Source organism: Gymnoscopelus microlampas, assembly GCF_963454915.1.
Source record: "Gymnoscopelus microlampas genome assembly, chromosome: 14".
In the NCBI taxonomy this organism is placed as follows: Eukaryota; Metazoa; Chordata; class Actinopteri; order Myctophiformes; family Myctophidae; genus Gymnoscopelus; species Gymnoscopelus microlampas.
Genome location: NC_139951.1, coordinates 43,567,120 through 43,842,119, shown reverse-complemented (window position 1 = coordinate 43,842,119; position 275,000 = coordinate 43,567,120). Strand labels below are relative to the sequence as shown.

The 275,000-nt window shown below is 40.5% G+C and overlaps 16 protein-coding genes and 1 long non-coding RNA gene across 19 annotated transcripts in view; 12 read left to right on the top strand and 5 right to left on the bottom strand.

The window, feature by feature from the left end:
• Window positions 1-15,354, top strand: part of LOC311060490 (protein tweety homolog 2-like) — a 131,240-nt gene extending 115,886 nt beyond the window's left edge. The window contains exons 9-14 of the mRNA XM_084078686.1: window positions 1,980-2,072; window positions 2,975-3,067; window positions 4,141-4,283; window positions 5,254-5,451; window positions 6,224-6,302; window positions 11,161-15,354. Coding sequence (XP_083934812.1) covers window positions 1,980-2,072; window positions 2,975-3,067; window positions 4,141-4,283; window positions 5,254-5,451; window positions 6,224-6,302; window positions 11,161-11,241 — 687 coding nt within the window. The 3' untranslated portion in view covers window positions 11,242-15,354. The remainder of the gene's footprint in view (window positions 1-1,979; window positions 2,073-2,974; window positions 3,068-4,140; window positions 4,284-5,253; window positions 5,452-6,223; window positions 6,303-11,160) is intronic.
• A 2,869-nt stretch (window positions 15,355-18,223) lies between these two features.
• LOC311060236 (THO complex subunit 4-A-like) lies at window positions 18,224-18,991 on the top strand (the record flags this gene model as incomplete). The annotated part of the gene is made up of 1 exon (XM_084078368.1): window positions 18,224-18,991. One exon carries the CDS (start codon window positions 18,224-18,226, stop codon window positions 18,989-18,991), a length of 768 nt encoding a protein of 255 aa, XP_083934494.1.
• A 15,911-nt stretch (window positions 18,992-34,902) lies between these two features.
• LOC311060235 (ras-related protein Rab-6B-like) lies at window positions 34,903-35,538 on the bottom strand (the record flags this gene model as incomplete). The annotated part of the gene is made up of 1 exon (XM_084078367.1): window positions 34,903-35,538. The coding sequence occupies one exon, from the start codon at window positions 35,536-35,538 to the stop codon at window positions 34,903-34,905; it is 636 nt and encodes a 211-aa protein (XP_083934493.1).
• Window positions 35,539-42,917: 7,379 nt separating this feature from the next.
• Window positions 42,918-46,274, top strand: LOC311060643 (tripartite motif-containing protein 16-like; the record flags this gene model as incomplete). The annotated part of the gene is made up of 2 exons (XM_084078888.1): window positions 42,918-43,167; window positions 44,869-46,274. 2 exons carry the CDS (start codon window positions 42,918-42,920, stop codon window positions 46,272-46,274), a joined length of 1,656 nt encoding a protein of 551 aa, XP_083935014.1.
• Window positions 46,275-64,618: 18,344 nt separating this feature from the next.
• On the bottom strand, window positions 64,619-66,883 carry LOC311060330 (uncharacterized protein). Its single transcript, XM_084078473.1, has 3 exons — window positions 66,824-66,883; window positions 66,098-66,217; window positions 64,619-65,423 (listed from the first exon to the last, which is right to left on the bottom strand). The coding sequence occupies exons 1-3, from the start codon at window positions 66,864-66,866 to the stop codon at window positions 65,194-65,196; spliced, it is 393 nt and encodes a 130-aa protein (XP_083934599.1). The 5' UTR covers window positions 66,867-66,883; the 3' UTR covers window positions 64,619-65,193.
• A 19,091-nt stretch (window positions 66,884-85,974) lies between these two features.
• LOC311060469 (uncharacterized protein) lies at window positions 85,975-128,441 on the top strand. 2 transcript variants are annotated; one of them, XM_084078651.1, is made up of 3 exons: window positions 85,975-86,033; window positions 86,824-86,934; window positions 128,128-128,441. In XM_084078651.1, the coding sequence occupies exons 1-3, from the start codon at window positions 85,979-85,981 to the stop codon at window positions 128,283-128,285; spliced, it is 324 nt and encodes a 107-aa protein (XP_083934777.1). In that variant the 5' UTR covers window positions 85,975-85,978; the 3' UTR covers window positions 128,286-128,441. The 2 variants fall into 2 exon arrangements, with proteins under 2 accessions (XP_083934777.1, XP_083934778.1); XM_084078652.1 differs by lacking the exon at window positions 128,128-128,441 and adding an exon at window positions 88,156-88,575.
• LOC311060466 (kelch-like protein 21) lies at window positions 94,214-109,580 on the top strand. The gene is made up of 12 exons (XM_084078648.1): window positions 94,214-94,280; window positions 96,771-96,884; window positions 97,931-98,125; window positions 98,274-98,408; window positions 98,504-98,695; window positions 99,756-99,891; window positions 101,330-101,470; window positions 103,456-103,614; window positions 105,042-105,233; window positions 105,736-105,907; window positions 108,575-108,727; window positions 108,826-109,580. Exons 2-12 carry the CDS (start codon window positions 96,804-96,806, stop codon window positions 108,965-108,967), a joined length of 1,698 nt encoding a protein of 565 aa, XP_083934774.1. The 5' UTR covers window positions 94,214-94,280; window positions 96,771-96,803; the 3' UTR covers window positions 108,968-109,580.
• On the bottom strand, window positions 117,485-118,771 carry LOC311060579. The gene is made up of 2 exons (XR_014602284.1): window positions 118,689-118,771; window positions 117,485-118,177 (listed from the first exon to the last, which is right to left on the bottom strand). It is a non-coding gene; the product is annotated as an uncharacterized lncRNA (long non-coding RNA).
• A 5,436-nt stretch (window positions 128,442-133,877) lies between the features above and the next one.
• Window positions 133,878-167,835, top strand: LOC311060670 (kelch-like protein 24). Its single transcript, XM_084078943.1, has 14 exons — window positions 133,878-133,917; window positions 135,932-136,040; window positions 136,603-136,797; window positions 136,946-137,080; window positions 137,176-137,367; window positions 138,973-139,116; window positions 139,728-139,863; window positions 161,430-161,570; window positions 162,863-163,021; window positions 163,841-164,020; window positions 164,218-164,364; window positions 165,482-165,665; window positions 165,764-166,607; window positions 167,729-167,835. Exons 2-13 carry the CDS (start codon window positions 135,960-135,962, stop codon window positions 165,903-165,905), a joined length of 1,836 nt encoding a protein of 611 aa, XP_083935069.1. The 5' UTR covers window positions 133,878-133,917; window positions 135,932-135,959; the 3' UTR covers window positions 165,906-166,607; window positions 167,729-167,835.
• Window positions 139,995-149,832, top strand: LOC311059571 (kelch-like protein 21; the record flags this gene model as incomplete). Its single annotated transcript, XM_084077579.1, has 7 exons — window positions 139,995-140,025; window positions 141,238-141,378; window positions 145,563-145,721; window positions 147,076-147,267; window positions 147,749-147,895; window positions 148,988-149,165; window positions 149,264-149,832. 7 exons carry the CDS (start codon window positions 139,995-139,997, stop codon window positions 149,403-149,405), a joined length of 990 nt encoding a protein of 329 aa, XP_083933705.1. The 3' UTR covers window positions 149,406-149,832.
• Window positions 167,836-171,289: 3,454 nt separating the features above from the next.
• Window positions 171,290-179,293, top strand: LOC311060674 (uncharacterized protein). 2 transcript variants are annotated; one of them, XM_084078948.1, is made up of 7 exons: window positions 171,290-171,356; window positions 173,816-173,908; window positions 174,642-174,733; window positions 174,995-175,189; window positions 177,185-177,773; window positions 178,213-178,354; window positions 179,155-179,293. In XM_084078948.1, the coding sequence occupies exons 5-7, from the start codon at window positions 177,598-177,600 to the stop codon at window positions 179,206-179,208; spliced, it is 372 nt and encodes a 123-aa protein (XP_083935074.1). In that variant the 5' UTR covers window positions 171,290-171,356; window positions 173,816-173,908; window positions 174,642-174,733; window positions 174,995-175,189; window positions 177,185-177,597; the 3' UTR covers window positions 179,209-179,293. The 2 variants fall into 2 exon arrangements, with proteins under 2 accessions (XP_083935074.1, XP_083935075.1); XM_084078949.1 differs by having other exon boundaries at window positions 171,290-171,371.
• A 230-nt stretch (window positions 179,294-179,523) lies between these two features.
• On the top strand, window positions 179,524-181,282 carry LOC311060675 (uncharacterized protein). Its single transcript, XM_084078950.1, has 3 exons — window positions 179,524-179,743; window positions 180,184-180,325; window positions 181,144-181,282. Exons 1-3 carry the CDS (start codon window positions 179,568-179,570, stop codon window positions 181,195-181,197), a joined length of 372 nt encoding a protein of 123 aa, XP_083935076.1. The 5' UTR covers window positions 179,524-179,567; the 3' UTR covers window positions 181,198-181,282.
• Window positions 181,283-187,013: 5,731 nt separating this feature from the next.
• On the top strand, window positions 187,014-194,270 carry LOC311060672 (kelch-like protein 35). The gene is made up of 8 exons (XM_084078945.1): window positions 187,014-187,085; window positions 187,627-187,770; window positions 187,989-188,124; window positions 189,525-189,659; window positions 192,055-192,234; window positions 192,424-192,570; window positions 193,705-193,879; window positions 193,978-194,270. The coding sequence occupies exons 1-8, from the start codon at window positions 187,026-187,028 to the stop codon at window positions 194,120-194,122; spliced, it is 1,122 nt and encodes a 373-aa protein (XP_083935071.1). The 5' UTR covers window positions 187,014-187,025; the 3' UTR covers window positions 194,123-194,270.
• Window positions 194,271-197,992: 3,722 nt separating this feature from the next.
• LOC311060671 (scavenger receptor cysteine-rich type 1 protein M130-like) lies at window positions 197,993-206,107 on the top strand. The gene is made up of 7 exons (XM_084078944.1): window positions 197,993-198,743; window positions 201,430-201,741; window positions 202,756-203,061; window positions 203,149-203,442; window positions 204,215-204,520; window positions 204,621-204,920; window positions 205,918-206,107. The coding sequence occupies exons 1-7, from the start codon at window positions 198,665-198,667 to the stop codon at window positions 205,923-205,925; spliced, it is 1,605 nt and encodes a 534-aa protein (XP_083935070.1). The 5' UTR covers window positions 197,993-198,664; the 3' UTR covers window positions 205,926-206,107.
• A 15,243-nt stretch (window positions 206,108-221,350) lies between these two features.
• LOC311060234 (extracellular calcium-sensing receptor-like) lies at window positions 221,351-229,862 on the bottom strand (the record flags this gene model as incomplete). The annotated part of the gene is made up of 9 exons (XM_084078366.1): window positions 221,351-222,249; window positions 223,475-223,646; window positions 224,014-224,035; window positions 224,597-224,766; window positions 225,292-225,498; window positions 226,980-227,258; window positions 227,830-227,916; window positions 228,830-229,130; window positions 229,624-229,862. The coding sequence occupies 9 exons, from the start codon at window positions 229,860-229,862 to the stop codon at window positions 221,351-221,353; spliced, it is 2,376 nt and encodes a 791-aa protein (XP_083934492.1).
• Window positions 229,863-234,612: 4,750 nt separating this feature from the next.
• On the top strand, window positions 234,613-243,114 carry LOC311060233 (uncharacterized protein; the record flags this gene model as incomplete). Its single annotated transcript, XM_084078365.1, has 3 exons — window positions 234,613-234,880; window positions 235,725-235,838; window positions 242,237-243,114. 3 exons carry the CDS (start codon window positions 234,613-234,615, stop codon window positions 243,094-243,096), a joined length of 1,242 nt encoding a protein of 413 aa, XP_083934491.1. The 3' UTR covers window positions 243,097-243,114.
• Window positions 243,115-267,490: 24,376 nt separating this feature from the next.
• LOC311061044 (uncharacterized protein) overlaps window positions 267,491-275,000 on the bottom strand; it is an 8,512-nt gene continuing 1,002 nt past the window's right edge. The window contains exons 2-4 of the mRNA XM_084079527.1: window positions 274,411-274,605; window positions 271,412-271,669; window positions 267,491-268,962 (exon numbers count right to left, since the gene is read on the bottom strand). Coding sequence (XP_083935653.1) covers window positions 268,088-268,962; window positions 271,412-271,669; window positions 274,411-274,605 — 1,328 coding nt within the window. The 3' untranslated portion in view covers window positions 267,491-268,087. The remainder of the gene's footprint in view (window positions 268,963-271,411; window positions 271,670-274,410; window positions 274,606-275,000) is intronic.

Sequence of the window (275,000 nt, the reverse complement as noted above, 5' to 3'; positions counted from 1 at the left end):
AGCCAGTTTCTGATCTGATTGCACACAAAGCTGATCAGCTGAGTGAAGAAGCTCCATTGTTTTGTTTTCTTGGCCGTTGCTGCCGAAGAAGGCAAACGGCATAAAGAAACGCTTTCACATGAGAGAGGAAAGTTAATCACATTTATGGAGGTTGAGAATAAGCCTCCACTCTGGGGAGGAATATCCTCTGTGTCGTGTCTCCAATGGTGGAAGAAGTAGTCCATGGATTAAGCCATAGAAACCAGCATGTCTTCTATGGAAGCAATGTTGGTCAGCGAAAATAGCCTGATCTACAAGCTCTCAATGCGTCTGCGACGCATTGAGAGCTTGTAGATCAGTCTATTTTCTGTATTTTATTTTAAACATTAGAGCATAGCATAACACCACAATGGTCTCGGATATTTCATATAAAAGCGAATGTTAAAGTCAGTCTGATTTATTCACCTGGTTGGCAGTACTGTATGTCGAACAGCAGGAACAATTAAAACGTCAATAATCTAAATCTACAAAGTAATTAGTTACTAAAGTTGCCAAATAATTGTACTGGAGTAAAAAGTACAATATGTGCCTCTTAAGATGTGTAGTGGAGAATTCTAGTATTGAAAAATATAAAGTAAAGTATAAAAAGCACCTCAAAATGGTACTTAAGTGCAGTACTTGAGTAAATGTACTTAGTTACTTACTCCTCACGGTGGGGGATTCTCACAACAGTTCTATTTCAGAGATGCGTAGGTTAACGTCATTTCTGTGCCTGGTTTCAGGTGTTCATTATAAAAGGATCTGTTTCTTCCATTCCAGTGTGCAGATAACTTGTTTTGTTGTTCTCTTGTTTGATCTCCTTTCCCCCTTGCCCCCCGCCTCTTCTTCTTCCCTTTCTTTTTTTTCTATGGAAATAACGATGGGAACTATACACGAAAACTAATTTCACCCACTTTTTTACTTCTGTAAACCTGTGATGTGACAATAGAGCTGATTCTGATTTCTATTCTGTTGACAGGGCTTATTCTGCCCCCTGCTGGTCAAACCTAAACTTGACAGACTGTATCCCTGGTGACCCTAGAGTAGGCTACTGAAGTCCTGACGTCACTACCACTACCCCTGGGTCACAGAGTTACTTTGTCACTACCACTACCCCTGGGTCACAGAGTTACTTTGTCACTACCACTACCCCTGGGTCACAGAGTTACTTTGTCACTACCACTACCCCTGGGTCACAGAGTTACTTTGTCACTACCACTACCCCTGGGTCACAGAGTTATTTTGTCACTACCACTACCCCTGGGTCACAGAGTTACTTTGTCACTACCACTACCCCTGGGTCACAGAGTTATTTTTGTATTGGATCTCCCATAGGGGAATTTTAGATTGCGTCATATAAGAACCAAAAATAAACGAACCACCCTGGCGATTCTGTCATGATGTTGACTTACATTTGATAACATCTGTGTTTGGAGAAAACAATCTCACAACGTGTCTAAAACTTTTCTTTTCAAAAGGTCAGAGAAAAGTTTGTAGTGAGTACTAGTGACACCAAGTAACTTGACATTACTGAGCTTATATCCTGATCCCTGCTTTTCATTTTTCATCACAAAGCTGGCTGAGATTTCAAAAATGTGTTTTGAATTGAGGTCATTTGTAATGACAACATATTAAAAGGCATACTATTTCACAAGTCAACATTCCCTGAAGAAGACCTTGTGTGGTCGAAACGTTGGTTTCCAAATAAATCCTGCATTGTGGCTACGAGTGTGCGGCCTTTTTCTTTATTCTCACAAGTCAACAGTAAACCACCCCCAGAATCCCTATTCTGGGGGAAACAATCGCCAAAAAAGGGCCGCTCTACAGATCGTAGATAGGCTATTTTGGAGAACAGATTTAGTGGAGACATTATTATACTTATTAAGTAAGTATATATGGTTTAAGTGGTTAATAACAGGAATGTTTTGATCAAAACGGTGTTCTTTTTTCTGTGTTTCTAGTCGCTGACCATCTTCCAGAGATCTCTGACCACAATGCAGATCCAAATACAAGGCCTGCTGCAGTTTGCCGTGCCTTTATTCCCTACGGCAGAGGTAATGCACGCACGCACGCACGCACGCACGCACGCACGCACGCACGCACGCACGCACGCACGCAGCCACACACGCATGCACGCACGCACGCACTGAGATGTCCTGTTATATAACTTCATTTGAAGATTATGTTCAGTGACATTGTGCGTGTACCTTTCGTAATGTCATGCCAGCTACCATTCCCTAAACCACTCGCTCTCAACATGGGAGTTCCTTGTGGGGGTTTCAGGCGGCCGCCAGCTAAATGATTGATAGTTAGCAACCCAATGACCTCCACCTGGAACCAAGCCATCCATAAAACATTTGATTCTGTGTAAAAAAATATTTGTAAACTGAAAAAGGGTATTCATTAAATAGTATAGTATATAATATAATGAAATAATCTGATATTTTTTCCAGGCTTAAAATAATTAATATAAATAATGGGCTTTCTATCTGTGGAACCACAAAATGGCCGCCACTGCTATGCCCTATCCACAAGTTTCCTAGGGTATGGTGGGCATCACTTCCTGTCGATTTGGTCAGGTATCAGGGATCAAATCGACAGGAAGTGATGCCCACCATGCCCTAGGAAACTTGTGGATAAACACTGTGGATTTTACGGTGTACATTGGGGTCTCATAGATGGAAAATGCATATCAAACAGGGGTTCCTTGACTTCAAAGAGATTGAGAAACCAGGGCCCTAAACTATTGACATGCAGTTCTACCTGTGGTCATCGTACACAGTGAAATACTGAGTGATAATACAACTCTGAGACTGTAAGAATATACTCCCTAAGGGTTAATTTTTACACTTAAACACTCAGGATTTGATTGACTGACTGACTGACTATCATATTTGTGTCGTGGGTTTAATAACACCCGCTCACCCATGTGATGTGGCTGTGATCTTGCCTACAGAGAGACCTGCTGGGCATCCAGAACGTGCTGAACTCGTCGGAGGCCAGCCTGCACCAGCTGACCGCTCTGCTGGACTGCAGAGGACTCAACAAGGTTGGTTCACTACATCCTAATGACCGCCAAACAACAGCAGCAGCAGCAGAAGTACTGTACAACTAGGTCAGCAGGAGAGACATGCTGGGCCTGTCACCCAGGACACAGGCAGCACTCCAGAATCTGGAGCTGGCCCGCATGTGTCCAACTGGAGGAGTGGAGAACAGCACAGTGTGCTAGGCACAGCTGGGCAGGACTGAACTGTAATCGTAGGCTGATTTGTTTGTTTTACGGTTCAGGTTGTGGGTTCAAATTTACCGTGGTGCATCCGGGTATGTCAGGTCAAGTACTCCCCCTGGACATGACGCTAGTATGTCGCAGGCACTTACCCCCAATCCAACCCTTGATGCCAAGTGCAGGGAGCCTCCCAATCTCAGTGTGGACACTCTAACCACAAGGCCACTGAGCTGTTATACTGTAAGTTAAAGAGCACAGCACATTAAAAACATGGCAGGTGGCAGGCTGAACTTATAGTACTCCATGATGTAAAAAACACAGCTGCAGCTAATCAAATGTATAATGGGTGTGTTATTGGCTTACTTTTGACTCTAAGCGCAACTAAACCTAACACTGGGCCTGCCATGTTTTTACAATTCTACAGTTTTTTAACCTGTACTGGAAAACAAACTACAAAATCTGCCTAGGCTTTTGGAAGAAACGTTGTGTACGGTACATACAGTATACTGTAAGTGTATGCAGTGTGCACTTGCTTTTAGTATTACTCTAATGCAGCATTGAGCAGGATTTATTTTTGAAGTACTGCATTTGAACTTGAATTTTAGCTTGAGGAGGGGTTGACCAAAAACATTCAGGTACATTGTGTAATGAACATGGACAAAAAATAAAGCAATTTGGGGGTTTATGTAAACTGTGTGGCCGACACAATGGTCATTGTAGTAACAATGGTATGATCCTTTAAATGTTACACATGTGTGCGCGCAAGTGTAATCCGTTTATGTGTTTTACGTGTGTGTTTGTTTGCGTGTATATGCGATGCCATGGATAGTGCATGCGCGTGTGTTTACTTTCTGCTCACGGCGGGTCTGTCTGCATCCTGTCCTCTCTCTCTCTAGGAATACCTGGACGCACTGGTGGGCGTGTGCTATGATGGCGTGGAGGGTCTGCTCTACCTGTGTGTGTTCTCCACGCTGGCCGCCTGCGCTTTCTGCGTAATGCTGTGTGCCATCCCCCGCGCATGGAGACAGATCGCATGCAGGTGGGTTCCCCCTCCGCTACTGTAGTGTGTCAAGCTATTCCAGTGGTTTTCAACCTTTTTCGCATTAAGGACCCCCAAATTGACAAATATTAGCCCAGGGACCCCCATTTGAAAAGATATGCCAGGGACTCAACCATTTTCATTTCTTGGGGGTCCCAATCTACACTGTATCACCATCATCAGTGTTCATTTAACTCTGAGAGTGTACAAATGGAACCAAATGGACCCGTTGGGGTCCATTTGGTTCCATTTGTGCACTCTCAGAGTTACAAACATATAAGGGTCAATTTGGTTGCTAACTATTAATTTGGCTGGGGACCCCCTGGAAACCCCTCAAAGACCACTGGTGGTCCCCGGACCACTGGTTGAAAACCCCTGATCTATTCCACAATCTTCAGCCGAGAACGTTGGAGTTTAACCCCCGTTACAACCCCGTTACAATGTGTTACAATGTAAAAAATAATTTGAAAATGCCAATGTCTCGAGAGACCAACCCTCTGCCTGCCATACTGGACGCAGTAACGTCCTCAAACCTCCCTGTCCCTGACCTCTCTCCCTGCAGCCTCACCTAGTCTGTTGGGTGATATTACAATAATAGCTAGAATAACAACATGGTGCTCACAGGAGAAACAAGTGGTTAAAAGTAGTTAAAAGTACCAGAAGTGCTCCTGGATTAAATGGGATAAAACATGAGAGAATAACAGAGGGGAAAGAAAAAGCCTTTATTATAACAACGAAAACGTCAACATGTGTTGACCTCAAGCAGCCTTTATCAGGGGTCATAAAACCAAATAATGTTTTATATTTTTAATACCTTTTATATTAAAATGTTTTATTCATTCCAGTAAGTTCTGGATTTGAGAGCTTTAAGCTCTCAAGGTCTCTCTCTCTCTCTCTCTTTCTCTCTCTCACTCTCTCTCTCTCCCCCCCATGCTTTCTCACACTCTCTCTCTCTCCTCCCCTCCTCCAGGGAGCGAGACTACGACGACATCGATGAGGAGGACCCGTTCAACCCGCGGGCCAGCAGCAGCAGGAGGATAGCGTCCCAGAACGCCGGCCACCCCAACGTGCACAGCTTCTGCTCTTACACCAGCAGCATGGGGGACAGCCAGAGCAGCCTGCACCCCCCCGCCCCCACCGTCTCCAACGCCCCGGTGTCAGAGTACATGTGAGTGGAGAGAGAGAGAGAGAGAGAGCCTCCATACAGTGATGGAGTACTCACATGTGTTACTTAAGTACAAAGTATCATTACCCTTTCAGTACAAGTATTGGAAAATGGAAATACTCCAGTGAAGTAAAAGTACCTCAAAATTGTACTTAAGTACAGTACTTAAGTAAATGTTACTTTCCACCACTGCCTCCATAATTAAATGATTATACACTAGGGCTGGGCAATTTATCAATATTCTGTCCATATCATCATATGAGACTAGCTATCGTCTGGATATCGTAATATTGTGATATGAAATTTCTTTCTGTTTGTCTTTTCCTGGTTTTCATCACGTAAGCCCTATTTTATGTTTTCAAAATTGTCCGAAATTTTCAAGAATAGCAAAAGCTGCCGATCTACACGCTCTCGCTGTGAGTTGCTATTTTTGATTGGTGGTAAAAGAAAGGTATACATAGTGAAAAGAGAAGATTTGTGTTGTTAGATTGTTGTGAAATTATTCAAAATTCACTATTTAAAGGTTTTTCTAAATGTTTGAAAATAGCAGATCTACAAACTCAAGGTGTGTGTTGAAAAACAGTAAGCTTATCTATCTAATAGATCTAGATCTTATCTAAGATCTAATGGATTTGATTCCCAATATGTCTCTGTCTCTCTCTCTCTCTGTCTGTCTGTCTGTCTGTCTGTCTGTCTGTCTGTCTGTCTGTCTGTCTGTCTGTCTGTCTGTCTGTCTGTCTGTCTGTCTCTCTCTTTCTGTCTCTCTCTCTCTCAGGAACCAGACCGCTCTGTTCGGTGGGAATCCGCGGTACGAGAACGTCCCTCTGATTGGACGAGGTTCGCCGCCTCCTTCGGTGCGTTGGGTCCCAGAGTCCCGCCCCTTCATATAGAGTCACTTCCCTCTGACTTAACCAATCAGCTCTTAGTCTTGAAGAGCACAGGAACCAACTAATGCATTAGCTTGTTAAATGGGGTCTTCAACGGGGGATTTGGGACCCCTAGGGCTAGGTGGTCCTCGGAGTTACTAGAGGGGCGTTACTAGAGAGGTCCAAATCTTTGTGTGATCAGAGCTTTTTTTTCACATTAACCACTTGAAACGGCGAAGAGATTTGGTGTGTACAGGGGAAAAAGCAGACCAAGTACAGAGCCAAAGGTCGTGTTTACTAATTATTGAGGGTTCAAGTGGCTAAATGTCTGAAAATACACATCTGTCTCTCCGCTAAGGGGGTCCTTGGCCAGAAAGAATATAACGTTGAAGACCCCTGCCCTATATATATTTTGGTTTGTTTTTTGTCATTACGGTTTTTGTTTATGCTTATCATGAAGTCATGTTTTGTGAAAATCATCTGTAACACAGAAAGCAGGTCAACCTGTGTCTAGAAGGGACACAGTTCAGTCTTTGGCGGTTTGCGTGTTGTTTATGTCAGCGATGTTAACATTGGCTATAAAGGTGGTGAAACTCTAGGCTGATTTTGTAGTTTTGTTTTCCAGTTCAGGTTAAAAACTACAAAAAAAACATGGCAGGCTGCATACGGCTGAATTTGCATTGCACCGTGATGTTAGCAACACAGCTAGTTGCTAAGCTATGGGTTTGTTAGATTTAGGTGTGTCCGTTTGCAAGCATTGGTTATAATGTTCACCACTTGTATGTTTGCACGTTGGCACACCCATTGCTCCTGGCACACCTACAGCTAACACACCCATTATTAATTGTTTTTAATTTGCTGTAGTTTTTAAACCTGAACTGAAAATTAAACTACAAAATAAGCCTAGAGGGGTTCATGCACTTTTAAATAACACTAAAACCACCTGTTATTCCTCTTCCATCTCTATTTTGGTGCAATGCTTCATTGCCCTTTCGTCTAGTGCCTTTTATTCTGTCCTCCGTAACACACATCGAGGCAGATTTACCAAAGCGAGAAGAGCGGAGCCAGAAGTAACGTATTTAATATTTAAACATCGACAGAAATGGTCTAGTCTCCCATGAGCAGATGATGGAGGAGTTGGCACCCAAACCCTTGCCGACCCCGCCATGCACACTGGTGTGGTAGCAGATGTACAAGCTCACAGCACATTGCAGCATGGTCATGTCGTGAGCTTGTAGATCTACTATTTGTGGCACGATGGGCCTCATCTTCTTCTATCATGTCAATGGAACACTTGTATGGTCGCTTTGTTCATTTCTCATTGGGGTCAAACTGTCCAAAGCCATTTAATATGGGATGGAGTATGCAGTAGGCACATAAAGACACATACATACAGTCACAGATGTACAGTATCTATTTTTAGATCACTGTCTCTGAAAGTCACTGTCTGTCCTTTGAGAGGAAACCTTTGGCATTTAAGATCTCTGCACGTTACCCATTAAATGCCAACCGTTATGCCCTTAGCAAGCAACTTCCTTTTTTATGGCGTGGTTCTGTGTAGTGTCACAGAATCGCCGCAATGATCTCAACCGTTTTAATTTCAAGGACCCCCAGTTTGATATGCATTAGGGCACATGTACCGCAATTTTATTACAGACCCGTAAGGGTCCTTTTGGTTCCAAACTATCAATCATTTAGCCAGACCCCACCAACTGCTGGACTCTGCACCAATTTTCTTGTGCACACTGCCAGTAGGCCATGCTAGTACCAGTGTTGCCAGATTAGGTGAGAGAAACAAGCAACCAGGTCTAGGAGAACAAGCCCAAAAGAAGCAAACATATGGGCCACATGAGCACTTTAAACATACATCAGCTATTTCAAAATAGCAGATCTACAAGCTCACAACGCGTCGCAATGCGACGCGTTGTGAGCTTGTAGATCTGCTATTTTCAAATACAATCTTGGGAGAAAATTATAATGCACAGACCTGGCAACACTGGCTAGTACTGTACTGTTCATGTTCGTGCATCAGCGATTATGAACTCGAAACATTTGCAATCGTTAAAGACAAATGCCTAATTTGTACTTGTATCTACATTCTCATAAGACATTGCGGCACGATGCATTGTGAGCTTGTAAATCTGCTATTTGTGGTGCACGACACAATGCACAATTGACTATAATTCAGGCATTATTATTATTATTGCCACCCAAATCCCCATCAGTATATACTGTAAATCTAACCCACCACCCATTCTCTCGCTTAACTACAACCACAGCGCACCATACGTTTCAGCTAACAGTTTCTTTTATATATTTTGTTTGTTTGTTTGTTGTTTCTATGTGCGTTTGTATCTTTCATTTCTACACTTTCCTCTCTTTTTATTTTTAAATCAACTTTTGGAGGTATGCTCTCAGCAATATAGAGACCGAGTAAGTCTACCCTCCCAACTCTAAAAAACCTTCCTTGTTCTTTCCTCCGTTGCATCTCTTCCTCCTTATTCCTGCTTTGATCTTATCCTCCTACTGGCTCCCATTTCTTCTGATGTCTTCCTGTTCTGCATGGCTTTTTAAAAGTTATTTTTGTTTGCCCTCGTTCCAGTTTTGTCTGACTTAGTAGGGAGGTTGTCTCCCTCTAGTGTTGAGAGGTTGGTAGTGCTGTCTGTGGACTCACCACACACACACACACACACACACACACACACACACACACACACACACACACACACACACACACACACACACACACACACACACACACACACACACAGTATTTAAAGTGGGATTAGTTTAGTTTAGTTCATTTTATTTTGTGAAAAGGCTTGGTTAAAGTTTATTGTCTTAGTTGAAGTGTTATGTTTTACATTTGTTTTATACCTTTTTCTTGTTGTCATTTGTCACTGGTGAGATTCAAAACTTTAAAACAAGTATTGTGTAATAAAACCTAAACCAAACCAGTTAAAACTGGTACAACTAAAAAATGTTGAATATATTTTTCATATCCACCCAAAATACTAGGCTTGTGTATTTAATATTTGGCAAAGACAAAATTATGGACATTTCTTCATCTAAAGCCTTGTTTTCATTATTATTTCAATTGATTGATTGATTGATTGATTTTTTCCTTTCACATAGTTTTAGCTTTTTCATTTCTTTTTGCTAACTATAATGGCCTTGAAACCACACACACACACACACACACACACACACACACACACACACACACACACACACACACACACACACACACACACACACACACACACACACACACAGCTCTTATCCATGCATGCAGTCCACCACCAAAAAATCCACATCCGATTCTATAGCGTGTACGGCCTCTGGGTGGCGCTAGACGCCAGGCCTTGCAGTCAGTGCTATAGAATTCCTGTTGTCCTGGTTATGCCACACACAGTCTAATGTTTGATTCCTAACAGACTGAATCATGTCACCGTGACCCTCACAGTTTGGACAGTGTTTCGGACAAGGCTATTTAAAGAAGCATTTCACTCCAAAAATGACTTATTTTCCATCAATTACACCCCATTAAGCCTTGAATCCATGGAGATTTATTATTTTTTGTCGCATTCTTGAGCCAATTATTTGACGACCGTGTCATCAGTCAGTAGGAGAGTCAGTCTACCGTCATCAAATTATTTGCTTCGGAATGCGACAAAAACTAAAAAAATCTCCATGAATTCAAGGCTTCATGGGGTGTGTAATTGATAGAAAATAAGTATTTTTTTTGGGGTGAACTACTCCTTTAAGACTAACTCAAATTATAGTAAAACATGTATAGTATGATATCGTCGATGTCGGCAGAAACCTCTCATCTCCATATTTTTATGTTTATTCGTAAATTAACACCCTACTTGATGATACTACAGCGTCACACAAAAGCATCAAAAATAGCAGATCTGCAACTTAAGCTGGAAACGCGGCGCAAAGCGTCACGTTTTGAGCTTGTAGATCTGCTATTTTTGTATTTGAATCCTGAAAAGTAACAGTTTTGGACATTTTGGAGGTTTCCACTCGACAGAGACTACATTTTGTATGCCCTCATACTTGACATGCATCAATTAATCATTCACTCAATGTTTTGGTCTTAAATAGCCTGGGCGAAACGCTGTGAATAGTTCACCTCACAATCCTGTCTGCCTGTCCCCAACTATACTGTGTTATAATGTGTCATCGATAAAGGGATTACTTTAATCGAAAAAAAGATTTGCCTACATGTTTTTTACGTAAATATTATAATCTATGTCCGGAGCCAGTTTGACAGACATAAATTAACCACTTGCAACCTGGCATTAGTCTTATTTTGGGCGCTGTGAGAATCTTTTGAAAAAAATTGTTAAACATTTTCAAACATTTTTCACTAACGGCGAAAATGGCCGATCTACTTGCTGAAATGGAAAACATTTTGAAAGTATTACAAAATATTCACAAAGCGTTGCATAAAAATGCATTACGAGCTTGTGGGTCGGCCATTTCCGATATTCATCACATGACAAAGTATACTGTATCGTGGACCAATTGATCACTAATGGAGATATCCACTAGAACAGCGGTTCTCAAAGTGGGGTCTGGGACCCTCAGGGTTCGTTAAGGGGATCTGTAACCCTGAGAGCGTGCACATGCGCACGCTCTCAGAGTTACGAGGCTCCTTGAATTTAAAAAAGCTTGAGAACCACTGCACTAGAACAAATCCATTTATTAAAACAATTAAAATTGGCTGAATCGCTATCCGTCAGGACATGCTATTTAAAGCTGGCTTCCCATTGTGTGACATGCCTTTAATGCATTGTGTCTGTCTGTCTGTCTGTCTGCATCGTTGTCACCACAGTACTCCCCCAGTATGAGGGCCACCTACCTCTCCATGACCGAGGAACAAAGCAGACACTTTGGACACGACTTCCAGGTATAGACCAACCTATACCACCATCCATCATCCTCGCTCCTCCGGGAACTCGCCGCCACATGACCACACACACACACACACACACACACACACACACACACACACACACACACACACACACACACACACACACACACACACACACACACACACACACACACACACACACACACACACACACACACACAAGACAAGACAACATACTGTAGGGAGTGTGTGTGTGTGTGTGTGCACACGCCCCGCTTTACCGTCTCCCGCAAAACCTCTGGTGTGTGAGGTCACATGTCAACTAAGCCGGTGCGGTTAGGCGCCAGTGTCTTCCCTCTGCTCCAGTAATGTCTCTCTCTCTCTCGGCGGACCCCCAGGACCCCCCATCCTGTGCTGTCTCAGGACTAATGAATGGAACCATACTTGTAGTAGTATACCGTTCCATTTAATATATCATGTGTTTCATGTTGGTAATAGTTCTGCTGCCCTCGAGTCTTTTCTATTGGAGAAGTTGGCTAAAAAAAGCTGCAATCCGTAACTTCTGTGTATACCCGCGGGACCCAGGACCCGAACACGCGAGCGCCGAAATGTCGACTGCTGAGCCCCGATACAGGAAGGATACACTGCATTTTGAGCGTCATGCAATACCACTTGTCGACCAGTAGTTGTCCTAGCCGACCACAGGATCTCGATAGAAGAACGGGTAGACCAGTGGCGTAAGAAGCTCCTTGTTGTTTATTGTTTATTACGGATCCCTATTAGTCCTCACCACAGTGAAGTCTACTCTTCCTGGGGTCCAAACATTCACACTTCACAATCAAATTAAAACATAATACAATGGAATTCTACCATTACTTAGTTAAAACAAAACAACAAAAATTATTGAAGATTTCGGTCTTCACACATTCTATAAATGATTACAGAAGTATATAACTTATTATAGTTGGTTTACAAAAAGTAAGAAGCCAAGAGTGGGCCTTAATGTATTTTACCGATGGCTCAGTGTGCCCCAACGCAACATTGTTGGCTGCGTCACGGTAGTTACGCCCCCTGGGGTACACCAACTATACAACCACCTCAGTTGTGCTAGTTATATTGTATTACCATACTCTCACAATCAGAACAACTTTATTGTCACTTCACAAGTTTACGGTGTGGGTGAAATTCGTTTTTGTGCTTTGAGCTCCATCTTTGTTTCCATAACAGAAAGGGAAGAAGAAGAAGGGGGAGGGGCAAGGGGGAAGATTGAGGTAAGACATAAGGTGCGGTAAGTACCAGAGGTAAGACATAAAGGTGCGTGAGCATAGCGGCGTATATGTACTGTACATGATATGCTATGGACGTTAGTTAAGGTGCGAGAAAAAAACAAAAAAACTGCGCAGTTGTACATGGGATTAAGGTGCAAGTGTCAGCGCGTGTCGACCGCATATAGTCCACATAAGGTAACTGACGCTGGTATAATTCACAGGTAGGTCCAAGAGGAAGAGCAACAGATTGACAATGATGGGAGCTTGTAGGAATAATAACTTCTTTACGCCTAATCTGTGATGTGACAATAAAGTTGAAGTTGTAGTTGATTGGTCAAAATCATGTTTTATTCACACAAAAAAGGTTATGGATTGCAGCTTGAAATATAATGTATATAAATAAAATAAATAAATAAAGGCTGACATACTTTTGAACATACATTGTTGTTGGTTTGCCAACTGACACACGTTTTAAAATGTTTAAATTGTATAGAGTTTGGCTGCAGTGCGGAGCCATTGTGCTGCGAATTAGGCTTCGAGTCAGTCTTAACGTGTCAAATGTTTGTAAAAAACATAATTATGGAAAGAAAATGATTTATTTTTCTGCACTTGCTCAAGGGATTCCGATGATATAATTTAAGGAAAGCGTCACTTCGGGGGTCTCACGATACTACTGATCCTTAACGATGTGTGTCCACCGAAGTTAAACTTCTCGTCAAAACATGCAAGCGTATTTCTTTGTGCCTATAAACGACTTGTTTGTCCTCAAAGCCAATCTTTTCCACAACATTCAAGTCTATGTTAAAATGCTCTCTCTCGTTCTCTCTCTCTCTCTCTTTCTCTCTCTCTCTCTCTTCCCGTTTTTCTCCGTTTACACTTTCTCCCACACCTTGCTATGGAGAATGAGATTTCCTCTTAGGGGTGTATCCTTCTCCTCCTTAAAGGGATAGTTCATGTTCTCATGACATCTGTTCTATTGATTAGTCACCCCATGGAGAAAAATATCCATGAATTCAAGTCTCCATGGGGTGACTAATCGATAGGAAAAAAAATCTTTTTGGGTGAACTATCCCTTTAACAAAGTGAAGGGCAGGTGTACACCGAACTATTTTCTGCGTTGTATGCTTTTATGCTTGGTGTTTGTGAAGCACAAATCCAACACTAACGTCAACTGGCAGAGGGAGGTATTTTCTTAAATATTTTATGGTTTATTTCAATGAACACAAACAAACACACACGCACAGAACAAAATCTGTTAATACTGTCATTATCCAGAGAATACTTTGGAACCACGACCTCTGTAAATAACTTGTACTATAACGGACTGCTGTCTTATTTTTTGTTTAGGTTTTTTTGTTTTCCTGATGTGCCACTTTTATGAAGTAACTTCTTTTTTTTGTATACATCTCCTAATGTGTCTCTCTTACGGTGGAGCATAACAAAGTTCACGTTATTGAAGAAGCCATTGTTTCATAACCACTTAAAGGAGCACAACATATTTTCAACCTTATCTTCATATAGGGCATAGCAGTGGTGGCCATTTTGTGGTGCCACTGATACCCATACATTTTCCCCATAGAGACTTCCGAAAATATTTATACAAATTAGTTAAAGCCTGGAATCAAGCCATCCAGGCTCCTGGTGAACCATGCCCATTTGATTCTGTGTCAAAAAATATTTTAATATTTAATTATATTATATAGTATATTTAACCAAGCCAATGGGTGGCTTGGTTCCAGGCTTAGAACTATTTATATAAATATTTTCGGAAAGATTTATGGGTGTTATGTGGCACCACAAAATGGTCGCCACTGCTATGCCCTATAGCCTAACTGGTTCTCACTAATGCTCATTATAAGATGATTTCCGTCTGCTCACTCTGTCTCTCCTACCAATGACATCATCAGTGGTGCGGTTGCAAGCCACTGTAATAGAAACGGCAGCCTTTCGCTTCCTGGAAAGTTTGTACAGTATGCTATAATAGAAGCCGTTGTTCTTGCATTAATAATAAATCAAATAAAAAGTTTGAAATCTCGTTTGAAATGGCCAAACCATGCCTATACCCTACTGGTAGACAGGGTTCTGAGCTGTCCACAGCCCTCCTCTGAGACACAGGCCGAGAAGTAAAAAATGGCGCCATATTACAGTATACGCATTAGTGAGGACCGTTACATGAAGATAATGTTGAAAAATAGGTGAAGTATTCCTTTAAGCTCTATTCAAAAAGTATTTTTGAATGTTTTTGGAAACTTTGGAAATGTACGCCTATAATGACAAGCCCAAAAATAGGGACGCCATGTTGAAAGTTGTTAAAGGATTAGTTCAACCAAAAAATTACTTATTTTATATCAATTACAAACCCCATTAAGCCTTGAATTCATGGAGATTTTTTTGTTTTTATCGTATTTCTGAGCCAATAATTTGATGACCGGCGGTACTGATGACCCGGTTATAACATTTTTGGCTCAGGGACGAGGACAAAATCCAATTCAAGGCGTCATGGGGTGTGTAATTAATAGAAAATAAGTCATTTGTGTTTTCTGCATACCATTCCATTCAAATAAAGCTGTACAAATCAAAACTCTGGCCACCACTTTGTACAATGTGCTGCTCTAACTATGACATATAGTGACATAATATACATAGCAAGGTAACCTGACTAACTATTACCTTATTTGATTTTTCCATTACAACACATATCACCAAAAGATGCATTCTCCTATTGACCAATAATGTTTTAATGTAGGGATCTTTTAATATGATTGTTTCTTTTTGTATTATTTTTTTGTTGGTTTGTTTGTTTGTTTGAGTGCATGTTATACTGTGTACAGCCATCAAGAGTGTGATCATTTTGAGTGATAATTGTGAATTTAATAAAAAAATACTTTTTGAGTAGAATTGTCCACGTTTTTTGGAGTGCTGACATTGCTTGTTGTAGTAATTGCTGTTCTGTCATTCAAAGACTTTTGGACATTATAGTCAGTGTGCAGAATGTCCCGTTTCACAAGGTATGTATAAAATGTATTAACATCTTTTGAAAATAGCCGATATACAAGCTTATGTTGATGTGTATTATTATTAATGTATTATTATGAATGTATTATTAAACATACATTAACCACTTCAACCCTATATATATACTTTGGCTATTTGAAAATAGCAACGCGTTGTGAGCTTGTAGATTTTTTTTAAATATTCTGCATAGTGAGTTTACTTGAGGTTCTTTAAGTACATTTTGATACCAATGCTTTTGTACATTTTCTATTCCACACTTTTACTTGTAACAGAGTACATTGTAGTATTGATGCTCTTATAAGTAAAAACAAGTGTGAATGCTTTTTCCATCACTGCTTGTGTGTTTGAAAGCGTATATAAAATGCTGGGCATTGTTGATTGAGATCAACTAAACTAAACGGCCCACACACAGCAGCTGGACCATGGAATCATTCATGACCAGGCAGCATACGGCTCACTTGGCCACACTATGCGCACATATCTGGTTTTAGAAGATAAAGGTTGTACGTTTATAACCGAGATAAGAATTTAATTCTGGTTGACGATTAACGCAATCACGAGTGGAGAGGCATTTTGCATTCCATTAAGGGGTATGGGCAACCTTAGGCATGGGTGCCAACATTGGCATAGGGGAGGGTGGCATAAGTTTGAGAGGATTTTTATTTTAAAATGTATTTAAAAAATCACACCCAGTGTGAAGAGAGTGGTGCCTTTGAAAGGGGTGCATTTCTCCTTTCCGACATGTCGCCTTTCCGACGTTGACGAACCCTATACCTAACCCTAACCCTAACCCTAACCGCACGCGGAAGCCACTAGTCGGAGTGGTGAGATGTCGGAATGGAGAGTGAACACCCTTTGAAAGTGTAACTGGTTGCATCCTTGTGTTGCAATCAGCAACAACATATTGTCACATCTTACGTGAAGTTTGACCAATCAGCCGTGCTCGGACATACGGACGGACGGACATACGGACACACGGACAAAGTCAAATGTAGGAGTGGTTGGCACCACTCAAAAATGACAATTAAATTAAGTCCCCTCACATCCGTGTGCAAATTACATCCCGCACATAATTCTACTTTCATTCAACCTCTGAACTCTGACTGGGGAGGGAGTCTGAGAAATTAACGATTTATTAACGATCATTACAATGTTCTGATGTGAAAGAAAATTATTTCAAAATAAAATAAAGGTTATATATATATGAACAATCAAAAACATTTTATGTCCATGTGGTGTCATCATTAAACTTAATGTTGATATGGCACACTGACTATCAAGAAAATAAAAACATGGCACTTCATGTGAAAAAGGTTGCCGAACCCTGAAAAAGAATCCTCCTGAAAAGACATGGCAGGGCACTGTTTTGTATTTTCTATTTGACATTTTGTAGTACAGTATGTTAGGGTGTCTTCATTGGATATTGGGAAATGCGGACTACTAGAGGTTCTGCCTCATATCTATGTCACACTGATGATCCGACTAATATGCCCATATATGGGCCTCATGCACAAATTGACGTTGTTAAACAACGGTTTCTGTTGTGTCTGACATCAGTGCATGTTAGGTTTGCGACGTCCTTTCACCCGCAAGGCAATTTTCATGTAGGATGTTTGAGCGGTGTAACATGTCTGTAGTGCATGACAAGAATATGGAAAGTGATATGCCAGCGGCGATATAGCTATTGATGCAGGTAGAGTCATATGTTCCAAATGACGAGTGACATGGTATGGCATGGAAGTGGCATGGCATGTCATGGGGAAGTTCGATAACAAAAGTGACTGTTTAAACTTTAGTTAACGTAAAGATCATTCATTGATTCTCTCAACGTGTCTACTACCTGTGTCTCGATCCTTTCACTAATCTTCACGTCCAATTAAAAACGCCTGACACAGTATCTTTTGCTGCCCCAATGCGTAAGTACGGCAAGGGGTAAAACCAGGGATTCAAACAAGATAGGCCAGCCATAGATTTACATTTGATCACATCATTTCTCCCAGAGCTTTATTTGCATTCTGTTTTGAAGTAGCCTAAACATTAGGGCTATTTAACAACATTAATTGGAAAAGGGCCAATTGAAAAGGTGAATATATTTACATTTAAGGAGTTTTTGTTGCCACCTCTGGTAGCTACGTTGTCTGTTAGAACTGCGGTTCAGAAACGGTATTACTTTAAAATACACCTCGCAACAAAAAAGTTTGTTTAGAGAAGTCAAAAAACATCCATGTGGAATGGTCTATTGTTAAAAATACAGTATACCAGTGAAGGATTATCCAAAATAACTTTTGTTTCACAGTATGACTAAAAGGAACTGACTTTGTGTTTTGTTTTTATCATAGCACAGTCCTATTAATATTATTATTATAATGATTAGAATGTGAAGAACACCATAACTAGCCTCACTAACCATTGTTAGGATTCAGGTATGGTAAATTGTTTCTATATTTGGAAGCATTGACAATATGCCTCTCTCAGCCAATCATAATGTAAAGTCAGAACTAACTCTGACATCACGCCGACACTATAAAAGCCTGTCCAAGCTAGGGTTCATTTCAGATTGCACAGTGCACAGTGCTCGTCCGAGGACCCTGACGTTCTATACTGTTGTTTTGTCCAGGCCAGCTGTCACACTTTAGCAAGACAAGTGTGCCAGATTGGACCAAAGAGGGGCTGCTAACAGTGTACGTTGTCGTATTTCACTTAAAGGTCTTCGCATTTGTTTTTGGGACCGTGGCATAATGGCCGCCGATGATAAAATGGATATGTCCTTATCCGACATCATCAAACAGGACAGACAGCAGAGAGGAGGAGGTGGGGGCAGAGGTCGTGGAGGTCGTGGCGGCTCAGGCAGAGGCCGAGGAGGAGGAGGAGGTGGTGGTGGTGGTGGTGGCGGCGTTGGTCATTTTGGAGGACCCACCAGAGGAGGAGGATATGGCGGCCCCGTGAGGTACCGTGGCCGAGGCAGAGCGATGCTGTACGGCAGGCCCAAGTGGCATCACGACGACTTCAACGCCAGTGCTGGCGGCGGCAGCGGCGGCGGCGGATGGTCCGGCAATGTGGACACCGGAGGCAAGCTCGTCGTCTCAAACCTCCACTTCGACGTCTGTGATTCGGACATCGTGGAGCTTTTCTCTTCCATCGGCACTCTGAAGAAGGCTGCCGTTCGAGAGGACCAATACGGAAAAAGTTTAGGCGTCGCAGATGTCCACTTCAAAGAGAGGGACGACGCCCTGGACGCCATAAAACAGTATGATGGCTGGACACTTGACGGGCGCGCCATGCACATACAATTAATGGACCCACAGTTTGAGAGACAGCGGCGGCCGCCCATGCAGGGCGCGAACAAACGCGGCGGATGGAATCGTTTCGACGGCAACTTTGGAGGCGTGCAGAATATGTCGAGGTCACAGCGCCGCAGAAGCCAGTGGCCACAGCAAGCAGGTATTTCTGCAAAGAAACTTGACGCCCAGATAGACGCATACCATGACATGATGGACACCAGCTAAAGGATGAAGCCATTGTGCCCGTTAATGTCCCCGGTCTTCCCCTCCTGTCTGCCCAGAAGCCTTCAAATGGGTAGGATATGTTACACTTGGGTGTCCTCAAATGAGTCCGAATTGTGCACCAATTGTTCTCCAAAGTGACTCCTTTTTTTTTTACGGTGTGGCGCTGTAGGAGGCACAGAGCTGTCTAGAAGAGATGTCTCTGTGTGTGTGTGTGTGTGTTGGTCCAGGGCTAATCTCTCGCAGACCGCTGTACTGATAAAGAGCCAGATTTCTTGTGCACACTGCCAATAAGCCAAGGAAGTATACCTTAACCGCAGTTTTTTGAAACATTTGATGTTGATTTTTATAACAATGGGAACCGATAGCAGTCTGATTGAGACTTGTTTTAAACCATCGGTACATAATTAACCATAAAAAAGTTAACTATAGTGTCAGACTATTCTCATTACTTTTCAAAGTACCAAATCGAATGAGAAGGAAAAAGTAGCCAGGCTCCTTCCATCAGGAGGACTGGAGTGGTATGGATTTGTGTTCCATTACAAGCAACCCCCCCCCCCCCCCCCCCCCCGGCCTAGAGAGAAGAACTCAATCAGGAAATGAGGACCTTACCTGCGGACCCCACCACCCATAGACCAGCCCCCACTCCCAGAGAAGAGCTCCATCAGGACATGGCCGTTTTCTGATGACCCCACACCATGATGGAGTCAGGTACTATCACCACCAGCAACCAGCAAGAGCTCAAACAGGAAGAGGACATTGGAGACTTATTCAAGAGTTTGTTGGCTACAGGAAGGAAGAGGATGATGCTTTACTCCAGCATGGAAGTGGCGAAGCTCGAGGAGCTATTGTTGAAACTGATCAGCAGCTAAAGTAAACAGTCATATACTCTTCTAACACCACCTCCAGCAGGCCAAAGGCAAGTGGGAAGATTATGTGTTTTGCACGGCTGGCTGACTGGCTGGACCTATCGTCATCAATTTTCTTGTGCACGCGGCCAGTAGGCCAAAGGAAAGTACTACCACAATTGTTTTTTTTTGTTTTCTAATTTCATAAAAATAATAATAAAAGACAAATGGCAGGGTTGGATCAGGCTGAAACCTTCCCCAAACATGGAGTCACGTGTCAAAGTTATAGCATAGATGATTGAAATAGATTGCCATAGACTGGCCCAAATATAGAGTTCCACCTGGCCTATGGCAGAGATATGCGTTCCACTGACAGAGAAGGCTACTTGGAAGTCAGTCTATGATGTACAGTATATACTGTACAGTACAACAGTAGTGTGACAGTGGAAAAACACGTCAACACGTATAGCCTATCAGAAAAGCCAATTGAGAGACACACAATGAATTGTAGAATTTATAGATACTGAATGAATAACTTTTATCAAATAATAGAAGAAAAAAAATGAACAAAGAAAAAAATGGTCCTTTTCAGGGCCACTTCCTCTCCTGTTGCTGTGACCTTGTCGTGGTGGAGAGGCTTAAAGTGACTCGGACCCTGAGAGTGATGCTGGTGGGGGTTCAAACCCCTGACAGGTTCAACCATACCAAACTGGTCACAGGTGAGAGTCCAAACAAACAACAGCAAAGTCTCTTTTTTTTTGGTTGCATTTAGTTATTTCACGGAGGTACATTGTCTTTATTAACCCATTATTAAAACAGGGAAAGAATCGTTGTCTTTAATTTTAAGCACTTTAACAATTATTTTATACTTGGCTATTCAAAAATAGCTGATCTACAAGCTCATAGCACGGCACAAAGTGAGTTTTTTCTGGGGGTCCCTGGAACAAAATATTTTGAGATGGGGTGTCTGTGGCAACATTATTAGACACATAATTTTGGGGTCCATGACATGAAAAAGTTTTGAGAACCACTGATATAGCAACACAGGTTTTTCAGAAACCTTTCAGAAAACAGTTTTTTCAGAAAATGTGATTTAGAAGACATTTCGTAGATTCGACCTCAGGCCTTAATGGGTTAACACAATTGTTGCTTCCACTACACATTGTTTGGAGCTCTCCTTTTGTAAGGCAGGCACACACACACACACACGCACACGCACACGCACACACGCACACACACAAACTGCAAGCCTCATGCAGAGCCACACCTGATAAAAGACTGTGGACTTGTATCCTGTGATGTCATTCCTCACAGCAGGTGGTTAATGATTACAGGTTTAATCTCTATTTACAGGAATCACTTCTCAGTTTTCAGGTAACATGTTGACACTGGAGGACGAAGCTTGAGTCTGGACCGGTTTCTTCAACCACACGCCTTAGGCAGGTAATAAGGAATCACTCTGAATTATTGAAAAGGTACTAATCTTTTCATTATTATAATATCGTCTGCAGAAACCAGCTATCTCCATTTTTCTACCTTTTTATTTTATCTTTTATAAATCAGTGCTATTGAACACCCTTTACGTCTGTGTGTGGGTTTTGCAAATATTGAACAAATGAAAAGCATTAAAAAACGCTTCTGACTAAACCTAACTCCATTGGATCCTTAAACTGTCAGTCAAAAAAACACCTAACTCCAAACTTTGGAGATAGTTGTTTTGTCCATCATTGATTAGAATGATGAAGTCAGACCGAGAAAAAATAATAATCTCCACACTTGAATGGTCAAAAACCTCCTAATTCCACTTGAGCTGTATTTTGGGTAAAGTGATGATAATATTATGGACACATTCAAGTATCTTGACAATGTATGAAGTTGTTCTAGAAATATGTTTTTTCATTTCCTGAAAAGTTAATATTTTGGACATAGTTGGTTTCTGCCCGACAGCAGAGATATGATATATAAATCAAATTAAATCAAGTTACAGATGTTTATATTTATTTTATAGGTGAACCATTTAGGCCACCATTACAATTGTGAAAGACCCGGGCTCACTACCCTAAATATTTTGAATCTGAATCTTTGCGTTATGAGCTATCAGCAGTGGTGGAAAAAGTGCTGAAATGTTTTACTTGAGTAAAAGTATCAATGCTGCAATGTAGAAATACTCTGTTGCAAGTACAAGTCTGGAATGTACTTGAGTAAAAGTACAAAAGTATTGGTATCAAAATGTACCAAAAGTACCTAAAGTAGAAGTAGTGTGCAGAATGTCACTTTTCACAAGTTTTCAAATGTGTAAAATGTATAAATATCTTTTGAAAATAGCCGATCTAAAAGCTCACAATGCGTCGCGATGCGACGCATTGTGAGCTTGTAGATCGGCTATTTTCAAATGACAGAAATGTATGTAGGGCTGAAGTGGTTAATGTATGTTTTGTAATGATCAAAATCCACAAAGTAACTAAAATAGTAAAGTTTTCAAATAATTGTAGTGGAGTAAAAGTACAATATTTACCTCTGAGATGTAGTGGAGTAGAAGTAAAAGTATAGAAAATTGGACATACTCCAGTAAATACAAAGAAATACCTAAAAATTGTACTTAAGTACAGTACTTAAGTACATACTTGAGTATATACTTAGTACATATACTTAGTTACTTTCCACCACCGGCTTTCCAAATGTTCACCCCAGAATAGGGATGCTATGGGTTCAATTAAAATGGCATCACTATGTTGCCTTGCTATCTCAGATGCAGAAATACATCATCTATAAATGACACTACATAGAAGAAACATCAGCTTTTGAGGCAGAAGCTCCATAAAGGTGTCAGGCAGGAAGATAAATCACATATAATATACTTATTTTATATATCAATCGATCGATGTGAAAAAAGTCTAAGAGATTTTTTTGTTTGACTATCGATTAGTCTGATTTAGTCTGACTTTCATTAAAAGGTGTCTCGCAAAGAGATCGGCTTGCAGATCGGCTATTTTTGCCATTTTTTAAAATAATTTTTAAATTGATTATTTAATTAAAATAGATTTTTTTTTGTAATCAATTAAATCGATAAGTTATACGTTTGATTGATTTTTGCACCCCTATATATTGCTGCATTCACATGGATTGTTTGTAATGTTTTTTTTGCAAAACATTTTGCTTACTGTGCTATGTGTCAGTGTTAAAGTCCACAGCATAAAGTCATGTGTAGTCTGTTATAAAAACCTAAGGTGTGTGTGTGTGTGTGTGTGTGTGTGTGTGTGTGTGTGTGTGTGTGTGTGTGTGTGTGTGTGTGTGTGTGTGTGTGTGTGTGTGTGTGTGTGTGTGTGTGTGTGTGTGTGTGTGTGTAGTAAATACATAAATATGTAATTAGACTCCTTGAGTCTAATTATATATTTAGACGATAAGGGATAAGGGAAGATGAGGGATCTTACAGCTAATTTCAGTCCATCAGTCAAATAATGTTAACATATGAGAGAATGTGGTGATGATCAGGGCATCAAGTTTCCTTCTTAACAAATTGTCTAATCTATCATAGACATGAGGGGAGAACTGTTTTTTTGTGCTTTTTACCCTGCTTACCCTTTTTACCCTGCTTGTTTCCATTGTGGTCCTGTGTATTCAATTCATTAAGACATTTAAAGACATATAATGATATACAATAATAAACAATGCATAATCAACACTAGTAGAAATGAACGTATATGTACAGTAAACAAATGGGGAGGGGGTAGTGGGTGGGGGGTCCTTTTTGGTGTTAAGCTTATAGAGGGCTTTTCTAGGACTCTTCACAAATTGCAGACAGTGCGCTATTATGGCGGTTTTGAAGGAGGGTAAGGAGCTGTGGTGGAAAGTAACTGAGTACATTTACTCAAGTACTGTACTTAAGTACAATTTTGAGGTATTTTGACTTTACTGGAGTATTTCCAATTTTCTATTTTGCACTGCACTGGCTATCCACCATTATCTGAACCACACATGGGCAACATACGGCCAGGAGGCCGAACTTTGCCCTTCCGGCTCAATCCGGCCCACCAAGTCCTAAAAGAATGACACCCCCCACAAAAGGCTGCCATATGTTAATCATTTTCAGGCAAATTAATTTAACTCGACTCCAACTCGACACAATGTGTTTTATCAGTGACCTATGGAGTGGTGCATATCAGATAAGATACGATCATATATAAATTTATAGGCTAATTTAAAAGTTGATACGGCATTGACGTGGATTGTTTTATGTAGAGTCCAGAGTACACCAGAGTGATACAGTACAGTAAAGCTGTAAAATAAAAAGAAAAAAAAGGGGAAAAAAGAGATCAATATTTTGTAACAGCAAAGTTGTGAAAGCAAGGACATATTCTAAAGTAGTCTGGCATGTCTACCAAATTCATGCAGTTTTAACATATTTCAGCACTACGTGGTTCAAGTTTCAATCCAATTGTACAATTTGTACCAGCTATCTCCATTTTTCAACTTTCTTTTTTTTTTGAGTGGTGCCAACCACTCCTATATCTGACTTTGTCTGTGTGTCCGGGTGTCTGTCTGTGTGTCTGTCTGTCCGTGTGTCCAATAAACAAACATTGATGACAACATCAATACGGGGCGCACCACTCTCTTCACACAGGGTGTGACTTTTTTTTATAAATCAGTGATATTGAACACCCTTTACGTCTGTGTGTGGGTTTTACAAATATTGAACCAATGAAAAATATTAAAAAGTGCTTCTGACTAAACCTCCTAACTCCATTGGATCCTCAAACTGTCAGTCAAACCACCTAACTCCAACTTTGGAGATTAGAATGATGAAGTCAGACAGAATAAAGGCCTATCTCCACATTAATGATCAAAAACCTCCTAACTCCACTTGAGTTGTATTTAGGGTAGCCTATTAAGTGATGATAATATAAGGACATATTCAAGTATCTGACAATGTATAAAGTCACCATACCAACTTTAATGAGGCTGTGTTGTGTTGTTCTAAAAACACGTTTTTCTTTTTTTCTTTCGGTTATATATATTTTGGTTGGTTTCTGCCTGACAGCAGAGATATGATATATAAATCAAATTAAATCAAGTTACAGATGTTTATTTTTTTGACAGCAGTACACATTTAATAATAATAATAATAATAGATTATTGTGACTTATTTTACTGTTTTACAGTTCAAACAGCAGCTGTAGACAGGATGGCCTGTGTAACCTCAGCTTCCATCATAGGTGAGTTCCATTAAAGCACACAAAACCAACAAACTGATACTGGTTTAGTCTTTCATCTTTACATATATTATACGCAATATATTTATTTTTCCAACCAGGGAAGAACAACGACCCATCAGAACTGAGAATTGTTCTGATCGGGGGAAGACATGAAAGTAAACCCAGTGGAAAGAGTTCAGTAGGAAACATCATCCTGGGCAGAGATGTCTTTGAAACAAACAGAAGAACATCCAAGAGTGTCATGAGACAGGGGGAAGTGTCTGGGAGACAGGTCACTGTGGTCGACACTCCAGCATGGATGTCTCATCGGCCCCTAGATCTGACCCCAAAACTGACTCGGTTAGAAATCCAACAGAGTATGAATCTGTGTCCTCCAGGGCCCCATGTCTTTGTCCTAACGATGTCATTGGATAGATCACATTATGCAGGAACAGGGATGTCAGTAGAGGAGCATGTTAGTTTTCTCCTCAGTGACCAAGTGTGGAAACACACTATTGTTGTGTTCACTGTAGCTGATGAAAACAAAATGGAACATGATCTCATTAGATCTGACCCTGAATTAAGATATCTTACTGGTAAATGTGAAGGTCGCTTCCATGTTCTTAACATCACTGACAGAGGAGATGGAAGTCAGGTCACAGAGCTGCTGGCAAAGATAGAGCAGATGGTGACTAGTAATGGTTGTCACTATGAGACAGAAAAACATGTCTCAGAGGAACTGAAGAAGATGGAGAGAGATATCACAAGAAGAGCAGAACAAAGGAGGGCACACGCTCAGAAACAAACAACTAGACTTCCAAAAGATATTGGTATGTTTTGTTTTGTTTTTACCTTAAATTGTATTGTTCTGATGTGAGGAGATCATTATTGGCAACAAAGAAATACCTCATGTAGAATGTTTTTATTTGCAAAGGCTCACCTTTTGTTAACACTTTAACGCTGGTGTCCCTGTTTTGAAGACAATAACGTATACAACGTGTGTCACATCACATGTAGATGGATGAGCGTTGATTGTGATGCACTCCGTGCTGATCTACAAAAAAACATTAGTGGAGAAAAGCTTAAAAGAACAGAATCCGAGGTTAAATGCAAACACTACCCCAAATAATGCTCCTGCTCACAATGTGTCACGTTGCAAAGCAATGTGAACTTGTAAATAGGTTATTTTTGTGAAAGTAAACTATGTTTTCTCTGACAGGACTGACTGACCTCAGGATTCTGTTGTTCGGAAGGTGTTGGTCTGGAAAGAGCTTAGCAGGGAATGCCATTCTAGGAGGAAGAGTTTTTAAAGCAGGTCAGAGGTCAGCACAGTGTGAGGTAAGACATGGTGAGGTAGCAGGGAGACGTCTGACAGTAGTGGACTCACCAGGCTGGTGGTACAACAGTGAACTACAGGACATTTCAGAGATGGACAAACTAGAGATCCAGAACAGTGTGTGTCTCTGTCCTCCTGGACCACATGCGGTTCTGCTGATGGTTCCTCTTCACCAAGCATTCACCAAAGCACAGCGAGTAGCAATAGAGAAACACATGACACTTCTGTCACAGAGTGTGTGGAGTCACAGTATAGTACTGTTCACCTTTGGAGACTGGCTGGGAGACACAAGCATTGAGCAGCACATTGAGGCTGAAGGGGAAGACCTCCGCTGGCTTGTTGACAAATGTGGGAACAGGTATCATGTCTTGAATGAGAAGAGACATGACACTCAGGTCACAGAGCTACTGGACAAGATAGAGGAGATGGTGGCAGGGAACAGATCTGGACACTATGCAGTTGATGGAGATGTTTCAGAGAAGTCAGAGAGGAAGAGAAACATAGGGGAACGTGTCCAGACATTCATGACCAAGACACACAGACAGAAAACTGCTCTGAAAGCTCTTTTTGAAGGTAATGTTTATTTCCGCCTATCAACCTGGCTGGTCATTTATTATTATAATAACAACATTGATAATAGTCCTTATGATGATGATGATGATATTACACTTTTTTTTATAGCCCGTTGATATCAGAATACAGCTCAAAGTACTGAACAGTGCAGAAAAAGAAAAAGAAATGTAGGTTAGAGTAACTATATTCTCAATTTTTTATATTATCATTTGCTGCAGGCCATATTTATTTTTTATTTAAACTTTATTTATTCCATCAAATCCATATAGTAAATTATCCATAATAGTATCATAGTCGTTTAGTATAGGCTACAACGTCTATCTATTTCAACGTAAATGTTTTCGTCAATAAATGCTGTACTTCGTCGTTCAAGTGTGTCACGTAAAAATAGTTACAAGCTCACATGTCTTATCACAACGCATTGTGAGCTTACAGATCTGGTATTTTTGAAAAGTCTGTCTGTGGGTTTTATGAATATTGAACCAATGATCAGTATTAACAAGAGCTTGTGACTAGGTAATAAGTACATCCATTGGAATACACATTTTTAGAAAAGTTACGGTTTTGGAACATACACAGTAAAATTTAAGTTTGACTAAAGAACAACCAATTGATCTTCAGGAATTCATTCATGATTTTCCATACATTTACGTAACTGATCACATGAAAACATACAGCATAATAATACTAAATGATACATTAGTAGTACTGTTCTGTGGCCAGTTCAGTCACAATTGCTTATAATATTTCCTATAACTCAATCTCTGAATCCAGGTCCTTAATATTTTAATCAGTGAAGTGAACTAATGTAGAGTTTGTGTCTGTCAGGAGAACATCAGAGTCTACCAGATGTGAGGGTGATGCTGGTTGGAGGAGAGCAGGATCAGAGAAGCAGAGCTGGAAATCACATACTGCATCATTATGCCTTCAGACGAACTCCACTCAAGGTGTGTAACTAATATTATATGAATGTGATGTTAAAGTGAATGACCTCAAAGTAAACTGTAATGAGGTCAAAACATGTTTTCTGATGATAATGTAAAAGTATCTGCTGTCATGAATGTTAAATCACTTTCACCCTTGTGTCCCCACATTGTTCCAAATTTACGGTTGTCCAAAACCACCGATCCGACCAATATGTCTATAGTATATAGGCATATATAGACATCCAGTTGTCCAGAAGAACCAGTCCAACCGCTATGCCCATATATGGCCATGCCAATATATGGGCATATACTGATGACATCAGGGATCACCATATTGGCATAAAAGGGACAAGAACTGACAGATACAGAGATTTCCATATACGGGCATAAAAGGGACACAGGTAGACAGACAGATACAGAGATCTCCATATATGGGCACAATAGGGACACTGTGAGACATTTCGGTCGGATCGGCGGTGCGACAGTTGTGAGGGCCGCGTAGTGGCCTGAACTCTAGTGTTTAAAAAAACAAGTAATAATTGTACAATGTGTGGTGAAAATAGTACAAGCTCACAATGCGTTATGAGCTTGTAGATCTGCTATTTCTGTTTCGAAAATGTGTGCTTAAAATGACACGTCCACAATAGGGACGGCAGGTTGAAAGTGGTTGAATAAATAAACACATTAATAATAAATGATGATGATGATAAAAAATTGTTATATAATAATAAACATTCCATATTCAGAATGAAGGTTTTGACTACTATGACTAACATACACTATACCTCATGTTCCAGGAGTTTAAAACCCAGACTAAACTGACAGAATGTGTCAGACAACAGAGTCGAGTTGCTGACAGAAATGTGAGTGTGGTGATCTGTCCAGACTGGTCGACTGCACCTCCATCACAGAAGATCAAAGACGTCCTTCTACATGGTAAGACTTTGTGTTCTCCTGGACCCCACGCTGTCCTGTTGACTGTTGATGTCAGGTCCAGTTTCTCTGAGGCTGACCGGAGATTAGTGGAGGAACACATGGAGCTGCTGGGGGACAGAGTCTGGAGACACACTCTGGTTCTGTTCACATGGGGACGGTGGCTGGGTGGGAGACGTGTTGAGGAGTACATAGAGTATGAAGGTGAACCTTTGAGGTGGCTCCTGGAGAAATGTGGCTGCAGGTACCATGTTCTCCAGTTCCTCAAGTGGGACATTTACACAGAAGTAACAGAGCTGATGGAGAAAATAGAAGGCGCGGTGACAAGGAACAGAGGACACTTTGAACCTTTAGACTCGAGGGAAATCAGGTCTGTCAGAGACACAGAACACTTCAAGGTGGGACATGAGACAAGACAGAAGACACTGTTTGAAAGACTGAAAGGAAAGAAAACGTTAACAGATGAAGAATGGAACAATCTGAAAGAAGAATTGAAGAAGAGAGAGGAGGAAGGGAGAAGGAGAGAGGAAGAAGGGAGGAGGAGAGAGGAGGAAGTTAGGAGAAGAGAGGAGGAGATGGTAGACAGGATGTTGACGTTTGTGGTGAAGGAGCCAGAAGAACCAACCGTGCCAGCTGTCACAGGAAGGAAGAGAAGGAACACCATGGACCTAGATGATGCATGGAGTATGCTGCCCTGCCAAGCCAAAGAGCAGTAACTACGTTTTTGGACACACCGACTTATTTGGGTATCCTAAAGGTCAAATTAGCCTTTGTGATGTTGGGGGATAAGCAATGACCTCAAGAACAGATGTACAATTAGTGTAATATCACTTATATGCCGATATCTCATTTGGCTGACCAGTTGAATCACTTTTAAACCCATTTTTCAGTGATTTTTGTTTTCGTAGTTACTGCACTCTGCCTTGGCAGGGCAGTATGGACCATCCTCTATTTTGTGAGTTTCAATATAATTGATCTGCTATACTAACATACTTCAATGTGACTGTTCTTAGCATTACAACATCAGGAAAAACTCTGAAATGTGGAAAAAACATTAAACACAAAAAAGGGACCTAGACTCTAATAAACATTCAGTAATAGTGCATGTGAACTCAAAATAAATGAATACATCAACAGTATAGTATGTATGTCATATCATTTATTGTATCATTTATGGATCATTTATGCGGATCTTTCTTGTATTATTGTCATTGAAAATGTCTTGTTGTCTTGTGTTCCTGCAGTCAGTGGCGGAGCACCATCTGAAACAGGAAGTTCATACTTCAGGTCACCTGTCAAGGTTTCTGATTGGCTGAAGAGACATCCTGGACCAATAGCAACCGATTCAGGACAGGACACCATGAGTGAAGCTCCTATGAGTATGAGAGATGACGATGTTTCATAGATGAAACTTTAATTTGACAACAATCACGCACATTTCAATGCTTTTTTTGTTTCTCGTTAAGGGAAATATTTCCATAAAATAAGTCTCAGTGCAGATGAATAGGATGCAAATAATCTAGTCTACTCATAGGAGACACCTGGTGTCAATGTTCAAGTATTTACATTGAAAACAAAGAATCATAAAAGTGGAAAGTGGAGACATCATCTCGAATAATTTGATTGACCCACATGGACCAATCAGGTCAGACACTAGATATGCCGCGGGACAAATGCGGCCCCTGGGAAGCTTTCTTGTGGCCCCTGGAACACATTCTATATTCTAATGTTAAAAAAAGAAAAAGAAAAGATAAAACTGTCATCAGGCTGCTCTCAGACTTGTGCTCGTCCTTGGACCTGCCTGTGGATTATACCAGGGACTAATGACTTTCACTTTTTTTTTGCTCCTCCTCATGGATCTACCTTCGGATTATGCCAGTGTCAATTTACCGTATGTGGATTATGCGGTCGACGCGCACTGACATTTTGCACCTTAATCCCATGTACAACGTGACTTTTTTGTGTTGTTTGTTTTTCTCGCACCTTAACTAACGTCCATAGTGTATCACGCACAGTATACATCTGCTATGCTCACGCACCTTTATATCTTATCTCAGGCACTATGTGTAAATATGTAGATATTAGTTTGTTTCTTTGATTGATATCTCTTCCCCCTTATTCTTACCTTTCTTTTTTTGTATGGCAATAACAATAACAGAACAGAACAATAGATAACAATGTTTAATAAAATTAGTGGTGTCATTAATGTTATTTATTCCCACAAATGTGAAAATATGTCTAATTGACACAAATACAATGAATATTATTATTGTTTATTGGGACTGACTTATTTATTTATTCTGTAGAAATTGTATTTCTATTGGTGTTATTTGTTATGCTATGCTGATGAATGTTCCTCTTCTACCCCGCATTTGAACCTGGTTTCCTGCTTAAGTGCTGAAATGTTTACCACTGAGCTAATAAAGCCGGCCTGCTTGCTCAGGGGATAAGTTGAATCTTGACCATCAGTTCAAAATTTGTCTAGGTGAGACATGACCTTTGACACGATCCAAATGTCTCAATAGAAGAGCAGGGAGACAACATACAACCACCCCAGTAGTATACTGTAAGTTATATCGTATTAACATATTCACAAAATTACATTTTATTCATTTAAAAAAAAGTTACATAGCGAGTACAATCTACAATGGCAATTTTCCCTTATAATGACAAATAATTAAAATAGGGATGCCAGGTTGAAATGGTTACTTTCTTCACCATCCATTTAAAAGAAAATAATAAATCATCATTTTTTGTAAATCGTTTAATTTTGATTAAGTATTCCACCCCTAAAATGTCCTATTTATTTAGCTTGATGGCTGCTGGCCTTGAGAGGCCACTCTCATAATGCTATTCATTGTTGATAGTCAGCTGTTTAGAATTGTACACACATTTATTTCCCTGCCTATAGTACACTATGGTGCTCCCAGCTGTATTGTATGAATGGTTCACAATAAACACAAGCTTTATGGGTAAGCATACTGTACAACGGTTTTGTTTGCTATATTGATTACTGCCAATGACTACCTGAGGAAAAATACTTTTACACGAGTACTCTTGTTTAGTCAGTCCAAAATAAACAAATACAACTGTACATGAGCATGATTGACCTCAGTGATCACAGTTAACCTTTGAAAAGAAGAAACAGCCACTGAGACTAGCTTTGATCCTTTCAAAAGGAAACCAGCAACATCATCATACATGTTTAAACATTTGCATGGCTGTTTGAATGACACAGTCATCAGGCTGAACCTATTGTGTCGTTTCAACCTCCAGGCTACACAGGGTAAACTCTGTGTGGACTGGGACAGAGGCCATTTGTCCGAAAAACCTTCCGATTTACACCCAAGATATGTTTAAAGGGATGTTTCACATTCAAACATGTTTGGGGTCATTTTAACATCTGCTCAGGCTTTTGTGAGCCCCCCAGACAGTTTTTAAGTTGCTTCAGTATTTAGATATTAATTTTATCAGACACGCCCCCAACCTATACAAGCCAATGTAACTTTTATATATACATATATATATATATATATATATATATATATATATATATATATATATATATATATATATATATATATATGTATGTATGTATGTATATAAGTCATTATTCTGGCCATCTGTAAGGCGAAGATCCACAAAGCTTTATGTCTTTTTAACAAGTCAACTACAGTATGTTAACAGCAATCATGGGTCATTCCTCTGTATGGCAGGATCATTTGATTTTAATGTTTTTATGGCATTGAAAGAGACATTGGACAGACTACAGTTTATAGTGATCTGCTGAAGACACATGCTGGATCAATAGTGCCCTCTACAGGATGTGACACCCATGAGGGCTCAAACACATTTTAATAGGTGAGGTTCAAATGTATTTTATCATGTTGGCAGTTAATGACTAAATGACCTATAGATGTCTACAGAATCTTGTAGCTTAGGTTGTAGCTCATCTACAGCATGGTTCTCAGCCTGTGGGTCGGGACCCCAGGGGGGGGGGTCCCCAGATGACAATGAAGTGACAATTTAAGGACTTTTTAATACCTCAAACAAAGCAAAGAAAGAAAGAGAAAAAAGACCATTACTGCATCAAAAGTAATCAACAAACTACTATAAATACTGGTCAAACATGGGCCAAATTGTCAAATAATATAAGAAAGAGGAAACATTTTAAAAAATTGCCGATCTACAACGCCTCGCAAACTTGTAGATCTGCTATTTTCACAATCTTTATCTGTGGAACTGAGTCAAACAAAATGTAATGCCTCAACTCTTACAATTCCAAGTGCATGTCAGGGCGGGGGTCCCCAGTTCTAATATGATTATTTTGGGGGGTCACGGCCTGAAAAGGTTGAGAATTTTCAATTTTGTAAAATTACTAAATCAACTTTATCTACAGAGGGAATATTTAGCTAAACATGTTGGCTTTATACATCTACAAATATATCAGCTTTCATGTGGAAACTGTATTTCTATGTTATTAACACTTTTATTTATATAGTTAAAATTGTAATGTTTAATGAATGTAAAGTATCTGCTGATTCATTGAGATGATTGAAATACAGATTCAGTTGTTTGATATTGATTTATTGAATCATATTTGTTGTATTGTTTATATTAGATTTGGTGTGTTGGATCCTATATGAATGTTATGTTTTGTCTACATATATAATCTTCAATCTAAGAGTATAGATGGCAAACACATAATTTAATAGAACTAGTAGATATATCTACTAGTTATATTAAATTATTTGTTTGCCATCTGACTGACAGAAATGATTAATAGTAATATGACAAATCAAAGGTGTGTTTTTTTCATACAATGTCAACTTTAGGACAGTCATGGATGAAGTGCAGTGGTACATGAAGGTTGGACTTAAACGCATATTCATGCTTATACTTAAAGCGGCACTATGTAACTTTTTAAAATTAATACAATTTAATGTTGTCCAATCTGTATGACAGAGTAGGCTATGTTAATACATATTAACTTGCACATAAACTTGCATACAATTTGGGGTGGTGGTTTTGTCTCCCTGCTCTTTTATTGAGACATTTAGATCGTGTCAAAGGTCATGTCTCACCTAGACACCGAATCTGACACAAATTTTGACCGGATGGTCAGGCTTCAATTTATCCCCTGAGCAAGCAGGCCGGCTCTATTAGCTCAAAAAATGGCAGCACTTGCGCAGGAAACCATGTTCAAATCCGGGGTAGAAGAGTAAACATAGTGCAGCTTTAAATATGCGGTAGGCACTATTTTTTTATATGGGGTACATAGCCAGAAGGTTGTCCATATCATAATAATTCTCTTTTTACACATCGAACACATCGAATCTCTTACCAGAGGTGGGGACGACTTAAAAAAAACATGGGAAACTTTCTGGATACACTCCCTTGACTCACTTCCCCTGGGTTAAAGCAGTAACCAGACTGAATGCCACAAGCATAATCACAAACAATCGACCCAAAAAGTAAAAAACAAACAAACAAAAAGGTAAATCTCAAATAGTGTACAGTACTGTTTTTCATCATTTATTGTTAACTATTATGGCCACATGCTTTTTATTCGTGACTTTCGCTTTTTTTGTTCTACTGATTCTACAGAGTGAAGACCCGCCCTCGCTGCGGTTGCATCCAATAGCATTCGTTTCCGGTTGCTTTTCGGGGAACCGGAAGTTCCAAGATGGCGGATTTGAAAATCGCCAAAAAAGTGGCTTCAAAACTGTTCTGTAGAAACCAATGGGTGACGTCATCGCTCCCTTCGTCCATATTTTTTACAGTCTATGGTTGATATTTAATCCGGTAGTAATCTCAGCTGGAGGTTAACTAACAGGATGCGACACAACAGGCATTGGTGAGAATGGTGTCTTCCAGTGCGGTTAATTCAGAGCCTTGTATTAGAGCGTTGCATCACCTCGGGGGCAGAAAACAGCGCCGGTCACGTGGTTCATGTAAACTCTAAATGGTGACAAACGCTCATTGTGCATTCCGTAAACTTCTGGTTCAGGGCTTTGTCACTATTCGGCTCCTCGGACTGGCCCGATGAAGTGAACGGAGGTGACGCGCAACTCTCCTTAAATGGCTCCGGGTTAACTATGCCGGATTAACAGGAACAGGAACTGTCCGGCGGCTTGTCCAACGTGTGCGGTGCGTCCAATTTGACGTTGTCGATCGTTCCTTCTTTGCTCGTCTCCTGCATGCTCTCCATCCCGGGGAGTGCGGCCGCCAAGCATCGGAACAGCTGTTTGTCGTTATAGCCCGTCTTGGCGCTGGTCTCGGTGAACATGGCACCGAGCTCCTTGGCCCTCCGTTCTCCTTCCTCCATGGTGACTTTCCTCGTATCCGCCAGGTCCGTCTTGTTGCCCACGAGCATGACGATGACGTCGCTTCCTCTCTCGCTCCTCACGTAGTCAATCCATTTCGTGGTTTGCTCGAAGGAACGCTCGTCCGTGATGTCGTAGACCACCACGGCCACGGTGGAGTCCCGTATGTAGCTTGGGATGAGGCTCCTGAAGCGCTCCTGCCCCGCAGTGTCCCACAGCTGCAGCCTCACCGTGCGGTCCTCCAAGTGCAACGTCTTTGACAGGAAGTCGATTCCGATCGTGGCCTGATAGGTGTTGTCAAACTTGTCGTTAACAAAGCGTGTGATTAGAGACGTCTTCCCGACACTCTGCTCCCCCAGAAAGACCAGTTTGAATTTTCTTAATGGGCTCCCAAAGTCACTATTACCCACGGACATGTTGGGGAGCGTCTGAATGATCTGACTTGTTTTGTGATGCCGTCAATAGGTCTTATAGGTCACCTCATAGGAATGGACACTGCTGCTGGGGCATTCTTGAAGATCCTTCTATTTATCTATCTCCATGCCTGACGTCACAGGGCTGACATCACAGCATTGACGCTACGGTAATGACAACATCCCAGTACTGATGTCACAGTTGACTTACAAGATATCAACTTAAGATTTCATTCATATTAACAATTATAATAAAAAAATAATTAATTGTGGGTGCTACAGAACTGTGGATATAACCTGCCAATTATGCACCCATGACCAAATGCAATCACGTGTGACACCAAAAAGTGTGTATGCCTGGCATGTCATGTGTCAGTGGTGTAAAGTAACTAGTACATTTACACTACTTTACAAGTACTTTACTTAAGTACAATTTTTTGTTACTTTTACTTTACTGGAGCGTTTCCAATGTTTAATACTTTTACTTCTACTCCACTACATCTCAGAGGCAAATATTGTACTTTTACTCCACTACAATTATTTGAAAACCTTAGTAACTAGTTACTTTGCAGATATACATTATTATCAGTATTACTAGTATATCGTGACGCATTGTGAGCTTGTAGATCAGCTATTTTCAAACATTTTAGTATTTTTACTTTTGGTACTTTAAGTATATTTTGATGACAATACATTTGTACTTTTACTCAAGTAACATTTTGAACATGGGCCTTTTACTTGTAACAGAGTATTTCTACATTGCAGTATTGATACTTTTGTTTAAGTAAATACTTTCTCTGTGCGCAGCCAGAGAAAGTATTTTAGTGTGTAAAATTAATCTGCTACACCAGCAATTGTGCATGTGGGTTAATGTTGAGAATGAAGAAGCTATATTGCAGGGCAGCTATAGTTACATCATAGAAGCATAATATGTGATATGCAAAGAGAGCAGCAAATGTCAACACATCTATTTCTGTTAGGTATTATTATTTTATGAGTGAACTTCAACCTGCTGACATTTTATTGCTGTCATTGTAAAGTGGATCGTACCTCAGTCCTTCTTTCTTACATGTCAACAACCCAGGAGAATTTTAACGCACAGACAGCACAGTTCATGTTGACACCTTTAAGCACTACACTGCAGAACAAGATTCTTGCACATCATGTGAAGCATGCCACTTATCAAGTTGCCCGTGTCTGAAGCCAGGCAACTGTATGTCAAATGTATACAGAGAGCCCTGCCAGCTGGGGATGGCGAGCAGAAGATGACATTTGGCAAGTAGCGTGGATGACACTCTACCAATTACCCAGATTTGTAAACAACTGACAAAATGCCAGTGCAAGACTGAACGTCGTGGTAGATGCAAGTGCTACCGCTTTGGCCTTCAGTGCACACAGCTGAGTGCCTGCAAATGTGACGATTAGAACAATAACAATTTGTGATCCAGACATGGGGGGGGGGGTAAAAACTCATATGTTGATACCAAAATAATGGCAGCCATATTGTTTTTTTTGCGTGGCTAACAGGCTTTTCTGCAAAAGTAGGTCTTAGGCATTGTTCATGCCAAATTTGGCGCTTGTATCACAAAGTGAACGATTCTAACAAAAATTCTAATAAAAATGGACTTAAGGGCCCTGACTAAAAGTGAGTGACGCCCACAGCCACAACACTAGAGGGAGCGACCATGATCTGGTACCCAACTTTATAGTAGAGTCAAAAATGGAGGTTCCGTGACCATCCTTTGGCAAGTAAGGTTTGACGATTGATTTGACCTCTATGGACCCTTTAGAAAAGATTTAGCCCCCAGGTCCCTCCCAAAAATCCTGGCATTTTTTGCTAGACAGCCAAATTCAAAATGGCGCCCGGCGCCATCTCTAAAAATTAACTTTTGATCTGAATGACCTAGAATCATGTATGAAGGCACTTTTCCATACAAGTCAACCATGAGGATTCCAAATCTGACACAATTTTAATTGTAAGACCTTGTTTTGACTCCGAAATTCAAGATGGCCGACATCCAGTAGAGTAAAAACTTATACCCAGGGGGCAAAGGGGGGTATGCTGCATTTGCCCTGCCATAAAAGGTTGGCCACCAGAAATAATATCTATGACCCAGTAGGATCACAACCTATATGGACAACCCGGTCACCTTGCTGCTGGAAATCCAATATGGCCGCCTCAATATTATCAGAAAGTAGCTTTGGCAATAACTTTTGAACCAGATGGGCTAGAAATAAAAACTTGGTGTCTATTTCATGGTTTCAGAGCATGTGAAACTCAATGGAATACTTATCTTTATGATTGGGTGTGTCTGGACCTTTCATTTGCATATTTCCAAGATGGACGCCACGCGAAAATGAGTTTTACTATGACTTTTACAGTGACAGCTGACTGTTATGGCAACAAGTCTGCTTTTTAAGCAATATGAACACATTTGGTCAGTTTGAGCTTTAATTTATATGTTGTCAATATGGCAGACCCACACCATGAGTCTGGTCAGAGTCGTGTAATCCGGGACACAGAGATGGTAGTCAAGGTCATGGCAGCAGTGGAGACTAACCCATGATCAACATATCTACAGGACAGTGTGCTGATTCCACAGTCAAGGACGACTTGATGAGTGTGAAAGAACTGGGAGGCACTGAAGGCACTGTGTGAGTCACTGTCCAGTGAACAGAAGAAGACAAGCATAATGAAGCTTAACACTTTCTACACTCAAAACACATCATCTAAAATATCTAAGGGGAAAACCTCAGCACCTGGCAAGAGCAATGAAATTACTGCCCTCCTGCGCATGACCCAAATCATAGCCAGTGGTGGAGAACTCAACCTTGTCTTTATAGGCAACCACGAGTGCAGTGACTTCCCCCCTTCCCTCTTCCAGGAAGATGGCAGGATGAGAACAGGTACCAAGGCAAGCCTTGTTAAGGTCCTGAAAGAGGAGACCAAAGTTGCATGCATCCCTGACCTGCCTACAGAAGACATAAAAACAGCAGTAGTTATTGATGCCATGTATGCCATGCGCCATTGGTCGTTCCTGAAAGGTGAAGCATTTGGAACAATCGCTGAACGATACCAACGTCTGCTGTTGAATGATGTGCCTGCTGGCACAGAGATCATTCACTTCTGTTTTGACCGGTACAGTGGACCTAGTCTTAAGACAGCTGAGCAAGAACACAGATATGCTTGACCAAAACCTGCCAAAGAATATGAAGTCAGTATGCATTACACAGCTCCAGATCCTCAGGAGTTTTTTGCTGTGTCAGCTAACAAGGCAAACCTATTGAGTTTCCTCTGTGACGAATGGTGTGAAAATGAGAAACTTAAGGCGGCCCTTGGTCCAACACATCTTTACCTGGGTGGGGGGGTTAAAGAAGAGACAAGGAGTGTGGTGATCAATGAGGGGTCTATTGAAGATGTCCCTGCACTAGAATCCACACAACAGGAGGCTGATACAAGAATAATACTCCACACCCTGTACAGCGTCCAGAATGACAAAGTTGACAGAGTTCTCATCCATGCCAATGACACAGACAACATCATCATGTGCCTTTACTATGCAGCAACCCATCTCAGATGCCTTCCAGAGCTGTGGGTGAGAACAGAGCAAAATTCATACCTTCCTCTCCATCAAATGGTATCAGCACTGGGGCTCGCACAGTGTCGTGCCCTGCCCTTTATCCATAGTTTCAGTGGCAGAGATACTGTACCACCAGCTATCCCTTCTTCACTGGGAAGAAGGCATGGTTCAAGGCCATCATGCGTCTGGATCTCTGCACTTGAGGAGTTTGGTGAAAACTCTTATGATTCCCTCTCAGATGACGTCCATAAATCCGGCACGAGACCTCACAATTGCTGTATATACATCCAAAGAGGACCACCAGGATGATTTTGACCTGAGTAAGCTTAGAGTGTACAAGTTCCTCAATAATAGATCAACCCTCTTAAAGCTGCTGCCCCTGACAGAGAATGCCTTTGACCTGCACCTGAGAAGAGCTGTCTCTCAGTGCTAGCAATGCAGTCCCCCTTGCATCTACCGAGCCAGCCTGGCCTGTGTCAATGAACAAGGCAATATCATGCAGCTGTATCAAAGGCTGCCAAAAAAAACTGTTCCCGTGCAAAGAAGGCAATTCCATGCTACTTAGGATGCCGTTGCCAGGGACTGGAGACACGATGCAGCAGGATCAGTGCAACACATGACAACAGTGACAGTGAATAGCATTGTACCATAGTATCATTGGCTTTAGAAGCAGGCAAGACAGCACCATAGAGGTCAAAATGAACCTTTTGTAGGCAACCTCAATTCCGCCTTTACTCTATTTGTCACTAAGTAGTCTATCTTTTGTTATGTTACTTGAATGCATACCACTATGTTAATTTGTATAGCCCTAAAGTTGAAGTTTATGGCAAGTCTTGGAGTGTGCATGTGTCGGTTTATATTGTATTTAGTTTATTAAAATGATACATAAGATACGTTGTGGGCTTTTTCTCCGATTTTCTCTGCAATCATCCCCACAACTATAGATCTATAAATCAATAAATCTGAGGGGAAATGTAATACCATACATTATTTATGACTGCAGCCATATTGACAACATATAAATTAAAGCTCAAACTGACCAAATGTGTTCATATTGCTTAAAAAGCAGACTTTTTGCTGTAAAAGTCATAGTAAAACTCATTTTCGAGTGGCGTCCATCTGGAAATATGCAAATGAAAGGTCCAGACACACCCAATCATAAAGATAAGTATTCCATTGAGTTTCTCATGCTCTGAAACCATGAAATAGACACCAAGTTTTTATTTCTAGCCCATCTGGTTCAAAAGTTATTGCCAAAGCTATTTTCTGATAATATTGAGGCGGCCATATTGGATTTCCAGCAGCAAGGTGACCGGGTTGTCCATATAGTTTGTGATCCTACTGGGTCATAGATATTATTTCTGGTGGCCAACCTTTTATGGCAGGACAAATGCAGCATACCCCCCTTTGCCCCTTGGGTATAAGTTTTTACTCTACTGGATGTTGGCCATCTTGAATTTCGGAGTCAAAACAAGGTCTTACAATTAAAATTGTGTCAGATTTGGAATCCTCATGGTTGACTTGTATGGAAAAGTGCCTTCATACATGATTCTAGGTCATTCAGATCAAAAGTTAATTTTTAGAGATGGCGCCGGGCGCCATTTTGAATTTGGCTGTCTAGCAAAAAATGCCAGGATTTTTGGGAGGGACCTGGGGGCTAAATCTTTTCTAAAGGGTCCATAGAGGTCAAATCAATCGTCAAACCTTACTTGCCAAAGGATGGTCACGGAACCTCCATTTTTGACTCTACTATTAGAACAAACATGGGGACATTCTCATTCTACTACTCTGCCACCGTAATGTGGAATGTCCTGGCTGACACCATCCATTACAGGATGTGAATCACTAGTTTCTTTCAAAACTGGCCTGAAAAAGCATCTGTCAGAAAACTACAAGTGGGGATTGATATTAAATCCCATTGAAAGGAGGTGTCATTCACTGCCGTCGTTTTTCCTTTTTCTCCTCTGTAAATATAGCTATTTGTATTTGTTGATTACATGTATTGAAGTGTTCATATTCTATGCTCGGTTGATGAATTGAATACATAGGACCACAATGGCCAAGACCCTAGGACTTTTTTTGTGTTATCCGTTTTGCCTTAGGGCCCTATTTTTCGCCGGTGCCTTACCCATTATCCCTAAACATATTTGCCATGTTTTACTATTTTTAGCGGTGCCAGCCGCTCTACATTTGACCGTGTCTGTGTGTTATGTCCGTCCGTCCGTCCGTCCGGATGAGCACGAGAAGCAACACATACAAACCACATGAACGCAGTGTGCAATTTCCGTGAAACTTTCCACGCATATTCCCACTAGGCCCAGGAAGAATTGCCCCCCTTTTCACATTGCCCTGTTATAGCGCCACCAGGAGGCCAGCCTTGCATTTACAGGGATTTAACATTGTTTCTCTAGTTCATATATAGCCCAATTAAATAAACTCATCAAAGGCACCGCTTCCTTCACACAGGGTGTGATTTTTAAAAACATTTTCAAATAGTTCAACTGGCCCATTGTCACGCTCCGCTCCTCAGCCTTTGGACCTTGACTGCCCTTATATGGTTTTGGACTCTTTAGGGCTGTTCTTTAGGCCTGTTTAGGCCATTGTTGTTGTTCTGTATTTAGTCTTGTTATTTGTTACTCTGTTTTTGCCCTACTTTTGTGTACCTTTATTTTGTAGTAATGTTCTGTGCCTTCCTGTCTGCCTAGTTACTAGTTACTGTTACCTGTCTTGTCTTTTCTCACCGCCCTGTAATTCTGGTAACCCCAGTCACCTGTGTTATGTTTGCTCGTTGCCTGTTAGCCTATCCTGTGCTGAGTTTACTCTGAGTTCACCTGTGTGTTGTTAGTCCCCTGTCTCTATATATATATATGCCCCTGTTTGATTGGTTCCTTGTCAGGTCGTCATTTAGTGTCAGTGAGTTATTTTCTGTGTTTTGGCTACAAGCCTTTCAGTATTTTGAGTCCTTATTTTGCCATCCCCATTTTATGGTAAGTTTAAGTTTGAAAATAAACCTCCTGAACCTTGATTCTTGCAGTCTGTTGTACTGCTTTTGGGTCCTCTGAACTCACACCCTGACACCCATCTACATCGACACATTCTGAGCTTATATATATTTGAAAATGGTTTTAAAAAATAGTAAAAAAAAAAAAAGGCATTTGGGGATAATGGGTATCCCCAAAATGGATTAGAATGGCAGCCGGGCCGTTGCTGTGTGTGTGTGTGTGTGTGTGTGTGTGTGTGTGTGTGTGTGTGTGTGTGTGTGTGTGTGTGTGTGTGTGTGTGTGTGTGTGTGTGTGTGTGTGTGGTGGTTGCAGATAAGTTGAGGGATAATAAAATGTCTCCTCCTTGTAAGAGCAACACACTGTCCTTGTTAGTGAATACTGTAGACTACCTATCATATGATTTAGTGAATACTGTAGCCTACCTAGTTGTGTATGGGTTGTGTGTGTAGTCATTTATTTCACTCAAGGCTCCAGAACATGAAGTGATGATGTTCAATAAAAGTGGTATTAAGGGCTTGTGTGTGTATGCGCCTCCATGGGGCGCGGGCCACGCGGCTGTAGAGTATCTTATGTACACAAGCTCATAATAAAGAAGAACTTTGAACCTCACCAGTGTGAGTGCCAGCAGATTCCTGCCAAGCCTTTTCTTATCAGCCCAATACAAGGGACAAGGTTCAGTGTGGCTTTGTCTGTACGAACCAACCAGAAAGGATCTCTCATCTCATGTGATCTCTGAGGAAATTAAACCAACCTAAACTCAGTCAGTCAGTCAGTCAGTCAGTCAGTCAGTCGTACTAAAATGGCGCAGCAGGGAGTTCAACTGGATCAGGAACAGTTCTGCTGTCCTATCTGTCTGGATCTACTGAAGGATCCAGTGACTGTTCCCTGTGGACACAGTTATTGCAGGAGGTGTATCGAGGGATTCTGGAACCAGGACGATCAGAGAGGGAGGTTCAGCTGTCCACAGTGCAGACACATATTCATCCCAAGACCTATTCTGAAGAAAAACACCATGTTGGCTGAGGTGGTGGAGAGCCTGAAGAAGACAGGTGATACCTTTAAAATCTCTTCTAAATACAGCTCACTGTCTGTTTTATTGATTGATTCAATATTCTATTAGACAGAAATGCAAACAGCACAAGGACAGTCATACACTTGGTCTAAAAGGATAACACAAATCAGTCCGATATCAATTCATCAACATAGCATAATAAATAAACACCAAAATACAATATCATCAAAAATGAGGGGGGGGAGGGGGTAAAAGAGGGGGTTGTAAAAACAAAACCAAAAAAAGGGGGGGGGGGGGGGGGGGGGGGGTGAAAGGTGAAAGTTTTAGGCCTGTTTCAAAGGAAGCCAGTGATCCACATTTTCTAAGGGATGGGGTCAGGGCATTCCACACTTGGGTGGCAGTGCTGTAGAAGGAGAATTTACCTTGTTTGTTCTATGTGGGTGTTATATACATATATATATATTACAGGGAAATTGGAGAACCAGGGAAATTGGAGGAGGAGCGCTCGTTTTCACTTTTTTTTTCGCAATTCTGTAGAACCAACACTAGAGGGAAATGCAAGCCACGAGGCTTCCCAACCACAGTGAGTGCACTAACATATATGGCCCTGACCACACACACACACACGCACACACGCACGGGCTCATGCTTTCAATTTGGTTTATTGAAAGCATGACTTTTAAGATCATTTTATTGTGTTCTGGCTTTTAACATTTGTTTTAGTTTATCCCTGACACACACACACACACGGATAGTAAACCATGAAAAGATCTATTCTCTCCCTATCGGTTTACAACTCGGACGACGCTGATTCGACTAGCAGACCATCGGCCGGTCGGCGCGCCTGGAGGCACTCGGGCACGCCTCCTCGGCCTCAAGCTCTGCTAAGTCGGCGCGCCTCCATCATCCTACTATCCTACTATCCTACTATAATTCTAGTAACCTCTGTCTGTCTGTCTGTCTGTCTGTAGTGGTAGGTGAAGCTACCCGGTTCTCCTCAGTGGCTGGACCAATTGCTCTGATTTTGCACACAGCCATTGACCATTACCATCTCAACTTAACTGTGAAGCCCGTTTTTCGATTTCATCAAATCTCAGCTTCTTATTAGCGTTTATGTGTCAAACAGTGTCGCCTCCCGGGTTGCCAGATCATGTGCGCATATCCCCCCACGGATGCGTTGACCGGGTATGGTCTAGTGGACAATAACTATTATCACGTGTGCGTGTGAACGCGTGTTCAGCGTTCCCCTAGCGTAGCTTCCTGGTTGCTATGTGGGGGGGAACAACAAAAGCCAGGTCCACCTCGCATCAAAGCCCCGCCTCGCGGCGCCGTCTGCTCCTCCTCCTCATCACGCCGCCTCGCATCAAAGCCTCGCCTCGCGGCGCCGCGTCGTCCTTCTCCTCCTCGCGAGCCTTGCGTAAAAAACCCTGTCTCGAAACGCCCCGAAGCCCCGCGCCTAAAAACGAGCGCTCCGTTTTCAATTTCCCTGGTTCTCCAATTTATCTGACATATATACATACATATATATACATATATACATATATATATATATATCTTGAGGGGGAAAATATGTTGGACACACGGTCTAACACAGTTTGACAGTAACAAAAACAACAGTTATCAGGCAGCGGAGACATGTTGGCTCCTATACGCTACCAAATATGAGGGTACAGGCACATATAAATGAAATTATTGTTTTATCAGATTGATAAATAGATATGTGTCAATCTATCAACAGTACTCCAAGATCATTGCTACGCTGGACCTGGAGATGTGGCCTGTGATTTTTGCACTGGGAGGAGACTGAAAGCTGTGAAGACTTGTCTTCAGTGTCTGGTCTCTTACTGTGACACTCACCTCCAGCCTCACTATCAGTCTCTTGCCTTTAAGAAACACAAGCTGGTCAAAGCCTCCAGCGAGCTTCAGGAGAAAATCTGCTCTAGTCACAACAAGTTGAGTGAGCTTTTCTGTCGTACCGATCAGCAGTGTATCTGCTCTCTGTGCTCCGTGGAAGAACACAGAGGTCACGATACGACCTCAGCTGCAGCAGAACGGACCGAGAGACAAAAAGAGCTCCATACGAGTCAGCAGGACATCCAGCAGAGAATCCAGGAGAGAGAGAAAGGCGTGAAGACGCTTCACCGGCAGGTGGAGTCCATCAACCGCTGCGCTGACAAAGCAGTGGAGGACAGTGACGCCATCTTTACTAAGCTCATCTCTTCCATGTTGAGAAGACGATCTAAGGTGAGGGAGCTGATCAGAGACCAGCAGGAACTTCAAGTGAGTCGTGCTGAAGAAGGGAGAAGGTGTGTGGAGCAGGAGGTTGCTGAACTGAAAAGGAGACATGCTGAGCTGGAGCAGCTCTTACTCACAGAGGATCACATCCATTTTCTACAGCGTTACACCTCTCTCTCAAGGATCAGTGAATCCCCACTATCAATCAGCGGCAATGCTCGTCTTCTGAGATACTTTGAAGATGTGACTGTGGCCATGTCCAAGATGAGAGACAAGCTAGAGGACATTCTTAAAGAGCAAGGGACAAACGTCTCAGAGACAGTGAACAGAGTGAACGTTTCACTGTCAACACCACCAGAACCCAAGACCAGAGCAGAGTTCTTACAATATTCACGTCCAATCACACTGGATCCAAACACAGCTCATCAACACCTGTCTCTGTCTAAAGGGAACAGAAAAGTAACAGCGATGAACAAAAAACACTCATATCCTGATCACCCAGAGAGATTCACTGTATATCCTCAGGCTCTGAGTAGAGAGGGTCTGACTGGACGCTGTTACTGGGAGGTTGAGTGGAGTGGAGACGTTGTTGTTATAGCAGTCTCATATAAAGATATCAGCAGAAAAGGGCATAGTCTTGAATGTGCACTTGGATCCAATGATAAATCATGGTCTTTACGGTGTAGGAAACAAGGTTATAGTGTCATACACAGAGACATTGAAACTGACATACGAGGCCGTGTGTCCTCCAGAGTAGGAGTGTACCTGAACCACAGTGCAGGTACTCTGTCTTTCTACAGTGTGTCTGACACCATGACTCTCCTCCACACAGTCCACACCACGTTCACACACAACCTCCATGCTGGATTTTGGCCTGGAGACACTGCAGAGTTGTGTGACCTCAAGTAGATCACACTTCTGTTTTGTCTCTCATGTCACAAGTCCAGAATTGTTTCTTCATTATTTTATCTGTTTTCTGTCTGCCTGCTTTGTGCGCTTGTAGATCAGCTATTTTTTACTATGCTTCATATGATGAAGTATAATGTGGCTTAAATGGTTAATAATATATATATATATATATATATATATATATATATATATATATATATATATATATATATATATATATATATATATATGTGTTGTCATTATTTACTTTATGGATTTTATATTCATGGTGAAATATTATATCTGCCATGATTTTCTTTTGCCTCTTTCTTAGGTCATATTTGACAACTTGGCAATTGTTTGACCATTTTTATAGTATAGTTTTATAGTATACTTTTGACGCTGTAATGGTCTTATTTTTATTTTATTTTATCTGTTTTAAAAAGGTCTTAAAAGTCCTTAAATTGTCTCTTTATAAATGTACAGATACCCTGTATACACTTATACTGTATGTTGGTTTGTTTTGCTGTTGAGGGAGAAAACAATGTTGTACATTAAGATAATCATCTAAAAAAGGGTACCCCCCTGGGTGTCCCGACCCACAGTTTGAGCACCACTGCTCTGAGACAGAGTATAAATAGTCTTGTGAATAAAGTGACATTAAAGATGAACAAACCCAACATCTCTGATCACTTCTTTGTTCTTCTATTCTAACAGTCTGTGTAGAAAGGTTGACACAGCAACTTTTAATCATGTTAAATGAACGTAACCACTTAAAGCAGCGGTGGGCAACTTTGATGATGGAGAGGGCCACTATATTTCCACACTCACTCCAGTGGGCCACATTGCATACTGTCTGGTATTTTAACTTTTTTTGTAAATTAAGGCTGTACTTCGCCATACTATGTCACACAAAAGTAGCAAAAATAGCCTATCTAAAAGCTCAAAAACGTTTTGAGTTTGATCTGTTATTTTTGCTATTTTTGAATTGGAAATCCTGATTTTCTTTTTGCTATTTTTGAATTGGAATTCTGAAAAGTAACATTTTTATTTAATTTCAAATGCATTTAGTTATACTTATGTTAACTTTATGAACTTAAATACAAAGAAATCATTATTCTGATATTAACCTGCGGGCCGCATTAAGTGAAGGGGCCTTGGGGGGGTTCCAGGGGGTCCCCAGCAATGTGTTAATATAGCATCACAATAATTTCAACCTTTTATACTTTGGCTATTCAAAAATAGCAGGTATACAAGCTCTGCGCTATGAGCTTATATATCTGCTATTGAATCAGTTCCAGTGTGTCTATTACAGAACTGGTAGTAATACAGGTACATGGTAAAGAGAGTAAGTGATTTTCTTTGGTTAAAATAAGTGTTAAATATCTCTATATACTCATTGATATAGAGTGTTTGTTCAGTAACAGGATACAGATTAAACAAGTGAAATTGGAAGTGATGACACTAAGAAATGAGCAGACACAATTGGAACTGGAACACTATTAAAAAAAATCAAGCTGTTAAATGGGTACTCTCTCCTGATTGGCTGAGATTTTGTCACCTACTTGAAAATGTATTTTCTGTTTATTATAGAGCTGGAGAGACAGGGAGTCTCCTTTTACCGAACACACTATAGCAATGATTACTATCAAAATATAGTGCTTTTAACCAAAAACCTTTTGTTTTAACCAAAAAATATAACTTACCCTACATTTAATTTAACTCTGAACCCGCAAGGGTGTTAAAACATTCCGGATTATAGTGCCTGCTATTTAGATGTGAGGGGAGGGAAATGACGTAAACATGAGTGTAGAAAATATTACATTTTATGTGATGGTATTTACTAAACCATCCATGGTTCTAATACCATAGGTTGTAGGATGATAGGGGTTAGAACCTGTTGTCTTTTAGCAGACCTACGCTGCTCTCTAGTGGTGGAAAGGAGTTATTGTCCACACATTGATAAACTTACTTGTGTCTTTATTTAGGCTACTCACCATATAACAATCTTATGTTGTGTCAATTAATTAGCATTTCATTTCTACACAAAGGAAAATGCCAACATATGCCAATTCAGCATTCCATTACATACATTCATAGTTTGGTATGAAGGTAAAGTAGGCTCAATAAGAATAAGTGCAGTTCATAAAGACTCGGGTCATAGTTCATAAAAACAGGTCATGGTGGACAAACAGGTTCTCAAGTAGATTAATAGTGACACTGAAATCTGTCTGTCTTTGGATGAATAAATATAGCTTTTCCCCCTTTTTTACTAGAAAATAGTTGAATCAGTATATTAATAATCATTTTAACCACTTAGCTTTGGCTATTCAAAAATAGCAGATATACAAGCTCATAGCCCGGCACCGAGTGCCGCGCTATGAGCTTGTAGATCTGCTATTTTTGAAAAATCTTGAAAATGTGTGCATATGTTTGAATATATATATTTTTTAAAGCAATTTCTTTTTACTCAAATCTCTGCTTCTGGGGGTCCCTTGCACAAAACATTTTCAGATGGGGGTCCGCGGCCAAATACATATCAATTTAGGGGTCCTTGGCGTGAAACAGGTTGAAAACCACTGCTATAAATCATTCACCACTGGAGATAGTTATGGGACAGGTCATTACTTACAACTGTCCTGCAGCCTCATCGATGAGGAGGGTTTAGCATCTCTTTATTTGTATTCATTTATAAAGCTGTACATAATCAGGGGTCATCAATATGTCCATGGCAAATTTTTTATTTCATTTTTACACACCATTATAATGTTCTTATTTTGATCATAAGACCCACTTACTGAATGTCAGTCTCCAGGTTTTCTTCAGAATATGTATGACACTGATTCACGACATATATGACACAATGTAGGACAAATTAGGAGTCGACTGGTATTTTCAAGGACCCCCATACGTAGCTCTGAGAGGGTACAAATGGAACCAAATGGACCAGCATGGCCATGTGAAATCTTTTTCTGGGTGTCTTATTTTTATTAGAAATAAGGGACGTGTCCCTTATTGGAATTTCAGGTACAGTAGTTGGCGACCCCTGTGCACTCCTGAAACCTGACCCCTGAACACACCTGAACCCTGAACATCATTAAGGCTCAAATAAGGACATGCTCATATAGGCTATATGCACAGCAGCCATATTGGAAAGAAATTGGGCCTCTTCCTTACTTACTTCACAGGTCTTAACGCTTATACTAATTAAGGCTCTGTTCCATTTAGTGTAGCACAGTGGCTCTCAAACTTTTTTTTTAATTTCAAGGACCCCCATAACTCTGAGAGTTTACAGATGGAACCAAATGGACCCGTAAGAGTCCATTTGGTTGCATCTGTACACACTCAGAGTTACACACCTGTAAGGGTCCATTTGGTTCCATCTGTACACTCTCAGAGTTACAGACCCGTAAGGGTCCATTTGGTTCCATTTGTACACGCTCATATTTACACACCCGTAAGGGGCCATTTGGAACCCCCTCAAGGAACCATGAGGGTCCCTGGACCACACTTTGAGACCCACTGGTGTAGCAGAGTGTTTCCAGTGAGCCAACATCACAATATCAGCACCCATGACTCTGTTTGACCAGAATGGAACAGAGCCTTCATTAGTATCATTGGTAACAGCTGTGAAGGAAGTAGGGGAGGAGGGCCAATTTCTTTCCAATATTCACCTGTTTCCTAGGCTGTGTTTTCCACTTCCTGTCGATTTAATTGGATATCATTGGTCATCTGACCATTTTCATTGGATTTCATTGGATCAAATCGACAGGAAGTGGAAAACACACAGCCTAGGAAACAGGTGAATAGCTGCTATGCATAGGGCCTATTGACACACAGCTGACAGAATTTGTCAGACAACAGACACATAATGTGAGTGTGGTTATCTGTCCAGACTAGTCGACTACACCTCCATCACAGAAGATCACAGACGTTCCTCTACCCGATTTGACCCACGCTGTTCTGTTGTCTGTTCCTTTCAGGTCCAGTTTCTCTGAAGCTGACAGGAGATCAGTGGAGGAACACATGGAGCTGCTGGGGGACAGAGTCTGCAGGAGACATGCTCTGGTTCTGCTCTCATGGGGGCGGTGGCTGGGTGAGAGACGTGTTGAGGAGCAGTGGTGGGTAAAGTACTTTTTTTTTTTTACTTAAGTAAAAGTATCAATATACTGCAATGTAGAAATACTCTGTTAAAAGTATTCAAAATGTACCTCAGTAACGCACTTTGTCTACTCATTCAAACATGGAAAAGAAGGTTTCAGGGTCTTTTTCATTACATTTGGGCACAAGGCGCAAATTGCTGAACATATCAAAATCTTGAGCTTGAGACCCTGAGGCCGATGACTAGTGTTGCCAGATTCTGTGAGAGAAACAGGCAACCAGGTCTAGGAAAAAAACAGCCCAAAAGAAGCGACTATGGGCCACATGAGGACTTTAACATAATGAGCTATTCGAAAATAGCAGATCTACAAGCTCACAACGCGTCACATTGTAGATCGGCTATTTTCAAATAAAATATTGCGGGGACATTATAATAAGCAGATCTGGCAACCCTGCCGATGACCTACTGCTGTCCACCCCAGCAGCTCAAGTTTGGTCCGCTTTATCTCCAGTCCAGAGTGCTCTATTCACGGCCTCTCTAACTGATGATTTTTCTATTCATGGGTGCAACAATGAAATTCAAGGGGTGCAACACAAAGGATGGTGATGATGTCCAATGCAGACTGTGACAGTTGACCATTTAACCTGGCACCCCTATTTTGATATTGTCATTATAAGGGAAACTTCTCAAAATGTATCGCTATTTTTGCTTGACACCTTTGTACAACAAAGTAGAAAATAGGGCTTTAAGTGTTAAATCAGACTTATTGATCTAGTCCATAATAAAACATCCCTTAAATTGTTTTCACAACGATTTGTTAATGATGAAGGAAAATGAAGAAAAAAACACTTTTTGATTATTCATTGAATTGAAAAAATAAGCAATAGAAAATAATTGATTGTCCGGTCAGTTTTGGTTGGAGCTGAACTTAACCTTGAGTCTTATTTGAATCTGTTTCTACTCCAAGCACTGAATACATGTGGGCCTATATCTCAATACAATTTCTATAGAATAATAAGACACAGTTAAGATAAGATGTTTATTGTTACTGTACTATAGAACATACAACAACGTTGTGAGTGCATCTACTTAAAACAAATAGCAGCATCAACAAAAACCGATAGAGCACCGTTTTTTGGTTAAAACAGTTGTTTGTTAAAAGGTTAAAGGGCAAGACCACTTTGGTAGAGGTTTGGGTTGTGTAGTTACCTTGCCATGATGTAACTCCAAAGGTGGGCAAGAAATCAAAAATAATTGCTCCATTGATTAGAAATTGATAATTCAAAATATGCTCCTCATTGACTTACATTGTACCGTAAAACTGCTCTCAAAGTCACTCTTTTAGCACAAAAACGAACGCAAACAAAGTTGATTTAGACAATATAGAACATCACCGAACCCAGTACTGTTTTTTTTTTTAATAAAAATGTCAACTTCCTGTTGATTTTGCCATTTTTAATAAGTAGAAAACCCGGACTGGATCGGCGGATCCGGATCCAGATCTTCAAATAGTAAAATCAACTGGAAGTTGACATTTTTATTAAAAAAACAAACAGTACTGGGTTTGGTGATGCTCTATATTGTCTGAATCAGCTATGTTTGGGTTCATTTATGTGCTAAAAGAGTAACTTTGAGAGCTGTTTCACCGTACAATGTAAGTCAATGAGGAGCATATTTTGAATTATCAATTTCTAATCAATGGAGCAATTATTTTTGATTTCTTTCCCACCTTTGGAGTTACATCATGGCAAGGTAACTGCACAACCCAAACCTCTACCAAAGTGGTCTTACCCTTTAAAGGACTATATTCTGATAGTAATCATTGCTATAGAGTGTTCGTTCAGTCACAGGGGTCTCCCTGTCTCTCCAGATCTTTAATAAACAGAAAATACATTTTCAGGTAGGTGACAAAATGTCAGCCAATCAGGAGAGAGTACCCATTTATCAGCTTAATTTTTATAGTGATCCAGTTGCAATTTTGTTTGATCATTTATTTTTCAAATTTCCAATTTCACTTGTTTAATCTGCATTCTGACTGAGATCTCTACCCTGATTGGATAAAATTGGTATCCTGACCTGAAAATGCATTTCCTGTTTACTAAAGAGCCTCCTGTTACTGAACAAACACTCTATAGCAATGAGTACTATCAGAATATAGAGCTATTTAACACTTATTTTAACCAAAGAAAATCACTTACCCTACCTTTAATATTATAATAGATTATATACCTACTAACATCTGCCCTAGCTATCACTTAGATATCTGCGAGTGTCAATCTACCTTAACATTTTTTATCCAGATCTACACTGCTCATTAAAGTGTTTTAATTATAAACGTTTTTTGGTAAACAAACAAATCGGTGTGGTGTAATGTGTGTAAAGTTTACATCAGTTTTCAATTGTAACCTGTGTGATATTGTCTACCTGTTGTCTTAGCCTCTGCCTTGAAGTGCTATAAGTGTGGCAAAGATAACACCGACTCACCAAAACCGAATTCTGACCTTCAGGTCAGAATTTGTGTTAAAGTGCCACTTTAAAGCAAGTTACCCTCCTTCCATCGATGTATTAAATCAATTTCAACATTACATTCAATACAGCATTATAATGTTTATCTTGTCAAGATAACACTACATTTATTGTAATGATATTGCATTGTATTCAGTGGTTTGGCTCTACTCCTGTGATACTGTACTACAGAGTAATTACAGACACACTAAAAATACTGATATTTCATGAACAAGAAAATACCAGTGAACAATTCCTACTCTCCAGGATATCTAAGTTCTCTCTGGGTGTTCTATAGACATGTCTTTGAAGAAGCTCCACCTTCCACCATGAAAAGGAGTGATTTCCTCCATTCACACTTTCCCCATTCACTGACTCCATGCAAACGAGTAGTTCACCCAAAAAATGACTTATTTTCTATCAATTGCACACCCACTGAAGCCTTGAATTCATGGAGAGTTTTTAGTTGTCATCAAAACGGTCATCAAAATGCATAATAAGGTACAATAACAATTAATTTTACCTGGGTAAAAAGAAATATGTTAATACAAATGAATAGATGCTGCACATAAGGTTTATTATAAAAAAGAAATACAGAATGACAAGCAGTGGTAAATCATTGAGGATGATTTGGGAAGTGGATCAGCTAAAATATATAAAAATAATTAGACAATTAAATTAAGTCCCATCACATCTGTATGCAAATCATATCCTGCACATAATTCTACATTCATTCTAACAAAAGTAAGGTTATGTATTATGGGAAATCAAAATATGTTGGAAATATTTTTATTTTGATGTGGTGTAATCACAATAATTAAAGTTAATGTTGATATGGCACACTGACCTACCAATAAAACAAAACGTGGCACTTTGTGTCAAAAAGGTTGCCGACCCCTGAAAAGCTAGATAATAGCACTTAGACATCATACAAGATGTCAGGGTCAAACTGGAGCAGAGTGAATCCTTCAGTTGAGCAGAGTGACACAGACCAGTGGTGCTGCCAGGACCAAGAGGCTCACTGCAGAGTTGCCGGCTCCAGAGTTGCCGGCTCCAGAGTTGCCGGCTCCAGAGTTGCCGGCTCTAGAGTTGAAGGATCCAGAGTTGCGGGATCCAGAGTTGGAGGATCCAGAGTTGCCGGCTACAGAGTTGGAGGATCCAGAGTTGCGGGATCCAGAGTTGGAGGATCCAGACTTGTGGGATCCAGAGTTGGAGGATCCAGACTTGTGGGATCCAGAGTTGGAGGATCCAGAGTTGTGGGATCCAGAGTTGTGAGATCCAGAGTTGCGGGATCCAGAGTTACCGGCTCCAGAGTTACCGGCTCCAGAGTTGGAGGATCCAGAGTCGCCGGATCCAGAGTCGCACATGAAACACTCCAAGGCAGAAGCTAAGACAACAGGTAATATCGCACAGGTTAAAATTGAAAACTGATGTAAACTTTATACACATTCCAAACAAACGTTTATAATTCAAAAACTTTAATAAGCAGTGTAAATCTGGGTAAAAAATATATATCTAGTTTATTTAAGGAAGATTGACACTCACAGATATCTAACTGATAGCTTGGACAGATGTTAGTATATAATCTATTATAATAACTTGTTAGTAGGTATATAATCAACTATAATATTAACTTGTTAGTAGGTATATAATCAACTATAATATTAAATTGTTAGTAATCTACTAAAATATTAAATTGTTAGGAGGTATATAATCTACTAAAATATTAATTTGAGTATCAGTTGATAGGTATAAAATACTATAATATTAACTTGAGCATCAGATGTTAGTAGGTATATTATATACTATAATATTAACTTATGTATCAGATGTTAGTAGGTATATAATCTACTATAATAACTTGAGTATCAGTTGTTATAGTATATACTATAATATTAACTTGAGTATCAGATGTTAGTAGGTATAGTATATACTATAATATTAACTTGAGTATCACTCCAGATTCTATAAGTCTGGGAAGGGAGTGACATTGGCAATTTACACTCTGTGTGGATTTCACTGTCACAGTGAAATGACTGTATATTATCAATGTAGTATTAGTAGTATCATTATTATTTATCATTTATCATTTATCATGTATCATTTATTATTATTAACATGTTGTGAAAGGCAGATGGCAGACAACACAAAGCATATAGTAAATACCATGAGGTAAGAGCACGAGGCCAAGGATGAGTATGATCAGACGCATTGTGTCGGACACAGAGGTTCAAATGACACATTGAGCAGCAGCGTTAACAGCTTTTAATATACCTGTGTAAAGGGGGCGTGGCTGGTGTCTGCATGGGAGTCAACATGTTAATATGCATAACTGCATGTGTCATTTGTTCTTAAAGGAGCATTTCACCCCTGGAAGAAACTGCAATCACTCAATGGTAATAGTATTTGTAGTAGATAACAGTAGCACAATTTAAAATTTGCACCCTATGGCCATAAAAATAATGAAATCTGTGTGTTTGACTAGGTTTTGACTGGACTGCTTATTACTACAATGACCATAATGCTTTTGGTTTACTGCCCCTCCTTGTGGCAGGGGAGATTCTGTGTGGGTGTGATCTCCAACAACGACGTTGAAACAGCATGGTAGTGTTGCCATGTCTGCTTATTATAAGCGGCTTCTTTCTAAAATGTAGTTGATATTTGGGCTTGTTTCCAAATGTTTTGATTGTTGTTTAAACCAGTGGTTCTCAAACATGTTCATGTATTTTTCCACAGTCCCCCATCTGAAATTATAATTTGTGCCAGGGAGCCCCTAACAGATATTTGTCAAAAATATTCCACATTTTGCACTTTTTCCCCCTCAAGATGTCTTTGTAAATAGCAGATCTACAAGCTCACAATGGGCAGCGAAGCGTTGTGAGCTTGTAGATCGGCAATTTTCAAATATATAATATCCCATGTACATGTCTAGGTAAAGTTGGCCTAGTTATCCTCTTTTGGGTTTGTTTTCTTAGACCTGGTTGCTTATTTCTCTCACAATATCTGGCAACACTGACTGAAGAACGTCAACCTAGCACATGTTCATCTAGTTACATATATGTCCAAGGATTCGTTAGTGATGTCATATCACTGTCAAATCCTTGCTATCTTCATGCAGTTCTACTTCCGTGTCGCATAGTAGTGACATCACTGTCGAATCCTTGGTATTTTTATCCTAGCCTTTCGCGACGGTTTGTTTACCAGCTGCCTCTCCACGCTGTCTTTTTTTTTTCACGCTTGAGCTTATGAAACACTACACAGGATTATTATTTCATGTCAACATTCAAGTACAACTATCAGAAGATAACTCAGGTAAAGTAAAGTCTCACTCTGCAACGGGGGGCGCAGCTAATGGGAGTGACTGTGTGGGGACACCCCATTGGGGCGGTCTTTGGAGCTGGTCTGTGTGAGACGCGTCGAGACAACATGTAGTGCGGAAAAGGAATGACATAACATTTCGTGACGTAAATAACGTCACGAGAAGGTAGAAGATTACTAGATATCTCAAAACACAGATCATACACAAAAATAATAATAATTGAGTCCTAAACTTCATTACCATTGGGTCATTTTCTTCCAGGGGTGAAATGTCCCTTTAAGTCATGTGATTTATAGTTACTGAATTCTTAACCGCTGGTTTGAAAATAACCACTGCGTGCGTGCGTGCGTGCGTGCGTGCGTGCGTGTGTGTCTGGGAAGCCTTTGAGAGAAGATGACGAAGGAGTAATAGTAAGGGGACACACCGGCTCAGCATCTGTACCAAGATAAAAAAGAGAGAAGTATGACTAAGTTACAGAAGCGGTCACTTTTATCATCAACTTCATGTTGAAATGTGTTGTCTGTAGATCGTATCACAATAATCACATGGACAGAAAAGTGCCAAAATAATATTCTAAAGTAATACAATTCAAATAGTCAGGGGATATAAAAAAAAGTCTTGGAATAAATTCCTTACCAAAACAAATCTTAACCAATGTGTTTGCAAAGGTGTCTAGTAACACATCACAACTTTATTGAAATTCAGTATCCCTAGGAGAATTTTTGACAGCTCCTTAAAGTTGGGGTACCCACCATAACCTTGGTTAAAAAAAAAATCCAAATTTAATTCTGTTTTAAGTAGCATGTGAGGTGTCAAACTAGGGTGTTTTTATGATTCTGAATCCATTGCAATCATTTGTTTTGCACCAAAACCACTCCTTGGGCTAAAAACGGCCCAATCTCAATGGGCTTTTTACACAAAAAGTATACATGGCTATGGCCGTTTTTAGCCCAAGGAGTGGTTTTGGTGCAAAATAGGATATATTGGACCCCGTCAAGACTATTTGGGGTTTGTCTGACCGAGAGCCCGGAGTGTTGGAGGTGTCAGGATAGAGATGGTACCTTAAAGCATATTCTGTGGAGTTGTCCAAAAATCCAGGTCTATTGGGCTGCTATACATGTGAAGCTAGAGAGGATGACAGGGCTGGTTATCCCTTCTCGCCCAGGCTCTTTATTCTGGGCGACCCTTCCACTTTACGAACTGTCTCTCCCTCCTTAGCTGAGTGGATTCAAACTGCCCTTATGCTAGGCAGGAGATTGGTGGTCAGGGCCTGGAAGGACCCATTTGCACCGGTTCCTTCTCTGTGGTTTACTTCCTTGGGTCAACTGGACGCATCTGAAAGATTGTCTTATAGATTGCTCAACAGGATGGATAAATATGATTTAAAATGGGGACATTATCATCTACATGCTACTGGTCTTGGATGACGTCTCCGGCTCACTGTGAGCTTCAATAACCATAAATTGTCTTGGGTTAGATTTGTCTGGGGTAGGGCTTAGGTAGACTGCGGGCGGTATGCTTCTGTGCACTGTATTTTTGATTTTTCCTTTTGTTGATGTGTTTGTTTTCACGGTTTGTTTATTTGTATTATGTGTATGGTATGTCTTGTCTCGTTATAATGGTCAGTAATGTCGTTATTTGAATAAGAATGTTCTTGTGATGTTTATTGTATGGCTTGTCTAAAATATGCTTGCATCAATGCTGAAAGTAAATTTTCTGTATGTTTGTCTAAAAAAGAAAATAAAGTACAAATCATAAAAAATAATAATATTTGAGATGGGGACCCCCCACCCTGACAAGTACTTGGAATTGTAGGCATTACATGTAGTTTGACTCGGTTCCACAGTTAAACATTGTGAAAATAGCCAAACTTCAAGCTCACAACCCCACGCATGGTGAGAGTCAATTGGGGGGGGGGGGGGGGGGTCGTCTGTCTAAGGGAGAAGTGGTACTACCTCCCCCTTTGGCCTCCTGAAAGGTGGATTTTCAGGGCTGTTTTATGGGTGGGTGGTACCAGATTGTTGTTTACGTTCCCTATTGTGGCTGTCGCTAACTTTTTGGAGGTGTTCAGTCAGATGTGGGTATATATTTAGGTATTGGGCATTGAGGGAAAATTTGCATTGATAATTTTGAATCCCATTTTTTGTTGTTTAACCCTGTCTTCTACCATGAGCCATCCTAGGCTAGCAAAATGTGTGGGAAAAAGGTGGGTCATGGGCCCCAGGCTGAGAAGTAGTCAAATCAGTTTATTTTGGGAGGTTTGAAGTTTATTCTTTAGTGACATTGCGATGTTGGAGTACCAGGAGGTGCCCGAGGCAATATTTTTCCTGGCACCTCCCCCCCCATTTCATAATAAGAGCACCTCAGTCTCTTTAAACAGAAAGTAATACAGAGGACAGGAGCCTATCCTATGTCTGACAGCGCCGCGCCACCGTTTTCTGCCACAGCGCCACCTGGAGCCCTAGGCAACTGCCTACTCAGCCTGATGGGCGCGCCGGCCCTGACGGTGGTAATGCAAAAAGTTACAATAATTTATTAACAAGTAACTTCAATAATGCTACAAAAAGGTGTAAAGTGTGTAATTCAGTGATCAGTAATTGCAGCAATGTATGGATGTGTGATCAATGTAGTGTGGGGGTTTTGCAGAGTGTGTAAACTCAATCATAAACGCAAAAGGGTGCTGTCATCTGGAGAAGGACACCTGGAATGGCTGGCACTCTTTTATAGGGCTCCAGGGAGCATTGCACCTAATTGGGAACCCCAAGTTGGCCGACGCCTATAGGCTCTGTGGGAGAAACACGCACAGGGGAGTGTACTATACACAGACAACACATCAGGCCCTGCAGGCCAGACCAAAGGGGCTGTGACAACTCTTTTACACAGCATGATATCCATGGGCTCGGTTTGTACTACAGTATGTAGTTAAAGTAGTAGTTCACCCAACTATCAATTACACACCCCATGAAGCCATGAATTCATGGAGATTTTTTTTGTTTGTTTTTGTCGCATTTCTAAGCGAACAATTTGATGTGTGAGTGTCCGTGACCCAAACGGGTCCCGACTCTCTGTTTGGGAAACTATGCAGGTCTTCATATACACTTTTCTCTCTATAAGCACCTTTTCCCCCCTTTGTATTAATTGTGTTTCTGATGCTTAAGTCTTACCACAGGTACAGAAGTAGATCAGATATACAGGCCAATCACTGTAAAAAGTTAAATGTGAAATATTTGCAATTAGCACTGGTGCTCCTGATTTGATGACTGGAACAATAAACTAATGTTTACAAGGTTTAACCCCGCCAGCAAATAATAGACTAATAACCTGGAAAGGATATAACATTGCTCACGTTTACCAGGTAAAAAGGTGATGTTGAAAATAAATCCAGGGCATACAAGTGGAACGCTGCTATCCGATTAGGGACCAGAGCTTATTGATTACTTATTGATTAAATTAGTTAATTTTTGATTAATATAGGCCTATCACTGTTCTACGTCTGAATGGGGAATGGATCTTCTTGACACAGCTTTCATCACTATAGTTTCCTCATCAGTTGGTAACATTTATTAGGCTGTTGAGTGTGGCGTTCATGTGATCAATATACAGTAGAGTAGCCTACAGTAGGCTATTAGCCTACAAATTAATACCGCGGCACGGACACTGGTGCGTCAGTCCCTCCGCAGTTTCATTAAGGCATGATAGCCTATTTTCATTATTACGTGACACTTTGGCTGAGATGGCCCGCTGGCAAACACAAGGGACCTAATAATTCAGCTCTAAGTGGAACTCAACTGATAGCCTAGAAAATAAATAAAAAACGGTGGAATCTACATCATGTCTATATTATGCATAGGCTACAAGCAATACATCGTTTGACATTTCTTTTTTATTTTTTATATTATGTGTTGACAAATGTTGGGCACATATATATGTTATTTGAGGTTTGCCACTGTTGTAATTGATCTTCATGTAATTGACATGAAGAATAAAGCATTCTAAAGACATACGCACATTTCAGCCCTGGTAAGACCTGAGAACGTGCGCACCTGACGCACAAAACACAGACCAAAAAATCTTTATGAATCCGACTGCAGGTGTAGGATTTGTCCTAAATGCCGGTACGTACAAAATATGGTAAATCCCTTTATGAATCGGGGCCTGATTCATAAAGGGCTTTACGACCATATTTTGTACGTACCGGCATTTAGGACAAGTCGTACACACTACACCTGATTCATAAAGATTTTTTGGTCTGTGTTTTGTGCGTCAGGTTAAAATAATTGAACAATTGTGAAGCAAGCCCAAATAATGAATTACACTTTAGAAACAAGCCAGTGTTGTGTTCTAGTTTTTTTCGGAAGGTATACGCTACGATACGATGCGCGTGGTCGTGGGTATACGCTCTCGCGTTTTCAATGGATGAAACAGTTTTTGAAGGTATACGGTAGCGACGAAAAAAAATCTCAAGGTATACGCCGTACACAGCATCTGACGGTAGAACACACCACTGAAACAAGCTAAAAAAAACGCACCCCACAGATACCAATATTTACAAGCAACTTTACAGAAAAATAAGCCCAAATTCGCTTATAATAAGCGGACATGGCAACACTGTTCAGTAAAGTGACAGATTTGATCAGAGAGAAACTGCTGAGTCACGGTTCACGCCTTTTATGGTGCAAAATGGGGCGTGGAACAATGTAAATGAACCTCTCGGGATCTTCACGCCCAGCTGGCTGTCATTATAATATAGAACTGGTCATACGCACGTCTCTGTCATATACGAACCCCTTTATGAATTGCACATTCGTTTGTGAGTACCAAAAATACGAACTCCTTTACAAACTTTATTTACACCATATTTACGACCCTCGTTATGAATCGGGGCCAATACTCTTATTTGAGTTAAGTTTTTTGAAAGATTATTTGGGGGTCATAATATTCTAATAACGCCGTTGCGAGCCTGTGGATCTGCTATTTTCACTTCTTCTTATTCTTTTAGTTTTGTATTTATTGAAATTATTGATTTATAAATAATTTTAATAATAATGGAAATACTTTTTTTAAAACATTTTTTTAAATCTCTTGAAATATATAGATATGTTTTTAATTGTAGGAAACTAAAAAAGAAAGGGAATATTTACTTACGACCCAAACATGGGTCCCGGCCTTCAGCTAGACTTTCAGCTTTTACCCAAACAATTTACCAAACGTAATTTCTGAAGAACTATTCTCAATTGCCCCTCCTGACTGTGTGTAATTATGTCAGAGAAAATGTAATTATAGCCGTAAACAAACTCACATTGTCGCTATCGAGCAGAAACCTCTTATCTCCATATTTTAACTTCTAACTTCTTTTTCGTAAATCAATTATCGCCCTACTTGATCATACTACAGCGTCGCACAAAAGCATAAAGAGTAGCAGATCCACAAGCTCGAAATGCAGCGTTTTGAGCTTGTAGATCTGCTACTTTTGCTATTTTTTAAATTTGAATCCTGAAAAGTGACAGTTTTGGACATAAAGTATGAGGTTTTCATCCGACAGAGACGATATAAGAGAAGAGTGGGGATGAGGGATTCAGATCAAACATCTATCTCATTGTTTCACAATCATGCGTAGTTGCGTAATAAAAAGTATCATTTGTGTTATGATATTTCATGAACAGAAGATGCTTAAATATAGCGTTTTTTATTCTCTCTAAACACCGACAGCAACACAAGCAGTTAAAACTATGAATTTGATATGAAATGGATTTCTGGTTCAGAAATGTTCAGATTCAATGCTTCTGTAATTTGCATAATAGTATAATAATATAGTATAGTATAGTATAATTTACATTATATATAATTATAATGGTATAAATCATAATAATATTCATAATATAAATTATAATTATATTAGTACAATGATATAGTATATAGTGTAATATAATATATAATATATAGTATAGTATAATATAGTTTGCATAATAAGGTACAATGCCAACATTGTATTGTGGTGACGGGATTGTAAATAAATACTGTTAATACAAATGGATGAATGCTTTAACCAGAAGGTTTATTATTAAAATATGGAAAAACAAGCAGTGGTAAATCAGTGAGGAAGATTTGGGGAGGGGATTGGCTAGAGGGGGTTAGGCAACCTTAGACACTGTGCCAACATGGGCACAGTGGAGGGTGATCACTGGCACACTGGCATAAGTGTGAGAGAGAAGATTTATTTTAAAATAAAATTTTCAAAAAAAGTTTAGTCAGTTAAATTAAGTCCCCTCACATCACAACAGAAACAAATTACATCCTGCACATAATTCTACATTCATTCAAACTTGCTCGAACATCCTGATGTGAAAGAAAGTATTTCTAAATAACGTAGAAGAATGAAAAAAATAACGTTTGCTATGTAGCCTATGGACGATCAAAATCCTTTGGAAATATATGACGTGGTGTCATAATTAAACGTAATGTTTGTAGTATGGCACATATGATATGTCTATCAAGACAATGACAACATGGCACTTCGTGTCAAAAAGGTTACCGACCCCTGAGCTAGACTGATAGCAGTTAGAGACATCATACTAGATGTAAGGGTCAAGCTGAAGCAGAGAGAATCCTTCAGTTGAACAGAGCGACAGGGACCATCGGGGCGATCAGGAGCAACAGGCTCACAGCAGAGATGGTGGCTGCGGCGTTGGTGGCTCCGGCGTTGGTGGCTCCGGCGTTGGTGGCTCCGGCGTGTTTGGCTGGGGGGGCTGCGGCTTTGTTGCACAATTCCTTTTCGCAGCAGACCGTTGGGGGTTTACATTCAGTCTTCGCGATGCAGCCCTTCTTCTCCTTTCCACCCACTGTGAACGTGCACACACACACACACACACACACACACACACACACACACACACACACACACACACACACACACACACACACACACACACACACACACACACACACACACACACACACACACACACACACACTTACTCTCTGTATTTAAAGGGATATTTCACGTTCAAACATGTCTGGGGTCATTTTAACGTCTACTCAGGCTTTTGTGTTCCAGACAGTTTTTAAGTTGATGTGTTTTTTCAATTACAATTACTCTTTTTCCCTTTTTTAATGTTTTGGAGGCAACAATAACATAACCCTCATGTATTAGGAGGGCAGTGAGTCCCCAGAACGAAGGACGTTCTGGGGACTCCTTTATGAATTGCACATTCGTTTGTGAGTACCAAAAATACGAACTCCTTTACAAACTTTATTTACACCATATTTACGACCCTCGTTATGAATCGGGGCCAATACTCTTATTTGAGTTAAGTTTTTTGAAAGATTATTTGGGGGTCATAATATTCTAATAACGCCGTTGCGAGCCTGTGGATCTGCTATTTTCACTTCTTCTTATTCTTTTAGTTTTGTATTTATTGAAATTATTGATTTATAAATAATTTTAATAATAATGGAAATACTTTTTTTAAAACATTTTTTTAAATCTCTTGAAATATATAGATATGTTTTTAATTGTAGGAAACTAAAAAAGAAAGGGAATATTTACTTACGACCCAAACATGGGTCCCGGCCTTCAGCTAGACTTTCAGCTTTTACCCAAACAATTTACCAAACGTAATTTCTGAAGAACTATTCTCAATTGCCCCTCCTGACTGTGTGTAATTATGTCAGAGAAAATGTAATTATAGCCGTAAACAAACTCACATTGTCGCTATCGAGCAGAAACCTCTTATCTCCATATTTTAACTTCTAACTTCTTTTTCGTAAATCAATTATCGCCCTACTTGATCATACTACAGCGTCGCACAAAAGCATAAAGAGTAGCAGATCCACAAGCTCGAAATGCAGCGTTTTGAGCTTGTAGATCTGCTACTTTTGCTATTTTTTAAATTTGAATCCTGAAAAGTGACAGTTTTGGACATAAAGTATGAGGTTTTCATCCGACAGAGACGATATAAGAGAAGAGTGGGGATGAGGGATTCAGATCAAACATCTATCTCATTGTTTCACAATCATGCGTAGTTGCGTAATAAAAAGTATCATTTGTGTTATGATATTTCATGAACAGAAGATGCTTAAATATAGCGTTTTTTATTCTCTCTAAACACCGACAGCAACACAAGCAGTTAAAACTATGAATTTGATATGAAATGGATTTCTGGTTCAGAAATGTTCAGATTCAATGCTTCTGTAATTTGCATAATAGTATAATAATATAGTATAGTATAGTATAATTTACATTATATATAATTATAATGGTATAAATCATAATAATATTCATAATATAAATTATAATTATATTAGTACAATGATATAGTATATAGTGTAATATAATATATAATATATAGTATAGTATAATATAGTTTGCATAATAAGGTACAATGCCAACATTGTATTGTGGTGACGGGATTGTAAATAAATACTGTTAATACAAATGGATGAATGCTTTAACCAGAAGGTTTATTATTAAAATATGGAAAAACAAGCAGTGGTAAATCAGTGAGGAAGATTTGGGGAGGGGATTGGCTAGAGGGGGTTAGGCAACCTTAGACACTGTGCCAACATGGGCACAGTGGAGGGTGATCACTGGCACACTGGCATAAGTGTGAGAGAGAAGATTTATTTTAAAATAAAATTTTCAAAAAAAGTTTAGTCAGTTAAATTAAGTCCCCTCACATCACAACAGAAACAAATTACATCCTGCACATAATTCTACATTCATTCAAACTTGCTCGAACATCCTGATGTGAAAGAAAGTATTTCTAAATAACGTAGAAGAATGAAAAAAATAACGTTTGCTATGTAGCCTATGGACGATCAAAATCCTTTGGAAATATATGACGTGGTGTCATAATTAAACGTAATGTTTGTAGTATGGCACATATGATATGTCTATCAAGACAATGACAACATGGCACTTCGTGTCAAAAAGGTTACCGACCCCTGAGCTAGACTGATAGCAGTTAGAGACATCATACTAGATGTAAGGGTCAAGCTGAAGCAGAGAGAATCCTTCAGTTGAACAGAGCGACAGGGACCATCGGGGCGATCAGGAGCAACAGGCTCACAGCAGAGATGGTGGCTGCGGCGTTGGTGGCTCCGGCGTTGGTGGCTCCGGCGTTGGTGGCTCCGGCGTGTTTGGCTGGGGGGGCTGCGGCTTTGTTGCACAATTCCTTTTCGCAGCAGACCGTTGGGGGTTTACATTCAGTCTTCGCGATGCAGCCCTTCTTCTCCTTTCCACCCACTGTGAACGTGCACACACACACACACACACACACACACACACACACACACACACACACACACACACACACACACACACACACACACACACACACACACACACACACACACACACACACTTACTCTCTGTATTTAAAGGGATATTTCACGTTCAAACATGTCTGGGGTCATTTTAACGTCTACTCAGGCTTTTGTGTTCCAGACAGTTTTTAAGTTGATGTGTTTTTTCAATTACAATTACTCTTTTTCCCTTTTTTAATGTTTTGGAGGCAACAATAACATAACCCTCATGTATTAGGAGGGCAGTGAGTCCCCAGAACGAAGGACGGGTATTTTCAATGAATCTAACATGGTTCAAATGGAGGTTGAAGTTACAATGGGTTTGTGTAGTTAGGGGGCTTGTCTGATAAAATGAATACCAAATATATAAATACTGAATCAAGCGACCTACATTGTCACGTTGTGAGCTTGTAGATCGGCTAGTTGAGTGGTTTCAAAATGTTTTTCGAAATAGTATATACATGCCTAAAATGTTTAGGCATAAGGGGTAAGGCGGTGTGCAAAATAGGGGCCTTCTAAAGTCTAGAAAGATCATTGCATTTTTTTCTGAGATGAGGAATGTGACATATTCATGTACACAGGACAAGTGATTGTCTGAAGCCATAGGATAATTACCTTTTGATGTGTAGCATTGATTCTTGTCGCCGGTGCATAGTTCGTTCTTCTTGCAGTCATGCAAGGCTTTGTCTGTGACAGTCATGTCACATAGGTGACACTTCAAGGCAGACACCGAGGCTAATGCAACAGGTAGACAATATCATACAATTAAAAAACTAATTACTCATTAAGACCTGAGGCTGACCCCAACAATTATATTTATTTGGTTGCTGACCCCATCTCAAAATTTTCAATAATTTCCAGGGACCCCCGGTAGTAAAACAAATTTTTCCTTTTTTTTAAAAGAGAGAGAATTATATATAAATATTTGCACAAAATGTTCACAATAAAAAAAAACAGATCTACAAGCTCAGAGAGCAGCACAAAGTGACGTGCTATGAGCTTGTACATCTGCTATTTTAGAATAGCTAAAATATAAAATAAGGTTAAAAGATTGTAATGCAAAATGATGTAAAATGACACAGATGCTTTCCTGGTTTTTAAATGGTTAAAGGAGTAGTTTGCCCAAAAAATACTTATTTTCTGTCAATTGCACACCCCATGAAGCCTTGAATTCATGGAGATTTGTTAGTTTTTGTCGCATTCCTGAGCCAATAATGTGATGATTAAAAAGTCTCCATGAATTCAAGGCTTCATGGGGTGTGCAATTGACAGAAAATAAGTAGTTTATTGGGTGAACTACTCCTTTAAACTAAAACAGATAAGAAAGAAAAACAGACTTACCATCTAATAGCACGAGGCCAAGGATGAGTATGATCAGACGCATTGTGTTGGACACAGAGGTTCAAATGACACATTGAGCAGCAGCGTTAACAGCTTTTAATATACTTTTGTAAAGGGGGCGTGGCTAGTGTCTGCATGGGAGTCAACATGTTAATATGCATAACTGCATGTGCCATTTGTTCTTTAGTCATGTGATTTATAGTTACTGAATTCATAACCACTGGGGGGGGGGTGTGTGTGTGTGTGTGTGTGTGTGTGTGTGTGTGTGTGTGTGTGTGTGTGTGTGTGTGTGTGTGTGTGTGTGTGTGTGTGTGTGTGTGTGTGTGTGTGTGTGTGTGTGTGAAGTGTGAAGATGATGAAGGAGTAATAGGGGACACACCTCAGCATCTGTACCAAGATAAAAAAAAGAGAGAAGTATGACTAAGTTACAGAAGCGGTCACTTTTATCATCAACTTCATATTGAAATGTGTTTTCCGTAGATCGTATCACAATCATCACATGGACAGAAAAGTGCCAAAATAATCTTGTAATACAATTCAAAGGAATTGATTCAATAAAGCTAACTGAAGTGCACGATCCAATGAACTCACCTGAGTCTAAAATTGTGTTCCAACACTGGTGACCTATCGAAATAAGTGACTCCAGTAGTTCCAGCTGTTTTCATATTCCATATGAATTCATGTGAAATTTGACCCTCTAGTCTAGTAGGTTCCCATGTAATTGTTTGGTTGCCTTTGTTATTTTATGCCATGTTTTTAAACCCTGTAGCACTTCTAGGTTTGCAAAAATGTAAAGTGTGTTATGAATAAAATTCAATGTAGATTTAGATTATTATTACAAAACATGCATTGCCGACTTCAGCCCTATACATACTTAGGCTATTTGAAAATAGCCAATCTACAAGCTCACAACACGTCGCAAAGCGACTCGTTGTGAACCCAAACTATTCAAGCCGCGTCCCAACAAAAGAATCATATTTGAGATGTGGACCCCCAGTACTTGGAATTGTAGGCATTACATTTAGTTTGACTCGGTTCCAGTTAAACATTGTGAAAATAGCAGAACTACAAGCTCGCAACGCCTCGCATTGTGAAGCGTTGTGAGCTTGTAGGTCGGCTACTTTCACAATGCTTGCCTCTTTCTTATTTAAAGATTTAGACTATGTGACTATGTGTGCAAATCACCCAGGCATTCATAGTCGCACCACTTGATTCCATTTAGCGGGCACGCAGTCTCGCAGGCACTCACATGCACACCAGTGCATCTGCGGGCACGTGCGTGTTGGTCGAAAGAGGTGGCTATACGCCGTATAGGCGAATATTCAGTCCACTACATCCCTGATTATGCCAGCTGATAGCACAGGTCTCCGTCTCCGCCAGGTCAGGTAGGTAATTGTGGGCCAGCAATGTTCGGAATTCACCAATCAGGATGGAATATGAAAAATTGGACGGATCCGTCTTGATCACTTGACTATAGAGATCATGTGTACCGATTTGCGGCCTCCTGGTGGCGCTATAATGGGCAATGTTGAAATGGTGGCATTTGTTCCTCAACCTAGTGCGAATGTGCGTGCAAAGTTTCACCGCAATCGGACTCTGCGTTCATGATTCTTAGCCAATCAGGATGGAATATGAAAAATCTAACAGATCCGTCTTGATCACATGACTATAGAGATTATGTGTACCGATTTGCATGAATTTTAGATAAAATCTGAAGGAGTAATATCCAAAAATGTGTTTTATAGAAGTCTGCATCCTGGTGGCGCTAGATGTGAAAAATGCAGGGCAAAGGTTTTTCCTTGGCCTTTAGGGAGTGCGCATACAAAGTTTTACACAGATCGGTGTAGTTATTGGTAAAAACATGAATCGGCCTGTTATAGTGCCAGCATGAGGCTGAATTGAAAATTTTCAAGTGGCATTTCTTCCTCGGCCTAGTGGGAATGTGCGTGCAAAATTGCAGAGAAATCACAAGCTGTCTTCATGACTTGAGGCATTTTGTTAAAAACGGAGCACTTCTGCAAACTTTGGAAGACATTCTTAGCCAATCAGAATGGAATATGAAAAATTGGAAAGACCTGTTTCGTTTAATGACTAGATACTGTGTAGCAATTTGCGTGATGTTTAGACAAAATCTGTAGGAGAACTGTCAAAGAACGTGTTTGGCAAAAAACGGCCTCCTTGTGGCGCTATAACAGGCCCATGTGAAAAATTTGGGGCAGAGATTCTGCTCTGGCATCCAGGGATTGCGCATGCACGGTTTCGCTGCGAGCATGCCAACGGTGGCGGAGATTAGCTGTCCACAGACGGAGGGGCCGACGGACGGACACACGGACGGACAGGGTGCAAAACATACTGTCATACTCACTCGCCATGCCTTTCGGCCTGGCGGAGACAATAACACATTTTATTCATAACATACTTTACATTTTTGCAAACCTCAAGGTGCTACAGGGTTTAAAAACATGGCATAAAACAACAAAGGCAACCAAACAATTACATGGGAACCTACTAGACTAGAGGGTAAACATTTACATGAATTCATATGGAATATTAAAACAGCTGGAACTGCTGGAGTACTTATTTCGATAGGTCACCAGTGTTGGAACACAATTTTAGACACTTTAGTTAGCTTTATTGAATTAATTCCTTTGAATTGTATTACTTTATGAGATTATTTTTTCTGTCCATGTGATTATTGTGATACGATCTACGGACAACACATTTCAACATGAAGTTGATGATAAAAGTGACCGCTTCTGTAACGTGTACACACACACACACACACACACACACACACACACACACACACACACACACACACACACACACACACACACACACACACACACACACACACACACACAGGGGCCCAAAGGTCAGTGCTCCTTTAACTTACAAGTGAAGACAGTATCTAAGGCTTGCTAGCTATATGGTACAGAACATATAGGGTTATAGATACATAGGGTTATAGGGTTAACTACCCCAACCATATACCGTCACCTTCTTAAAATAATGGCCTACGTCATTTTTTGAGGACATTTTTATTTTTGCCTAAATAAGCTCTTTGTGACACTGGCCATCTCTGGTAAAATTACCTTTACAGTATATCCTTATTGAAAAGATCATGCCACCACAGTAGTATAATGGCCTATGTCAAGAGTGTGATGTAGGCCATTTTATTTTGCCTAAGTCAAAGACAATGTGACTTGGGCCAATTTATTTTTCCCTACTTAGGCCAAAATATATATATATATATATTGCTTAAAATAATTTGGCCGGGGTGTAGTGGACTGAATTTGTGCGTATGCGGCATATGGCCACCTCTTGACCAACACGCACGTACACGCACATGCACGCCCGACAGACTGTGTGCCCGTGAGGCCGCTACATTGAATCAAGCGGTGCGACTATGAATAGCTGAAAGGTGAACCAAGAACCTATCATCAGTCTAAATAAACAGTATAATATAGCAAAAACAATAATCTGTACAATGAAACAATACACACTATAGGATGCCAGGTTACCAAATGAACCTGGCGTCTGTCTACATAACATGCTATCTAAATTACATTTTAGCCTTTGCATAAGCCTTGCTATTGAGATGTCTCGTCAGGTGAAAGGGCTGGTTACAATTATATGGGCACAGAATCTGATTTTTATTTTTTTATTGAAACACCAACTGCTGCTGTCAGATTTTGATCTTTTCTTTAAATGACACAATTTAAGACTTAATTCCTTGCATTTTGCACTTCAGTTTAATTAATTCCTTTGTGTTACAATAATTTGGAAGATTATTTTGCAACTTTTCAGTCCATGTGATACGATCTACGAACACATTTTCACATGAAGTTGATGATAAAAGTGACCGCTTCTGTAACATAGTCATACTTCTCTCTTTTTTTTTATCTTGGTACAGATGCTGCGGTGTGCCCTCTATTACTCCTTTGTCATCTTCTCTCAAAGGCTTCCCGAACACAAGCATGCACGCGCACACACGCCCACGCGCACGCACACACACACACACACACACACACACACACACACACACACACACACACACACACACACACACACACACACACACACACACACACACACACACACACACACACACACACACACACACAAACACACAAAATTGAAGGCTGCATATCCAGCCCTATATTGCGTTGATCAGAGCAATGGTCACCGAATTATGGCCATTTGAAGTGTTAAACACTGCTGTCATGGCTCATATGTATGCCATTTAGTTTTCTGGGTGTGACTGTCTTCATGGCAGACTCCTGAACAGTGTTTGTGCCAAGTTTGGTGTGGATCGGAGAAACGCCTGCGCCTTGCAGGTCTTGACGTTTGTGACGTCCACCGTCCGTCCGTCCGCCCGCCCGTCAGTTGACCCTCTAGGCAATTTTAATATAGGATATATATCGTATATAACATAATTAAATATTCAAATATTTGTTTGTTCCATTTTAGACATGCGGTGCAGCATCGTCTGACAGGCATCTGAACACATGTATCCACTCCAAAATGTATATCTAACACACTAATAAATCATCCCTGTGAAAATGTAACATTTTATAAACTCATTTAAACAAACTGCAAAACTGTCATTCAGATAAGATTGCAGATCCGTCTGCATTGGCTATTTGAAAATCGCATTGCGACACGTTGTGAGCTTGTAGGTCTGCTATTTTCAAAATATTTCAGCGCTTATGCTAGAGCATTTTCGGGAGCTGTAATGCTTTCATGGACAGTGAGGTCTCTAAATGAGATGGATGAGAGAACATATCACTCCAGTTCTAGCTTCACTACACTGGCTCCCGGTTGTTTTTAGGATTGATTTTAAAATTCTTTTAATAGTTTATAAAGCTCTAAATGGTCTGGCACCTTCCTACCTCTATGACTGCCTAGAGAGATATGTTCCAAACCGGCCCCTCAGGTCTTCAAGTGCTGACCAGCTCGAGGTGCCTACAATGACATATAAAAAATACGGTGAAGCAGCATTCTGCTTTTACGGACCGACAGTGTGGAATAAACTCCCATTACACCTAAGACAGGCAGCCTCTGTCGATAGCTTTAAAGCACAGCTCAAGACCTATTTCTTCACTCTTGCTTTTAGTTGATTTTTAAGTCCTCACAGTATTGCCTATTTTAATGTTGTTTTATGCTTTTGCTTTTATCTTACTTTATTTTATTTGTTTTGCTTTATTGTTAAATTGGTTGTAACTGTATTTGTATTCTTGCTCTGTAAAGCACTTTGCACTGCATTTCATGTCATGAAAGGTGCTATACAAATAAAGTTTATTATTATTATTATTATTATTAAACTTACAGTAGTGTGTCCTATGGAGTTATGTAGGCTACCACCTGGGTTGCGGATATAAACCCGACGCTCCAAAACTTTGCCCAGCGCAGGTGCGGATTAATTTGGACCACCGGGAGATCGGACATTTAACCCTCCCAGCACACACCAGCCTTTATCCATTAATGTTTATGCATTCATTCATCAGTCGCTCCATAAACGTTCAGTTATGAGTGGCTGCTCTCCAGTCCAGGCTATCTCTCATTAACGTGACGGCACGGGACTCACTGCAGCTCGCCCGAGTCTCACGGGGAATAGCCTACATGACTGCTTTATTTTAGTGTTATTTAACTCAAATGCGTGCTGCTCAGCATGGGTTAAATTATTTAATATACAAACGTGCGTGTATGTGACGTGTGTGACTTGACAGGCAGTGAGGCGGGCGAAACTCTTCTCCATGCTTTTTTTCACGTATTCCGGTTCGTCATGTCGTAAAATCGGGGGGCGTTTATTTAAGGGCGTGTTATTTAAATGACGCTCGGTTTCAGCCGTCAGATTCATCAAAGCTCCGACAAAATGTAGGCCTAGATCACACTCTTGACATAGGCCATTATACTACTGTGGTGGGAGCAGCATGATGTTTGCGAACGCAGCGGAAGGAGGCGCGCCTCCGCAAGTGGAGCTTACTATGAAACCGTGCTCAGGTTGTGGGTCTGTGTATCTGTGTGCAGTATTGTGTGCACTGCCTGTGTGCAGCCCCTCTGAGATAAGTAAATGTCCAATTTAGACGTACCATACATCAAATGAAAGGTCTTTGAAAACTGAACACACATGTCAAGGTTGCGTTTAAGCCCGCCCCTTCCCCCGGAAGCCACGCCCCGGAGAAGGCTCCTAAAAACTCCCCATTGAAACCCCATGTTAAATGAAAAGTGCCTGAATCGCTCCGAAACTTTTTCTACGCCCCCTAAGTGGGGTCTACGAACAAATACTTCGGGCTCGGATTTTGGCTCCGCCCCCCGGAAGTGGGTGAAACAGGCACTTCAAACACTTTTTGGTCATTTTTTTTTATTGGTTACTTTTTCTTTTTTTTTTGCGTTCGTTTCCCGCGTGCACGCGTCTTATTTGTTTCAATAAGGATATACTGTAAAGGCAATTTTACCAGAGATGGACAGTGTCACAAAGAGCTGATTTAGGTACAAATTAAAATGTCCTCAAAAAATGACGTAGGCCATTATTTTAAGAAGGTGACGATAGGTTGGGGTAGTTAACCCTATATATATTATGTTCTGTACCATATAGCTAGTGAGGCGCAGATACTGTCTTCACTTCTACTGTAAGTCAGATGAGCAATGACCTGTGTGTGTGTGTGTGTGTGTGTGTGTGTGTGTGTGTGTGTGTGTGTGTGTGTGTGTGTGTGTGTGTGTGTGTGTGTGTGTGTGTGTGTGTGTGTGTGTGTGTGTGTGTGTGTGTGTGTGTGTGTGTCCGGGAAGCCTTTTAGAGAAGATGATGAAGGAGTAATAGAGGACACACCTCGGCATCTGTACCAAGATAAAAAAAAAGAGAGAAGTATGACTAAGTTACAGAAGCGGTCACTTTTATCATCAACTTCGTATCACAATAATCACATGGACAGAAAAGTGCCAAAATAATCTTCCAAAGAAATACAATTCAAAGGAATGAATTCAATAAAGCTAACTAAAGTGCAGGATCCAATGAACTCACCTGAGCCTAAAATTGTGTTCCAACACTGGTGACCTATCGAAATAAGTGACTCCAGTAGTTCCAGCTGTTTTAATATTCCATATGAATCTGATCCAATTCATGTGCAATTTGACCATATAGTCTAGTAGGTTCTCATGTAATTGTTTGGTTGCCTTTGTTATTTTATGCCATGTTTTTAAACCCTGTAGCACTTTGAGATTTGCAAAAATATCTAAAACACTTTCTACTTTTGGTACTTTAAGTACATTTTGATACCAATACTTGTGTACTTGTACTCAAGTACATTTTCTTCCCCAGACTTTTTGTTGTTGTAATGGAGTATTTATACATTGCAATATTACTTTTTCCACACACACACACACACACACACACACACACACACACACACACACACACACACACACACACACACACACACACACACACACACACACACACACACACACACACACACACACACACTAAGGCTTGCTAGCTACAGTATATGGTACAGAACATATAGGGTTATAGATATAGGGTTATAGGGTTAACTACCCCAACCATATATTGTCACCTTCTTAAAATAATGGCCTACGTAAATTTTTTTGGGACATTTTTATTTTTGCCTAAATCAGCTCTTTGTGACACTGGCCATCTCTGGTAAAATTGCCTTTACAGTATATCCTTATTGAAAAGATCATGCTGTTCCCACCACAGTAGTATAATGGCCTATGTCAGGAGTGTGATCTAGGCCATTTTATTTTGCCTAAGTCAAAGACAATGTGACTTGGGCCAATTTGTTTGGTTTCCCTACTTAGACTTACAAATGTTTCCCTACTTACTTTAATAATAATAATAAATAATAATAATAAAGCTTTAATTATATAGCACCTTTCGAAACAAAGTTACAAAGTGCTTCACAGAGATAAAATACACCATACAGTAGGAGAGCACAGAAATAAGAAAACATTAAAAGCAATAGAGGAAAGAAATAATAATAATAGTAATAATCATAGTAATAAAAAATGATGCAGCAATACAGTAAGACACAATGGGTTAAAAGTCTTTAGGTAATAAAAGCGACTCTATATAAGTGGGTTTTCAGGAGGGATTTGAAACAGGGCACAGACTCTGCAAGCCTGATCCCTAAGGGGAGGGCATTCCAGAGAGTCGGGGCTCTAATAGCGAAGGCCCGATCACCTTTTGTTGTTTTATGGGAGAATGGGATTACGAGTAGAGCTTTGTCTGAAGACCTCAAATTGCGCTCTGGTTTGTATGGCTCGAGTAGGTCAGAGATGTAAGAAGGGGCCAGACCAGAGATGGCCTTAAAGGTAATTAATAAAATGTTAAAATAAATTCTGAAAGCGATTGGAAGCCAATGTAGGGATGCTAGAATTGGTGAGATATGGTCGTACTTTCTAGTGCCGGTCAGGACCCGGGCGGCAGCGTTCTGGACCAGTTGTAACCGTTGTATTGATTTATTAGAAAGACCGGAATATAGGGAGTTGCAGTAGTCAAGGCGTGAATAGATGAATGCATGAATTACTTTAGTTAAATCAGGGGTGGAAAGGAAGGGCTTAATTTTCACGATGTTTCTGAGGTGGTAGAAGGATATCTGAATGACCTTTTTTATATGGCCTTCAAAATTGAGGTCAGGATCAAGGGCGACCCCCAGTTCCTTACTGAGGGCTTCAGTTTTGGAGCTAAAGAGCCCAAGTTTAGACCCAGCACGGCTCTTTGCTGGGGCGGGCCAAATACTAAAACCTCGGATTTGGAATCATTCAATTGTAGGAAATTGCTACACATCCAGAGTTTGATGTCAGCTAGGCATGCGTGAAGTCTGGGTATACTGGAGGAGTCGTTTGGAGTGATGGGGAGATATAATTGGGTGTCATCGGCATAGCAGTGAAATTGGATGTTGTGACTATGGATGATGTTACCAAGGGGAAGCATATAAAGGGAGAAGAGGATGGGGCCAAGGATCGAACCTTGGGGGACGCCGGAATGTAGGGGGGCTAAGGATGAGGTTGCATCACCGATGCCAATGGAGACAAGTCTGCCGGATAAGTAGGATCTAAACCACTCAAGGGCGGTGCCTGAAATACCCACATGGTTTTCCAGCCGGCTGATCAGGACTGCGTGGTCGATCGTATCGAAGGCCGCAGTCAAGTCCAGTAGGACGAGGATGGAACAGTTTCCTAAGTCAGCGGCCATGAGGAGGTCATTAGTAACTTTCAGGAGAGCCGTCTCCGTGCTATGAAGAGCACGGAAGCCCGACTGAAATTTTTCGAAAAGGCAGTTTCCACTCAGATGGCCCACGAGCTGAGTGAAAACTACCCTTTCAACAACTTTGGACAGAAAGGGTAGTTTGGATATAGGTCTGTAGTTGTTCATGGCAGAGGGGTCAAGGTTTGCTTTTTTGAGGAGGGGAGTGACTAGTGCGGTTTTAAAATGGGTGGGAACGGACCCAGAGGACAGTGAGCTGTTCACTATAGCTAGAATATGGGGACCGACGGTGGGAAGGATCTCCTTCAGAAGGCTGGTGGGAATAAGATCTAGGGGACATGAGCTGGACTTCATGTGGGCTATTGTATTCTGGAGGGTTGAAAGTGATATCTGGTTGAAAGAGGAAAATGAGGCCATGGGGAGGCTTGTGGCTGCATCTGGTTCTTGAAAGGGGGGCAGAGGAGACTGTGAGGTGACCAGCTGGGATCGAATTAGGTCTATTTTATTAGAAAAGAATTGTAAAAACTCCTCGCACCTCTCAGGGGAAGCAAGCAAATTGGGGTTGGGGGGGGGGGGGGGGCGACGGGGCGACGGGGCGACGGCGTGCTCAATTGTCCTAAAGAGAGTTCTGGAGTTTTTGGCAATGAGGTTGGAGAAGTAATTTGCTCTGGCATCTTTGACTGAATTATTGTAAGATTTCATGAGATCTTTCATGATTTCGTAGAAGACGTGTAATTTTGTGGCTTTCCATTTCCGTACAGATTTCCTAAGTTCTCTTTTAAGTGCGCGGGTGTGATCATTGAGCCAGGGTGAGGTGACGTTGGGTGCGTTGGTACGGGATTTAAAAGGAGCGACACGGTCAAGGGTTGTTAGGCAGATGGTGTTAAAGTAGCTGAGCTGATTGTCAGTAGAGTGAGAGAGGGCAGGAGGAGTGGCAGAGGAGATAAACACAGAACTGAATTTGGCGGAGGTTGAAGAGTTAATGATGCGAGAGCGAATGGGAGCCCTTAATTTACTGGGGGGGGGCGGGGCAATTAGCATATCAAAAATGATGAGGGAATGGTCAGTGACCGCTGACCACTCCGAGGCGTTGTTTTCCAGGTTGACAATGCTCATGCCAGAGGACATCACAAGGTCAAGGATGTGACCTTTGACATGGGTAGGGCCAGTTGGCTGAATTGTAAAATCGAAAGATTGTGTTAGGGTGAGGAATTCTCTTGCCAGCGGATTATTGGGGCAGCAGATGTGGATGTTGTAGTCCCCGAGCAGGGTCACCCTGTCGTAATTGGGCATGGATAGGGAAAGCAGGTCAGAGAACTCGGTGATGAAGGAGCTATTGGGTTGGGGGGGGGGGGGGGGGCGGTAAACTAGAATAAACAGTGTGGGTTGGTGCTTAACACATTGAGTGCCAAAAACGGTCCGGACCGTTTTTCATGATCTTAACATGGTGTGCCAAAAACGGTTATGGCCGTTTTTGGGAAAAAATATGAAAAAAAAAAGATTTTTTTTTTTTTTTTTTTTTTCAAATTTTTTTTTTTTTTTTCCTTCACAGCACCAGGAGATATCATTTTACGAAGATTTAGACTCCAATCCACCTCCTGGTTGAGTTATGACTTCAAAAGCCTGTATCTCGGCTCCTGTGTACTTTTTGTTTTTACGATGTATTTTCGACTATTTTCAACTGGCTGCAACTATGGAACGGATTACCGAATGTTTTTAATCTTTTTCCCCGGATTGTACGAGACCTCTATGTGTGTAATGAGGGGATCACCGTGAGGACGGTGATCACTGAAAATGTTTTGTGACTACTCATAACAAATTCCAATCTGGCTTCAGGAAAGGTCATAGCACAGAAACGGCACTTGTAAAAGTAATTAATGATCTTAGGGTGTCCGCTGACAACAAAAATATATCTGTTCTCCTACTCCTTGACTTAACCGCTGCTTTTGACACGATTGATCACAAAATTCTACTACAACGCATGGAGTACTGGATTGGTTTGTCAGGCACAGCCTTGTCTTGGTTTTACTCTTACCTAACAGGCAGAAGCTATTTTGTCAGCCTAGCTAATTTTGACTCAGACAAACATGACATCTGTTCTGGTATTCCACAGGGCTCAATTCTGGGTCCCTTATTGTTCTCCCTGTATATACTACCACTGGGAGAACTCATCGCCGATCACAGAGTGAACTTCCATTTCTATGCTGATGATACCCAGCTGTATCTTTCGGTAGCTCCAGACGACCCCTGCGCTCTAGACCCATTGTTGACCTGTCTGTCCAGTATAAAATGCTGGATGAGTGAGAACTTTCTTAAGCTAAATGAGGATAAAACAGAAATTCTCATAATTGGCTCCAGTGAGCAGAGAGAATTAATAATAAGTAGACTTGGTAACCTGGCTGTAGAAAGTAACACCACAGTAAAGAACCTGGGGGTTATTATCGACTCTGAATTGAATTTTAATGCACACATTAATCATGTCACCAAGATTGCTTTCTTTCATCTTAGAAATATTGCGCGAATTAGAGACTATCTGTCGTTAGACGACGCAAAAACGCTGATCCACGCTTTTGTTTTCTCTCGGCTTGATTACTGCAATGCACTCTACTCTGGCCTGCCTAAGAAAACAACTGACAGATTACAACTTGTTCAAAATGCGGCAGCCAGAATTTTAACTAAAACTAGAATGAGAGAACATATCACTCCAGTACTAGCTTCACTACACTGGCTCCCGGTTGTTTTTAGGATTGATTTTAAAATTCTTTTAATAGTTTATAAAGCTCTAAATGGTCTGGCACCTTCCTACCTCTATGACTGCCTAGAGAGACATGATCCAAACCGGACCCTCAGGTCTTCAAGTGCTGACCTACTCGAGGTGCCTAAAATGACATATAAAAAATACGGTGAAGCAGCATTCTGCTTTTACGGACCAACAGTGTGGAATAAACTCCCATTACACCTAAAACAGGCAGCCTCTGTCGATAGCTTTAAAGCACAGCTCAAGACCTATTTCTTCACTCTTGCTTTTAGCTGACTCTTTGGTTGATTTTTAAGTCCTCACTGTATTGCCTATTTTAATGTTTTATGCTTTTGCTTTTATTTTATTTTATTTTTTGTTTGCTTTGTTGTTAAATTGGTTGTAACTGTAACTGTATTCTTGCTCTGTAAAGCACTTTGCGCTGCATTTCATGTCATGAAAGGTGCTATACAAATAAAGTTTATTATTATTATTATTACTTGAAAAAGGTCCAAAAATGGTTAAAATTCCAGGCACTGGAGGTACCCTGTTTTGAAAAAACCCTGGCACTCAATGTGTTAATAGAAAATGCCAAATACTCAAATGAGGGGAAGACACCAAATGACAGGGGAATACAAGTGAGCTTATTATTATAAATTGCAGCAACACCACCACCACGGCCAGCGGGCCTGGAGTTCTGTAGGTAGGAGTAATCAGGAGGGGAGGCCTGATTAAGGAGAGTGAATTCATCATTTTTTACCCATGTCTCAATTAGCATAAAGATGTCGATATTATTTGAAGTAATAAAATTGTTACAAAGAAATGACTTTTCATTGAGCGACCTGATATTCAAAAGGGAAACTTTAATATGGATTGGGGTACTTTTTGTTGGGTCTGTGTGGGTGGATAAATGAGGATAGATTAGGTTGTTGGAATTTATTCCGGGGCCCTTGTGGTTGTTAAGAAATCTTTGGCCAAATTGAACAGGGATTAGATATTGTGACTGAATATAGGGAGACGTTACAGGTGAAACTGCAGCAGGAATAGGGCTAAGAGGTCCGCCCGACCGGCAGGGGGCGGTGGTGAGTTGGGAGTGACTGGGAGTAGTCACTCCGTGGGGGTGGTCAGCCAGGTCAGACGAGGTGAGAAGTCAGTGTTGTGAATGTGAATGCCTGTAGGCGGACACAGAGCGGCGGAGGTTAAGTGCGAGCATTTTACACCCAAGTCTACTCGGGTGTAGACCCTCCGAGTTTCTGATAACGGCTGTCCTGAGGAGCTTGCGGCGGGTGGAGGCGGAGCACGAACCGGGCTCTAGAGGGGTGTTGTTGTGATCATGGACTGGGGGGGTTCTTGTATGTCGAGGGGGGAGAACTTGTTTCTGGTGGTGGGAATGGGTGCGACCGATGAGGGGGGGCAAGGACGGGGCTTACCCCGACCGGCCGTTTTCCATGGAACCAGAGTGGAGCTGGCCATGGGGAGACGCACGGGTGGGCGCGCAACAACCTCCCGGGACCAGCGGCCAGTAGTGTCCGGACGCACCGGGATGGTGTCGTCCAGTTCGGCTATGCGGGCAGGGCGGTTGGAGACGCCCGGAACCGGTCCAGGGGCGTCTAGGTACGCCAGGACAGTGTCTACCACAGGCACCGCTGGGGTAGGTCCGATGGACACCTCGGAGGCGTCCGAGCCCAGTCCGGCTGAGGCGATGAATGTATCAATGAGGAGCTCGTCGTCGCGGATCTGGTGGAGCCTGGAGATTCTGCATTCCAGCTCAGATACTTTCTGGGTCATACGAAGGCAGCTGTCACAGGTTGGAGATGAGGTAGGTGATGGCGTCATTGTGGTGGGTTCCGCAGGGCCCAGAGACTGGGCCTAATGCGATGGGTTGGCCTCGGGTAAGTGAGAAGGTGGTCTGGTCTCCTCTCTGCTGGTTGATGTAGAAGGTAAATTAGCCTAGGCAGGCTAGCTGTCAAACTGTCAAGCGCTGTGAGGCCAGCTGATGCTGCTAAGCCGGTGAGAGCTGTCAGACAGAGTGCCGGTAGCAGATGGCTCTTCGTGGGCATGTAACGAGCGATCAAAGTGGCCGATCGCTACGATTCTAAAGTGCATTAAGCGTAGATATGTCAAACTATCATGGCTTGTAGTTATAATAAAAAATACCGCCTGGAAGTCATTAAAAATAGTCATTTTTTGGTGACGCTGTTGGCGCTGTTAGCGTTTGTGGTGCAGCACCGACGCATGCGCAAATGACCCGGCATAGACTGGTCCTCGTTGTGTTGTGTTAATATTGCTTAAAATAATTTGGGGTGTAGTGGACTGAATGTGTGCGTATGCGGCATATGGCCACCTCTTGACCAACACGCACGTACACGCACATGCACGCCCGCCAGACTGTGTGCCCGCTACATAGAATCAAGAGGTGCGACTATGAATGCCTGGGTGATTTGCACACAGGCTGCCGCTGTAGCAGCCTAGCATGCAGCTTTGTTGTTGGTGCTTGCTTAACCCATTACAACCGGGAAAGCATCTGTGTCATTTTAGATTTCAAGCTGACAACGCCTCGCACTGCATGGCGTTGCCTCTTTCTTATGTAACATTTGCCAATTTGGCCAATTTTGTATTAAAAAGTCATTAAATTGTCACTTTAGAAATGTGCCGATACCCTGTATACACTTATACTGGGTTTCACCCCACTAGTCCGACACCCCATTATTATTATTATTATTTTTTTTAAAGATATTTTTTGGGCTTTTATGCCTTTATTTGGACAGGACAGTAGGCTGACAGGAAATGGGGAGAGGGATGGGGGGGAGACATACAGCAAAGGTCGTCGGGAACGGGAGTCGAACCCGCGACACGCTGTCAAGCTGGATTACCAGCATGTGGTATGCGCCTGGACCGCTAGGCCAGCGGACGCCCCCCGACACCCCATTATTAAGTACATTCACTCAAGTACCTTGAGCCAGAGTAACAAAGGGCCCCGTGAGGGCTTATTCAAGTTTGTTAGAAGAGCCCTATGAGTCTCTAGAGTCCAAATAATCTCAAGAATCGCCTTAAATAATATTTAGCTTTGCTTTCCTTTCTGTTTGCAATAGGCCCCTGAACCTTGTGTATAAGCTGCTGGTTGTTGATGGCTCATGGCAGGTCACTATACTGTAAGGCCTGATGTACATATTAAATGTGTCAGACTTTAAACTCTAGCTCATGTCGTGATAGCTGTTGAAGCTGATTTATTCTGCATGGTTGATGAGGACCTCCTGTGCTTTTTGCACTGTAGGCCTACAAGGTTAGAATGTCCTTTATGTCAGTGCATGTGCGTGCGTGCATGTTTTGGAGTATAAATCAAAACAACTTACAATTTAGGCATTTAGCAGACACTCTTAATCCAGGGCGATTTATGGTAAGCAAGGAAAACACAAGGTAATACATCAAATGCATATAGTAATATAGTAATCTAGGATCATAGGTAAACCAAGAACCTATCATCAGTCTAAATAAACAGTATAATATAAAATAAACTAAACAATAATCTGTACATTGAAACTATACACACTATAGGATGCCAGGTCACCAAATGAACCTGGCATCTGTCTACATAACATGCTATCTAAATTACATTTTAGCCTTTGCACAAGCCTTGCTATTGAGATGTCTTGTCAGGTGAAAGGGCTGGTTACAATTATTTGGCCACAGAGTCTGTTTATTTTTATTTTTATTGAAACACCAACTGCTGCTGTCAGATTTCGATCTTTTCTTTCAATAACACAATTTAAGACTTAATTCCTTGCATTGTGCACTTCAGTTTAATTCATTCCTTTGTGTTACAATAATTTGGAAGATTATTTTGCAACTTTTCTGTCCATGTGATACGATCTACGGACACATTTTCACATGAAGTTGATGATAAAAGTGACCGCTTCTGTAACATAGTCATACTTCTCTCTTTTTTTATCTTGGTACAGATGCTGCGGTGTGCCCTCTATTACTCCTTCGTCATCTTCTCTCAAAGGCTTCCCGGACACAAGCATGCACAAGCATGCACGCGCACACACACGCACACACACACACACACACACACACACACACACACACACACACACACACACACACACACACACACACACACACACACACACACACACACACACAATTGAAGGCCGCATATCGAGCCCTACAGTATATTGCGCTGATCAGAGCAATGGTCAACGAGTTATGGCCATTTGAAGTGTTAAACACTTAAACAAAGACCCCTGAACAGTGTTTGTGGCAAGTTTGGTGTGGATCGGAGCAACGGTGCGCCTCGCAGGTCTTGACGTCTATAATGATAAATATTTTCTGAATTCAAACAAACGTCAACACCTTGCAGTGCGAGGCGTTGTGAGCTTGAAGTCTAAAATGACACAGATGCTTTCCTGGTTGTAATGGGTTAAGCACCAACAACAAAGATGCACGCTAGGCTACTATAGTGGTAGTGGTGTGCAAATCACTAGCCTGGGATCCAGCCTGCTTCACTACGTTCGGCTGATTTGTTTTTCTCACTTCGTTTCTCAGTCTGGAGAGGCTCCTATTTGACTAGTTTTGCAGAACTACACTGGAACTACATTGCGTAGGCAACGTCGTTGCTGATTCGATGTTGTTCAAACGAATCACGAATCACAACGATCACGTTTTTATTTTTGCTTAAATCAAATGGCTTAGACCACACTCTTGACCTAGGCCATTATACTACTGTGGTGGGAACAATGTGTTGTTTTATGCCCCGTTTTTAAACCCTGTAGCAAAAATGTAATCTGCGTTATGAATAAAATGTGTTATTGTTATTATTATTATTTTATATATTATTAGTTCACCTGATGAGACATCTGAATGGGATTTCTGCTCCTGATATCAGCTCAACACTGATCATTGGAGTCTAATAGAATGTATGGACAGGGTACACACCAGTGGTGTAAAGTAACTAAGTACATTTACTCAAGTACTGTACTTAAGTACTTTTGATGTACTTTTACTTTACTTTACTTTTACTTTACTTTTACTTTACTTTACTTTTACTTCAGCTCACAATCCGTCGCGATGCGACGGATTGTGAGCTTGTAGATAGCAGATCTACAAGATCTACAGATCTATATTTGCAAAAGATTTGTATACATTTTGAAAACTTGAAATGGGACATTCTGCACAATGAGTACTTTGTACTGTTGGTACTTTAAGTACACACACACACACACACTGTGCTTGAACACCACGTTCCCGAGGCGGCACCAAATGAGCTGAGCTGATTATCATGATAGATAAAAAATAGAAGTCCGCACACTATGACTTTGCAAAAGCATTTTTCTTCGGAATGAGGAAGAAGACTGCATGTTGGAAACGTTAATCTATAGTAAAGCCTTGACCTGGGAGCTTTTGCGAAGTCACAGTGTGCAGACTTTTTTTTTTTATCTTGCCTTAAATCCACTGTTGGCCCTGCAGCTGCCGTCCAGCGGATGTGGCAGTTTTGTTTTTTTGTGTTACTGATCATCATAATAATCATAAATAAAATAATTCATATAATAATCATAAATAATTCATCCTAATACTAAATAATTAAGATGAATTATGACTATAATAGGCACCATTAGACCATAATACCGTAGATAGTATTAGGTAGACCAGGAGACAGGCCTAGTCCTCAGGATGTTTTCTGCCAGCTTTTGTCACTATTTTTTCCTGGTAGCCTATTATAAATGGTGTATTTATATAGCGCTTTTATCCAAAGCGCTTTACATAGATTGTGCATTACATTCACCCATTCACACACACACATTCATACACCGATGGCGGAGGAAACCATGCAAGGCACCAACCTGCTCATCGGGAGCAATTAGGGGTTCAGCGGCTTGTACAAGGACATTTCGACACTAACTCTGGGGGAGCCCCCCACCCCGGGATCGTGCGGCTTCCAGTTCACTCTACCCGGCCACTCTACCTCTGAGCCAATGGCGCACCAATATTATAATGATATACCTTGAGTCATTATAAAGTAAGGTAATAAGGAACATTCAAAATGCAGGGCCGTTTTATTTGGTCTCTGTTGCACTAAACCCCTTCTTACACAATCATGTGAATGCAAATATAAAGGTACGACCAGCTATGTAAATTGTCATACAATTCTGTTTCTATGTTGAAAACGCACTTGCTGTGGCAGAAATTTGTAGTCTAGGCAGAATTTCAGAACTATGTATTTTATTGTGTGCGTGTGTCCGCCTGTCCGGGAAGCCTTTTTGAGAAGATGACAAAGGAGTAACAGATGTGACACACCGCAGCATCTGCACCACACTCTAAGGGAGGAAAGATAAAAAAAAAGAGAGAAGTATGACTAAGTTACAGAAACGGTCAATTTGATCAACGCCATGATGAAATGTGTTGTCTAATAAATGACACCCACTCTGAGCACCCCCTTTACCCCACGACAGCATTTTGCTTAGCAACCTACAAAAGAAAACCATAGCAAGCATACTTCGCCCGGTCAAATAGGAGATCTACAAGCTCAAAACACGTCACATCACAACGTGCCATCGTCTAAATAGGGCTGAAGTGGTTGATGAATGTTTTGTACTTACAGTATAATCAAAATCTACAAAGTAACTAGTAAAGTTTTCAAATAATTGTAGTGGATTGAAAAGTATACAATATTTGCCTCTGAGATGTAGTGGAGTAGAAGTAAAAGTATTGTAAATGGGAAATACTCCAATAAAGTAAAAGTACCTGAAAATTGTACTTTAAGTACAGTACTACTTGAGTACATGTACTTCGTTACTTGACACGACTGCTTGTCTCAGCCTAGTGGAAAAGTCAAGAAAACGACCTGCATGTTCTCTCCCAGCAGCGACACACACACACACACACACGCACACGCACGCACACGCACACGCACACGCACACGCACACACACACACACACACACACACACACACACACACACACACACACACACACACACACACACACACACACACACACACACACACACACACTTTCAAACCAGCGGTTATGAATTCAGTAGCTATAAATCACATGACTCGAGAATAAATGACACATGCAGTTATGCATATTAAAATGTTGACTCCCATGCAGACACCAGCCACGCCCCCTTTACAAAGGTATATTAAAAGCTGTTAACGCTGCTGCTCAATGAGTCATTTGAACCTCTATGTCCAACACAATGCGTCTGATCATACTCATCCTTGGCCTCGTGCTCTTAAATGGTAAGTATTTTTTTCTTTCTTATCTGTTTTAGTTTAAAGGAGTATTTCACCCCAGAACATACTTATTTTCTGTCAATTACACACCCCATGAAGCCTTGAATTCATGGAGACTTTTCAATTATAAAAGTTATTGGCTCAGGAATGCGACAAAAAGTAACACATTTCCATGAATTCAAGGCTTCATGGGGTGTGTAACTGTAATTGATAGAAAATACGATTTTTGGGGGGCGAACTACTCCTTTAATCATTTAAAAACCGGGAAAGCATCCGTGTCATTTTACATCATTTTGCATTACAATCTTTTAACCGCGTTAACCACATTTTATACTTTGGCTATTCTAAAATAGCACATGTACAAGCTCATAGCACGTCACTTCGTGCTGCTCTCTGATCTTGTAGATCTGCTTTTTTTTTTTAAACATTTGTGCAAATATATATATGTATATATGTATATGTATATATGTATATGTGTATATGTATGTGTATATTATGTATGTGTGTGTGTATATATATATATATATATATATATATATATATACATATATATATATATATATATATGTATATATATATTCATTTTTATTATTATTTTTTTTTTAATATATTTTTTTCCCCTTTTTTTAAGCAAAATTAGTTTTACTTCCAGGGGTCCCTGGAAATTATTGAATATTTTGCAACACAAGTTTTTCAGAAAACTGTTAAGATTTAGAAGACGTTTTTAGAATCAGCCTCAGGTCTTAATGGGTAATTCGTTTTTTAATTGTATGATATTGTCTACCTGTTGCATTAGCCTCGGTGTCTGCCTTGGAGTGTCACGAATGTGACATGGCTGACACAGCCAAGAATGACTGCAGTAAGAAGAAAACATGCACCACGGAGGATCGCTGCTACACATCAAAAAGTAATTATCCTATGGCTTCAGTTCAGACACTTGTCCTGTTTACATGAATATGTCACACTCCTCATCTCAGAAAAAAAATGCAATGATCTTTCTAACTTTAGAAGGCCCCTATTTTACTCGCCGCCTTATACCCTTTAATATGCCTAAACATTTTAGGCATGTATTTACTATTTTGATGAACATTTTGAAACGGCTCAACTAGCCGATCTACAAGCTCACAACGTGTCAATGTAGATTGGCTATTTTCACTATTTTAAAATATTTTTCAAAATTGTAAAAAAGAAATGACAAAATGGTTTAGGCATAAAGGGTCATTTCAACGTCTACTCAGGCTTTTGTGTTTCACCCCAGACAGTTTTTAAGTTGCTTGATTCAGTATTTATATATTTGATAATCATTTTATCAGACAAACCCCCTAACTATACAAACCCATTGTCACTTTAAACTCCATTTTAACCATGATAGATTTATTGAAAACACCCGTCCTTGGTTCTGGTGACTCATACTGCCCTCCTAAAACGAGAGGGGAATTTTATTGTTTCAATTTCCCCAAAAGAAAAAAATAAAGGGAAAAAGACAAATAATTGAAAAGACACAGCAACTTAAAAACTGTCTGGGGTGAAACACAAAAGCCTGAGTAGACGTTAAAATGAATGTTTGAAAGTGAAATATCGCTTTAAGTACTGTGCAGCGAGTAATCACGTATTTCTCTCTCTCTCTGTTGAAAGTAGGTAGCTGAAATATTGCACTTTTACCGTAGCGCGGTATAGCCTACTCTTGGTTGCTTTAGAAGAAAATGCACTTAAAGGAGGAGTTCACCCAAAAAAATACTTATTTTCTATCAATTGCACACCCTATGAAGCCTTGAATCCATGGATTCGTTTTTGTTTTTGTCGCATTCCTAAGCTAATAATTTGATTCCCGTCTCCTACCGGCTAATGTAGGAATGCCACAAAAACAAAAATAAATCCATGAAATCAAGGCTTCATGGGGTGTGCAATTGATAGAAAGTAAGGTGATCTGGTGATTAGTTGTTTCGTTCCCTACCTATGTTGAATGCACTTAAGTCGCTTTGGATAAAAGCGTCTGCTAAATGACTGTAGCTAATGTAATGTAACTAGAGGGTCGGGGCGCGTGTGTGTGTGTGTGTGTGTGTGTGTGTGTGTGTGTGTGTGTGTGTGTGTGTGTGTGTGTGTGTGTTGCGCGTGTGTGTGTTCACAGAGGATGGAAAGGAGAAGAAGGGCTGCATAGCGAAGGCTGAATGTAAAGACGGAAAGGAGTGCTGCGAGAAGGAGTTGTGCAATACAGCCACCATCTCTGCTATGAGCCTGTTGCTCCTGATCGCCCCGATGGTCCCTGTTGCTCTGTTCAACTGAAGGATTCTCTCTGCTTCAGCTTGACCCTTACATCTAGTAGGCCTATGATGTCTCTAACTGCTATCAGTCTAGCTCAGGGGTCGGCAACCTTTTTGACACGAAGTGCCATGTTGTCATTGTCTTGATAGTCAGTGTGCCATATCATCATTAAGTTTAATTATGACACCACGTCAAATATTTCCAAATGATTTTGATCGTCCATATAGGCTACATTGTCACCGTGCCTAAGGTTGCTTAACCCCCTCCTGGCTGGAGGATTTTGGGGGTCCCCTCCCCAAATCTTCCTCACTGATTTACCACTGCTTGTTTTTCCATATTTTAATAATAAACCTTCTGGTTAAAGCATTCATCCATTTGTATTAACAGTATTTATTTACAACCCCGTCACCACAATACAATGTTGGCACAGTACCTTATTATGCAAACTATATTATACCATACTATATTATGTATTATATATTATATATTATATATTATATATTATATATTATATAACGCTATATACTATTGTATTGAACTATATTATTGTACTAAAATAATTATAATTTATATTATTAATATGATTTATATTATTATAATTATATTATTATATTATACTATTATAATTATATATAATGTAAATTATACTATACTATACTATATTATTATACTATTATGCAAACTACAGAATTATTGAATCTGGACATTTCTGAACCAGAAATACATTTCATATCAACATCATAGTTTTAACTGCTTGTGTTGCTGTCGGTGTTTAGAGAGAATAAAAAGCGCTATATTTAATCATCTTCTGTTCATGAAATATCATAACACAAATGATACATTTAATGAAAACCTCATACGTCCAAAACTGTTACTTTTTTTGGATTCAAATAAAGAAATAGCAAAAGTAGCAGATCTACAAGTTCAAAACGCTGCATTTCAAGCTTGTGGATCTGCTACTTTTGCTGTTTTTGTGCAACGCTGTAGTATGATCAAGTAGGGCGATAATTGATATACAAAAAAACACAAGAAGTTAAAATATGGAAATAAGAGGTTTCTGCTCAATAGTGACAGTATGAGTTTGTTTACGGCTATAGTTGAATTTTCTCGGACATACTTACACACCGTCAGGGGGGGGCAATTGAGAATAGTTATTCAGAAATTACGTTTGGTAAACTATGTTTGGGTAAAAGCTGAAAGTCTAGCTGAAGGTCGGGACGCATGTTTGGGTCACGGACCAATTTTTATGGGTCACAAGTAAATATTCCCTTTCTTTTTTCGTTTCCTACATTTAAAAACATATCTATATATATTTCAAGAGATTTAGAAAATGTTTAAACAATATATTTCCATAATTATTAATAATATTTATAAATCCCTAATTTCCATAAATACAAAACTAAAATAATAAGAAGTAGTGAAAATAGCAGATCCACAAGCTCGCAACGGCGTTATTGGAATATTATGACCCCCAAATAATCTTTCAAAAAAGTGTACTCAAATAAGAGTATTGTCACTTCAGAATAATATGACTCAAGCAAAGAGTATTAAGGTATTCATCCAAATAATTACTTGAGTAAGAGTAAAAAAGTATAGCTTGTGTGTGTGTGTGTGTTTGTGTGTGTGTGTGTGTGTGTGTGTGTGTGTGTGTGTGTGTGTGTGTGTGTGTGTGTGTGTGTGTGTGTGTGTGCGCGCGCCCCGCAGAAGGAAAAAGGCAACAGAGAAAGGAGAGATCTACCACCAAAACAGCTCCTCACACCACCACCACTATCACTACCTAGTCAACCATTCATATATGCCCCCACTGCAATAGAGACTGTGGATCAAGGATCGGCCTCTACAGCCACCTGAGGACTCACAGATGACCAGACCCAACGACAGGAGGACAATCATACTCGTTTCGAGTGATTGCCGATGATGATGGTGTGTGTGTGTGTGCGTGTGCGTGTGCGTGTGCGTGTGCGTGTGCGTGTGCTTGTGCGCACGCGTGTGTGTGTGTGTGTGTGCGTACGTGTGTGCGTAAATTCTAGTTTATTGTTCCAGTCATCAAATCAGGAGCACCAGTGCTAATTGCAAATATTTCACATTTAACTTTTTACAGTGATTGGCCTGTATATCTGATCTACGTCTGTACCTGTGGTAAGACTTAAGCATCAGAAACACAATTAATACAAAGGGGGGAAAAGGTGCTTATAGAGAGAAAGGTGTATATGAAACCCTGCATAATTTCCCAAACAGTGAGTCGGAACCCGTTTGGGTCACTCACACATCAAATTGTTCGCTCAGAAATGCGACAAAAACAAACAGAAAAATCTCCATGAATTCATGGCTTCATGGGGTGTGTAATTGATATTTTTTTTTATCAAGGAGCTTTATTGTCATTCCATACAGAACAACATTTGTTACTCAGGTCCTGGTCATGGCAGAGTAAATAAATAAGATAAATAAAAACACCTAAACACAACAAAGGCTAAAACTGTGAAATAACAACAACTTTATATAAACAGCAGCATTTAAAAACAGCATTTAAAAAACAGTTCATGTGTCACGGTTCAATTCATAGTGCAGAGTTCATAGGCGTTTTTTTCAGATCACTAAGAGCGAGAGTTCATGATTCGCACAGCTTCGGGGAAAAAGCTGTTTTTCAGCCTGGTGGTGCTGGCCTTAATGCTGCGCAGCCTCCTTCCCGAAGGGAGGGGGTCAAACAGACCGTGAGCAGGGTGGGTGGCATCTTCCATGATACTAGTAGCCTTATTCCTACACCTGCTGATATAGATGTCACTAATGGCAGGTAGGCTGCTTCCGATTATTTTTTGAGCAGACTTCACCACCCGCTGCAGAGCTTTCCTGTCAGCCATAGTTGGGTGAACTACTACTTTAACTACATACTGTGGTACAAACCGAGCCCATATCATGCTCTGTAAGAGTTGTCACAGCCCCTTTGGTCTGGCCTGCAGGCCTGATGTGTTGTCTGTGTATAGTACACTCCCATGTGTGTGTTTCTCCCAATTAGGTGCATTGGGAGCACCTGATCAATGCTCCCTGGAGCCCTATAAAAGAGTGGGTGGCAGCCATTTCAGGTGTCCTTCTCCAGATGACAGCACCCTTTTGCGTGTATGATTGAGTTTACACACTCTGAAACACCCCCACACTACATTGATCACACATCCATACATTGCTGACATTACTGAATTACACACCTCACACCTTTTTGTGGCATTATTTAAGCTACTTGTTAATGAATTGTTACTTTATGCACTACCACCGTGTCCTCCTCAATTTGTCATTGCATCATGACAATCACAGGGTTGTGACAGACTGTTGTACTGGTGAAGGAGACTCAAACCAGGCACATTCATTCACTGACAAATACTGTTCTCCCTCGCCGTCACTTTGTAGTTTGTACAGAACATTTATGCAAGGCATAATTGACCCTGATAAAGTCTGACACATTTTGTACGTCAGGCTTTACAGTAGTGACCTGGCAAGTAGGCTACCTTGTACCAGAGTAACAAGGGCCCCGCAAGGGCTTGTTCAAGTTGGTTAGAAGAGCCCTATGAAATGTTCTGTCTAGAGTCCAAATAATCTCAAGAATGCAGTCTGGGACTCGGAAGCTCTGATCATGATTAGAATATAAGCAAATTTATCCTAATATAAATACAAATCATCTAAGTATACATAGCTTGCTGCTTAGCAGAAATGGAAATTCAAATGTAAAGTGTAAAGATATTTTTAAATATATTTTCGTGAACGGAAGTGCCAGTTTCCTCTCTCAGATTTTGGGAGTTGTAGTTCCAAACTCTATATACCATTCAGAGATTGTGGAATAGTTGTCTGGCTACGCGAGACTACTGGAGAAGCAATTCTTTCAACATAAAATGCTGCATTCAAGTTCAGGAGAGCTTGGAAAAGGCAATAATCTTGAATGCTGTGTTCAGGTATGGCATGGAAAGGGGGCATTTGCACTTCCTTCTGTGGTAAAATAAATGCCTGTTCCTCATTAACAAGTGATCAGTGATTTTCTGTGTGTGACGTCCTGCGGGGGAGGAGAGGTAGGTATGTTCTTTGTGTGGCTCAAATCAGTGAGTTCCTATGTGTGTTCATCTCAAGTATTTTCTAGACTATATGCTTATTCTAATATACTACACTTCAAACAAGTACAGTAAGTGCTACATTCAGGGTCTGGTCTGGAGAGGACACTTTTACAGATGTGTGCACTTGCCTGAGAAGAAGTCAGGCCCTGAAGGGGCCTGCTGCGAAACTAACTTGTGCAACGGAGCCACCTTCTCTGCTGTGAGCCTGTTGCTCCTGATCGCCCCGATGGTCCCTGTCGCTCTGTTCAACTGAAGGATTCTCTCTGCTTCAGCTTGACCCTTACATCTAGTAGCCTATGATGTCTTAACTGCTATCAGTCTAGCTCAGGGGTCGGCAACCCTTTTGACACAAAGTGCCATGTTGTCATTGTCTTGATAGTCAGTGTGCCATATCAACATTAAGTTTAATTATGACACCACATCAAATATTTCCAAATGATTTTGATCGTCCATAGGCTACATAGCAAACGTTATTTATTTTTTTCTTCTACGTTATTTAGCAATACTTTCTTTCACATCAGGATGTTCGATCATAGACTCAGAGCAAGTTTGAATGGATTTAGAATCATGTACAGGATGTCATTTGTATCTGTTGTGATGTGAGGGGACTTAATTTAACTGACTAAACTTTTTTTGAAAATGTAATTTTAAAGAAAAAAAACCTCTCTCTCACACTTATGCCAGTGTGCCAGTGATCACCCTCCCCTGTGCCCATGTTGGCACCGTGCCTAGTGTCTAGTGGTGGAAAGGACTCATTGCCCAGAATGCCCACACATCCATAAAGCTAGTTGTGTCTTTATTTACTCACCATACAACAACTGCAATAAAGATTTATCTTACTTATCTTGTGTCGATTCATTAGCATTTATTTCTACACAAAGGAAAATGCCAACATAATCCAATTCAGCATTCCATGACATAGGCTACATTTTAGTATGAAGGTAAAGTAGGCTCAATAAGAATAAATGTCGTTCTTAAAGACTCGGGTCATAGTTCATAAAAACAGAGGTCATGGTGGACAAACAAGTTCTCAAGTAGATTAATAGTTACACTGAAATCTGTCTGTCTTTGGATGAATAAATATTGCTATATTTTTTTACAGGCTGTCCCGTGACATACTGTATGTAGGCTTCATGGTTTGAGTTCCACTCTCAAACCTTTGTGTGGAGTATATCATTTGACATATTAACCACTTCACAAGAGCTTGTAGATCTGCTTTTTCCGCAGAATGTTTGCACATTTTCACTTCAACGCTATAAATCATTCACCACTGGAGATAGTGATGGGACAGGTCATTGCAAACTGTCCTGCAGCTTTATCAATGAGGAGGTTAAAGCATTTATTCATTTTTATTCATTTATAGCAGTGGTTCTCAAAGTGGGGTCCGGGGACCCCCAGGGGTCCTTCGGGGGGTTCCAGGGGGTCCCCAGCAAAAGTTAACCTTTTACACTTTGGCTATTAAAAAATGGCAGATCTACAAGCTCATGGCGCATCACTTCGTGCCACACTATGAGCTTGTAGATCTGCTATTTTTCAAAAATCTTGAACATTAGTGAACATTTTTTTAACCCAGATCTTTGCTTCTGGGGGTCCTTGGCACAACCTATTTTCAGATGGGGGTCCGCAGCCAAATATTTATCCATTTGAGGGTCCTTGACATGACATGACAAAGTTACAAAAGCTCTACTCAGCCCTGCTTTCTTGGAATGTTGGTGTTATAGCTCCCCCTGCAGGTCACAACAACTTTACACTGGAGTTTTTGTGTCCGGAACTGATCTTCTGTAGTGTGTTTGTTGTCAGGAGGACACAGTTAGGTGTAACACGTCGCCCCTTTGAAGAGGAGCTTTGGGAGGAAAGTGTGTTTGTTGTTAAAGTTTAAAACGTCTAAAACAACGAGGTATGTTTATTTAAGCTGTGTTTGTCTTTGTGTTCATGAGTTTTACGTTTGATGTACAAATATACATGTTTACGTTATGTTTGTGTCGTTTGCGTGTTGTGAGAGCTTGTTTACATGGACGTTGCATTGAGGCTGATGTTAGAATGGTGTTTAATAGAGATGTTAAATACATGTGAGTAAAGGAACAACCAGTGAGTTGTTTAACCAGGTGGCAGTGATGGTGATGTGGAAGTAATGGTGGGATGAAGACATAGCCTTAGATAAAGACTATCGTAGATGTATTTATATATCTACAAAAGTCTAAGTTAGTGACCCCCCCCCCCCCCCCCCCCCCCCCAGTTTGCCCTGGAATATCACCAGTAAAGCCCGTATTTCTCCTAACAAATGTACAAATGCAAAATATAAGGTGCTTTCCCGCTTGCCCCACATGTTATCTAGGTGTCTGGAGTATTTGTGTAATGTATTAATCCATATTGTTCAATACAGAAGTGTTTTAATGCCGTCTGTGGCCGAACGCCATTTCTTCCCCCTCGTTTCCTTATTGTTCACATTGAGTGTAATTCTGACTTTCACCGGATGCGCTCCGTCACTACCACCCATTGGAAACTTCCGACAGAATCGGCCACAGACGGGATTAAAACACTTCTTTATTGAAACATATGGACTAATACATTACAAAAACACGTCGGACACCTAGTTAACATTTGGGGCAAGCGGGCAAACACCTTATATTTTGCATTTGTACATGTTTGGAGGGGGGGGGGGGGGGGGGGGGGGGGGGGGTCGCTAACACTAATAGATACGAAAGTAAAAGTCAGACTCGGTAAAATACACTTTTAGTTAAGTACTGTACTTAAGTACAATTTTGAGGTATTTGTTCTTTACTTGAGTATTTCCAATTTCCAGAATAATGCTTATTGACAAGTGTGTTTGCACATGTCAGGTATTTGTCTTGATGGGGTTGATGCATTGAAAGGAAGTTTACACAGACATTAGTAGCATTACTAGCATACAGTACATATACCATAATAATTGTGTAAATGAAATAACTGCACACATACATTTCATTTCATATTCAGTCCACATACATACACTTGGTGGAGGGGATTTGCGGGAAGGGGACCTCTGTACAGTAGCTATACTGTAGTTATACTTCACGACTGTGAGCTTGTAGATCTGATGTTTTCTTATAATATTTTGAAAATCATTTACATTATTTACATTTAATGGCATGTCCAAAAATAGGGATACCAGGTTGCCATCCTACTATAGATAGCAGTGTCATATTGATGCTGCTATGTACTATGTTGCAGTGATGTATACTGTATACTTCTATACCACTATACTATCAATGCAGGTATGTATGCAGCAGTGATGTATATAGCCTTCATTCTTCCATAGATATCACTGTAATATTAATGCTGGTATGTGTGATTTCATCATGTCTCCCACTGCAGTGTGTGGAGTGGAGTCTGTTAAGCAACTACACTGATTAGTATAACCATTATTATGGTAAAGGAGGGATGAGAGGCTCTCTGCTGCATCTTGGTGGCCACCTTGTGCATTACAAATACAATTTAGAGTGACTTATCCAGAGCGACTTCCCAGAGTGTAAGATCAGAGTAAATGACATGAACCCTATAGTCAAACACATAGCTGGCTAAATGGTCACATAAATAGAGTGCAAAGCAAACGATTTAGTGCTTCAAAGAAACTAGGATGGTAGGTAGGCTACACGTCAATCCTCCTAGGATCTGTCTAAACAGCATGCTGTCTAAATAGCACACAAACAAATCTCTGAATAACAATAACATGTGAACAAATAACCGGCATATCTATGCATATTGTAACATTGTAACATTGTTTAAAGTGTGCTATACAAATAAAGTTTTATTATTATTATTAGGGATGTCCGATATTATCGGCCTCCTGATATTATCGGCCGATATTAGCATAAAAATTGATATCGGGAAAATATCGGTATCGTTTTTTTTTTTTGCTTTATAAATAAGTTACAGGAGTTCTTACTGTATATGGTGTGTGTGATATGAAATTTGAGCTTACCCTAATCACAATAATCCCCGCATATATCGGTATCGGTTGATATCGGTATCGGTAATTAAGAGTTGGACAATATCGGTATATCGGTTATCGGTAAAAAAGCCAATATCGGACAACCCTAATTATTATAACAATACGCTAACAAGTCAAGAAGCTGTTTCTTTGCATTTTAAACGTGGCGAGAGAATAACTCCAATACTCCATTTGTTCACATCTTACCGCATTATTACAACCTAATTGCACTAATGCTCAGCGAAGCGTTGAGTTGTTTCAATTCAATCGCTGATCAAAAGGCAATAAAAAGACGAAGACAGGTGAATCATGTTCATTCCATCAAGGTTCCCTTTGTACCCTCTCAGAGTTAAATGAACATTGAGGATCTCACTGTGTGACCACATGTAACAGTAATGTTGTGTGTTCTCTCTGCAGACCAGACCCACTCCACCTCACCTCACCTCAGACATGGCTGACAACATCCTGGATGCTGCCTGCCAGAGAGAATCACCACAGGCTGCCAAGAGGATGAGACTGGACACTGACCATGTGAGTGACAGTTTTTATTTTTACCAGCTTGCAAAGCTGGTCTAGGAAGAGACAGACCAACTTTCAACACATTACAGATTTGCATTCAACACATTTGATTTGCATTCGACACATTTGCGTGATTGGCTGTCCTTTAAGCCAATGGGGATACTTTACCCTTTCCCATACTCTGAACGCCCCCCCCCCCCTTGCAGCAAGCCTTAGGGCCATTAGCTGTGCAAACAAAAGACCTGCTTGAATGGAATGTTAAGGAGGCATCTCTCTCTCTCTCTCTCTCTCTCTCTCTCTCTCTCTCTCTCTCTCTCTCTCTCTCTCTCTCTCTCTCTCTCTCTCTCTCTCTCTCTCTCTCTCTCTCTCTCTCTCTTCCCCCCCCCCCCCCCCCCCCCCCCCCATTGGAGTGGCTGAGATTTTATTTTAAAGACAACTTTTACATTTTGTGCTGCAGATTGGGGCAGAAAAAGCCTCCCGTAAGCTGGTATATTATGACTTTGTCATTTCTTGTTTTTACATGTTTTTTTTCCAGCTTTTTTTCAGCGGAGTAGACAGAAGAAAACATCATTTCAATATCAGTTTTTATTTTTTATTTGTTTCCCCCACATCCCCCCTCCCCCATTACCGGTTAATGTCCAAGCAAACAACGCAACATTAATAAATAAATAATATACATATATTATATATTAGTAAAAACTAAAGATACATAAATAAATAAATAGAGTTACAAATTGATAGTGACAAGTGACAACAGATATCCATAAATATGTGTACCTGTGAGCACACATCCAGACATGATTAAATGTTGATAAATACATAAATAATAGTAATAATACATAATAATGATAAACAGGTCACCCCCCCCCCCCCCCCGCTTCTCTCTCTTTTAATTTTGTTAGCCTAATTGCAGCCAGTTACAGCAGCATCTCCCTTGTAGGTGTGACAATTTTCAAGCATCATCATTACCAGATCAGCAACATTACTCACAGATGAATAGTAGTTTATTTGTCTGATTTATAAATGTCCCTCTGGATGTTGTTGTCGTTGCACTTCAGGAGGACGGCACCAGTGTACCTCTATCCTCCCTGGATGCTGAGACGTTTGTGGACCCCAACCATCCCAACAAGGTCCTAGAGGGTCTCAACAGGCTGCGTCTCAACAGTACCTTTTGTGATGTGGTTCTGTGCTGTGAGGGACAGGAGGTCCCCTGCCATCGCTATGTACTGGCCTCCTTCAGCCCTTACTTTGAGGTAAATGGAAATGGTTAAGGAAATATATTTAAATTCTGCCTTGGCTTTCAGGGGAACCGATCATCATGCTATTTCCATATCATATCCAGTCAAGTAACTGTTGACACTATAAGAAAGGCCTAAACCATCAGCTTTTCAACCTGCACAGGCCATGTTTACATCGGGTATGATGGAGTCCACACAGGAAAGGGTGACCATCAGTGGAGTGGAGCCTCAGATGATTGGTTTGCTGGTGAACTATGCCTACACTTCTAAGGTCTCCATCTCTACTGATAATATGCAGGTAATGTATTATCATCATAAACCTCATTCATTGTCTCCATGTTTGTCCTACTTAATGTCAGTGCTCCATAAAGCTAATTTGTTCATTTGGTCTAGGCCCTGCTAGCAGCATCAGACTTGTTTGATATCACGGCTGTTCGAGATGCCTGCTGTAAATACATGAGGCGTCACCTGGACATAAATAACTGTGTAGAGATTTACTGCTGTGCTGACGACCACTCCTGTGAAGAGTTGGAGGAACACAGCATGGATTATATACTGGAACACTTCAGTCTCATCTACCAGCAGGTCAGTGATTTTTTTTCTTTTTTTTTTTCTGTCCGTGCAGCTTAGATATCTTTATTTCTTTTTTTTTTTAACACTTTTTTATTGGGGATAATTCAGTGGTATATCCAGTCGTTGCATGTAAAGTCACCCCCATTTTTCTTTTTTTCCTACACATCACAAGACAAAACAAAACAACATGCAATCCCCCCCAAACAGAAAACGACAAATGGACAGAAAAACACAAAACAAAGACGTAACAGAAATTAAGTACTAAAAAAAAAAAAAAAAAAAGAAAGTACAAGCAAGGTCATGGGTCACATCATGGATCACAGGCATTGTCATTGTGTCATATACACCCAGGGGAGAGACACTGAAATCCTCTGTCCACTACAGTTGCTGCCCACAGAGCGTTCTAATCTGGAGAGGTCTGCTTATTAAAGTATTCAATGAAAGGTCTCCATGATAATAGAAGCCTTCAGAGGTTCCTCTAAGAGAGAATTTAATTTTTTCTAGGCTTAAGAAGTACATCACATCGTTTAGCCAAATTGAGTGAGAGGGTGGTTTTGGAGATTTCCAAGCTAGTAATATTCTTCTTCTTGCCAAGAGAACCTGGTTGCTTACTTCTCTCGCAGAATCTGGCAACACTGGTTGACACCGTCTTGCATGTTTACACAGAAATGCGAAGCGGAGCGTTTTAAAATATTTCCACTCTGGAAGGGGGTTTCACTTTATTCCGTTTTCAAAGTGTGCCGTCCGTTTAGAAGGCAACGGCGTCATCGGGGGATAACGCCACTGCCTTCTAAACGGACGGCACATCTGATATTTTATTTTGCCGTTTTCTCTAGAGACCGTTGTCGTCTAAACGGGGCCTAAGTCTCACGTTACCAGACGATCAGAGGTCTCTGCCTATCAATATGTCAGGGGTCTTCTAAATGCAAGTTAGTTTCTAGAGTCACTTTCCAATACATCCTTGGCATCTACTGTAAATGTGGTACTGGCTGGTAGTATGCATAATTAATTATTATGTAATGTTGTTCCAGTTGGACTGGTAAATACTTGGTGTTCTATGCATTCTTCTAAGGTGCTCCAGCACATCCGTCTGCCTCTCGTCAGTCCCTCCTACCTCCTCACTGTGGTTGAGCCTCTGAGCCAGAAGTTCATCTCTGAGGCCAAGGAGCGTCCCTACTGTAACACAGCACGCCCACGCAGGACCACAGGTACCCTGCGGAACACATGCATGCATGTTGCACCTGATGATGCTGGAAAAAGCTTATCTGCCAATAATAAATATGACTGTGGTTTGATATTCAGGCTTCATAATGGTTATTGTCTCTGCCAGGCCGAAGGCATGGTGGAGACTATAACCGGACTGTCTGTCTGTCCTCCGTCCGTCCGTCCGTCCGTCCGTCTGCGAGCAGCGAAACTGTGCACGCACACTCCTTGGATGCCAGAGCAGAATTTCTGCCCCGAAATTTTCAGATCGGCCTGTTGTAGCGCCACCAAGAGGTAAATCTTTGGCAAAACCTTTTTTTTATATTACTCTTACAGATTTTGTCCAAACAACACACAAATTGGTACACATCTCTATAGTAATTAAACCAAACAGATTTTTCATATTCCATCCTGATTGGCGCCGAGTGGTCCGTTTTGAACAAAATGCCTCAAATCATGAACACAGTGTGCGATTGCTGTGAAACTTTGCATGAACAGTGCCACTAGGCCAAGGAAGAAATGCCACTTGACAATGTTCAAATCAGCCTCATGGTGGCGCTATAACAGGCCGATTCGCCTTGTTACCGATAACTGGATCGATCTGTGTAAAACTTTGTACGAAAAGTACACTCCCTACAGGCCAAGAAAAACCTCTGCCCTGCACATCCAGCCACCAGGTGGCCAACTTCTGTAAAACCTTTTTTTAATATTACTCCTTCGGATTTTTCCAAACATCACGCAAATCGGTACACAGTATCTCTATAGTCATGTGATTCCTGATTGGCTAACATTGACTTCCAAAGTTTGAAGGATTGGTCCTATTTGAACAAAATGTCTCAAATCATGAACGCAGCATGCAATTTAAGTGACATTTTTCACGCACATTCCCACTAGGCCGAGGAAGAAATGCCACCCTTTTCACTTTGGCCTGTTATAGTGCCACCAACGGGATGATTTTTTTAAACAAAATGACTCAAACCAGAAACCACGTCCGATTGCCGTGAAAGGCTGCGGAAATGGTACCCTTTTCACATTGGCCTATTATAGCGCCACCAGGAGGCCCCAATAACCTACCTGACCTGGCGGAGACCTGTGCTCAGAGGAGCACTTTTTGTAGTTGCATCGTGATTTAATCATTTTAAGTTAACAATTCAAGCTTTCATTTAGTTAATTGCGCTTTTATACATGTCAAAATGCATACCAATTTTCTCCTGGATTCATTCAGTGACTGCTAATTTGGTGCTGCCTCTCTGGTGAGAGAGTTCCAGAGGGTTAGGGCTGCGACACTGAAAGCTCTATCCCAGAAGGTTCTAATCTCCATGGGGAGAGAGTTCCACAGGGTTGGGGCTGCCAGACTGAAAGCTCAACCAAATACATTTGTTTTCTCCTTCAACTCTTTAATCTACTCTGTCTCATCTGCTCCTTCTCCTCTGTTTGTTGAAGTGATCGTGACGTTGCTACCGAATAGATATTCGGCCAGGGACAACTCGGACAAAGTTGAGAGCTTTGATCCCCTGACCAATCAGTGGAAGACTCTTGGACGACTGCCCTTGGTAGTATACGGGTATGCTGTGGTTGCATCAGGTGAGGATTACCAGCAGAGTCAATCAATTTAGGATCTCTAATGGATCCTGTTGTTTTACCTCTGAATAGACTGATCGCTAAGCCCCACCCAACAATAGCGTTTGTTCAATGCTAGCTTAGCAACCATCATGTTGGACAAGCTGCCATTCATAGAAATCAATGTGATCTTGCACACACATACAAGATAATTACTCGTATCTATCATTATTATTATAACATTGGCAGATCAACACCCTAATTTATCGATACATATAAAGATATATAGACATAGACAGAAGTTCTCACAATTGGTTCTAGTGAGAAAATAGAGCCTGCCAGCGTTGCAAGGTCTGCTTATTATAAGCGACTTTGGGCTTGTTTCCCTGCAAAGTCACTTAGGGATGTTCCCAGCGTTTTTTCTTCACTGACGTGCAGTGGTGTAAAGTAACTAGTACATTTACTCAAGTACTGTACTTAAGTAGTGAGGTACTTTTACTTTACTGGAGTATTTCCAATTGTCTATACTTTTACTCCACAACAATTATTTGAAATATTTAGTTACTAGTTATTTTGCAGATATAAATCATTACAAAAACATACATTAACCACTTTAGCCCTATTTTATACCTATAAGCTATTTGAAAATAGCAGATCTACAAGCTCACAACGTGTTGCGATGCACGCGTTCTGAGCTTGTAGATCTGCTATTTTCAAACATTTTAGTACTTTTACTTTTGGTACTTTAAGTACATTTTTATACCAATACTTTAGTACTTTTATTCAAGTAAATGTTGAATTCCGGACTTTTACTTGTAACAGACTCAGAGTACATCTATTACATTGATACTTTTACTCAAGTAAAACATTTGAGTACTTTTTCCACCACTGCTGACGTCTACACAACATTTTTGAAAATGGTTATTCAAAAATAAATACATTAATTAATTTATTGAAATTAACACCCAGAAAATAGCCAAAACTGAGCACATTTCAATCTATATGGCCAAATCTAATTTGAAAAAAATATATATTAAGAGTATATGAAAGCCAATTAAAATGTTTATACTATTGGAATCTTACACACCTGCTCCCAATAAATTACATCACCACAGCGCAAAAGTAGGTCAAATCAATCAAGCTCTCTCTGGGAGGGACAACAAGAAACAGTGAATGTAGGTTTTCATAGACATGGTGGTTTGTTTCTCTCACATAATCTGGCAACACCATAGCACTCGCTGCGTGTTGTTGACACTTCTTCAGTCGGGCCCCAGTTGGCCAAAGGACTGAACATGTTCAGTCGGCTCTGGGTCGGCCGAAAAGGTCCCGACGGGCCACCCGACGGACCCCTAACCGACTGGACGACTAGATACGACGCTTCCCGACGCCAAGTCGGCCCAAAGTCGGTTTGGTCTGGAGTTACCTTAAAGCTCTCAAAGGTGTGGCACCTTCCTACCTCTATGACTGCCTGCCTAGATATGTTCCAAACCGCCCCCTCAGGTCTTCTAGTGCTGACCTGCTCGAAGTGCCTACAATGACTTCAATAACTCCAATTACACCTAAGACAGGCAGCCTCTGTGGATAGCTTTAAAGCACAACTCAAGACCTATTTCTTCACTCTTAGTTGATTTTTAAATCTCTGTGTTATTGAAGTCCTCACTGTTTCGACTGATTCACTGCCCTTTTATATTTTTATGTTGTATGCTTTTGCTTTTCTTTTTTGCTTTATTGTTAAATTGTTTGTACCTTTTTCTGTAAAGCACTTGTGCTTTATTCTTGCTCTGTAAAGCACTTTGAGTGAAATACAAATAAAGTGTATTATATAGCCCACCTGGCAGCGTATTTCACAACACACTGGTACAGTACCAGTGTGTTTGGTGAATTCCTTGGCTTTATAAGTAAACCATCACAATAAGATGGAAGATATGTGAAGAAATGTAAAGTTGTGTATACATATTCAAATCTCATTTCTTTTAACTTGTTTTAATTCTGCTCTTCTTCCACCATAGGTTCCACTCTGTATTTGGCCGGAGGCATAGTCGACAATGATGATCGGGCTCTGAATGATAAGCGGGATTATCTTTGCAATGGAGAGATGTGGCGCTATGATGTTCACTATGACTCGTGGTTGAAGATGGCTCCCATGAAAAAGCCATGCGAGGAATTGAGTAAGATTGTCACACTATCACATTCAAATTAACCACATTAACCCTGGTGGCCCTATTTTGGTCAGGTCACCATAGGCAACATTAAAAAATGTATGATTTCGCCAATGGGAGCTCAAGTTCAAGTTGTGCAATTTGATTATTGGCGGATGATAACTATTGGAACAAGGAATTAATAATCAGACTTTAAAGATTACAGAGAGTATTAACTCATTCACTGCCAGAGTTTTTCAGAATAGTCTGCAGCCAGTGGTGCCAGCGTTTTTGAGAATTATTACTAACCTTTCAAGAGACACAGAATATTTAGCTCCAGGACGATCAACACACCGAGTGTCGCAAAAGACAGAGGAGTGTCTGCTTCCATCTGAAAAAAAGCGTGTCACCCTCCGTTCTTTATTTGTTGGCTGTTGAATATAGCTTGTTTCCGCAAAAGAAACAAAGCAAAATGTATTTTTCTAAATCCTTTAACATTAGATCGGACAGGGCTGGGTTTGTTGTCATCACGTTATTTCCAGGTATACCTTTTCTCCGGAAGTCATAGGACCATCTAGCGTAAACACTGAAAACAGTGTTGACATGTTACACTGTGTAACATGTCAAACGTGTGTAACTTACATGTCATTGGCACTGTGGGCTTTGGAAAAAAGTGACGTGTTACACGTCATTGGCACTGAATGACTGCACAGGATGTCATGCATCCTGTGCAGCGTGCACGTTACAAAGCATTTTAGCTGTCCGACTGCCGCATTTCTAGTGGGTGCTCGCTAGGGGTGGGACGATATGGGTACCTCACGATACGATATATATATATATTAGGGCATTAACAGAATAATCGAATATTCGAATATTCGACTATCAAACCGACTATTCGACTATCAAACCACTATTCGATTATTCGATAAAAAAAAAAATTTAAAAAAAAAAGTTTTTTTTTTTTTTTTTTTTAGATTTTTTTTTTTTTGTGGCTTTTCTGCAGCAGACACGCAGCTGTGAGCTCTGGTGTGACGTCAACTCGCATTCCTTGAGTCCAGTCATCAATGTCATTGAAAAAAAAAAAAAAAAAAAAAACTTTTTATTTTTTTTATTTTTTATTTTTTTATTATTTTATTTTTTATAATCAAATCGATTAATCGAATATTCGAATACTTATAGGTCGAATAATTCGAATACTAAAAATCACTATTCGTGAATGCCCTAATATATATATATTTTTTTTTTAAATACCGTTTTTTTTTTTTTTGTATTAATATCAATTATTTATCGCGGGGTAAAGTATCGCGATATATCGATATATAGTCCCACCCCTTGTGCTCGCTGTCTCCCGTGCGTGCTCGAGCTCCTGAGCACCCACCGGATAGGCACCTATGGCCAAGGTCATCACTTCATCAGTTACATTTTTTTTTCTCTGCTCAACCCCACATGTTACATAGGTCTGGTGATGCTGGATGGATATGTGTTTGCAGTGGGGGAATGGGGGGCTGGTAACTCGAGGGACCCCTCGATGGAACGCTACGACCCCAACACAGACACCTGGCAGCTCATGGACTCTGTCGGTGTGACAGCGCATTACGATAATAACTGCTGTAATGTGGTCGCACTAGATGGACAGCTCTATTTTATTGGTATGGAACAGATTTATGCACCTGCAGGTTCAGCCTACTGGGCTTCATGAGGTTGTGTTTTTCATGTAGTGTTAGTGTCAGAATCAGAATCAGGTTTATTGTCACATCACAGGTTTACAAGGTAAAAAAGTAGGTGAAATTCGTTTTTGTACATCGTTTCCATCGCAACGTTATTTCCATAGAAAGAAGAGGGGGGGGCGGAAGAAGAGGGATGGGGGTGGGGGGGGGGGGGCAAGTGGGAAGGAGATCAAACAAGTGAACAACAAAAGGCCAAACAAGTTATCTACATATTTACAAAAGTACCTGAGATAAAAACAATGTTTTAAATGACTAAGGTGCCTGAGCAGAGCAGCAATGTATGTATACTGTGCATGATATAGTGTATGTCAAGCATAATGGTTCACTGAAAATGTACTACACATCCTTTGGTATTATTATGTATTCATGCTTCTTCTGTTGACGGTGAATAATGTTTTGACATGTGTGTCCTCCTGGACTCTAGGTGGTGATCCAAATGTCTTCAGTCCAAAGCGGCCCCAGGTGGCCAAGTATAACCCTAAAACATCTGTGTGGACAGAAGTCGCTCCTATGCAGATTCCACGTAATAGATCAGCTGCTTGTGTTCTGAATGGAAAGATCTATGTTACAGGTATCTTACCTCTTCTAAGTCAGTGGTGGAAGAAGTACTCTTTTTTTACATTTTTAGTAAGAATAACTACTTTTTTTACTCAAGAAAAAAAATATAGGCAGAAAATTTAAATGTGCTTGCAATACCAAATGGCTAACGGCCCTTTTCACAGTTTCAGGCTTCGTCCACACGTACACGGGTATTTTCATAAACGTAGCTTTTTATATGCGTTTTGGGGGGTTCGTCCACACGCAAACGCGTTTTTGCTCCATGTAAACGCATCTTTTGGAAAACTCCTGCCACAGTGTAGATTTTTAAAAACTCCGGCTATGTGTTCCCGTGTGGACACGGTAAACGGAGTTTTTGCATGGGTCGTGTAACGTTTAGCCGTTGTCGTGTGGACAGAGAGATTTTTTTAAACAGGGCCGTGTAGACGCGGAGGTTTTCAAAAACGAAAACGAAATATCTGCGTTTATGAAAATACCCGTGTACGTGTGGACGAAGCCTCAGAGTTGTATTATTGAATTGTAATAAGTAATGCATTAATGTATTGATCACTTTAATGTTAGATCTGGTTCAGGTGGAGTAGCTGTATGGCTTAACCTATAATAATAGTCATCATTTATCAGTTAATGCATGTTTAGTATAAATCAAAATTAGCAAAGTAAGTAGGCCTAGTAAACGATACATTTATTTGTAAGTCCTTGTGTGTTAAGCTTCCTTTGTACCTATCCTCGCTTTTAGAACCAAAGGTTACTGGACACTCAACACGTTCACAAACACACATTAGATATACCAGTCCACGTAAGAGCTGTGAACAAGGAAAGACTGCTTTCATTTATTATGCTCCACACAAATGGAACAAACTTCAGGACTCTCTGAAACTGGTGCGGTTGGTCTCAATAGAGACATTTAAGGTTCTTCTTGAGGACACACTACACAGTGAACTGCACATGTTTCATGTAACACTATTCTTATTTGCATCTGTGACATTGTAATTTGATTCAAATGTTTGTTATCGTTTTTCATTATGTATGTGTTCTATATGATGTTATCAGGGCGTCCTTGAAAAAGAGAGCTTGCTCTCAATGGGCTTCCCTGAATATATAAAGGAAAGGGAAAGAAATAATTGCAAAAAGAAATACAATAAAGTATTTGCCTCTGACTTAGTGGTGTAGAAGTTACAAGTATTAAAAAAGACAAGAAAAAAGAAACATTCAGGTAAATTAAAAGTACAGTACTTGAGTAAATGTATTCAGTTACTTTCCACCACTGATCTTAGTTCCCTAATAGACTCACCTAAACTCTATTGTAGTTTGAGCATATTATAAAACACACTAAGGGCAGATACACACTGTAGGACTTTTAAAGTGTCGGGATTCATCTGATCGTTGAACATTACACACTGCAGGAGTTTATTTCTTGAAATCGGCTGTCATATATCGTTGTGGTTTTCACACTATAGATTGACCCCGACCAGGGGACACACTGTAGGATAGTTCACTAGGATGCTATCCAGGATCAGACCCAGTACATACATTTGTTTTTATTCCAAGTCATTTTAATCGACCCATCCCGTGATGCGTCTCTCTCTTTCTCTCTCTTTCGTCAAGTAGGCTACGCAGCACTAGCGTTGCCATGTCCGCTTATTATAAGCGACTTTGGGCTTGTTTTTTCTGTAAAGTTGCTTGACAGTTTAGTTGATTATTTGGCCTTGTGTCCTAATGTTGTTTGAACCAGTTTTCAAACATTTTCATGGCAAGGACCCCCAAATTAATATTTGTCTGCAGACCTCCCCCCTTCTGAAAATGTTGCGCCACAGACCCCCATACAAGATCTGTGTGGATTTGGAAAATATTCCACAATTTCCATCTTTTTTTCTCCAATATGTTCTTCTTTGAAAATAGCCTATCTACAACGTGAGCTTGTAGATCGGCCTTTTTTTTAAATCCAATGTATTTGTATATAGGTTAAAAGTGCTCATGTGGCCTGTCGCTTTTGTTGGGCTTGTTTTTATAGATCTGGTTGCTTATTTCTCTGGCAAAATCTGGCAACAACAACAAAAGAAGGCACGGGTTCCCGTGTGACAGACACGCTGCTCACGCGCACACACACACACACACACACACACACACACACACACACACACACACACACACACACACACACACACACACACACACACACACACACACACACACACACACACACACAAACAATACACACAGATCACGCTCTCTCTCTCTCTCATTCAGTTTTATAATGTTTAACTTAAAACAGGACTGGATGGTAATATTGTGGGGGAGGGGTCGGTCTGTTTGTTGCTGTTTGGTCAGGTAGCCATGGTGGCTGCTGTAATGTGCTCTCATTGGCTGTGGTGCTGATCTCCTCGCAGACCCCTTTCATACTGTATGATACTGTGAGATGTCTAGTCGGCGACATAGCCGAATAACTAACCTGGTAGTTATTTGAAAACGGTCGGAAAGCCGTCGCAGAGCGCGATGATAGCGGCCAGATCGTCTCGCAGAGACTTTCACACACAGCGAGCATTATCTCGCCGATCTGCGTCAGATCGGGAGGTTTTGTCGGCGAGCGCTAAAAAAGTTCGCCGACAGCATAATCGGACCAAATATCCTGCAGTGTGTACATGCCTTAACAGTCACTATCCTGTTAATTCTTGTTTGCCTATAGGTGGTCTGTATGATGATAAAAGGACAAAGGAAAATAGGATGGAGTGCTACAACCCCGAGACCAACCAGTGGACCATGTGTGCCCCCATGCAAGTGGAACGCTACTCGCCTAGCATGGCTGTGGTGGATGGAAAGATCTACGTACTAGGAGGGCTGAGCTTCTTTAGCGACAATAGGTATGACACTACTGCTCCATTAATGTCTGGGAAAAGATGTCGTCTTGTCCACACCAGACATTTCTCTTACGGCTGTTTGTTTGTGTATCTTCATGTAGTTCTGCCCGTAACATCGAGTGCTACTGTGAAGAGACGGACACGTGGGAAACTGTGGGGCAGGTGGCTGAAACTTACTCCGCTGCCAAATGTGTGTCTCTCAAGCTGAGGAGGGATCATGGTCGTCCCATTTGGCATAGATGATTCTTTTTTTTTCTTCTTTTTTTTCAACATCACTTTATTCTTGATACTGTAGCAACAGCTCACACACATGTCAAGTCTCAGTATACTTTCTAAATGTGCCTACTATCTTATAGTTATTATGTAGCATCAGGTGGTAGCCTAGTTGTGGTTGCCCTCTAGTGGTTGGACTAAATCAAATATCACTACAGTAACAATAAAACTTTCTCAATGCAGGCCATACTAAAGCATATGGTAACAGCCAAAAACTTAACAGGACTAGAAAAGTTTACATGTCTGAAGTCTGCATAGATTTTAAATGCAATGAAGCACGCTTTATTAACCTTGTTAATAACAACATAAGTTAACATAATGAGATAATAAACTCAAAACACAATTCAATGGCACTATTGCATACAGAGGCTTATAGCATAAGTGGTATAACATGAGCACATTTGTTTTATGGACATTCAGTGACAGCTTCTTTTCTCAATCTGTAAGTAAATAAGCAATGGACGTATCGACCATATAATTGAGGCTTTAATTTAGTAAAAGTAATCAGGAGTGGGCAGCTTGGAGGTAGGAGCAGCATCAGGGGTTTGTGGTGTCGAGGCACTGGAGTCCTCCACCAGCTGAATCTGGCTCTGCCGGACAAATATTCCGTGGTTTTCCTGGCAGGTGAAGTATCGCTTGCCCTGCACCGAAGCAGGACACTCAGCTAAGAGCATCGGGGGGGGGGGGGGGGGGGGGGGCAGAAGGCAGGGACAGGGACGGACGGTGGCTCGACTGGCGTCGGACCGTCAGCTCTTTCGAGCAGGCATAGATGATTCTGATGTTTACCAGGGTTGGCGTCCGTAACCGGAGGAACTGTATCCAACATTAAGGAACCTGAATCGGTTCCATCACATTTGGAACCGGTTTGTCACTCTGTCAGATGCTATACAATTACAATACCAGTGTTTCTAAAACGTTTTAATTTCAAGGACCACCATAAGTCTTGAGTTACAGACCTGTGGGAACCTGACTGAATAAAAAAAAAATCTATATAATTTTGGCTTTCATTCAAATGTTTGATAGGAATTGTCAAAGGGAACCGTTATGTAATCGGACTGTTAAGACGGAACCCTTAACAAACCAGAATCGTTAAAATCCTAAAGGGTCTCAACCCTAAAGATGACAGAATATAGATGGATGTATGATATGATTAGAATAGATTGATATGATGTAAACAATGATGATTAAGAAGCTTCCTTCTGGGACATCACAGAGAAGAGACACTGTGTTGTGATGGTAGTGTCAGCCTCCCATTGAGTTCAGAAGCTCTGCTCAGACCCAGCTCACTCAGATGAAAGAGATGAGGAGGAGAGAGAGATGGACACAGCGTCCCATGCTGCTACTGCTGCTCCTGGCCAGCCTATCAGAGCTGAGGGGCTTCCCTTCCAGTCCCTCCATGGATGCAGACGTCACTCCCAGAACCGCCGTCTTGTTGAAAGGTAAGTTCAACCTGTTAAACTGCCTACCTGTGACATCATCAGGAGCCAGGTTTGGTAATTAACGAAATCGACATGCCAAAGAAAAAAAAAAACTTTTTTTATTGATGATCCAGGAAGAGAAAGGCAGTAGTTTCCCCAATGATGATGTCGTTGGTAGGTAGGTTTCCGAACTATACATAGCCCACCAATGAGATGCAGGGTGTCTCATCCTTTGTGGACATGTAGCTGTAGTTTTGTTTTGCTGTTGCCTTTTGGGGATTAAAAAAAAAATGATTAGATTTTTTCATTCAACGGTGAGTAGACAAAAATGGTACCATCTTATAATGAGCATTAGTGAGGACCAATTATATGAAGATATGCTCCTTCCGGCCGAATTATACTTAGCACATGGAAAATAGTCAATATGAGCTTTCCGGTGCACAGGCACACAGCTAAGTATATATATGACTTTGTTGACTCAAATGAGGGTGCACGTGATGAAGGAAAATCAAGATGTTGAAATCAAAAAATAAATATAAAAAGCGGAAAATTCAAAGACTTCAAAGTGACTTTTTATTCAAATTGATTATTGTTCTGATTAACTTTTGCAGTTGCTGAGTTGATGTATATCTATGACAGTTGATTTTTGGAACTCAAGTTATTTTTGTTAGATTTATTAGATTGATGAAAATTATGACAAGAAGTTGCAATTTTGCTTCTTGGCCATATTGTTATTAATAGTACTCATACATTTTTGTAGGGGGCGCTATAGACCATATTCACATGGTGGCCATGTTTCTATGAAGTCAATGAAAGTAGCCACCCCGGGTGGCGGCACTTTCAATGTTAAATTCCAATATGGCCGCCGTGTGAATATGGTCTATAAGCAACTGTCCCCCCTGTTGATAAAGTGACTTTAAACCTGGGGTCCCAATGCATTTTCATACTCATCTGTGTATGGCTTTCTTTTTCTTGACGTCCCTGCAGTGTATGGCAACGTGAAGGAAGGAGGAACCCATCGATGACAAAAACCTCCCTGCAGATTCAGGAGCTTGTGGCCAAGTTGACCAGTCAGTCTGGCCTGGACATCATCCGTATCCACAAGCCTTTCCACACAGACAACCCCAGCATCCAGGGACAGTGGCATCCTTTCACCAACCCACCACCTTCTATAGGCCCAGTTATACCTTCTATAGACCCAGTTATACCTTCTATAGGCCCAGTTATACCTTCTATAGGCCAAGTTATACCTTATATAGACCCAGTCACGCCTTCTATAGGCCCAGTTATACCTTCTATAGGCCCAGTCACACATTCTATAGGCAGACACACACACACACACACACACACACACACACACACACACACACACACACACACACACACACACACACACACACACACACACACACACACACACCACAACCTACATCAACAAAGACCAGCCCTGGGGCAATATACCGTACATTTTTACAGAAACCTGCTAGAGACTGAATATTGTTTTTAGAGATGCGCATGAGTACTTGATTTGGATGTCAGTATTCGGTCAACATATAGAGTAATCACATTATTTTGTTCTTTTGTAAAAAAAAAAAAAGAGAAACTCAAATTTTTACAATGAACATAAATCAGCCTTGTTCTTTTTATAATTTTTTCTAGAGTTGCCAGTTATTTTCACCCCTTTTTTTATTCCAATTTTGTCCTTATGCCAATGAACCCTCCCCACACATTTCTGTGTTGCCACTGTTGTTGCACCGTACTGACTCACCTGCCAGTGAGGAGCCCCCCACCAGGAGGATGTAGTGCCTCCGTCCTACTCCTCCTGTTCAACACCCACCTCTGACAGGTGCCGTCCCCCCTTCCCCCCCAGCCCATTGGAGCCGTTAACACAGCTTCCCTCTCCCGAACACGGACAGTGTGTTCGAACACGGACAGTGTATTCGTATAGATGTCCGTCCAAGCCGGTTGCCCCCCCCGTGGTAAATTCGAACCCCTTAGATTCTAGACTTTATTTACCCCTGCGACAACCAAGTGCCACTGAAGTTGGGTTAGGGTTAGGGTTGACAAATAAAATCTGCAACAACAAAAGCTCCTTTAACAAAACATATCGAAAATGTTTCACTATATATACATATATCTATACTATCGTTGCTGTCAGGCAGAAACCAGCTAACTCCATTTTATGACACTTATGCATTTTTTCCCCCTATAAATCAGTGCTATTGAACATCCTTTATGTCTGTGTGTTGGTAAAATAAATATTGAACCAATGAAAAGTATTAAAAGCGCTTCTGACAAAACCAGCTAACTCCATTGGATCCTCAAACTTTCTGCTAAACCAGCTAACTCCACCAAAGGGGGTGGAGTTAGCTGGTTTCTGCAGAGATATGCAAATAACTAATTGAGTAACTAAAGCACACATTTATTTTGAGTGGAATAAAAAGTACGATATTTACCTCTTTGAATGATGTAAGTATAAGTTATTGAGGACATTATTGAGGAGTATTTTGAAATACTCAAGTTGATTAAAAATACCTCAAAATTGTATTGAAGTACAGTACTTGGAGATACCTTCCACCACTGGGAACAATAAATAGTCATCCTCCTTTTGTTTCTCCAAATGTCTGTCAACTGAACAGCTTAAATGTCTGTCAACTGAACAGTGCATAGTAGCCAGGATATTACTGAAAAATACTTGATATGCTCAAATAAAGCTTCAGTATATCGGATGACTATTGGCTACATAAGAAGCGAGGAAGTCAATAATAGAGAGTGTTAATTTAACTCTGAACCAGCGAGGCGGTTAAAACACTCCAGAATATACAGTGCCTGCTATTGAGATGGGAGGGGAGGGACATGACGTAAACATGAGAGTAGAAAATATTACATTGTATGTGATGGTATTTACTAAACCATCCGTGGTTCTAATACCATAGTTTGTAGGATGATGGGGATCAGAACCTGTTGTCTTTTAGTAGACCTACGCTGCTCTCTAGTGGTGGAAAGGACTCATTGCCCACACATTCATAAAGCTACTTGTGTCTTTATTTACTCCCCATATAACATCTCATCTGCAATAAAGGTTTATCTTACCTTTCTTATCTTATTTTGTGTCAATTAATTAGCATTTATTTCTACACAAAGAAAAATGCTAACATATGCCAATTCAGCATTCCATGACATACTTTCATAGTTTGGTATGAAGGTAAAGTAGGCTCAATAAGAATAAGTGCAGTTCATAAAGACTCAGGTCATAGTTCATAAAGACAGGTCATGGTGGACAAACAGGTTCTCAAGTAGATTAATAGTGACACTGAAATCTGGCTGTCTTTAGATGAATAAATATAGCATCCCCCCCCACTTTTTTTTTTACAAGAAAATAGTTGAATCAGTATATGAATGTATTGGAATACGTAGATATACTTAGGCTTCATTGTTTGAGTTCCACTCAAACCTTTGTGTGGAGTAAGTATATCATTTGACATTTGACATATACTTCAAGAGCTTGTACTGTAGATCTGCTATTTCCGTCGAATGTTTGCATGTGATCACTTCAATGTTATAAATCAGTGGTTTTCAAACAGTGGTCCGGGGACCACCAGTGGTCCTTAAGGGGGTACCAGGGGGTCCCCAGCGAAATTAGTTAACATAGCGTCATAATCATTTTAACCACTTAGCTTTGGCTATTTTTGAAAAATCTTGAAAATGTGTGCATATGTTTGAATATATATATATTTTTAAATCATTTTTTTTTACTCAAAACACTGCTTCTGGGGGTCCCTGGCACAAAACATTTTCAGATGGGGGTCCGCGTTCAAATACATGTCAATTTAGGAGTCCTTGGCATGAAAAAGGTTGAAACCCACTGCTATAAATCATTCACCACTGGAGATAGTTATGGGACAGGTCATTGCTTACAACTGTCCTGCAGCCTCATCGATGAGGAGGGTTCAGCATCTCTTTATTTGTATTCATTTATAAAGCTGTACATAATCAGGGGTCATCAATATGTCCGTGGCAAATTTTTTATTTCATTTTTACACACCATTATAATGTTCTTATTTTGATCATAAGACCCACTTACTGAATGTCAGTCTCCAGGTTTTCTTCAGAATATGCACGACACTGATTTACGACATATATGACACAATGTAGGACAAATTAGGGGTCAACTGGTATTTTCAAGGACCCCCATACTGTACGTAACTCTGAGAGGGTACAAATGGAAGCAAATGGACCAGCATGGCCATGTGAAATTGTATCTTTTTCTGGGTGTCTTGTTTTTATTAGAAATAAGGGACGTGTCCCTTATTGGAATTTCAGGTAGTTGGCGACCCTGTGCACTCCTGAAACCTGACCCCTGAACACACCTGAACCCTGAACATCATTAATGCTCAAATAAGGACATGCTCATATAGGCTCTATGCACAGCAGCCATATTGGAAAGAAATTGGGCCTCTTCCTTACTTCCTTCACAGGTCTTAACGCTTGTAATTAAGGCTCTGTTCCATTTAGTGTAGCGCAGTGGTTCTCAAACCTTTTATTTATTTCAAGGACCCCCATAACTCTGAGAGTGTACAGATGGAACCAAATGGACCCGTAAGGGTCCATTTGGTTCCATCTGTACACACTCAGAGTTACACACCTGTAAGGGTCCATTTGGTTCCATATGTACACACTCAGAGTTACACACCTGTAAGGGTCCATTTGGTTCCATCTGTACACACTCAGAGATACACACCGGTAAGGGTCCATTTGATTCCATTTGTACACACTCAGAGTTACACACCCGTAAGGGGCCAGTTGGAACCCCCTCAAGGAACCCAACATGCACAATATCAGCACCCTGACTCTGTTTGACCAGAATGGAACAGAGCCTTCATTAGTGTCATTGGTAACAGCTGTGAAGGAAGTAGGGGAGGAGGTGCAATTTCTTTCCCATATGGCTGCTATGCATAGGGCCTATAGAGAGGTTTCCTGTTAGTAAACATGAGAGGAATATGACCGCGCAGCTGCGGGGGGAAGCCTATGGGTGCGTTTGGAAATTACGCACCGGAGCACACTCGCCTATTAGTTTGTATTGGCCAGTGCGCTCACTGCCGCTCAGGGCTGTATTTTCGAACGCGCCTTCACCCGGGCATGCGCAGATTGCGCATTCTGCTCTGTGATGACGTCGCGCGGAAATCCGTCTATTGGCACACAGCTGACAGAATTTGTCAGACAACAGACACATAATGTGAGTGTGGTTATCTGTCCAGACTAGTCGACTACACCTCCATCACATAAGATCAAAGACGTTCCTCTACCCGATTTGACCCACGCTGTTCTGTTGTCTGTTCCTTTCAGGTCCAGTTTCTCTGAAGCTGACAGGAGATCAGTGGAGGAACACATGGAGCTGCTGGGGGACAGAGTCTGGTCCTGGAGACACGCTCTGGTTCTGTTCTCATGGGGACGGTGGCTGGGTGAGAGACGTGTTGAGGAGCAGTGGTGGGTAAAGTACTAATTCTTTTTTACTTAAGTAATAGTATCAATATACTGCAATGTAGAAATACTCGGTGCCATGTCATTGTTCCGACGGCTCATTGTTCCGACGTATACTAACCCTATACCTAACCCTAACCTTAACCGCACGCGGAAGCCACGTAGTCGGAGTAATGGAATGTCGGACTTATGGGCAGTCCCCAAATACGGTGTTACAAGTAAAAGTGAGCTATTCAAAATGTACCTCAGTAACGCACCTCGGCTACTCATTCAAACATGGAAAAGAAGGTTTCAGGGTCTTTTTCATTACATTTGGGCACAAGGCTCAAATTGCTGAATATATCAAAATCTTGAGCTTGAGACCCTGAGGCCGATGACCTGTCCACCCCAGCCTCCCCAGCTGTGAGTTTACCTTCTTTTATTAGCTCCAATATGTTCTGTTCACTAAAGAGCTGGAGAGATATGGAGACTCCTGTTACTGAGCAAACACTCTATAGCAATGAGTACTATCAGAATATAGAGCTATTTAACACTTATTTTAACCAAAGAAAAGCACTTACCCTACCTTTAATATTATAATAGATTATATACCTACTAACATCTGCCCAAGCTATCTCTTAGATATCTGCGAGTGTCAATCTACCTTAACATTTTTTATCCAGAGACTACACTGCTCATTAAAGTGTTTTAATTATAAACGTTTGTTTGGTAAACAAACAAATAGATGTGGTGTAATGTGTGTAAAGTTTACATCAGTTTTCAATTGTAACCTGTGTGATATTGTCTACCTGTTGTCTTAGCCTCTGCCTTGAAGTGCTATAAGTGTGGCAAAGATAACACCGACTCACCAAAACCGAATTCTGACCTTCAGGTCAGAATTTGTGTTAAAGCTCCGCTTTAAAGCACGTTACCCTCCTTCCATCGATGTATTAAATCAATTTCAACATTACTTTCAATGCAGCATTATATACTGTTTCTCTTGTCAAGATAACACTACATTTATTGTAATGAAATTGCATTGTATTCAGTGGTTTGGCTCTACTCCTGTGATACTGTACTGCAGAGTAATTACAGACACAGACTAAAAATACTGGTATTTCATGAACAAGAAAATACCAGTGAACAATTCCTACTCTCCAGGATATCTAAGTTCTCTCTGGGCGTTCTATAGACATGTCTTTGAAGAAGCTCCACCTTCCACCATGAAAAGGAGTGATTTCCTCCATTCACACTTTCTCCTTTCACTGTTCTAAATCCTAAGAGTTTTCTGAAAAACGTATGTTGCTATATAGCTAAAATCTAAAATGACACAGATAGTTTCCTCGGTTTTAATGTGTTAATACTCGGCAGCAGTTGTGTGGAATGGACTCCATGCAAACGATTCATCAATTACACAGCCACTGAAGCCTTGAATTCATGGAGAGTTTTTAGTTTTTGTCACATTTCTGAACCAATCATTTGATGACCGGCGGAGTCTCCGGTAATTTGATGACGGATAACCCGGTCATCAAAATGCATAATAAGGTACAATGACAACAATTTATTGTTATGACCGGGTTGTAAAAATAAATATGTTAGTACAAATGAATGGATGCTGCACACACATAAGGTTTATTATTTAAAAAAAATACAGAATGACAAGCAGTGGTAAATCAATGAGGATGATTTGGGGAGTGGATCAGATAAAAATCAATTAAGTCAATTAAATTAAGTCCCCTCACATCTGTATGCAAATTATATCCTGCACATAATTCTACATTCATTCAAACAAACATAAGTTTATGTATCATGGGAAATCAAAATCTGTTGGAAATATTTGTATTTTGATGTGGTGTAATCACAATAATTAAACTTAATATTGATATGGCACACTGACCTACCGATAAAACAAAACGTGGCACTTTGTGTCAAAAAGGTTGCCGACCCCTGAAAAGCTAGACTAGATGATGAGCAGTGGATAGGATAGCACTTAGACATCATACAAGATGTCAGGGTCAAACTGGAGCAGAGAGAATCCTTCAGTTGAGCAGAGCGACACAGACCAGTGGTGCTGCCAGGACCAAGAGGCTCACTGCAGAGATGGTGGCTCCAGATGTGGTGGCTCCAGAGTTGGAGGATCCAGAGTTGCCGGCTCCAGAGTTGGAGGGTCCAGAGTTGGAGGGTCCAGACTTGCCGCCTCCGTTGCACAAGTCACTGTTACAGCAGCTCCCGCCCGGGTACAATGCTGCCTCCGATACACACTTGGCCCCTGTAAAGCAGCCCTTAATGGCTACATTACCCACTGCACACACACACACACACACACACACACACACACACACACACACACACACACACACACACACACACACACACACACACACACACACACACACACACACACACACACACACACACACACACAGAGAGAGAGAGAGAAATACATGATTACTCGCTGTACTGTACTTAAAGGGATATTTCACTTTCAAACATGTTTGGGGTCATTTTAACTCTACTACTCAGGCTTTTGTGTTTCACCCCAGACAGTTTTTAAGTTGTTGTGTTTTTTCAATTACTTGTCTTTTTCCCTTTTTTTTTGTGGGGGGGCAGAAATGAAACAATACAATGCCCCTCATGTACTGTATTAGTACTTTACTCTCTGTACCAGCTGTAAACACTTTCAATACTTTTTAATGAAATACAACGTATTTTCATCATTCAGCAATGTTGTCTGAAAATCAGTGGTGGCCTTAAAAGTGTGAAATGTTTGTGTAAAAAGGAGAGGCAGTTGTCTGAAGCAATAAGAATATTACCGGTTGCCGCCCCGCAAGCATCCTCACCCGGACCACATGGTTGAGTCTTGGTGCAGTCGGGTTGGTCTTGGCCGCACACATAGCACTTCAAGGCAGACTCAGAGGCTAAGACAACAGGTAGACAATATCACACAGGTTAAAATTGAAAACTAATGTAAACTTTACACACATTCCAAACAAATGTTTATAATTCAAAAAATGTAATGAGCAGTGTAAATCTGTGTAAAAAAAAATCTAGTTTATATAAGGTAGATTGACACTCGCAGATATCTAAGTGATAGCTTGGGCAGATGTTAGTATATAATCTTTTATGATATTAACTTGTTAGTAGGTATAATCAACTATAATATGAACTATAATATATACTGTATATTATTAATGTAGTATTAGTATTTTCATTATTATTATTATGATTCGCATGTTGTGAAAGGCAGATAGCAGACAACAAAACAGCATTAATACGTACCATCCGGTAAGAGCACGAGGCCAAGGATGAGTATGATCAGACGCATTGTGTTGGACACAGAGGTTCAAATGACACATTGAGCAGCAGTGTTAACAGCTTTTAGTATACCTTTGTAAAGGGGGCGTGGCTAGTGTGTCTGCATGCAGTCAACGTGCTAATATAACTGTGTGTGTGTGTGTGTGTGTGTGTGTGTGTGTGTGTGTGTGTGTGTGTGTGTGTGTGTGTGTGTGTGTGATGAAGGAGTAATAGGGACACACCTCTATGGGGAGAGATTTGTCTCAAATTTATTTGTGAATCCAATTCCAAGATGCACAAATATTCCTTGATTTGCAAATGTGTTTCCATGATTTACAAATGTGTTTTGCAATCTACAAACACAAATTATTTATTTGTGACTTTTGTAAATATGAATTTGCAATTTTTACAAAAGATAATTATACTTGTGTGTGCATTTATCATTAAATATCATTTGTAAATCGTCAATTCTGTGTGTGAATTCTTGAATGTGCATTTGTGAGTAGACCAACACACGCATACATTCCTTTTTCCTGTTACATCATTTTGAGACAAACGTCACGCTTTTTTAAGAACATTTTTACAAATGTAGTTTCCTATGTGCAAACTTACTTGTAACTTGTAAGTTAGTATTTAAATACATGTGCTATGATTTGTACAAATATATTACTATTTGTAAATATATCATTTGCAATTTGTAGAAATAATGTATACTTGCATATACACGCATTCAGTTTAGAGACAAGCTTCACACTTGTCTCAAATTCACTCACAACCTGCAGTTCCACACGTGTGCATAGACTGCCCCACCCCCACCCCATGGCAATTACAGCCAGGTGGGCACTGCCTCTAATCAGTTAAACAGGAGGCATTTGGGGGTAAAAGTTGGGAAGCTGACTATTTTACATAATTCAAGGGTGCTGAATCTGAGTAACATGGTTCCCAAACGAATGTTATCGTTTTTAACCTTCCAATTTGCGTAAACAAATGGCTGCCAAATGCCAATGTTGAACAATTTCTTCAATAACTAAATATTTCTGCAAACTAAATATGCACATTAGAGGCCACAATTACAGAAAACTGTTTAGTAAAGAAGTGGTCCATACGCACCCCCCTTATTTTCTGTTCTTTTCTACTTACAGTATCTGTATTTTTGTGTGCACTTCAGATATTTGATATTAATTTAATCAGTTGCAGGTGTTCATGCTACACACACACACACACACACACACACACACACACACACACACACACACACACACACACACACACATACACATACATACATACATACATACATACATACATGCATACATACATGCATGCATGCATGCATGCACACATGCATACATGCGTACTGTACATACAGTACATACAATACATACATACGGTCAGCACCAAACTTGGAACAAACTAGTCAGGGCCATCAGAATAGTCACACTAGGGGCCTCTACCGTGGATCCCGGGGGCCACAGGCACAGTGTTGCTCCAATCCTCACCAAACATGGCACTACATCCGTGTTACAGCAGTGTCTAACATTTCAAATGTTAGACACCATAACAACTCTGGACTGGATTTGAACACCACATAGCAGGCTGAAAATCGAGTCATCTATATTTTCCAATGCTGGATGGTTTGGTTATATTGTAAAGCACATGCCTGCTTATGTCAGCTTGTGCTGGCATGCTAGACTGCATTAGCTAGCAAGCTCTCACTTAACTTGTGCTGATGATTTGGTCAATATCTGTGTTTCTAGTGTCGGCTTAAAGCTGCATGCACTATGTAACTTTCCTTTTCTTTATTACCATTGAGCTAATAGAGCCTGCCTGCTTGCTCAGGGAATAAATTGAATATTGACCATCAGGTCAAAATTTGTGTCAGATCCTGTGTCTAGGTGAGACATAACCTTTGACACAATCTAAATGTCTCAGAAGAGCAGCAGGCAACCACCCCAATTGTATAAGTTATATTGTGAGCAGAGGTGGACGAAGTACTCGACCCTAGTACTCGAGTAAGAGTACAAAAACTCCTTGGTCAAATTTACTCCACTATAAGTAAAAGTAGCTCAGTCAAAATGTTACTCTGTAGTAAAAAAAAGTCATTGCTTTTAAATATACTTAAGTATTCCAAAGTACATGCTTTGAAAAATACTTAAGGTACAAGTCAAAGTAAAAGTACATTTCTTAATTTTTAGATCAATGAATTGCTGTAATGTTTTCACAATGAATTTATAGGACCTTGTAACTCTTGTTTCAGAGAAGTACTGTAACTCGGCACTGAAACCAGCACAGCACTGCATGCACTGATGTGCTTGTAGAACCACTATGTTATACAAAGCCTGCAGAAACACCATATAAAACCATAGAAAAGACTGAGGAACCAGAACTAAATACTTCTACTCCTATACACCCATACAAGATGTAACAAAGATAGAGGCGAGCGGAGGGGGAAGACAGAAACACGGCCAGTATGAGAGCAGAAGTTAGGCCAATTGCATTTTAGGGAAGACAAGAAAACAGCCAACCTAAAGGACAAACCGCACCAAGAAAATGAGTCGCAACTCCTTGCAACAAAACCGTTTTAAGGTCAACCGCACCAATGCAACTCCTTGCAACTGCCATTGGGGGAAATGGTTGCAAGACAAGTAGTTTCATGTTGCAAGGAGTTGCATGGCGAATCATTGGTGTGGATGTGGAGTGGGCTTAAAAATAAGTAAGAGTAATAAGTAGCAAACAAATCTAATACTCAAGTAAAGTACGGATCCTCAGAATCTGTACTCAAGTACAGTACTCAAGTACATTTACTCCGTTACTGTCCACCACAGATTGTGAGTAGAAATCATGGAAACACATTTGCAAATCAAGGAATATTTGTGCATCTTGGTATTGGACTTACAAATAATTTTGAGACAAATCTCTCCTGATAGCATTTAGGGGTAAAAGTTGGGAAGCTGACTATTTTACATAATTCAAGGGTGCTGAATCTGAGTAACATGACCCATAACTCGGTGGCCATTGCTCTGATCATCAGTGCAATGTTGTTAATGAACCCCATGTTGTTAATTATCATTCATATTTTAGCTATTAACTATATTTAACTATTTGCCATAACTCTAATAGACATTCATTCAGAAACCCATGACATTTTATTGCATACCGTTTATTCCCATGTCAAAAGTGCTATTCTCAGACTCCCTAAATGGTTCTTTTTCCATCTACACCAAATCTGTAAAAAAAAAAACATCAAAGAATAGCAGATCTACAAGCTCACAAAGTCGCATTGAAACACATTATGAGCTTGTAGATCTACAATTTTTGATGAATGTTCCCCCCAGAATAGGGATGCTGGGGTTCAAGTGGTTAAATGTCAAGTGTAAAGTTATTTTCAATCAGTCATAATGGGAATGGATATTATAATGGGAACGGATGTTCTATAAAGTGAACTAGATTTAACCACTTAAATTCTATATGGTTGGCCGGAGGCAGTGTTTCTCCTAGCCAGAAGCTGAAGGTGTGGAGGAGGATGCGTGGCGTGCCGAAAAATATTGGGTTCTCAAAATACATATTTGTGCTCAAACACGAAGACATAGTACATGTGCACAGTAATGAGCAGGAAAATATCTGTATAGTTTACATATGAATTGTCTCCAGATTTAGTAAAATATACTTTTATTAGACCAAGTAGTATAGACAAACTGTCATACATAACAAAAAAGACAGTGGTGGAGGAAGTACTCACACTTCTTATTTAACACATTACCTGCCAATCACAGATATGTCCATTTAAAAAAAAAAAAAAGAATTGTTGTTGAAAAAATCATACTGTGGCGGCCAGATTTAAGGCGTGGCAGCCCGCCACTGCTTAATGCATATAGGGGAAACACTGGGAGGCCTTAAGGCTTTATACTAGTATCTTTTCCCTGCTGTTAGGGCACCTAACAGGTTGACAAGTAGCCTTTCCTGAAGCTCCTACGCCAAATATCTCCCCTGCCAAGTGGGGATTCCCTCTTGGCTCCTATGCGGAAGACCCAGGTTCAAATCCCGGGTTTTATGGTTGTAATTAACCACTTGAATCTTAGCATCCCTCTTCAGGGGCTAACAGTGAACATCTGATCTACAAGCTCACAGCGTGTCACAAGTAACGTTATCCTGCATGTTGTGAGCTTGTAGATTTTTGGTTGGTTATCTGGTGTACAGAGAAAACAGGAGAGGGCCAGCTATGGAGCCCTGGGGAATATGGCCAACTAGTAAATGCTTTAAGTTGTTTAGTCTCTCCATCAGGAGAGGACATAAAACGTGGGATTACAGCTTTATTTTGGGGGGTTGGAGGGGTGATATTATTCAAGTCTCTTGCATGAACAAAAATGATATTTTGCATGTTTAAAATACTGTAAAATTGCGGATTTCATCAATGTTAGTAAGGTTGTGATGTCTATTTACACAGCTCTCCTGTGGCCAGATTATATTACAATCTAGGTAGCTGGCTAGCAGCTTGTGTGTTAAAGAGGCACAATGTAACTTTTCTTAATGAATAGAATGTAATTTTGTCCAATCTACTCACAATCAGTGGTGGACAGTAACGGAGTAAATGTACTTGAGTACTGTACTTGAGTACAGATTCTGAGGATCCATACTTTACTTGAGTATTAGATTTTTTTGCTACTTATTACTCTTACTTATTTTTAAGCCCACTCCACATCCACACCAATGATTCACCATGCAACTCCTTGCAACATGGAACTACTTGCAACTACTTGTCTTGCAACCATTTCCCCCAATGGCAGTTGCAAGGAGTTGCATTGGTGCGGTTGACCTTAAAACGGTTTTGTTGCAAGGAGTTGCGACTCATTTTCTTGGTGCGGTTTGTCCTTTAGGTTGGCTGTTTTCTTGTCTTCCCTAAAATGCAATTGGCCTAACTTCTGCTCTCATACTGGCCGTGTTTCTGTCTTCCCCCTCCGCTCGCCTCTATCTTTGTTACATCTTGTATGGGTGTATAGGAGTAGAAGTATTTAGTTCTGGTTCCTCAGTCTTTTCTATGTTTTTATATGGTGTTTCTGCAGGCTTTGTATAACATAGTGGTTCTACAAGCACATCAATGCATGCAGTGCTGTGCTGGTTTCAGTGCTGAGTTACAGTACTTATCTGAAACAAGAGTTACAAGGTCCTATAAATTCATTGTGAAAACATTACAGCAATTCATTGATCTAAAAATTAAGAAATGTACTTTTACTTTGACTTGTACCTTAAGTATTTTTCAAAGCATGTACTTTGGAATACTTAAGTATATTTAAAAGCAATTACTTTTTTACTACAGAGTAACATTTTGACTGAGCTACTTTTACTTATAGTGGAGTAAATTTGACCAAGGAGTTTCTGTACTCTTACTCGAGTACTAGGGTTGAGTACTTCGTCCACCTCTGCTCACAATATAACTTACAAACTATACAATTGGGGTGGTTGCCTGCTGCTCTTCTGAGACATTTAGATCGTGTCTCACCTAGACACAGGATCTGACACAAATTTTGACCTGATGGTCAAGATTCAATTTATTCCCTGAGCAAGCAGGCAGGCTCTATTAGCTCAATGGTAATAAAGAAAAGGAAAGTTACATAGTGCATGCAGCTTTAAGCCGACACTAGAAACACAGATATTGACCAAATCATCAGCACAAGTTAAGTGAGAGCTTGCTAGCTAATGCAGTCTAGCATGCCAGCACAAGCTGACATAAGCAGGCATGTGCTTTACAATATAACCAAACCATCCAGCATTGGAAAATATAGATGACTCGATTTTCAGCCTGCTATGTGGTGTTCAAATCCAGTCCAGAGTTGTTATGGTGTCTAACATTTGAAATGTTAGACACTGCTGTAACACTGATGTAGTGCCATGTTTGGTGAGGATTGGAGCAACACTGTGCCTGTGGCCCCCGGGATCCACGGTAGAGGCCCCTAGTGTGACTATTCTGATGGCCCTGACTAGTTTGTTCCAAGTTTGGTGCTGACCGTATGTATGTATTGTATGTACTGTATGTACAGTACGCATGTATGTATGTATGTATGTATGTATGTATATATGTATATATGTATATATGTATGTATGTAGCATGAACACCTGCAACTGATTAAATTAATATCAAATATCTGAAGTGCACACAAAAATACAGATACTATAAGTAGAAAAGAACAGAAAATAAGGGGGGTGCGTATGGACCACTTCTTTACTAAACAGTTTTCTGTAATTGTGGCCTCTAATGTGCATATTTAGTTTGCAGAAATATTTAGTTATTGAAGAAATTGTTCAACATTGGCATTTGGCAGCCATTTGTTTACGCAAATTGGAAGGTTAAAAACGATAACATTCGTTTGGGAACCATGTTACTCAGATTCAGCACCCTTGAATTATGTAAAATAGTCAGCTTCCCAACTTTTACCCCCAAATGCCTCCTGTTTAACTGATTAGAGGCAGTGCCCACCTGGCTGTAATTGCCATGGGGTGGGGGTGGGGCAGTCTATGCACACGTGTGGAACTGCAGGTTGTGAGTGAATTTGAGACAAGTGTGAAGCTTGTCTCAAAACTGAATGCGTCTGTTGGTGTACTCACAAATGCAGATTCAACAATTCACACGCATAATTAGATTTACAAATGATATTTTATGATAAATGCGCCTGCAAGTATACATTATTTCTACAAATTGCAAATGATATATTTACAAATAGTCATATATTTGTACAAATCATAGCACATGTATTTAAATACTAACTTACAAGTTACAAGTAAGTTTGCACATAGGAAACTACATTTGTAAAAATGTTCTTAAAAAAGTGTGACGTTTGTCTCAAAATGATGTAACAGGAAAAAGGAATGTATGCGTGTGTTGGTCTACTCACAAATGCACATTCAAGAATTCACACACAGAATTGACGATTTACAAATGATATTTAATGATAAATGCACACACAAGTATAATTATCTTTTGTAAAAATTGCAAATTCATATTTACAAAAGTCACAAATAAATAATTTGTGTTTGTAGATTGCAAAACACATTTGTAAATCATGGAAACACATTTGCAAATCAAGGAATATTTGTGCATCTTGGAATTGGATTCACAAATAATTTTGAGACAAATCTCTCCCCATACACCTCAGCATCTGTACCAAGATAAAAAAAAAGAGAGAAGTATGACTAAGTTACAGAAGCGGTCACTTTTATCATCAACTTCATATTGAAATGTGTTTTCCGTAGATCGTATTGTATTGCCTTTTGTCTCACCTGGGCACAGGGAACAAAGCCACAGGACACTGTCTCCATGTCTTCTTTCCTGGCACACCCGAATTGATTAGCAAGTTGATCAAAGAGTGATGCCATCACCTCTCCAGATAGAGACATTAACATTTCAAGTGTACCTCCTCCTTTTTGTATGTGGCCACTAACATAAACATAGACTGTAAAATGTAAGCTTGGTGTGTGTGTGTCACTCCAAGCCGTCAGGCTGTGGAGATGGCTGTGGAACTCTGTATGATGAAATAAACTGGAAGCAAGTAACCTCACTATGGAGTGATGACTCAAATCCATTCTTCAAACATCCATTCACATCTCTGGAACATCAAACTAACTTTACAATATGGCGTTGTTGGCAATTAGTATAGTGCATTAAACCTGTAAGTCAGTGGCTTTAAATATACCACATAGGGCGCAGACGGCAGGATGGTTATCGGCAATTTACCACACAAGCCCCCTAACAACTATACAAACCCATTGTCACTTTAAACTCCATTTTAACCATGATAGATTAATTGAAAACACCCGTCCTTGGTTCTGGTGACTCATACTGCCCTCCTAAAACGAGAGGGGCATTTTATTGTTTCAATTTCCCCAAAAGAAAAAATAAATGGAAAAAGACAAATAATTGAAAAAACACAACAACTTAAAAACTGTCTGGGGTGAAACACAAAAGCCTGAGTAGACGTTAAAATGACCCCAAACATGTTTGAAAGTGAAATATCGCTTTAAGTACTGTGCAGCGAGTAATCACGTATTACTCTCTCTCTGTGTTGAAAGTAGGTAGCTGATATACAGTATTGCACTTTTACCGTAGCGCGGTATACTCTTGGTTGCTTGTTTTAGAAGAAAATGCACTTAAAGGAGGAGTTCACCCAAAAGATTTCTATCAATTGCACACCCTATGAAGCCTTGAATTCATGGATTCTTTTTTGTTTTTGTCGCATTCCTAAGCTAATAATTTGATTCCCGTCTCCTACCGGCTAATGTATCCGGTAGGAGACACAAAGTAGATTATTTGTGTCTCCTACCGGAAATACACACGGTCATCAAATTATTGTCTTAGGAATGCCACATAAACAAAAATAAATCCATGAAATCAAGGCTTCATGGGGTGTGTAATTGATAGAAAATAAGTCATTTTTTTGGGTGAACTCCTCCTTTAAGACCTCTGGTGATTAGTTGTTTCGTTCCCTACCTATGTTGAATGCACTTAAGTCGCTTTGGATAAAAGCGTCTGCTAAATGACTGTAATGTAATGTAACTAGAGGGTCGGGGCGCTACACGGGGGCTTTGTGTTTGTTGGTCCCTCCGTGTCCCTCTGTCTGTGTCCGTGTCGCTGCAGCAGAGAGTGGCTAGTAGAGATGGGATTTATGGCTCTTTTAAGGGAGGCAGATTTTGGGGATCTGTTCCCTTCAAAGAGCCATAAAGACTGCCCCCCCCCCCCCCCCCACACACACACACACACACACACACACACACACACACACACACACACACACACACACACCGCACACGTTGGGTCGCGGTGTGGGTTGGGATCTCTAATGTACGATAAGATGTAATGTTGTGTGTGTGTGTGTGTGTGTGTGTGTGTGTGTGTGTGTGTGTGTGTGTGTGTGTGTGTGTGTGTGTGTGTGTGTGTGTGTGTGCGTGTGCGTGCGTGTGTGTTCACAGAGGATGGAAAGGTGAATAAGGGCTGCATCGCGAAGGCTGAATGTAAAGACGGAAAGGAGTGCTGCGAGAAGGAGTTGTGCAACGCTGGAGCCACCATCTCTGCTGTGAGCTTGTTGCTCCTGATCGCCCCGATGGTCCCTGTTGCTCTGTTCAACTGAAGGATTCTCTCTGCTTCAGCTTGACCTTTACATCTAGTATGATGTCTCTAACTGCTATCAGTCTAGCTCAGGGGTCTGCAACCTTTTTTACACAAAGTGCCATGTTGTCATTGTCTTGATAGTCAGTGTACCATATCAACATTAAGTTTAATTATGACACCACGTCAGATATTTCCAAATGATTTTGATCGTCCACATTGTCACCGTGCCTAAGGTTGCCTAACCCCCTCCAGCCAATCCCCTCCCCAAATCTTCCTCACTGATTTACCACTGCTTGTTATTCTGTATTTTAATAATAAACCTTCTGGTTAAAGCATTCATCCATTTGTATTAACAGTATTTATTTACAACCCCGTCACCACAATACAATGTTGGCATTGTACCTTATTATGCAGACTATATTATATTATATATTATATTACACTATATACTATATTGTATTGAACTATATTATTGTAGTTATACAATTATAATTTATATTATTAATATTATGATTTATATTATTATGATTTATATTATTATAATTATTTTATTGTATTATACTATTATAATTATATAATGTAAATTATACTATACTATACTATATTATTATACTATTATGCAAACTACAGAATTATTGAATCTGGACATTTCTGAACCAGAAATACATTTCATATCAACATGCTAGTTTTAACTGCTTGTGTTGCTGTTGGTGTTTAGAGAGAATAAAAAATGCTATATTTAATCATCTTCTGTTCATGAAATATCATAACACAGAATACATTTAATGAAAACCTCATATGTCCAAAACTGTAACTTTTTTTGGATTCAAATAAAGAAATAGCAAAAGTAGCAGATCTACAAGTTCAAAGCGCTGCATTTCAAGCTTGTGGATCTGCTACTCTTGATGCTTTTGTGCAGCGCTGTAGTATGATCAAATAGGGCGATAATTGATTTACGAATGAAGTTAAAATATGGAGATAAGAGGTTTCTGCTCGATAGCGACAATATGAGTTTGTTTACGGCTATAATTGTTTTTTTTCGGACATACTTACACACAGTCAGGGGGGCAATTGAGAATAGTTCTTCAGTGTGGTAACTTGTTTGGGTAAAAGCTGAAAGTCTAGCTGAAGGTGGGACCCATGTTTGGGTCACAGACCAATTTTTATGGGTCGCAAGTAAATATTCCCTTTCTTTTTTTCGTTTCCTACATTTAAAAACATATCTATATATTTCAAGAGATTTAAAAAATGTTAAAAAAAAATCCATAATTATTAATATTATTTATAAATCAATAATTTCCATAAATACAAAACTAAAAGAATAAGAAGTAGTGAAAATAGCAGATCCACAAGCTCTCAACGGCGTTATTGGAATATTATAACCCCCTAATAATCTTTCAAAAAACTACTCAAATAAGAGTGTCACTTCAGAATAATATGACTCAAGCAAAGAGTATTAAGGTATTCATCCAAATAATTACTTAAAACAGTATAGCCTGTGTGTGTGTGTGTGTGTGTGTGTGTGTGTGTGTGTGTGTGTGTGTGTGTGTGTGTGCGTGTGTGCGTGTGTGTGTGTGTGTGTGTGTGTGTGTGTATGCGTGCGTGCGTGCAAGCGTGCGCCGCAGAAGCAAAAAGGCAACAGAGAAAGGAGAGATCTACCACCAAAACAGCTCCTCACACCACCACCACCACCACTATCACTACCCAGTCAATTATATGCCCCCACTGCAATAGAGACTGTAGATCAAGGATCGGCCTCTACAGCCACCTGAGGACCCACAGATGACCAGACCCACCGACAGGAGGACAATCATACTCGTTTCGAGTGATCGCCGATGATGATGATGGTGTGTGTGTGTGTGTGTGTGTGTGTGTGTGTGTGTGTGTGTGTGTGTGTGTGTGTGTGTGTGTGTGTGTGTGTGTGTGTGTGTAGTGCGTGCGTGCGTAAATTCTAGTTTATTGTTTCAGTCATCAAATCAGGAGCACCAGTGCTAATTGCAAATATTTCACATTTCACTTTTTACAGTGATTGGCCTGTATATCTGATCTACTTCTGTACCTGTGGCAGGACTTAAGCATCAGAAACACAATTAATACAAAGGGGGGGAAAGGTGCTTATAGAGAGAAAAGTGTATATGAAGCCCTGCATAGTTTCCCAAACAGTGAGTCGGGACCCGTGTGGGTCATGGACACTCACACATCAAATTGTTCGCTTAGAAATGCGACAAAAACAAACAGAAAAATCTCCATGAATTCATGGCTTCATGGGGTGTGTAATTGATAGTTGGGTGAACTACAGTACTACTTTAACTACATACTGTAGTACAAACTGAGCCTGTGGATATCATGCTGTGTGCTGTGTAAGAGTTGTCACAGCCCCTTTGGTCTGGCCTGCAGGGCCTGATGTGTTGTCTGTGTATAGTACACTCCCCGTAGGCGTCGGCCAACCTGGGGTTCCCAATTAGGTGCATTGGGAGCACCTGATCAATGCTCCCATGGAGCCCTAAAGAGTGGGTGCCAGCCATTCCAGGTGTCCTTCTCCAAATGACAGCACCCTTTTGCGTGTATGATTGAGTTTACACACTCTGCAACACCCCCACACTACATTGATCACACATCCATACATTGTTGACATTATTGATTACTGAATTACACACTTCACACCTTTTTGTAGCATTATTTAAGTTACTTGTTAATAAATTATTGTTATTTTATGCACTACCACCGTGTCCTCCTCAATTTGTCATGGCATCACAGGCCGGGTTGTGACAGACTGTTGTACTGGTGAAGGAGACTCAAACCAGGCACATTCATTCACTGACAAATACTATTCTCCCTCGCCGTCACTTTGTAGATTGTACAGAACATTTATGCAAGGGATAATTTACCCTGATAAAGTCTGACACATTATGTACGTCAGGCTTTACAGTAGTAGACTGGAGGAGCCAGCCCTATCGAAGGTCTTGAAGGGCGGATCCAAAGCCTTGCGCTCGGTACCAGCGCCGCTTCCTATTGCTTCACCAATCTATGCCCCCCCCCCACCCTAGTAAGTAATTGAAAAAACACAGCAACTTAAAAATTGTCTTGGGTGAAGCACAAAAGCCTGAGCAGAAGTACAGAGAGAGTAATAATATCTATAATCTCTCTCGCTCTCTCTCTCTCCCTCATGTGTGTGTTCACAGCGGGTGAAAAGAAGGAGCTGAAGAAGGGCCTCTGCATGACACAGGCTGACTGTAAGAAGAAGCTGGGACGTGCAGAGAATGTTAGAGGGGCAGGGGCTGAAACTTCTAAAAGGGAACTTTTGGTGAAAATACCAAAAATAGCCAATCTCCAAGCTCACAACGCGTCACGCTGCAACGTATTGTGAGCTTGGAGATCAGTACAATCAGGATTCAAGCCAATACTGGAGAAGCAATTCTTTCAACATAAAATGCTGCATTCAAGTTCAGGAGAGCTTGGAAAAGGCAATTATCTTGAATGCTGCGTGGAAAGTCAAAGGGCATTTGCACTTCTTTCAAACAAGTACAGTAAGTGCTACATTCAGGGTCTGGAGAGGACACTTTTACAGATGGGTAAAGGGGCATAGGCTCAAGCCCCCTTTAATGTCTATGTGTGCACGTGCCTGAGAAGAAGTCAGGCCCTGAAGGGGCCTGCTGCGAAACTAACTTGGGCAACGGAGCCACCTTCTCTGCTATGAGCCTGTTGCTCCTGATCGCCCGATGGTCCCTGTCGCTCTGTTCAACTGAAGGATTCTCTCTGCTTCAGCTTGACCCTTACATCTAGTAGCCTATGATGTCTTAACTGCTATCAGTCTAGCTCAGGGGTCGGCAACCCTTTTGGCACGAAGTGCCATGTTGTCATTGTCTTGATAGTCAGTGTGCCATAGCAACATTAAGTTCAATTATGACACCACATAAAATATTTCCAAATGATTTTGATCGTTCATAGGCTACATAGCAAACGTTATTTCTTTTTTCTTCTACGTTATTTAGCAATACTTTCTTTCACATCAGGATGTTCGATCATAGACTTAGAGCAAGTTTGAATGGATTTAGAATCATGTGCAGGATGTCATTTGTATCTGTTGTGATGTGAGGGGACTTAATTTAACTGACTAAACTTTTTTTGAAAATGTAATTTTAAAGAAAAAAACCCTCTCTCTCACACTTATGCCAGTGTGCCAGTGATCACCCTCCCCCGTGCCCATGTTGGCACCGTGCCTAGTGTCTAGTGGTGGAAAGGACTCATTGCCCAGATTGCCCACACATCCATAAAGCTAGTTGTGTCTTTATTTATTCACCACATATTTTTTCTGTGATTTTTTAAAATTTTATATTTAATGATATGATATACTATATTTAATAAATACCCTTTGTTTTGCCGTTTTCAAAAAGTTTTTTTCACAGAATCAAACGTTTTATGGTCATGACTCACCAGGATCCTGGATAGCTTGATTCTAGGCTTAAATTAATTTATATAAATATCTTTGTAAAAGTCAATGGGAAAAATACATTGAGTATTTTCTTCCGGCACCAGGAAGTGGGCGGGAACTGCGACGCTCTATAACAACTGCAATAAAGATTTATCTTACTTATCTTGTGTCGATTAATTAGCATTTTTTTCTACACAAAGGAAAATGCCAACATAATCCAATTCAGCATTCCATGACATACATTTTAGTATGAAGGTAAAGTAGGCTCAATAAGAATAAATGTCGTTCTTAAAGACTCGGGTCATAGTTCATAAAAACAGAGGTCATGGTGGACAAACAAGTTCTCAAGTAGATTAATAGTTACACTGACATCTGTCTGTCTTTGGATGAATAAATATTGCTATATTTTTTTACAGGCTGCCCCGTGACATACTGTATGTAGGCTTCATGGTTTGAGTTCCACTCTCAAACCTTTGTGTGGAGTGTATCATTTGACATATTAACCACTTCACAAGAGCTTGTAGATCTGCTATTTCCGCAGAATGTTTGCACATTTTCACTTCAACGCTATAAATCATTCACCACTGGAGATAGTGATGGTACAGGTCATTGCTGCAGGACAAACTGTCCTGCAGCTTTATCAATGAGGAGGTTAGAGCATGTATTCATTTTTATTCATTTATAGCAGTGGTTCTCAAAGTGGGGTCCGGGGACCCCCAGGGGTCCTTCGGGGGGTTCCAGGGAGTCCCCAGCAAAAGTTAACCTTTTACACTTTGGCTATTAAAAATAGCAGATCTACAAGCTCATGGCGCATCACTTTGTGCCACACTATGAGCTTGTAGATCTGCTATTTTTCAAAAATCTTGAACATTAGTGAACATTTTTTAACCCAGATCTTTGCTTCTGGGGGTCCCTGGCACAACCTATTTTCAGATGGGGGTCCGCGGCCAAATATTTATCCATTTGGGGGTCCTTGACATGAAAACCACTGATTTATAGAGCTGTTTTACAAAAGCTCTCCTCAGCCCTGCTTTCTTGGAATGTTGGTGTTATAGCTCCCCCTGCAGGTCACAACAACTTTACACTGGAGTTTTTGTGTCCGGAACTGATCTTCTGCAGTGTGTTTGTTGTCAGGAGGACACAGTTAGGTGTAACACCTCGTCCCTTTGAAGAGGAAAGTGTGTTTGTTGTTAAAGTTTAAAACGTCTAAAACAACGAGGTATGTTTATTTGAGGTGTGTCTGTCTTTGTGTTCATGAGTTTTATGTTTGTTGTACAAATATACATGTTTACGTTATGTTCGTGTCGTTTGTGTGTTGTGAGAGCTTGTTTACAGTTGGACGTTGGATTGAGGCTGATGTTAGAATGGTGTTAATAGAGATGTTAAATACATGTGAGTAAAGGAACAACCAGTGAGTTGTTTAACCAGGAGGCAGTGATGGTGATGTGGAAGTAATGGTGGGATGAAGACATAGCCTTAGATAAAGACTATTGTAGATGTATTTGATCGGTTTTGCCATTTTTGTATCTACGAGAGTCTTAGCGACCCCTCTCCCCTAGTTTGCCGTGGAATTTCACCAGTTTTAATGCCGTCTGTGGCCGAACGCCATTTCTTCCCCCTCGTTAACTTATTGTTTACATTGAGTGTAATTCCGACTGTACGGGGTGGTCGCTAAGACTCTAATAGATACGAAAGTAGAAGTCAGACTCTGTACATAAATACACTTTTCATCTACGATAGTCTTGATCTAAGGCTGTTAAAGACACATGTAGACCAGAGTTTGATATCAAAGTAGACCACTGAACCCCATAATCAGTCGTGGAAAGTAACTAAGTACATTTACTTAAGTACTGTACTTATAAGTACAATTTTGAGGTATTTGTACTTTACTTGAGTATGTCCAATTTCCAGAATAATGCTTATTGCCAAGTGTGTTTACTTTGCACATGTCAGGTATTTGTCTTGATGGGGTTGATGCATTGAAAGGAAGTTTACACAGACGGTAGTAGCATACACAGTACATATACCATAATATACTTGTGTAAATGAAATGATTGCACACATACATTTAATTTCATATTCAGTCCACATACATACACTTGGTGGAGGGGATTTGCGGGAAGGGGACCTCTGTACAGTAGCTATACTGTAGTTATACTTCACCGACTGTGAGCTTGTAGATCTGCTGTTTTCTTATACTATTTTGAAAATCATTTAAATTATTTTCATTTAATGGTATGTCCAAAATAGGGATGCCAGGTTGCCATCCTTCTATAGATAGCAGTGTAATATTGATGCTGCTATGTACTATGTTGCAGTGATTTGTATAGGCTGTATAGTTCTATACCACTATACTATCAATGCAGGTATGTATGCAGCAGTGATGTATATAGCCTTCATTCTTCCAAAGAAGATATCACTGTAATATTAATGCTGGTATGTGTGATGGGGTATTTCATCATGGCTCCCACTGCAGTGTGTGGAGTAGAGTCTGTTTAGCAACTACACTGATTAGTATAACCATTAATATGGTAAAGGCGTGATGAGAGGGGAGTGATGCGAGGCTCTCTGCTGCATCTTGGTGGCCACCTTGTGTATTACAAATACAATTTAGAGTGACTTATCCAGAGCGACTTCCCAGAGTGTAAGATCAGAGTAAATGACATGAACCCTATAGTCAAACACATAGCTGGCTAAATGGTCACATAAATAGAGTGCAAAGAAAACAATTTAGTGCTTCAAAGAAACTAGGATGGTAGGTAGGCTACACGTCAATCCTCCTAGGATCTGTCTAAACAGCATGCTGTCTAAATAGCACAAAAACAAATCTCTGAATAAAAATAACATGTGAACAAATAACCAGCATATCTATGCATATTGTAACATTGTTTAAAGTGTGCTATACAAATAAAGTTTTATTATTATTATAACAATACGCTAATAAGTCAAGAAGCTGTTTCTTTGCATTTTAAACGTGGCGAGAGAATAACTCCAATACTCCATTTGTTCACATCTTACCGCATTATTACAACCTAATTGCACTAATGCTCAGCGAAGCGTTGAGTTGTTTCAATTCAATCGCTGATCAAAAGGCAATAAAAAGACGAAGACAGGTGAATCATGTTCATTCCATCAAGGTTCCCTTTGTACCCTCTCAGAGTTAAATGAACATTGAGGATCTCACTGTGTGACCACATGTAACAGTAATGTTGTGTGTTCTCTCTGCAGACCAGACCCACTCCACCTCACCTCACCTCAGACATGGCTGACAACATCCTGGATGCTGCCTGCCAGAGAGAATCACCACAGGCTGCCAAGAGGATGAGACTGGACACTGACCATGTGAGTGACAGTTTTTATTTTTTTTACATGTTTTTTTTCCAGCTTTTTTTCAGCGGAGTAGACAGAAGAAAACATCATTTCAATATCAGTTTTTATTTTTTATTTGTTTCCCCCACATCCCCCCTCCCCCATTACCGGTTAATGTCCAAGCAAACAACGCAACATTAATAAATAAATAATATACATATATTATATATTAGTAAAAACTAAAGATACATAAATAAATAAATAGAGTTACAAATTGATAGTGACAAGTGACAACAGATATCCATAAATATGTGTACCTGTGAGCACACATCCAGACATGATTAAATGTTGATAAATACATAAATAATAGTAATAATACATAATAATAATAAACAGGTCCCCCCCCCCCCCCCGCTTCTCTCTCTTTTAATTTTGTTAGCCTAATTGCAGCCAGTTACAGCAGCATCTCCCTTGTAGGTGTGACAATTTTCAAGCATCATCATTACCAGATCAGCAACATTACTCACAGATGAATAGTAGTTTATTTGTCTGATTTATAAATGTCCCTCTGGATGTTGTTGTCGTTGCACTTCAGGAGGACGGCACCAGTGTACCTCTATCCTCCCTGGATGCTGAGACGTTTGTGGACCCCAACCATCCCAACAAGGTCCTAGAGGGTCTCAACAGGCTGCGTCTCAACAGTACCTTTTGTGATGTGGTTCTGTGCTGTGAGGGACAGGAGGTCCCCTGCCATCGCTATGTACTGGCCTCCTTCAGCCCTTACTTTGAGGTAAATGGAAATGGTTAAGGAAATATATTTAAATTCTGCCTTGGCTTTCAGGGGAACCGATCATCATGCTATTTCCATATCATATCCAGTCAAGTAACTGTTGACACTATAAGAAAGGCCTAAACCATCAGCTTTTCAACCTGCACAGGCCATGTTTACATCGGGTATGATGGAGTCCACACAGGAAAGGGTGACCATCAGTGGAGTGGAGCCTCAGATGATTGGTTTGCTGGTGAACTATGCCTACACTTCTAAGGTCTCCATCTCTACTGATAATATGCAGGTAATGTATTATCATCATAAACCTCATTCATTGTCTCCATGTTTGTCCTACTTAATGTCAGTGCTCCATAAAGCTAATTTGTTCATTTGGTCTAGGCCCTGCTAGCAGCATCAGACTTGTTTGATATCACGGCTGTTCGAGATGCCTGCTGTAAATACATGAGGCGTCACCTGGACATAAATAACTGTGTAGAGATTTACTGCTGTGCTGACGACCACTCCTGTGAAGAGTTGGAGGAACACAGCATGGATTATATACTGGAACACTTCAGTCTCATCTACCAGCAGGTCAGTGATTTTTTTTTTTTTTTTTTTTTTCTGTCCGTGCAGCTTAGATATCTTTATTTCTTTTTTTTTTAAACACTTTTTTATTGGGGATAATTCAGTGGTATATCCAGTCGTTGCATGCCAAGTTGTTGCATGTAAAGTCACCCCCATTTTTCTTTTTTTCCTACACATCACAAGACAAAACAAAACAACATACAATCCCCCCAAACAGAAAACGACAAATGGACAGAAAAACACAAAACAAAGACGTAACAGAAATTAAGTACTAAAAAAAAAAGAAAAAAAGAAAGTACAAGCAAGGTCATGGGTCACATCATGGATCACTGGCATTGTCATTGTGTCATATACACCCAGGGGAGAGACACTGAAATCCTCTGTCCACTACAGTTGCTGCCCACAGAGCGTTCTAATCTGGAGAGGTCTGCTTATTAAAGTATTCAATGAAAGGTCTCCATGATTCATAGAAGCCTTCAGAGGTTCCTCTAAGAGAGAATTACATTTTTTCTAGGCTTAAGAAGTACATCACATCGTTTAGCCAAATTGAGTGAGAGGGTGGTTTTGGAGATTTCCAAGCTAGTAATATTCTTCTTCTTGCCAAGAGAGTTGCAAAAGCGATAATATCTAGCTTTCGATTCGAGAATTGTAAAGAGTTTGATGGTGTGCCAAATATAGCTAGCAGTGGACAGGGTTGCAGTGCGATTTCTAAGACCTCCGAAAGGGTGTCAAACACAAGTGACCAGAACCGTTTTAAGTGTGGGCAGGACCAATACATGTGTAAGGTGTGCTTCTGTCTGGGCACAGCGGTCACACTTTGAGTCGGCATCAGGGTACATTTCAGCCACCCTGGCTTTACTAAGATGAGATCTATGTACTACTTTCAGTTGGATTAGGCTGAGCCGTGCACAAGAGGTCGTTGAGTTCACTCTATATAACCCACCACTTATTTTTCAACTCCATCCTCAATTCTCTCTCCCATTTGTTTTTTAATCGTTGTGTGTTAACTTCAGTTAAAGATGAAATGAGTGTATAACTCTCTGAGATGGTCAGTAGGTCATTGATTGAGGAATCATACATTTCCCGAGTTGATTTAGTCTGTTGTTGGCTTTTATCTGCTATAACTTTGTTTTATTACTATTACTCAACCTCCCACCAGCACAACTGACCCAGACCTGGGTAGAAACATTCAATCAGTCACAGTGATTGGATGTGTGTGTATGGATGTATGTATGTGTGTGTGTGTGTGTGTGTGTGTGTGTGTATGTGTGTCTATATATATATATATATATAAAAAATAATATGCTTCAGTCACATGTCCATTTCACCAGTGTTAATTTTGACAGTAAATTCTGATTTAGTCTTTTGAATAACACACCATTTAGTTTTAGCCTTATTTTAGTCGTCTGAAATTGTTTAGTCTAGTCTTAGTCGACTAAATATCAACATCTTAGTCTTTTAGTCTTAGTCAACAAAATGAACACTGCATTTCAATAAAGAAACCATCTACCACCAGTGAGCACTTCAGAGGAGAAAAGTTTACTTCAGTGTGAAGTATGAGAACAGGGTCTTCATCTATCAGCTAATCTACTGTATTTTGTTTTCTAATAGGAAGAGTTCCTGTCTCTCTCTGTGGAAAGACTGACAGAGGTTCTCTCCAGTGACCATCTGAATGTGCTCAAGGAGGACATGGTGTTTGAGGCTGCCATGCGGTGGCTAGACAAGTGTCCTACCCGCAAGCAGAGCTTTGAAAAGGTCAGTCATTTCTTAGGCCACGTTTAGACGACAACGGTCTCTATAGAAAACGCTGTAGTGTGCATGCCAGGAGCTTGTAGATCGCCTATTTTAACATAGCAGTAGCCTAGTTGTTTCTTTTGGGCTTGTTTTCATAGACCTGGTTGCTTACTTCTCTCGCAAAATCTGGCAACACTGGTTGACACCGTCTTGCATGTTTACACAGAAATGCGAAGCGGAGCGTTTTAAAATATTTCCACTCTGGAAGGGGGTTTCACTTTATTCCGTTTTCAAAGTGTGCCGTCCGTTTAGAAGGCAACGGCGTCATCGGGGGATAACGCCACTGCCTTCTAAACGGACGGCACATCTGATATTTTATTTTGCCGTTTTCTCTAGAGACCGTTGTCGTCTAAACGGGGCCTAAGTCTCACGTTACCAGACGATCAGAGGTCTCTGCCTATCAATATGTCAGGGGTCTTCTAAATGCAAGTTAGTTTCTAGAGTAACTTTCCAATACATCCTTGGCATCTACTGTAAATGTGGTACTGGCTGGTAGTATGCATAATTAATTATTATGTAATGTTGTTCCAGTTGGACTGGTAAATACTTGGTGTTCTATGCATTCTTCTAAGGTGCTCCAGCACATCCGTCTGTCTCTCGTCAGTCCCTCCTACCTCCTCACTGTGGTTGAGCCTCTGAGCCAGAGGTTCATCTCTGAGGCCAAGGAGCGTCCCTACTGTAACACAGCACGCCCACGCAGGACCACAGGTACCCTGCGGAACACATGCATGCATGTTGCACCTGATGATGCTGGAAAAAGCTTATCTGCCAATAATAAATATGACTGTGGTTTGATATTCAGACTTCATAATGGTTATTGTCTCTGCCAGGCCGAAGGCATGGTGGAGAATATAACCGGACTGTCTTTCTGTCTGTCCTCCGTCCGTCCGTCCGTCCGTCCGTGAGCAGCTAATGTCCGACACCGTTGGTGGATCGCAGCAAAAGTGTGCACGCACACTCCCTGGATGCCAGAGCAGAATTTCTGCTCCGAAATTTTCAGATCGGCCTCCAAGAGGCAAATCTTTGGCAAAACCTTTTTTTATATTACTCTTAAAGATCACGCAAATCGGTACACATGATCTCTATAGTAATTAAACCAAACAGATTTTTCATATTCCATCCTGATTGGCTCCGAGTGGTCCGTTTTGAACAAAATGCCTCAAATCATGAACACAGTGTGCGATTGTTGTGAAACTTTGCATGAACAGTGCCACTAGGCCAAGGAAGAAATGCCACTTGACAATGTTCAAATCAGCCTCATGGTGGCGCCATAACAGGCCAATTCGCGTTTGTACCTATAACTGGCCGATCTGTTTAAAACTTTGTACGCACACTCCCTACAGGCCAAGAAAAACCTCTGCCCTGCACATCCAGCCACCAGGAGGCCAACTTCTGTAAAAAAAAATGTAATATTACTCCTTCGGATTTTTCCAAACATCACGCAAAGCGGTACACAGTATCTCTCAAGTCATGTGATCAGGAAAGAATTTTCATATTCCTTCCTGATTGGCTAACATTGACTTCCAAAGTTTGAAGGATTGGTCCTTTTTGGAAAAAAAAATCTCAAATCATGAACGCAGCGTGCAATTTAAGTGAAATTTTGCACGCACATTCCCACTAGGCCGAGGAAGAAATGCCACCCTCTTCAAATTGGCCTGTTGCTAAACACATTTTTTTAACAAAATGAAGAAATGGTACCCTTTTCACATTGGCCTATTATAGCGCCATCAGGAGGCCCCAATAACCTACCTGACCTGGCGGAGACCTTTTTCTAGTTGCATCGTGATTTAATCATTTTAAGTTAACAATTCAAGCTTTCATTTAGTTATTTGCGCTTTTATACATGTCAAAATGCATACCAATTTTCTCCTGGATTCATTCAGTGACTGCTAATTTGGTGCTGCCTCTCTGGTGAGAGAGTTCCAGAGGGTTAGGGCTACAACACTGAAAGCTCTATCTCAGAAGGTTCTAATCTCCATGGGGAGAGAGTTCCACAGGGTTGGGGCTGCCACACTGAAAGCTCAACCAAATACATTTTAATCTGCTCTGTCTCAACTGCTCCTTCTCCTCTGTTTGTTGAAGTGATCGTGACGTTGGGACCGTCTAAACCTTCGGCCAGGTACAACTATGACAAAGTTCGGAGCTTTGATCCCGTGACCAATCAGTGGAAGTATCTTGGACAACTGCCCTTGGAAGTAAGCGGGTATGCTGTGGTTGCATCAGGTGAGGATTACCATCAGAGTCAATCAATTTAAGACCTGTAATGGATCTTTACTGTTTTACCTCTGAATAGATTGATCACTCTGAATAGATTAAACTGTTTTTTTAATGGCCAATCATTAACAATTCAGCCGAATGCAAATGAGCCCCATTTGAAAACAAAGGCGACTTTCTGTGGTCGGCTACAACAGAATAGGGTGAGGGGCTGATAATGTTGATTTATAGTTTTTCCCCTGGCGGATCTTGCCCCTAAACAGGGACAAGCTGGGTTTACAGACCGGGCCATGACCTCGTTGGCCCCAATGACGGTACGCGCCTGCTGACCTCCCAAAGAAAACAATTGACAGATTGCAACTTGTTCAAAATGCCAGAGTTTTAACTAAAACTAAGATGAGGGAACATATTAGTCCAGTTTTAGCTTCACTACACTGGCTCCCGGTTGTTTCTTTAGGGTTAATTTAAAACCAGTGTGAAGTGAGTGGTGCCTTTGTGTTGCACTCCTGTTTGTGTTGAATTAGTGTAACTGGTTGCATCTTTGTGTTGCAATCAGCTGCAGCTGTTGAGGCCGTGCTCAAATGGACGGACAGACCCACACCACGGTCAAGTGTAGGAGTGGCTGGCACCACTCAAATATATTGCTTGTTTATAAAGCTCTCAATGGTCTGGCACCTTCCTACCTTTATGGCTGCCTGCCTAGATATGTTCCAAACCGACCCCTCGGGTCTTCTAGTGCTGACCTGCTCGAAGTGCCTACAATGACTTATAAAAAACACGGTGAAGCAGCATTCTGCTTCTACGGGCCCGACGTGACTCCAATTACACCTAAGACTGGCAGCCTCTGTGGATAGCTTTAAAGCACAACTCAAGACCTATTTCTTCACTCTAAAGGTCCTTACACACGGGGCGATTTTTTTTCATGCGAATAATACGTTCTTTTTTAAAACCTTATAAAGTCAATGCAAGCTTACATGGAGCGAAAAAGCGAAGCGAAAAAGCGTCTGCAAAGGCCTTTAGTTGATTTTTAAATCTCTGTTATTGAAGTCCTCACGGTTTCGATTGATTCACTGCCTTTTATTATTTAGGTTTCGAGAGCCTATCAGGCTTCGAACCCTATTACATCTCTACACTTTCATTATTATTATTATTATTATTCTTCCGCCGGTTTTGCCAGTTCTGGCCTAACCGCCTGGTCACTTTTTATGAAATTCGGCAATATGGTAGAGGGCTATGCCAAACGGCGAAAACCCGAAACTCACAAACATTGGCCAAAGGGTGGCGCTGTAGCACTCAATTGAACATGCCAACTTTGAACAAGTACAACTCATGCCCTGTTTGACCCACAGCCATGAAACTTCGATGCACACATGCGTCTCCTCATGCCTAACAACTTTCACTGTTTGACTTTTGACCTCTGACCTTTAAATCTCCCACCATTTCGAATTCTATGAAAAGCAGTAAAAAAGACTCTTCCTTCGTACAGATTGAGCAATCTGTACGAAACTGTATACACATGAACTTTGGACCAATGCCGACAGACGTGAGCAAGCGGATTTTCCATAAGTGAAAACGTTAAGCTTTTATAAGCCAATGAATATTGCAGTTTTATGACAATTATTCATCTGCCCCTAACACATACATGCAGACTCACATTTGTTTGACATTTTGCAATATTGTAGAGGGTCCTTCCAAGTATCACTGAAACCAATCTTACTCCAATAGGTCAAAGGGGGGCGCTATAGCAATTTTTTTTAAATGCAAACTTTAAACAGGCAAAAGTCATGCCTCGTTTGGCCGACAGCCGTTAAACCTGCTTACACATGTGCCTTGACTCATGAGGAACACATGTATCACTTTGACCAGTAAGCTCTGCCCTTAGATTGTCTGCAATTTTGAGCAGTTTAAAAAACATTTAAATCCAGGATTTCTGAGCAATTTGCGTGAAACTGTGTCAAATACATGTTTGAGGCCCTTTTTCACAGGTTCAGGTGTGTTGGTTCAATAGCTTGATCGCTTAATCATCTGCCTTGAAACCATAGGGTAGCCGGTTCAAATCCCACCTCAGGTAGACTTCATTATAATTGCATTGCACACAACATGACTATATCAATGAATACATGTGCAATTGTTAAAGATGACGAGAAATGCATACTTGAAAGTAGTTATTTTCAATGTATGACGTACTTCATTCGCCCTTTTGTTTTGTTTTGTTGGATTCTCCCTTTTCACTGTCTAATGCTGTGTATTGGATAGCTCCACCAGTAGAGTGTGAGTCTCATGTGCCGAAGGTCCCTGGTTCAAATCCCACTTATTACAGTTCACATTTAAATTGCATTGTACAAAACATGACCCTGTTAATTCAGATATGTGCAATGTTTAGACAATAACACGAAATGCTTTTGAGAGTAGTTGTTTTTTATGTATGACATACTTTCTTGTGAAAATAGCCGATCTACAATCTCACACCTTTTTAGATAGCAACGCGTTGTGAGCTTGTAGATCGACTATTTTCCACTAGTTTCCATTCCGAAATATATTGAGCAGTTTGAAAAACATTTAAACCAAGGATTTCTGAGCAATTTGCGTGAAAGTGTGTCATGTGTGTGAACTCCCTTTTAACTAGTACTATGTATGACATACTTTCTTGTGAAAATAGCTGATCTACAATCTCACACCGGAAGAACCTATAGGACGGAAAAAGCTATAGATATCAACAGACACCATCAGGGAGGCCATATCTTTAGCTCAATGAGAAGAGAGGCAGCCTGTGAATCCATAGGTCGCTGGTTCGATCCCTGTCCCCAACAATGCGTTCAGGTGATCATCATTTGGAATTCCCCCTATTCCCATGGATTGGATCCACCCCTCTCACCTGCTCTCACTCATCACCAATCACACCTGCCACATGCACAGTACAATTTTTAGGTACTTTTACTTTACTACTCTACTCTACTACAATTACAGCAGATGACAGCTTTAGTTACTTGTTACTTTGCAGATGTAATTATTAATACAACACCTACAGTAACCACATACAGCCGATCTATAATGTGACGCGTTATGAGCTTGTATGTATATAATAAGCAACCCATGCTGTATGATAACTTACCACATATGAAATCCAATTCTGTCTATCCAATGGCTCAGTCTGTACTGTGGCCATAGCTGAGTGGTTAGTGAGCCCACCTAGGGAGCCAGAGGCCCTGGTTGCCCCAGGTACGATTCCAGGCCAGGCCAGCAAATGTGTCGATGAAAATAAATTTGTCCCTGAGCAAGACTCTTAACCCCTAATTGCTCACAGGCCCTCATTGGAAACAAGACCGCAAGGACTTTCATGAACGGACCTGGAATTATCCTTATCCTTTACACTGTCTACCCACAAGTCTATAGGTCCCTGGTTCAAACCCCAATTTAACCGGTCCAAATATAATTTACTGAACAAAAATCATGACTTTGTTAATTAATGCATGTTCACTTCTTCTCTCTCGCTCTCTCTCTTACTGCCTCTCTTTCTCACTGCCTCTCTCTCTCTCTCTCTCTCTCTCTCTCTCTCTCTCCCTCTCTCTCCCTCCCTCTCTCTCTCTCTTTCTTTTCTCTCTCTCTCTCTCTCTCTCTCTCTCTCTCTCTCTCTCTCTCTCTGCCACTCTGTCACTGTCTGTCTGTCTGCCAGTCTGCCAGTCTGCCAGTCTGCCACAGTCTGTCTGTCTGCCAGTCTGCCAGTCTGCCACAGTCTGTCACAGTCTGCCAGTCTGCCAGTCTGCCACTCTGTCACAGTCTGCCAGTCTGCCAGTCTGTCACAGTCTGCCAGTCTGCCAGTCTGCCACTCTGTCACAGTCTGCCAGTCTGCCATTATTCTCGAAACCGCTCATTGCTGCTTGCAGCTATATTTTTTTATGCTTTTGCTTTTCGTTTTGCTTTATTGTTAAATTGTTTGTACCTTTTCTGTAAAGCACTTGTGCTTTATTCCTGCTCTGTAAAGCACTTTGAGTGCTATACAAATAAAGTGTATTATATAGCCAACCTGGCATCGTATTTCACAACACACTGGTACTGTTTTGGTGAATTCCTTGGCTTTATAAGTAAACAATCACAATAAGATGGAAGATATGTGAAGAAATGTAAAGTTGTGTATACATATTCAAATCTCATTTCTTTTAACTTGTTTTAATTCTGCTCTTCTTCCACCATAGGTTCCACTCTGTATTTGGCCGGAGGCATAGTCGATAATGATGATCGGGATCTGAATGATAAGCGGGATTATCTTTGCAATGGAGAGATGTGGCGCTATGATGTTCACCATGACTCATGGTTGAAGATGGCTCCCATGAAAAAGCCATACGTGGAATTGAGTAAGATTGTCACACTATCACATTCAAATTAACCACATTAACCCTGGTGGTCCCTATTTGGTCAGGCAACATTTAAAAAAAAAAGAAAAAGATTTTAGTTATTGTTTTCTTTCAAATAATGGAAATGTATTAAAATGAGCAGGTTCTGAAAAGGCGTCTGTACAGGTAGCAACATGTATCTGTTCCAACTGCAGAATCATGACATCACAAGTAGATCCAGTTGCTAATTGTAGCCTACATACTGCTGTGTTAGTGGAGTGGTGCGGTCAAGCAGCAGTAAGGTAATGCTACTTCCACTCCTGACATCCCAGACTTTAGTATGGGAAATGTTGGAGGCGGGGTGGATTTAGCTCTTCAAACATGACTTATAGAATATATGTATGTGATGTATATGTATTGTTTACGAGAATGTCAAATTATAACATAGATCATAGATACTGTTTTTTCATATAATCACATTTTCAGCATTTAAAATGGGCTGTTGCCCTGTCTTTGTTTTGGAATAACCGGTAAGTGTTTTTGCCTTGGTTACCCAATGAGATGCTGCATAGTGCATTATGGCTAAGGTCAGAGGCGCTTTATGGGGCAATTTATGATTTCGCCAATGGGAGCTCAAGTTCAAGTTATGCAATTTGATTATTGGCGGATGATAACTATTGGAACAACAAATTAATAATTAACTCAAGTATTAACTCATTCACTGCCAGAGTTTTTCAGAATTGTCTGCAGCCAGTGGTGCCAGCGTTTTTGAGAATCTTTACTAACCTTTCAAGAGACACAGAATATTTAGCTCCAGGACGATCAACACACCGAGTGTCGCAAAAGACAGAGGAGTGTGTCTGTCCATCCATCTGAAAAAAAAGCGTGTCACCCTCCGTTCTTTATTTGTTGGCTGTTGAATATAGCTTGTTCTCACCAAAGAAACAAAGCAGAGCAAAATGTATTTTTCTAAATCCTTTAACATTAGATCGGACAGGACTGGGTTTGTTGTGATCACGTTATTTCCGGGTATACCTTTTCTCCGGAAGTCATAGGATCATCTAGCGTAAACACTGAAAACAGTGTTGACATGTTCCACCGTGTAACATGTCAAACGTGTGTAACTTACACGTCATTGGCACTGTGGGCTTTGGACAAAAGTGACGTGTTACACGTCATTGGCACTGAATGACTGCGTGCACGTTACAAAGCATTTTAACTGTCCGACTGCCGCATTTCTAGTGGGTATTCGCTGTCTCCCGTGGGTGCTCGAGCTCCTGAGCAGTGAGCACCCATCAGATAGGCACCTATGGCCAAGGTCATCACTTCATCAGTTACATTTTTTTTTCTCTGCTCAACCCTACATGTTACATAGGTCTGGTGATGCTGGATGGATATGTGTTTGCAGTGGGGGACTGGGGGGCTGATGGCTCGAGGGACCCCTCGATGGAACGCTACGACCTCAACACGGACACCTGGCAGCTCATGGACTCTGTCGGTGTGACAGAGCATTACGATAATAACTGCTGTAATGTGGTCGCACTAGATGGACAGCTCTATTTTATTGGTATGGAACAGATTTATGCACCTGCAGGTTTAGCCTGCTGGGCTTCATGAGGTTGTGTTTTTCATGTAGTGTTAGTGTCAGAATCAGGTTTATTGTCACATCACAGGTTTACAAGGTAAAAAAGTAGGTGAAATTTGATTTTGTACATCGTTCCCATCGCAACGTTATTTCCATAGAAAGAAGAGGGGGCGGAAGAAGGGGGTGGGGGGGGCAAGTGGGAAGGTGATCAAACAAGGGAACAACAAAAGGCCAAACAAGTTATCTACTTATTTACAAAAGTACCTGAGATTAAAAAAATGTTTTAAATGACTAAGGTGCCTGAGCATAGCAGCAATGTATGTATACTGTGCATGATATAGTGTATGTCAAGCATAATGGTTCACTGAAAATGTACTACAAATCCTTTGGTATTATTATGTATTCATGCTTCTTCTGTTGACGGTGAATAATGTTTTGACATGTGTGTCGTCCTGGACTCTAGGTGGTGATCCAAATGTCTTCAGTCCAAAACGGCCCCAGGTGGCCAAGTACAACCCTAAAACATCTGTGTGGACAGAAGTCGCTCCTATGCAGATTCCACTTAATAGATCAGCTGCTTGTGTTCTGAATGGAAAGATCTATGTTACAGGTATCTTAGCTCTTCTAAGTCAGTGGGGGAAGAAGTACTCTTTTAAAAAAAAAAATATATTTTAGTAAGAATAACAACACCAGAATATAGAAATACTTTTTTTACTCAAGAGAAAAAATATAGGCAGAAAATTTAAATGTGCTTGCAATACCAAATGGCTAACGACCCTCTTCACAGGTTCAGAGTTGTATTATTGAATTGTAATTGCAAGTAATGCATTAATGTAATCGATCACTTTAATGTTAGATCTGGTTCAGGTGGAGTAGCTGTATGGCTTAACCTATGATAATCATAATTTATCAGTTAATGCATGTTTAGTATAAATAATCAAAATTAGCAAGTAAGTAGACCTAGTAAACGGTCAAATCACTGTACACCATCACTGTATTTTATATGATAAAGTTGGCAGTTCGTAGACATTAGCAACATTGTATTTTATTTATTTATAAGTCCTTGTGTGTTAAGCTTCCTTTGTAACTATCCTCGCTTTTAGAACCAAAGGTTAATGGACATTCAACACGTTCACAAACACACATTAGATATACCAGTCCACGTAAGAGCTGTGAACAAGGAAAGACTGCTTTCATTTATTATGCTCCACACAAATGGAACAAACTTCAGGACTCTCCGAAACTGGTGCGGTTGGTCTCAATAGAGAAACTGCACCTGTTTCATGTAACACTATTCTTATTTGCATCTGTGACATTGTAATTTGATTCAAATGTTTGTTATTGTTTTTCATTATGTATGTGTTCTATATGATGTTATCAGGGCGTCCTTGAAAAAGAGAGCTTGCTCTCAATGGGCTTCCCTGAATATATAAAGGAAAGGGAAAGAAATAATTGCAAAAAGAAATACAATAAAGTATTTGCCTCTGACTTGTCGTGGTGTAGAAGTTACAAGTATTAAAAAAGACAAGAAAAAAAGAAACATTCAGGTATATTAAAAGTACAGTACTTGAGTAAATGTATTCAGTTACTTTCCACCACTGATCTTAGTTCCCTAATAGACTCACCTAAACTCTACTGTAGTTTGAGCATATTGTAAAACACACTAACAGTCACTATCCTGTTAATTCTTGTTTGCCTATAGGTGGTCTGTATGATGATAAAAGGACAATGGAAAATAGGATGGAGTGCTACAACCCCGAGACCAACCAATGGACCATGTGTGCCCCCATGCAAGTGAAACGCTACTCGCCTAGCATGGCTGTGGTGGATGGAAAGATCTACGTACTAGGAGGGCGGAGCTTCTTTAACTACCAATATAGGTATGACACTACTGCTCCATTAATGTCTGGGAAAAGATGTCGTTTTGTCCACACCAGACATTTCTCTCACGGCTGTTTGTTTGTGTCTCCTCATGTAGTTATGCCAGTAACATCGAGTGCTACTGTGAAGAGACGGACACATGGGAAACTGTGGGGCAGGTCCCTGATGCTTACTCCGGTGCCAAATGTGTCTCTCTCAAGCTGAGGAGGGATCATGGTCGTCCCATTAGGCATAGATGATTCTGATGATGATTCTGATGTTGACTAGTGTTGGCGTCCGTAACCGGAGGAACTGTATCCAACATTAAGGAACCTGAATCGGTTCCATCACATTTGGAACCTGTTTGTCACTCTGTCAGAAGCATGGTATGTGGACTTCATGTCTGCTATACAATACAATACCAGTGGTTCTAAAACGTTTTAATTTCAAGGACCACCATAACTCTTGAGTTACAGACCTGTAAGGGCCCATTTGGAACCTGGCTGAATTAAAAAAAAATCTATGTAATTTTGGCTTTCATTCAAATGTTTGATAAATATAGGAATTGTCAAAGGGAACCGTTATGGAATCGAACCGTTAAGAGGGAATCCTTAACAAACCAGAATCGTTAAAATCCTAAAGGGTCTCAACCCTAAAGGTGACAGAATATAGATGGATATATAATATGATTAGAATAGATTGATATAATGTAAACAATGATTGCGAACGCAGGAAGGACAATGATTGCGAACGCAAGTGGAGCTTACTATGAAACCGTGCTCGGGTTGTGTGTCTGTGTGCGTGCACTGCCTGTGTGCAGCCGCCTGAGTGCGCCAGAGTGCACTACAGTGTGGCTGTACCACCCACTTCTCTACAATTGCTCATTCCTTTCGATTCTTCTTATTGTTATTTTCGAGCTGTGTTCGCTTCCCGCGTTCGCGCATCTTACTTGTGATTAAGAAGCTTCCTGCTGGGACGTCACAGAGAAGAGACACTGTGTTGTGATGGTAGTGTCAGCCTCCAATTGAGTTGATTTCAGAAGCTCTGCTCAGACCCAGCTCACTCAGATGAAAGAGATGAGGAGGAGAGAGAGATGGACACAGCGTCCCATGCTGCTGCTGCTGCTCCTGGCCAGCCTATCAGAGCTGAGGGGCTTCCCTTCCAGTCCCTCCATGGATGCAGACGTCACTCCCAGAACCGCCGTCTTGTTGAAAGGTAAGTTCAACCTGTTAGTCTGTTCCTGTTAAGAAAACTGCCTAACGACGAGATTGGATGATTTTTCATCCCCTTTTTTTCACACAGAACCAGGAGATAACGTGATCCAAATATTTACTGCTCCATTCACTTCCTGGTTAACGTATTACTTAAAAATCCTGTATCTCGGCTCCTGTGTTTTTTTGTACTATTTTTAACGGCGTATAACAAGCGAATGGGAGGTCGCGATGACATTATTATTTTTTTGCACAGTGAAACCCTCCGTGATTAGCAACCCTCAGGGGATCAATCATACTGGAGATAAATATTCTGTGAATACTTGAAAAGGTAAGGAAATTGAAAAATCGCTGGCAGTTAGTTATAAATACTCTGGCAGTTAAAGAGTTAACGAAATGCCAAAGAAATTAAAACAAACTGTTTTTTATTGATGATCCAGGAAGAGAAAGGCAGTAGTTTCCCCAATGATGATGTCGTTGGTAGGTAGGTTTCCGAACTATACATAGCCCACCAATGAGACGCAGAGTGTGTCATCCTTTGTGGCCATGTAGCTGTAGTTTTGTTTTGTTGATGCCTTTTGGGGCTTTAAAAAATGATTAGATTTTTTTCATTCAACAGCGAGTTGACAAAAATGGTACCATCTTATAATGAGCATTAGTGAGGACCAATTATATGAAAATATATTGGCTATAAGCAACTGTCCCCCCTGTTGATAAAGTGACTTTAAACCTGGGGTCCCACTGCATTTTCATACTCATCTGTGTATGGCTTTCTTTTTCTTGACGTCCCTGCAGTGAATGGCAACGTGAAGGAAGGAGGAACCCATCGACGACAAAAACCTCCCAGCAGATTCAGGAGCTTGTGACCAAGTTGACCAATCAGTCTGGCCTGGACATCATCCGTATCCACAAGCCTTTCCACACAGACAACCCCAGCATCCAGGGACAGTGGCATCCTTTCACCAACCCACCACCTTCTATAGGCCCAGTTATACCTTCTATAGGCCCAGTCACACCTGCTATAGACACACACACACACACACACACACACACACACACACACACACACACACACACACACACACACACACACACACACACACACACACACACACACACACACACACACACACACACACACACACACACACACACACACACACACACACACACCACAACCTACATCAACAAAGACCAGCCCTGGGGCAATATACCGTACATTTTTACAGAAACCTGCTAGAGACTGAATATTGTTTTTAGAGATGCGCATGAGTACTTGATTTGGATGTCAGTATTAGGTCAACATATAGAGTAATCACATTATTTTGTTCTTTTGTAAAAAAAAAAAAGAGAAACTCAAATTTATATAATGAACATAAATCAGCCTTGTTCTTTTTATAATTCTTTCTAGAGTTGCCAGTTATTTTCACCCCTTTTTTCTTCCAGTTTTGTCCTTATGCCAATGAACCCTCCCCACACATTTCTGTGTTGCCACTGTTGTTGCACCGTACTGACTCACCTGCCAGTGAGGAGCCCCCCACCAGGAGGACGTAGTGCCTCCGTCCTACTCCTCCTGTTCAACACCCACCTCTGACAGGTGCCGCCCCCCCTTCCCCCCAGCCCATTGGAGCCGTTAACACAGCTTCCCTCTCCCGAACACGGACAGTGTGTTCGTATAGATGTGCGTCCAAGCCGGTTGCCCCCCCGTGGTAAATTCAAACCCCTTAGATTCTAGACTTTATTTACCCCTGCGACAACCAAGTGCCACTGAAGTTGATTTTTTTTGGGGGGGGTGGGATGAAGTGATGTAACTGCAGATAAGGTTTTTAAATGAAAAGAACGTTCAGTGTTTTTTGTCATACATCAGTCGATCTAACGTTACAGGCAGAATGGCGACCAGGCATAACTATATATCGTTGCTGTTAGGCAGAAACCAGCTAACTCCATTTTTTTCCCTATACATCAGTGCTATTGAACATCCTTTATGTCTGTGTATTGGTAAAATAAATATTGAACCAATAAAAAGTATTAAAAGCGCTTCTGACAAAACCAGCTAACTCCATTGGATCCTCAAACTTTCTGCTAAACAACCTAATTGTGAGCTTGGAGCTCCATTCAGCTGTTCTTATCAATGATGAACAAAACCTAACTTTTTTTTCTTTTTTTCATTTCCTGAAAAATGAACATTTTGGAGCTGGTTTCTGCCCGACAGCAGAGAAATGCAAATAACTAATTGAGTAACTAAAGCACACATTTATTTTGAGTGGAATAAAAAGTATGATATTTACCACTGTGAATGATAAGTAGTATAAGTTATTGAGGACAATTTTGAAATACTCAAGTTGATTAAAAATACCTCAAAATTGTATTGAAGTACAGTACTTGGAGATACCTTCCACCACTGGGAACAATAAATAGTCATCCTCCTTTTGTTTCTCCAAATGTCTGTCAACTGAACAGTGCATAGTAGCCAGGATATTACTGAAAAATACTTGATATGCTCAAATAAAGCTTCAGTATATCAGATGACTATTGGCTACATGAGCAGCGAGGAAGTCAATAATAGAGAGTGTTAATTTAACTCTGAACCAGCGAGGGGGTTAAAACACTCCAGAATATACAGTGCCTGCTATTGAGATGGGAGGGGAGCGACATGACGTAAACATGAGAGTAGAAAATATTACATTGTATGTGATGGTATTTACTAAACCATCCGTGGTTCTAATACCATAGGTTGTAGGATGATGGGGATCAGAACCTGTTGTCTTTTAGCAGACCTACGCTGCTCTCTAGTGGTGGAAAGGACTCATTGCTCACACATTCATAAAGCTACTTGTGTCTTTATTTACTCCCCATATAACATCTGCAATAAAGGTTTATCTTATCTTTCTTATCTTATTTTTTGTCAATGAATTTGCGTTTATTTCTACACAAAGATGCTAACATATGCCAATTCAGCATTCCATGAAATACATTCATAGTTTGGTATGAAGGTATAGAGTAGACTTAATAAGAATAAGTGCCGCTCATAAAGACTCGGGTCATAATTCATAAAAACAGATGTCATGGTGGACAAACAAGTTCTCAAGTAGATTAATAGTTACACTGCAGTCTGTAATAAGTTTAAAACGTATTAAAACATACATATAACAAGTATAATGCAGTATGTGAATGTATTGGAACCCAAAGATATACTGTATTTAGGCTTCATGGTTTGAGTTCCACTCAAGCCTTTGTGTGGAGTATATCATTTAACATATTACACATATACTTCACAAGAGCTTGTAGATCTGCTTTTTCCGCAGAATGTTTGCACATTTCCACTTCAATGCTATAGATCATTCACCACTGGAGATAGTGATGGGACAGGTCATTGCTTACAAACTGTCCTGCAGCTTTATCAATGAGGAGGGTTCAGCATTTATTCATTTTCATTCATTTATAGCAGTGGTTCTCAAAGTGGGGTCCGGGGACCCCCAGGGGTCCTTCGGGGGGTTCCAGGGGGTCCCCAGCAAAAGTTAACCTTTAACACTTTAGCTATTAAAAAATGGCAGATCTACAAGCTCATGGCGCATCACTTCGTGCCACACTATGAGCTTGTAGATCTGCTATTTTTCAAAAATCTTGAACATTAGTGAACATTTTTTAACCCAGATCTTTGCTTCTGGGGGTCCCTGGCACAACCTATTTTCAGATGGGGGTCCTCGGCCAAATATTTATCCATTTGGGGGTCCTTGACATGACAAAGTTTGAGAACCACTGATTTATAGAGCTGTTTTACAAAAGCTCTCCTCAGCCCTGCTTTCTTGGAATGTTGGTGTTATAGCTCCCCCTGCAGGTCACAACAACTTTACACAGGAGTTGTTGTGTCCGGAACTGATCATCTGTAGTGTGTTTGTTTTTAAGAGGACACAGTTAGGTGTAACACGTCGTCCCTTTGAAGAGGAGCTTTGGGAGGAAAGTGTGTTTGTTGTGAAAGTTTAAAACGTCTAAAATAACGAGGTATGTCTATTTGAGGTGTGTTTGTCTTCGTGTTCGCGAGTTTTACGTTTGTTGTACAAATATACATGTTTACGTTATGATTGCGTCGTTTGCGTGTTGTGAGAGCGTACAGAGTTTACATGGACGTTGGATTGAGGCTGATGTTAGAATGGTGTTTAATAGAGATGTTAAATACATGTGAGTAAAGGAACAACCAGTGAGTTGTTTAACCAGGAGGCAGTGATGTAGCTCCGACGGAACCTCTCCCTCCGCTGTATAGCTCCGAGATGAGGTTCCTCGTTAGTTACTGCCGTCTGTTTTCGAAATGGTCGCACGTCGTCCACTTTACATGTTTCTTACCCCTTTTTGCACATCGTATCCAAAAAGTAAAGCATTTCCGCCACTCTCTCAGATGTTTGAAGTTTTAACGCGCCATAAAAGCCATCCAACGGGTTGAAGAAAGTATTTAATTTGCCTCGGTTTTCATCCGGTTACATGGTTTTTAAGACATTGCGCAAGAGTTGCGCCCGTAGAGATAACATTACTGGTTACCCTACTGGTCAAATGTTGAATTGCATCTTCTAATGCAAAATATTATGGAACCGGATGAAAACCGAGGCAAATTAAATACTTTCTTCAACCCGTTGGATAGCTTTTATGGCGCGTTAAAACTTCAAACACCTGAGAGAGTGGCGGAAATGCTTTACTTTTTGGATACGATGTGCAGAAAGGGGTAAGAAACATGTAAAGTGGACGACGTGCGACCATTTCGAAAACAGACGGCAGTAACTAACGAGGGACCTCATCTCGGAGCTATACAGCGTACAGCGGAGGGAGAGGCTCCGTAGGGGCTAGCAGTGATGGTGATGTGGAAGTAATGGTGGGATGAAGACATAGCCTTAGATAAAGACTCTCGTAGATGTATCTGATTGATTTTGGCATTTTTATATCTACGATAGTCTTAGCGACCCCCTCCCCCCTAGTTTGCCGTGGAATTTCAATAAAGCCCGTATTTCTCCTAACATGTACAAATGCAAAATATAAGGTGCTTTCCCGCTTGCCCCAAATGTTAACTAGGTGTCCGGAGTTTTTGTTTAATGTATTAATCCATATTTTTCAGTAAAGAAGTGTTTTAATGCCGTCTGGCCGAACGCCATTTCTCTATTCCCCCTCGTTTACTTATTGTTCACATTGAGTGTAATTCCGACTTTCACCGGATGCGCTCCGTCACTACCGCGTATTGGGAACTTCTGACAGAATCGGCCACAGACGAGATTAAAACACTTCTTTATTGAAACATATGGACTAATACATTACACAAACACGTCGGAGACCTAGTTAACATTTGGGGCAAGCGGGTAAACACCTTATATTTTGTCTTTGTACACAGAAATACAGGCTTTACTGGTGATATTACAGGGCAAACTGGGGGGGGGGGGGGGGGGTAAAATACACTTTACATCTACGATAGTCTTGCTAAGGCTAAGGCTAATAAAGAATAAAGACACATATAGAAGTAGACCCCATCACCCCATAATCAACATCTGCTTGAATCCTTTTCCTCCTCATTCATTATTTGATCACCTGGTTAGTGCTGATGCTGCTGGCCTTACATCATGGTTAGATACTACTACTACTACTGTACTACTAATACAGGCTAAATACTCAAGAAACAGAACCAGAATAATGCTTATTGACAAGTGTGTTTGCACATGTCAGGTATTTGTCTTGATGGGGTTGATGCATTGACAGGAAGTTTACACAGAGGGTAGTAGCATACACCATACAGTACATATACCATAATAATACTTGTGTAAATGAAATGATTGCACACATACATTTAATTTCATATTAAAAAAACTAACACTTATGTATTGTTTTATTGTACTAAAAAAGTACTTGATATGCTCAACAAACCTCCCCTGATTAAATAAAACGTCAGTATATCAGACGAGTGTCGTTCAAATATAAAGAGGACCCTTTTAGTCAAGAAGCTATTTCGTTGCATTTTAAATGTGGTGAGAGAGTAACTCCAATACTGCATCCGTTCACATCTTACCACATCACTACAACCTCATTTCACTAATGCTCAGCCTGAGTTGAATTAAATCACTGTGATAAACAGGCAATAAAAAGATGAAGACAGGTGAATCGTGTTCATACCATCAAGGTTCCAACTCTCAGAGTTAAATGAACACTTGATTTACACAGTAATGTTGTGTGTTCTATCTGCAGACCAGACCCACTCCACCACACCTCACCTCAGACATGGCTGACAACATCCTGGATGCTGCCTGCCAGAGAGAATCACCACAGGCTGCCAAGTGGATGAGACTGGACACTGACCATGTGAGTGACAGCTTTCAAACCACATTACCAGATCAGCAACATTACTCAGTAGTTTGTCTGATTATAAATCTCCCTCTGGATGTTGTTGTCGTTATACTTCAGGAGGACGGCACCAGTGTACCTCTATCCTCCCTGGATGCTGAGACGTTTGTGGACCCCAACCATCCCAACAAGGTCCTAGAGGGTCTCAACAGGCTGCGTCTCAACAGTACCTTCTGTGATGTGGTTCTGTGCTATGAGGGACAGGAGGTCCCGTGCCATCGTTATGTACTGGCCTCCTTCAGCCCTTACTTTGAGGTAAATACACACTCAGTGTTTCCCCTAGGATGAAGTTGTAACCATGGCGCCGGGAGCGACAATTATTTTTAATAATCATTTTTAAAGATTGTTTTAAATTATATATTTTTTCCTCAAAATATTAAGTCGGGTATCTGAGATTGACAGTGTCACTCTGTTGCTGCTGTTTTGACAAGCAAAACAGCAGCTCAGCTCAAATCCTTTATGACTGAAACAATCAGTCATTGTTTCAGTGACGCAACACCACGACCGCTTTCTTTCTCTCCCAAATGAAGGGGGTCGGATTCTGAACTTTCTGCAGCTAGCGTTAGTTACCTTCCATTCCCAAATCATCGCTCCTCATTGTAGGCAACAGGCGATTGGGACGGAGATAGTGCAGCGTGGAATTCACTGTGTACGCAGCTCTGCGTTTGGAAAGCTCTACCATAGCAGCTACAACCAGCGTCAGCGTGGATATGTTTTAATTTAAAATGCCTGCTGCTTCGATGGGACAAGTGGGGTAATTATAGAGGCTTATTGAACAGCTGAGAAACCTGCACATTTAACCACATAGAAAAGTAGCGCAAAGGAATTACAAATGTTTATGGGGGGGGGGCTGTAAATACTATAACTGGAAAAGTATGGACTTAGTGTGACTGCGAGCTCTTGACAAAACAAATACATCTGTTGCAACTTGATTTAATATGCTGCGATGATGTACAGGCAAGCGCAAAGTTACTGATTTGGTCCGGAATATGAATTGATACGCCGTTCTGCAAATACCAGCTTCAACTTAAGTTACTCACCGTCGATGCGTCCATGGCATGCATCTTTGTTAGCCTTGGATCAAGACTATCATTGAGTCAGACTTTTACTTTCATAGATATACAAATGTCATAATCGATAAAATACATCTATGATAGTCTTGATCCATCTTTTTGAACAGCAACATCTGCGTTGAAATCATCTTAGAAAAGCATACGGTAGCTGTAAACACGAAACAAAACCCATTCCATCGAGCCGACCTACGGTGCGCGGTGGAGCCTAGTAGGTTACTGAAACCTTTGTGACCCATAGAAAGCTGTTACCCTAGGGAGAGTCGTTTCACAGGAGACCCATAGACCCAGAAGAGCCTTGGCTTTCAGGGGAACCGATCATCATGCTATTTCCATGCTATGTCCAATTAATTAAAGTAACCGTTGACACTATGTAAATAAGAAAGGCCTAAGCCATAAACATGCCCAAGCCAACCATTCAGCTTTTCAACCTGCACAGGCCATGTTTACATCGGGTATGATGGAGTCTACACAGGAAAGGGTGACCATCAGTGGAGTGGAGCCTCAGATGATTGGTTTGCTGGTGAACTATGCCTACACTTCTAAGGTTTCCATCTCTACTGATAATGTGAAGGTAATGTGTTATCATCACAAACCTCATTCATTGTCTCCATGATTGTCCTACATAACTTCAGTATTTAATAAAGACATTTTCATTTGTTCTAGGCCCTGCTAGCAGCATCAGACTTGTTTGATGTCACGTCTGTTCGAGAGGCCTGCTGTAAATACATGATGCGTCACCTGGACATAAATAACTGTGTAGAGACTTACTGCTGTGCTGATGACCACTCCTGTAAAATGTTGAAGAAACACAGCATGGATTACATTCTGGAAGACTTCAGTCTCATCTACCAGCAGGTCAGTGAATCATACATTTCCCGAGTTGATTTAGTCTGTTGTTGGCTTTTTTTCTGCTATAACTTTGTTTTATTACTATTACTCAACCTCCCACCACCACAACTGTCCCAGACCTGGGTAGAAACGTTCAATCAGTCACAGTGATTGGATATATATTAATAAGCTACAGTCACATATCCATTTCACTAAACAAACCATCTATCAACAGTGAGCACTTCAGAGGAGAAAATGTTACTTCAGTATGAAGTATGAGAACAGTCTTCTCCATATATCTGCTAATCTAATCGTATTTTGTTTTCTACCAATAGGAAGAGTTCCTGTCTCTCTCTGTGGAAAGACTGACAGAGGTTCTCTCCAGTGACCATCTCAATGTGCCCAAGGAGGACATGGTGTTTGAGGCTGCCATGCTGTGGTTAGACAAGTGTCCTACCCGCAAGCAGAGCGTTGAAAAGGTCAGCCATTTCTTAGTCTCACCTTACCAGAAGATCAGAGGTCTCTGCCTATGAATGTGTCAGGGGTCTTCTAAATGCAAGGTAGTTTCTAGAGTCACTTTCCAATACATGCTTGGCATCTACTGTATATGTGGTACTGGATGGTAATATACATATGTTTTACACAGCTTGGTTGAATGCTTGATTCTGATTGGTCAATCACTAAATTCAGCTGTGTTATTTCTGTATAATGACCGATGAGCTCAATAACAGAACGCTGTCTAATCAAAGACTCGGAGCACCTGCTGCGCTTCTTGAATGTTATGCTGTATCCAACATGACAGCCATGTAAACAAACAATGTCATTTACAACTAAACATTGCTCTCAAGAATGTTTTTGAAAACATTTGAAGTAAGAAATAGACAATGCAGGAACCGAAAATGTATACTATTTGATCAGCACTTCCTTGTTTTCTGAGAAGACCGTGTCCGCCCAGCACAACACTTATGGAATACTTTCATTACCATACGCAAGGAAATACTTAGCTTTTTTTGTTACTTTTGGGTCAATTTATTAATGTATAAGTAGCCGTTTAATAAGTGGGATGATTGTCACCACGCCGGTAGTTGTTTAGAAATAACCCCCTTCTGGATGATTTAAACGTCAGTTAATCATCCTGTCGGGTGTTATTTCTCAACAACTACCGGCACGGTGACAATTATTATTATTATGCAATGTTGTTCCAGTTGGACTGGTAAATACTTGGTGTTCTATGCATTCTCTAAGGTGCTACAGCACATCCGTCTGTCCCTTGTCAGTCCTTCCTACCTCCTCACTGTGGTTGAGCCTATGAGCCAGAAGTTCATCTCTGAGGCCAAGGAGCGTCCCTACTGTAACACAGCACGCCCACGCAGGACCACAGGTACCCTGCTGAACACATGCATGCATGTTGCACCTGATGATGCTGGAAAAAGCTTATCTGCCAATAATAAATATGACTATAACCGGACTGTCTGTCCTCCGTCTGTCTGCGAGCAGCTAATGTCCGACACCGTTGGCCTGATCGCAGCGAAACTGTGCACGCACACTCCCTGGATGTCAGAGCAGAATTTTTGCCCCGAAATAATTTTTAGATCAGCCTGTTGTAGTGCCACCAAGAGGCAAATCTTTGGCAAAACCTTTTATTTATATTACTCGTACAGATTTTGTCCAAACATCATGCAAATCGGTACACATGATCTCTATAGTAATTAAACCAGATTTTTCATATTCCATCCTGATTGGCTCGGAGTGGTCTGTTTTGAACAAAATGCCTCAAATCATGAACACAGTGTGCGATTGCTGTGAAACTTTGCATGATCAGTGCCACTAGGCCATGGAAGTAATGCCACTTGACAATGTTCAAATCAGCCTCATGGTGGCGCTATAACATGCTATGCATTTTTACCTATAACTGGACCGATCTGTTTAAAACCAACGTTTTTCTTGGCCCTACAGGCCAAGAAAAACCTCTGCCCTGCACATCCAGCCACTTCTGTAAAACATTTTTTTTTATATTACTCCTTCGGATTTTTCCAAACATCTCGCAAAGCGGTACACACTATCTCTATAGTCATGTGATCAGGAAGGAATTTTCATATTCCTTCCTGATTGGCTAACATTGACTTTCAAAGTTTTGGTCCTATTTGATTGGGATTAGGATTGGTCCTATTTGAACAAAAAGTCTCAAATCATGAACGCAGCGTGCAATTTAAGTGAAATTTTGCACACACATTCCCACTAGGCCGAGGAAGAAATGGCACCCTTTTCGCATTGGCCTGTTATAGTGCCACCAACAGGCCAATTTTTGCTACACTTTTTTTTAAACAAAATAACGCAAACCAGAAACCACGTCCGATTGCCATGAAAGGCTGAGGAAGAAATGGTACCCTTTTCACATTGGCCTATTATAGCGCCACCAGGAGGCCCCAATAACCTACCTGACCTGGCGGAGACCTGTGCTCCGATGAGCACTTTTTCTAGGTGATTTAATCATTTTAAATTAACAATTCAAGCTTTCATTTAGTTAATTGCGCTTTTATACATGTCAAAATGCATACCAATTTTCTCCTGGATTAATTCAGTGACTGCTAATTTGGTGCTGCCTCTCTGGTGAGAGAGTTCCAGAGGGTTAGGGCTGCCACACTGAAAGCTCTATCCCAGAAGGTTCTAATCTCCATGGGGAGAGAGTTCCACAGGGTTGGGGCTGCCACACTGAAAGCTCAACCAAATACATTTGGTTTCTCCTTCAACTCTTTAATCTACTCTGTCTCATCTGCTCCTTCTCCTCTGCTTGTTGAAGTGATCGTGACGTTGCTACAGAATAGATATTCGGCCAGGTACAACTATGACAAAGTTGAGAGCTTTGATCCCCTGACCAATCAGTGGAAGACTCTTGGACGACTGCCCTTGGTAGTATACGGGTATGCTGTGGTTGCATCAGGTGAGGATTACCAGCAGAGTCAATCAATTTAGGATCTCTAATGGATCCTGTTGTTTTACCTCTGAATAGACTGATCGCTAAGCCCCACCCAACGATAGCGTTTGTTCAATGCTAGCTTAGCAACCATCATGTTGACAAGCTGCCATTCATAGGAATCAATGTAATCTTGCACACACATACAAGATAATTACTCGTATCTATCATTATTATTATAACATTGGCACTGGGTCAACACCCTAATTTATCGATAGATATAAAGATAGATAGACATACACAGAAGTTCTCACTCTCTAGTGAGCAAAGAGAATCAATTATAAGTAAACTCTGTATCCTGACTGCAGAAAGTAAAACTACAGTAAAGAACCTGGGGGTTATTAATTTTAATACACACAGTAATCATGTTGCCAAGATTGCCTTCTTTCATCTTTCTTTCCGGATTAGAGCCTATCTGTCGTTAGACGATGCAAAAACGTTGATCCACGCTTTTGTTTTCTCTCCGCTTGATTACTGCATTGCACTTTACTCTGGCCTGCCAAAGAAAACAATTGACAGATTGCAACTTGTTCAAAATGCGGCAGCCAGAGTTTTAACTAAAACTAAGACGAGGGAACATATTACTCCAGTTTTAGCTTCACTACACTGGTTGTTTTTAGGATTGATTTAAAAATATTTTACTTGTTTATAAAGCTCTCAATGGTCTGGCACCTTCCTACCTCTATGACTGCCTGCCTAGATATGTTCCAAACCGCCCCCTCAGGTCTTCTAGTGCTGACCAATGACTTATAAAAAACACGGTGAAGCAGCATTCTGCTTCTACGGGCCGACGGCTTGGAATTAACTCCAATTACACCTAAGACAGGCAGCCTCTGTGGATAGCTTTAAAGCACAACTCAGACCTATTTCTTCACTCTTAGTTGATTTTTAAATCTCTGTGTTATTGAAGTCCTCACTGTTTCGACTGATTCACTGCCCTTTTATATTCTTTTTATGTTTTATGATTTTGCTTTTCTTTTTTGCTTTATTGTTAAATTGTTTGTAACTTTTCTGTAAAGCACTTGTGCTTTATTCTTGCTCTGTAAAGCACTTTGAGTGCTATACAAATAAAGCGTAATATATAGCCCACCTGGCAGCGTATTTCACAACACACTGGTACTGTTTTGGTGAATTCCTTGGCTTTATAAGTAAACCATCACAATAAGATGGAAGATATGTGAAGAAATGTAAAGTTGTGTATAAATATTCAAATCTCATTTCTTTTAACTTGTTTTAATTCTGCTCTTCTTCCACCATAGGTTCCACTCTGTATTTGGCCGGAGGCGCAGTCGATAATGATGAGGTCCGGCATGAGGATGATCCGAGTTATGTTAGCAATAGAGAGATGTGGCGCTATGATGTTCACCATAACTCATGGTTGAAGATGGCTCCCATGAAAAAGCCATGCGAGCATTTGAGTAAGATTGTCACACTATCACATTCAAATTAACCACATTAACCCTGGTGGCACTATTTTGGTCAGGTCACCATAGGAAACTTAAAAAAAAAAAAATTTTAGTTATTGTTTTCTTTTAAATAATAGCAAATCTACAAGCTCACTACTGTACGTGTCACATCAGCTAGTAGATGGTCTGTTTCCAAATAGCCACATTTGTAAACCAAATGTACGCATTTCAGAATATAATTCTAGACCATATCAGTTGCTTTATATCTAATTATATGGAAATATATGTTGAATATAGCTTCTCGCCAAAGAAACAAAGCAGAGCAAAATGTATTTTTCTAAATCCTTTAACATTAGATCGGACAGGGCTGGGTCTGTTGTGATCACGTTGTTTCCGGGTATACCTTTTCTCCGGAAGTCATAAGATCACTCAATGGTTGGCGAAGAGCTCCATCTAGCGTAAACACTGAAAACACTGTTTTGACATGTTACACCATGTAACATGTCAAACGTGTGTAACTTACACATCATTGGCACTGTGGGCTTTGGAAAAAATGTACGTTTTACACGTCATTGGCACTGAATGAGTGCCAATCCCTTCAGCATTACGTGTGGTATAAGACCGGCCCGGTGTGACCGGGTGTCATGCATCCTGTGAAGCGTGCATGTTACAAAGCATTTTAACTGTCCGACTGCCGCATTCCCAGTGGGTGCTCGCTGTCTCCCGTGGGTGCTCGAGCTCCTGAGCACCCATCGGATAGGCAACTATGGCCAAGGTCATCACTTCATCAGTTTATTTTTTTTTCTCTGCTCAACCCCACATGTTACATAGGCCTGGTGATGCTGGATGGATATGTGTTTGCAGTGGGGGACTGGGGAGTTGACGACTCGATGGAACGATACGACCCCAACACAGACACCTGGCAGCTCATGGACTCTGTCGGTGTGACAGAGCATTACGATTCTAAGAGCTGTAATGTGGTCGCACTGGATGGACAGCTCTATTTTATTGGTATGGAACAGATTTATGTACCTACAGGTTCAGCCTGCTGGGCTTCATGAGGTTGTGTTTTTCATGTAGTGTTAGTGTATGTCAAGCATAATGGTTCACTGAAAATGTACTACAAATCCTTTGGTATTATTATGTATTCATGCTTCTCCTGTTGACGGTGAATAATGTTTTGACATGTGTGTCGTCCTGGACTCTAGGTGGTGATCCAAATGTCTTCAGTCCAAAACGGCCCCAGGTGGCCAAGTACAACCCTAAAACATCTGTGTGGACTGAAGTCGCTCCTATGCAGATTCCATGTGATAGATCAGCTGCTTGTGTTCTGAATGGAAAGATCTATGTTACAGGTACCTAGCCTCTTCTAAGTCAGTGGTGGAAGAAGTACTCTTGTTTATTTTTTTTACTTTAGTAAGAATAACAACACCAGAATATAGAAATACTTTTTTACTCAAGTATATCAAATATAGGCAGAACTTTCAAATGTGCTTGCAATACCAAATGGCTAACGGCCCTTTTCACAGTTTCAGAGTTGTATTATTGAATTGTAATAAGTAATGCATTAATGTATTGATCACTTTAATGTTCGATCTGGTTCAGGTGGAGTAACTGTATGGCTTAACCTATAATAATAATCATCATTTATCAGTTAATGCATGTTTAGTATAAATAATCAAAATTAGCAAAGTAAGTAGGCCTAGTAAACGGTCAAATCACCCAAATACACCCATCACTGTATTTTATATGATAAAGTTGGCAGTTCGTAGACATTAGCAACATTGTATTTTATTTATATATAAGTCCTTGTGTGGTAAGCTTCCTTTTTACCTATCCTTGCTTTTAGAACCAGGTTAATGGACATTCAACACGTTCACAAACACACATTAGATATACCAGTCCACGTAAGAGCAGTGAACAAGGAAAGACTGCTATAATTTATTATGCTCCACACAAATGGAACAAACTTCAGGACTCTCTGAAACTGGTGCGGTTTAGGGTGCTTCTTGAGGACACACTACACAGTGAACTGCACCTGTTTCATGTAACACTATTCTTATTTGTGTCTGTGACATTGTAATTTGATTCAAATGTTTGTTATTGTTTTTCATTATATATGTGTTTTATATGGTGTTAGGGCGTCCTTGAAAAAGAGAGCTTGCTCTCAATGGGCTTCCCTGAATATATAAAGGAAAAAGAAAGAGAAAGAAATAATTGTAAAAAGAAATACAATAAAGTATGTGCCCCTGACTTGTAGTGGTGTAGAAGTTAAGTGTAGAAGTATTAAAAAAGACAAGAAAATATAAACACTCAGGTAAATTAAAAGTACAGTACTTGAGTAAATGTATTCAGTTACTTTCCACCACTGATCTTAGTTTCCTAATAGACTCACCTAAATTCTGCTGTAGTTTGAGCACATTATAAAACACACTAACAGTCACTATCCTGTTAATTCTTGTTTGCCTATAGGTGGTCTGCATTCTCATGATAACAGGACAATGGAAAATAGGATGGAGTGCTACAACCCCGAGACCAACCAGTGGACCATGTGTGCCCCCATGGAAGTGGAACGCAACTCGCCTAGCATGGCCACGGTGGATGGATTGATCTACGTACTAGGAGGGCGGATTTTCTGTAACGACAATGGCGATAGGTATGACACTACTGCTCCATGAATGTCTGGGAAAAGAAGTCTTCTTGTCCACACCAGACATTTCTCTCACGGCTGTTTGTTTGTGTCTCTTCATGTAGTTCTGCCAGTAACATCGAGTGCTACTGTGAAGAGACGGACTCGTGGAAAACTGTGGGGCAGGTCGCTGAAACTTACTTCCGTGCCAAATGTGTCTCTCTCAAGCTGAGGAGGGATCATGGTCGTCCCATTAGGCATAGATGATTCTGATATTGACTAGGGTTGGCGTCCGTAACCGGAGGAATATATCCAACATTAAGGAACCTGAATCGGTTCACTCACATTTGGAACCGGTTTGTCACTCTGTCAGAAGCATGGTATGTGGACTTCGTGTCTGCTATACAGTTACAATACCAGTGGTTCTAAAACGTTTTAATTTCAAGGACCACCATAACTCTTGAGTTACAGACCTGTAAGGGCCCATTTGGAACCTGACTGAATTTTAAAAAAAAATCATTCATTTCATTCAAATGTTTGATAAATTTAGGAATTGTCAAAGGGAACCGTTATGGAATCGGACCGTTAAGAGGGAATCCTTAACAAACCAGAATCGTTAAAATCCTAAAGGGTCTCAACCCTAAAGATGACAGAATATAGATGGATGTATAATATGATTTAAATAGATTGATATAATGTAAACAATGATGATTAAGAAGCTTCCTGCTGGGACGTCACAGAGAAGAGACACTGTGTTGTGATGGTAGTGTCAGCCTCCAATTGAGTTGAGTTCAGAAGCTCTGCTCAGACCCAGCTCACTCAGATGAAAGAGATAGAGGAGAGAGAGATGGACACAGCGTCCCATGCTGCTACTGCTGCTCCTGGCCAGCCTATCAGAGCTGAGGGGCTTCCCTTCCAGTCCCTCCATGGATGCAGACGTCACTCCCAGAACCGCCGTCTTGTTGAAAGGTAAGTTCAACCTGTTAGTCTGTTCCTGTTCAGAAAACTGCCTACCTGTGAACGACGAGATTGGATGATTTAAACATTTTATTTTTTTCACAGAACCATGAGATAACGTGATCCAAAGATTTACTGCTCCATTCACTTCCTGGTTAACGTATTACTTAAAGATCCTGTATCTCGGCTCCTGTGTTTTTTTTGTAATGTTTTTTTTTTGCCGAAACATGCTATTTTTAACGGCGTATAACAAGCGAATGGGAGGTCGCGATGACATTATTATTTTTTGCACAGTGAAACCCTCTGTGATTAAATATTCTGTGAATACTTGAAAAGGTAAGACAATCGAAAAATCAATGGCAGTTAGTTATAAATACTCTGGCAGTTAAAGAGTTAACGAAATGCCAAAGAAATAAAAACAAACTTTTTTTTATTGATGATCCAGGAAGAGAAAGGCAGTAGTTTCCCCAATGATGATGTCGTTGGTAGGTAGGTTTCCGAACTATACATAGCCCACCAATGAGACGCAGAGTGTCTCATCCTTTGTGGACATGTAGCTGTAGTTTTGTTTTGTTGTTGCCTTTTGGGGCTTAAAAATATATATATAATTAGATTTTTTCATTCAACAGTGAGTTTACAAAAATGGTACCATCTTATAATGAGCATTAGTGAGGACCAACTATATGAAGATATGCTCCTTCTGGCCGAATTATACTTAGCACATGGAAAATAGTCAATATGAGCTTTCCGCTGCAGAGGCACAAAGCTAAGTATATATATGACTTTATTGACTCAAATGAGGGTGCATGTGATGAAGGAAAATCAATTATTCAAATTGATTATTGTTCTGATTAACTGTTGCAGTTGTTGAGTTGATGTATATCTATGACAGTTGATTTTTGGAACTGTGAAGTTATTTTTGTCTAACAAAATTGCTTATTAGATTGATGAAAATGATGACAAGAAGTTGCAATTTTGCTGCTTGGCCATATTATTATTAGTACTCATACATTTTAGTAAGGGGCGCTATAAGCAACTGTCCCCCCTGTTGATAAAGTGACTTTAAACCTGGGGTCCCAATGCATTTTCATACTCATCTGTGTATGGCTTTCTTTTTCTTGACGTCCCTGCAGTGAATGGCAACGTGAAGGAAGGAGGAACCCATCGACGACAAAAACCTCCCTGCAGATTCAGGAGCTTGTGGCCAAGTTGACCAATCAGTCTGGCCTGGATATCATCCGTATCCACAAGCCTTTCCACACAGACAACCCCAGCATCCAGGGACAATGGCAATCTTTCACCAACCCACCACATTCTATAGGCCCAGTTATACCTTCTATAGACCCAGTTATACCTTCTATAGGCCCAGTTATACCTTCTATAGGCCAAGTTATACCTTATATAGACCCAGTCACGCCTTCTATAGGCCCAGTTATACCTTCTATAGGCCCAGCCACACATTCTATAGGCAGGCACACACACACACACACCCACACCCACACCCACACCCACACACACACCACAACCTACATCAACAAAGACCAGCCCTGGGGCAATATACCGTACATTTTTACAGAAACCTGCTAGAGACTGAATATTGTTTTTAGAGATGCGCATGAGTACTTCATTTGGATGTCAGTATTCGGTCAACATATAGAGTAATCACATTATTTTGTTCTTTTGTAAAAAAAAAAAAAGAGAAACTCAAATTTATATAATGAACATAAATCAGCCTTGTTCTTTTTATAATTTTTTCTAGAGTTGCCAGTTATTTTCACCCCTTTTTTTATTCCAATTGTGTCCTTATGCCAATGAACCCTCCCCACACATTTCTGTGTTGCCACTGTTGTTGCACCGTACTGACTCACCTGCCAGTGAGGAGCCCCCCACCAGGAGGACGTAGTGCCTCCGTCCTACTCCTCCTGTTCAACACCCAGCAAGCACAGTCAGGACCCGGACCAATCAGTGACGTCTCGATTGGGGCTAGATCAAGTCAAACCAAGACAAGTCAGATCTGGCCCAGAATATCACCTGATTTCAACCAAAATTAATCCTGACCACAAAAACGTCACTTCCAGGACGTCATCTAAACACATTCTCATCACCCAAAATTGCTGTCCAAATGTCCATATGATGTCCCGGTGATGACGTCCTGTAAATTACGTAAAGATCATCCCCATATGGGCTGTGATCTGGCCTAGTCCTGAACGTCACCGGGGTGATGACCGGGCGTCATCATAACGTCATCATGACGTCATTGTGCTTGCTGGGCACCCACCTCTGACAGGTGCCGTCCCCCCTTCCCCCCCAGCCCATTGGAGCCGTTAACACAGCTTCCCTCTCCTGAACACGGACAGTGTGTTCGTATAGATGTGCGTCCAAGCCGGTTGCCCCCGTGGTAAATTTGAACCCCTTAGATTCTAGACTTTATTTACCCCTGCGACAACCAAGTGCCACTGAAGTTGATTTTTTTGGGGGGTGGGATGAAGTGATGTAACTGCAGATAAGGTTTGTAAATGAAAAGAACGTTCAGTGTTTTCTGTCATACATCAGTCGATCTAACGTTACAGGCAGAATGGCGACTAGGCATAACTATAGATAGATAGATAGATAGATAATTTTATTTCTGTGTCCTGCACACAAAGTGCCCAAGCCTCATCGGTTTATAAGACACCATTTTACATTTATAACATGTTTTACAATGTATTCACGTAGTACATTCAATTACATCTCAGAATGATACCTCAGAATTATACAGACTGTTCTGTCTTCTCTCCCAAGCTTGACAAATAAAATCTGCAACAACAAAAGCTGCTTTAACAAAACATATCTCAAATTTTTCACTATATATATATATATATATATATATATATATATATATATATATATATATATATATATACTATATATCGTTGCTGTCAGGCAGAAACCAGCTAACTCCATTTTATGACACTTATGCATTTTTTCCCCCTATAAATCAGTGCTATTGAACATCCTTTATGTCTGTGTGTTGGTAAAATAAATATTGAACCAATGAAAAGTATTAAAAGCGCTTCTGACAACCAGCTAACTCCATTGGATCCTCAAACGTTCTGCTAAACAAGCTAACTCCACCAAAGGGGGGTGGAGTTAGCTGGTTTCTGCCCGACAGCAGAGATATGCAAATAACTAATTGAGTAACTAAAGCGCACATTTATTTTGAGTGGAATAAAAAGTACAATATTTACCTCTGTGAATGATGTAAGTAGTATAAGTTATTGAGGACATTATTGAGGAGTATTTTGAAATACTCAAGTTGATTAAAAATACCTCAAAATTGTATTGAAGTACAGTACTTGGAGATACCTTCCACCACTGGGAACAATAAATAGTAATCCTCCTTTTGTTTCTCCAAATGTCTGTCAACTGAACAGTGCATAGTATCCAGGATATTACTGAAAAATACTTGATATGCTCAAATAAAGCTTCAGTATATCAGATGACTATATTGGCTACATAAGAAGCGAGGAAGTCAATAATAGAGAGTGTTAATTTAACTCTGAACCAGCGAGGGGGTTAAAACACTCCAGAATATACGGTGCCTGCTATTGAGATGGGAGGGGAGGGACATGACGTAAACATGAGAGTAGACAATATTACATTGTATGTGATGGTATTTACTAAACCATCCGTGGTTCTAATACCATAGGTTGTAGGATGATGGGGGTCAGAACCTGTTGTCTTTTAGCAGACCTACGCTGCTCTCTAGTGGTGCAAAGGACTCATTGCTCACACATTCATAAAGCTACTTGTGTCTTTATTTACTCCCCATATAACATCTGCAATAAAGGTTTATCTCATCTTTCTTGTCTTATTTTGTGTCAATTAATTAGCATTTATTTCTACACAAAGAAAAATGCTAACATATGCCAATTCAGCATTCCATGAAATACATTCATAGTTTGGTATGAAGGAATAGTAGACTTAAGAATAAGTGCCGCTCATAAAGACTCTGGTCATAATTCATAAAAACAGAGGTCATGGTGGACAAACAAGTTCTCAAGTAGATTAATAGTTACACTGCAGTCTGTAATAAGTTTAAAACGTATTAAAAAATACATTTAATAAGTATGCAGTATGTGAATGTATTGGAACCCACAGATATACTGTATTTAGGCTTCATGGTTTGAGTTCCATTCTCAAACCTTTGTGTGGAGTATATCATTTAACATATTACACATATACTTCACAAGAGCTTGTAGATCTGCTTTTTCCGCAGAATGTTTGCACATTTCCACTTCAATGCTATAAATCATTCAGCACTGGAGATAGTTATGGGACAGGTCATTGCTTACAAACTGCAGGCATGCGAAAGTGTCACTTTTCAGCTACAGTCACCTTTTTGAACCCAAATAGGGCAATTGTGTGACACCTGACCCGAAAGAAAACAACATGTTGTCACCTTTTTCACCTCGGGGCTGTTTGCATGCCTGAAACTGTCCTAGAGCTTTATCAATGAGGAGGGTTCAGCATTTATTCATTTTTATTCGTTTATAGAGCTGTTCTACAAAAGCTCTCCTCAGCCCTGCTTTCTTAGAATGTTGGTGTTATAGCTTCCCTGCAGGTCACAAAAACTTATCACAGGAGTTGTTGTGTCCGGAACTGATCTTCTGTAGCGTGTTTGTTGTCAGGAGGACACAGTTAGGTGTAACACACTTTGAAGAGGAGCTGCGGGAGGAAAGTGTGTTTGTTGTTAAAGTTTAAAACGTCTAAAACAACGAGGTATGTTTATTTAAGGTGTGTTTGTCTTTGTGTTCATGAGTTTTATGTTTGTTGTTAAATAGCTCGTGTTGAGCTAGTTGTACAAATATACATGTTTACGTTATGTTTGTGTCGTTTGCGTGTTGTGAGAGCTTGTTTCCAGTTGGACGTTGGATTGAGGCTGATGTTAGAATGGTGTTTAATAGAGATGTTAAATACATGTGAGTAAAGGAACAACCAGTGAGTTGTTTAACCAGGAGGCAGTGATGGTGATGTGGAAGTAATGGTGGGATAAAGACATAGCCTTAGATAAAGACTATCGTATGTATTTGATCGGTGTTTGCCATTTTTCTACGAGAGTCTTAGCGACCCCTCCCCCCTAGTTTGCCGTGGAATTTCAGCAGTAAAGCCCGTATTTCTCCTAACATGTACAAATGCAAAATATAAGGTGCTTTCCCGCTTGCCCCAAATGTTAACTAGGTGTCCGGAGTATTTGTGAATTGTATTAGTCCATTTTGTTCGATTAAGATGTGTTTTAATGCCGTCTGGCCGAACGCCTTTCTTCCCCCTCGTTTACTTATTGTTTACATTGAGTGTAATTCCGACTTTCACCGGATGCGCTCCGTCATAACCGCCCACTGGGGACGCCAATCGGCCACATACATGATTAAACACTTCTTTATTGAAACATATGAACTAATACAGATTACACAAACACGTCGGACACTTAGTTAACATTTGGGCCAAGCGGGAAAGCACCTTATATTTTGGCTTTGTACATGTTTGGGGAAATACAGGCTTTACTGGTGACATTCCAGGTTAAACTGGGGGGGGGGGGGGGGGGGGGGTCGCTAAGACTCGTAGATACGAAAGTAAAAGTCAGACTCCATAAAATACACTTTACATCTACGATAGTCTTGATCTAAGGCTAATAAAGACACATGTAGACCAGAGTTTGATATTAAAGGAGACCCCATCGCCCCATAATAACATCTGCTTGAATCCTTTTCCTCCTCATTCATTATTTGATCACCTGGTTAATGCTGATGCTGCTTACATCATGGTTAGATAATACTACTACTGTACTAATTCTGGCTAAATACTCCAGAAACATAATCAGAATAATGCTTATTGCCAAGTGTGTTTGCTCATGTCAGGTATTTGTCTTGATGGGGTTTATGCATTGAAAGGAAGTTTACACAGAGGGTAGTAGCATACACAGTACATGTACCATAATATACTTGTGTAAATGAAATGATTGCACACATACATTTAATTTCATAGTCCGTACACATACATACACTTGGTGGAGGGCATTTGCGTGAAGGCGACCTCTGTACAGTAGCTATACTGTAGTTATACTTCACCGACTGTGAGCTTGTAGATCTGCTGTTTTTTAAATATTTTGAAAAAGATTTAAATAATTTTAATTTAATGGCATACCTAAAATAGGGATGCCAGGTTGCCATCCTTCTATAGATAGCACTGTAATATTAATATTGCTACTTCTATGTACTATGTTGCAGTGATTTATATATTCTGTATACTTCTACACCACTATACTATCAATGCAGGTATGTATATACAGCAGTGATGTATATAGTAGGGGTGATATCTACGATATCTGTCTTATAAATTGGCTTATTTTCAAATATTATTATTATTATACTTTATTTGTATTATAGTCACCTTATATAGTATAGACACACTAAGTGGGAAGGGACAGTTTCTATTGATTAGTCACCTTATGGACACTTGAGTTGAATTCATGGATTTTTTTTTGTCACATTCCTAAGCTAATAATTTGATGAACCGCAGTGGTTCCGGTAGGAGACACAAAGAGTCTCCTTTGTATCTCCTACCGGAAACGGCAGCCTACCGGTCCGCTGGTCATCAAATGATTGGCTTAGGAAAGTGACAAAAACTAAAAAATATCTATTCTTATGAGTTCAAGTCTCCATGGGGTGACTAATCGATAGAAAAAAAGTATTTCTTTGGGTGAACTATCCCTTTAAAGCCACAATGCATAGTAAGTAGTGATGAGCGGGTCGACCCGTAACCCGCGGGACCCGCGGGTCAACCCGCGGCGAGGTGGGTCGAGTCAGAATTTCAGAGGCAATTATGCGGGCTGTGGGTGAGCAGGTCAGCCGCTCTCACACGCAAAAAAAATAATAATCACATGCTCTTGTTTTGTCTTTATTCCTAATAAGAATAAGAATAATAACAATAAAACAGTTTGAATATACTTGGGGAATATTTTCTAACCATGATTTTACAGAATTAAAAAAAAAACGCGGGTCACGGGGCGGGTTGAGCCATAGATTTATATATGGGTTCGCGGGGCGGGTTGAGGCGGGTTGGGTTCCGTGGCGGGGTGGGTCATGAAAAAACCCGACCCGCTCATCACTAATAGGAAGCATAATGATGCTTAATACTAGTTGTTTGCACTCACTGAGAAACATGTCCTCGTTCCTTTCAAGTTTGTCAAAGAAGTAACCCAGAAAAATAATCCTGATACTCAACCTGCTCTAGTGGCCAGCCGTAGAAGACAGGCTGTACTGTGAAGCTCCCAGGTACACAAGGTCTGTTAACTGAACAGTATGTAGTTGCCAGGATATTACAAAAAAGTACTTGATATGCTCAACAAACCTCCCCTGATTTAAATAAAACGTCAGTAAATCAGACGACAACATAGTGTCGTTCAAATATAAAGAGGACCCTTTTGGTCAAGAAGCTATTTGGTTGCATTTTATATGTGGTGAGAGAGTAACTCCAATCCTGCATTCGTTCACATCTTGCCACATTATTACAACCTCATTTCACTAATGCCTTAGTTGAATTAAATCACTGTGATCAACAGGCAATAAAAAGTAAACGGTTTTAGTTTGATCAGTGAATCATGTTCATTCCATCAAGGTTCCCTTTGTACCCTCTCAGAGTTAACCCATTAAGACCTGGAACGCATCTGTGTCACTTTTTTGATTTGAGCTAAAAATAATTATTTTACACTTTGGCTATTTTTTTTTAAATCGAGATCTTTTTTTGCAAATCTTTGAATATATATTGTTTTAAAGTGAACATTTTTAACTCTCTTCTTTGCTTCTGGGGGGTCCCTGGAACTAAATATTTTTGAGGTGGGGGTCTGCGGTCAAATACATATAATTTTGAGGGTCTTTGACATGAAAAAGTTTGAGCACCACTGATATAGAAACATACGTTTTTTTCAGAATACTGTTGGGATTCAGAAGACATTTGTAGAATCATGTAACAAACATGTAACAGTAATGTTGTGTGTTCTCTCTGCAGACCAGACCCACTCCACCACCACACCTCACCTCAGACACTTCCAGAGAGAATCACCACAGACTGCCAAGAGGATGAGACTGGACACTGACCATGTGAGTGACTGTTTTCTTTTTAATTTTTACTTGTGTCTTTCAGCTTTTGTCAGCCGAGTAGACAGAAGAAAACATCATTTCAATATCAGACCCCCCCCCCCCCCGACAGATTCAAGCGGAGAGCAGAATCTGTTCTTGAGAGATTAGTAGGCGTGTGACAATGTTCAAGCATCATTAGCAAATCAGTAACATGACTCACAGATGAATAGTAGTTTATTTGTCTGATTTATAAATGTCCCTCTGGATGTCGTTGTACTTCAGGAGGACGGCACCAGTGTACCTCTATCCTCCCTGGATGCTGTGATGTATGTGGACCTCAGCCATCTCAACAAGGTCCTACAGGGTCTCAACAGGCTGCGTCTCAACAGTACCTTGTGTGATGTGGTTCTGTGCTGTGAGGGACAGGAGGTCCCCTGCCACCGTTCTGTACTGGCCTCCTTCAGCCCTTACTTTGAGGTAAATACACACTCAGTGTTTCCCCTAGGATGAAGTTGTAACCATGGTGCCCGGGAGCGACAATTCTTTTTAATAATTCTTTTTAAAGATTGTTTTAAATTATATATTTTTTCCTCAAAATATTAAGTCAGGTGTCTGAGATGGACAGTGTCACAAAACAGCAGCTCAGCTCAAGTCCTTTATGTCTGTCTATCAGTCATTGTTTCAGTGACGCAACCACCGACTGCTTTCTTTTTCTCCCAAATGAAGGGGGTCGGATTCTAAACTTTCTGCAGCTAGTTAGTTACCTTCCACTCCCAAATCATCCCTCCTCATTGTAGGCAACAGGCGATTGGGACAGAGATAGTACAGCGTGGAATTCACTGTGTGCACGCAGCTCTGCGTTTGGAAAACTCTACTATAGCACCTACAACCAGCGTCAGCGTGGATATGTTTTAATTTAAAATGCCTGCTGCTTCGATGGGACAAGTGGGGTAATTAAAAAGGCTTTTTGAACAGCTGAGAAACCTGCACATTTAACCACATAGAAAAGTAGCGCAAATGAAATACAGATGTTTATGCTGAAGTCTGTGTCCTGTGAGGTTTTCTCTAGCTCAAGAACTCAGCAGTCAGATGCGTCCCAGCAACAGGCATTTGGGTTGAAAATACTGATGTGAATGAGAGGGGGGGCGAGGGGGCTGTAAATACTATAACTGGAAAAGCATGGACTTAGCGCGACTGCGAGCTCTTGACAAAACAAATACATCTGTTGCAACTTGATTTAATGTACTGCGATGATGTACAGGCAAGCGCAAAGTTACTGATTTGGGCCGGGATATGAATTGATACGCTGTTCTGCAAATACCAGCTTCAACTTAAGTTACTCACCGTCGATGCGTCCATGGCATGCATCTTTGTTAGGCTTGGATCAAGTTTATCATAAGCCTACTCTCCACCAAACCGACTTTGGGCCGACTTGGCGTCGGGAAGCGTTCGATATAGTCGTCCAGTCGGTTAGGGGTCCGTCGGGTGGTCCGTCGGGACCTTTTCGGCCGACCCAGAGCCGACCGAACATGTTCAGTTCTTTGGCCGACTGGGGCCCGACTGGGAGTAGCTATGTAGCAGAGAAGAAGTGACAACAACACCGCAGCGAGGGCTGTCGGTGTTGCCAGATTATGTGAGAGAAACAAGCGACCATGTCTACAGGGTCCCCACGGTCATGAAATTCCTGGAAATATTTTGAAATAAAATTTAAAAAAATCCAGTACTGGAAAAGGTTTGAAATTGATCAAACATCATCAAAGGTCCTGGAATTTATCAAGGGTCCTGGAAAAATATTTGGCTATGCATTGTTTTTGGCTATTGATTTTGTTAAAACAAAACATTTTCATAAACATGAATAATATCACACGAAATATGTAACATAAGTAGTTTTTCGCCGAACGGGCTGTGTGACGGCAGCCTAATGTATGTCTCAAACTTTATTTTTGCTACACTGCCTATCTTTGGGCATTCTACATAGGAGTAAGAGACACATTATTGCGCCGAATGATTGTTATATAGGCCTGGAAATTGGGCTAAATATTCTGGAAAAGTTTTGGAAATTCATTGCTAAAAATGTGTGGGGACCCTGCACACTACTTCAGGCTTACTCTGGGTGGAAACTGATGCCATTATCAGGGGACCCACTATACTGTATGAACATGACTGGCCAATGGTTGTGGTTCACCTCCGCCAGTCTGAGTAATAACTAAACATCATTTCAATGACATTACTTTTCTATGCTATTTGTCCAAGTGACACTATGTACACACACACACACACACACACACACACACACACACACACACACACACACACACACACACACACACACACACACACACACACACACACACACACACACACACACACTATTATATCATGCATTTTTCAGTTTAGACACTTTTGGTTGCATAATACTTTGGTTGCTGTCATTCCTCTCCCCTCTAATTTCCTGACTACTTGTGTCTGCAGGTTAGGTCAGCCCATGCTCCTGCCGTTGGGTTCACAGGTGCCTCGGGCCTATAGGCTGAAACTGGTGACACACAGGATTGTGGTCAGCAGGCAGCCGCTGCTCTTTTTCTCCATTCTCCATTCTATCATTTCATTCCCACATCAATAACACCATCCGGTCAGCCTACTTCCACCTCCGCAACATCAACCGCCTCCGCCCTTCACTCACCCCCAACAACACTGCCATCCTAGTCCATTCTCTGGTCACCTCCCGCCTCGATTACTGTAACTCCCTTCTCTTCGGTCTCCCCCACAAACTCCTCCATAAAATCCAACTGGTCCAGAACGCTGCAGCCCGCATCATCACCAAAACCCCTGCCATCTCCCACATCACCCCCGTTCTTCAGCAGGAGAAGGCAGAGTCCGACCAGCGAATGAAGGACCTGAGAGGTGACATGGAGGAGGTGCGGGGAGATCTGGCTGCCATGGAGGAAGAGGAACTGACTCGCCGAGATGTGTTGGTGAAGACCAAGGGAGAGCTCTTGAGCCTCCAGCAGGACCATGCAGAGCTGGAGAAACATCTGAACGAAACCAGGGCCCTGCTTGACAGGTACAGATCTAAACACCAGGCACACAGGCAAAGCCTCTTTTAATTTAATGTAAAAAATGGACCAGTATTTTTGTGTATTTTTTATTTTTTTTGTTTTTAAAAGATGTGATTACTAAACGGTGCTCCCTTATAGTGCCGTGTTTCTCAAACAGGGTACTAGTACTCAGAAATCTTCGTTTTTTAAAATATTTCTAGAATCGGTTACCTCTAGAAACTACCGTACATGTTTGGAAAATATTGATGTGCCCTATATTTTAAAATGCAACCAATTGTCATATCAGCCACCTGCCAATAAAACCAAGTTGCCAGCTAGCTTGCTGTATTATTTTTGGCCCTAGCCTGAGTGAGTTTTGAATATTGAAAGAAAAATAGATAAGTGGACTAAATATAAGATAACAAAGCCATAGCCATTAATGGACAAATGGTCTGTTTCTGTCAGATGGCCCAATTCCAGCACTAAACGGGCCCTACAGCAAGCAGAGGAGAGGTCAAGAACACTGGAGGAGGAGGTGGAGAAGAAGAGAGTCACTCCGGAGAAAGACATGGTGAAGCTGAAGGACAACAACCTCATGCTTAATCAGGTCAGGCGCGCACACACACACTCAGGGTCCCCACGGTCATGAAATTCCTGGAAATATTTTGAAATAAAATTTAAAAAAATCCAGTACTGGAAAAGGTTTGAAATTGATCAAACATCATCAAAGGTCCTGGAATTTATCAAGGGTCCTGGAAAAATATTTGGCTATGCATTGTTTTTGGCTATTGATTTTGTTAAAACAAAACATTTTCATAAACATGAATAATATCACACGAAATATGTAACATAAGTAGTTTTTCGCCGAACGGGCTGTGTGACGGCAGCCTAATGTATGTCTCAAACTTTATTTTTCCTACACTGCCTATCTTTGGGCATTCTACATAGGAGTAAGAGACACATTATTGCGCCGAATGATTGTTATATAGGCCTGGAAATTGGGCTAAATATTCTGGAAAAGTTTTGGAAATTCATTGCTAAAAATGTGTGGGGACCCTGCACACTACTTCAGGCTTACTCTGGGTGGAAACTGATGCCATTATCAGGGGACCCACTATACTGTATGAACATGACTGGCCAATGGTTGTGGTTCACCTCCGCCAGTCTGAGTAATAACTAAACATCATTTCAATGACATTACTTTTCTATGCTATTTGTCCAAGTGACACTATGTACACACGCTAGCCACACACACACACACACACACACACACACACACACACACACACACACACACACACACACTATTATATCATGCATTTTTCAGTTTAGACACTTTTGGTTGCATAATACTTTGGTTGCTGTCATTCCTCTCCCCTCTAATTTCCTGACTACTTGTGTCTGCAGGTTAGGTCAGCCCATGCTCCTGCCGTTGGGTTCACAGGTGCCTCGGGCCTATAGGCTGAAACTGGTGACACACAGGATTGTGGTCAGCAGGCAGCCGCTGCTCTTTTTCTCCATTCTCCATTCTATCATTTCATTCCCACATCAATAACACCATCCGGTCAGCCTACTTCCACCTCCGCAACATCAACCGCCTCCGCCCTTCACTCACCCCCAACAACACTGCCATCCTAGTCCATTCTCTGGTCACCTCCCGCCTCGATTACTGTAACTCCCTTCTCTTCGGTCTCCCCCACAAACTCCTCCATAAAATCCAACTGGTCCAGAACGCTGCAGCCCGCATCATCACCAAAACCCCTGCCATCTCCCACATCACCCCCGTTCTTCAGCAGGAGAAGGCAGAGTCCGACCAGCGAATGAAGGACCTGAGAGGTGACATGGAGGAGGTGCGGGGAGATCTGGCTGCCATGGAGGAAGAGGAACTGACTCGCCGAGATGTGTTGGTGAAGACCAAGGGAGAGCTCTTGAGCCTCCAGCAGGACCATGCAGAGCTGGAGAAACATCTGAACGAAACCAGGGCCCTGCTTGACAGGTACAGATCTAAACACCAGGCACACAGGCAAAGCCTCTTTTAATTTAATGTAAAAAATGGACCAGTATTTTTGTGTATTTTTTATTTTTTTTTGTTTTTAAAAGATGTGATTACTAAACGGTGCTCCCTTATAGTGCCGTGTTTCTCAAACAGGGTACTAGTACTCAGAAATCTTCGTTTTTTAAAATATTTCTAGAATCGGTTACCTCTAGAAACTACCGTACATGTTTGGAAAATATTGATGTGCCCTATATTTTAAAATGCAACCAATTGTCATATCAGCCACCTGCCAATAAAACCAAGTTGCCAGCTAGCTTGCTGTATTATTTTTGGCCCTAGCCTGAGTGAGTTTTGAATATTGAAAGAAAAATAGATAAGTGGACTAAATATAAGATAACAAAGCCATAGCCATTAATGGACAAATGGTCTGTTTCTGTCAGATGGCCCAATTCCAGCACTAAACGGGCCCTACAGCAAGCAGAGGAGAGGTCAAGAACACTGGAGGAGGAGGTGGAGAAGAAGAGAGTCACTCCGGAGAAAGACATGGTGAAGCTGAAGGACAACAACCTCATGCTTAATCAGGTCAGGCGCGCACACACACACTCAGGGTCCCCACGGTCATGAAATTCCTGGAAATATTTTGAAATAAAATGTAAAAAAATCCAGTACTGGAAAAGGTTTGAAATTGATCAAACATCATCAAAGGTCCTGGAATTTATCAAGGGTCCTGGAAAAATATTTGGCTATGCATTGTTTTTGGCTATTGATTTTGTTAAAACAAAACATTTTCATAAACATGAATAATATCACACGAAATATGTAACATAAGTAGTTTTTCGCCGAACGGGCTGTGTGACGGCAGCCTAATGTATGTCTCAAACTTTATTTTTGCTACACTGCCTATCTTTGGGCATTCTACATAGGAGTAAGAGACACATTATTGCGCCGAATGATTGTTATATAGGCCTGGAAATTGGGCTAAATATTCTGGAAAATTTTTGGAAATTCATTGCTAAAAATGTGTGGGGACCCTGCACACTACTTCAGGCTTACTCTGGGTGGAAACTGATGCCATTATCAGGGGACCCACTATACTGTATGAACATGACTGGCCAATGGTTGTGGTTCACCTCCGCCAGTCTGAGTAATAACTAAACATCATTTCAATGACATTACTTTTCTATGCTATTTGTCCAAGTGACACTATGTACACACGCTAGCCACACACACACACACACACACACACACACACACACACACACACACACACACACACACACACACACACACACACACACTATTATATCATGCATTTTTCAGTTTAGACACTTTTGGTTGCATAATACTTTGGTTGCTGTCATTCCTCTCCCCTCTAATTTCCTGACTACTTGTGTCTGCAGGTTAGGTCAGCCCATGCTCCTGCCGTTGGGTTCACAGGTGCCTCGGGCCTATAGGCTGAAACTGGTGACACACAGGATTGTGGTCAGCAGGCAGCCGCTGCTCTTTTTCTCCATTCTCCATTCTATCATTTCATTCCCACATCAATAACACCATCCGGTCAGCCTACTTCCACCTCCGCAACATCAACCGCCTCCGCCCTTCACTCACCCCCAACAACACTGCCATCCTAGTCCATTCTCTGGTCACCTCCCGCCTCGATTACTGTAACTCCCTTCTCTTCGGTCTCCCCCACAAACTCCTCCATAAAATCCAACTGGTCCAGAACGCTGCAGCCCGCATCATCACCAAAACCCCTGCCATCTCCCACATCACCCCCGTTCTTCAGCAGGAGAAGGCAGAGTCCGACCAGCGAATGAAGGACCTGAGAGGTGACATGGAGGAGGTGCGGGGAGATCTGGCTGCCATGGAGGAAGAGGAACTGACTCGCCGAGATGTGTTGGTGAAGACCAAGGGAGAGCTCTTGAGCCTCCAGCAGGACCATGCAGAGCTGGAGAAACATCTGAACGAAACCAGGGCCCTGCTTGACAGGTACAGATCTAAACACCAGGCACACAGGCAAAGCCTCTTTTAATTTAATGTAAAAAATGGACCAGTATTTTTGTGTATTTTTTATTTTTTTTGTTTTTAAAAGATGTGATTACTAAACGGTGCTCCCTTATAGTGCTGTGTTTCTCAAACAGGGTACTAGTACTCAGAAATCTTCGTTTTTTAAAATATTTCTAGAATCGGTTACCTCTAGAAACTACCGTACATGTTTGGAAAATATTGATGTGCCCTATATTTTAAAATGCAACCAATTGTCATATCAGCCACCTGCCAATAAAACCAAGTTGCCAGCTAGCTTGCTGTATTATTTTTGGCCCTAGCCTGAGTGAGTTTTGAATATTGAAAGAAAAATAGATAAGTGGACTAAATATAAGATAACAAAGCCATAGCCATTAATGGACAAATGGTCTGTTTCTGTCAGATGGCCCAATTCCAGCACTAAACGGGCCCTACAGCAAGCAGAGGAGAGGTCAAGAACACTGGAGGAGGAGGTGGAGAAGAAGAGAGTCACTCCGGAGAAAGACATGGTGAAGCTGAAGGACAACAACCTCATGCTTAATCAGGTCAGGCGCGCACACACACACTCAGGGTCCCCACGGTCATGAAATTCCTGGAAATATTTTGAAATAAAATTTAAAAAAATCCAGTACTGGAAAAGGTTTGAAATTGATCAAACATCATCAAAGGTCCTGGAATTTATCAAGGGTCCTGGAAAAATATTTGGCTATGCATTGTTTTTGGCTATTGATTTTGTTAAAACAAAACATTTTCATAAACATGAATAATATCACACGAAATATGTAACATAAGTAGTTTTTCGCCGAACGGGCTGTGTGACGGCAGCCTAATGTATGTCTCAAACTTTATTTTTGCTACACTGCCTATCTTTGGGCATTCTACATAGGAGTAAGAGACACATTATTGCGCCGAATGATTGTTATATAGGCCTGGAAATTGGGCTAAATATTCTGGAAAAGTTTTGGAAATTCATTGCTAAAAATGTGTGGGGACCCTGTGTCTATGAAAACCTACAATCACTGTTTCTCGTTGTCGCTCCCAGAGAGAGAGATTGATTCATTTGACCTACTTTTGCGCTGTGGTGATGTAATTTATTGGGAGCAGGTGTGTAAGATTCCAATAGTATAAACATTTTAATTGGCTTTCATATACTCTTAATATATTCTTTTTCAAATTAGATTTGGCCTTATAGATCGAAATGTGCTCAGTTTTGGCTGTTTTCTGGGTGTTAATTTCAATAAATTAATTGATGTATTTATTTTTGATTATTCGAATAACCGTTTTCAAAAATGTTGTGTACACGTCAGCAGTGCTGGAAAAAGTACTCAAATGTTTTACTTGAGTAAAAGTATCAATGCAATAGATGTACTCTGAGTCTGTTACAAGTAAAAGTCAGAAATTCAACATTTACTTGAGTAAAAGTACTAAAGTATTGGTATAAAAATGTACTTAAAGGACAACTTTGGTTTTTTACAACCAAGGTTTATATTTTAGCTTGTAATTAAAGTAAATAAAAGATGAGTGTTATTTTTTTTTCATTTACTGCTTTCTATAGTTTTAGCAATTTTCACAATATTTTTTACAGTGGGCGGGGGCATTCTGTCCGGTGCTAAATATGCCTTTTTTACACAATATAAAAAGGTCCTGTGGTCTTTGATGGCCAGATGTGAGTTATTGGGGGCTAGAAACAAGCTTCTGTAAATACTAATAAAGAAAACGCTGGGTTATTGTGTAAAAAAAGACATATTTAACCAACGGACAGAATGCCCCCGCCCACTAGACACACACTGTAAAAAATATCGCGAAAATTGCTAAAACTATAGAAAGCAGTAAATTAAAAAAATGTAACACTGATCTTTTATTTACTTTAATTACAAGCTAAAATATAAACCTTGGTTGTAAAAAAACAAAGTTGTCCTTTAAAGTACCAAAAGTAAAAGTACTAAAATGTTTGAAAATAGCAGATCTATAAGCTCAGAACGCGTGCATCGCAACACGGTGTGAGCTTGTAGATCTGCTATTTTCAAAAAACTTATAGGTATAAAATAGGGCTAAAGTGGTTAATGTATGTTTTATAATGATTTATATCTGCAAAGTAACTAGTAACTAAACATTTCAAATAATTGTTGTGGAGTAAAAGTATAGACAATTGGAAATACTCCAGTAAAGTAAAAGTACCTCAATTGTACTTAAGTACAGTACTTGAGTAAATGTACTAGTAACTTTACACCACTGCACGTAAGTGAAGAAAAAAAGAAAAAATGCTGGGAACATCCCTATTTACAAGTGACTTTGCAGGGAAACAAGCCCAAAGTCGCTTATAATAAGCAGACCTGGCAACGCTGGCAGGCTAGGCTGAAAGTAATCTCTCAAGAACAGCAGAGGGTGCTGTTTTTCATTTTTATTTGGCGATGGGTTCCCAGATTGGGCTGGACGTTATAACGCATTAGAATATCAATGGGCACGTCGGCTGACAGACTAAATGCCAACTTTTGCCAACCAAATACCAGTCTGTTGCAGTCTGAATTGTCTGAAGTAGTCTGAACTAGTCTGTTTGGTGGAGAGTCACCTATAGATGTATTTTATCGAGTCAGACTTTTACTTTCATAGATATGCAAATGTCATAATCGATAAAATACATCTATGATAGTCTTGATCCATCTTTTTGAACAACAACATCTGCGTTGAAATCATCTTAGAAAAGCATATGGTAGCTCTAAACGCGAAACAAAACACATTCCAGCGAGCCGACCTACGGTGCGCGGTGGAGCCTAGTAGGTTACTGAAACCTTTGTGACCCATAGAAAGCTGTTACCCTAGGGAGAGTCGTTTCACAGGAGACCCATAGACCCAGGAGAGCACAAGAACACGGCCCAATTCATACCCCGGCGCACGATGGTGTTGCCCACCTGCAAGCTCAACACCGTTGAGTTTGTTAATTAACTGTGGCATTAAAAAAAAAATATATATATATATATATATATATGTATATTTTTCTTATTTTCATCAAAATCAAGCTGTGGCGGCCAAAAACAAGGCGTGGCGTGCCGCCACTGTTAAATGCATATAGGGGAAACACTGACACTTTTATTGACCTGCTGTTATGCTATTTCCATGCCATATCCAATTAATTAAAGTAACCGTTGACACTATGTAAATAAGAAAGGCCTAAACCATAAACACACCCAAGCCAACCATTCAGCTTTTCAACCTGCACAGGCCATGTTTACATCTGGTATGAAGGAGTCCACACAGGAAAGGGTGACCATCAGTGGAGTGGAGCCTCAGATGATTGGTTTGCTCGTAGGCTATGCCTACACTTCTAAGATCTCCATCTCTACTGATAATATGCGGGTAATGTATTATCATCATAAACCTCATTCATTGTCTCCATGACTGTCCTACATAACATCAATACTTAACTCATTGAGTGCCATTAACGTGTTTCACGTGTTTTACCGCTATGGTGCAACGTGCCATTAACGTGTTTCACGTGTTAAAAAAAAAAAAAAAAAAAAAAAAAAAAAGATATCATTATCTGAAGATTTGCAGCCCCATCCACTCCTTGTTTAACTTATAACTTAAAAAGGCTGTATCTCGCTTCCTAAGCACTTTTTTTTTTATTTGAAAAAATAAAAAAATAAAAATCATAATGGCCAGAAATAGATAATAATAATTTGGGCACTCAATGAGTTAATAAAGACATTATGTTCATTTGTTCTAGGCCCTGCTAGCAGCATCAGACTTGTTTGATAAATAACTGTGTAGAGATTTACTACTGTGCTGATGACTAGTGTTTAACACCGGGATTCCCGGGATGCGGGAATCCCGGGAATTCGGGGTTTTTTACCATCCCGGGAATTCACCTCGGTTCCCGGGCTTCCCGTTTTTTTTTTTTCTTGTTAGAAATGAATACTAATTAGTAGAAAGCCCTATCTACAGCGTGGAGGAATTACTATTATAATTAGGAGAGTTACTTGCCGCGTTGCCGACCAGGGCCGGGTCCCATCGTCCCGTTGTGAACCAATATGGGACGCACTGAATGAATGTAACAGTAATGAATAAAACACAAGTGGCCGTGATGCCCCATGCCTGCCCTGCACAGTACGCACGCTGATTTCACTGTTTCCTCTGCTGTCAATATGGTAGACACCAGTTGACTAGTTCAGATTCAACATCATCAAGTGAAACGCTGCATAAACAGTAGCCTAGGTAGGTTTGATCGAGCCTATATTCCAGCTTAAAATGCGCACAAGCCAAGCAATGCTTTTGATAGAGAGAGAGGACAGACCGGAGAGCTGAAGAGAGAGAGAGCGAGAGAGAGAGGGAGAGAGGGAGGGAGAGGGAGGGAGAGGGGGGGGGGGGGAGAGGGAGGGAGAGGGGGGGGGGAAGAGAGAGAGAGAGAGAGAGAGAGAGAGAGAGTATTAGACCGATGTGGTCCGATTTTTTATCATCATTAATGTAGCCTACCCTACCTACACTTGCATTTTAGAACGTTCAAACTACCATTTTACTAGAACTACCCAGTAGAACAAGTGAACTGCACAACAGCTGTCTGTCTCATTGATTGTCAGTGCTGGCAGCGCATGCATGTGCACATCAAAATCACACTACAAAACCCCACATTTGATCAACAACAAAATATAGATTAATAGACAACATACAGCCAACATCCCAAAATGGAGTCTTATAATATCCAGCAAGTAGCCTAATATAAATTAATAACTGCAAACAAATGACAAGTTTAGGCTATCAAATCAATATCCTACAAAAGTAGAGAAAAGCTGTGACCTCACCGGCGCTCTGATGGACAATAAATACATATTCCTTTTGCAAATTCTCTTGTCAATAATGATACAAATGGAACGTTTATTTCAGCAGCTGGAGTTTGACATTGTTTGAGTGCGTTTTGAGCGCAGCTCCTCGTTAAGTTAATTGTCTTCACCCGCTGCGCAACAGGGCAGATCTCCGCAGGCTATTATATTTATATATTATATTTATATGATTTTAAAAAATCAAATTAAGTCATTATTAGTGCAAGTTCATAGGTGGACACAATAGGGACATTTGGGCACCTCGTGTAAAATTGTCTATTTAAGTATCTACATATAAATGCATTTATTGGGCACTTTTTTTTTTTTTTTACCCTTTAACGGGAATTCCCGGGAAGCCCGGGAAAAGGTCTGAAAATTCCCGGGAATTAAAATTAGCTATTTCCCGGAAAATGTTAAACCCTACTGATGACCACTCCTGTGAAATGTTGAAGAAACACAGCATGGATTACATTCTGGAACACTTCAGTCTCATCTACCAGAAGGTCAGTGATTGAGGAATCATACATTTCCCGAGTTGATTTAGTCTGTTGTTGGCTTTTATCTGCTATAGAGGATATGCGCATGCTTAAAGTGAATGGCACATCGAGTGGCAAAGCGAGTGGCAAAGCAACGTGCAAAGTGAGTTTAACAATGTTTAATGTTGTTTAATGCAATCAGATATGACTTTTCTGTTTGGATGCATGGGCTGTCAAGGCCAGAAAGTATTTTTTTGATACTCAGTAGGCATTCCTGCATAACTTCCGGTTTTGATGATGATGTCACACGCATATCCTCTATAACATTGTTTTATTACTATTACTCAACCTCCCACCACCACAACTGACCCAGACCTGGGTAGAAACATTCAATCAGTCACAGTGATTGGATATATATTAATAAGCTACAGACACATGTCTATTTCACTAAACAAACCATCTATCAACAGTGAGCACTTCAGAGGAGGAAATGTTACTTCAGTATGAAGTATGAGAACAGTCTTCTCCATATATCAGCTAATCTACTGTATTTTTTTTCTACCAATAGGAAGAGTTCCTGTCTCTCTCTGTGGAAAAACTGACAGAGGTTCTCTCCAGTGACCATCTCAATGTGCCCAAGGAGGACATGGTGTTTGAGGCTGCCATGCTGTGGTTAGACAAGTGTCCTACCCGCAAGCAGAGCTTTGAAAAGGTCAGTCATTTCTTAGTCTCACCTTACCAGACGATCAGAGGTCTCTGCCTATGAATGTGTCAGGGGTCTTCTAAATGCAAGGTAGTTTCTAGAGTCACTTTCCAATACATGCTTGGCATCTACTGTATATGTGGTACTGGCTGGTAATATGCATAATTATTATGTAATGTTGTTCCAGTTGGACTGGTAAATACTTGGTGTTCTATGCATTCTCTAAGGTGCTACAGCACATCCGTCTGCCTCTCGTCAGTCCCTCCTACCTCCTCACTGTGGTTGAGCCTCTGAGCCAGAGGTTCATCTCTGAAGCCAAGGAGCGTCCCTACTGTAACACATCACGCCCACGCAGGACCACAGGTACCCTGCTGAACACATGCATGCATGTTGCACCTGATGATGCTGGAAAAGGCTTATTTGCCAATAATAAATATGACCTTGGTTTGATATTCAGACTTCATAATGGTTATTGTCTCTGCCAGGCCGAAGGCATGGTGGAGAATATAACTGGACTTTCTGTCCTCTGCCTGTCCTCCGTCTGCGAGCAGCGAAACTGTGCACGCACACTCCCTGGATGCCAGAGCAGAATTTCTGCCCCGAAATTTTCATATCGGCCTGTTGCACCACCAAGAGGCAAATCTTTGGCAAAACCTTTTTTTATATTACTCTTACAGATTTTGTCCAAACATCACGCAGATCGGTACACATGATCTCTATAGTAATTAAACCAAACAGATTTTTCATATTCCATCCTGATTGGCTCCGAGTGGTCCGTTTTGAACAAAATGCCTCAAATCATGGACACTGTGTGTGATTGCTGTGAAACTTTGCATGAACAGTGCCACTAGGCCAAGGAAGAAATGCCACTTGACAATGTTCAAATCAGCCTCATGGTGGCGCTATAACAGGCCAATTCGCGTTTGTACCTATAACTGGACCGATCCGTTTAAAACTTTGTACGCACACTCCCTACAGGCCAAGAAAAACCTCTGCCCTGCACATCCAGCCACCAGGAGGCCAACTTCTGTAAAAAAAAATAATAATATTACTACTTCGGATTTTTCCAAACATCACGCAAAGCGGTACACAGTATCTCTCTAGTCATGTGATCAGGAAGGAATTTTCATATTCCTTCCTGATTGGCTAACATTGACTTCCAAAGTTTGAAGGATTGGTCCTATTTGAACAAAATGTCTCAAATCATGAACGCAGCATGCAATTTAAGTGACGTTTTGCATGCACATTCCCACTAGGCCGAGGAAGAAATACCACCCTTTTCACATTGGCCGATTTTTGCTAAACTATTTTTTTAAACAAAATGACTCAAACCAGAAACCACGTCCGATTTCTGTGAAAGGCTGCGGAAGAAATGTTACCCTTTTCACATTGGCCTATTCTAGCGCCACCAGGAGGCCCCAATAACCTACATGACCTGGCGGAGACCTGTGCGCCGAGGATTACTTTTTCTAGTTGCATCGTGATTTAATCATTTTAAGTTAACAATTCAAGCTTTCATTTAGTTAATTGCGCTTTTATACATGTCAAAATGCATACCAATTTTCTCCTGGATTAATTCAGTGACTGCTAATTTGGTGCTGCCTCTCTGGTGAGAGAGTTCCAGAGGGTTAGGGCTGCCACACTGAAAGCTCTATCCCAGAAGGTTCTAATCTTCATGGGGAGAGAGTTCCACAGGGTTGGGGCTGCCACACTGAAATGAATCTACTCTGTCTCATCTGCTCCTTCTCCTCTGTTTGTTGAAGTGATCGTGACGTTGCTACAGAGTTTGGAGAGTCCGGGCATTGAAAAAGTTGAGAGCTTTGATCCCATGACCAATCAGTGGAAGTTTCTTGGAACACTGCCCTTGGTAGTATTCGGGTATACTGTGGTTGCATCAGGTGAGGATTACCAACAGAGTCAATCAATTTATGATCTGTATTGTTTTACCTCTGAATAGACTGATCGCTAAGCCCCACCCAACAATAGCGTTTGTTCAATGCTAGCTTAGCAACAATCATGTTGGACAAGCTGCCATTTATAGAAATCAATGTAATCTTGCACACACATACAAGATAATTACTCGTATCTATCATTATTATAACATTGGCAGATCAACACCCTAATTTATTGATACATATAAAGATAGATAGACATAGACAGAAGTTCTCACAATTGGTTCTAGTGAGCAAAGAGAATCAATAATAAGTAAACTCTGTAACCTGACTGCAGAAAGTAACACTACAGTAAAGAACTTTGGGGTTATTAATGATTCTGAATTGAATTTTAATACACACATTAATCATGTTACCAAGATTGCCTTCTTTCATCTTAGAAATATTGTTGCGGATTAGAGCCTATCCGTCGTTGGACGATGCAAAAACGTTTATCCACACTTTTGTTTTCTCTCGGCTTGATTACTGCAATGCACTTGTACTGCATTGCAAATGTACTCTGGCCTGCCAAAGAAAACAATTGACAGATTGCAACTTGTTCCAAATGCGGCAGACAGAGTTTTAACTTAAACTAAGATGAGGGAACATATTACTCCAGTTTTAGCTTCACTACACTGGCTCCTGGTTGTTTTAGGATTGATGTAAACATATTTTACTTGTTTATAAAGCTCTCAATGGTCTGGCACCTTCCTACCTCTATGACTGCCTGCCCTGCCTAGAGATATGTTCCAAACCGCCCCCTCGGGTCTTCTAGTGCTGACCTGCTCGAAGTGCCTACAATGACTTGAAAACACGGTGAAGCATCATTCTGCTTCTACGGGCCGGCGGCTTAGTATAAACTCCCATTACGCCTAAGACAGGCAGCCTCTGTGGATAGCTTTAAAGCACAACTCAAGACCTATTTCTTCACTCTTCGTTGATTTTTAAATCTCTGTGTTATTGAAGTCCTCACTGTTTCGTTTTTATGCTTTTGCTTTATTGTTAAATTGTTTGTACCTTTTCTGTAAAGCACTTACTTGTGCTTTATTCTTGCTCTGTAAAGCACTTTGAGTGCTATACTAATAAAGTGTATTATATAGCCCACCTGGCAGCGTATTTCACAACACACTGCTACTGTTTTGGTGAATTCCATGGCTTTATAAGTAAACCACAACTATAAGATGGAAGATTTGTGAAGAAATGTAAAGTTGTGTATACATATTCAAATCTCATTTCTTTTAACGTTTTAATTCTGCTCTTCTTCCACCATAGGTTCCACTCTGTATTTGGCCGGAGGCATAGTCGATAATGATGCGCCCCTGCATGATGATGATCAGACTTATGTTAGCAATAGAGAGATGTGGCGCTATGATGTTCACCATGACTCATGGAAGAGGATGACTCCCATGAAAAAGCCATGCGAGGATTTGAGTAAGATTGTCACACTATCACATTCAAATTAATTATATGGAAATGTATTAAAATGAGCAGGTTCTGAAAAGGTGTCTGTACAAAATATATCTGTTCCAACTGCAGAATAATGACATCACAAGTAGATCCAGTTGCTAATTGTACATACTGTACTGACTGTACTTGGTGCAATATTGACCTATAAATGTAGCATTCAAAACTAGTTGCATTTGCAATGCTCTGGAACCATTTCTATTGCATTCACTGCCAGAGTTTCTCAGAATAGTCTGCAGCCAGTGCCAGGGTTTTTGAGAATTTCTACTAACCTTTCAAGAGCCACAGAATATTTAGCGAGGAGTGCGTCTGCTTCCATCTGAAAAAGAAGGGTGTCACCGCGACCCTCTGTTCTTTAGTTGTTGGCTGTTGAATATAGCTTCTCGCCAAAGAAACAAAGCATAGCAAAATGTCTTTTTCTAAATCCTTTAACATTAGGTTTGTTGTGATCACGTTATTTCCGGGTATACCTTTTCTCCGGAAGTCATAGGATCACTCATAGGTTGGCGAAGAGCTCCATCTAGCATAAACACTGAAAACAGTGTTGACATGTTACACCGTGTAACATGTCAAACGTGTGTAACTTACACGTCATTGGCACTGTTGGCTTTGGAAAAAAGTGACGTGTTACACGTCATTGGCACTGAATGAGTGCCAATCCCTTCAGCATTACGTGTGGTATAAGACCGGCCCGGTGTGACCGGGTGTCATGCATCCTTTGCAGTGTGCACGTTACAAAGCATTTTAACTGTCCGACTGCCGCATTTCTAGTGTGTGCTCGCTGTCTCCCTTGGGTGCTTGAGCTCCTGAGCACCCATCGGATAGGCACCTATGGCCAAGGTCATCACTTCATCAGTTTCATTTTTTTTTCTTCTGCTCAACCCCACATGTTACATAGGCCTGGTGATGCTGGATGGATATGTGTTTGCAGTGAGGGACTGGGGGGTTGACGACTCGATGGAACGATACGACCCCAACACAGACACCTGGCAGCTCATGGACTCTGTCGGTGTGACAGAGCATTACGATTCTAACAGCTGTAATGTGGTCGCACTTGATGGACAGCTCTATTTTATTGGTATGGAACAGATTTATGCACCTGCAGGTTCAGCCTACTGGGCTTCATGAGGTTGTGTTTTTCATGTAGTGTTAATGTATGTCAAGCATAATGATTCACTGAAAATGTACTACAAATCCTTTGGTATTATGATGCTTCTCCTGTTGACGGTGAATAATGTTTTGACATGTGTGTCCTCCTGGACTCTAGGTGGTGATCCAAATGTCTTCAGTCCAAAACGGCCCCAGGTGGCCAAGTACAACCCTAAAACATCTGTGTGGACAGAAGTAGCTCCTATGCAGATTCCACGTAATAGATCAGCTGCTTGTGTTCTGAATGGAAAGATCTATGTTACAGGTATCTTACCTCTTCTAAGTCTGTGGTGGAAGAAGTACTCTCTTTTGTTTTTTTTTACTTTAGTAAGAATAACAACACCAGAATATAGAAATACTTTTTTACTCAAGAGAAAAAATATAGGCAGAAAATGTAAATGTGCTTTCAATACCAAATGGCTAACGGCCCTTTTCACAGTTTCAGAGTTGTATTATTGAATTGTAATAAGTAATGCATTAATGTATTGATCACTTTAATGTTAGATCTGGTTCAGGTGGAGTAGCTGTATGGCTTAACCTATAATAATAATAATCATCATTTATCAGTTAATGCATGTTTAGTATAAATAATCAAAATTAGCAAAGTAAGTAGGCCTAGTAAACGGTCAAATCACTGTACACCCATCACTGTATTTTATATGATAAAGTTGGCAGTTCGTAGACATTAGCAACATTGTATTTTATTTATTTATAAGTCCATAGCTTCCTTTGTACCTATCCTCGCTTTTAGAACCAAAGGTTACTGGACATTCAACACGTTCACAAACACACATTAGATATACCAGTCCACGTAAGAGCTGTGAACAAGGAAAGACTGCTTTAATTTATTATGCTCCACACAAATGGAACAAACTTCAGGACTCTCTGAAACTGGTGCGGTTGGTCTCAATAGAGACATTTAGGGTTCTTCTTGAGGACACACTACACAGTGAACTGCACATGTTTCATGTAACACTATTCTTATTTGCATATGTGACATTGTAATTTGATTCAAATGTTTGTTATTGTTTTTCATTATTGTATGTGTTCTATATGGTGTTATCAGGGCGTCCTTGAAAAAGAGAGCTTGCTCTCAATGGGCTTCCCTGAATATATAAAGGAAAAAGAAAGAGAAAGAAATAATTCCAAAAAGAAATACAATAAAGTATGTGCCCCTGACTTGTAGTGGTGTAGAAGTTAAGTGTAGAAGTATTAAAAAAAGACAAGAAAAAATAAACACTCAGGTAAATTAAAAGTACAGTACTTGAGTAAATGTATTCAGTTACTTTCCACCACTGATCTTAGTTCCATAATAGACTCACCTAAATTCTACTGTAGTTTGAGCACATTATAAAACACACTAACAGTCACTATCCTGTTAATTCTTGTTTGCCTATAGGTGGTCTGCATTCTCATGATAATAGGACAATGGAAAAAAGGATGGAGTGCTACAACCCCGAGGCCAACCAGTGGACCATGTGTGCCCCCATGCAAGTGGAACGCTACTCGCCTAGCATGGCCACGGTGGATGGATTGCTCTACGTACTAGGAGGGCGGGAATTCCAAGGCGATCGGTATGACACTGCTGCTCCATGAATGTCTGGGAAAAGATGTCTTCTTGTCCACACCATACATTTCTCTCACGGCTGTTTGTTTGTGTCTCTTCATGTAGTTCTGCCAGTAACATTGAGTGCTACTGTGAAGAGACGGACTCGTGGGAAACTGTGGGGCAGGTCGCTGAAACTTACTTCCGTGCCAAATGTGTCTCTCTCAAGCTGAGGAGGGATCATGGGGATCATCCCATTAGGCATAGATGATTCTGATGATTCTGATGTTGACTAGGGTTGGCGTAACCGGCGGAACTGTATCCAACATTGAGGAACTGGAATCGGTTCCATCACATTTGGAACCGGTTTGTCACTTTGTCAGAAGCATGGTATGTGGACTTCATGTCTGCTATACAATTACAATACTAATGGTTCTAAAATTTCAAGGACCACCATAACTCTTGAGTTACATACCTGTAAGGGCCCATTTGGAACCTGACTGAATTAAAAAAAAATCTATGTGATTTTGGCTTTCATTCAAATGTTTGATAAATATAGGAATTGTCAAAGGGAACCGTTATGGAATCTGACCGTTAAGAGGGAATCCTTAACAAATCAGAATCGATAAAATCCTAAAGGGTCCCACCCTAAAGGTGACAGAATATTGATGGATACATAATATGATTAGATTAGATTGATATAATGTAAACAATGATGGGACAGCGTCCCATGCTGCTACTTCTGCTCCTGGCCAGCCTATCAGAGCTGAGGGGCTTCCCTTCCAGTCCCTCCATGGATGCAGACGTAACCCCCAGAACCACCGTCTTGTTGGAAGGTAAGTTCAACCTGTCAAGTCTGTTCCTGTTCAGCCTACCTGTGACATCATCAGGAGCCATTCTTGGTCATTCAAAAGATGGGGTGAAAAAGAAATGATGATTTTAATGATGCAATGATGATCGAATGATGATATTGATGATCCAGGAAGAGAAAGGCAGTAGTTTCCCCATTGATGATGTCATTGGTAGGTAGGTTTCCGAAATATACATAGCCCACCAATGAGATGCAGAGTGTCTCATCCTTTTCGGACATGTAGCTGTAGTTTTGTTTCTTTTTAAATATTGTTTTTTTTTTAGATGTTTTGTTTACTTTTAACAAGTTTTTTCATTCAACGGTGAGTAGACGCAAATGGTACCATCTTATAATGAGCATTAGTGAGGACCAATTATATGAAGATATGCTCCTTCTGGCCGAGTTATACTTAGCACATGGAAAATAGTCAATATGAGCTTTCCGCTGCAGAGTCACACAGCTAAGTGTATATATATGACTTTGTTGACTCAAATGAGGGTGCACGGGATGAAGGAAAATCAAGATGTTGAAATCAAAAATAAATATACAAAAACTTTTTTTTTTCCTTTTTCAAAACATTTTATTAAAATAGATTTTTGTTTCATAACTGATGAAGTTGTTGAGATGATGTATATCTTATTTTTGTCTAAAACAAAATCTTATTAGATTGATGAAAATTATGACACGAAGTTTTAATTTTGCCGCTTGGCCATATTGTTGTTAATACTCATACATCTTTGTAGGGGGTGCTATAATACCATCTTTCATGAGGCCTAGAGATTTAGCATGGTGCATTGTTGACATTTTCTGTCAGCTGAAATCTGTCCCCTGTTGATAAAGTGACTTTAAACCTGGGGTCCTAATGCATTTTCACACTCATCTATGTATGGCTTTCTTTTTCTTGACGTCCCTGCAGTGAATGGCAACGTGAAGGAGGAACCCATCGACAACAAAACCTCCCAGCAGATTCAGGAGCTTGTGACCAAGTTGACCAATCAGTCTGGCCTAGACATCATCCGTATCCGCAAGCCTTTCCACGCAGACAACCCCAGCATCCAGGGACAGTGGCATCCTTTCACCAACCCACCTCCTTTTATAGGCCCAGTTATACTTTCTATAGGCCCAGTTATACCTTGTATAGGCCCAGTTATTCCTTCTATAGGAACACACACACCACAACCTAGATAAATAAAGACCAGCCCTGGGGCAATATACTGTACATTTTTACAGAAACCTGCTAGAGATTGTTAGCTATTGTTTTTAGCGATGGGCATGTGTACTTGATTTGGATGTCAGTATTCGGTCCAGTTATTTTCACCCGTTTTTTCTTCCAATTGTGTAATTCTGCCAATGAACCCTCCCTACACATTACTGTGTTGCCACTGCTGTTGCACCGTACTGACTCACCTGCCAGTGAGGAGCCCCCACCGGGAGGACGTAGTGCCTCCGTCCTACTCCTCCTGTTCAACACCCACCTCTGACAGGTGCCGTCCCCCCTTCCCCCCAGCCCATTGGAGTCGCTAACACAGCTTCCCTCTCCCGAACACGGACAGTGGCCCTCATTTATCAACGCGGTGCAGCCCAAATAATGAGCGTACGGCGTAATCACCGCACCTTTCGGCATTTATCAATATATCCTGACGTGGGCTTCACCCTACCGTACGCTGAGATCTCACGTCTGGTCGAGACCAGTTGTTGACGTTGGCTGCACCCGTTTATTCCATTCTAGACCTGCGGAGCAGCATTGTCTGACTGTCTGACAGGCATCTAGACACATAATCCACTCCTAAATGTGTATATCTACACTAATAAATAATCGCTGTGAAAATATATCATTTTATAAAGTAATTTAAACAAACTGCTTTAACAGTCATTCAGATAAGATTGTAGATCTGTCTGTATTGAAAATAGCAGATCTACAAGCTCACAAGCCAGCGTTGCATCGCGACGCGTTGTGAGCTTGTAGATATGCTATTTTCAAAAATATACGAGCGCTTTTGCGCTGGGAGTCCCGCGGTCGGGACGGCACCTTTTCATGGACAGTGAGGTCTACAAACTTACAGTAGCTTGTCCTATGTTATGGAGTTATGTCATAGAGAGTTATGTAGGCTACACAACCTGGCTGGGTTAAGGATATAAACCCGACGCTCCAATATTAACGTGGCGGCAGTGGCACGGAATCACTGCATTCCGCCCGAGTCTCATGTACCGCTACGCTACGGAAAGACGAAGTTGGGCGGGCGCATGTGTGTGTGTGTGTGTGTGAGAGAGAGAGAGAGAGGGGCGTGTGCGTGTGTGCGGCGAGGCGAAACTATTTCTTATTGGCTTTTCATGTCTTTGGTCGTATTCTGGGTCGTCTTCATGTCGTAAAATCGGGGCGTTTTGAGAATATTTAAGGTCGTGTTATTTAAATGACGCTCGGTTTCAGCCGTGACATTTAACAACGCTGTAAGTGTACGCTCGGATCAGCTGTGTAGGATGCGTTGATAAATGTGACTTCGACGTTGGTGTACGGCCGAATATATGGAAAAATATGCGCCGGTTTATACGCTGCGTTGATAAATGAGGGCCAGTGTGTTCGTATAGATGTGCGTCCAAGCCCGATGCCCCGTGGTGGATTGGAACCCCCTAGACCAGAGGTCTTCAACAGGGGGTCCGGGACCCCGAGGGGGTCCTCAGAGTTACTACAGGGGGTCCGCCAAATCTTTGTGTGATATGATATTTATTTTTTACATTAACCACTTGAACCCTAGCATCCCTTTTCTGAGGAGAACTTTAGCCAAAAATAGCAGATCTACAAGCTCACAACACCTCGCGCCCCGTGGTGGCTCTGCGAGGTGCTGCGAGCTTGTAGATCGGCTATTTTTGGCAAAGAGTTATTGGTGCAGAAGGAAAAAAGAGCAGCAAAAGTTCATCTGAAACACACATTTTATACATTATAGAGGGGGTCCCTGCTTCATCTCTCTCTCAGCTCGGGGGTCCTTGGCCTGAAAACGTTGAAGACCCCTGCCCTAGACTCTACAGTGGTGGTGGACTTTTCCCCTGTGCCACCCGGGTGCCACTGAAGTTTACTTTTTGTTTTGGGTGGGACGCAGTGATGTAACTGCAGATATGGTTTATAAATAAAAAGAATGTTAAGTGTTTTCTGTCGTACATCAGTCGATCTAACGTTACGGGCAGAATGGCGACCAGGCATAACTATATAGGGCTGTGAATTGTCTGCCGTCTCACGATTCTATTCCGTTTCTCGATTCAAAAACTTTTTTTTCCTAATTCGAAACGATTCTTGATTCAAAACACAGGATTTCAGGATCTATTCCAGTCTGCTGGCATGAAAGCAGAGTACATTTAGGTAGCTTTTATAATTGTAAAGGTTTTATCAACTGATAATAATGTAAACACACAAAGGTAAATCCAAGACCCCCCCCCCCCAAAAAATATAAAAAAGAAAAGATTTTTGGAAAATGAGAATCGATTCTGAATCGTCCAAGCCCTCTACCAAAAGCTCTCCTCAGCTTTCTTAGAATGTTGGTGTTACAGACCAATAATCAGTTAATAATGATAATGATACTTTTTACTCCTGTGAATAAATAAAAACGTCTTAAATTCTTCCATTTTGCCTCCCATCAGCCAGCCAATCCAAACGGATCTCACTCACTCCAGAGCCTTCTATTGGAGAGTTACGTCAATGAGGGGGCAGAAACGGTGTCGGTCACATGGTTCATGTAAACTCGGTGCACTCATGTAAAGTGCATTCCTTAAACTTACGGTTCAGGACTTTGTCACTATTCACCAATTAGAAGGCTCTGTAGAAGTCCTGGCCCGATGAAGTGAACCGAGGTTACGCAACTCTCCTTATATGGCTCTGACTCACTCACTCCACATTCATGGAGGGACTAGAACAGATTTGTTATAATAAATTCTTTATTTTCAGTGTAAAATCTACAGTGCACTGGCTGTCTAATGAACAAAATGCATGTGATAATGCAGAGCTGTCTCCTCTTCATATGGGTGCTTGCTCTGAACCTGGCGAGTGTGGAAGGTAAGAACATTCTCATTTACAGAGCAGATTAGATCACTGGTTCTCAAACATTCTCTGGTCAAGGACCCCCACCCATGTACTGTATACATTTTGTTTTAAACATTTTCGTAATTAAAATGTTTCAAAATAATATAGGCCACCCAATTTTGTCTTACAAAATGTTGTCTTTTAAAAAAATAACTGATCTCCAAGCCCACAATGTGTCACATTGCGACGTGTTGTCAGATTGTACATCGGCTATTTTCAAATAGCCTATGTGTGCAACTGATTTTGATGCTATATTAACTTATTTTGCTTGGGAACCCCCTCAAGGACCCTTGGGTACGTTTTTGTTTATTTATTCCGACATAATGTGAAAATATGTCTAATTGACACACAAATACAAATTATTTAATATTTAACATGTCCCTATTGGGTCAAAAACCAACCTATTGGGACAGCTGTGAAACACTTAACTATGCAGTGGTGGAAAGTAACTAAGTACATGTACTCAAGTATTGTACAAATTTGAGGAATCTTTACTGGTTTCCGTGGTATTTTCAATTTGCAGTACTTTTACTTATACTCCACTACATCTCAGAGGCAGATATTGTACTTGTTACTTTAGTTACTTTGTAGATTTTTATTATTACAAAGCATACCAAACATTTACCATGTATGTATGTATGTATGCATGCATGCTATTTAAAAATGGCAGATCTTGCTTTGCCACTTTTGTACTTTTACTCAAGTACATTTTGAATACCGGACTATTATCAATTATTTTCTAATGCTTATTTTTTCAATTAATCGAATCATCGAAAAGTAAATTTGTCTTCATTTTCCTTCATCATTAACACATCATTGTGCAAACTATTTAAGGGATGTTTTATTATCGACTAGATCAAGTCTGATTTAACACTTAAAGCCCTATGTTCTACTTTGTTGTACAACGGTGTTACATTTTGAGAATTTTCCCTTATAATGACAATAATGACAATATCCTATTTCTTTAGTTTGACTTGCTTGCCTTGAGTCAAGAATGGCCACTGTCATTAAAGATGACAATGAGTCGGACCATAATTATATGCCATTCAGGATTGTTGATAGTCAGCTGTTTAGAATTGTACACACATTCCACTGCCTACAGTACACAATGGTGCTCCCAGCTGTATTTCATGAATATTTCGCAATAAACACAAGATGTGTGGATAAGCAGCATACTGTACACGGTTTTGTTTGCTCAATTGATTACTGCCAATGACCGCCTGTGGAAACGCACTTTTACACAAGTACTCTTGTTTAGTCAGTCCAAAATAAACAAGTGCTACTGTACATGAACATGAGTGACCTCAGTGATCACAGTTAATGTTTGAAGAGAAAAAAAGAACAGCCACACTGACTAGCTTTGATCCTTCCAAAAGGAAACCAGCTACATCATCACATATTTTCATGTTTGGATTCAATTCAATTCAATTTTATTAAAGTGCCAAATCACAACAAGTTGTCTCAAGACACTTAACATGTAGAGCAAAGAGCCGGCATTGTCCCACCCTGAGCAAGCACTTTTTGTGACAGTGGAAACAAAAAACTCCCCCCCCTTAACTGGAAGAAACGTCTTGTAGATCAGCTAATTTTTGAAAAATCATGAAAACATTTTGCAAATCTTTGAATATTGAATATATATATATTGTTAAGCGAACATTTGTAACTCAAATCTTCTGGGGGATTTTACAAATGTCTTCTAAATCCTAACATTCGGTGCGAGGCACTCGGTGCTGCGCTATGAGCTTGTATGTCTGCTATTTTTGAATAGCCCAAAGTATAAAATAATGGTTTAAGTGGTTACACAGACGCGTTCCCGGTTTTAATGTGTTAATCCATTAAGACCTGAGGCCGATCTAAATCAGTAGTTCTAAAACTTGTTCGTAATTTAAGAGTATGAAAGATTTTTCAAACACTTTCAAGATTTAAAAAAATATATATCAAAAATAGCAGGTATATAAGCTCACAGCACGGCACGAAGTGACGCGCTGTGAGCTTTTATATCTGCTGTTTTTGAATGGACAAATGCTAAAATCTCAAATGACACGGATGCTTTCCGGTTTTAATGGGGTATTAAAACCCTGCTTGTCTCTTTGTTCTCTGCCAGATTATACCTGCCCTCTGCTCCTCAGTCCCCAGTCCCACTGGTTTGCCTGCATTTAGTTTTGTTTACTGTGTTTAGAATATCTTTGACTGGATTTTTACCTCCCCTTTTTTGCGTGCCGGATATTGGATTTGTTAGCCAGGGTTTTTCTGGACTCTGTTCATGGACATTGTACTCGCCACCATTCATTCTGTGAGCTGCTAATCTCCCAATAAATCCCTGTCTCCGTCCGCTTCTGGGTCCCGAAACCTCATCCTGACATTCAGGGGGAAAGTCTGGCAATATATCTGCTGGTGCTAAGCCATTTTATTGCAAGAATGTTTTAAGTATTTTTCACGCAAGCACGTTTTTTGACATTGCTTGTATTATATATCAGGATATTTTACATACCTGACTTTTCCCCTTGTTTCTTTATTTATCTATTGTTCTTCTTGAAAGTGCAAACGATGGGAGCTTGTAAATAATTTCACTACTTTTTAATTCATATTTTGGCCGAATCGTTCAATGACATCCTGTGTTTTACGATCTTACTGCTTCACTGCTCTTGTCTCTTCACAGTGTCTGGTGATGTCAGGTTGGTGGGAGGAGCCAGTCACTGTTCTGGTACAGTCGAGATGAAACACCAGGGGAAGTGGAGACCAGTGGTTGGTTGGTACGAATGGACCCAGAAGTCATCAAACGTAGTGTGTAGACAGCTGGACTGTGGATCTGCTGTCTTAACAGAAACAACTATGGATTCTCCAATTCAGCCTGTATGGTGGCTTAGATCTGAGTCAGATAAGCTCTGTGATGGGTCTGAGTCTTCACTGACAGAGTGTGGAGAAAAGCAGGACGATACTCACTTTGGCAGACTGAAGGTGATCTGTTCAGGTAACACAAACAATGACTTCAATAGTGATTCTCAACCTTTTTAATTCCAAGAACCTCCACTTCGACATGCATTAGGCCAGTGGTTTTCAACCAGTGGTCCGGGGACCACCAGTGGTCCTTGAGGGGGTTCCAGGGGGTCCCCAGCCAAATTAATAGTTAGGAACCAAATTGACCCTTATGTGTCTGTAACTCTGAGAGTGTTCTTCGGGAGAGTGTACAAATGGAACCAAATGGACCCTAACGGTCCATTTGGTTCCATGAATGAACACTAATGATGATGATACAGTGTAGATCGGGGACCCCCAAGAAATCAAAATGGTTGAGTCCCTGGCATATCTTTTCGAATAGGGTCCCTTTTAAGCCAGTTTATGTAGATCTCTGTATCTGTCTGTTTCTTTTATATCCATATATGGAGATCCCTAATGTCATCAATATGACGCCAGCACTATGAGATCATTCTTGACGTCATCAGGGATCTCCTTATATGGGGATTTGCCCTATATGCAAATATATTAGCATTGAGGGACCTCCATACAGTATGGGGACTTGCGTCTTTATCAATACTAGGACGGCACGGCGGCCTAGTCGGGTTTCTTTTGTCTCTCTCTCCGCCCGCCTCTCTCTTTGTCCCTTCCCCCCTCTCCCCAGACCCAAATCTGTGACGCCGTCCTAGTAACCATAAACAAACCCCCATTTATAGGCATATGTGGACACCTCATCAGGTTTCTTCTTTCCATATCAGTCAGACAGCGGTTCTAGACAACCGGACCTCCATACTATGCCCATATATGGGCATATCAGTCAGATCAGTGATCAGTTGGTGTCACAGTTAAGCCTGGGGTTGATCAGGATCTTCCTTCAGCTTCATATTTCTGACAGGGAGGAGACACACACACACACACACACACACACACACACACACACACACACACACACACACACACACACTTGCGTGTGTGTCTGTGTCTGTGTTTGTCTTTGTTGAAAAGTCATGTTCTCTTTCTCTCTCTACAGAGTCTTTGAGGTTGGTGAATGGGACTAGTCTGTGTTCAGGCAGAGTGGAGGTGAAGTCCGATCAGTCGTGGGTCTCAGTGTGTGAAGGTGACCTTGACCAGAAGGATGCAGAGGTAGTGTGTAAGGAACTAGGCTGTGGGGCTCCTTCAGTCCTCCAGGGGCCGCTCTATGGTGAAGCGAAGGGTCCAATGTGGACCAAAGATTTCCAGTGTGAAGGCAGTGAGTCTGTTCTCATGGACTGTAGAACCTCAGGCTCAACTAGAAACACCTGCTCTCCCGACAAGGCTGTTGGACTCACCTGCTCAGGTAAAATACATTCTAAACTCTAGGTTCCGATTATTATTTAATAATGAAGTAATTCCTCTTTACTGCTTACTTGTTGTCTCTGTACAGAGTCTGATGATGTCAGGTTGGTGGGAGGAACCAGTCACTGTACTGGTACACTGGAGATGAAATACCAGGGAGAGTGGAGACCAGCGGTTGATTACTTCTGGAACCCGAAGAGATTGGCTGTAGTGTGTAGACAGCTGGATTGCGGCTCTGCTGTTTCAACAGAAGGGAGTAACGGTCCAGATGCTTCCGTATGGATGGTTAAATCTTCCTGTGTTGGTTCTGAGTCTAAACTGAGCGAGTGTGGAACATTCCATCATGACAGATCTGCTGACAGACTGGACGTGATCTGTTCAGGTAACACAAACCATTACTTCAACAATGACAGTAATCTTTACAGCCTTTCTGTCTGACCTGCTGTTTGTGTGACTTTCTGCTTTGTACCTTTTTTTGGGGGCATTTAGCAGACACTCTTATCCAGAGGGACTTACAAATGTAAAATCTGAGCAAATGACACGAACCCTAGCCAACAGACTACAGGGTAAATAAGAAGAGTATACATACGTAGAGTGCAAAAAGAACAAACTACTGTTGCTAAGAAACTATCTGTAAATGACAGAACATGTGAACAAGTAGCGAACATAGATCTGTATACTATAGTATCATAAAAGAAAAAAAAACAAGACACGGGACACAAGGAAAGAGGAGTGTGAAGTGAAACCTGAAGATGTGAGTTTTCTGAGTTTATTCCATAGCAGCCCCCTGGAAGAAGAGACTAGGATGTGTGGCCAGGGTGTTTTTGGGTGTTCAGACATCCTATGGTGTGTGTGTGTGTGTGTGTGTGTGTGTGTGTGTGTGTGTGTGTGTGTGTGTGTGTGTGTGTGTGTGTGTGTGTGTGTGTGTGTGTGTGTGTGTGTGTGTGTGTGTGTGTGTGTGTGTGTGTGTGTGTGTGTGTGTGTGAGAGAGATGAAAGAGCTGGTGGTGGAGTATGAAGGGACTCCTGTTGCCTGTCAGGCTTCTGTGGACTGTTACCTGTAGATGTGGCCTGGTGATAACAATTATGATTTATTTCCTCATGTATTAATAATTTAAACTTTCTCCGTCTCTATCACCCCATCTCTCTCTTTAGAGTCTGCAAGGTTGGTGAATGGGACTAGTCTGTGTTCAGGCAGAGTGGAGGTGAAGTCCGATCAGTCGTGGGGCTCAGTGTGTGAAGGTGACTTTGACCAGCAGGATGCAGAGGTGGTCTGTAAGGAGCTAGGCTGTGGGGCTCCTTCGCTCCTCCAGGGGGCGCTCTATGGCGAAGCAAAGGCTCCAATGTTGACCAAAGAGTTCAAGTGTGAAGGCAGTGAGTCTGTTCTCCTTAACTGTGGAACCACAGACTCAACTAGAAACACCTGCTCTCCAGACACGGCTATTGGACTCACCTGCTCAGGTAAAAGACAAACTAGTCATCGGTTGGATTATTATTATATAATGGAAGTAGCCAAGTATGAATAGTACTTTTTACTGCTTACTCTCTTGTCTCTGTCCAGAGCTTGATGATGTCAGGTTGGTGGGAGGATCCAGTCGATGTAATGGTATACTGGAGATAAAATACCAGGGAGAGTGGAGACCAGCACGAGCAACTGACAACGACTTGGACCAGCTCTCACCTGTAGTGTGTAGAGAGCTGCACTGTGGCCGTGTTGTTCGCAAAAAAAGCAGAAGTACCTCCACATTTCAGTCTGTATGGTGGATTAGTCGGGCCTGTGTTAAGTCTGAGACGTCACTGAGGGATTGTGGAACAAAGACGTCTACTTCTTCCTTTGACAGATTTGAGCTGATCTGTTCAGGTAATGCTAACAAACTTAAACAAGGACCGCAATCTTTATGGTTCTTATTATTTAGTATATTTTGTTTATTTCAAATTTAATCTCAAGAAAACTGTCTTGTCACCCATTTTCTGAATTCATCCATCTCAAGAGAATTGTTCTGGATAAATACCTGTTTGATTGAGGCACTGTTTCAAAATAAAAAATAAAGCCATTTCACCAGGTCTTTAATGTATGTATTGTATTTTTTTATATTTTATTATTTTTTGTATATATTATAATCAAAGTTATAAATATAACTACCCAGATAAAAAATACATTATTTCATTTTGAATACTACATTAAGATGTGTCACAAGTACAACTCAAAATGTGTCTGAGGTTAAAGGAGACACACCATGAATTTCACTTTTTTTTATTTTTTATTTATTTTTTTGGCTCCCCAGTGTCTCTTGTACCCCAAAAAATATTTTCTTTTAACATTCAGTCATTCATTCTCATTTCAGAGATTTTCAGAATGGGCGTGTCTGAACAGGCCATCTCAGAATGGCAAGTTTGCTTACCTCACCAAACTTTCTGCCCATGTATTTTGACAGACAGAATTGCTCAGTACCGCAGTACAGCACCCCCCTAGCCAACAGGACGTTTTGGTATTGCAGCTGAAAGTGCTTTATAAGCTTGAGAGAATTGACTTGGGATGAGTATATCTGAGTGTTGATTTAGGCTCAAACCTTTTGAAAATGGTTTGAGGGACATACACCATATGATATTAAATATCAAATATGTTTTTTAAATTCATGGTGTGTCTCCTTTAACAAAACAAAAGTGTCCTAGCGTGCTGGAGAATTCCTTTAAATGCCCATGTGATAAGATTTCTTTACAGGTATGCTGAAACAAAGGATTAGTGAGCACACAATCTTCATCAAATGCAATTACATGAACTATCCTGTTGCCTGTCTTTTTACACCCTCTATCTTTTTACACCCTCTATCTCTATCCCTCTATCTCCTCTACTCCAGGGCCCTGAACACATCAAATGGCCAACGGGGGGAGATATGGAAGGAAACATCGGTCAAAGAAAGCTCTGTTGACACTTCAGATATTTTTCAGCCTAGGGGCCTCAAAGTGGCTTTTGATATTGTCACTCTTGGGTGGAAACCTTGTGTGTTGAAAACCATTGCTTTCCAGTAAATGGACAAAAATAACCTGTGTTCCAATAGATCCAATAGTTATCATTTAGTCACATTGGCTAAATATTTCTAAAACCTACAGACAAACATAAGAACTTTCACTTAACCCCCCCCCCCCCCCCCCATGCAAAAATAGCCGATCCACAAGCTCATCGTATATCACATTGTGATGCTTTGTGAGCTTGCAGATCAGCTATTTTTGCTATATTTGCATGACATTTATACGACGAAGTAGGGCATTCATTTAGGGGGTAAAAGTTGTAGTATGGAGCTACAAGGTTTCTGCCCAACAGCAATGACATTTATGTTATTATCCATATGTTTATTCTCTTCACTTCTACTGTAGAACTAGCGTTTACGTAGCTTTTTGTTCTTATTTTGAGATGCTTGTTTTCTTATAGATGTGGGGATCTCTGATTTATGATGGCATAAGCCTGATCCCTCTCAAAGCCCCTTTTAAAGCTCATAATAAAGTGAAATACTGCATAGATCCAAGTGTGCAGAAATCTCTCTTATTCAGTTAGGCCTCGATCATTGATGCTTCCAGCATCTTGGCATTATAGATTTAACTCCACATGCGTTTTAACCAGTGGTGTAAAGTAACTAAGTACATTTACTAAGGTACTGTACTATTTTGAGGTATTTTTTTACTTTACTGGAGTATTTCTAATTTTCAGTACCTTTACTTCTACTCCACTACACCTCAGAGGCAAATATTGTACTTTTACTCCACTACAATTATTTGAAAACTTTAGTTACTAGTTACTTTGTAGATTTTTAGAATTTGTAGAATTATCACAAAACCACTTCAGGCTATATACTTTAGCAATTTGAAAATAGCCGATCTACAAGCTCACAACGCGTTGCAAAGCGACGCGTTGTGAGCTTGTAGATCGGCTATTTTCAAAGGATTTTTATAATTTGAAAACTTGTACTTGTGGAACTTTAAGTACAGTTTGATGCCAATACTTTTGTAGTTTTACTCAAGTACATTTTGAATACCGAACTTGTACTTGTAACAGGCCATTGAATGCCATTGAATGGGCAAAGTAGGCGACCTACTTACCTACCCGCGATTTATCAGACCATTCATTGGGTGTTATCAAGACATACTGACCTACCGACGGAGATGACTTAAATAGTTCAGTTTCGGTTTTGGTTTTGGTTGTTTTGGTTTCGGACCATGACGGAGGCGCGCAGTCTCAGGCGAGCTGGAGCCCCGCGACGGACCACCGAGGGAGCTAAAGCGACCGAGTTGCCGTCCGGAGCGGTGCGACGCTCGCCTGAGCCTACTCAGCGCCGTTGGAGTTATGCACCGATAGGCACAGAATTGTAAATATTGTTGTGGGGACTGCTCCGCCTCCAAAGTAGGTCAGTAGCTCCTGATTACGCCCAATGAATGGTCTGACAAATCGCGGTAGGTCCGTGTATCGCCTACTCCTCACCAACTCGCCCCATTCAATGGTCTGATAAAACGTGATAATCTCCCATTCAATGCATTGATAGCATTCGAAGCCGGTGCAACTGTCCAGGAAGACGACAAGCTGTGGTTTATGTGTATTAGCTTTGAAACCCCATCAATGTCATTGGTATCTTATAATGAGCATTGGTGAGGACTATGTGTATGAAGATAAGGTTGAAATTGGCAAAGTGCTCCTTTAATCACATCGTATTAACATGTTCAGTTTTGCACTATTATTTTGCATCTATTCTTTGTTTACTTAATTGATTAAATGATGTAACCAATAACGCATTATAAACATTAATATTTGAAATGCCAGGGGCGTAGCACCAAATTCTGAGCCCTGGGGAAAAAGATTCACTGTGGGCCCCCCTAAGATTTTTTTCTTTAAAAAATACTTTTTTTTTTTGCATTTTTGTTTGGGGCCCTAGTAACTCTGTCCCCACTTACACCCCCCCCCCCTGTGACGCCCCTAGATCCTACAAGGGAGTCAAATGCAATTATCATTTATTTTTAGTTAATCTGCAGTTTTATACATTAAAATTACTGTATAGTACAGTGTACACACACACAACCCCCCCCCCCTTTTTTTCTTTATACTTATTAACACAAGTATATATGTTAATATTAATATGGCTAAACATTGATTCAGAACATGGTGAGCTGGAAGAGGCACTCCATTTTCATTCTCTGGGCTTTGTCGCCCTCAGGTGGATAAAGTGATTATTGCAAGTGAAATGTATTCATCTGAAATTGAAACTGATGAAAAATGCAAAACCATCTCTCTCTCTCTCTCTCACGCACGCACGCACGCACGCACACACACACACACACACACACACACACACACACACACACACACACACACACACACACACACACACACACACACACACACACACACACACACACACACACACACACGACCCCCCCAATCTCAGGGTGGACACTCTAACCACAAGGCCACTGAGCTGGTCTTGATATTATTGTATAGAGATTTGCACTATTGCCCCCCTTGAGGTCAACAGGATGTCAGAGGAAATCTTAACCTAAATATACCTTAAATCCTGATATTGTTTTATTTTCTTCTTTTAAAAAAAATCTAATCTCATGGGGACCTCCAGAAGCAAACATTTGAGTTACAAATGTTCGCTTTAAGACATATATATTTAAAGATTTGCACACATTTTCACAATTTTTCCAAAAATAGCAGATCTACAAGCTCATAGCGCGGCACTCGGTGCCGCGCTATGAGGAGTGTTTGAATCCTGAAAACTAAACAGTTTTGAACATATGAGGTTTCCACCCCGACAGAGACGATATGTAGAGCAGGTAGACCAAAGGAACATGCAGTGTTTTGACTTTGTTGTGCGTTCAGCCCAGGTTCAAGGTCACTGACATGGGGGTCACACACCTCATGTGGACGCGAGGAAATGAGGATTAAAATATGACCCACTGTCTGAGGAAGTATATATAGGGCAGGCAGTGGTTCTCATACTGTTTAATGTCAAGGACCCCCAAATGAATATGTACTGGACCACGCACAGACCTAGCTTGGGATCCAGCCTGATTCACTACGTTTTTTCTCACTTCGCTTCTCAGTCTGGAAAGGCTCTTATCTCCCGTGCGGCTGAAAACGAACCGTGGCTTCTGATTGGTCTGTGGTGCGGGGCGGGACAAAAACACCAGTGTGATCGTTGTGATTTGTGATTCGTTGGAACAACATCCAATCAGCAACAACATTGCTTACGCAACATAATGTAGTTCCAGTGTAGTTCTGCAAAACGAGTCAAATAGAAGCCTTTCCAGACAGAGAAGTGAGAACAAAAAATCCGCCGAACGTAGTGAATCAGTCTGGATCCCAGGCTAGCACGGACCCCCATCTGAAGATATTTTGTCCCACCGACCCCAAGTGAAAAATGGTTCCAAATTTATTTGACAAGCTGCTTGTTAACTTTTCTTCTAAGTGTCCAATGGGGTTTGAAACCCAGGTGTGAAGTTTCACTGGCAGCTGTAACCAGTTAGCTAAAGCACCAGGTCCACTACAGAGCAGACGTGCAGCTACTTCGTCAAATATGTGCAGTGGTGGAAAAAGTACTACATTTTTTTATTTCAGTAAAAGTATCAATACTGCTATAAAGAAATACCCTGTTACAGGTAAAAGAACAAAAGTATTGACATCAAAATGTACTTAAAGTTCCAAAAGTAAAAGTACTCATTATGCAGAATGTCCCATTTCAAGTTTTCAACTGTATAACAATCTTTTGAAAATAGCAGATGTACAAGCTCACAATGCATCGTGGCACATTGTGAGCTTTTAGATCTGCTATTTTCAAATGGCCAAAATGTATATAGGGCTGAAGTGGGTAATGTATGTTTTGATAATCAAAATCTACAAAGTAACTAATAACTAAAGTTTTCAAATACATGTAGTGGAGTAGAAGTAAAAGTATTGGTTATTGGAAATACTCAAGTAAAGTACAAATTCCTCAAATTGTTACTTAAGTATAGTACTTAAGTAAATGTACTTAGTTACTTTCCACCACTGCATTTATACCAAGCTCATGGAAGCAATGTCATTGGGCATCTAGGTGTCAATCAACTCTAGTCAACATAGCAGGTTCTAACAGGGGGTGGGACAAAAAAAAAAGCAGGAAGGAAGACAGTCTGAGAGTGTGAGAGAAACAGGTGAAAACAGAGATGTTCACACATTCAATAATCTGGTAAATGACGAGCTAGGTATTAATACTATCAGTGTGGATATATCAGCATGTTTGTGTGTTTGGAGCTGGGTTTTCACTCTGTATTTCTACCATAACCAGCTGACAATTTAACAAGATGGGCTGTGGCTCTGGTCAACTAACACACTAGCCTGGAGGAGAAGAGAGTGTGTGAGACATTTCAACATGTTTCTGAGTGAGTATGGACACTTTCCGAGAACTATTGACATGGACATTTAGTTAAAGTATAAGACCTTTATAGCCCTGGAAGGCTGTGATACATTTAATGACACAGGGGCATAGGAGTGATCTATGGCTTTGTATATGGAATACATAAAATGGGACATTTTGCATAATGGATACTTTACTTTTGGTACTTTAAGTACATTTTGATGCCAATACTTTTGTACTTTTACTCAAGTACATTTTGAATTCCGGACTTTTACTTTAAAAAAAAAAAATCACAACATTCCCCTCCCATTAGGCAGCCAATCCAAACGGTCAATTTCCTCATGATTCATCACTCTCACTCACTCCACGTTCATGTGGGGGAGGGACTAGAACAGATTTCTTTTTAAATACATTGTCCATTTTCCTTGTAGAATCCACAGTGCACTGGCTGTCTAATGAAGAACAAAATGCATGTGATAACGCAGAGCGGTCTCCTCTTCATATGGGTGCTTGCTCTGAACGTGGCGAGTGCGGAAGGTAAGAACATTCTCATTTACAGAGCAGATTAGATCACTGGTTCTCAAACATTCTCATGTCAAGGACCCCCTTCCCCCCATGCATTAGGTGTGGAGCTCTATATGAAAATATGTTGTGCAAGGAGAACCCCATACGTTTTTTTAAAAACATTTTTGTTCTTAAAATGTTTCAGAGAAATGTAGGCCACCCACATTTTTCAAAAAAAAAATCACGATTTTTTAGGCTCACAATGTGTCACATTGCGACATGTTGTGAGATTGTACATCGGCGTAAAACTGATTTTTATGTTATATTAACATTTTTTTTTCTTTTATCCTCACATAATGTGAAAATAATATATCTAATTAACACACAAATACTAATTATTAGTAATAATCTTTTTTTCATTGTTTTTAACAAGTATTGGGTCAAAAACTGACCTATTGGGGCAGCTGTGAAACACTTAACTATGATGACTTGACTATGACGGACTGTTTATGGCATAATGGTGCTCTATCTGTATTTCTTTGTTGATGCTGCTATTTTATTTTAAGTAGATGCACAAAACAAAATGTTGTTGTATGTTCCATACAGTGACAATAAACAGCGTATCTAAACTGTGTCTTATTACGCTGTAGAAATTGTATTGAGATATAGGCCCACATGTATTCAGCGCTTGTAGGAGAAACAATACAAAGTACAATACAATAATAATATAAAAGATAATGATTTAATATTCACAACAATGGTGCTCCCAGCTGTATTGCATGCATATTTCACAATAAACACAAGATGTGTGGATAAGCAGCATACTGTAAACCAGGGGTCTTCAATGTTTTTTGACCAAGGACCCTCTAGCTGAGAGAGAGATGAAGCAGGGACCCCCTCTATATTGTATAAAATTGTGTTTCAGATTAAACTTTTTTGTTTACTCGGTCTGCTCTTTTTTCCCTCTGCATCTATACACCTCTTTGCCAAAAATAGCAGATTTGGTGGACCCCCTGTAGTAACTCTGAGGACCCCCTAGCTACCCCCTAGCTCATAGCACGGCACTCGGTGCCGCGCTATGAGCTTGTAGATCTGTTATTTTAATAGCCAAAGCCAAGTGGTTAAAATGATTGTGATGCTATGTTAAAAAAAATCGCTGGGGACCCCCTGTTACCCTCCCAAGGACCGCTGGTGGTCCCTGGACCACTGGTTGAGAACCACTGGTATATAGTATACGGCGTGTGCTCTCACAGCAAATAGATCATCAGGCAGAACGGCCTGTGTTGTTTCAGCCTGCAGGTTAGTTACGGTCAACTCTGAGTGGACTGGGACAGAGGCCAGACAGAGACGTCTATTTAGTGTCCGGACTACAGTCTGATTTTTTGGTCTGGGCCTGTCTGTGGGTGTGACATTAAGACCTGAGGCTGATTCTACAAAGAAAAAAAAAACATTCAAACACTTTTCTTGATTGTTCAAAACTAGCAGATATACAAGCCCACAGCACGAAGTGACGCGCTGTGAGCTTGTATATCTGCTGTTTTTGAATAGCCAATGCTAAAATCTCAAATGCCATTTTTTTTTAATGGGGAAATCCATGTGTCCTTGTGCCCTCTGCTCCTCAGTCCTCAGTCCCTAGTCCCACCGGTTTGCCTGCATTTAGTTTTGTTTACTGTGTTTCGAATATCTTTGGCTGGATTTTTACCTCCCCTTTTTTGCGTGCCGGATATTGGATTTGTTAGCCAGGGTTTTTGTGGACTCTGTTCATGGACATTGTACTCGCCACCATTCATTCTGTGAGCTGCTTATCTCCCAATAAATCCCTGTTTCCGTCCGCTTCTGGGTCCCAAAACCTCATCCTGACATTCAGGGGAAAAGTCTGGCAATATATCTGCTGGTGATAAGATAATAAGATAATTTTATTGCAAGAAATGTTTTAAGTATATTTCATGCAAGCACGTTATTTGACATTACTTGTATTATATCAGGATATTTGACATACATGACTTTTCCTCCTTGTTTCTTTCTTTATCTATTGTTCTTCTTGAAAGTGCAAATGATGGGAGCTTGTGACAAATCATTTCACCACTTTTTAATTTATGTTTTGGCCGAGTCGTTCAATGACATCCTGTGTTTTACGATCTTACTGCTTCACTGCTCTTGTCTCTTCACAGTGTCTGGTGATGTCAGGTTAGTGGGAGGAACCAGTCACTGTTCCGGTACAGTCGAGATGAAACACCAGGGAAAGTGGAGACCAGTGGTTGGTTGGTACGGATGGACCCAGAAGTCATCAAACGTAGTGTGTAGACAGCTGGACTGTGGAGCTGCTGTCTTAACAGAAACATTCTTGGATTCTGTTGAATATGATTCTCCAAATCAACCTGTATGGTGGCTTAGATCTGAGTCAGATAAGCTCTGTGATGGATCTGAGTCTTCACTGACAGAGTGTGGAGAAAAGGAGGACGATACTTCCTCTGGCAGACTGAAGGTGATCTGCTCAGGTAACACAAACAATGACTTCAATAATGACATAATTTACGGTCTCTTATTTAATTTAGTACATTTAGTAAAATCCTTAGTGCTAATTTAAAGGTACCAAATGGACCCATGTTGAGGTCTGCTTGAAGGAATGAACGTCTGTGATGTCGTAGACCACCGCTATAGACAGACAAACGGTGCTGACATGACGTAATATAGAACTAACGTCATGGACTGACTTCCAAGTTTTAGGAGAACAGGTACCGAAATCAGACAAGCTGATAGATGCATCATAAAGTGGCACTTTGTCATCTTCTTTGTATTACATACTAGACCGTTGCCTCTTGGTAACAATGCCCAATGGGAATGCGTGCCCTCTAGTTATGCAATACCCGTTGTACTTGTCAGGATACCCATTGTACCCGTCCGTGTGTCTGTGTCCCTTTTAAGCCAATTCATGGAGATCTCTGTATCTGTCTGTTTCTTTTATATCCATATATGGGGATCCCTAATGTCATCAATATGACGCCAGCACTATGAGATCATTCTTGACGTCATCGGGATCTCCATATATGGGGATTTGCCCTATATGCAAATATATTAGCATATAGGGTACTCCATACAGTATGGGGATTTGCGTCTTTATCAATACTAGGACGGCATGGCGGCCTAGTCGGGTTTCTTCTGTCTCTCTCTCCGCCTGCCTCTCTCTCTGTCCCCTCCCCCCTCTCCCCAGATCTAAATCTGGGGCGCCGTCCTAGTAACCATAAACAAACCCCCATTTATAGGCATATATGGACACCTCATCAGGTTTCTTCTTTCCATATCAGTCAGACAGCGGTTCTAGACAACCGGACCTCCATACTATGCTCATATATGGGCATATCAGTCAGCTCAGTGATCAGTTGGTGTCACAGTTAAGCCTGGGTTTGATCAGGATCTTCCTGTGCTTCATATTTCTGACAGGGAGGACACACGCACACACACACACACACACACACACACACACACACACACACACACACACACACACACACACACACACACACACACACACACACACTTGCGTATGTCTCTGTGTTTGTCTTTGTTGAAAAGTCATGTTCTTTAAAACTCTCTTTCTCTCTCTACAGAGTCTGTGAGGTTGGTGAATGGGACTAGTCTGTGTTCAGGCAGAGTGGAGGTGAAGTCTGATCAGTCTTGGGGCTCAGTGTGTGAAGGTGACCTTGAGCAGAAGGATGCAGAGGTGGTCTGTAGGGAGCTAGGCTGCGGGGCTCCTTCAGTCCTCCAGGGGGCGCTCTATGGTGAAGCGAAGGGTCCAATGTGGACCAAAGATTTCCAGTGTGAAGGCAGTGAGTCTGTTCTCATGGACTGTAGAACCTCAGGCTCAACTAGAAACACCTGCTCTCCTGACAAGGCTGTTGGACTCACCTGTTCAGGTAAAATACATTCTAAACTTAACGTTCAGATTATTATTTTATAATGAAGTAATATTCATTTTTACTGCTTGCTTGTTGTCTCTGTACAGAGTCTGATGATATCAGGTTGGTGGGAGGAACCAGTCACTGTACTGGTACACTGGAGATGAAATACCAGGGAGAGTGGAGACCAGCGGTTGATTACTTCTGGAACCCGAAGAGGTCGGCTGTAGTGTGTAGACAGCTGGACTGCGGCTCTGCTGTTTCAACACAAGGGAGTACAGAAGGTCCAGATGCTTCTGTATGGATGGTTAAATCTTCCTGTGTTGGTTCTGAGTCTAAACTGAGCGAGTGTGGAACATTCTATCATGGCAGATCTGGTGACAGACTGGACGTGATCTGTTCAGGTAACAAACAATTACTTCAACAATGACAGTAATCTTTATAGTCTTTTCTTTCATCCATCTATCGTCTCTATCAAGCCTTTCTGTCTGACCTGCTGTTTTGGGATTCTCTCTGTCTTTCTGCTTTGTACAATTTGGCATTTAGCAGACACTCTTATCCAGAGGGACTTACAAGTGTGAAATCAGAGTAAATGACATGAACCCTAGCCAACAGGGTAAATAGTCACATAAGTAGAGTGCAAAAAGAACAACGTAGTGTTGCAAAGAAACTATCTAAATCTAAATGACAACATCTGAACAAGTAGCGAACATAGATCTGAATACTATAGTATCATAAAAGAAAAAAACATGACACGGACACAAGTAAAGAGGAGTGCTAGGGTGTGAAGTGAAACCTGAAGATGTGAGTTTTCAGAGTTTATTCCATAGCAGCCCCCTGGAAGAAGAGACTAGGATGTGTGGACAGGGTGTTTTTGGGTGTTCAGACATCCTATGTTAGCTGATCTAAGTGAGGGGGAAGGGTTATGGTTTTAGATGATGTCCTGTAGGTACTGGGGTGTAAACAGCGAAAGAAGATAGTTTGCTCTAAATGTATATATTCGTGTGTGTGTGTGTGTGTGTGTGTGTGTGTGTGTGTGTGTGTGTGTGTGTGTGTGTGTGTGTGTGTGTGTGTGTGTGTGTGTGTGTGTGTGTGTGTGTGTGTGTGTGTGTGTGTGTGTGTGTGTGTGTGAGCTGGTGGTGGAGCATGAAGGTACTCCTGTTGCCTGTCAGGCTTCTGTGGATTGTTACCTGTAGATGTGGACTGGTGATAACAATTATGATTTATTTCCTCATGCATTAATAATTTAAACTTTCCCCTTCTATATCACCCCATATCTCTCTTTAGAGTCTGCGAGGTTGGTGAATGGGACTAGTCTGTGTTCAGGCAGAGTGGAGGTGAAGTCCGATCAGTCGTGGGTCTCAGTGTGTGAAGGTGACTTTGACCAGCAGGATGCAGAGGTGGTCTGTAGGGAGCTAGGCTGTGGGGCTCCTTCGCTCCTCCAGGGGGCGCTCTATGGCAAAGCCAAGGCTCCAATGTTGACCAAAGGGTTCAAGTGTGAAGGCAATGAGTCTGTTCTCCTGAACTGTGGAACCTCAGACTCAACTAGAAACACCTGCTCTCCAGACACGGCTGTTGGACTCACCTGCTCAGGTAAAAGACAAATTGTAGTCATCGGTTGGATTATTATTTTATAATGGAAGTAGGCTACCATACCAAGTATGGAAAATGACTGCTTACTCTCTTGTGTCTGTCCAGAGCCTGATGATGTCAGGTTGGTGGGAGGATCCAGTCGATGTAATGGTACACTGGAGATAAAATACCAGGGAGAGTGGAGACCAGCACATGCAACTGACTTGGACCAGGACTCAGCTGTAGTGTGTAGAGAGCTGCACTGTGGCCGTGTTGTTCGCAAAAAAAGCAGACGTACCTCCACATTTCAGTCTGTATGGTGGATTAGTCGGGCCTGTGTGTGGTCTGAGACGTCACTGAGGGATTGTGGAACAAGGACTTCTACTGCTTCCTTTGACAGATTTGAGCTGATCTGTTCAGGTAATACAAACAGAAACTTAAACAAGGACCGTAATCTTTATGGTTCTTATTATTTAGTATATTTTGTTTATTTCAAATGTAATCTCTCAAGAAAATTGTCTCATCACCCATTTTCTAAATTCGTCCATTCTGATCACAAGATCATTTTTCTGGATACAGTATCTAACAGTGCTTCAACAAAGTGGCTGTCCTTATCTTATTTGTTAAGGTTTAAATATGAGAAATGGGTTAAAACGGCAATTACAATTCCTTAAAAGGCTTTTTTAAAGACATGGTGAAATTAAAAATATGTTTTTCACACTTTTAGAACATATATGTGGTCATAATATAGACATACCTAACAATAGATGCCCCAAAGATTGGGTGGAAAAGTGTATTGTTCAAAATACCCTAAAAGGCCAACCTTACTTTCTATCAAACGAAAACGTAGTCCGTAATGACATAGGCAGACCCTTATGAATAAATATGAATTGATTTCATTCACTTGTGTCCTTCCCATAGCTGCGCGTTCCTCCAAACACACCTGATTCTAATTACGGAGCTACTCCATTTTTAATCTTATTCAAGATGACGTCCAGACGGTGCATTACTCATTTTACATTTAATCAGCACACTGAAATATATCTGAAAACATTATAGGTTAGAAACAAGCAACGTAGTGACACACATGGTTTACACTGGCCCTCTCTCTCTCCCTTGGGCAGCGTGAGCGACAGGGTGAACAAACACTAGCCCTCTGCTGCACAACTTCAATGAGCGAGATTCCATCATTCCATAGCCTGAGGGGACGGGACCCTCTGATAGGTTGAGACACTGTTTCAGACTGAAACTTCAAAATAAAAAAAGCCATTTCACCAGGGCTTTCATGTTCATAAGACTGTCACGTATGTTTTTATAGTAGTTGTATTCAAGAACCCATTTTTATAATCACAAAGTTAGAAATATAAAAAAAATACATTATTTGATTATATACCTGCCTTTATACCTGCCTAATACCACATTAAGATATGTCACAAGTACAACTCAAAAGTTGTCTGAGGTTAGTAACAAAAGTGTCCTGCTTGCTGGAAATTCCTTAAAAATGTGATAAGATTTCTTCATCAGATGCAATGACATGAACTATCCTGTTGCCTGTCATTTCAATGACTTTTTACACCCTCTATCTCCTCTACTCCAGGGCCCTGAACACATCAAATGGCCAACGGGGGGAGATATGGAAGGAAAGATCGGTCAAAGAAAGCTCTGTTGACACTTCAGATATACTTTAGCCTATGGGCCTCAAAGTGGCTTTTGATATTGTCACTTGGGTGGAAACCTTGTGTGTTGAAAACCATTGCTTTCCAGTAAATGGGAGGAAAATAACTTGTGTTCCAATAGATCCAATAGTTATCATTTAGTCACATTTGGTTAAATATTTCTAAAACCTACAGACAAACATAACCACTTTCACGTAATCCCCCCCCCCCAAATAGCAAAAATAGCCGATCCACAATCGTATATGGCATCGCAACGCTTTGTGAGCTTGTAAATCAGCTATTTTTGCTACATTAGCATGACATTTAGACAAAGTAGGGCATTAATTGACGGGGGAAAAAAGGTTGTGGTATGGAGATACAAGGTTTCTGCCCGACAGCAATGAGATTCATGTTATTATCCAATGTTTCTTCTCTTCACTTCTAGTGTATAATTAACGTTTCCATAGCTTTTTGTTCTTCTTATTTTGAGATGCATGTTTTATTATAAATGTGGGGATCTCGGATTTATGATGGCGTAAGCCTGATCCCTCTCAAAGCCCCTTTTAAAGCTGATAATAAAGTGAAATACTGCATAGATTCAAGTGTGCAGAAATCTCTCTTAATCACTTTGACCTCGATCATTGATGCTTCCAGCATCTTGGCATATAGATTTATCTCCACATGCTTTTTAACCAGTGTTGTAAAGTAACTAAGTACATTTGCTCAAGTACTGTATTTAACAAAAATTTGTAGGTATTTTGTTTTACTTTACTGAAGTATTTCCAATGTTCTGTACTTTTACTTCTACTCCACTACATCTCAGAGGCAAATATTGTACTTTTACTCCACTACAATTATTTGAAAACTTTAGTTAGTTGCTTTGTAGATTTTTATTATTATTGTTACGAAACCACTAAAGACTATACTGTAGTATAGGCTATATGTATACTTTGGCAATTTGAAATAGCCGATCTACAAGCTCCTAGTCTGGGAGGGTTAGCGTCGGAGCTTGGACAGCAGGGGCGCGGCCACTGCGTTGTGATTCAAATCAACAGCCAATGAAGAAAAGGGGGCGGGATCCACATGCAGTGGGTGATGCATCTAAATAGGATCGACGGGAAGCAATTTCCCCTTGAGAAATTTCGGCCGCCATTGTTGTGTACTGCTGTTTGCCTCTCGTCGGACTTTTTAGACGAGTTGCACAGCTCTCAGACCGGTAAGAGGCGTGTCCGCTCAGATTCAGAGCGTGACGTACATCCCGCCCACAAATACCAGGGCTGTGGCCCAGAAGTTCCTCGCCAGAGCTGGCGAAAACTTCTGGGAACTCAGATTAACAAGCTCCTAACGCGTTGCAAAGCGAGGCGTTGTGAGCTTGTAGATCGGCTATTTTCAAAGGATTTTTATAATTTTATACATTTGAAAACTTGCGAGATGGGACATTCTGCATAATGAGTACTTTTACTCGTGGAACTTTAAGAACAGTTTGATGCCAATACTTTTGTACTAAGTACATTTTGAATACCGAACTTGTACTTGTAACAGACTATTTCTACAATAGGGAATCTACTAATCAATCTACTAATGTTCATTTTGTAGATTGTACCATTTCTTTCTATTTCAGTCTGTATCTTAGAGGAGGGCGGTGGACAGTTCAGAAACCTTCCTACCACTAATCTGAGTTCCCAGAAGTTTTCGCCATCTTTCGCATACAAACGGGAGGGGCGAGGAAGCCTACCACTGACATCATCATTTGTAGGCAGGTTTGGTCTTTTCAAACAAGATATTTTGTTCGTTTAAAAGACAAAAAATGCAAGAAAATGGCTTCAATTTCAGCGTGCCAACTGTCCAGGAAGACTAAAGCTGTGGTTTATTTGTATTAGCTTTGAAACCCCATTGATGTCATTGGTATCTTTGGTGAGGACTATTGTATGAAGATAAGGTTGAAAATGGGCAAAGTGCTGCTTTACTCACATCGCATTAACATGTTCAGTTTTGCGCTAAATCCATTCTTTATTTACTTAAATTATGACATTATTTAACCAATAATGCATCATAAACATGCCATTGCTTTTTTGGTATTTCAATATTTGAAATGAAAGATTCTACAAGGGAGTTAAATGCAATTATCATTTATTTTGTTCATCTTTACATTAAAATATACTTTTCTAGTACAGTATACACACACATCCCCCCCCCCCCCCCCCCCCCCCAATAACTTAGAGTACATCAAAATGCTAATCTTTCTTTCTATTTATTAACACAGTAACATTGCATTAAAACGTATACAAAGTATATGTGTTATATGGCGAAACACGTGGTGAGCTGGAAGAGGCACTATATTTTCATTCTGGGGGCTTTGTCGCCCTCAGGTGGACAAAGTGATTATTGCAAATGAAATGTATTCATCTGAAATTGAAACTAATGAAAAAAGCAAAACTCTCTCTCTCTCTCACACACCACACACACACACACACACACACCACTCTCACACACACACACCACACACACACACACACACACACACACACACACACACACACTCACACTCACTCACTCACTCACTCACTCACTCACTCACTCACTCACTCACTCACTCACTCACTCACTCACTCACTCACTCACTCACTCACTCACTCACTCACTCACTCACCACTCACCACTCACCACTCACACACACACACAATTTGCAATATTGCCCCTTGAGGGGAAACTGTCAGAGGAAATCTGAACCTAGATATACCGTAAATCCTGATGTTGCATTATTTTCTAATTTGTTGAAAGGCCACTGAGGGAGCTGATTGATACTTGACCCACGGATTTACAGATTATTGATAGAAATTACATGGAGTTAACAATTGCAATAGGGTTTTTAAACTTAAAGGATTCTTAATTTGGCATTTTGTAGAATATGGTGTAGGACCTCAAGCTGGTCCTGCACCATACAGGGACAGCAGAGTCTTGCCTTGTTTACATTAACCCATTAAGACCTGAGGCCGATTCTACAACATGTCAGTTGACAATTAAAAAAAAAAAACGATGTCGCTACAACAGTGGTTATCAAATGTTTTCATGTTCCATCTCAAAATATGTTGTTCCAGGGACAAAAATATATATTCAAAGATTTGCACAAATTTGCACGATTTTTCAAAAATAGCAGATCTACAAGCTTGTATATCTGCTATTTTTGAATAGCCAAAGAAATCTAAAATGACACGTTAGAGGTCTTAATGGGTTAAAATGTAACATTTTTTAATAACTGATATTGCTATGTCTTGGTGGGGCCTATCGACCCATGATGGACTTCTTTGTATTTTTCTCAGGCCTCAGCAGGATGATATAACACTTTAGTCCAAATAGTGCAATCAATAGACCAAAACTAGACGCTAAAATAGCAAACACCTCCACTACATCCGCATATTTGCCCGGAGAGCTGATATAGGCTGGGACGAAGGCTATCCACACGGCACAGAAGATCAACATGCTGAAAGTGATCAACTTGGCTTCGTTGAAGTTGTCCGGAAGATTCCTCGCCATGAACGCCAGGAGGAAGCTGAGGAGGGCCAGTAAACCGATATAACCCAGCAACACCGCAAAACCGACCCTCGACCCCACCGCGCACTCGTAGATTATCTTATCGCTGTGATATTGCGTGTTTTTATGAGGAGCCGGCGAGTCGGACGCGAGCCAGGCCGTGCAGATTATCGCCTGGACGAAAGTGAGGGCCAGAACGGTTCCTCTCTGCTGCATGGCGCCGAACCACTTCATGATGTCTCCGCTCCCGGGCTTGGAGGCCCTGAACACGGCCAACACCACCATAGTCTTCACCAGGATGCACGAGACGCACAGTACGAAGCTGATCCCGAACACCGCGTGCCTCAGCTGACAGGTCCAGAGCCTGGGACGGCCGATGAACAGGAGCGAGCACAAGAAACACAGTTTGAGGGACACCAAGATGAGGAAGCTGAGTTCCGAGTTGTTGGCGCGCACCATGGGCGTGTCTCGGTGATAGATGAAGACCCCCAGGACGATGGCGCAGGTGAGCGTGCCCAGCAACGAGATGGTCGTCAAGGAGATGCCCAGGGCCTCGTGGTAGGAGAGGAACTCCATGGTCTTGGGGACACAGTGGTCACGCTGGGAATTGGACCAGAATTCCTCCGGACAACCGGTGCACTCTGTAGAGTCTGTGACAAAGAGGGTCATGTTAAACGGACAGACAAGCACAGTATCATCCTTGTGCTTGTATCATCCTCACTCTGTGACGTTCAGTGGTGGAAGAAGTACTCAGGTATTTTACTTAAGTAAAAGTAGCAATACCACAAAAGTAAAAGGCCTGTGTTATGTTACTTGAGCAAAAGTACAAAAGTATTGACATCAAAATATATTTAAAGTACTAATGTTTGAAAATAGCAGATCTGCAAGCTCACAACGCGTCGCGATGCTTGTAGATCGGCTATTTTCAAATAGCCTATGTAGGGCTAATGTGGTTGATGTATGTTTTATAATATAGAAATGCAAAGTAACTAGTAACTAAAGTTTTCAAATAATTGTAGTGGAGTAAAAGTACAATATTTGCCTCTGAGATGTAGTGGAGTAGAAGTATAAGTATTGCAAATTGGAAATACTCTAGTAAAGTAAAAAGTAACTCAAAATTGGACCTAAGTAGTAAGTACAGTTGTTGCTACATAACGTAAACCTATACCAGTCTCATTGCTGATCTCTCCCTCAGAGCAGGCGATGCAGTCAAAGCAGCAGACGGGTTCTCCTTTCCTTCTGGCCACACGGGTTCCAGGGGAACAGCTCTCGCTGCACACTGACCGAGGAGGCTACAGAGGAAAGAAACGGTGATCAATTTCTGTCCAAATCTGAGTAAATAAAAATAACAAAAAGGCGAAAACATAATCTCCTCCCGAGAAAATAATTTACATGCACATCATTAGCTTAACCCATTAAGACCGGGAACTCATTTGTGTCATTTTAGATTTCTTTGGATATTCAAAAATAGCAGATCTACAAGCTCATAGCACGGCACCGAGTGCCGCGCTATGAGCTTGTAGATCTGTTATTTTTGGAAAAATGTGTGCAAATCTTTGAATATATATATTTTTAAAGCGAACATTTGTAACTCAAATTTTTGCTTCTGTAGTAGGGTCCCTGGAACTAAATATTTTGAGACGGGGGGGGTAGGTGGCCAAATACATATCATTTTGGGGGTCCTTGACATGAAAAGGTTTGAGAACTACTGTAGTGTTTCAGAAAACTGTTTAGAATTCTGCATTTAGAAGACATTTTGTAGAATCGGCCTCAGGTCTTAATGGGTTTAACATTAGCTATTTCAGAAAGTCAAAGTGACCTTTGAGGATTCAAAGTTCCAGAAGATTCTGTCTTCGTCAAGGATGAGTTCTTCACCTGCCGATGCTGACTTCTTGACCACGCCTACATTGTGAAGCTTTGTGCTTCCATCAGGGAGCCACTCCCAGTTCATGACATCATAGATTAGTAGCGCGTCACCGTGCTCGTCAAATGATACTTCATCACCAAACGATGTGGTGAAGTTGACCTTTTCCATGTAATACACAAGCTAGAAATTAGCAAAATGATGAAGAGTAAGATACTTAAAGAGATAGTTTACCCAAAAACGTTTTTTTCTCCTATCGATTAGCCACCCCATGGAGACTTGAATTCATGGATATTTTTTGTGTTTGTCACATTCCTAAGTCAATAATTTGATGACCTGCGGACCCGGTTATTTGAACTATTAGGAGACACAAAGGAGACTGTTTGTGTCTCATCAAATTATTGGCTTAGGAATGCGACAAAAACAAGAAAATATCCATGAATTCAAGTCTCCATGGGGTGACTAATCGATAGAAAAAAAGTCATTTTGGTGATGAACTATCCCTTTAAAAATAAAAACTACTGCATGCAATATACACCATAGTTAACACAGTTCCACACAGTCTGAGTCTTCTGCATGAAAAATATGGACAACAAATATAAATTAACACATTTCTCCCTGACCTCTTGCATACTTCGAAATTGCAGACGAGTGGCTGCGATGATAAGTCATTTGTTTTTTTTAATTGAACCTGGTTTGATTCCTGTGCCTTCGGATGTGTTAAAAACTGATTGACCAAATTGAAAAATAGCTTTATCAGACTCAGGGAAAATAGCTAATCTACCAGCTCACACCTCCTCACAATGCAGTGTGTTATGAGCTTGAAGTGTAACTGTATTACTGTCATTAATAATTTACTTAGTATTGCTATACATCACTATAAGAAAAGTAGTAATACCCTTATAATCCTGATACAGTATGTCAGTTTTCATGCGTTTTACCAGTGACGTATTTGCATATTCATTGTCACCCTAAATTATAATTTAATTAGAATCATTAACAGGTAAAGTGTGAGTTCATATCACACCTGCCATGGTTGTATTGTCTGCAAACTGGCACAGCTGTGTCCAATGAAAGGCCCTCTTCCTGGCACACACTGCAACATGTCATGGAGGGCATGGGCCAGGGCGTACACAGCCTTGTATATGTTATACTCTATCCTGAGGTCAGACACATCCAACAGGGTGGTTTCTGCTGTTCCTAGGTCCTCCTGTCCTGTACACATTCCCCCACCAGCATCCAGCCACTCTGACGGAAGGGGAGCAAATTTACACTGAAACGTGTGCTCCCAAAACTGCCTCACCTGAAGAAACACCATGGAGACTGAAGGTAATTTTATGCTCCAAATTTGCACGACAAGTAGCGATCAGCACGTCGGGCATCACTTTCGTCATGCGACAGCTATAGTTCAACACTTGTCGGGCAAAGCATAAAGTGGTGGAAGAAGTAATCACATATTTTACTTATGTAAAAGTAGCAATACCACAATATAAAAATACTCTGTTCCAAGTAAAAGGCCTGTGTTCAAAATGTTACTTGAGTACAAGTACAATGGTATTGGCATCAAAATATACTTAAAAGTAAAAGTACTAAAATGTTTGAAAATAGCCGATATACAAGCTCACAACGTGTCGCGATTATTACTGAAAATGTTAAATACTCCAGTAAAGTAAAATTACCTCAAAATTGTACTTAAGTACAATTCTTGAGTAAATGTACTCAGTTACTTTACACCACTGCCTTTAAGCATGATACAATACCTTGAGAATATTTAAAAAACAGACAACAGACAATTTCACAAAGCAGTTTAAAATGCTACAGTACATACCATGTTATTTTCATGTCTGTAGTCGGGGTCATTGTCAGGATGTATTCTTAACAAGAAATCCTTGAGACCTGGCATTTCTCCACGCCGCACGGCAATGCCCAGGGCTCCTCTCAGGTAGGGCATGAAGCGAGGAATCTGGAGCACCGTGGAGTACGTCCAGTACGCACAGGCTACCCATTGTAGATTGGTCACATCCTGCTTTACCACCTGTTAAATGGATTGAGATATGTCAATATAACAATGTGTTACTATGGCAGTGAGATATGTGAATGCTCATGGCTAGTACTGTGATCTAAGGAAAAGGAAAAAAGTGTGAAAAATCTAAGCATTTAAAGGTAGGGTAAGTGATTTTCTTTGGTTAAAACAAGTGTTAAATAGCTCTATGCAAGGGATAATGCATGGGGAGGTAGTCATTATTGAAATTTAAAGCCCGACAGGGCGATTAACCACCGAGGCGCAGCCGAGGTGGTTAATCGCCCTGAAGGGCTTTAAATTTCAATAATGACTACCTCCCCATGCATTATCCCGCTTATTACACCGCTACTTAATAAATACATAAATACATTTACCCAAAAGTAACAACAAAACGAAGTATTTCCTTGCTTACGGCAATGAAAGTATTCCATAAGTATTGGGCTGGGCGGACAAGTTCGCCTCGCAAAAACAAATGACGAAATGGAAAAAAACTCGCCCCAAAACACACTCGCCCCCCATTCTATTTACTGCCGATTTGCCTGTAATACCGCCGGATTTGCCCCGGGGCGACTGTGTTTTGGGGCGAGCGTTTTGGTATTCCCCCGTTGTTGTGCCACGATAAACAAGGAAGCGCAGTGGATCAAATAGAATGACTTCTCGGTTATTGCAGCGTCTATTTCTCACTTCAAATGTTTTCAAAAACATTCTTGAGAGCAACGTTTAGTTGTAAATGACATTGTTTGTTTGTTTACATGGCTGTCATGTTGGATAAAGCATATAACCAAGCAGCACAGGTTGACATGAGCAGGTGTTCTGAGTCTCTGATTACACAGCGGTCCGTTATAGAGCTCATCGGTCATTATCCAGAAATAATGACCGATGACTGACCAATCAGAATCGAGCATTCAACCAAGCCGTGTAATAAACTCTGATAGTACTCATTGCTATAGAGTGTTTGTTCAGTAACAGGAGTCTCCATGTCTCTCCAGCTCTTTATTAAACAGAAACATTTCAGGGTGGGATACGTGAAATTGGAAGTGATGACACTAAGACAAACATTAGCATGCAAAATTGGAACTGGAACACTATCAAAATGTGTACTATATAAATGGGTACTCTCTGTTTATTAAAGAGCTGGAGAGATATGGAGACTCCTGTTACTGAACAAACACTATAGCAATGATTTAAAAATATAGAGCTTTAACCTTTTAACAAAAAACGTTTTGTTTAAAAAAAATATCACTTACCCTACCTTTAAATTGATTAACCTAAGAAAGTGATTAAATTGCATTGGAATGATAAAAAGCATGCAATTACTGTACATTTCAAACTTTTTTTAGATTTCTTTTCACTTCAATATAACGATGGTTACGTAGGTAACCACGGTTATGTGAGCGATTGGATCACTCCAATATAGCGCTACATAACTAATTTCAGATGTCCTTATAATTATGAATCCTTAAATGAATGTGCATGCATGATCCCCCCCAAACCTCTTCCAGGAGATTAACCATGTTGAAGGCATAGACGAAGACGAGGACCACGCGAGCCGTGGACGTCTTCATCACGGTGACGATCCTCTGAATTTCAGCCGGGTCGTTCCTCTCCAGCTCGTACGGCAGAGCCTCGGCGTACGCCAGGCAGCCCAGGCCGGACCGGGCCAGGTTGGACTGGAAGATTCGGGCGGAATTGCGACCCTCCTCGTTATCCATGAACAGCAGCCCCGCCCAGGTCCACCCGAACCGCCGCATTATCTGAAGCATCGCTTGCCCCTGATTGGACAAAATAATGGAGGTAGGGCTGTCATGAATACAAAATTTAAGTTAACGATTAATTGTCACACACGTAATTGCTATTAACAATTTAATTGTGTTTTTGGCATTGAACATTTGGAACATAATTATGAATAAAATATATTTCTGTTTGCCTTTTAGGCTTCGTAATAAAATCATCACAGGGCAGATATGACAAATAACTAAAATATACATAGAAATGACTGACATATTTATTCATTTTATACTTTATGAAAAAATAAAGAAAACGTTACTGTAGTTCTAGATCGACTATTTCCACTTTTTTTTCACGGCACCATTGTGCAACAAAGTATAAGGCTTAAGTGGTTAATCGGACTAAATTATTTAGTCTATTATTTAAAAAATCTATTAAAATGTTTTCATGTGAATTCATTGTTATAATTTAAATATAAATATATACAGTATAATAAAAAAAACGCTTCTTGATTATTTAAGTATTCAAAATTAATTTGGAATTACAGTATAGAACAGCTAAATCACTAAGAAAACAATCAGTGGCTCTACTCGGTGCCAACACATCATTAGTCACCTGGAAGGCGTCGTTGGGGACCGTTCTGAAGAAGGACGGGAACTGGTCGCGGTTACTCAGACAGTTGCAGGTGGCACCGTAACTGACCTGCCAGATGAGCACAAAACATTTGTAATACATCTAACTGACCTGCCCAAAGGCACAAAACATCTGTAATACACCACATAATTGACCTGCCAGAGGCATAAAACATCTGTAATATACATTGTTTTAAGAAAAACATATGTTCTATGTCATACAAGCTGTAAAAAAAAGACTATACATAGCTGAGAGATTTGTAAATAATGAAAATTAAGTACATTGTTGCTGTTGGGTGGAAACCTTGTATGTCCAAAACCTCTCTCTTCATTGGTTCAATATTTATAAAACCCACAGATATACTTAGCCATTTTCAACCTGGCCTCCCTATGTTGGGCATGTCATTACAGGTGAAGACTATCAAACATAAAAAAATAAGAAAATACAATTCTAAAATAACTAAAATAGCCGATCTACAAGGTCACAACGTGTCACATCGCTACAGACAAAATATAGGGCATTAATTCATGGGGGAAAAAAATATGAAATTCTGTATGGAGATGCAAGGTTTCTGACCGACAGCGTTGATATTTTAATTTGTAAATGATCAAATAACTAAAGTGAAACATATGTTACCCATTAAGACATGAGGCCGATTCTACAAATGCCTTCTAAATCAGTAGAGCTCAAACTTTTTCCTAATTCAAAATAATAAAAATAAAAAAACACTTTCAAGATTTTTCAATAAAAGACAATCCAAAATAGCAGATGTACAAGCTCGCAGCGCGGCACGAAGTGACGCGCTGTGAGCTTGTATATCTGCTATATATGAGCTTATATATCCGCGGCACGAAGTGACGCGCTGTGAGCTTGTATATCTGCTATTTTTAATAGCCTATAACGCAAAAAGCTATAGTGACACAGATGCTTTCCTGGTTTGAACGGGATAAAATGGATGACGGTAAAAAAAAATCACACTTACCAGGGGCACTCTGTACAAACCTAATATTCTAGAGATGTGAATAGAACTGGACGAGGCCGCCGGGCCCACGATGCCCAGCACCGGAGGCGAGCCGACACAGTTCTCGTCATCGTCATCGTCCAGCTGAAACGTCCTTTCTCTCCCCACCAGTGACAACGCCGCACGCACTCGTCCAAACTGGGCACAGCTGTCATACAGACTGTAGCCCAGAGTCACGTTGGGCAGTAGGCTGCTGTCTCCGTTGATCTCAGTGATGGCAAAGGCCATGACCTGGGAGAACCTGAACCATTCGATCCAAAATCTAAACACACAAAATGTTACTGTTTATCTTTGTAGAAGACAATATATATAACATCAACCAATCTTACTATATCGTCGCTGTTGCGCAGAAACCTTGTGTCTCCATATTTCAACATTTTATGTTTTTTTGTATTATTATTTTTGTAAATGAATGCCGATCTTGTACAACAGTGTTGCTCAAAGGTAGTGAAAAAAAGCTGAACTACGAGCTCACAACACGTCGCATCACGACGTGTTGTGAGCTTGTAGATCGGCTATTTTGAAAATGTTTGAAGCTGAAAATGTTTAAGTGTGTCTGTGGGTTTTACAAATATTGAACCAATGCAAAGTATTAACAGGAACTTGTGACTAAATAAAAGCTGCATTGCATTCATTGAAACATTTTTTCCATTTCATGAAAAATAACAGTTTTGGACATGCTGTGCAGGGTTTAACACCCCGACAGCACCAAAACAATGTTCTCGTTGCTTGCTGTTGTAATGTGTGATTCTCACCCTTTGCAAGGGGGTTCCTGTGGCTTGGAGGTGAAGGTGACCTCGGGGTCGACGGGGATGAGGTGAATGGGAATAATGCCGCCCAGAACAAAGTCCCCGGCCTTGTGCATTCTGTTGAGATTAAACTGTGCCTGCAGCTCACAAGACGAGGAAGACAAAGAAGGAGAGAAGGAAGAGAACAATATCAAGTACGTGTACACATATGAAAGCATGGGGTGTGTGTCTGGAGAAGCTCTCATGATGACTGTCCTCGTCAATCTAACCCCCCCCCTCCTCTTCCCCAAACCCTTTGTCCAGTTGCTGACATTTTATACGCAGCGCTGCTGTGCCACAGTGGTGTAAAGTAACTAAATACATGTACTCAAGTACTGTACTTAAGTACAGTTTTTAGGTATTTTTTACTTTACTGGAGTATTTCCAAATGTTCTACTCCACTACATCTCAGAGACAAATGTTGTACTTTTACTCCACTACAATTATTTGAAAACTTTAGGGTCAAGTTACTTTGTCGATTTGGATTATTATTACAAAACATACAGTAACCACTTCAGCCCTGTATACATTTTGGCCATTTGAAAATAGCCGCTCTACAAGCTCACAATGCGTCACGATGCGACGCATTGTGAGCTTGTAGATCTGCTATTTTCAAAAGAGCTTTTCTTGAAAACTTGTGAAATGGGACATTCTGCATAATGAGTACTTAGTACTTTTGGTACTTTAAGTACATTTTGATACCGATACTTTTGTACTTTTACTAAAGTACATTTTTTATTCCGAACTTGTAACAGAGTATTTCTACATTGCAGTATTGATACTTTTACTTAAGTAAAACATTTGAGTACTGTTTCCACCACTGCTGTGGCATCATCCCCTGTGCCACCTTGTTGTGGCATTACGTAATCTGTCACGCCATGCACCCATCTGGGCAGAGGCAGATGTTTAGGGGGCAGGGCTTGGCATACATTCACAATCCTTTCATATGAAAATAAATAATGTTGGGTGTGTACACTGTGATGTGTCAATTGCACTATCCAGGGTTAACTATCTGACCCATGGTTAACTGTCTGGGTTGTACAGGTTCTATTTATAGTACCCATGTTGTTGTTTTGCTATTTCACTTGTCTAGCACGTTGAAATTGTATTAACTAGATGGTACCCTTCTGACCTTTGACACTTTGGGCACCGGCTTACTCGGGATCCACACAAGTTGGGAGTTCCTGCCCCACCCGGTTATGCAATACCCGTTGTCCTTGTTGTCAGAGAACCACGTGTGGTACTCGGACAACAGGTATCATCACACTATACCGTGCACTTATGTTTCGATCAATGGGTTATAACAGTTCTTGATGACATCAGAGGTCGTGGGCTACTCGCATATCTGTTTCTTTACACTTGTACGTGTGTGTGTGTGTGTGTGTGTGTGTGTGTGTGTGTGTGTGTGTGTGTGTGTGTGTGTGTGTGTGTGTGTGTGTGTGTGTGTGTGTGTGTGTGTGTGTGTCCTCAAGTAGTTGTTCGAGGCCCATGATGCAACAGACCTGAAGATGGATCTGGTGCAGCCCCTGAATGCACCCGATCAGCCATCAGATTGTCAAAAATGGTCAAGAAGATTAAACTTTTCAAGTTTTAAAATTTGTGAAAATATCTAAAATAATCTACCATCACACCACTGTACGAGAACTGTAGTGTGTGCGTGGCTTGCACATATGTTGTTGGGGGCTCAACTTTTGTCAAATGAACTCGTAGTCGTAGATCTTGTAGATCTGCTATTTTCATTGGAAACACTTCGGTTAAGTAAAAAAAATCCTCAAAAGTGCACTTAGCTGCAGTACTTGAGTAAATGTACTAAGTTACTTTTCCCCACTGCATGGCTGAGGTGTGGAGGAAAACAAGAACGAAGCCTAAGGCGTCTGCAGCTCACCAGTGAGCTCCGCTCCCATGTGACAGTCCCTTAGCTGCGTGCTGTCACCTGACGGGGAGCCCCACAAACACACAAATATGTTTTTAATTAAACCCAGGCCTATGAGACACATCAACAGGTTAAATTAAATTAAATGCCACTAGATTTAACAAATAAAACTATGCAATAACACCAATTAAATATCACATGGATGAGTGCCTTGGTAAATCAGCCACAATACTTTTCTTTAGATTGTCAAAAGTGTAAGTTTACCAGTACTACCCTTATGCAGATGACCGATTGACCGATTGACCCTGCAATGATCGGAATCAGATTATTGTAACTTGTAATATAACCATATGAAAACATTATGCCAATATAATGAATTGCTAATTCACAGTGATTAAAATCATTCATTGTCGATTCACATTGAATATGTGTTTTATACTGTAGGCTAACACACATTTATGTGTTTTCATATACACAATAATTAGTCATTTGTTAGTAGCCTAATTTACTGGTCTCAGTCTAATAAATTTTCAGACGGAATTTAAAGGAGCAAAGCAATTACGTACTCATATCACCAGATAATAGACTATCTAAGTAGTCGAACACTCAATTCAGTATATAATTTCAGTAGAAGCCGAGTGCAGTTTTAAAGATTTACTGAATCAAAGTGTGAAACATACAATATAAATACAACCAAGAGGTGAGGAAGAGCCTCCCGACTCAAAACGCACCAATGAAGAAAAAAGAAACACGATGGGAGCAGCATTCTGGTGTGTGGAAAATGCATTGTTATTTCATGCAGCTTTATTTAACCCATTAAAACTGGGAAAGCATCTGTGTCATTTTAGATTTTAACCACTTTAACTATTATTTTAACTATTATTCTATTATTTATGGGGCCTAATTTGGATGACTTTTTGTTGTTGTTAGGGATTGGGGAACATAGGGCTGAATGGACATACGGTACCAGTATAGGCCCTTTCATTCTGTATGAGTGTCACCAGTAACCTACATCTATTAATATGTTGACCAGTCACTGCCTCTCCCGAAAATATCGCACACACATAAAGGTTCAAGGTGTTTCATTGCCAAATATAGCTAAAATACAGCTGGAGCAACACTCTAGTCACAGACAGTGAAATTCCTCAACAGTGTGGATAAAATAAATAAATGTAAATACAATGAGAAGGATGTCAATAGCAGTGCAACAAAATGGCATTCAAAATTCAAGAGATTATGTATTGTGAAAAACATAGGTTGAGCTGCTCCATAATACACAGTAAAACTATACATAATTAACAGTACTAAAGTAATGACTGCCCTAAAAGCCATTTCTAAAATATGCAAAAACTGTAAAAAACAAACAAACAAACAAAAAACAGATCAGCATACAAGACGATAATACAACATAAGGTGCTCATCATTGCATCATCATCAAATAGCAAATATCTATGATGGAAAATAAAAAAGCATCTGTAGGCTACAACTGTAACATCTGTAGGCTACAACTGTAACATCTGCAGGACTTTATAGGAGTTTTTCCTACAGGATTGGTTCCAAAATATGATGGACAAAATTAAATAGCCAATTTTTATTGGCTTTTACTTTTTGACAAACGTGAGTGAATGTTACTGTTCATGTGTCATATTTATAAAGCAGTGGTAGAATTGCCTGAATGTAAATAATGTTTCATTTTGTGTATTTGGTTTGAAAACTGTCTTCAGTGAGTTACACTCATAGACAGTGGTGCAAAGTAACTCAGTACATTTACTCAAGTACTGTACTTCACTACAATTTTGAGGTATTTTTTACTTTACTGAAGTATTTCCAATTTTCAGTACTTTTGCTTCTACTCCACTACATTACACTAAGGAAGATATTGTACTTTTTACTCCACTACAATTATTTAAAAACTTTAGTTAGGCCTACTTTGTAGATTTTTATTATTATTGCAAAACCACTTCAGTTCAGACCTATATACTTTGGCAATGAAAATAGCAGATCTACAAGCTCACAACTCGTCAGATTTTTATACATTTGTTTGAGAACGTGTGAAATGCAACCTTCTGCGATGAGCACTTTTACTTTTGTACTTAAAGTGCACTTTGTCTTTGATGCCAATACTTTTGTACTTTTACTCAAGTAAATTTTGAATTCTGGACTTTTACTTGTAACAGAGTGATCATAGAGTTGATTCCAGGGACTCTCTGGGTTCCTTTAGGAGGGGTCTAAATTGACCCTTACAAGTTTGTAACTCTGACAGTATACAAATGGAACGGGTCCATTTGGTTCCATTTGTACACTGTCAGAGAGAGTTAAGGTGAGACCTTGACATTTTTAAGTTTGAGAACCATTGGTATATTATGGGTTGTTACCTAGCCATGGTTCACATGACGCTTGTCTGTCACAAGCGTCATGGAACCACTTGTTCCTGGTTTGAGAATATTTTACATTTACAACCGTTATATCTACATAAACGTTCAAATTCCAAATATAAAGTGCTTACCCCCAAGCCACTGATGTAATACGTTAATGCGGCCTGGTTTAAGTACCCGTATCTTCCGTATTGTTCAATAAAAAGCATTTTAATCTGATCGGCTGCCATTTTTATTTTCTTAATTAATGTAAGAAACTGAAATACACCTTCTAACCGATAGGGGCGCTTTGTTGAAAGCATCGAGAAAATTCGAAGGAATTGGCCACCAATTGGATTAAAATGCTTTTTGTTGAACAATACGGAGGATACAGGTAGTTACACTTTGCCGCTTTAACTTAATACATCAATAGCTTGGGGGTCAGCACTTTATATTTGAAATTTAAACGTTTATGTAGATGTAGCTGTTGTAAATGTAAAATATTCTCAAACCAGGCAGGAACAAGCGGTTCCACGTTTCAGGGCTTGGTTGTTACCATCTTCCTCCAGCAGGTGGCGGAAGCCAACCATAGTCGCGCGTCCACCGAGCCCTGGGTTCTTTATTGCTCATGCGCGACACACACTGACCCGGAAGTGTGTCGTGGTGTTGTCATTCTGCTAGAGAGGATCAAAGATCTCACACACTTCCCTCTCAGTGTAACACAAAACAATGTCTCATAAACGAGTTAAAACGTTTCAAATAGAGGCCGTCAGGTTGACGGTAAATGAGCAGCTGACGTCGGTGGGAGAGGAGATACTAGAGGAGATAATGAGCGTCTGGGAGAAACAAAGTCGAGAAGATTTGAACGTTGTCAGAGTGTTTGTGTTGCAGCGCCTCACCGCGGCCGCAGAGCTCATCTGCAGCCTGTTCCAGAGAGAGATGGAAGAGCTGCACACACACCTACAGCAACAACACGTTAAACTACTACACACTGCAGGTAACTATATTGCTTGTCTGTTGTCTCCACATATACATCTCAGACATAATGTACATCCATCCCCTCCCTCACAATTAATATGACGCTTGACTGGCATCCTCAGTTTGTGTTCTCAACATTATTATCATTTATTATCACTCAGTGAGAATGTTGTTTAACACATAACAGATACAGTAGATGTTGCTGTTAGAGAGACAGAGGCGAGGTGCTGTGCAAGGTTATTATAGTTTTACATCTTTCATAATTCTCCTTATTGACCATTCTCTGCAAGTTTCATAAAAGTTTCAAAACTGGCCTGCATTTGTTCTTTTGCCAGCAGTTTCAACTTAACCCATTGAGACCTGGAACTGTCTCATTTTTAGATTTGAGCTAAAAAGCATTATTTTACACTTTGGGCTATTCAAAAATAGCATATCTACAAGCTCATAGCGCGGCACCGAGTGCCGCGCTATGAGCTTGTAGATCTGCTATTTTTGAAAAATCGTGAAAATGTGTGCAAATCTTTGAATATATATATTTTTAAAGCGAACATTTTTAACTCTATTTTTTTGCTTCTGGGGGGTCCTTGGAACAAATGTTTTGATGGGGGTCCGCGGCCAAATACATATACTTTTGGGGGTCCTTGACGTGAAAAAGATTGAGCATCACTGATATAGAAACATACTTTTTTTCAGAAAACTGTTGAGATTTAGGAGACATGTAAAATCGGCTTCAGGTCTCAATGGGTTTAAAAAGAGACGATGTAAAAAAAAAAAAAAAAAAGAAGTAGGAGAATCAATCTTATTGAACTGGAAAACACTTTTATTTGGTCTGTGCTGATGTTGACTCCTCTCTCCTCCTGTAGACATCCCCCTGCTCCCTGTGTGTAAGGAGCAGGTTTCCCCAGAACAGCAGGAGGGGGAGAGGAGCCCCAGTCCGGTGGTCCAGGAGGAGGAACTAGAGGCAGGAACACATCAAGGTATAAAGGCAATAGGTTGGCCAGGTTATCAATCTAAGAATTAGATTTATGTGTCTTCATATGGATAATTGTAGTACATCAGCATTATTCAGGCTGCATGACAGGCTATAGTAAAGCCTGTCATACTTTTACCGCCCCCCAGAAGAGGGGGGGGGGGCTTTAAAATAAGACCTTGGTTCTCCAATAAGTTGCAAGTTTTACATATTATTAGTAAACACAAGTCTTATTTTGAAGTTTAACACTGGTGGGAAGACACAGTGGTCCTCCTCCACAATCTTCACGGAAATGTATTTAATTTCTCCCTCCATTGCAGTAGTGTTGAATCTATTTATCTCTAGACCCTTTAAGGCCGGGAAGGGAACGCATGTGTGTCACTTTAAGATTTCTTTGGCTATTCAAAAATAGCAGATATACAAGCTCATAGCAGATATACAAGCTAGATATGTATATCTGCTCATAGCAGATATACAATATATACAAGATATGTATATATATACTCTCATAGATATACAAGATATGTATATCTGCTCATAGCAGATCTACAAGCTCATAGCGCGGCACCGAGTGCCGCGCTATGAGCTTGTAGATCTGCTATTTTTTTTTTTAATAGTGAAAATTTGTGCACATTTTTTATATACATTCTTAACTCAAATCTTTGCTTCTGGGGGTCCCTGGAACAAAATATATTTAGCTGGGAGGGGGTCCGCGGACAAATACATATTATTTTTGGGGTCCTTAACATGAAAACAGTTTGAAAACCATTGATAATATAGCAACATAAGTAAAAAATATAGCTGCAAGCAGCGATAATACGGGGCCAGTGAATAGAGAGAGAGAGAGACATGGAAACGGAATAGATTGAAGAGAGAGAGAGTTTTGACAACAATACTTTTGAATAAGCATTTCATGTTATCTTTAACATGAAATACTCTCAAATTAGCATTTCATGTTATCTTTAACAATTGCACATGCATTATTTGATGCAGTTATGTTTTGTGCAATGCAATTGAAAAGTGGAATGACCCACCCACAGACAGACAGACAAAAAGCAAAGTGCAATAATAGCACAATAAGACATGGAAAGGGAATAGATTGAAATTGAGACAAAGCAAATGATTCCAACAGGCGAATATTCTTTTCAGCCCAACCCAGCTGAGGTGGTCATATATAGGACGCAGGGGGGCAATCCCAGGTGAAAAACCTCACCCATTGACATCTCAACCTATTGCCATTGACAGGAATCAAACTCTCGACCTTTGGATTCACAGGCTGAGACACTACCTATAGGGCTATAGCTTTGTCCAGGCTGAGGTCATCTGTTGAAGATAAAAGTGAACCAGTGAAAGCAGCCGATCTACAAGCTCAGAAACATGTTGCTATCTGAAAAGTTTTGAGATTGTAGATCGGTTATTTTCACAATGAAGTTTGTCATACATTGCAAAAACATACTCTCTCCAAGAAGCATTTCATCATTACCTTTAACAGTTGCACATGTATTCAATGATACAGTCATGTTGTTTGCAATTCAACTTAAATTAAGTCTGCATCAAGTGAGGCTTGAACTGGCGACCCTGAGATTGTGAGGCCTTCATTTAAGGGAGACGCCATTGGCCCAACAGATAAGTAACTGTGAAAAAGGAGATCACACAGATGATACAGTTTCACGCAAATAGCTGAAAAATCCTGGGTTTAAGTGTTTTTCAAACTGCTCAAAATTGCGGACAATCTAAGGGCGGAGCTTACTGGTCAAAGGGATAGATGTGTTCCTCATGAGTCAAGGCACATGTGTAAGCAAGTTTCACGACTTTCGGCCAAACGAGGCATGACTTATGCCTGTTTAAAGTCTGCCTTTTCAAAAAATTGCTATAGCGCCCCCTTTTGGCCAATTGGAGTGAGATTGGTTTCAGTGATATTTGGAATGACCCTGTACATTTCTGCCAAGTTTCAAAGAAATGTGAGTCTGCATGTATGTTTTAGGCACAGATGAATAATTTTCATAAAACTGTAATAGTTAAAATCTATCTCCTCCTGGGATTTTTGAGCAATCTGCACGAAACATTTTACACATGAACTTTGGACCACTGCCTACAAAAATTTCCAACGGATTTTCCATAAGTGAAAAAATGCAGAAGTTAGGAGCCAATGACTGTTTTTCATATAATTCAAAATGGTGGGCGATCTAAAGGTCAGAGGTCAAAAGTCAGACCACGAAAGTTGTCGGGCATGAAGAGACGCATGTGTGTATCGAAGTTTCATGGTTGTAGGTCAAACAGGGCATGAGTTGTACCTGTTCAAAGTTGGCACTTTCAATTGAGTGCTATAGCGCCACCCTTTGACGAATGAGTGTGAGAATTATTTCTTGGTAATTTTTCATGAGCATCTACCATATGGCCGAGTTTCGTAAAAAGCGTATGCACGGTTAAGCCAGAACTGGCAAAAACAAGTATTTTTCAAACTGCTCAAAATTGCGGAAAATCTAAGGGCGGAGCTTAATGGTCAAATCGATACGTGTGTTCCTCATGAGTCAAGGCACATGTGTAAGCAAGTTTCACGACTTTCGGCCAAACGAGGCATGACTTATGCCTGTTTAAAGTCTGCCTTTTCAAAAAATTGCTATAGCGCCCCCTTTTGGCCAATTGGAGTAAGATTGGTTTCAGTGATATTTGGAATGACCCTGTACATTTCTGCAAAGTTTCAAAGAAATGTGAGTCTGCATGTATGTTTTAGGCACAGATGAATAATTTTCATAAAACTGTAATAGTTAAAATCTATCTCCTCCTGGGATTTTTGAGCAATCTGCACGAAACGTTTCACACTTGAACTTTGGACCACTTTCTACAAAAAATTCCAACGGATTTTCCATAAGTGAAAAAATGCAGAAGTTAGGAGCCAATGACTGTTTTTCATATAATTCAAAATGGTGGGAGATCTAAAGGTCAGAGGTCAAAAGTCAGAGTGTGAAAGTTGTTCAGCATGAGGAGACGCATATGTGTATCCAAGTTTCATGGCTGTAGGTCAAACAGGGCATGAGTTGTACCTGGTCAAAGTTGGCATTTTCAATTGAGTGCTATAGCGCCACCTTTGGACGAAAGATTGTGAGAATTATTTTTTGATCGTTTTTCATGACCATCTACCATATGGCCGAGTTTCGTAAAAAGCGACAGCGCGGTTCAGCCAGAACTGCGAAAAGTGGCAGAAGAAGAAGAAGAAGAAGAAGAAGAAGAAGAAGAAGAAGAAGAAGTGACAGAATACTGCCAATAACAATACGTGTACAGAGCAGAGCTCTGTCCCCGTAAAAATAAATAAGAAAGAACTTTAGGGAAAAAAAACTGTTAGGATTTAGACGACATTTTGTAAAATCCCGTTTTTAGACCAATTTACAGAAAACCCCAGATTTGCTGTGAAAGCCTGAGTGTTCAAACTGGGGTATTTGAGGATAGAGAGGTAGGGGAGACCAAAAACACACAAAAAAGAAGAAAACGTTCAAATTCATGGTGTAGACCCTTTAAAAAGTCTGTTCAAATAGTGATTCTCAAAGTGAGGGGTTTCCAGGGCGTCCCCAACTAAATGATTGGAAATAAGACCCCACTTAGACTGCAGTCAAATCCGTTTTATTTTTCAAGGCCCCTTTAGGCCCGACTGTTCACACTGCATTTGCCCTGCGTCGACATACAGTACAGACATACGATCTGCTTTGGTTGCCGTGGTAACGACGATACAGTCATGGCGTTATGACATTTATCTCTTTATATGTGTTCTTCGAATTCTTTCTTTTCCTCTGACACTGCAGATAGGACCTTGGGACCCATTTTCTGCCATGCCGCGAGATATGTCTTCATATATTTGCCTCCTTCCTGTACATTCCTACAAGTGTTCGCTTGTACTGAGCAGTGGTGTAAAGTAACTAAGCACATTTACTTAAGTACTGTACTTAAGTACAATTTTGAGGTATTTGTACTTTACTTGAGTATTTCCAATTTCCAATACTTTTACTACTACATCTCAGAGGCAAATATTGTACTTTTACTCCACTACAATTATTTGAAAACTTTAGTTACTGGTTACTTCTAAGAAATAAATTATGATATTATGAAACATACATTAACCTATTTTATACCTAGGCTATTTGAAAATAGGCGATGTCTCTCTGGTTAAAATAAGTGTTGAATAGCTCTATATTGTGATAGTACTCATTGCTATAGAGTGTCTGATCAGTAACAGGAGTCTCCATGTCTCTCCAGCTCTTTATAAAACAGAAAATGCATTTTCGTTTCATTTCCAATTTTATCCAATCAGGATAGAGAACTCAGTCAGGATACAGATTAAACAAGTGAAATTGGAAGTGATGACACTAAGAAATGAGCAGACAAAATGGGAACTGGAACACTATAAAAAATTAAGCTGATAAATGGCTACTCTCTTCTGATTGGCTGAAATATTGTCACCTACCAAAACATTTATTTTCTGTTTATTAAAGAGCTGGAGAGACGGGGAGGCCCCTGTTACTGAACAAACACTCTATAGCAATGGTTACAATCACAATATAGTGCTTTAACCTTTTAACAAAATAAACTTTGTTAAAAATATGCCAATACTTTTGTACTTTTACTCAAGTAGATTTTGAATTGTAGACTTTCACTTGTAACAGTATTTATATATTGCAGTATTGGTACTTGTACTTAAGTAAAGCATTTGAGTACTTTTTCCACCACTGGTACTGAGGCATCCCCCCAAAGTGCTAGGAGACATTGAATTTCTCTGACTGTGGCTCAAGTCGGATTTGTAAAAATCGGATTCCATTTGACCGGTCCCGGTTCAGACTTCATAAAACAAATCTAGATATAGCATAGATCTTATTTAGGCTGGATTTGGCTGCCAGTCTAAACTGGGCCTAAATGACCCCTTACAGGTCTGCAATAGTTTACAAAGGAACCAAATGGACCATTATGGGTCCATTTGGTTCTATTTGTATGCTCTCGAAGTTGTTACTATAGCATCACACTAATTTTAACCTTTTATAATTCGGCTATTCAAAAATAGCAGCGAGTGCCGCGCTATGAGCTTGTAGATCTGTTATTTTTGAAAAATAGTGAAAATTTGTGCAGATCTTTATATTTTTAAGCGAACGGTTGTAACCCAAATCTTTGCATCTGGGGGTCCCTGGAAGAAAAATATTTCAGAGGCTGGTGTTGTATTTGGGTGGCGGCCAAATACATATAATTTTGGGGTATAATTTTCCTTGACATGAAAACGTTTGAGAACCACTGCAATACGCCATATAAGGTTGATTGAAACTGGAACTATCTACTTCATAATTCAAGTGTCTTTTTTTGTGATTATATGATTATTATGGCAGTGGTTCTCAATGTTGGGTCCGAGGACCCTTAGATGTCCTTGAAGTGGTTCCAGGGGGTCCCCAGCAAAATTAGTTACTATAGCATCAAAATCAGTTTAACCACTTTAACTCGATACACATTCGCCGTTTGAAAATAGCAGATCTACAAGCTCACAACGCGTCACAATCGTTGTGAGCTTGTATGAGCTTGTAGATCTGCTATTATGTATTGTCTATTTTATATGTCTATTTGTCTATTTGAAATAGACAATATTTTTAAAAACATTTTAACAACTCTTGTATGGGTCCACTTGGACATTGGTACTGTACATGTAAACACGTTTTTCTGCTTTAAATAAGTCACTGTTTAGCAGCATTTCAGAGTTGCAGCTACAGAGTCACTGACAGGTCAGCTGACAGGTCCTCCTCATCATTCTTAGAAGAGAATGTAATAAACAAAGGTTTAAGGTGCTGTAAGTTAAAACTAAACTTTTTTTTCCTCTCCAGCTCTTTAATAAACACACACATCTATGAGAGTAAAGTCTGTTTAATGCAGTGTTAATTTCGTCGACTAAAACTATGACGAAAACTATTCCTCGACTACCTTTTTTCACTGACAAACTAAACGAAAACTAAGCTATGAAGACAAAAATTAAGACTAAATATATTGACAATTTCGTCAAACAAATAAAAACTAGGACGGAAGGACTAGTGGAGAAGAAATGCAGTAGAACTAAAAGACAAGTCATTTTATGTTTGGTTGCACTCTGAAAATAGCAGATCGGCCATTCTTCAGCATGCAACCAAGTGTAAAATCAGTCATTATGACGCCATCAAGGCCTACAGTACCAAAATACATTTTTGTCGACAAAATCAACTTCAGATTTAGTAATTTTTTTAGTAATAATTTAGTATTTACTAAAACTAAACTAAAACTTTTCAGATGACTAAAATATGACTAAACTTAATCAAAATTAACACTGGTTTCATGCCACGTTGCCAAATAAAAACGTATCTCAATGAGTGTTCTGACTTAACCACCATGTTATCTTTCTCCTCCCAGACTTCCACTACCTTTGTGAAGAGATGTCCCCTGAACAGCAGGAGAGGAGCCCCAGTCCGGTCCAGGAGGAACCAGACTCTCCACAGATTAAAGAGGAACAGGTGGAGCTACTTGTCAGACCAGAGGAGGCTCATGGGTCAGCGTTGACGTCACCAACAGTGAAAAGTGAAGACGAAGACGACGAAAATAAAGAGGAAGACCCTCCGGCCGGCACCTCAGCTGAGCACATGAAAACACAAGCCTACATAAAGTACTGGGGAGGCTCACAACCAACTGGAGATGATGAGGACAGTGATGATGAGTGGGAGGAGACTAGGGAAGCTCAGTCGGTAGACCAGGACCTGGAATCATCCAAACAAACGCCACCCAAGTCTCATACAGGGGAAAAACCCTTTAGTTGTGAGATTTGTGGCAAAGGCTGTAATTACAGGTGTGAGCTGAAAAAACACATGAGCACCCACACAGGGGAAAAACCCTTTAATTGCACTATTTGTGGCAAAGGTTGTAACTACATGTGTGATTTGAAAAAGCACATGAGGACTCATACAGGAGAAAAGGCCTTTATTTGTACAGTTTGTGGCAAAGGCTGTAGTTACATGTGTGACCTAAAAAATCACATGAGGACTCATACAGGGGAAAAACCCTTTAGTTGTACAGTCTGCGGCAATAGCTTTAGTGTAAAAACTAATCTGAGTCAGCATATGAGGATTCATACGGGTGAAAAAACCTTCTCTTGTTCGATTTGTTCCAAAGTTTTTGTTCAAATGTCTAATCTGAAAAGACACATGAGGACTCATACAGGGGAAAAAACCTTTAGTTGTACAGACCCTTTAGTTTACAGTTTATGGCAACAGCTTTAGTGTAATAACAAATCTGAGTCACCATATAGTTAGCCTGGCATTGGCCAGACTGATAATGTGGATTCACTCTCACGTTCCTCCCCGGTATCAGTCTCCGTGAGAGTGAATCCACCTTATCAGTCTGGCCAATGCCAGGCTACCATATAGTCACAGTCGGGTGGAAACAGAAACCGACATTTTTTTAATGTCAGTCATTGGTTACTCTTCATTGGTTAAACATTAACAGACAAATGACTCTGTTATCTGCATTGTAGCTTGTAGAAGGCTATTTTTTTTTTTACTTCTGCACAAATAAGTATGGAATAAGATATTAATTTATGAAAAGCACTAAAGCATGAAATAGGACATGCATAAGAGCTGCCAAGTCTCACCCTTTGAGAGTGAGAGTCACACAATTTAACCTCTTCACATATATTGTTTGATGGCAATGACTGATACAAATGAAAGAAGACCCTAAGACAGCTAAATAGAGAATTTTACATTTTAAGAATCGCGTGCATGTGTGTGTTCCTGATGAGTCTCACTCCTAGATTTTCCTGAAACTTGGCAGCCATCAAGGTTTCTGCCCGTCAGCGACGATATGAGGATTCATGCAGGTAAAACAAACATTTATTTTTTGTAGTTTGTGGCATTTCTTTTTGTTCAACGTTTTGTTAAAATCCAAGTTCTGGAAAATCACGTGAGGAACATTAATTATAATGCAGTACGACCGATAACAAGATACAGATACTAAATCAGAGAAATCTGAAACGTGTGACGAGTTCAACAGGTTCAACCAGTTTGCAATCACTTGTTGATCAAGTATTATAGATTATATTCACAACGAGGAGAAGGTCCTCACCAGTTATTATAGTTTTAAAATATTCATTAGTATTAGATTAGTATGTCGTTTTTTTTCAGTTTGGTGTTTGGGTGCATAAGTAGTTTTTGTTTAAAGGACGACTTCACCCATTTTCAACCTATCTTCATATAATAGGTCATGACTAATGCTCATGATAGAATGGTACAATTTTTGTGTAGTTGGTCTCAAGTACCTCATAGGAGGACTGCGGACAGTTCAGAAACCTGTCTACCAGTGACATCATCGATCATTGATGGATGTCGACGATCCAAGCTAATAGAAAGGCTTGGTATTCCTGGACAGTTGCAATGCAATAATAGAAGCCATTGTTCTCGCGTTAATACAAATCTAATTAAAAAAATGTAAATCTTGTTGGGGAAAAAGAATCCTTCCTAATGATGATGTCACTGGTAGACTGGTTTCTGGATATTTTGTTATTCTTTTCTTGGACCAAGCCAACTGCTTTGCCCAAGGGCGTTACAGATGATTAATCAGAAATGTACGTTCCTTTTTTATTTGCCTTTCCCACTCCCCACACTATAGAAAAAAATTGTACCATTTTATCATGAGCATTAGTGAGGACCTATTATATGAAGATAGTTTGAAAATGGGTGAAAACTGGTGGTCTTAAATCTACTGCCCTGTTTTATTCATTGGTCTTGTTATTTTTTGAGAGAATGGAAACTTTGACATTTCTTCTGCCAATGGTTTTTCTATGATGACTGTACTCACAATAAAGGTATTCATCCTCCTGTTGTCCCTTTTTATTCATTGGTGTTATGTTCATATTGTATGTATGACTAATTCCTGGAACTGAACATTTTTTATAATACTCGGGGCATGACTAATTCCTGAAACTGAAAAAAAACTATAATACTCGGGGCATCTTTATTTTTATTTTGTTTTGCACTTTAAATTAAATGCACATTCTGTTTGTTTCATTCTCCCAGAGAGGCTTCAGAGATGTGTGTATTGTTTTATTTAAAAGTGATATACGTAGGCTATAGATTTAGTTTATTTCTAAGCACTTATAATTTTATATTTTAGACTTTTCAATAGCGTTCTGATTGTTTAAACTAACGCATCAGATCGTTAGTTTAAATAGTGGTCAGATGCATCAGATGTCAATAGACATTTAAAGGGAAACGAGTACAGGCTACTAATCCTACATACTTACTGCTAGTAACCCCATTCATACTTTAAAATGTTCATCTTACTGTGGACATGTTTGCCTGAAATGGAATCTTTGAAATGTTTAATAGTTTTAGAATTGCACTGCTTTAAAATTTCAGAGATTTATAATGGAGGTCGATGGACGATTCTGGGACCTCAAAAAAACACTTTCACCTAGAAACTCCATTCACAGTTCAACAATGCCACCTTACTGTGGACATGCATGCTTGAGTTTTTTTTTTTTAATCATTTATAGTTTGGGAGATATTTAACTTTAAGCGCCCCATGCATTGTTAATGCGTCAAATGGACATTTAAAGGCAGGCTTACAAATACATACTTACGCCTATTAACCTCATTCATACTTTAAAATGTTCATCTTACTGTGGACACGTTTGCCTGAAAAGGAATCTTTGAAATGTTTAATAGTTTTAGAATTGTACTCCTTTAAAATTTCAGAGATTTATAATGGAGGTCGATGGACGATTTTGGGACCTTAAAAACCCTTTCACCTAGAAACTCCATTCACAGTTCAAAAGTTCCACCTTACTGTGGACATGCATGCTTGAGATTTTTTCTTTGAAATCATGTGTAGTTTTGGAGATATTTAACTTTAAGCACCCCATGCATTGTCAATGCGTCAAATGGACATTTAAAGGCAGGCTTACAACTACATACTTACGCCCAGTAACCTCATTCATATTTATTCAACTCTAAATTCAACTCTAAATTGCCTGAAACGTACTCCTAACAGGTTTTTGGGGGGACAATTTACCGAAACTTTCGTTTCGGTAAAAAAAAAATCGTTTCGGTAAAAAGAAAATGTACTAAGTCCAGAGCTCGATGAATGTTAGGGATGAACAAAAAAAGTCATTACAAAGTACTACCAATCAACTCTAAATTGCCTGAAACGTACTCCTAACAGGTTTTTGGGGGGACAACTTACAATTTACCGAGTTCAAAAACCTGTTAGGAGTACGTTTCAGGCAATTTAGAGTTGATTGGTAGTACTTTGTAGTGACTTTTTTTCCGTCCCTAACATTCATCGAGCTCTGGACTTAGTAAATTTTATTTTTACCAAAACGATTTTCTTTTTACCGAAACGAAAGTTTCGGTAAATTGTCCCCCCAAAAACCTGTTAGGAGTACGTTTCAGGCAATTTAGAGTTGAATGGTAGTACTTTGTAGTGACTTTTTTTTTCGTCCCTAACATTCATCGAGCTCTGGACTTAGTAAATTTTCTTTTTACCGAAACGATTTTCTTTTTACCAAAACGAAGGTTTCGGTAAATTGTCCCCCCAAAAACCTGTTAGGAGTACGTTTCAGGCAATTTAGAGTTGAATTTAGAGTTGAATAAATGGTAGTACTTTGTAGTGACTTTTTTTTCCGTCCCTAACATTCATCGAGCTCTGGACTTAGTAAATTTTCTTTTTACCGAAACGATTTTCTTTTTACCGAAACGAAAGTTTCGGTAAATTTTAAATTTAGAGTTGAATGTTAGTACTTTGTAGTGACTTTTTTTTCCGTCCCCAACATTCATCGAGCTCTGGACTTAGTACCTTTTCTGGTAGCACTTTACAATAATGACCCGTTATAAAGCATTTATAAACGTTTGTAAGTAGTTTGTAGACTATTAACAAATCATTAACAACCTGTTTGTTGACATTCGTAAGTGATTACTAAAACCTTTATAACTACAGTTACAAATCATTTGTAAAGTATTAGTAAGTAGTGAACTATTCATGAATAAGCCATTTATATACATCTGTAAAAGATTATTAAATCATTTGTAACGCCCCATTCTAAAGCATTTATAAACGTTTATAAGCAGTTTGTAGACTATTAACAAATCATTAACAACCTGTTTATTGACATTCGTAAATGATTACTAAAACCTTTATAACTACGGTTACAAATCATCTATAAAGGTATTAGTAACTATTCATGAATAAGCCATGTATAATACATCTGTAAATGATTATTAAATCATTTGTAACTGATGTTACATAATATATACAAGCTATTGGTAGCTTGTTCATGTTTAACATATGCTTTGTTAAACATTCCTAAAGTATCTATAAATCCTTAGTACATGTTATTATGTGCCCTAAAGTAAAGTGAAGACAGTTCATCATTTACAACTGTCTGTTAATGTGTTTGTTCATGTTTAACATGCTTTGTAAAACATTCCTAAAATATCTATAAATCCTTTGTACATGTTATTATGTGCCCTACAGTAAAGTGAAGACAGTTCATCATTTATGACTGTCTGTTAATGTGGACTTTCTCCTTACCTGTTGCAAACTACCTGGCTTTCATGAATGCAGACACCAAACAATTACTAGAATTATCATTCATGTTAAGCAAATGATGCGTAAGACATTCGTAAAGAGTATGTAAACCATTTGCAGACGTTATCATGAGCCTGAGCCTAGTTGCTTCTTTTGGGCTTGTTTTCATAGACCTGTCCGCTTGTTTCTTTTGCAAAATCTGGCAACACACTGATTACCTGCATTACACCTGCAGTAGCCTACTAGGGAGGAAGTGAACAGTGATGCAGTTGCAGACTGGACAGAAATATGTCTAATTCATGTTTTATGTGTTTTAACTGTCTTGTTGCAGGTGATCGAGGTAACATAAAATGGCTAATCTTACACACATGAAGTAGCATTATGACTAGGGGGTATTTTGCTGGTGGCTGTTTGTATCCACAATGTTTGTTTTGATGTGTAGGCTAGTAATGTCCTCCATGCTTAGCAGTTTAGCTTAGCAGCTAAAGCTAACTTGCACTGGGAGATGGTGACTGCAGAGGCTCCAAGCTGCTACTCTGTGATTCTGTTGTGATTAATTTCTTTGTTTAAATGTCAGTGTGTGTGCTGTGGCCAAGAGTTGCTACATTTTATATCTTAATAAATTGTTGTATACTTGTATACTATATAACGTTACTTTTGCCACTTTTTGATGTCACATGTTTTACTAATCACTGTTAAACATGAAATAATAATGCATAGTCTTCACTTTACAACAAGGCCCATGATAACGTTAGCAAATGGTCAACACACTCTTTACGAATGTCTTACGAATCATATATTAAACATGAAAGATAATTCTAGTAATTGTTTGGCATCTGCATTCATGAAAGCCAGGTAGTTTGCAACAGGTAAGGAGAAAGTCACATTAACAGACAGTTGTAAATGATGAACTGTCTTCACTTTACTATAGGGCACATAATAACATGTACTAAGGATTTATAGATATTTTACTCTACTCAGAGTCATAAGTTTACAAAATGTACTAAAGTACAGTGAACGTCTGTGCGGTTTGTCTTCATCACTGAAAATAACGTACATGTAAACTGATATAAAACTGCTGTCATGTGCAGTTGGGGTGAAGAAACACAACCATTTCACTAATAATACCTATTTGATTTGACATCCTGACTTGCTGCTGTAGCTGAGGCTTGAACCTGTTACCTGCGGCTCACTAGTCAGTGACTCTATCCATTCACCTACAGCTGTTTCCTTGGAATCTGTGGTTCTGAAACCTTTTGTTGTCAACCCCCCAAATTGACATGTATTTGGGCAGTGGACCCCAATGTGAAAAGATGTAGTGTCAGGGCCCCCCATGAAAAAGAATTATATTTATGCTGTAACACATTTTTTTAAAAGTTATTTGTCTTGTTTGTTGTTCAAGTCAAAGCACCAGGAAGGCTGTACTTGTCAGCCATCTGTTAGCTCAATGGGTTGAGACGCAGTATTCATGATCCAGAGGCCATGAGTTCAAATCCCATTGATGTCTTTCCTATGATTCTTTCCTTTGCAGACTGGCTTCCAGAAGATCAACTGAAAACTACCAGGAAGGCTGTACTTGTCAGCCATCTGTTAACTCAATGGGTTGAGACGCAGTATACATGATCCAGAGGCCATGAGTTCAAATCCCACTGGTGTCTTTACTGTGATGCTTCCCTTTGCAGACTAACTTCTAGAAAAACAAGTTAAAACCACCAGAAAACCTGTAACTCTCAGCCAACAGCCTGAGAGTTGGACAGACGCTCTACCAGTTGAGCTAAGCTGTTGGCTGAGAGTCACAGGTTTCCTCGTGGATTTAACTTGTTTTTCTAGAAGTTATTCTGCAAAGGGAAGCATCACGAAGAATATCAGTCAATTTATCCGTTGCCTCAAGTGGGTTCGATTCCCACTCGAGTCAAGTCTCTGTCCAATAACATGACTTGACTTGACTTTAGTGGGTTCGATTCTCACTCGAGTCAAGTGTCCCCGGTAACTTGGGACAACCGATAAATTGACTGATATCCTTTGTGATGCTTCCTTTGCAGACTAACTTCTAGAAAAACAAGTCAAAAGCACCAATGAAACCTGTAACTCTCAACCAACAGCATAGCTCAACTGGTAGAGCGTTTGTCCAATAACATGACTTGACTTGAGTGGGAATCGAACCCACTAAAGTCAAGTCAAGTCATGTTATTGGACAGAGACTTGACTTGAGTGGGAATCGAACCCACTAAAGTCAAGTCAAGTCATGTTATTGGACAGAGACTTGACTCGAGTGGGAATCGAACCCACTCAAGTCAAGTCAAGTCAAGTCATGTTATTGGACAGACGCTCTACCAGTTGAGCTATGCTGTTGGTTGAGAGTTACAGGTTTCCTGGTGCTTTTGACTTGTTTTTCTAGAAGTTAGTCTGCAAAGAAAGCATCACAAAGGATATCAGTCAATTTATCGGTTGTCCCAAGTTACCGGGGACACTTGACTCGAGTGGGAATCGAACCCACTAAAGTCAAGTCAAGTCATGTTATTGGACAGACGCTCTACCAGTTGAGCTGTGCTGTTGGCTGAGAGTTACAGGTTTCCTGGTGGTTTTAACTTGATCTTCTGGAAGCCAGTCTGCAAAGGAAAGCATCACAGGAAAGACCTCAGTGGGATTTGAACTCATGGCCTCTGGATCATGTATACTGCGTCTCAACCCATTGAGCTAACAGATGGCTGACAAGTACAGCCTTCCTGGTAGTTTTCAGTTTATCTTCTGGAAGCCAGTCTGCAAAGGAAAGAATCATAGGAAAGACATCAATGGGATTTGAACTCATGGCCTCTGGATCATGAATACTGCGTCTCAACCCATTGAGCTAACAGATGGCTGACAAGTACAGCCTTCCTGATCGTTTTCAGTTGATCTTCTGGAAGCCAGTCTGCAAAGGAAAGAATCATAGGAAAGACATCAATGGGATTTGAACTCATGGCCTCTGGATCATGAATACTGCGTCTCAACCCATTGAGCTAACAGATGGCTGACAAGTACAGCCTTCCTTGTGCTTTGACAGCATAAATATAAATCTTTTTCATGGGGGGCCCTGACACTAAATCTTTTCACATTGGGGTCCACTGCCCAAATACATGTCAATTTGGGGGGTTGACAACAAAACGTTTCAGAACCGCAGATTCCAAGGAAACAACTGTAGGTGAATGGATGGAGTCACTGACTAGTGAGCCGCAGGTAACAGGTTCAAGTCTCAGCTACAGCAGCAAGTCAGGATGTCAAATCAAATAGGTATTATTAGGAGTGAAATGGTTGTGTTTCTTCACCCCAACTGCACATGACATCAGTTTACATGTACGTTATTTTCAGTGATGAAGACAAACCGCACAGACGTTCACTGTACTTTAGTACATTTTGTAAACTTATGACTCTGAGTAGAGTATAGCCTGACTTAAACAAACAAATAACAACTTAGTATAGTCAGATTATTTTTTACACAACTTACATTTTGTAATCAAACTACCGAAACGAAAGTTGGTCACCACCGAAACGAAAGTTAAATCCGAAATAATCACTAAGTGTGGAGGCCAAAATCGTCCCCCCAAAAACCTGTTAGGAGTACGTTTCAGGCAATTTAGAGTTGATTGGTAGTACTTTGTAGTGACTTTTTTGGTCCCTAACACCACAAATGGTTTACATACTCTTTACGAATGTCTTACGCATCATTTGCTTAACATGAATGATAATTCTAGTAATTGTTTGGTGTCTGCATTCATGAAAGCCAGGTAGTTTGCAACAGGTAAGGAGAAAGTCCACATTAACAGACAGTCATAAATGATGAACTGTCTTCACTTTACTGTAGGGCACATAATAACATGTACAAAGGATTTATAGATATTTTAGGAATGTTTTACAAAGCATGTTAAACATGAACAAACACATTAACAGACAGTTGTAAATGATGAACTGTCTTCACTTTACTATAGGGCACATAATAAACTGTACTAAGGATTTATAGATACTTTAGGAATGTTTAACAAAGCATATGTTAAACATGAAATAGCTACCAATAGCTTGTATATATTATGTAACATCAGTTACAAATGATTTAATAATCATTTACAGATGTATTATACATGGCTTATTCATGAATAGTTACTGATACCTTTATAGATGATTTGTAACCGTAGTTATAAAGGTTTTAGTAATCATTTACTAATGTCAATAAACAGGTTGTTAATGATTTGTTAATAGTCTACAAACTGCTTATAAACGTTTATAAATGCTTTAGAATGGGTCGTTACAAATGATTTAATAATCTTTTACAGATGTATATAAATGGCTTATTCATGAATAGTTCACTACTTACTAATACTTTACAAATGATTTGTAACTGTAGTTATAAAGGTTTTAGTAATCATTTACGAATGTCAACAAACAGGTTGTTAATGATTTGTTAATAGTTTACAAACTACTTATAAACGTTTATAAATGCTTTATAACGGGTCATTATTGTAAAGTGCTACCCAACTGTCTCTACTGTACTGTATACCAGTGGTAATAGCCTAACTCAAACATCCTCACAATGTCTCAAATTTCTCACGCACGCACGCACGCACACGCACGCGCACACACAAACACACACACACACACACACACACACACACACACACACACACACACACACATACACACACACACACAAACACACACACACACACACACACACACACACACACACACACACACAAACACACACACACACACACACACACACACACACACACACACACGTCATTATTGTAAAGTGCTACCAAAAGTTTTAGAGACATCTGCTGAGGCTGACTCTCAGCTCAAAGATTCCATGTTCAAATTCAAGTTGTCCTATGGTTCAATCCTGGAGTATTTTGACATGGTAGCAGGGTTTGACATGGTAGCATGCAGGGTCCTGAAGCAAAAAACAAAAACAAACAAAAAAACAGCACATCACTGCTAAACGTCCTATCCATATACAAGAACTTGTTGAAATGTCTCACACTGGCTCTTCTCCTCCAGGCTAGCGTGTTAGTTGACTAGCCCACCATGAAGTTATTCATGTCAGCTGGTGATGGTAGAAAAGAGTGAAAACCCAGCTCCAAAAAAACTAACCTTGTTTTGATTACACAGGATTACACGCTGATACATCCTTACCCCGGCTCGGCTTAATTTGGTGACATTAAACAAGATTATTGAACTAATAACCAACACTTAAACATCACTGTTTTGACCCGTTTTCTCACTCTCAGACTTCCTCCTCTTTTAGTCCCACCCCTCTCAGAACCTGGTAGGTTGACTACAGTTGATTGACCCTTGGCTCCCCAATGACATTGTGTCCATATAACATGTATGACGAACCAGTGTGGATACTTCAAATCCCCATCTGCACGCTTGTCTTTATTGTTTGATGCTCTCGAGTTCAAAACACTACTCACATCTTTACACTTTTGTGAGTGTAACACCGAGGTTCAAACCCCGGTCTCCCGCACAGGAAGAGCCACTAAAGCCAAGCATCTTTAACCACTAACCAAAAGGGGAATCTCCCTGTGCTGTTCCCGACCTTGGGTAGGTGTCAAAGATCACAGGGCGGGCGTGAGACCTTGTCTGTTTGGAGGTACAGTAGTCCAACATTTTAAACATGCTGCATTAAGTCATAGCCTAACTTGTCTTGTCTGCCTGTATATTCTCAATGTGATCCGTCCAATTGTCCTACAGAATGCATTTTCTCAAAAGGCTTAACAAATAGTGTAAATAGCAGATCTAGAAGCTCACAACCCATCGTGGTTGCAATGTGTTGTGAGCTTGTAGATCGCCACTCGTCTTGGAGAAGTATATAGGGGCTTAGTACTTTTTAGTCTTTCACTTTTTTATTTATTTATGACTTACCTCCCCCTTCAGGGGTCCTGTTCCTCAAAAGGGAATTAGAGCTTAAGCCTGGCTTTAACACCTATCCTGGCTTAATTTAGCCAGGATTAGGGCTGAATCGGTTCCTCAAAAGCTGAATTAGCTTGAAGATTAGTTTAGCCAGTTCACCCTGGCTAAGTTTAGCCATGACCCGATTCCTCAAAAGAGAATTGAAGCAAGCCTACCTTAGTTACCATGGCAATTTAGCTGTGAAGTTAGCCTGGTCAGGAGCAGGCTAACAGCCAAGTTTACTTAATCCAGTGCCTTGTTCTTCAAGTTTTTCCACAGTTAATTCAACACATGTGTTTGAATATGGACTCATTTTAATGACCTTGCATTCAAATAAAATGAAATAAATACAATCAGATATAATCAAATTAATTATATTACTGAAATAGTGTGACCATGAATCATAATTGTTTCACAATGACTCATGTGATGTCATTGTCACTCTGTTAACACTATAGTTCATATTGTTGTTAGATGTTTGATAATATATAACAGATTTTTTTTTTATATTATAAAAAATGTCTATATATATATATATATATATATATATATATATATATATATATATATATATATATATATATATATATATATATATATATATATATATATATATATACACATTATTAGTTACAGGTTTAAAAGAGCCTCTTCACTGAATGTAATTAAGTCAATGAGGAGCATATTTTAAATTATCAATTTCTAGTCAATGGAGAAATTATTTTTTATTTCTTGTCCACCTTTGGAGTTACATCATGATGGCAAGGTAACTACACAACCCAAACCTCTACCAAAGTGGTCTTGCAAATGTGGGGTTATTTGTCCCGCCCCCCGTCCCCCGTCCCCCGTCCCCCGCTCATCCCGTCGCGGCCCCCAGTCGCGGTCAACCCCCCCCTCCCGTCCCGTGCGTCCCGTCGCGGCCCCCTGTCGCGGTATACCCCCCGTCCCGTGCGTCCCCTTGCCGTCCCGTCCCGTCGCGCGCGCACACACACACACACACACACACACACACACACACACACACACACACACACACACACACACACACACACACACACACACACACTTTGCCACGCTTTCTCCCTGCATCTATTTATTGCGGTCGCGTTTCCTCTCGCTTATAATACATTTTACTTCCTTGTATGATTTCATGAGCTGCTGCAATGCTGCTGTTCAGCCACAGAGAGCAACGCCGCTCTGGTTTTGGACTCCATGATTGGTCAAGTTCAATGATTCTGCTATCGACTTTCATGGTCTTTTATAGAAATACGTGAAGCCTGGCTTCATTATCCTGGCTGGACATAGCCTGGCTTGACAAGGCCTAGCTCGACAAAGTCGCTCCTTTTCAGCCTGGCTTTGCTTCGAGGAACGGAATGAACGAGGCTTATATGGACCCGACTTTGTCAAGTCTGGATTTGGCTTAAGTCCAGGCTTAGTTTATTCACCTTTTGAGGAACAGGCCTAGGGTGGTTCTGGTTGTTATGGAAACATAAACAAGCAAACAAACAAAAATCACAGAACTTCACAGGTTCTGGAAAGCTGTTATGGAAGTGGTAAAGAGCCATGATTACTGATATAACCCTGACATATCCTTTCCCATTTATCATAGTGTTGCTGTCGGGCAGAAACCTTGTATCTCCATGATTAAAAAAAATAAATTCTACGTAAATGAATGCCCTACTTCATCATACAAGGGTGTCACACAAAAATAGTGAAAATAGCAAATCTACAAGCTCACAACGCTTCACAATTTTAAAATGTTTGTAAAATAATAATAAATAAGGAATGGTTTTGGACATACAAGGTTTCCACCCGACAGCAAACGGACGAAAAATGCTGGTGACGAAAAAATGCTGGTGACGAAATATGACGAAAAATGCTGGTGACGAAAAAATGCTGGTGACGGAAAATGACGAAAAATGCTGGTGACGAAAAAATGCTGGTGACGAAAAATGACGAAAAATGCTGGTGACGAAAAAATGCTGGTGACGAAAAATGACAAAAAATGCTGGTGACGAAAAAATGCTGGTGACGAAAAATGACGAAAAATGCTGGTGACGAAAAAAATGCTGGTGACGAAAAATGACGAAAAATGCTGGTGACGAAAAATGACGAAAAAATGCTGGTGACGAAAAATGACGAAAAATGCTGGTGACGAAAAATGACGAAAAATGACGAAAAATGCTGGTGACGAAAAATGCTGGTGACGAAAAATGACAAAAAATGTTCGTGACGAAAAAATGCTGGTGACGAAAAATGCTGGTGACGAAAAATGACGAAAAATGCTGGTGACGAAAACATGCTGGTGACGAAAAATGACAAAAAATGCTGGTGACGAAAAATGACGAAAAATGCTGGTGACGAAAAAATGCTGGTGACGAAAAAAATGCTGGTGACGAAAAAATGCTGGTGACGAAAAATGACGAAAAATGCTGGTGACGGAAAATGACGAAAAATGCTGGTGACGAAAAATTACGAAAAATGCTGGTGACGAAAAAATGCTGGTGACGAAAAATGACAAAAAATGCTGGTGACGAAAAAATGCTGGTGACGAAAAATGACGAAAAATGCTGGTGACGAAAAAAATGCTGGTGACGAAAAATGACGAAAAGTGCTGGTGACGAAAAAATGCTGGTGACGAAAAATGACGAAAAGTGCTGGTGACGAAAAAATGCTGGTGACGAAAAATGACGAAAAAATGCTGGTGACGAAAAATGACAAAAAATGCTGGTGACGAAAAATGACGAAAAATGCTGGTGACGAAAAAATGCTGGTGACGAAAAATGACGAAAAATGCTGGTGACGAAAAATGCTGGTGACGAAAAATGCTGGTGACGAAAAATGACGAAAAATGCTGGTGACGAAAAATGCTGGTGACGAAAAATGACAAAAAATGTTGGTGACGAAAAAATGCTGGTGACGAAAAATGCTGGTGACGAAAAATTACGAAAAATGTTGGTGACGAAAACATGCTGGTGACGAAAAATGACGAAAAATGCTGGTGACGAAAAAATGCTGGTGACGAAAAAAATGCTGGTGACGAAAAAATGCTGGTGACGAAAAATGACGAAAAATGCTGGTGACGAAAAAATGCTGGTGACGAAAAATGACAAAAAATGCTGGTGACGAAAAAATGCTGGTGACGAAAAATGACGGAAAATGCTGGTGACGAAAAAAATGCTGGTGACGAAAAATGACGAAAAGTGCTGGTGACGAAAAAATGCTGGTGACGAAAAATGACGAAAAATGCTGGTGACGAAAAATGACGAAAAATGCTGGTGACGAAAAATGACGAAAAATGCTGGTGACGAAAAATGACGAAAAGTGCTGGTGACGAAAAAATGCTGGTGACGAAAAATGACGAAAAAATGCTGGTGACGAAAAATGACAAAAAATGCTGGTGACGAAAAATGCTGGTGACGAAAAAATGCTGGTGACGAAAAATGACGAAAAATGCTGGTGACGAAAAATGACGAAAAATGCTGGTGACGAAAAATGACGAAAAATGCTGGTGACGAAAAATGCTGGTGACGAAAAATGACAAAAAATGTTGGTGACGAAAAAATGCTGGTGACGAAAAATGCTGGTGACGAAAAATTACGAAAAATGTTGGTGACGAAAACATGCTGGTGACGAAAAATGACAAAAAATGCTGGTGACGAAAAATGCTGGTGACGAAAAATGACGAAAAATGCTGGTGACGAAAAAATGCTGGTGACGAAAAAAATGCTGGTGACGAAAAAATGCTGGTGACGAAAAATGACGAAAAATGCTGGTGACGAAAAAATGCTGGTGACGAAAAATGACAAAAAATGCTGGTGACGAAAAAATGCTGGTGACGAAAAATGACGGAAAATGCTGGTGACGAAAAAAATGCTGGTGACGAAAAATGCTGGTGACGAAAAAATGCTGGTGACGAAAAATGAAAAAAAAATGCTGGTGACGAAAAATGAAAAAAAAAATGCTGGTGACGAAAAAATGCTGGTGACGAAAAATGACAAAAAATGCTGGTGACGAAAAAATGCTGGTGACGAAAAATGACGAAAAATGCTGGTGACGAAAAAAATGCTGGTGACGAAAAATGACGAAAAGTGCTGGTGATGAAAAATGCTGGTGACGAAAAATGACAAAAAATGTTGGTGACGAAAAAATGCTGGTGACGAAAAATGCTGGTGACGAAAAATGACAAAAAATGCTGGTGACGAAAAATGCTGGTGACGAAAAATGACGAAAAATGCTGGTGACGAAAAAATGCTGGTGACGAAAAAAATGCTGGTGACGAAAAAATGCTGGTGACGAAAAATGACAAAAAATGCTGGTGACGAAAAAATGCTGGTGACGAAAAATGACGAAAAATGCTGGTGACGAAAAATGACAAAAAATGCTGGTGACGAAAAAATGCTGGTGACGAAATATGCTGGTGAAGAAAAATGACGAAAAATGCTGGTGATGAAAAAATGCTGGTGACGAAAAAATGCTGGTGACGAAAAATGAAGAAAAATGCTGGTGACGAAAAAAATGCTGGTGACGAAAAATGACGAAAAATGCTGGTGACGAAAAAATGCTGGTGACGAAAAATGAAAAAAAAATGCTGGTGACGAAAAAATGCTGGTGACGAAAAATGCTGGTGACGAAAAATGACGAAAAATGCTGGTGACGAAAAAATGCTGGTGACGAAAAATTACAAAAAATGCTGGTGACGAAAAAATGCTGGTGACGAAAAATGACGAAAAATGCTGGTGACGAAAAATGACAAAAAATGCTGGTGACGAAAAAATGCTGGTGACGAAATATGCTGGTGAAGAAAAATGACGAAAAATGCTGGTGATGAAAAAATGCTGGTGACGAAAAAATGCTGGTGACGAAAAATGAAGAAAAATGCTGGTGACGAAAAAAATGCTGGTGACGAAAAATGACGAAAAATGCTGGTGACGAAAAAATGCTGGTGACGAAAAATGAAAAAAAAATGCTGGTGACGAAAAAATGCTGGTGACGAAAAATGACGAAAAATGCTGGTGACGAAAAAATGCTGGTGACGAAAAATGACAAAAAATGCTGGTGACGAAAAATGCTGGTGACCAAAAAATGCTGGTGACGAAAAATGACGAAAAAATGCTGGTGACGAAAAATGACAAAAAATGCTGGTGACGAAAAATGCTGGTGACGAAAAAATGCTGGTGACGAAAAATGAAGAAAAATGCTGGTGACGAAAAAAATGCTGGTGACGAAAAAATGCTGGTGACGAAAAATGACGAAAAAATGCTGGTGACGAAAAAATAATGGTGACGAAAAAAATGCTGGTGACGAAAAAATGCTGGTGACGAAAAATGACGAAAAATGCTGGTGACGAAAAAATGCTGGTGACGAAAAATGACAAAAAATGCTGGTGACGAAAAAATGCTGGTGACGAAAAATGACGAAAAATGCTGGTGACGAAAAAAATGCTGGTGACGAAAAATGACGAAAAGTGCTGGTGATGAAAAAATGCTGGTGACGAAAAATGACGAAAAGTGCTGGTGACGAAAAAATGCTGGTGACGAAAAATGACGAAAAAATGCTGGTGACGAAAAATGCTGGTGACGAAAAATGACGAAAAATGCTGGTGACGAAAAATGTTGGTGACGAAAAAATGCTGGTGACGAAAAATGCTGGTGACGAAAAATGACGAAAAATGCTGGTGACGAAAACATGCTGGTGACGAAAAATGACAAAAAATGCTGGTGACGAAAAATGCTGGTGACGAAAAATGACGAAAAATGCTGGTGACGAAAAAATGCTGGTGACGAAAAAAATGCTGGTGACGAAAAAATGCTGGTGACGAAAAATGACAAAAAATGCTGCTGACGAAAAAATGCTGGTGACGAAAAATGACGAAAAATGCTGGTGACGAAAAATGACAAAAAATGCTGGTGACGAAAAAATGCTGGTGATGAAAAAATGCTGGTGACGAAATATGCTGGTGAAGAAAAATGACGAAAAATGCTGGTGACGAAAAAATGCTGGTGACGAAAAATGACGAAAAATGCTGGTGACGAAAAAATGCTGGTGACGAAAAATGACAAAAAATGCTGGTGACGAAAAAATGCTGGTGACGAAAAATGCTGGTGACGAAAAATGACGAAAAATGCTGGTGACGAAAAAATGCTGGTGACGAAAAATGACAAAAAATGCTGGTGACGAAAAATGCTGGTGACGAAAAATGCTGGTGACGAAAAATGACGAAAAATGCTGGTGACGAAAAAATGCTGGTGACGAAAAAAATGCTGGTGACGAAAAATGACGAAAAATGCTGGTGACGAAAAAATGCTGGTGACGAAAAATGACAAAAAATTATGGTGACGAAAAAAATGCTGGTGACGAAAAAAATGCTGGTGACAAAAAAATGCTAGTGACGAAAAAATGCTGGTGACGAAAAATGACGAAAAATGCTGGTGACGAAAAAATGCTGGTGACGAAAAATGTCGAAAAATGCTGGTGACGAAAAAATGCTGGTGACGAAAAATGACGAAAAAATGCTGGTGACGAAAAATGACAAAAAATGCTGGTGACGAAAAAATGCTGGTGACGAAAAATGCTGGTGACGAAAAATGACGAAAAATGCTGGTGACGAAAAATGACGAAAAATGCTGGTGACGAAAAAATGCTGGTGACGAAAAATGCTGGTGACAAAAAATGACGAAAAATGCTGGTGACGAAAAAATGCTGGTGACGGAAAATGACGAAAAATGCTGGTGACGAAAAAATGCTGGTGACGAAAAATGACGAAAAGTGCTGGTGACGAAAAAATGCTGGTGACGAAAAATGACGAAAAGTGCTGGTGACGAAAAAATGCTGGTGACGAAAAATGACGAAAAAATGCTGGTGACGAAAAATGCTGGTGACGAAAAATGACGAAAAATGCTGGTGACGAAAAAATGCTGGTGACGAAAAATGACGAAAAATGCTGGTGACGAAAAAAATGCTGGTGACGAAAAAATGCTGGTGACGAAAAATGACGAAAAAATGCTGGTGACGAAAAATGACGAAAAAATGCTGGTGACGAAAAAAATGCTGGTGACGAAAAAATGCTGGTGACGAAAAATGACGAAAAATGCTGGTGACGAAAAAATGCTTGTGACGAAAAATGACAAAAAATGCTGGTGACGAAAAAATGCTGGTGACGAAAAATGCTGGTGACGAAAAATGACGAAAAATGCTGGTGACGAAAAAATGCTGGTGACGAAAAATGACAAAAAATGCTGGTGAGGAAAAAATGCTGGTGACGAAAAATGACGAAAAATGCTGGTGACGAAAAATGACAAAAAATGCTGGTGACGAAAAATGCTGGTGACGAAAAAATGCTGGTGACGAAATATGCTGGTGAAGAAAAATGACGAAAAATGCTGGTGACGAAAAAATGCTGGTGACGAAAAATTACAAAAAATGCTGGTGACGAAAAATGCTGGTGACGAAAAATGAAGAAAAATGCTGGTGACGAAAAAAATGCTGGTGACGAAAAAATGCTGGTGACCAAAAAATGCTGGTGACGAAAAATGACGAAAAATGCTGGTGACGAAAAAATGCTGGTGACGAAAAAGGACAAAAAATGCTGGTGACGAAAAAATGCTGGTGACGAAAAATGACAAAAAATGCTGGTGACGAAAAAATGCTGGTGACGAAAAATGCTGGTGACGAAAAATGACGAAAAATGCTGGTGACGAAAAAATGCTGGTGACGAAAAATGACAAAAAATGCTGGTGACGAAAAATGCTGGTGACGAAAAATGCTGGTGACGAAAAACGACGAAAAATGCTGGTGACGAAAAAATGCTGGTGACGAAAAAAATGCTGGTGACGAAAAATGACGAAAAAATGCTGGTGACGAAAAATGCTGGTGACAAAAAATGACGAAAAATGCTGGTGACGAAAAAATGCTGGTGACAAAAAATGACGAAAAATGCTGGTGACGAAAAAATGCTGGTGACGGAAAATGACGAAAAATGCTGGTGACGAAAAAATGCTGGTGACGAAAAATGACGAAAAGTGCTGGTGACGAAAAAATGCTGGTGACGAAAAATGACGAAAAGTGCTGGTGACGAAAAAATGCTGGTGACGAAAAATGACGAAAAAATGCTGGTGACGAAAAATGCTGGTGACGAAAAATGACGAAAAATGCTGGTGACGAAAAAATGCTGGTGACGAAAAATGACGAAAAATGCTGGTGACGAAAAAAATGCTGGTGACGAAAAAATGCTGGTGACGAAAAATGACGAAAAAATGCTGGTGACGAAAAATGACGAAAAAATGCTGGTGACGAAAAAAATGCTGGTGACGAAAAAATGCTGGTGACGAAAAATGACGAAAAATGCTGGTGACGAAAAAATGCTTGTGACGAAAAATGACAAAAAATGCTGGTGACGAAAAAATGCTGGTGACGAAAAATGCTGGTGACGAAAAATGACGAAAAATGCTGGTGACGAAAAAATGCTGGTGACGAAAAATGACAAAAAATGCTGGTGAGGAAAAAATGCTGGTGACGAAAAATGACGAAAAATGCTGGTGACGAAAAATGACAAAAAATGCTGGTGACGAAAAAATGCTGGTGACGAAAAAATGCTGGTGACGAAATATGCTGGTGAAGAAAAATGACGAAAAATGCTGGTGACGAAAAAATGCTGGTGACGAAAAATTACAAAAAATGCTGGTGACGAAAAATGCTGGTGACGAAAAAATGCTGGTGACGAAAAATGAAGAAAAATGCTGGTGACGAAAAAAATGCTGGTGACGAAAAAATGCTGGTGACCAAAAAATGCTGGTGACGAAAAATGACGAAAAATGCTGGTGACGAAAAAATGCTGGTGACGAAAAAGGACAAAAAATGCTGGTGACGAAAAAATGCTGGTGACGAAAAATGACAAAAAATGCTGGTGACGAAAAAATGCTGGTGACGAAAAATGCTGGTGACGAAAAATGACGAAAAATGCTGGTGACGAAAAAATGCTGGTGACGAAAAATGACAAAAAATGCTGGTGACGAAAAATGCTGGTGACGAAAAATGCTGGTGACGAAAAATGACGAAAAATGCTGGTGACGAAAAAATGCTGGTGACGAAAAAAATGCTGGTGACGAAAAATGACGAAAAAATGCTGGTGACGAAAAAAAATGACGAAAAAATGCTGGTGACGAAAAATGACGAAAAATGTTGGTGACGAAAAAATGCTGGTGACGAAAAATGACGAAAAATGCTGGTGACGAAAAAATGCTGGTGACGAAAAATGACGAAAAAATGCAGGTGACGAAAAATGACAAAAAATGCTGGTGACGAAAAAAATGCTGGTGACGAAAAATGCTGGTGACGAAAAATGACGAAAAATGCTGGTGACGAAAAATGACGAAAAATGCTGGTGACGAAAAATGACGAAAAATGCTGGTGACGAAAAAATGCTGGTGACGAAAAATGCTGGTGACAAAAAAATGACGAAAAATGCTGGTGACGAAAAAATGCTGGTGACAAAAAATGACGAAAAATGCTGGTGACGGAAAAATGCTGGTGACGAAAAATGACGAAAAATGCTGGTGACGAAAAAATGCTGGTGACGAAAAATGACAAAAAAATGCTGGTGACGAAAAATGACGAAAAATGCTGGTGACGAAAAAATGCTGGTGACGAAAAATGACGAAAAAATGCTGGTGGCGAAAAAATGCTGGTGACGAAAAATGACGAAAAATGCTGGTGACGAAAAAATGCTGGTGACGAAAAAATGCTGGTGACGAAAAATGACGAAAAATGACGAAAAATGCTGGTGACGAAAAAATGCTGGTGACGAAAAATGACGAAAAATGCTGGTGACGAAAAATGACAAAAAATGCTGGTGACGAAAAAATGCTGGTGACGAAAAAATGCTGGTGACGAAAAATGCTGGTGACGAAAAATGACGAAAAATGCTGGTGACGAAAAAATGCTGGTGACGAAAAATGACAAAAAATGCTGGTGACGAAAAATGCTGGTGACGAAAAATGACGAAAAATGCTGGTGATGAAAAAATGCTGGTGACGAAAAAAATGCTGGTGACGAAAAAATGCTAGTACTTCATGTCTGGGCGATGTCTGCACATACTCAATTTTGGTTATTGTTTTATTGTCATTTAATGATGTTGTTGTTTACCATGGGAATGTATTGAGAGGGTAATTTATGTCGCATTGTGTTGTGTAATCCTTTCTTTTATATGTGTTAAACCATGATGGTAATTGTAGGACTTCTGTGCTCATTATTTTGATTGAGCCAGCTGGATGTTTTATGTGCGTATACGTTATGAATAAAAGAGTGTATCTATCAAAAGTTGTGTCGGGGGGAGAGAAGAAGCCCACCAGTCATTACTTTGGTGTCAGAGGTGGGATGACCCCAGTGGGATAAGATCGAAGAACTCTTTTGGTGCCTTGACTACCGAGGCGCTAAAAATAATCATGTTGCTAGAACCTTGGGAACTGTGTCACAGTTTTCGAGAACTGTGACACCTGTGCTCAGGGTTCCCACACATTTTTACCAAGTTATTTTCAAAAACTTTTCCCACAACTTTTCCAAAGTATTTCACTCCATTTCCAGGCCTATAGCAATTATATGGTGTTTCGGTAAAAAGAAAATGTACTAAGTCCAGAGCTCGATGAATGTTAGGGACGAAAAAAAAGTCACTACAAAGTACTAACATTCAACTCTAAATTTAAAATTTACCGAAACTTTCGTTTCGGTAAAAAGAAAATCGTTTCAGTAAAAAGAAAATGTACTAAGTCCAGAGCTCGATGAATGTTAGGGACGGAAAAAAAGTCACTACAAAGTACTACCAATCAACTCTAAATTGCCTGAAACGTACTCCTAACAGGTTTTTGGGGGGACGATTTACCGGAACTTTCGTTTCGGTAAAAAGAAAATCGTTTCGGTAAAAAGAAAATGTACTAAGTCCAGAGCTCGATGAATGTTAGGGACGAAAAAAAAGTCACTACAAAGTACTAACATTCAACTCTAAATTTAAAATTTACCGAAACTTTCGTTTCGGTAAAAAGAAAATCGTTTCAGTAAAAAGAAAATGTACTAAGTCCAGAGCTCGATGAATGTTAGGGACGGAAAAAAAAGTCACTACAAAGTACTACCAATCAACTCTAAATTGCCTGAAACGTACTCCTAACAGGTTTTTGGGGGGACGATTTACCGGAACTTTCGTTTCGGTAAAAAGAAAATCGTTTCGGTAAAAAGAAAATGTACTAAGTCCAGAGCTCGATGAATGTTAGGGACGGAAAAAAAGTCACTACAAAGTACTAACATTCAACTCTAAATTTAAAAGTTACCGAAACTTTCGTTTCGGTAAAAAGAAAATCGTTTGGGTAAAAAGAAAATGTACTAAGTCCAGAGCTCGATGAATGTTAGGGACGAAAAAAAAAGTCACTACAAAGTACTACCAATCAACTCTAAATTGCCTGAAACGTACTCCTAACAGGTTTTTGGGGGGACGATTTACCGAAACTTTCGTTTCGGTAAAAAGAAAATCGTTTGGGTAAAAAGAAAATGTACTAAGTCCAGAGCTCGATGAATGTTAGGGACGGAAAAAAAGTCACCACAAAGTACTAACATTCAACTCTAAATTTTAAATTTACCGAAACTTTCGTTTCGGTAAAAAGAAAATCGTTTCGGTAAAAAGAAAATGTACTAAGTCCAGAGCTCGATGAATGTTAGGGACGGAAAAAAAAGTCACTACAAAGTACTAACATTCAACTCTAAATTTTAAATTTACCGAAACTTTCGTTTCGGTAAAAAGAAAATCGTTTCGGTAAAAAGAAAATGTACTAAGTCCAGAGCTCGATGAATGTTAGGGACGAAAAAAAAAGTCACTACAAAGTACTAACATTCAACTCTAAATTTTAAATTTACCGAAACTTTCGTTTCGGTAAAAAGAAAATCGTTTCGGTAAAAAGAAAATGTACTAAGTCCAGAGCTCGATGAATGATAGGGACGAAAAAAAAAGTCCCTACAAAGTACTAACATTCAACTCTAAATTTAAAATTTAACGAAACTTTCGTTTCGGTAAAAAGAAAATCGTTTCGGTAAAAAGAAAGTGTACTAAGTCCAGAGCTCGATGAATGTTAGGGACGGAAAAAAAAGTCACTACAAAGTACTAACATTCAACTCTAAATTTAAAATTTACCGAAACTTTCGTTTCGGTAAAAAGAAAATCGTTTCGGTAAAAAGAAAGTGTACTAAGTCCAGAGCTCGATGAATGTTAGGGACGGAAAAAAAAGTCACTACAAAGTACTAACATTCAACTCTAAATTTAAAATTTACCGAAACTTTCGTTTCGGTAAAAAGAAAATCGTTTCGGTAAAAAGAAAGTGTACTAAGTCCAGAGCTCGATGAATGTTAGGGACGGGAAAAAAAGTCACTACAAAGTACTAACATTCAACTCTAAATTTAAAATTTACCGAAACTTTCGTTTCGGTAAAAAGAAAATCGTTTCGGTAAAAAGAAAATGTACTAAGTCCAGAGCTCGATGAATGTTAGGGACGGAAAAAAAAGTCACTACAAAGTACTACCAATCAACTCTAAATTGCCTGAAACGTACTCCTAACAGGTTTTTGGGGGGACGATTTACCGAAACTTTCATTTCGATAAAAAGAAAATCGTTTCGGTAAAAATAAAATTTACTAAGTCCAGAGCTCGATGAATGTTAGGGACGGAAAAAAAAGTCACTACAAAGTACTACCAATCAACTCTAAATTTCCTGAAACGTACTCCTAACAGGTTTTTGGGGGGATGATTTACCGAAACAAAAAGAAAATCGTTTCGGTAAAAAGAAAATTTACTAAGTCCAGAGCTCGATGAATGTTAGGGACGAAAAGATAAATTAACTACAAAGTACAGTATTTAACTTTAAGCGCCCAATACACTGTCAATGGCAATGGATATTTAAAGGGAAAAGGGTACAAACTTTGACAGGCTAAGTTAACAGAACAAGTCAGAACCTCTGTGGTGCAGTGGTTTAGATACAGGACTTGCAACCAGAAGGTTACCGGTTCAAATCCAACCAGGATAATGTTTCCAACCAATACCTGACTCTTGCACCTTTATCTGATCTTTCACTGAAGATCGTGTAAGAGACCACAGAAAGTATGTACAGTACCATGGTTCAGCAGTGGTTAAGATTCAGGCCTTGCATGCTGAAGGTCCTGAGTTCAAATCCCGCAAGGACATTTTTCTAACTTTTACCTGGGGCTTTTACCTTTATATAATCTTTCATAAAATTACACGCAAGTCAACAGAACAGGTAAGGACTTCTGTGGTGCAGTGGTTTAGATACAGGACTTGCAACCAAAAGGTTCCCGGTTCAAATCCAACTGGTGCACTTTTTTTTTCTTTCCCAAGACTCAAGACCCAAAAGAGTCTTGAGTCGAACCAATTACTCCCACGGAGACATCACATTTCTCTTTTTAGCCTTGAGTCCCAAGACTCAAGACCCAAAAGAAGGTGAACTGACTGTAAAGATTCAAAATGTCATATATAGAATAGAAACCCCATTCAAACTTTAAAATGTTCATCCTAATATGGACATGTTTGCCTGAAAAGGGATCTTTGAAATGTTTCATTGTTTTAGAATAGTACTCCTTTAAAAGTTCAGAGATTTATAATGGAGGTCGATGGAAGATTTTGGGACCTCAAAAAAACACTTTCACCTAGAAACTCCATTCACAGTTCAACAATTCCACCTTACTGTGGACATTTATGCCTGAGATATTTTTTTAAAAATCATTTGTAGTTTGGGAGATATTTAACTTTAAGCGCCCAATGCATTGTCAATGCGGCAATAGACATTTAAAGGGAAACGAGTACAGGCTACCAATCCTACATACTTACTGCTAGTAACCCCATTCATACTTTAAAATGTTAATCTTATCTTATCTTATAGTGTCAGCGTCTTCCTCTCCCCACCTGAAACCAATGCAGTCAATCACTGAGTCCCTCCCTGCTCATCTTCCACACCTGAATTCAACAGCATCTGACCCAATAGACATATAGAATTTAATTTTTTAATTAACATAAGTCCACCAACTTTATTTTTCATCATAATTCATCTATTGTCTAAATAAATAAATCTGCGTTTCGAGCTTGTCGATCAACTACTTTTGCCATTTATTTTATTTGAACCCTGAAAAGTAACAGTTTTTGACATTTCCACCCGACCGAGACAATATACAGCAACATGATTTATTTTAACATTATTTTTTTAATACAAAAAATAAACATTTTTCAGGAAACGTAGGTCAGGATTTAGAGGGTGTTTTTTTTTGTTTTTTTTAATCTGCCGAGACCTGGAACACATCTGACTTAAACCACTATTTTATACTTTGGCTATTCAAAAATCATGAAAATGTGTGCAAATCTTTGAATGTATATATATTTTTAAAACAAATATTTTTTACTCAAATCTTTGCTTCTGGGGGATTCTACAAATGTCTTCTAAATCCTTTAAAAAAAAAACTTATGTTGCCATATATCAATGGTCCTCAAACCTTTTCATGTCAAGGACCACCCAAAATGATTTTGTATTTGTCCGTTTTAAATATTAAAATATAAAAAATGTTTATTCAAAGATTTGCACAATTTTCCAAAAAATAGCAGATCTACAAGCCCATAGCGCGGGCACTGCCACGCTATGAGCTTGTATATCTGCTATTTTTGAACAGCCCAAAGAGACCTTAATATGACACACAGATGCGTTCCTGGTCTTAATGGGTTAAACTACTGGGGTTTCGGCATAATGGGCCGTGGGACCAACGGCGCCGAAAAACGAACAACGCGCCTTTGACGCCTTTGTTGACCAGTGTGAGACTGATTCCTCACGTGTCTCTTCAGAGCTTCCTCTTGTCCAAAACACTTGCCACACACCGTACACCCAAACGGCTTCTCGCCCGTGTGAGTCGCCATGTGTCTCCGTAGGTGCGCGTTTCGATTAAAGTGTTTGCCGCAGACCGTGCATTCGAAGCTTTTTTCTCCCGTGTGCGTGGTCTCGTGTCTCTTCGCGTCGGTCATCTGAGCGAATCGTTTGCCACACACTTGACAGACATAAGGCTTCTCCCCGGTATGAGTCATCATGTGTCTCTTCAAGTAATTTCTAACGACGGTTTTGCCACACACTGCACATCGAAAAGGCGTTTTCCGTCCTTGTTTTGACGATTTCAGGTCCTTGTTGCTAGTCTGTCCTTCCACACGTTGTGTCTCGTGAGGTTCCGGCGCGCTTAAAACGCCGGTATCTTCCCACTCGTCGCTGTCTTCGGTGACGGTGGTGTCGGTGTCTTCGGAACGGTGTGAGGAGAGGGGCTGAACATCGACGGTCGGTCGTGACGCTCCCCAGTAGTTTACGTAAGCTTGTGTTTTCATGTGTTCGGCTGAGGCGCCGCCGGCTGGGGGCTCCGTCTCTCCGTTTTCATCATCTTCACCTTCACTTTTCACCGTTGGTGACGTCAGCGCTGCTGCTGCTGCCCCGTAAGCCTCCTCTGGTCTGAGAAGTAGCTCCTCCGACTGTTCCTCTTTAATCTGTGGAGGCTCTGGTTCCTCATGGACCAGACTGGGACTCCTCCTCCTCTCCCCCTGTTGTTCAGGAGGAGAAACCTCCTCTTTACACACACAGGGAGGTAGCAGAAAGTCAAAGGAGAAAGAAATAACATGTCAGAAATGGTGACCGGGGTGAAAAAGGTGAGATGAGCAGAGTTGGTATTACAGGCAGTGGTGGAAAAAGTACTCAAATTCTTTACTTGAGTAAAAGTACAAATACTGCACTATAGAAATACTCTGTTACAAGTATAAGTCCAGAATTAAAAATGTAAAAGTACAAAGTACAAAAGTATTGGCATCAAAATGCACTTAAAGTACCAAAAGTAAAAGCACATTAATGTTTGAAAATAGCAGATCTACAAGCTCACAACGCGTCGCATCGCGACGCATAGTGAGCTTGTAGATCGGCTATTTTCAAATAGCCTATGTATGAAATAGGGCTAAAGTGGTTAATGTATGTTTAATAACATCATAATTTATATCTGCAAAGTAACTAGTAACTAATGTTTTCAAACAATTGTAGTGGAGTAAAAGTACAATATTTGCCTCTGAGATGTAGTGGAGTAGAAGTAAAAGTACTGGAAATTGGAAATACTCAAGTAAAGTACAAATGCCTCAAAATTGTACTTAAGTACAGTACTTAAGTAAATGTACTTTGTTACTTTCCACCACTGATTACAGGAAGTACAATTGGACGAATGATTTATCATAAGACCAGCCCATGAAGGCGGCTGGCATTGTTTATCAATGAATGCATTGATTAGACCAGGGATCTTCAATGTTTTTCAGCCCTAGGACCCCTTAGCTCAGAGAGAGATGAAGCACGGCCCCCCCACTACATATTCTATGAAATTGTGTTGCAGATTAAAATTTTTCATAGATTTTTCATAGATGGCTTCATAAACGTGTTCGACAGCACTGTCATCACTGCTGTGTGAATTAATGTTGTTGTTTGTTTACACATTATCTTCTCTATTAACATGTTGGATTCATGTTAATGTGTAATTTCAGACATTTAGCCACTTCATACTTAGTAAACTTGACCGTTGGTTGGTTCTGTACTTGGCCTGCTCTTTTTTCCTCCCTCGACACGAAACCTCTCTGTCGAAGATAGCCGATCTACAAGCTTGTAGATCTGCTATTTTCGGCTAATGTTCTCCTCAGAATAGGGATGCGAGGGTTCACGTGGTCACATGTAAAAGACAAATCACACCCTGTGTGAAGTGAGTGGTGCCTTGCTTAGCTTGGCTAACATGTTCAATCAGCCAAGCTAACATGTCCAATGTTAGCTCACGAACATGTCCAATGTTAGCTTGGCTGATGGCACTGATGTCACTTTGAAACATGTAAACAATGTTTCAAAGTGACACACCTATTTATAGGTCTCTATTTTGTCATGCGTCTCGCTAGCCAATCAAAGCACACCCTTTCAACATATTGTCACGTGTCACGTGATGCTTGACCAATGTTAGCTTGGTGGACACACGGACATACAGACATACATACATACGGACACACAGACAAAGCCACGTATAGGAGTGGTTGCCTTCGGCACCACTCAAAAATCACACCCTGTGTGAAGTGAGTGGTGCCTTTGATGAGCCCCGTATTGACCCCCGTATTGATGTTGTCATCAATGTTTGTGGACATACATACGGACACACGGACAAAGTCATGTATAGGAGTGGTTGCTTTCGGCACCACTCAAAACTAAACATTCCTATCACACAAAGATTTGGCGGCCCCCCTGTAGTAACTCTGAGGACCCCCTAGCGGCCACGGACCCCCTGTTGAAGACCAATATCTGATACAAGTTTCCATGAGAATGACCTCACCACTTCCTACAACCATGTGGTTCAAAAGACTGTTTGACTGTGCAGTTGAAAAATTACTAATTGAAGGCCATACTTAAAGGAGAGATCCGGACATTTTAAGTGTTATCTTTGATGTGTCGCTAATCATTCACCAACATTGAAAGGGACGTTGACTTATTCCAGAGAGTCCCCTGTCGTCCAGTCAGTCTATTATAACCGATGCAAAGTTAGTTTTTTCTCTACTACTGCTCATCGTGGAGTCTCATGATACTCAAACATGCACTGAATGTCGCGAACGAGCCACCGTTCGTGCAGAACGAGATGACACTGGTTGCTTGTTTCTTCCATAGAACCTGGCGTCTATGTCCGGATCTCTCCTTTAAACTTGTAGTCCCAGTTAATCGGGGTCCCGCAGGGCTCTTTCCTCCCTCGACACCCAATCTTGTTGGCGAAAATAGCAGATCTACAAGCTCACAACACGTGGTTGTGAGCTTTTAGATCTGCTATTTTCGCCAACAAGTCGTGCAGTGAGTACTGGGAGCTGATAGTAGGTGTTGCGCTCCACCTCAGAAATCCATCTCCCAGAGGTCTAGTGCACTGTGAAACGGGGATAGACTACCGCGTTCTGGCTCATACTAAGTCTCTCCTACTTACTTACTTAGATTAGTACTAATAAAATTAAACATTTAGTTTTTACCTGAGAGAGTGTCGCCCCTTGCCCTCCTATCTAGTAGTATGAACGATGACCCCTCAGCCTCCGGTGGTCTTTGAAGTAGCTCCTCCTGTTCCTCTTTAATCTGTGGAGGCTCTGGTTTCTCCTGGACCGGTCTGGGGCCCCTCTCCTGCTCTTCTTTAATCTGTGGAGGACCTAGTTTCTCCTGGACCACCAGTCTGGGGCTTCTGTCCTGCTGTTCAGGACAAACCTCCTCTTTAGACACAGGGAGCAGGGGGACATCTAGATGGGGGGAGAGGCAGTAATGTTAGCAGATAGCAACTCACACAGTGTTTTCTGATGGGATGGGATTTTATTTGACCTCCACAGTATGAGAACCACCTCTGCTATTTTCACCAAATGTGACAATGACAATAAAAAAAATCACACCCTGTGTGAAGGTAGCGGCGCCTTTGATACATTTTGTCATCGATATGTGTTTATAATGTGTTTATAGCCACGTGTCACGTGAAGCTTGACCAATCACTTTGTTGACGGGTCTGACCAATCAGAGCGTTGACGGGTCTGACCAATCAGAGCGTTGACGGGTCTGACCAATCAGAACGTTGACGGGTCTGACCAATCAGAACGTTGACGGGTCTGACCAATCAGAACGTTGACGGGTCTGACCAATCAGAACGTTGACGGGTCTGACCAATCAGAACGTTGACGGGTCTGACCAATCAGAACGTTGACGGTGAACACGGACAAAGTCAGGTATAGAGCGGCTAGCGCTGCTAAAAATCACACCCAGTGTGAAGTGGGCGGTGTGGTCATCACAGTGGTCATCACTTTTTTTTTTGAAGCTCACTAGTCAGACCTGACCAATCAGAACGTTGACGGACCTGACCAATCAGAACGTTGACGGACCTGACCAATCAGAACCTTGGCGAGCCTGACCAATCAGAACGTTGACGGACCTGACCAATCAGAACCTTGGCGAGCCTGACCAATCAGAACGTTGACGGACCTGACCAATCAGAACCTTGGCGAGCCCGACCAATCAGAACGTTGACGCAAAAGCCAGGTATAGAGGGCTAATACCCGCTCTATACCTAAAGGTATAGAGCGGCTAGCGCCGCTAAAAACACACCCTGTGTGAAGAGAGTGGTGCCTTTGATGAGCCCCGTATTGATGTTGTCATCAATGTTTGTTTATCGGACATACATACGGACGGACACACAGACAAAGTCAGATATAGGAGTGGTTGGCACCACTCAAAAAACGACCACAATACTTTCTGGGGTCGCAGATTTGTTGATATAAAAGACATAAAAAACGTACAAAAAAATAAAAACCTGCTTCCCGATTATTCAATTAACCTACATGAGCAAGAAGTAAGTTATTGGTTCTAAATGTTGAGTTAGGATATATTTTCCAGTTAATTGCCCTGCCATTTTTGTCAGTTTGTCTGAAAATGCTGCAGAATGTTACAAGTGATTTCACCATTCCTTTCACAGGAGATCAGTCTCTGGTTCGAAGGTCAATCCACTTAACTGAAAGCTAATGAATCAAATTATGAATGCTGCGAATCACCAACAATATAACAACACAGCTAGGACATAACCTCACTGGAATCCTCATTGACACCACATTGATACCACAGTTCTCCTGACATTTTCAAACTTGCTGGGTCCGAGAGTCCAAACGATCAGTTTTCACAACCAAGTACAGGCCAAAAACAACAATCTGATGACTGAGACTAGAGCATACATGGGCAACTGGCGGCCCGGGGGCCACATGCGGCCCCCACCTTCACTTAATGCGGCCCGCAGGTTAACTCATTGAGTGCCAGGATTGCCAGAATTATTTCAGAATTGATTCTGAAAAGTGCCAGAGTTTTTTTCACAGAAAACAAAAAGTGCTTAGGAAGCGAGATACAGCCTTTTTCAGTTCTAAGTTAAACAAGGAGTGGATGGAGCTGCACATCAGATGTTGATATCTTGGGTTCTGAACATGTTTAAAAAAAACAAACAAAAAAAACGTGTTTTTTTCAAAAACACGTCAAACACGTTAATGGCACCCAGCGCCATAGCGGTAAAAACACGTGAAACACGTTAATGGCACTCAGTGAGTTAATATCAGAATACTGATATATTATTGATTTCAGCTGTTACAATTCTAAACATGCAAACATGACCCGCTTTAATTAATTCAATCTATATTAGTAGCTTAATGACTAGTAATAGAATGCTATTGTCTTTTTCATGTCCAATGTATTTGTATTTAAGTTCATAAAGTTAACATAAGTATAACTAAATGCATTTGAAATTAAATAAAAATGTTACTTTTCAGGATTCCAATTCAAAAATAGCCAATCTACAAGCTCAAAACCGCATCGCAGTGCGACGCGTTTTGAGCTTGTAGATCTGCTACTTTTGCTATTTTCGAATTGGAATCCTGATTGTTTTGTGTGCATAGAATGGTTAAGTATGCGGCATTCATTTAGGAAAAAAGTTAAAATACAGAGGTAAGAGGTGTCTGCCCGACCGTATGTGTAATGTGGCCCTCTGGAGTGAGTGTGGGGAAAAAAAGTGTCCCTCTGCATCCTCAAAGTTGCCCACCCCTGGACTAGAGCCTGATTAATGGCAGATTTAATTTTTTCGTCTAGATTTCAAAAATAGCAGATCTAAAAGCTGATGTGTTTTGTAGTTACATAAAATAATAAAGGTCAGTTTAATGAGGGTCAACAAACACTGTTTGTTGTCCGGGCAGCTCAGTCGGTAGAGCACTTGCTGCCTCTTGACCACAAGGTCATGGGTTCGATCCAGAGCACCGCTAACTCAGCAAATGAGTAGCACGGCTTGGGTGCAGAAAGTCGTGCGGTGAGTACTGGGAGCTGATTGTAGGTGTTGTGCTCCACCTGCCATGCGAAACTCCTACACTCTGGCTCATATTGACAATAATCCTCTCCGACCTACTTACCTAAGTAAGTAGGCAAGTAACATTAGTACTAATACTATTTTTTTAGTTTTATTTTTTACCTGAGAGAGTGTCGCCCCTTGCCCTCCTCTCTAGTAGTATCAACGATGACCTCTCAGCCTCCTGTGGTCTTTGAAGCAGCTCCTCCTGTTCCTCTTTAATCTGTGGAGGCTCTGGTTCCTCCTGGACCGGTCTGGGGCCCCTCTCCTGCTGTTCAGGACAAACCTCCTCTTTAGACACAGGGAGCAGGGGGACATCTAGAGGGGGGAGTGGCAGTAATGTTAGCAGATAGCAACTCACACAGTGTTTTCTGACGGGATGGGATTTTATTCGACCCACAGAATGAGAACCACTGGAATACCTTACACTGGACTACTTTACATGAGGTGAACTGTGGCAGGACCATGCACTTTGTCTGTGTGTAGTACTAGTACATGTTAAAACATCACTATCTCCTACCGGAAGTATCTTCCGGGCTTAGGAATGTGACAAAAACAAAACAATATCCATGAATTCAAGTGTCCATGGGTTGAGTAATCGATAGAAAATAAGTCATTTTGGGAGTGAACTATCCCTTTAATATTGTTCTTCTGTGATTGTTAGGTTATGTCATGTCTTTTAGAGATGTTCTAGCTCTGCTTGTAAAACACTT

Coding starts and splice junctions, on each gene's coding strand:
- LOC311060469 (XM_084078651.1), top strand. CDS start 85,979: ATGTCCAACACAATGCGTCTGATCATACTCATCCTTGGCCTCGTGCTC. Junction 86,034..86,823: donor TGGCCTCGTGCTCTTAAATG/GTAAGTATTTTT, acceptor CTGTTGCATTAG/CCTCGGTGTCTGCCTTGGAG. Junction 86,935..128,127: donor TCGCTGCTACACATCAAAAA/GTAATTATCCTA, acceptor GTGTGTTCACAG/AGGATGGAAAGGTGAATAAG.
- LOC311060466 (XM_084078648.1), top strand. CDS start 96,804: ATGGCTGACAACATCCTGGATGCTGCCTGCCAGAGAGAATCACCACAG. Junction 105,234..105,735: donor TGGACAGCTCTATTTTATTG/GTATGGAACAGA, acceptor CCTGGACTCTAG/GTGGTGATCCAAATGTCTTC. Junction 105,908..108,574: donor TTACCTCTTCTAAGTCAGTG/GTGGAAGAAGTA, acceptor TGATGATAAAAG/GACAAAGGAAAATAGGATGG.
- LOC311060674 (XM_084078948.1), top strand. CDS start 177,598: ATGAAGGACCTGAGAGGTGACATGGAGGAGGTGCGGGGAGATCTGGCT. Junction 177,774..178,212: donor ACCAGGGCCCTGCTTGACAG/GTACAGATCTAA, acceptor TGTTTCTGTCAG/ATGGCCCAATTCCAGCACTA. Junction 178,355..179,154: donor ACAACCTCATGCTTAATCAG/GTCAGGCGCGCA, acceptor TTGTGTCTGCAG/GTTAGGTCAGCCCATGCTCC.
- LOC311060670 (XM_084078943.1), top strand. CDS start 135,960: ATGGCTGACAACATCCTGGATGCTGCCTGCCAGAGAGAATCACCACAG. Junction 136,041..136,602: donor TGAGACTGGACACTGACCAT/GTGAGTGACAGT, acceptor GTTGCACTTCAG/GAGGACGGCACCAGTGTACC. Junction 139,117..139,727: donor GCAAGCAGAGCTTTGAAAAG/GTCAGTCATTTC, acceptor CATTCTTCTAAG/GTGCTCCAGCACATCCGTCT.
- LOC311060672 (XM_084078945.1), top strand. CDS start 187,026: ATGTTGAAGAAACACAGCATGGATTACATTCTGGAACACTTCAGTCTC. Junction 187,771..187,988: donor GCAAGCAGAGCTTTGAAAAG/GTCAGTCATTTC, acceptor GCATTCTCTAAG/GTGCTACAGCACATCCGTCT. Junction 192,235..192,423: donor TGGACAGCTCTATTTTATTG/GTATGGAACAGA, acceptor CCTGGACTCTAG/GTGGTGATCCAAATGTCTTC.
- LOC311060671 (XM_084078944.1), top strand. CDS start 198,665: ATGAACAAAATGCATGTGATAATGCAGAGCTGTCTCCTCTTCATATGG. Junction 198,744..201,429: donor GAACCTGGCGAGTGTGGAAG/GTAAGAACATTC, acceptor GTCTCTTCACAG/TGTCTGGTGATGTCAGGTTG. Junction 203,062..203,148: donor TGTTGGACTCACCTGCTCAG/GTAAAATACATT, acceptor GTCTCTGTACAG/AGTCTGATGATGTCAGGTTG.
- LOC311060330 (XM_084078473.1), bottom strand. CDS start 66,866: ATGCGTCTGATCATACTCATCCTTGGCCTCGTGCTATTAGATG. Junction 66,218..66,823: donor TGGCCTCGTGCTATTAGATG/GTAAGTCTGTTT, acceptor CTGTTGCATTAG/CCTCGGTGTCTGCCTTGAAG. Junction 65,424..66,097: donor TCAATGCTACACATCAAAAG/GTAATTATCCTA, acceptor GCACGTTCACAG/TGGGTGGAAAGGAGAAGAAG.
- LOC311060675 (XM_084078950.1), top strand. CDS start 179,568: ATGAAGGACCTGAGAGGTGACATGGAGGAGGTGCGGGGAGATCTGGCT. Junction 179,744..180,183: donor ACCAGGGCCCTGCTTGACAG/GTACAGATCTAA, acceptor TGTTTCTGTCAG/ATGGCCCAATTCCAGCACTA. Junction 180,326..181,143: donor ACAACCTCATGCTTAATCAG/GTCAGGCGCGCA, acceptor TTGTGTCTGCAG/GTTAGGTCAGCCCATGCTCC.